Source organism: Heloderma suspectum, chromosome 2 (assembly GCF_057233095.1).
Source record: "Heloderma suspectum isolate Gila_16-S chromosome 2, 16-S_ref, whole genome shotgun sequence".
In the NCBI taxonomy this organism is placed as follows: domain Eukaryota; kingdom Metazoa; phylum Chordata; class Lepidosauria; order Squamata; family Helodermatidae; genus Heloderma; species Heloderma suspectum.
In genome coordinates this window covers 193,398,283-193,686,640 of record NC_139459.1, presented here as the reverse complement: position 1 = coordinate 193,686,640, position 288,358 = coordinate 193,398,283, and the positions used below count along the sequence as shown (strand labels likewise).

The following is a 288,358-nucleotide window of genomic DNA, read 5'->3' as shown; positions in this document are numbered from 1 at the left end:
GAACGCAAATGGCAGTCCCCATGGGAGCCGCCATTTGCGTATGTGCTTTTTTTTTTTTTTCAAAGTCACCCGTGATAGGGTACGTGACGATTTACATAGCCTATCATGGCTGACTTTGGAAATCTAGCCGTGATAGGCTACGTAAATCGTTACGTAGTCTATCACAGGTGTGTGTGTTTTTTGTTTGTTTTTTTACTTTTTTTTCACGGCCGGGTAGACGGGGCGCTCCTACCCGGCCTGAATTTCGCTGGCGAGGGATGGGCGCCTCCCCCCCTCGCCTGAACTTCGGGGGGAGAACCGAAGCGCCTCCCCCCCACCGCGAAGCAAGCTTCGAGAACAGGTAAGGGACTTTCGTCCATCCCTAGTCTCTGCTATTGTATAAAGTTGTTTCTCTGATGTTATGTAAAATCACTTCTCTGATGCTAAGAGCTTTATTTATCTCAGGAGCCTGTCACTGCGAGCAGGAAGAAAGTGCCCAGAGAAGGAGAAGGGGGTGGTGGTAGCCATAACTCTGAGCAGTTTGCTAGAATGGGGCGAAATTTGCGGGGGCGGAAGGCTCTCAAGGGAGCCTTCTGATGCTGCACTGGAGAATCAGGGATTTGGGCTTCTTCATGGAAAACTGTGCACATTGAGAAAAAGGGGGTGGGAACAATAACTTCAGGGCAGATTGCGGGAATAGGACAAAATTGGGGTGGGTGAGATGCTCTCAGGCGGAGCCCTCAGATGCTGCACTGGAGAATCAGGGATTTTGGCTTCTTCATTGAAAAGTGCACACATTGGGGAAAGGGGGGTATTAATTCCCCGATTGTTCGCTGGAATGGGGCTTATTTGCCCTGGTGGGGTGCTCTCATGGGGAGCGAGTATACTACATAATAATGTAGTAGCAGGGAGGAGCCTAGACAGGAGCAAGAAACAAGCCTCTCTCATTGCTTGAGCAGCCGCTGCCAGTTTGAGGATGTTCAGTTCTACTCTCCCCACCCAACCAGGAAGTATGTTCTTTTCAAGCACTGTGTGACCCATGAAAACCAGATTTTAAAGGTACGGCACACTTGGCTTTTCTTGTTTCGTGTGTCCCTGACAGACCAAAGCCAATTCCACGAAAATTGGACAATACTCCAACGCACTTCTCATTCTGTTGTTGTGAAGATCCCCCTGGGAGACTTGCTCTAATCAATCCACAAGATTAGCATGGTGGACCATTGCTACTCAACATTTCTCATCAAATCACTGCTATTTCCCTACATTGGGAGCTGGTATAGGCTTGTCATGGGTTTATTATCACCTGCTGCTTTAAATTAGTGGGCAAATGCGCTCTGCAAGCAGGTTCATATCCTCATACTTGTCACTTCGTAATTCCAGTGGATAGCTGGTTGGAGCAACAGTTATCATCACAGGATGCTATTACTGATCACACTTCAAAACACCTTTTGATGAGAGGTGAGCTTACCAAGGATAATACTTACCACTTGAAATTGACTATCTCAGTCACTTATGTGAATGGGCTCCTGGGTCATTTGCCCAAGGTCACATCAAGAGTCTGCAATGGGCCTAGGAAACAAAGCCAGGTCTCCAGATGCCTAGCTGAGCATTCTGAATGACCCCAGTGCATACCAGTAACCGCTTTTCAGTTTTGTGTCACCTCTTTATCTTCGTTATGAAAGTAAAGCGTGGCACAGCTGCTTTTTGCTTCCTGTGCCACATGGCGTAAATTGTGGGCATCGCGTATCTTAGCTAATTTATCCTGAAGCACGTCAAGGTCAACTAGGGTGCAACGCTCAGAGACCAGAGTGAGAAAAGTGGCTTGACAGCAGGAGGAAAGGTTCTGGTTACTGTCAAACCCTAGCTGAGATTTCTAGAGCTGCCACAGTGGCTGGCTTCAGCGGAATGGCTGTTGCAAGGGGTGTGGCGCTGGATGTCTTGCTGGAGATGATTGATAAAAGCACCGCTGAACAAGAGAAGGCAAAGAGAAAGCAAAAGTTTCACAGCCTGGAATTGTGGGTAATGGGCATGATCTTAAAGCAAAAACCCAACATTTTCAGTTTGATCTGGTTTGTTTTAAAGGATTTTTAGAGACATTTTCTTCTTTTTCTTTTTTTGGAGGGCAGGTTAGTGGATTTTAAAGATACAAAATGTTCACTTTTTTCCTAAATTCTAACTTCCCAAAGAATTCTTTGAATTCTTCAAAGAATTCAGAAAACAGCATTTCTACTTTGAGTTCTTGAAGATTCTAACCTTATTTGTTAATAAGCCTCACTGGGAAGAAACATGCCTTGGCTCATTACTTTATGAAGGGGATTCTGATGACATCTGCAGGCCGCACACCAGCTAGCATATCTACTGTGCAGAAATAATTGTTTCCCAGCATTTCGAGTATTTTGAATTTAGGGGGGAAATGTAGGTCCCCTTCTCCTGCAAACTTATTTATCATTGCTGTGTACAAAATGGCTGTGCTAGTATCATGAGCTTTTACTGATGGGGTGAGGAATTGTTTTTCTGTTGGGGGCCAAATTCCCTCAGGGGTAATCTGTTGGGGGCATGGACACTGGACAGCGCCATCCCCTTTTCTCTTTCCTTCATCTCCACCCAGAAGGCCACTACGGGAGGAACAAATCACCCTTGCCAGAGGGTGATTGCTTGCAGAAGGCTTTTGAAATTAGGCCAGGGACTGCAGGTTGCCAGCCCCCGCTTTATTGAATAGTGTCTTTGACATCATTAAAAAATAATTAATGAAAACATAATGTATTTTTTTAACCACAAGTTCTTGCCATCCCATTTATGAAGAAATGGGCGAATTTTGGAAAGTTCTTATCAAAAGCAAAGCAAACAAAATTCTCACCCATCCGCACTGGCCAAATTCAGTAGGTACTGCTGTTCCCAGCATGGAGAAAATCATGTTGTACCTGCCTGCTACATAGCTGTTAAAGATGAAGAGCCTTTCAGCAAAAAGAGGTGGCGACACTAATTCAGTACAACAAACATGAATGAATATATAAGGATTCAAACCCAGACTAGTAAGAGCTAACCCATCAAAGCTTTCTGCCAAAATGGATGAATCTCTGTTTTGCTTTCTCTCACATTCAAATATTTTAAATCTCAAGTTCTTTCTGTACTTTTATGATGAAATTCGGAAACTGGTAAGTTCTTATAAAAAACAACAATGAATGGAACTCTCACCCACCTCTAACTTCAGCAAGGAAAAAATTGTTGTATATTACCTGCATGATTATTGTTCCAGCTGTTTATGAACAAATAACATCATTCAACAAAATAATTAATTTGATTTCTATAAAAGTTTCTTGAAATCTCAAAAATTCTTTAGAAGGCTGAATATTGCTTAGCTGTGTCACTCAAGCACAGAGCAAATATACTGCTCTTTATCCTCTATTGCCACACTAGCTCCCTCTCACCCTGAAACAATGATCTGTCATGTGGAAAAAGTTTTATTTCTTGCTTCCCTCTTAAAATAAACAAAACAAACTGGCTAGAGATCTCATCTACCTGTAGCTAGGGTATATTCCAGGCAGAAAATCTACCCTACCTCCTTCTGTTATGTGGCAGGGAAATATATAATGCTTCTGGCCCTTGAGGGGACTACTGCCAGTACAGGGCAAATAAAGAAAAGCCTTAATTGTACTTTTTATGTTTCCCCACAGGCTACATATTGGCCACTCCTGTTCTAGGGAGATGATCTTGGGCAACAGGGCTAGGAAAAACCTCTGCATGCAACTCTTAGAGAGCTGCTGTCAGTAACAAGCAGGCAATGCTGGTGTAAGTGGATCAATGGTCTAATTCATTATAAGGTTGCTCTATGCGGCAGGCTCAGCATCCAGGTCAACATTCAGTCTTCGTGGTTATACATCCCAGATATTTTTATTTCGTTTCCTAAGGGTGCAATCCTATGTATGGCTGGCAATGCTGGGAGTTGTAGGGCTTTTTTTTCTATCTAAACATGCATAGGATTGCGCCCTAAATGATAGAAGGCTCTGTAAGACGTCTGAAGTCTCTGGCTAATATCTGGCTGCAGTGCTTGGAAGTTTATTTCATCCACAGATCTTTCCTCAGGCAGTAGCTTTCAAAAGTATTGTTTCTACATATATTCTAAACATTTACTCAGGTTTACTTAGCCTTGTTTACTCCATGGTACTCCAGCATCAACCAGCCAACACAGTAACAAGTGAAGGGTATCAGGACCCGTTCCTGTGCAGTGGAGAGCAAGGCAAAGACAGCCTGTCTTTTGTAGCAAAAATTTAGACATTCAGATTATCAAGTGATAACTGGAATGGTCATTAGGATGATGTAGCATGTAAATTCACTCTTATATCAAAGGTCTACTAGTTGTGTATTGTGGGTGAGTGCCAATTTGATACTTTTATAATTAGAATTTATAACCATCTGCTCCCTTTGCGAAATAACATGCGCCTCACATGCAGGAAATTAATCAGCCCACCCTGCCTGCCTGCCAGCACCAGCCACAGGAGCAACCGAAAAGTTATTAGCAATGCCCTCGAAGAACTGGAACCTTTGGTGTTCCACTCCTGCCCCTTTAGGGTAGCTACTTGTGAATATTTGTTTATTTATTTCATTTCTATCCGCCCAATAGCCAAAGAAGAGTTCATCCATCACCAAAAAAGACAGGACATCTATTTGCCTAAATTTTACTTATGCTAATTTATATGTATACATGCAAATTTAGAAGTAATTATTATAATTTAAATAGAAATACAGTATATCTCACAATAGCATAGAAGACTGTGACCAGGTGACCTGTGTGCCTTGCTCGGACTGAGGTCCAGGTGCTGTTGAAGGGCAACTTCAAGGAACAGCTCCTCCTTCGAATGGTTCTTTATCTTTAAACCGGGCTTGGACTGGACAGCCTCTGCCCTGCTCCAGCTCCATCCCCTGGCCCCACCCAGACCCTTTGGAAATCAAAAGTGGGCCTCTCCATATTTTAAAATACAAAAATAATTTACAGTAGGCATTCATCTAAATGATTCCTGCATTGAGCAGGGGGTTGGACTCGATGGCCTTGTAGGCCCCTTCCAACCCTACTATTCTATTCTATGATTCTATCTTGTAAGTGGATCAAGGAATTGTGTGCTACTGTCTGCCCATTGTTACCTAACCAAAGTTATTACAAGACTATTTTTTCCTCCTCAGACTAAAAAAGCATATTTTCTCCTCAAGGGAAGGCCCTGAAAACGTTCTAGCACTCATTGGAGGAACACAACATTGACCAAAGAAGAATGGGGAGTCAGGGAAGCAGCCATCTCCCTTATTTCCATTTGACAGAATAATCTCTTATTTGCCCTTTAGAAAAACAACAACACTGCAAGCCTAATGGAAGCCAAATTTGAGCTAAGATGCTGATGGGGGATAAAAGGGACGCAGCCGCATTTTGCTGCTGCTTGAAAGTGTAGGCCCTTATTGCTGGTGACATCTGAATTTGGCGTTTGAAATGTTTCAGTTCTTTGTTTTGACACATTGATGTTGAAGCAACTAGGGAGGGGAGTTAACTTTCCCTCCTATAATTGCTGCCAGATTGAGATCCTCCCCCCCCCACTGCCCACCCCCACCCCCAGGGGATCCTGTCATAGGCTCAGTGGAGGTCATTAGCAAGTGATGCGAGAGTGCAGTGTTCTGATACAGCTCTGCAAGAAAAAAAAATGCAGACACTGGAGAAAGGAACAGTGAAGGGTTTCTGATTCCTGCCGTACATGGATTTGGTCTTGGGAGAGCCGTTAAGCATCAGTGGCAGCTCTTTAGTCATAGATATAGATATGAGGCAAGTTCCAACAACCAGAACTGAAAGTAAGGGAATTTATATATTGCAATAATCACAAACTGGGTCAAGGCAGCCTGAGTATACATACTGGCAAGTGGTGTTGTCAGGGCAGGACTTTGGGGCAAAAGGCCACATAGGGCGGCCATGCATCCTCTTTTACAGAGGACACCCCTCTAATTGAATGGCTGCCAGAGAACCGTCCTCTGTTTGAAGGGATGTCCAGTCCAGTGCTGGTTTGAAGATAAAGAACCATAAGAAAGGAAAAGTTGCCCATCAAGAGTTACCACCTTGACAACAGACTGAACAGGCAGGCACACAGGTCATCTGGTCGCAACCTTCCAAACTATGGTGAAATGTACTGTATTCATGTTTAAATTATAATAATAATGTCTAAATGTGCATCTAGGCATATAAATTAGCATATGCAAATCTTATGCAAACCAGTATTCTGTGTCATCAGTATGACACCCAGCTCTAGTCCTCTGTGTTTTGTCACCGGCACATGTACATCTGACAGCAACTGGGGGAGGGCCTTTCAGTTGTGGCACCCTGGCCTTTTGAACTATCTCTCCCCTACAGTAGGACAAGTGCCAACCCTGATGGTGTTTTGGCGCCTTTAAAAGCTTATTTGTTTAATCAAGCATTTGCTGATTAATGCTTAGCTAACTAATGCTTAGCTTAGTCAGGGTTTCTCCTTTATTATGGTTTATCTCCATTTTAATTGTTATTTTAACAAACTTTGTTAATGAAAGGGTGGTATATAAATATTTTAAATAAATAAATAATAGCATTTGGAAGAGCAGTATGCCAGGTGCCAGAGGGGGGAAGGAGGAAATGGATACCTCCCTCCCCTCCTCCTTTCCTCCATTAGGAAGATAAGAGGGTGGGTGGGTAGGTGGGAGGAAAGGCGGAAAGACTTTAATTCTTTTGAACTACAGAAGAACTTGGGGTGGGGGGAATAATTAATTAATTAGTTTGATATACTGGTCCTTATTCAATAATATCTCTAAGCTGTTTACAAGAAAATTAAAAAGCATTAAAAAGCGTAAAATACATTATGATATGCATTAAAATACATAATAATTGTTAAAACAGTAATATAAAACATTAAAACCAATGAAAACCACTGCAACCATAATTACAAACAAAGAGACTGGACAGCACACTCACTCAGGGAAGGCCTGGGTAAATTAATGGGTCTTTAGTTGGCCACTAAAGCATGCTACAGCTGGCACTTTAGTATCTCTGAAGCAGGGCAATACCAGAGCAAAGACAATCCATATAGATAAATGAATAGATGCGGCAAGGAGGTGCAGGCTTTGTGATAGGAGCTATACATCTACCTTAGGCCTGCACGGCATTTGACCTGCAAAGCTGAACACATTCCATGCATAGTGGCCTGCTAGGATCTTGAGACCCCCCCCCCCCCAACAACATTTCTGCAGTGCTCAGCATGTGATCAGGGCAGGTTTTATAGCAGGGGTGGGGAACATTTTCCAGCCCGTAGGCTACATTCTCTTGCAGCTAACCTTCCGGGTGTCGCATATCTGTAATGGGGAGGCCCCTGAAAAAAGTGGGACCTCACTCTTTGTGACTGCTCAGCTGTTTCCTGAACTGCAAGCGGGAGGGGAGGCTTAAACCCTCCCTGCAATCCCCACGCCCCATCTCTGCTGTTCTGGAAACAGCTAAGCAAAGCAAAGAGGGAACTGCTCTGTTGGGAGACACCACCATGTATTTTGAGGCGGCAGCTTCCCATGGAGCAGGCCTCCTTCGCCCACTGTCTTTCCTATCGTAAAATGCACACAGCCAAGGAAGTCTTAGGAAACTGCCACTTCAAGGTGCTCCAGGTGTCTGAGGCGGCAGCTCCCGCCAGAGCCAGCTTCCTTCTCACCTTTCCCAAGAGGTAGGGCTTTGAGGAAGGGGCCTTGGCCAGTGCCTCTGTAGGCCAGTAGGCCAAATCCAACCACTGGCCAAAAGTTCCCCACAACTGGGTTATAGTGTCCCTGGGAGGCCACCATACATGGCAAGCAGGTTATGTTCAACTTAGTAGGTCAGAAGTTGCTCCGACCTGATCTGAATGTATGAATAAAACTAGTCGCTAGCTAACTTATTATTTGTGGCATTTGCATCCTTCCATTTCTCTGAGAACAGCACAGAGATGGGTTTCTGAGGTTGTCAACCCCAGGTAATAGTCAGGCCCAAACGTGCTGAAATTCAGATATGGAATTACCTCAGGTGCCTTGTTCAGACCATTATTTAGACATAATCAACATGGCTGTATCTCTCCCAACCATCCCCCTTCAGCTCGCCCCCCCCCCTTCTTCAAACAACCCTGTAGAAACTTGCATCAGGTAATCTTAAGGCAGGTACATTGGCTATACAGAACTGCTTCAGGGAACGGGACTAATAAATTCAGTTTCATTTGTGTATGACTTACGAAGGTTCATTTTCTCTCCTCAGGCATTTCTGTTAATGAAAGATTATTTATAAGTATGAAAGGGCAAAGGAACCATGGGGAAGAGAGTCGGTGAAAAGGTTTTGGAAGCAGGTGACCTGTGCGTTGCATCCTAGAGCTCTGCCAGAAGGCAAAAACAAATAAATATGATTTTTAAAAACAAAACAAAACAATCCCATTAGAATTTGTCATGATATTAATGCCCCAGACTGTCAGAACATAGAACTCCTTTTAACAAACGCAGACAGGGCAAAAATATGTATGTTATGGGATGGTCAAAAACCATTAAATCCAACAGTTTTTTGCCACTGATATTTTTTGCCATTTCTCACAAAAATGTTAATATTTTGTTTTAAAATATGATATTGATTAAATACATGTTGTCATTGCTTCTCAATCCTTGTGCAGGTTAAAAAAAAATAAAAATGTAAGCAAACTTTTGACGTGTGTGCTGCAATCCAACAAGTTCCCTGCAAGGAAGACATCGCACATACAGAAAAGCTCTTTTTGTGCATGCAATCCCCACTGAGAACCTACTGCATATGGGAAAAAACTGCAGAGCCATGAGCCTTCCATGAACATAAGTCCACATTGGATACCTCCTCACATTGACACACACACCCCAAACAGTATCTCATGATGTTTGCTAGAGCAAATCTGCAGATGTTTTGTCAGAGAAAGTAGAGATACGTTGTTTATTTCATTTTTATCCCACCTTCTGTCTAAGGAGTTCTGGGCCCTGTTTTCACGACAATGGAAGGAGAAGGAAGGAGCAGGTCACCTGCATTTTTGTAGGAGGTCCTGGAAGGGCTCCACAAGAGGTGTACATCGCATCATTCTAAGTGGCTTCACAAAAGTTACTTCGGGGAGTGTGTGTGCTGGAGTGAACATCATCTGAGTGGCAGGGGCTGTTCAACCAATAAGAGAGGCTTCCCCCACCTCCAGGTTCCATAAGGAAGGTGCAAAGTAGTTACTTCCCCTTCTGCGCATTTGTAAGACAAGCCTCCTAACGAGCCCCAAGCCTCATTGAACACAATGGGTGTTACTTCTGAATAGACACACATATGCTTGTACTGGGAAAGTGAGGCAGGGGGAGAACACAGGGATGGGAAACCAGCCCCCTTTCTAACCAAACTGATACTGTGCAGGATCTCTATAACGAAGATGTGAATTAGTTACTTCGTAAGGCAATAAAGTAAACAACAGGGAATCAGAGCCTCGAGATCGCACTTAACTGCACTGAGGGAATTGGGTTTTAAACTGCCATTTCAATTGAGGGGGATCTCTGTAAGTACTGATGTAGGCATTCAGAGGGCGAGCCTCATTCAGCACAATGGGAGTTACTTCTGAGAAGACACTAATGGGTTTGTTCTGGGAAAGAGCAGTAAACTAGGGATGTACGAAACTCACTTACCTTTGCTCCGTCCCTCCCCCCAGAATCCTCGACGGGGCGGGGAGGCGATCCGGTTCTCCCTCCCGGAATCCTTGACGGCCGGCTCCGCTCCGCGGCCAGGCTGCAGAGCAGCCGGCCTGGGCCATCCGCAGCTGGATTTCCGGCCACGGACAGCCTGGTGCAGACACAAATGGTGGCCGCCATAGCAGCCGCCATTTTCATCCAGCCAGACAGCCGTGAAAGGCTACGTAAGAATTTACGTAGCCTATCACGGCTAACCTCAACAACAACAACAAACGCAGCGTATGCAAATGGCGGCAGCTATGGCGGCCGGCATTTGCGTTCCCTATTTTTCGCCAATTTATCTTACATAAATATTTACGTAAGATAAATCGGCAAAAAATAGGGAACGCAAATGGCAACTGCCGCAGCCACCGCCATTTGTGTACGCTGTGTTTTTTTTGTTTTTTGTTTAGGTTAGCCGTGATAGGCTACGTAAATTCTTACGTAGCCTATCACGGTCAAAGGATGGCAATGGGCAGCAGCCCTGCCACGGCTGGCCAGGAGACCAGCCGCCGGAGCCGCTGCCGCCGCATCCGCCCCAGGTAAATGCCGTCCCGGGGGGATTCCACGGGGGGGGGCAGGAGGCCGTTCCGCCACGGATTCCGGGAATCCGTGGCGGAATTCTCTGCCACCCCTACAGTAAACACAAAGACGGAAACCAGCCCCCATTTGAACCCGTAGGGGTGGGAAACACACAGGAAACACCCCTTGACCAGGGTCAAGGCGAAAGGCACACCCCTGTGCCGGGCTAGCATACCCAAGGTCAATGCGGGGGAATCGGACTTTAAGCAGTCTCAGGAAATCCAGTTTTTCCCTGATAAGGTCCTGGGTAGCTGCTGGGTGGCCACGACATCTAGTGGAAACCCAGGTCAACATACACGGTTCTCCCCATCCACATTTTATCCTCACAACAACCCTGTGAGGTAGGTTAGGCTGAGAAATTGGGAGCAGCCCGAGGTCTCCCAGTCAGCTTTGTGGCAGAGTGGGGATTTGAACCTGGGTTGGCCAGTCCTAGGCTGACATGCTAACCCAGCCTTCCCCAATTTGTGCCCTCCAGATGTATTAGACTGCAACACCCATTGTTCCCAGTTGGAAGGGCCATACATCAGAACCCCAATAAAGAGCTTAGTAAACTTCACACAAGCGATTTGAACTCCAGTGGAAGATTGGATAAGGCTGATAATCAGCACAATTCATTCTAAACCTCAATAGTGGAAGCAAGTTTAATTTCTGGAAGGCTAGACTATGAATATGTATCTAGTTGGTATCTCCAAGCCTCTTCACACATCACATTTTTCAAGGTGTGTAGCTAAGTGTTTTATTTTAATGTAATACTAGCAGTGCAGTCCTATGGCTGGCTGAGGGGATGCTGGAAGCCAGTGAAGGAGGCCTGGCAGCAGGACGCTGCTTATTCTGCCAGAGGTCCATGGAAATCGGTATAGGCATCCCAGTGGTAGGAGGTCCAAAATGGGTCATTTCAGAGCATGTAGGAGCAGCCAAGGAACTACACTAGCCCTGGAGCTAAAACGACAAAGAGTTTTGTGGCGCCTTTAAGATGAACACATTTACTATGGCATATAAGCTTTCATGGACTACAAATCATTTCACCAGATGTATGAGGAGTTATCCTGAGCTTGTGTGTGTGTGTGTGTGTGTGCGCACACACACACACACAAACACACACACACACAGAGGGGTTTGGGGTGGTGGGTTGTAAACAGTGAGGTCAGAGGAAAATTAAATGCAGAAAGTCCTGAAAGTGACAATTACATGGCCATCACAAAACAGTTCTTGCTGATCAACCTGTTCTGGAGGGGGTTGCACTCCCCCTAAAGGATCAGGTTCGTAGTTTGGGGGTGCTCTTGGATCCAGAACTGTCACTTGAGGCACAGGTGAACTCAGTGGCACGGAGCACTTTTTATCAGCTTAGGCTGGTATACCAACTACGCCCTTATCTGGACAGAGATAGCCTAGCTACAGTTATCCATGCTCTGATAACTTCTCGTCTGGATTACTGCAATGCGTTATACATGGGGCTGCCTTTGAAAACGGTCCGGAAACTTCAGCTGGTCCAAAATAGGGCAGCAAGATTGTTAACAGGGACTGGCCTGCGAGCTCATATTACGCCAGTACTTTTCCAGCTGCACTGGCTGCCAGTCCATTTCCGGGCCCGATTCAAAGTGCTGGTGTTAACATTCAAAGCCCTTAACGGCTTGGGGCCAGGTTACCTGAAGGATCGCCTCCTCCCATATGTGCCTGCCCGGACCTTAAGATCATTATCAGCGGCCCTTCTCCGTGAGCCCCTGCCAAAGGAAGTGAGGCGGGTGGCTACTAGGAGGAGGGCTTTTTCTGTTGTGGCACCTCGGCTCTGGAATGAGCTCCCTAGTGAGGTTTGCCTGGCACCTACATTGTACTCCTTTCGGCGCCAGGTGAAGACCTTTTTATTTTCCCAGGCATTTTAGCTTTCTAAATTTTTATCTTTGCTGTTTTAAATCTGTATTTTAAACTCCTGTACTGCTGCTAGGTTTTATTGTGGTTGTATTGTTATATTGTGGTTTTAATGTTCTATATATTTTAAATTGTTTTATTGTGTGTTGTTTGGTTTTAGTTTTTGTGAACCGCCCAGAGAGCTTCGGCTATTGGGCGGTATAGAAATGAAATAAATAAATAAATAAATAGTGGCCAGACACCAAACAGCTGTTGCTGACAGCACAAACATCCTGGCACTGGGTGAGCTAGTGTGGTGTAGTGGTTGGAGTGTTGAACTGGGACCTGGGAGATTTTCAGACTGTTTTCAAACTGTTGGGGGGGGGGGCAGGGACTGGGAAACCTGGCATGGGGCGGGGAGTGCAAAGTTTCAGATAGTGATAGGATCCTGAGGCAGGGGCAATCTTCCTCTCTTGATTAGCCAAGACATGGGTGGGTTGAATGCCCTATAGCTGAGGATTCTCGTTTATTCACTTTGAATTTGAGATAGGGCAATTGCTCCTCCGGTGGAACTATCATCCCAACTTGATTCAGAAGAGCTGCTACTTTGAAGGTTGCTTCACTCAATACAGTTTTGGGAAGGGTCAGAGTTGTCTTGTTCTATTCCCCTGTCTAATTCCAATGTTGGATTTGGGCCTGGTCCCCAATCCACAGACCTTTGATGACAGCAGCAGGCTGCATGGACAACAACTGCAGGCAAGTATCTCTGCACACTTGGCTGTGGAACAGGTGACTGGTATCTGCAGGGCTCAGAAGGTAGAATAATTCTCTAAAGTGGGCAGTGAGGACCAGTTCAAAAAAACTGAGAAACACTGGGCGATCCTGAAAGAAACCCCAGCTGAATCAGTAGGACGAAGCACTGAGAGATCTGGTTTAACAGAGGCAGCAATTTAAAAAACAACCACCAAAAATATAACCCACTTTATTGGAAACAGATGGAATATGTCAAGGTGACATCAAAGCTGTGGAGGAGGTTTACCGAAGAACAGGCCAGATTGTGGGGAAGGCATCTGTTTTGTTGCGCTGGTCTTTCCCTCATTAGGCGAAGAGGGTCCTGGTCACACTGGACTCCTCCACTCCCACCCCAATTTCATTGCCCCCTTTCAGGAGAGCACAAACAAAATATAACCACATGGCTGAGCCGTGCAAAAATATGGCAGGAATGAGAGGGTCAAGTTACAGGCTCCATCTCTCTGCATGACTTGGATTTAGACAGACCTCTGCATCTGAGCCCCTTGTCACTCAGGCCCAAACTAGACATGATCATAGAATCAAAGGTTTGGAAGGAACCTACGAGACCATCGAGTCCAACCCCCTGCTCAGTGCAGGAAGCCGGGCGGATTCCCAGGTGGTCTCCCATCCAAGTCCTAACCAGGCTGACCCTGCTTAGCTTCCGAGATCAGATGAGATCAGGCACATCCAGCCCTTTTGTGTGTAGTTTTTTGGTAAAAGGCAGTGACTGAGTAGTTTGGGCCTTCAGCATCCCTACTTGTTTATAAACCGTGAGCCCACCTTTCCAGTTTTGCCATTTCAGAGGCAGCCCTATCATGAGGCACTGGGAAGTGGCTGTCCTGGATGATGGTTCAGAGGCACTAACTATTAAGGCTCCTTTTCCCTCAGCTGTTACCCCCAGCAGCCATTCCAGCAGGCTGAGCTGAGGGAGATGAGAGGGAGACCAAGGCCATTCCTCCAGCCCTGCCGAAATACTTAATTTCCCCCTCTTCCTCCCCATTCCTTTCTCCATGTGTGTTGTGCCTTTTGTAAACCCAAAGGGAGGGACTGTCTTAATTGATTATATGTAAGTCACTCTGGGAGCCTTTTTGGCTGAAGAGTGGCGTAAAAATACTTTAAAAGAAATGAATATTTATAAATATATTTATAAAATAAGGCCAGCAAAGTGGGACACAGACGGATCTGGCCCATGAGGTGGGGGGAGAGATACATTTACCAGCAAATTTTCCACAAGCTCCACTGAAATGGATGATAACGTCATCTGCCGCCCGCCCTTAGGTTTCCCTGTTCCCTCTCCGCTTAACTGCAAACCTCACAGTAGCTGGTGGAAAATCTTGACCTGGTGGTCTTATGGTGTGTTGTGTCTCATGCAATCTCCGGTCTCTCCATGCTAACCACTACACTGCCCTTTGCCTGATCTCTATTCTCTGACTGTTGGCCGATTGTAATAAAGTGGGTATTATGCTATTTGTTGCTGCTCTTTGGGGTGCATATGCGTGTACGCATAGATGGATATAGATCAACACAGTTGCCTGCATCTTTTGGACTCTCCTTGGGGACATGGCTATGGAAACCATCATGATGAGCACCTGAACTTCACAATTTACCACTACACCACCTTAACTGTATAAGAAACACTGCAGATGGTGTGTTGGGCTCCACGTTAATTAATGTAAGGGGCTGTCGATTGGATTTTCTACCACAGGCACCAAAATGTCATGGGCCAGTCCTGATGGTGTCCACTGCATGACATATGCTAAAAACATCAGACAGGTAAAAGAGCAAAGCGGCCCCAAGGACCAATTTGTTAGACTATTCTGAGACTTCTTTTAAAAATAGATACAGACTCTTTTTCCCCAGTATAAACTGAACCAGTGCATGATGAACTGAATGTATGGATCAGAGAACCACATAGCTTCCTTGCATGATCTGGTACACAAATATTTTACGTACAGCTCACAGACCACAAGCCAGAGATTTGCATTTGTGAAGCCTGTCCTGCATTCAGTCAATGGTACAGCTAGGGCTGGGCCTTGGGGCCAAAGTCCAGGGCTCAGCAGCCCAGGGCAGACCCAGATGACCACCCAGAGAGCAGCAGGTGATGAGGGCATCAGGGCAGTGGAAGCAAATTCCATTTTATTCCTGTAGCCATGATGGTGCTATGGTTTAAGAGAGCTTAAAATGCAAACTGCACATGCCCAGATATATATTTTTTTTAAATATCAGTGCTGACAAACAGTTTTGTAGTTGTTCTAACATATATCAGGAATGCAGAAGCAGTTGTAAAGCATGGAATGGTGCCTGGGAGGGGCGGGGGAGAGAAATGTTAGTTGTGTGCTTCACAACTGAAGTAATACACATCGCCATCTAAAGGGGGGGGCATAAAATCATTACTTCCAGGGTCTAAAATTACCTAGCTGCAGCACCACTGCATTCAGAAACGATGAGTTAACTATGTATCTTTTAAGTACAGCCCACCTTCCTACCTCCTCGACTCCTGTCTTCTTGTGGACTAGTGAAACCCTGTAGCAGGTCTTTCTTTGGAGCTCTTCCAGGGAGATTTATATATCCTTAAATAAACCAGTGTGAAATGTGAAACCAGTAGTCAAGATTCAACAGACAATGCAAATTGCTAAGCCACATGACTAGCATGTAGTGTAGTAGAAAGAGCTGAACTTAGAATGACGGCAAACCAAATTCAAATCCTTGGCAAGCTATGATGCTCACTGGGTGACATTGGGCCAATCGCTATCTCTCAGCCTAACCTACTTTGCAGGGTTATTGTGAGGATAAGGAGGGATGGGACTGGAATAGACATAAAGAAATCAGAAAGAAATCCACAAAGTTTCATTTCTGTAATAAGAGGTGCTAGAGCTTAAACCAGCCAAGCCAGACCTTCTGGTCTCAAAGCCTTTTCCCCAATCTCAGATGTGTGAGGAGAAGGTATTCTGTGTATGTCTATAGGCACTCTCCACTTCATACTGTTGTCCACCATGTATGGGGCTGAGCACTGTTGAATATAGGCTCTAGGTAAGGTCTGGAAATAACAGGCCATGGAAAGGCTAAAAGAGAGAGACAGAGAGTGTGTACGTGTGTATAACTACTGCACCCATGTGAAAGAAGTGCAGAAAGACCAGCGCTTATTTCAAACCTGCTAGCCACACGGGCCAGCAAAGTGACCCTGAAGGATGGAGTAGTAGAAAGCCCTACTCCAGTTCAGCTTCTTTTGCACTGGAAGAATGCAATGCCTGTAGAAAAGAATTATAGCTCTTCTACAATGAAAGAGTAAGACGTGAACAATGCCTCTAAAGATGAAGCATACTTTCATTTTTGAGATTATGCACACACACATATTTAAAATATTTTGAGCGGTTCAAAAAGATGTCCCTAACTAATTGAGTGACAGATTTTATTTTATTTTGGGTACATAATTTGTCCTACATGTACTTACAAAAACTGTGGGATGTGGTGGTGCCACAGATATTGGGGTAGAAGTCCCAGGCCCCACCCAGCAGAATAAGCATGAGGACCCCCAAACGTGGCAGCAGCACTGGCTTACTACATTTTGAAGTAAATGAAGTAATACATATGACCATCTAAAGAGGGGGGAGGGGCTACAACTATTAGGTCCAGAGTCTCCAATTACCCAACTGTACCACTGTGCAGGTGGTGGGCCTCATCTTAAAAGAGGCATTCCCTGCTTTGTGATACAGAAGGCGGCAAGCCTCTTCTAAACACTAGTTCTAGCCTTGGGAAGAAAGATTGTACAGAGAGCCATTCTTAGGGCATCTCTACACTAGCCTAAAATCCTGCATTTAAGACAGGTCTTTCTGCTTCCATTAGAAATGCAGGATCACAACGACTCCCTTTTTCACCTGCTTCCTTTTCCCCCTCCCCTTTCCCCCTCCTTCTCCCCATATGTGAGTCTTCCATTATCTTTCATTGATCTCGCTCTTTTTGCCACTTCTACTCTTTTCACAGAGGAAACTCAAGCAGAACACAACCGGGTACTTTGATAGCTCATTATCTGCAATCTATTTAAAAAGGGAACAAAGGGCATTTAGTGCAGGAGACACCCTGGAAGGTCACGGCCTCATGTACAGAGCCTTCAAAACTTCCCTGAAGGAGCACTCTCAATCGCAGGATAAAAGCTCCATGTGAAGAAAGCCTCAGTGGCTTTTCCAGCTACAAATCATGCTGCCTTGGAAACTTACCCAAGGGCAAATTAGGGATGTGCAAATCAGCAAAACGTGAGCTTGTTGAGATTCTCCTAATTCTTCTTCTAAGCTTGCTCCAACTCATGTCCTTATCAGATTGCAAGCTTTGTTTTTTTCTGTTTGCACAAAAGAAATGAGCACATTTTCATGCACATTTTTCCTAAATCGACACATCAATTGTGCACATTTTTAAAACGTACACATTTTCCCCCATTGACTAGAGTGTTTGTGCGCATTTTCCAAAAGTACTCATTTTTTCATGCACATTTTTCAAATGCATGCACATTTTGGGGGTCCACAAATTACTATGCAAGCTCAGAAATGTAGACTTCAACCACAGATTGCATCCAAGTGAATGTTTGGGTCCGGGAGATACAAATTTGGGTACATTCTGGTCAAAAACAAACTGATACCAATTTCTCATACATCCCTAGTGCAAACTTGAACATATTTTGTAAGTAGGCTTGCCAGGTCTCCAGTCCTCACCTGGTTTCCAGTCTTCGCCCTGAGTGTCCAGGTGGGAGTAGGCCAAAATTTCCAGGCAAGAGCTTTCCACAGGCTGTGTTTCTCCCCCACCGCCCACCCCCGCCCTCAACAGAAGGAGGTGGGCACCCCCTTCTCCTGTATGGTCCTCTCAGACAGCATCCACAGCATGCATCCTTCTCTCGCCAGCCCAATCTTGGCAGTGTGGAGAGTGACCCAGGATTGTTGGGTTGGCCTGGCGGGTATTATGACAGGGCAGAGTGGGAAGGAAAGAGAGAGAACGAGGAAAGAAAAGAGCGGGAAAGGGGTGAAAGTAGGGAAGAGGGAGAAAAAGGCAACAGTGGGAGGAAGAAAAGGGGGGGAAGACACGATGAGAGAGAGAGAGAGAGAGAGAACGAGAAAATGGCCGGGAGGAGGCCCAAGAAGGCGACCCTCCAGAGATCATTTTGAAAGACAACTGAGCCCCAGCACTTGATTTTTCAGGGACAGAGAGCTGAGCATATTATTATTGTTATTGTTATTGTGATAGAATACACATTGGCATTATTTGCTTGTGTGTGCCGGATGCCACTTTTAAATGTTGGGATATATACGGCACTCCTATGTAGGTGTACTCAGAAGTAAGTCTCACTGAATTCAATGGGACTTACTCCCATGTAAGCATGTGTATGTGTATGAGAATTGGTTTTTCTCTCCTCCCCACCCTCCTTTGCTTTCAATGTTGGAGAAGCCAATTCTAGAAATTACTTTATCTGCGTTGTTCCTATGGATACATTTGTGGGTGGGGTGTGTGTATGTTGAACTGTTTGTAAATTTGTGCCTGGAATCCATTTTGTTTTGCTATATAATGTGTCTGAGACACATTGTGAACATGTGGTGTTAAAAATCCTTTCTTTCTTTTTGGTGGTGCAAGTTGACAGATATTCCTGGCTGAAGACCTCCTGTTTAATATTTGCTGGGCCACACTTTAGAAAAAACAACCCTGTGGTTAAGTAACCCAAACTCTCTGACTTACAGTTATAGACTCTTAATAGCCTGCTGCCTCAGTTTGCCTGCATGTGAAATGGGTTTCCTGGTCTCCCATCTCCCTATAATTTAAATCTTGGAGAACCCCTCTGACATCACTAGGGCCCACCCCCGTGACATCACCAAGCACCATCCCTAGGTCTCAGGTTTGGCCCCTGAAATCTCAGGGCCTGGGATGTTCCAGACCTGGCACCCTATTTGTAAGAGTTGGAGAATCTTTCTGTCCAACCTGGATTTTAGTCAGGGTTAGGGAAATAGAGAGTTAAAAAAAAAGAAGCCAAATGTTCAAAATATAAAATACACAATTCATGCATCAGTGTATAACCTACTTAATACAATTCACAATAAAGCAAACAATACAAATGGTTATATAGCAGCTTGAAACATATAGACCCAGTTCACATGGCATAGCAGCAAATTGTGAGTTATTTAACCCACAATTTGCACCGCCTGTGAGCTGCTTCTGGTTGCTGTAACAACTGCCAATCAGAAGTTGTTAGCGTAACATGCAAACCTGGACCAATGGGTTGTTAGGGGCTAGACAACCCAGCGGTTAACCCATGGTTTGTTGTTGGGTTAACCGCTGGGTTGTTTAGCCCACAATTTGCTGCCCAATGCCTCCTGGTCTGACATGCAAACAGCCCCGCTGTTCCAAAGCGCAACAAATAAAATCCACTTTTTTTTTCATAAATTCATCATTATCAGCATTCACTTCCCCTTAATTTTCAAAAAAGTTCACTTGGTCATAACAGTGATGTGCCCTATTTACAAATACCAATCTGAAACTGGTGGAGCGCTAGCCTTTTTCCAGTCACTTGCAATACCAATCTTTAGCTGCACTTAGTAAATTAATTACCAATGCTAGATGAGTTTCTAATACTATGTCTTTTAGATAGCATAATGAAATCACCTTAGGATCACCTGGTAATAGATATCCTGTAATTTCATCCATTTTCCTAATAATAATTCTCCATAAATTATTGATTACTGGACAGGTCCAGAAGATGTAGGGGGTGGAATCCACCAGTCATGCATAGCATCACCAGCAGACATCATGATCTGAATTACTGATTTGAGATTTAGGAATTTTAAAACGATTTAGAGAAGCTGAATAGTATTCCATTTTAATGGGATATTCCAAAGAATTATGTGCACTGTACAATGAAATACATAAATGTACGTGCAGTTTCTTTTCTTCTTCTTCTGTCTGCCATTCTCATTTGAAAATGCCGCACATTAATGCTACCAGTGCACCAGTGGTTTTGTTTGATTTTTTAATAAAGACTGCTGGACAGCTGATCAACAAAATAAAGCGGCTATGTTCAATATGTGCCTTTGTTACTATAAAATATGAAGCACTAACAATGTACTATGCGTGGTATAGAAGAACACAGATGTGACGTGTTCCTTGCCCAGAGGGCTTACAGTGTAGCACGACAGCTAGGACAAAGGTGAAAGGAGAATGACAGCATTTGATGAAGGAGCAGTGCAAATCGGGGGAGGGAGGGGTTAATTGGTAGCCAGCAATGCAGAAAGGGTGAGGCTATGATAGTCCACGAAAGACATTACATAAGAAGTGGGTTTGAAGGAGAGATTCAGTGGTGGTGGTGGAGGAGGAGGAGGAGGAGGAGGAGAGATCTTGATGAACAAAGAGTGGGACAGAGGCTGTTCCAGGCATAAGCAGCAGCACAATAGAAGACACAAAGGCTGGAGTGGGAGGATGGAACAAAGAGGGAACGAAGGGCCAATGACTGGCATTGACCAGAAACAAACTGCAACCTCAGTCAAAATTTCAATTTTGTTTGAAAATATGCAACGTACTCAAAGGGCTGGAAGGCTCCATTGAAACAGAGGTGATGGGCAGAACATACCACTACATCTGTCCTGTTCTGGAAATAGTTTGCCGGAACTCAGCTAGAGTTCACCAGAAACTCCACAAATGGTTCCAAAAACACATGTTGGGACAGCCTCCATGCATGATGCCAGCAAGTGCTGCTTTTGGGGGGCAGGGTTGTGTCCCAGAACCCCATGGAAAGGCCACCAGATTCCGATAAGTCCCTCTGCTGATTTGCCATGGGGGAGTAATATGACATGGTGGAACCAGGTGGAACGGCCTGATCCTTTCCAATTTTTTAGCAGAAGTCAATAGAATTCCATCTTAGATTTCTGTCTTCTCTAACAGTAAGCTAGCCAATTTGTTTCTTGAAGGTCAAGAGTGGAGGCCTATCTTGGAAATCTTTTATTTTGTTAACTATGCTCTCAGTGAGAAAAAAAATAGTCCCTCTCCAACAGGAACTGCTTGCTTTCTTGATGCACGAATGTGCTAATTTTTGGACCAATGTAGTTTTTTTTCTGTCAGGCATAAAGTTAGAGTTCCACCACAGGCAGAAGTGCTTAGCACAGGGAGGGGGGCACTACAGCCCCACTCCCCGTGCTAAGTTAGCAATACTACTGCTGCCATCATACCACCCAGTATGCTTACCAATACTTAGTATTTATGTATCACTTTAGTATGTTCAAAGGATTTCAAATATATTATTTGAGCAGCCCTCTTTGTGGCCCAGCCTGGTAGGCCAATATTTGTATCCCCAATGCATCAGATGAGATGTTGAGGCTGAGAGAATGGTGCAGCCTTTCCCAGCTTGGTGCCATCATCCCCAGCCAGCATAGCCAATGCTGGCCATGGCCAGGCTGGATGGGAACAATGGGAGTTACAGTGCAACAAATCTGGAGGGTACCAGGTTGGGGAAGGCTGGAATAATGGCTTAGCAAAGGCCACCTAGTGTTTTCATGTCAGAAGAGGAGCAATATGAACCAACCGTTTCCCAGCTCACAGCACACACAGCCAACCCTCAGTGCAGAATGTTCCAATTAGAAATAACTGAGGGGTTCTAATAGTGAGGGTGATGACCCATTACATAGGCTGTCCAGAATTAAAGGGGCTGAGAGATTCTCAATCAATTGCAGCCTTCAAGCCAAGACCAGATGCCCTTCTAAAAGATACTCTAGCAATAAATGGAGGGAATTTAATGGCCCGTATCATGCAGGGCAGCAGACCAACCATTCTGAATAGACACTTCTGACTTTCATGTTTCTACATCATCTATACCAATAATATTGAATTGCCCAATGTATCTGTCACAGCAAGTGCCCAAAATCTGGTGAATCGTTGACATTCACATGCGACTATGAATGTTGACATTCACTTCGTGAATTCTATGTTCTCAATGCCCCATATTATCTGTCGATCTGTCTACTTCTGCACTTTTCAGGTGCATACAAGTGAATGGTGACAGAACCATGTTTAGATGACTACATTCTCTCCTGTCATCTCAAAATGTTTGAAAACTCTGTTTTCAAATGTTCATGAAAAATTGTCTGGGTTCTGGCATAAGCAACATTGACCAAATTTCAGATATCACTGTCACATCTGCATTCTAGATGAATGAGAAGATTTCAGAATGAATCCTTTTAAACGTATTTCTGATTCCAGTATGTAAAAACGGTTAAATAATGTGTGTGGAGTGTTGTGCATGGTGCCATTTTGGAAAAGCTGAAGGGCCTGATAAGATATTGATAAAAAAAAAAGGTAAAGGTGTCCCTAACCAGTCGTGTCCGACTCTAGGGTGTGGTGCTCATCTCCATTTCTAAGCCGAAGAGCCAGTGCTGTCCGAAGACGCTTCCGTGGTCATGTGGCTGGCATGACTGAACACCGAGGTGCACGGAACGCTGTTACCTTTCCCGCCGAAGCGGTACCTATTTATCTACTTGCAATTTCTTGCTTTCGAACTGCTAGGTTGGCAGGAGCTGGGACTGAAGACGGGAGCTCACTCCGTCACGCAGCACTCGGGTCTCGAACTGCTGTCCTGCCGGCCTTCCAGTCTGCAGTTCAGCATCTTAACCACTAAGCCACTGCGGTACCTCAAAGGATAAAGGTGTCCCCAACCAGTCGAGTCCGACTCTAGGGTGTGGTGCTCATCTCCATTTCTAAGCCGAAGAGCCAGCGCTGTCCAAAGACACTTCTGTGGTCATGTGGCTGGCATGACTGAACACCGAGGTGCACAGAATGCTGTTACCTTTCCCGCCGAAGCGGTACCTGTTTATCTACTTGCAGTTTCTTGCTTTCGAACTGCTAGGTTGGCAGGAGCTGGGACTGAAGACGGGAGCTCACTCCGTCACGCAGCACTCGGGTCTCGAACTGCTGTCCTGCCGGCCTTCCAGTCTGCAGTTCAGCGTCTTAACCACTAAGCCACTGCGGCCCCTTAGATATTGATACAAGAATTAAAAAGGCCCTGGATGAACAAAAACAATGCGCATAGATGCTAAAGCGGTTTACGATGTACCTGCGCTACAGCAGCCAGCAAAACTGTGTAAAACTATTCCTGTGTAAAATATTTGCCTAACTCCCATGTAAATATGCCATTATTAGATTTGGCAAAATATCATGCCTGTGTTTGGAAGGTTAATTAACACAAGGCATTATGGCCTGGGAACCTGACATCACAAATTCATTAGCCATGGACCACGCACGGTTCACCCTTGCCCAGAAGAAAGACAATCTTCAACGGCATGATACACTGGTGACCTGCCGACCTACAAAGGCCACCCTTTTCAAGGGTGAGTGGTAATTAATTTTTAGTCTCCCAATGGGCTCTGGAATAGAATGAGAAAATCCCAAAGAGGTTGACCCAATATGCATTATCGTTTTAGGTGTGGAAACCAAATGTGGAGTGGAGAATGAATATAAGAAATCGCTGGTGAAACTGGGGATTTTTCACAAGGGACCAACATATGATCAATCTAGGCCACCTAAATGCAGCAAACCATCACATTAACCCCAATGTAAAACTCTGAACCTCTTAAATTAGTGAAAGAGAGTCCGGTCTTCATGAAACTGCACTGGGAATGTATGAAAGGCAGAAAGCAGAAGAGACTGATACTTCAATTGCTGTACATTAGGTAGCTGAAATGTTTGTAAATGGCTTTAATACTGGAATGAGGGTTACGGTCCACAAGTGACTAAGGCCTGCTTTACACATACAGCAGGATGAGGTGAGGATAAAGTAGAAGACCCATGTGAGCTGGTAGAATGGCCTGAACCACTTCAAATTGCAGGTGTGGAATCACATTTATGAGTGCTTGCTTACATGAAAAAAGTTACTTGCAACTAGAAACCTAGTACAACAAGGTTGGCAATTTGATCTCTAGTTCCTCTGCCTCTTTGAAACCCAGCTTGTACTTCCGGTAGTTCTCGGTTCACATACTGCTGAAGCCTAGCTGCAGAGTACATCATGAGAAACGCCAGGTTGGATGAATCACAGGTCAGAATTAAGATTGCCAGGAGAATTATGAACAACCTCAGATACGCAGACGTTACCACCCTAATGGCAGAAAGCGAAGAGGATCTAAAGAGCCTCTTGTTGAGGGTGAAAGTGGAGAGTGCAAAACTCAACATTAAAAAAACTAAGATCATGACATCTGGCCCCATCACTTCCTGGCATATAGAAGGGGAAGAAATGGAAGCAGTGACAGATTTTATTTTCTTGGGCTCCAAGGTCACTGCAGACAGTGATAACTGTAGCCATGAAATTAAAAGACGCCTGCTCCTTGGGAGGAAAGCTATGGCAAACCTAGACAGCATAGTAAGAAGCAGAGACATCACCTTGCCAACAAAGGTTCGTATAATCAAAGCTATAGTTTTCCCAGTAGTAACGTATGGCTGTGACAGCTGGACTATAAGGAAGGCTGAGCGCCGAAGAATCGATGCTTTCAAACTGTGGTGCTGGAGAAGACTCTTACGAGTCCCCTGGACTGCAAGGAGGTCAAGTCAGTCAATCCTAAAGGAAATCAACCCTGAGTGTTCATTGGAAGGACAGATACTGAAGCTGAAGCTCAAATATTTTGGCCACCTAATGCAAAGAGAAAAGTCACTGGAAAAGACCCTGATGCTGGGAAAGATTGAACGCAAAAGGAGAAGGGGATGGCAGAGGATGAGATGGCTGGATAGCATCACCGATGCAATGAATATGAACTTGAGCACACTCTGGGAGACAGCAGAGGACAGGAAGGCCTGGTGTGCTATGGTCCATGGGGTCACGAACAGTCGGACATGACTTAATGACTGAACAACAACAACAGGGTTAGGCTAGGGTCTCTCTCTCTCTGATATACTAGAATCTTCCATTTGCAAGAGGGTTTTAAAAGTATTCCCCATCTACAGTCTGAAATTACACAGCTCACTCTACCACCTCAGGATTCTACCATCTATTTCTACTGCATGCGTAGACCCAGCCTTCTTCTGATCGAATTGTCTTCGTAATGGAAGTACAGTACAGCAGATACTATCTACCTATTTACCTACTTTCCTACTTCTAAGATGCAGAGAATTATCTCGTGAAGGTATTTTGGAAACGGCAAAACAGTGTATGCAACCATTTTACTGTTCATTTCTAGAAAGATCTTTGTAGAAGTACTACTTTTCTTGTACCTTTTCTGACACACCTATGACTGGATATTTTGGACAGAGACATATTATCATTTTTTCAGACGAGCTGAAAGCTGGTATACCCATGATGTACTCATGGATTTCAGTTCCACTTTTAAACAAACCATGGTTTCAGATTCTGGTTTGCTTTGAAACCATAGTTTAAACTAACCACATTTTCCCTAATTTGGATGTAGCACAGAACTATGGTTTGTTTAAAGGTGAAAACAAAGGCTTTCAATCTCCTTGCAGCCTTGCAGCAGAGGAGGAGGGAGCGCAAAATCCTTAAGCTCATGCAGGCTCATTCACATACTGGGAAACCATGGTTTTCAATTATGCCTGAGCTGAAAGGCTCTCTCTCTCATCTACAGAAATACCAAACTCATCTTGCTCTTATTTGTGTGAGTACAGCTTTAGCTATCTAAATTCAGTGGATTACTTATACAGTCCATAGTTCTGTAACTGCAGTTCTGTTTATGCAGAGACCTTGTTACAGAAATGATTTGGATGTGCTTCAGGTTATTCTGACAAATGAGAATGTGGCTGACTATAGTAAGTCTGTATGTGCCACAATATGCAAGTGGTCCCTAAGATATGTGGGAAGGAAGAAGGACCCAGTCAGACAGTAGCAGGCAAAGGGAACATCAGGGCCTGCTCCAATTCGACTGCCACCCCACCCAGACCCAACTGACATCAGTGGTTTGTGGGAAGGAACATCAGGGGCAAAGTTCTGCTCCAGTGGAACTGGTTGTTGTCCAGTCTGGTTTTTTGCCCATGTGCTTCTTGCTGTATTCTATTTTATAAGTATTGTAAATCACTTTGAAGACTCTAGTTGAAAAATGGGATATAAATCTACTAAATAAATAAATAATGAATAAATAAACTGTCCCTCGGAAGGTTCTAGTCTAGTTTATATGGACCATTCATGGCCTGTTCTGATTTTACAGTCCTTGTGATTCTTTGCTTAATAACCATGTGTGTATTTGTAAAGTGCAGTGGGAAGGGGGGGGGGGAATCTCAAACAGAGGCCTCCAACAGCCAGTCTTCTGCACCTTACTTTCTGCACCACCAGTGCTCTGGACCTTCAACTAGCCAGTCAGACGAGGTTCCATAGAGCAAGGGGACCCTTTAGCCTGCAGTGCTGGCCTGTGCTGTCAGCAGACATCCCAAACCCATGGAGAAGCACCAGGCTCTATTGCAGAGATGGGGATTGGGGAACCCTCCAGCCCAGCAGCTTCCTGCCCCGGCCTCAGTCCCTCTGCTACAGAGGGAAAAGCTCATATCTCTGATCACCTGCTGACTGGAGATAAGAGCTTTTCCCTGTGGGTCAGAGGGGATGGGGCCAGGGGAGGAAGCAGCTGAGTAAGTCTGTCCTCCTTCCTTCTGATTAATCATGCAGAGGCATAACTGTGAACGGACATGATTCTTATGCTTACTTCTGAGTAGAAATGATATTTGAAAGTGTTTCCGAGTGATTCAGTCCTGCTTCCTCCTGAGCTTTGTGTTGTAGAGGCTTGTCCTGCTTACTTCTGAGTAGACATGTAACGACTTAGAGCTTGGGATGCTATTTGAAAGTGCTGCTGAGTGATTCTTTCCTGCTTTTTTCTAGGGATGTACGAAAGTCACTTACCTTTTCGCAGCTTGGCTTCGCGGTGGGGGGGAGGCGCTTCGCTTTTCCCCCCGAAGTTCAGGCGAGGGGGGGGAGGCATCCCGCCTCGCCCGGCCAAAATTCAGGCCGGGGGGGAGGTGCCCCGCCTCGCCCGGCCGAATTCAGGCCGGGGAGAAGCACCCCGTCTCCCCGCTGCAAAACAAAAAGTAAAAAAAAAAAAAAAGACCCCGTGATAGGCTACATGACGATTTACGTAGCCTATCACGGCTGACTTTGGAAATCTAGCCGTGATAGGCTACGTAAATCGTTACGTAGCCTATCACGGGTTTTTGTTTTTTTTTTACTTTAGTTTTTTTTTTTTTGCAATGGCGGCAGCGGCAGCCGGTTGGGAGACCGGCCGCCGCCCCCGCCCGCGACGAACTGCCGCTGGGACCCACCGCCGAGAGGGACATTCGCAGAAGGTAAGTCCCGTCCCGGGGGGGCGGGGGGCCGGCGGAGAATTTCCCAACCAACTTCGGGGGGCCGAATGCGGCGGCGCTCAGCCTCCTGAAGATTCGGGGAGAAATTCTCCGCCATCCCTACTTTTTTCTCAGTAGGAATACAGAAGCTTGTCCTGCTAACTGGTGAACAGACATGCTGCCCATACATATTTCTTAGTAGACACGCAGAGGCTCGTCTTGCTTATTTGCCAGCGGACATGCTGCTCGTGCTTACCTCTGAGCTGCAAGCCTTGTAATAAACACATGTCTGATCCAGAAGCTTACTTGTGTCTAGTTGATTATTGGACCATCAGCTAGCCAATTAACCAAATGAGGGGCCTTTCGCCCCTCTTACCACAGCAGACATGCTTTCTACTATAAACTGGTAACAATGGAATAGTGTGGGGGGGGTGACTTTGGCCCAAACCACTTTTCCTTTGACCCTGCGCACCACTAGAATGTGGCCCTGGAGAGTTTCTCCAAAATGGAATTGGGCCTTCAGGCCAAAGAAGGTTCCTGTCCCTGCTCTATAGGCTGGTCTGGCAGCAGTCTAAGCAACTTGTCTATCGAGTAACCAAGCAGACACTCTTGCTTTACTGTACCTGCCCTGGTCACAATCTTCCTCACTAAGGAAAGGTATATTTTATTTCTATTTAAATTTCAGAAATTATTTCTAAATTTCCATCTATAAATAAAAATTTGCATAGGCACATTTTATGCAAATCTGTATCTTCTTTTTCTGGTAAAGCGTATTCTCTCTTTTGGTCAAGCATAAGTAGCCACCATACTCCTAACAGCATCAGCTTCTGAGTTCTGAGGAGAGTTCAGTAATTTGTGTGGAATGTGGAATAGCGCAGTGAGACATGTTTGGACCCCTAAAGGCCGTGATAAGGCCCTGTGGCTTCATGTTGGCCACTCCTTCCCTACAACAATCCATAGGGTTACCTGGTGTTGCAGATAGTCTTTATAAAGGGCTACATCTCTAATACCGACATCAACAGAATGTTTGTTTACGAGGAACAAGGTTTGAGCAGGGCTGCGCTTCTAGGAAATTAATCAGGCCTTTGTGGTTCTGGTCCTAACTTATCTGTGACACACAGACTAATTTTGGGCATCTTCCTCTGCCTGCCTTGCTCTCTGATTTTATCTGTAAATGCAACTGAGTTAATAATACTGGCCTGATCTATTCTGTGCCCAGTCCACAAACATTTTACCAGTCTAACAAAAGCCTTGAGCTAGACATGTCTTGAGCGCTATCACTGACTTTTTGTTTATTGCTAATTAACTACAGTGCACACAGATCATAACCATTGCTAATATTCACAGCCAGGTGTTTTCTATTAGCAATAGCCTTTGTTAATATTCACAGCCAGGGAACCAGGCCGTGACAGAATCCCGCCAAGAATTATGTGCCTCAAATGTGATGGGATGACTCTGCTTCATTCTTCCAGAATCTTAAATGGCTTAAAGGGATATCATCATCAGTGTAAGTAAGCTAAACAGTATGCTGATAAAACAAGAAAGGAATGCCAAAGGGCACACAAGTTCTTCAGGTTTTTTACTAGACAATTCATCTCTGATTCATACTAGTTCCTATCACCGTATAAGAATCTTGATGAACACATGTCAAAATGAAAGCAGGGGAACACAACCCCCACCTCACCCCATCCCATCCCATTGCAGGCAAACCACTGATCTCTGATTGCCTCTCTCTGCGAAAGGCGATCCATCTTCTTTATAGGGACTATCTGCAGCTGGCCCCATCTGTGACATCAAAAATACAATTATTGTAGCCAGAGTCCCCCTTCTCTTTCTAAATTTCACCACCGCTTTTACACTGCTCTGCTAAATTACCTACCCTTCCCCCTACCACATGCACACATGGGACCTGGTGGGTTACCCTGCCTCTCGTAGTATGATCACAGCTTTGGAATTAGCAAGTGTAATTCGGTACCACTACTCTCTTGCCCACCCCAGAATAGAGAGAAATTGAAATTGATCATTTGCCTTTGTTGGCTAGGCAGTTGGAATTTAATCAGAAAAACATATGAAAATCCCATTCACTAAAAAAAAGAAAAAGAAGAATGCTGAGACTATTATTTTATTATATACATTTTTATATTGCCCTTCAATCAAATTCCCTAAGCAAGAAAATGGGCACAAATTTATAACTGCTAGGATGCTACGGGAAGAAAAATTAATGGAGTCCATTTCCCACATTGTAATGTGGCAACGAATTCAGTTGCAAATATGTAAGCAGCTTTACAGAATTTGTGACTTCAGTAACCAGGCAAAACCCCTTAGCTTCAGACAAAAAACATTCCTACAACTCCCCCAGCCAGCCATGTTGTAGGTTGTAGGACTTTTTCTGTTGAAACATGCACAGGATTGTGTCCTAAATTGCATGCTCCTGCTGTCCCCTATGTATTGATACTGAGCTTTCCTACAGGATGCTGTTAATCGCCTGTATCTACTTTCAGTTTTGTCGCAGGTTAGAGCGGTGGACTAGGATTGGGTAGAGCCAGGTTGAAATCCCCCCTTGGCCCTCAAGCTCATTTGATGACTTTGGGGTAGTCACCATCTCTCAGCATAACCTACCACACAGGGTTGTTGTGATGATAAAATTGGGGTTGCGGGGAAGACTCATAAACACACCCTTGAGTTCCTGGGAGAAAAGGTGGGATATAAATAAATAATTTCCATCCTAATCAAGCAGTCATCAGCTGTTGGTTATGCAGTTGAAAGCTTTTCCGATCTGTTTTCAAGAGAAACAAGATGTAAAACACCTCTTTGGATAGAAAAGGGCCAGACTGAATTAAACAGTGCACAAACCTACAACCTGAAAAAAGCAGCACACTGACCCATGATGCTTGCTGCAACAAGCTTTGCTTGTGAAACTCTAGACCTCCTAATAGGCTGCATACAAATGCACATTGGGTTGGATCTGTGGACAGAAGGGCTCCACTCATGGCAGGTGCCTCTACCTGATTTTTGTGGGTCCCTCATTCAGTAGGGCCCCCTGACCATCTGTGTAGCATTTTCAGTGGGCTGTAGGGGCTGTTGTGTGGAGGAGGAGATAGGGAAGTTCATTTTTGCCAGTCTAGTTGCACATGCCAAGTAGAACAGACCACGGAACAACAGACTGGTTTAAGATTGGGAAAGGAGTACGGAAGGGTTGTATACTCTCACCCTATCTATTCAACCTCTACGCAGAACACATCATGCAACATGCTGGGCTTGATGAATCCAAGACTGGAGTTAAAATCGCTGGAAGAAACACTAACAATCTCAGATATGCAGATGATACCACTTTGATGGCTGAAAGCAAGGAGGAGCTGAGGAACCTCATGACGAAGGTGAAAGAAGAAAGTGCAAAAGCTGGGTTGCAGTTAAACCTCAAAAAACCAAGATTATGGCAACCAGCTTGATTGATAACTGGCAAATAGAGGGAGAAAATGTGGAGGCAGTGACAGACTTTGTCTTTCTAGGCGCCAAGATTACTGCAGATGCTGACTGCAGCCAGGAAATCAGAAGACATTTACTTCTTGGGAGGAGAGCAATGACAAATCTTGATAAAATAGTTAAGAGCAGAGACATCACACTGACAACAAAGGTCCGCATAGTGAAAGCAATGGTATTCCCCCTAGTAACCTATGGCTGCGAGAGCTGGACCATAAGGAAGGCTGAGCGAAGGAAGATAGATGCTTTTGAACTGTGGTGTTGGAGGAAAATTCTGAGAGTGCCTTGGACTGCAAGAAGATCAAACCAGTCCACTCCATACTTCAGGAAACAAAGCCAGACTGCTCACTTGAGGGAATGATATTAAAGGCAAAACTGAAGTACTTTGGCCACATCATGAGAAGACAGGATACCCTGGAGAAGATGCTGATGCTAGGGAAAGTGGAAGGCAAAAGGAAGAGGGGCCGACCAAGGGCAAAATGGATGGATGATATTCTGGAGGTGACGGACTCGACCTTGGGGGTGGCAACGGCCGACAGGAAGCTCTGGTGTGGGCTGGTCCATGAAGTCACGAAAAGTTGGAAGCGACTGAACGAATAAACAACAACAAAGTTGCACATGCCTAAATCTGGATCCAATCCATGTTTGCATTCTGAGCACAATGTGAATCCACAGCCCTCAGCCCTTACTGGCTAGATGTACAACTTCTCTGAGAAAATCAAATTGAGAAGTAACTAGTTCTTCTTTTTTCTACTTTCCAGTAGAATCCGTCAGCTGATTGGCTGCCCTTTGTGTTAATAACAAAGCCATTCTCCTCTGCCACTCCAAGCACTATTTCAAGTTATAAAAAATGGATTGGCGAAGAAGAAGAAGAAGACGATGATGACACAGAGGTTGCAATCCTATGGTCACTGGAAGGGAGCTCCAGGGGCCACAGGATATAGTGGACCTCCCCCTCCATGGGCAGAGAAGACAGATCACCCACAGAGGTCCTCCCTGGATGAGAGCAGAGCTTTCTGCTGCTGTGACTGCTCAGCCAGTGGGGTCAGATGTGGAATTGCCCAACTGCTGAAGAAGTTCTATAAGACAATGTAATTCTAAGGTTTACAGAAAAAAAGATCCATTTAAGGTAAGAGTTACAGATGGTTACAAATTCAATCAGGCACCAAAAAGAATGGAAATTATGTTAAGGCACTCACCTTAACTTCTACACCACCTCAGCAGTAAACACATTTTACATTCTTGCATATTCAGCTTACCTACAACTTAGCCTCCATGAACTCAGGCTTTCCATTAGCCTTTCAGCATCAATCCTATTCTTCTGCACCTTGAAGGAACACTGAAGCTGGGATCTGTTGTATGTCACACCTTAATGAGATGTATACTTTTAAATCCTAAACTCTTAATTCTTGCAACCAATGTCTTACATAGCTTATCTCAGGGTTGGGCAGAAGGTAGATCTCCAGATGTTTTGGACTTCAGTTCCCAGAAGCCCCTGCCAGCATGGCCAATAGTCAGGAATGTTGGGACCGCCAGCATGTCATGGACAGATATGGAAACATACATTTAGGATAATTACAACTAAATCTTGAACCCCTGATGAACTTCTGTGGATGAATAATATATTGAAACTTTTGATTTCTGTTAACTGTAGCTGGATTTCCTACGTAATGTATGTGTTTTATTAGTTGAAAAAGTTCTAATATTTTATGTACTCATTAATTACATTGAACACATGTTATTAAAACTCAATAAAATAACTATTTAAAAAAGGAATGCTGGGAGTTGATGTCCAAAACATCTGGATATCTACTTTCTGCTTACCTCTGGCTGATCTGATGCTGCAGAGTACAATGTTGTGCAACCAACCAAATGAAGCACATTTGGCGGGAACATGAGAGAGAGAGCCTTCTCGGTGGCTGCCTCCAGGCTCTGGAACTCCCTGCCCAGGGAGGCCAGAGTAGCTTCATCTTTGATGTCCTTCTGCCAGCAGGCAAATATACTTTTATTCAGGTAGCCTTTTGGTCTTTAAACTGACTTCAGTTTTGTTGAAATACATGGGTGCTGTTCAAGTGGTAGGTACTTTTTATTTCTTAATATTATTGCTGTTTTTAATGAACCACCCAGAGAGTTTCATTTTTGCGAACTGCCCAGAGAACTCCAGCTATCGGGTGATATAGAAATGTAATAAAGAAATAAATTGTGTTTATATTTTGAGTATAATTTTGTGTTTTATCCTGTCTTTGGTTGTTGTGAGCTGCCTTGAACACCATTTGTACTGGAAAAGTGGGATATAAATTTTAATAACAACCACAGCCAGGGGAACGGGCTGTTGGAACAGGCTAACAGCTTTTATTGGCCAAGAAAGGACATTATCTCCAGCAGTCTCAGCAGCTGGTAATATCCCTTGCACGGATAACACTGTAGATCCCGTACCTCAAAAGAAGAGGAGCGAGATTGTGAGCTGGAGAGACTTCCTGCTCCTTCTCTTTCCTTCGAATCCTGAAAGGTAGCACCTGCTCTTCCTTTTGGTTCAGCTACCCCTGATTGTGATCCTCACACAGCCTGCCTAAGGCAGGGAGCAGCCCAGAGGGAGTTTGGTGATTCTTTTTAGGGATAGGGGGGTTTAGCACTATTTGTACAGAAGCCTGCCACCAAGGCTGCAATTTGAAGGTAGAGGGAGAGAGGGGCTTTTTTATTTTTTTTCCCCTCACACCATTTTCCTGCTGAAACCTGAAAATCACAACTCCTGCTTGGGGAAAAATATGGATACCCATATCTTATCCTCTTCAGAAACACTCATTCACACAAACATTCACACAGGACCAAACATGGACAAACCCAATCCCACACTAACTCTGTCTCCCCATGCAGCAAATAACCTCTCTATTACAGGAAAGACACAATAATATGAACAAAGATCACATTCTCCCTTGGGGTGAGTGGGGAACTGTTTTCTATTAAAGGCATTTATAACCTTTAAGATACATGACTTGGCAAGACAGGAGGAGAGAGAGTCAGTGCATATAAATTGGAATTTCCAAAAAGGATGGTATAAGGTGGAACAGAGACAGTGGTTTTGATGTGTTAGTTCCCTCCCCCCTCGCAACTAAACATTCATTTCTGTTTTCTGTGGGATTATCTTAAAAAGTCAAAAGTGAGGGCTAGGCAGGAGGAATGGATTGGCAATCTTGGTGATGGAATATTGTGTATGAGAAAAAGAAGAAGACAGATGAGGCCATATTAAATAAGAGGAGAGAAGGCATTTCTCTGTGCAGGCATTTACTACTTCAGACATTTATGAAACACTGGGGTTTTGATTGTTGTTTTTAAATAGACGATGGCACTACAATTCCCATACAAGAAATAAAGTTGGCATACTCGGATTGAGGAATCACAACACTGGGCAGGCGAAAGGATACATTCCAGGCAATCAGTCTTCAATCCATATCTTTTCCACTGTTACCAGTGAGAATACATCCTACTCACTGGTAAGGAACAAGTAAGTAATAATAGCTTCTTTGTGACTCCAGTCTTTGCCTGTGCAATGGATAAAAGGAGAATAGGTGCTCCTCAGTCTTTACCTACGATGTCTATCCTTGTTTCTAGAGGCAAGATGGTGCATTTATAGTCCTAAAGCACTGGAAGGAGAACCTACAACCAGGGCTGGCCCAAGACATTTTGCTGCCTGAGAAGGACAAGATGGTGCCCCCTCTCCATTCCCCATATAGAAACCAAACAAAGTGGCAGTGAATCTTACTTCAACACTGGCGATGGGACAGCAAGCTATCTTAGGGGGTGCAGGGCAGGCCACATAGCACACATACAACTCATCCCTCCAATATCTCACCACTACCCCCCAATATCCGCCTCCTGAGATTGCTGCCCCACTCTTCCTCATGATAGGGCCATCCCTACTTACAACCAGGTACAAATGTATTGGAAGGAATACATCAAGAGAAAGGGATACTACTGAATGGGAGACCTATGCCTAGGGCTCTTTGTATGCAGTAACTCTGCAATTGCACCACACAAGGATGGGATTTGATATCAGGTACAGAATTCACCATCTGAAGAATCTCAGATTTCATTTTTTAAAAGAGCAAGCTTCTAGTCCTTTGAGTTTGGGAATAACCTTGAAAGGCAATGCTTGATGAAATCTCAGAAGCCAGGAGGAAGAGGGGGAGACTGAGAGCATTTCTACTCAAGACTTTTATTGCACATTTGTGATTGTCACTCATGGAAGTTTGTGGGTCCTTTACATGATGTTGGCAAGCTCTAGGGCATCTCCTGCACTTTCTCACCTTTATCCCGGTTTTTTAAAAGATCAGGGATATTGTGGTAATAACAATCATCCCACTTTAATAGCAGTGTGAAATTGTACAGTTCTGCTATACCACAGTACCATCTAGTGGCCGTATGATGGAACATGTTAAACTTGCAGACAAAGGAAGTCCCAGAAAAAAACCCGCATCAGCCTGTGTAAGGAACTGACCTTAATCCTGCAAAGAATCCAGAAGCAGAAGCCCTGGTAAATTGCAGGATAAAAGCCTAGTGTGAAGAAGGGTATGACTTCCATGGGTGGTGATCTTGTTCTCTGGGACTTATTATTGTTTCACATGACTAGCAAAAGAAGAATAAATTATGCAAAACAAGCAAATGCATGCAGATTTGCATACATTACTCAGGTCATCAAGTTCCCCTTTTCTTGATACAGAATTTTGAGTAGTCCTGTCCATGCTATTTTTCTAACTGCCCCAGCCGCTTCTTAACCAAAAGATTCTCAATTTCTCAAGCATCATCTATTAATTTATTTTACAAAACAATTTAGTAGGTTTACCAATAATGAAGCAAGCCCAGAATCAGGTTAGTTTTTTTCTTCTTTGCAAACTAGTAGCAGTGGGGAAAGGTTTATCAGATCATAATGGTTGTGCATAGTGGGTAATTAGACCAAATTTTGTTATCAAAACTGGTGATTTTTCCATCTTTTACAGTACAATCCTATGCATGCTTATTCAGAAGTTACATACTTAGTCGTTAGTAAACATCCTTAAGTTTGTACTACTCAGAAGTAGGCCCCATCATGTTCAATGGGACTTACTCCCTGGTAAATGTGTACAGGACAGCTACAGAACCTCAGCCCCGGGCCCAAACCCGGCCCTTTTGAGGTCCCAATGCAGCCCTCCAAGGTTCCCCAGATGCCCACACCCCTTTCTCTTGGCCCCATTGGCTCCCCCACCCCACCCCCGACTGCCAATCATTTGGTGGTTTCCTGGCTTTTGTGCAGTCCCCCCCCCCCCCGCCATTCTGAACGATAGAAATGCCTCTCCTAAGGCTTAGTTACTGAAAATAAGAGCTTTAAGCTAAAATATGCTGGTGTTTTTGGCACTGCCCCTCCCAAAGCTTCTCTGAAATGGAATTCAGCCCTCAGGCTGAAAGAGATTGAACACCCCTGGTGAATAGAACTGCAGCTTGCTGCAGTCCTATACACATTAATCTGGAGAAAGTCGCAGTGAATTCAATAGGGCTTACTCCTAAGTAGACATGTATAGCATTGCACGGTCAATCTCCTTAAGACTGGAAGTTTTCATTTTTATCAGTTCTCATGGTTTTATCCCAAGTGGCAATCCGAAGAGCTTTCAAACAAAAAGATTCTTGTTTTCTTGGCTGAACAGGCCCACTGGTAAACTGTTTCATCATATGCCAAAAGTTTTCTTAGTTCATTACTTACTTCCCATATTTAAAGAGTTTTAAAATATAATGTATATTGAGCCATTTTCATGATTTGTAAAGTGCCTGATTATTATTTTTAAAATTTACATCCTTATGGTTGGCTATCTAATATCTTCCCATGTGGGAGCGGGTCTTGAAAGATTTGATTTTTACCACTCTATCTCAACTCATATGATAACACACACTACCTGAACTCACATCAAAATGGAGAAAGTATCACATACCTCCCCAATGCTGCATGACCAGCTGACATGCCAGTAGGAAAAGGATCCCGGCGTCAAGGTGGCCCACATCTCTACTGAAGGTTATTATGGTAAAACATATCTTGGGGTGAAATTGTCACTCACAAAGGAAGGACAGGGAGCGAGAGGGAGAGAGCGCACTAAGTCAGCATGACGCTACCTTGCGGGACTGCACAAAAGGGATTTTTGTCTCTGCCTGCCCAAATCCTCCAACAAGGCAGCCTCTCAGCTCGGCGGCCCCATTGTTGCTGGAAGGTGATCGTCCGAGTGTGACAGATGTTTGGACTCCATTGTTGTTTTCACTCCCTCCTCACAGGCCGCCTCGCCTGCCTCACGATCTCAGGAAACTTTCCACCCTCAGCCAGCCAGCCAGCCAGCCCCCGAGCTCCGTTGTCGGTAGGGCTTCAGGCACGGAGTAACAAGATCGTTCGTCATTCCCTTGGGCTGTTCATAAGCTAAAGCCGCGGTCGCGGGTCTTTCCCCCTCAATCTTCAAAGAGATTTTGTGAAAGGGGAAAATGAAAAGCTTCCTCATCCTCATCTGCAAGGCTAGACAAAGCCATTATTTCGGGCCTGGTGGTGGCAAAAGAGCTTCTACTTCTGGATACAGCCACAGTCTAGGCCCTTTTCAGAGGATGGGAAAGGGTGGCAGTGGTGTTTTTATAAAGGTAGTGGTTAGGTTGTCAGAAAAGGACTGGTGAGGGAGACCTGAGTTCAAATGTCCCCCTCCTTCAGCCATGAAGCTCACTGAGTGACCTTGGGCCAGTCTCAGCCTACTGTACCTCACAGGTTGTTGTGAGGATAAACCTGAGAAGGAGGAACCATGTACACCAACCTTGAGCTCCTTAGAATGAAGTTGGGATATAAACACTATATATGCTGACAAATTATCCCATAGAGGGGATCAATGTGCCTCTGTGCACAGAGTGTTCAGGGATACACTGCACACACACACACAAACACACACACAGATCCTTACAAGCACACACACACACACACAGAGAGAGAGAGAGAATTTTTTTTAAAAAAATGTTTAATTGTTTTCCGCCTTTCTGCCAAAAGTAACGGCGCTCAAAAACACTTATCTGCATACTAGCAGAATCCGTGTCATAATGATGGGTGAACTGTGTCAGTGAAGAACGTGAAGCAGGTTTTGCTCTTATAGTGCACAACAGTTTACTTTCCAACATTATTGTGCATAGAAAGCATTCACTTATATGAGAGAAAATAAAGGGGTGCACAAGGATATGACTGGGGTGGGAGTGAAATGTATTCACTGCCCATGGTAACCTCATTCATTGTGAATCAAACCTGCTCCAGTCTACACAGTCCTAGATTCTATTTCTTGGTCACACTTAAAGTGTGATGGAATGTTGGGAGAATGGGACAGAATACTGGCAACTGGCCTGATAGATATGTAAGCTCTGGAAAGAGAAATGCTAAACTGTATGTTTGCAACATGTTAAATTTTCATTAGCATTAGAATGGAAGTGGAAAAAATTGCTGTATATTCCTCTTATTTCTGAGCAGGTATGTATAGGATTGAATTGTAAGAAAGTCAACTTTTTATTTCAACAGGTAAATAATAGTCATGTGGATAGAAGACTGGTTGGCTTTTTCGAAATTGCAGTAACATCTAACAATAGGTATCTCGATTACACTCCTTGCAAACACAGGAAGCTGCCTTACACCCATAGTCTGTTGGAGGGTTACTGGAGGGTTGTTTCCCCTTCCAGCAACCCCTGCCACCCGGGTTCAAATGACACAGCAAACCATGGCAACCACCCACTGGGGGTTGAATATTCTAAATGGCTGCTGGCACATACCACAACCCACCATGTCTTCTCACAGGTCAGACAATTCTCCAACAAGGCCAGTATTGTAAACTCTGGCAGCTGCTCTCTGGGGTCTGATGCCCATGGTCTTTCTCTTCACTTGCTAGCTGATCCTTCTAACTGGAGATGTCACAGTGAAGCTGTTATAAGATCTTCATATAAAGAATGCACTACCACTGCGCTATGGCCCCTCGTCTGACCTGAAACACTCCCTGTGCCAGTTGTTCCAAAGTTCCGGGAGGGGAGGTGGACTCTGTTCCATATTCCACCATGGAATTTCCCCAGCTGAATTTTACCCACTGCACCATGTACAGACAACTGTTGGTGTATGCAAATATTGCCTTTAAAATATATAAAGCTGGGTTGGATGACAGTTTGAGAACAAACCTGAAACATCCTAAAAGATGAGGCCTTAGAAGTAAGGTCAAGGAAGCAATGCCTGGACAAGAGTTCAAGAGTATGGCCAGAGGAGTGGGAAAGAACTGAACTGAACTGGGGAACCATCAACCCCTTAAATGGTAATGCTGGGGAAGCATTTTCAGTGGGGCCGACTGCTGGAGGTGGAAGGGCTAGCCATCCCCTCCCCAACACTGTGGCCCCCCCTTGAAAATTTCCCCCTCCCCTGCTGTATAGTCAGGCTTTTAAAAAGTCCCCATTGTGGGGTTGCTGAGGAGGAAAAGGCTAGCCCTCCCCTACCAAACACCACGACCTCCTTCAAAAAAATTGCCCCTCCCTCACTACAATCAGGCTTTTTAAAGTGTGTGTGTGTGGGCAGGCAATCATATTGTGGAGTCACATGACAGCAATGGGGTGGCCCCACCCAGTGCAGGATGTGGCCCCACCCACTGCAAGATGTGGCCCTGCCCGCTGCGGGTGTGAAGCCCTTGACATACTTGCCCAGACCCAAGTCTGCCCTCAGGCTGATAAAGGTTCCCCACCACAGCTCTATGGTCACTACAGCTCTCTTCACACCGAGCTTTTATCCTGCTGTTGAGATTGCTCATTCACAGAAGTTTACAGGTCCTTTTCATGTCATCAACCTCCAGGGCACTTCCAGAGGTATTTCCTGGTTATTCCATGTTAAATAGATCCAGAAATAATGAAGTATTAAAATACATCGCATTGCTGCACTATTAAAACAGTCGCTAGATGGCACTGTTTCATAGAGTTCTATGGAACCTTGAACATTAAAAACTTCCCCTCTCAGCAATCACATTGTCGCCATCTGGGAGCCTGCTGTAAAGACGGAAAAGCTCCACAACGGTAGGACTGAGGATGTTTTCTTCAATGTAAAGGCAGCCTACATCTCAGAAAGGATATCATAAAGCTGGAAAGGTTATGGACAATGATGAGAGGTCTGAAGCCCCTTCCCTCCAAGGAAAGACTAATACATTTGGGGATTTTTAGTTTAAGGAAGAGACAATTACAGGGAAAGACAATGGAGGTTTATAAGCCTACGAATGGCTTAGAGAAAGTGGATAGAAAGACCATCCTGTCCGTGAATTAGGAACTTAAGATGTGGAGGCCCTTCTCTGAGCACCATCGGCATGCATGTTATGTCTGTACAAAGAAGAGGGCCTTTACTGTGGTGGCTCCCTGACTTCAGAACACCCTCCATAAGAAAGTTCTAGGGATGTACGAAAGTCACTTACTTTTTCGAAGGGTGACATTCGTGGTGGGGGGGAGGCACTCCATCCCTCCCCCCGAAATTCTCTCTGGCCGGCTCTGCTCCGTGGACATTCCGCAGAGCCGCAAGCCAGGGCCGCCCGCAGCTGGACATCCGGCCGCTGGGCAGCCTGCAGGGACGCAAATGGTGGCTGCCGTAGCCGCCTCCATTTGCGTCCCTGTATTTTGCCATGATAGGCTACGTAAATATTTACGTAGCCTATCACAGCAAAAAAAAAAAACAGCGAACGCAAATGGCGGTGGCTACGGTGGCCGCCATTTGCATTCCCTTTTTTTTTTTTTGCTGTGATAGGTTATGTAAATATTTACGTAGCCTATTACGGCAAAAAAAAAAAAAAGGAATGCAAATGGCAGTCACTACGCCATTTGCGCCCCTCTCTTTTGTCGTAATAGCCTACGTAAATATTTATGTAGGCTATGACGGCCAAAAAAAAGGGAATGCAAATGGCAGCCACCGTAGGCGCCGCCATTTGTGTTCCCTTTTTTTTGCCGTGATAGGCTACGTAAATACTTACGCAGCCTATCATGGCTTCCGCAGGGACGCAAATGGCGTCCCTGCGTTAGCCGTGATAGGCTACGTAAGTATTTACGTAGCCTATCATGGCTATAGTGAGGAAACGAATGGTGGCCGCAGACGCGGCCACCATTCACAAGTCAGCGCGAATGGCAGCAGGTAGGTGTCCCATTTCGTGCGCCTTTCGCGTGGTGGGGGGGCGGGGGGGCTTCGTTCCGCCACGGATTTCGGGGGGCAGAATGCACTGGCATTTAGCCTCACCGAGATCCGTGGTGGAATTCTCTGACATCCCTAGAAAGTTCAAGAGGCACCAACAGTACAATCTTTTCGGTGCTGGGTTAAGACAGTCTTATTTGCCCAGGTATTTTAAATTGGTTTTATTGCCTCTGTCTACAGTTTTATGGTTTGTTGCCTCTCAGTTTTATATTCTATGAAGGTTGATATATGATATGTTGTTTTTCTTATATGGTACTTTTATTACTGTACACCACCCTGGAATCTGTTAGGATGAAGGGTGGCCTACACATTTTAAAAATATTACATACATACACACATTTTCTCCCTCTCTTGTAACATTAGAGCTCAGGTTGACCCAGTGAAAGAGATTGGCAGCAGATTCAGGGCAGACAAAAGAAAGTACTTCTTGGCAGATGCATAGCTAATTTATGGAATTCACTGCCACAAGATGTGGTGGTGGCGGCGGCAGTGCCCATTAGCTTAGATCAGGGGTAGGGAACCTTTTCCTGCCTGCGGACCGAATTCAACTAGAGAAGCTCTCGGGGGCTGCATTCCAGTGGTGGTCAGGGCTGAAGGCAATGGGACAAGGACAAAGGCAAAAGTGGTGTGGCGCTCAGGGGAACCCCGGAGAGCCAGATTGGGACCACAGGAGGCCCCTGGGCCTGAGGTTCCCCACCCCTCGCTTAGATGGCTTTAAAAGGGGATTAAACCTGCTCATGGAGGACGCAAGCTCTATCAAGAGTTAGTAGCTATGCTGGTTAGATGGAACGTCCATCCTCAGAGGCAGCATGCCTACTGAATACCAGCTGCTGGGGAACAAGGAATGGAAGGTACCTCTTGCCATCATGCCCTGCTTGTGGGCTTCCTGGAAACACCTGCCTGCTTATTGCTGGAAAAGAAGATGCTGGATGAGATGTCTTCTGCTGCTCAGCCTGATCCAGCAAGTCCATTCTTTCGCTGTTGCCTCTATTTCTGTGTGTGCATGCATGTGTGCAAGGATATAAAACACTTCCAGATTTTATTAGCCCTGTGATCCATCGAGCCTTGGCTTTTGTCTCCTACAAGCACCAGCCCCATAACCTTTAATCTTCCCTCTGCCCTTGGACTGCCTCACCCTGCCCTGTCCCTTGGGCCCTTGGCCTTTCCCCCTCTCCACCATGATCTCTGACTAGGAAAACGCCCCTTGAACAGCATCCCCTCATCCTCCAGGGGCCTCTCCGTCAGAGGCCACAAATCAGGCACAGCAACACCTGTAGGGGGAGGATGCTCAGCGAGGCAATCCAGGATGGGTGGGGCAACCTGACACAGCATCCCACAACTTCCCTGAAGAAAACCGGGGAATATTGATAGGGGCCAAGGTCCGGGCCTTGCTCCCACCCTCCTGGCTGCCGGACGAGGGTGCTAAGATGGACAATGTGGGCTCAGACATCAGCCTAGCAATCTCTCAGAACCACCATTACCCCCCTCAAAAAATTTATGTCTGCTACATTGTCCGCTACAAAGAGGCTACTGTATGGGCTGGAGAGCTCATTAAAAAGGCAATGCGATGCGGCCACTGGGCTCCCCTCCCCCTCATAAATCTATTAGTCACGCTGAATGCTTGCAGCCTCTGTGTCGCTCTCCCTGCTTCACATCTTTCCCTCCTCCTGAAGCAACTAGGCCGTGGGGCTTTGATTCATAGCAGAGGGAGGCCAGAGTAAACCACTTTTGTTATATTATTCATGAGCAGGGCAAGTCCCACAAGAGCATGTATGTGTATGCGGGTTTGGGGAGACGAAAGAGGCCATTTCCAGTCAATATATGTTGTTGCCTTTCTGCCTGGCAGACTTCATCCCTTCTCCTGGTTGTTTAGGGAGGTTATAGGATGATTCAGTTGCTCAGTTCTAGAGTGAAAGTTTCCTTGGGTAAGCTGTTTCTTTGGGTAAAGCAAACAGACTCATCAAACTGCAGCTGATTGGACAAATTGAAGTCCTCCCAAAAGATAAGAATTATTTTAGTTTAGAAAAAAAGATCAAGGAAACACATGATTTATAATAATTTTATTATTTATAATTACATTTATATCCTGCCTTTTTTCCTCTTGCAAGGAACCCAAGGTGGCTTACATAATCCTCTTCCTCTGTATTTTATCTTCACAAGAACCCTGATGATGATAGAGGTTTATATATAATTATAAGTGGTGTGGTACGGGTCTGGCTTGATTTGTCCTACGGAACTGACATTTTCCTGTAACACCAGTACTAAACAGGTGTTATATTCCCTGGGTCCTCGACTCTTCTAAAGTCAGCATCAGGGATCGCATTGTACCTGCAAACCATTCCTAGGGGTACATTCAGTCAGCTTTCAATTCAGTGATTGTGCAATAAGCCAGAAGTGTAGAGACAAAGTGACAATCTTGGGAAATCATTTCTGAAGCCTTGAAGTACCATTCCTGTTGAACAGATTGTATGGCCCCTTGCTAGTCCTTCAATCACTGCTGCTTGTTGTATGAATAAGTGGGAATGTGTAGGGCATGCAGTATAAAGATGAGAGTATGCATGTGGCCTACAGTGTTTGGATGCGCACCAGAGAGGGCTGGAGGTAGTGCCTGGTATCCTTGGGCAACTCCCAGATCCCCATCACCCTGGCAGGGCCCACAACTGACAGCTGCCCTGGGCCACCTTTTAAAAAAAATGTAGCCTGATGCTCCAAGCACCTCTGGGCTCCTGGGGGCTTCTTCACGCAGAGCTTTTATCCTGTTCCTGAGTTTGTTGCTCATGGAAGTTTGCAGGCCATTTAGATGATGTTGTGAACCTCAAGGGCATCTCCTGCACTAAATGACCTTTATTCAGTTTTTAAATAGATCAGAGATAATGAGCTATCAAATTACCCCATTGTGTTCCGCTGGAGTTCCCTCCATGAAAAGAGGAATGCCGCAAGAAGAGGAGCGAGGTCAATGAAGCATTTGGAACACTCCAATAAGGGGGAGAAGGAGGGGGAAAGGGAAGGGGGAAAAGGAAGCACGTGTAAAGGGAGCCTGTTGTGAGCCTGCATTTAAAACAGAAGCAGAAAGCCCCCTTTTAAATGTGGGATTTTAGGTTGGTGTAGAGATGCTCTGAGTCTAGCTGTCATTTTAATTCCCCACAATGCCCTGCAGGGGAAGTACATCATGGACATTGTGGGGCATTTAAATGGTGGCTAGAACCAACTGCCTGGCACTACTCAGAGTTCTGCTGCTGCCAGCCTGCTATTGCCACCAGAAATAAGCCTGCTGGGGCCTACCAATGAAGGAGGGGTCTCTTTGCCCAGTACCCCCTCAAACCTAGAACTGGTGGTGGCACTGGATTTCTATCTGCTCCCCTTCAAAACTGCTTTGTCCTATTCAACAAGCTCTGGGTCAGTCAAGCCACCAATAGGTGGTAATCTGTAATGATATTATACCTGCATCTCAGGAGAGTGACCAAAGAAAATGATGTAAGGAGTGACTTGTGACATAAGAACAGACTGGTGTTCTTAGGTCACTTCCTTCATACTACGGAAGGCATAGCCAGAACAACAAAGAAGGCAATTGCACAAGGGAAGGCTGGAAAAATATGAGACAACAAGCTCTGGGCCATTTCCTCCTGGCTAAGTAATGCAGCTGGAAGAGATGCTGTCTCATAATTGGTTGATGGGACAGGATGTCTCCTGATTGGGTGGGGGAACTATCATTGTATTTCCATGGAGATGAAGTGATGGAGTTTTGTGCATCCAGCTGTTTCCAACATTTGTCTTTTTTTCTGAGCACAGTTCTCTTGGGTAGTTGTCAGTGCTTTGGAAGCATATGCAACAGATGAGTCTTTCTGCAACAATGCAGCATCTGATCCTACAGAACTGGCACTGTTACTGGTTCTTTCACGCTGTAATTCTTCACATGGATGCTTTTGTAAGTAACTCCTTTAACTGCTTGGATTCTGTGTTATTACATTTGTACTATATAAAAACAAAACGTAAATATAAGGCATACAAATTGTACAAATTATGCTTTCTAGCAAAGTAAAGTGGGGACATCAGGTAAGGGATCCCATTTAGCAAATTAAAGTTGAGCACATAAGAATTCATATCAAAATCTATTTTTCGTTTAGCATGCTCAGTAATACTTCTATTATCATATTCAACACTTAAGTTTTCAAATGGATTTGTTCTATTCCAAAATCAAATAGATGGGTACCAATTCTGCAAAGATTCCTTCATTTTTTAAAATCCAACCAACATTATTTATATGTCGATTTATTGATACATCTGTGCTACAATTTTCTCTGCCATTCTGTTGAAAGAAGAATTTCCAGTGTCTTGCTGCAACCAGTCTTTTATTGCCAATTTTTTTAAAAAAAATCTTTGCGTTGATCACATGTTTAACTTTACCAAGCAGCAGCATCTAAGAATGTATAGTTAATATGCACCCTCTTGTCTCCTTAATACATTCCTGAAACAAGAACATTTGATTGTTTTACAAACAGCTACCTCCAAATAAGCTTAAAGTCTGCTCCACTTTTATTACATCTCCAATAGGTCACCTGCACAGTTACAAACATCCTTTGAAACTTAACTGGCGTGTATTACCAATGGAATAATATCAACTGAAAAAAATCTTTAACTGCTACATCTACAGTAGCATGACCCTTCTATGCAAGTCAAGCGTCACTGTTTATCTGTGCTGGCTGTTCATTTTTAATTGGTTATATACCTATTCCAGTTCTGAAAGAACTTTTCAATGAGAGCTACTTAATTTGCAAGCTGTTTTGACGGCTCCTTTGGTGCAAAAAGAGGTTTCCAAGGATAATAAATACATATGTGATCAAATAATAATAGTAGTAATAGTGATAATGATGATGATACAAAGAAAAAGATTCCCCGCTAATCCCTTTCCCTCTTAATAACTTCTTGTGCCGATGGCCAATGAATGTGCTTGGAGGAGGATTGGTTGTTCATCCACAGAGAGAAGACATGGGAGCTTCGGTATTCATACACCAGCTGCAGGAAGGTGAATGTAGGACCCCCATCCAGCTTGCTGCACTTTGCCCATAACCCAGCCCTGACCTGGTGCTAAGAGGGATGAGGTTAGAGGAGACACCTCCAGGGATCTAAATCAATCCCCCAACTTCCCTTCCCTGCCTGAATTATAGTGCCCTTTTTGTGATGGTGATGACCAAGCACTGAAGGGCAGCTGACCTCAGAGAAGACCACCAGATTCGCTGTTTCCACCACACCCTGATCAGAAGGTGAAAGATCAGGTCTTTAATTCCTGCAGAACATTGGCTATGATTCAGCGCACGCATCCCATGCTCGGTCCAAAGAATGGCCTCATCTTGCATCTCCAGCGGGTGTGGGGGGGGAGGGGAATTCAGGACCTAAAGAGGCCTATATATATATATATATATATATATATATATATATGCTGCCAAACTTGGCCACTGAGTCAACATCAGCCTCTGATAACTTTGTTCTTTCCACACTGAGGATCTGTCCCTTTCTTAGTGCAGCATGCAACCTTGTGCTGGTACAAAGAAACAATGTCTATGATGAAAAGCAATGCCATACAACAAAACAGGTATGATTGTAACTTTTCACTGATCTACAAATGTGCAGGCTTTCAAATGTCACTGAACTCTTCATTGGGTATTATACAATTGAAAGCTTGCCTACCTCCACACTGGAGGTAGGTGGTGGTGAGGAGACTAGCTCACGGTGGTGGACCATTGGCAAAATCCAGCATCTGAAGAAACTTTTTATGGGACCTGCCAAATAGTAAAAAAGCTTAGCTGACTATTTCACTGATAAAGAACAGAAGCAATGAGATTTCATAAGTATTTCATATTTATGTTATTGTTCTCTCTCTCTCTGGCCATGTTCAGACGTCACTTTAAGCCAGGGTGGCTTAATAAGCTACTCACAGTAGTTTATTTTTTAAATAGTCCATGATGCCCCACCACATGACCAGGCTAATTAGCTACTGTGTGAGGCTTATTAAGCTTCTGTGCATAATCTGACCCATCCCACTGCCCCTTGTCTAGGGATGGGCGAAAGTCCCTTACCTGTCCTCGAAGCTTGCTTCGCGGTGGGGGGGAGGCGCTTCGGTTCTCCCCCCGAAGTTCAGGCGAGGGGGGAGAGGCGCCCTGCCTCGCCCGGCCGAAATTCAGGCCACGGGGGAGGCGCCCCATCCCTTGCCGGCGAAATTCAGGCCGGGTAGAAGCGCCCCGTCTACCCGGCTGCGAAAAAAAAAGTAAACAAAAAAACCAAAAAACCACACACCCGTGATAGGCCACGTAACGATTTACATAGCCTATCACAGCTAGATTTCCAAAGTCAGCTGTGATAGGCTACATAAATCGTCACGTAGCCTATCACGGGTGACTTTGAAAAAAAAAAAGCGCGTACGCAAATGGCGGCTCCCATGGGGACCGCCATTTGCGTTCCTTATTTTGGCACATCTAGTCTACGTAAAGATTTACATAGACTACGGCGAAAATAAGGGCAACGCAAATAGCGTTCTAAAATCTGCCACCACCACCAGGCCTTCCCTGTGGACTTCTGCCTGGCAGACCGCCAGTCCCTGCAGGACCAGGCCCCCAGGTACCGAGCCAGCTGTGCTGCTCCACCTGTCCCTCCCTGGAGGGGCTACATAAGCTGGCTGGCTGAGATGGCCTGGGAGAGCCAGGGCCTGCAGGAGAAGCCACCACCACCACCACTGGGGAAGAGGTGTGCTTGCTGCTGCTGGGCCTGCTGCTGCCGCTGCCGCCACCGCCACCAGGCCTTCCCTGTGGACTCCTGCCTGGCATTTTTAAGGGGATTTTAATTGTTTTGTTTGTTTGTTTTATTTTGTTGGGGGGGGATTTTGTTGTGTTTTTAGGGGTGGGTAGCCTGCCTGATAGGCGGGAGCGAGGGGGCATGTGTCCACCTGATGGAGGCAGTGGGGGGAGTGTTGGGGGCCAGAACATACCGAGGCTGGCGGAGCGCTAGGGGCAGGCCATGCCAGGTAAGGGGAACAAGGGAGAGATGTGTAGTATCTGTCCCCTGCTCCGGGCCTGTCCAGAGCCAAAGGATGGCTGGGGGAGGCGTGACCCCATCTTCTGGCCTTCGTTTGCTGCTCTGCAATGCCAGGTCTGTTACCCAGAAAACCTCCCTCATGCATGACATGATCCTGGATGAGGGTGCAGACCTGGCATGTATTACGGAGACCTGGCTGGCCGAGGCTGCTGCTCCAACCCTTGCAGCCATGTGTCCAGCTGGATTTTCGTATGCACAGCAGCCGAGGGCTGGGGATCGGGGAGGGGGAATGGCTGTTATCTACCGAGAGTCCTTGGTCTTCACCAGACCCCCTCTCCGGGAGACCAAGGTTGCTGAGTGCATGTACTGGAGGTTGGGCCCGAAGGGCAGTCTGGGGATTCTGCTCGTGTACCGTCCACCCCGCTGCACGACTGACTCCCTGGCCGAGGTGCTTGAGGTGGTCTCTGATGTGCGTGTACAGTCCCCTAACTTACTGGTGTTGGGGGACTTCAACGTACATTCGGAGGCCATCCTCACAGGAGCACCTCGGGACTTCATGGAGACCATGGCCTCCTGGGAGCTGCACCATATTCTAACTGGGCCCACCCATGTAGCCGGTCATGCACTAGACCTTGTGTTTGTTTCTGGAGAAGCGGGGAGTGATCTGGAAGTCGGGGGTATATCCACCACCCCCTTGTCATGGTCAGATCACTATCTGGTGATGTTGGACTTCTCGGTTCCACAACCCCTCCGCAGGGGTGGAGGACCCATTAAAATGGTCCGCCCCAAGCATCTTATGGATCCAAATGGATTCCTGAACATGCTTGGGGATTCTCTGGGGCATGCCAACGGCCACTCGGTCAAGACCCTGGTGGGTGGCTGGAATGCCGCAATCACTGGGGCATTAGATCGGGTGGCTCCGAAACGCCCTCTCCCCCTGAACAGGGCTCGGACTGCACCATGGTTCAATCCGCAGTTACGAGCTCTGAAACAGGAGGTGAGACGGCTAGAGCTCCGGTGGCGGACGTCTCGCTCCAAAGACGATCAGACACGGGCTAGAGCTGTATCTTCAGCCTATCATGTGGTGGTGAAGGCAGCAAAAAAGGAATATTATGCTGCCTCCATCGCGTCTGCAGAGTGCTGCCCCAGGAGGCTGTTCCAAGTGGTCCGGAGCCTGGTCGGTCCTGTGGCTCCGGAACCACTGGAGCATTCTAAGGCCTCCTGTGAGGCTTTGGCAAGGCACTTTGCAGATAAAATTGATCAGATTAGGTGTGTTACTCTGCACACTGTGGATACAGTTAGTGAGCAAGAGGCGGCCTGTGGCAAACCGGTTTTGTGGGATCGGTTCCAGCTTCTTCCTCCTGATGAAGTGGACAAGGTGCTTTCATCTGTAAGGCCGACCACCTGCTTACTTGATCCTTGCCCATCTTGGCTCATTATGAGCTGCAGAGAGAGACTGGGTGAGGGGATCAAGGCGGTGGTGAACGCCTCCCTTGAGGAGGGAGTGATGCCATCAGCTCTCAAGGAGGCAGTGATAAGACCACTCCTAAAGAAGCCCTCCTTGGATCCCCAAGTTCTAATCAACTTTCGCCCAGTCTCGATTCTGCCATTTTTGGGCAAGGTGATTGAGCGGGTGGTGGCGGTGCAGTTGAAGGCACACTTGGAAGAAACTGATTATCTAGACCCATTTCAGTCGGGCTTCAGGCCTGGGCATGGGACAGAAACGGCCTTGGTCGCCTTGGTGGATGATATGAGGAGGGCTCTGGATAGGGGTGAATGCTCCTTCCTTGTTCTCCTCGACCTCTCAGCGGCTTTTGATACCGTTGACCACGGTATCCTCCTGGACCGCCTGGAGGGGTTGGGCATTGGAGACACTGTATTGCGGTGGTTCCGGTCCTTCCTCTCCGGCAGGTACCAGAGGGTAGCACTGGGAGAGGAGGTTTCGGACCCGTGGCCACTTACTTGTGGGGTGCCACAGGGTTCCATCCTCTCCCCGATGCTATTTAACATCTATGTGAAGCCACTGGGGGCTATCATCAGGAGGTTTGGGGTGCAGTGTCATCAATATGCGGATGACACGCAGCTCTCCCTCTCATTCAAATCTTCACCTAGGTTGGCCGTAGAATCCCTGTCCAAATGTCTGGAGATGGTGAGTGGCTGGATGGGGAGGAATAAGCTGAAGCTGAACCCTGACAAGACCGAGGTACTTTTGGTGGGAGACAAGAGGAGGCTGGGGGATGTTGACCTGGTGTTGAATGGGGTACGGCTACCCTTGAAAGACCAGGTCCACAGCCTGGGGGTCATTTTGGACTCCCAGCTGTCCATGGAGGCTCAGGTGTCAGCTGTGAGCCGGACAGCGCTGTATCAACTCCATCTGATACGGTGGCTGCGCCCCTTCCTTTCCGACCGTCTGCTCCCATCGGTAGTACATGCCCTGGTCTCCTCTCGTTTAGACTACTGTAATGCGCTCTACGTGGGGTTACCCTTGAAGACGGTTCGGAAGCTGCAGCTGGTACAGAACGCGGCAGCTCGCCTGATTAAAGGCAGCCGCCGGCGAGATCACATCACTCCAGTGCTGAAGGAGTTGCACTGGTTACCAGTTGTTTTCCGGGCCAAATTCAAGGTGTTGGTTTTGACCTTTAAAACCCTATATGGTTCCGGCCCAGCCTATCTTAAGGAGCGCCTCCAGCAACACCAGACAGGCTGCTTAACAAGATCAGCCTCAGATGGCCTTCTCTCTGTCCCATCAGCCAGGACAGCTAGACTGGTGGGGACGAGGGAGAGGGCCTTCTCTGTGGTGGCCCCCACTCTGTGGAACTCCCTCCCTAGGGAACTCCGTCATGCCCCCTCTTTAATGAGCTTCCGTCGTGCATTAAAAACGTGGTTGTTCAGGCAGGCATTTGGGGTGGGTTAGGGTATTTTAAAAAAAAAAATTATGGTAAAATTTTATTGTTTTAAATTGTTTTATGGTGGGTTGTACATCGCCCAGAGTGGCTGGGTGACCAGCCAGATGGGTGATTAATAAATTTAATAAATAAATAAATAAATTTTGACCGTAGTCTACGTAAATCTTTACGTAGACTAGACGTGCCAAAATAAGGAATGCAAATGGCGGCGCCCATGGGCCGCCGCCATTTGCGTACGCGCTTTTTTTCCCCAAAAGTCAGCCGTGATAGGCTACGTGACGATTTACGTAGCCTATCACGGCTGACTTTGGAAATCTAGCCGTGATAGGCTACGTAAATTGTTACGTAGCCTATCACGGGTGTGTTGTGTTTTTTTTACCGCACTTTTTTTTTTGCAATGGCGGTGGCGGCAGCCGGTCAGGAGACCGGCCGCCGCCCCTGCCTCTGACGAAACGCCACCGGGACCCGCTGCCGAGAGGGACATTCACACGAGGTAAGTCCCATCCCGGGAGTGGGGTGGGGGGCCGGCGGAGAATTTCCCCAACACTTTCGGGGGGCCGAATGCCTCGGTGCTTGGCCTCCCGAAGATTCGGGGAGAAATTCTCCTCCATCCCTACCCTTGTCCCACTGCAGTCCTCCTGCCGGAGCAGTGGCACTGTTTCACCCATTCATTACATTGCAGCAGGCGCTACTGTTAGGAGCAAAATCCCAGTGTGCACCACAAAGGGGGTGGCACAGATATACCCTTGGAAGTTTGCAGGATCAGAACCAAAATTCACCCACAGCCTCTCCTCAGCGGCAGGCACCTAATGCCTCATCAAAACCCTGCACAATTACACCCAGAGGAGGGAAAATCCCAGGTGCACCAAAAAGGGGGTGGCGCAAATAAACCCTTCGGGGTTTACAGGATCGAGACAAAAGTTCATAGGTAGCCCCCCACCCCTTCTCTCTCTCTCTCTCTCTCTCTCGTGTATTATGGGAAGACAAATAACTATTGTCAATCTGCTTCTTGGGGCAATGGGGGAGAAATCTTTCAGGAAACATTTAGATCTCTCCCCCGACACACCCTCCTTCGCCTTGCAGCTCCTACAACAATGACCACATAATATCTAAGCATGTTTGCTCTATATCTATGCAGCCCTTAATTGCTAGGTGCTGTAAACTTTATCACAAATCCTTTGGTGAGTAGGGTCACTGGTGAGTAGGGTAGACACTTACACATCGCCAAAAAAGATGAAATGCATCACCAAAAAAGAGGGCATTGACTTGCACAACATTTGCATGTGCTAATGTATAAAGATAGACGCCAATTTAGAAATAATAACTAAAATTTGAATTGAAATACAGTACTTGTTATGAGTGAGGAAGATTATCCCCAGGTGACCTGTGGGTCTGCCCAGTCTGCTATCCAGGTACGCACTGTTGAAGGGCAGCCTCAGGGCCTCTGCAGCTCTCCTTTCTGATGCTTCCTTATCTTTCAGCAGGACTTGGGCTAGACAGCCCTTCAAATGGAGAACACTTTCAAAGAGAGAACTGTCCTCTGTAAAGTAGGCACCCTATTTCTGGGGGGATCAGATCATTCTAGCCTGATCTAGCCAGGATGACTGCCCTCTCCTACCAAGAATACACCAGTGAAGACTAGCCCACTAAAAAATATAACTGAAGGATACAAGGTCCACTTGCTGTTGCTACTTTCCAGGCAAGATGTGGAGAAGGTACAGAGACAATCTGCCATTAAACCACTCTCCTTCCTCACAAAGCCATGTGCACAAGGCTGTTAATCCTCTGTAACTTCTTTCATTTTCATCACAGAATTGAGATCCGAGCACTACATGAGGAGTGTTTCCTTTCCTGCGTTTCTACTACATAACTGCTAGGTGGCACTGTGGTACAGTGGAATAGCGCAAAGACTCAAAAGGACATTGTGCTTTCTTTTGCTTTCACATGTCGCTCTAAAAATGCTCTTTGAAAATGCTCTTTAGACATAGAAGTGAAACTGGAGGGTCACATCATTGTCTAAAGAACCCATAAGCAAGCATAAGTAGGGAATGACGAGTGCATGATAAATACCTTATGCAGAAAAGCCTTAAAAAAGAGGATAAAAGAGGGGACCGATTTCATGAAATTTGCACGTGTTAATTTATATGCATAGATGCAAATTTAGAAATAATTGTAAATAGAAATACAGGGCATCCCACCATAGTACAGAAGACTGTGACCAGGTCACCTGTATGCCTTGCTCAGTCTGCTGTCCTGGCGCCAATTGTTGATGGACAACTTCAAAACCCTGCTGTTCCTTCAGATGATTCTTTATCTTTAAACTGGGCATAAACTGCAGAGGGGCAGGTGTAACTGGGATGAGGGACATGGCAGAAGTGGAAAAAATGCCAGTGCCAGCCTCATCTTGGCATTTGGCTCGGAGAAGAAATATGAGTAAGGGAGGGAGAGAGAGAAGAAAGGAATGGGAAGGAAGCAACCAGATCCCAAACAGAATGGCATCAAGAGAACCGTAATCATGATGTCTTATAGGGCCAAGCATGCTACATGTACACGTGCAGCAGAGGATGCAGCAGACTTTTCCCATCAGCCACACAGCCCTTCGCTTCTTTTAAATCTCAGATCATGGGGTGTGTCCCCCGCTTCTCTTTCCCACAACACGGAAATTCATTGCCCTATTTTTCTTGGGTATGCTCTAGAGCAGGGGTAGGCAACCTCTTTGGGCCATGAGCACATTTGGCAATTTGAGAAACTGTCCTGAGCACCGGCACAAAATGGCTGCCATGGGAGGCATGGCAAAGGACAAGTAACGTACCCCAAACACTGAGCACAAGGCAGAGGTGGGAGCTGAGCCCCAACACACTAAACAACTCCTTTGAACCCACAGTTTTCAGCACCTATGGAAACCTATTGCACAGCAATCCCAGCTGCTGATAAGAACATGTGTTTAAAAAGCTGTCCAGGGGCTCACTGGTGCCTGTGGATACCACATTGCTTACGCGTGCTATAGCATGCCCACCCAATGCGTTGGACTACAAGTCCCATCACATTGGATGGAAATGGTGGGTGTTGCAGTCCAACACACTGGAGGGCACCAAGTTAGGGAAGGCTGCTCTAAAACCAACCAACCAACCAACATGTCGAAGAGAATGACAGATAACCATCAGTGAACTGCTCTGCGTTCAGGAAGGGGGTCAAGACACATCTTTTTGGCTTTTGAAATGGTCTTATTTGTCTACCTATCTATGAAATTGTTATGGCTATTATGGCTTTTTAAGTTTTCTTTTAAAATGTTGTACTATGTTATTCCCCTTCATGGATCACTGCCTTGTTGTGGCAAAGGGGCTTGCGTAACTCAGTGAAGCCATAAGCTAGGCCATGCAGGGCCACCTAAGACGGACAGGTCATGGTGGAGAGTTCTGACAAAATGTGGTCCACTGGAGAAGGAAATGGCAACCCACTCCAGTATTCTTGCCGAGAAAACCCCATGGAACGTATCACAAGGCTAAAAGATATGATGCCGGAAGATGAGCCCCTCAGGTCGGAAGGTGTCCAATATACTACTGGGGAAGAGCAGAGGGTATTTCCAAGTAGCGCCAGAAAGAGTGAAGCGGCTGGGCCAAAGCTGAAAGGACACTCAGCTGTGGATGTGTCTGGTGGTGAAAAGAAAGCCTGATTCTGTAAAGAACAATATTGTTTAGGAACCTGGAATGTCAGATCAATGAATCAAGGTAAGCTGGAGGTGGTCAAACATGAGATGGCAAGATTGAACATCGACATCTTGGGAATCAGCGAACTACAATGGACAAGCATGGGCAAATTTAATTCAGGTGACCATTATATCTACTACTGTGGGCAAGAATCTCTTAGAAGAAATGGAGTAGCACTCATAGTCAACAAAAGGATGGGAAAAGCAGTACTGGGGTACAATCTCAAAAACGACAGAATGATCTCAGTACGAATCCAAGGCAAACCATTCAACATCACAGTAATTCAAGTCTCTGCCCCAACCACTGAGGCCAAAGAAGCTGAGGTTGATTGGTTCTATGAAGACCTACAACACCTTCTAGAACTAACACCAAAAAAAGATGTCCTCTTTTTGATGTCACCAGATGGTCAATATTGAAATCAGATTGATTATGTACTTTGCAGCCAAAGATGGAGAAGGTCTATACAGTCAGTAAAAACAAGACCTGGAGCTGATTGTGGCTCAGATCATGAGCTTCTTATTGCAAAATTTAAATTTCGGCTTAAATTGAAGAACGTAGGGAAAACCACTAAACCATTCAGGTATGACCTAAATCATATCCCTTATGAATATACAGTGGAGGTGAGGAATAGATTTAAGGGATTAGACCTGATAGACAGAGTTCCTGAGGAACTATGGACGGAGGTCCGTAACATTGTTCAGGAGGCAGCAGCTCAATCCATCCCAAAGAAAAAGACATGCAAGAAAGCAAAGTGGCTGTCTGATGAGGCTTTACAAGCAGCTGAGGAAAGAAGGGAAGCGAAAAGCAAGGGAGAAAGAGGGAAGATATACCCAATTGAATGCAGATTTCCAGAGAATAGCAAGGAGAGACAAGAAGGCCTTCCTAAATGAACAATGCAAAGAAATTGAAGTAAACAATAGAATGGAAAAGACTAGAGATCTTTTCAAGAAAATCAGAGATCTCAAGGGAACGTTTTGTGCAAAGACGGGCATGATAAAGGACAAAGAAGGCAGGGACATAACAGAAGCAGATGAGATTAAGAAGAGGTGGCAAAAATACACAGAAGAACTATACAGGAAAGATCTGAATGTCCCTGATAGCCATGATAGTGCAGTCACTGAACTTGAGCCGGACATGCTCGAGAGTGAAGTCAAGTGGGCCTTAGGAAGCATTACTAACAACAAAGCTAGAGGCCTTAGGAAGCATTACTAACAACAAAGAATCGATGCTTTCGAACTGTGGTGCTGGAGAAGACTCTTACGAGTCCCCTGGACTGCAAGGAGGTCAAATCAGTCAATCCTAAAGGAAATCAACCCTGAGTGCTCATTGGAAGGACAGATACTGAAACTGAAGCTCAAATATTTTGGCCACCTAATGCGAAGAGTCACTGGAAAAGACCCTGATGCTGGGAAAGACTGAAGGCAAAAGGAGAAGGGGAAGGCAGAGGATGAGATGGCTAGATAGCATCACCGATGCAATGAATATGGACTTGAGCACGCTCCGGGAGAGAGCGGAGGACAGGAAGGCCTGGTGTGCTATGGTCCATGGGGTCACGAAGAGTCAGACACGACTGAACGACTGAACAACAACAACAACTATGTTATTATTCGATTATGGTTTTTGTGTTCTGGCATTTTTGTAAACCACTCTGGTACTGTCTGTCTGTCTATCAGTAATAAACCATAAAAAGGTAAAGGTAAAGGTGTCCCCAACTAGTCGTGTCCGACTCTAGGGTGTGGTGCTCATCTCCGTTTCTAAGCCGAAGAGCCAGCATTGTCCGAAGACACTTCCGTGGTCACGTGGCCAGCATGACTGAACACCCAGGTGCACGGAACGCTGTTACCTTTCCCGCCGAAGCGGTACCTATTTATCTACTTGCAATTTCTTGCTTTCGAACTGCTAGATTAGCAGGAGCTGGGACTGAAGACGGGAGCTCACTCCGTCACGCAGCACTCGGGTCTCGAACTGCTGTCCTGCCGACCTTCCAGTCTGCAATTCAGCGTCTTAACCACTAAGCCACTGCGGCCCCTATAATAAAATAATAAACCATACCTGACCAGAAAGCTCTTTCTGCTGTAACAGAGTGTCCTGATGTGAGAATGGATGCCAGCTGGTGCCACCACAGTATCAGTCATGTGTGACTGGCCCAGGTAGATGCTGCTTTTGATGTGATCTATTCAGGCAGGTGTAACCCTTTTTAGTCTCCATACCCCTACAACAGCCACATCATACAAGCTCCAGTAATAACCTCTGAGGAGGAACTGTGAGATCAGGTTATGAGGTTTCACTGACCTCATAGGGGCCCAGAGGAGAGGCTACAGGAAGAGGAGTGTACAAGGAAGACAGAAGGAGCTGGGCAACATGACTACTAGTCCAGCAGCCATCCAGAGTGCTAAATGTAGGACATTAGGGCTGACCTTGATCCAAGGCTATAAATCCTACCTTTCTCGTCATGTTGGCACTAATGGGGGCCACCCTCCTCTTGCTGGCAACACAACCGCCCTGCATTAATATGGCTGCTAACGATCCAGAGGCCACCACATTAGGCAGCATCACAGAGCTCCTAAACCCGGACGAATGCCACGAGCTCTACATTCGGCTCACCATCCCACAGAAGGAAGCCAAGCAAGCACCAGAGGAGGACGATTTCTTCCCTCCGAGCCAATGGCAGGACATCATCAGCATGGACCAGTGCATAGAAAACCTAAGCCGCTGGCTGGAAATGCAGAGAGGTGCCATCAACTGGGATCGCCTGGCCCGGGCTCTCCGCCAAATCGGGCGCCCCGACGTCTCCAGGGAGCTAAAGAAGAGTCTCAACAGGAACAGAAGCTTGGAACCCAAATGGAACTTGGAGAGAAATCAGACTGTCGGAGGGACCCCAAAGTCAGCTCTGCTCATTGAACACAAGGTGCCCAGCCAGAGAAGCCGTCACAGCCCTCTTCAGAGGCACAGAAAGGCCTTTCTGAAGGAGAGCAGCTGGGGCTTGAGGACGTTCTTCCTGCAGTTGGTCCCAGTCCCGTTGCACAGCTTGACCCTGCAGCAGTACGTTGTCCCAGCGATCCGGCTGCTCATCGCAAGCTTCCTTGCTGGGATGATCCTCTGGCTGGTGTCAGTGTATTCCATCATTTGCTGGAACTTGCGGCAGTGCCTCTTCGCCAGTGGGGTTCACTACAATGCAACCCCGGCTAGGCAGAACATGTACTTGACTGTGATTTGGAATCACCCATCTGGCGAAGGCTCTCTGGATGATGGGGAGGACCGGGGTATATCAGAAGATGAGGACGGTGCCGGGGAAGAGCCTTGACCCAAGCGGCCTCGAATGACGTCTGCAGGAAAGTTGATCTCATTAAATAAATCCACTTGTGAATCTTTTGTTTTGGAGCCCATTCCAATTATCCACCCTGGGCGTATTTCAGTTTGGAATAACTACACATGTTCATTTAAGAGGGTAGATGAAAAACCATCTTACTGAGAGAGGCACAGTGGGAGCAGTAGACTAGGCAGAGTAGCTCTGTTGCTACATTCTCATTGGTCCTATGTCTGCAGCCTAACACAGTAGAGCATATTCAGCCATTAAACTCTGCTGGCAGGTACAGGGAGGAGAAAATCAGACCCATGTGACATTGGATAGCAGGAGACAGGTGATTTTTTTACATACAGCCTTCTAAGCAGGAGCAGTCTATCTGAATAATGAGAGTTTTGAACTTCGGCTGAGTACCCTGAAAGGTCCACAACTATTTCTTAACTCATCCAGGTGCCACTTCCTGTAGCTACTCCACTATAAACAGGCTTCAGTAGTAGTTATAATAACCAGGGGTAGGACCAAGTGGATTAGAAGGTTAACTCAGTCCTTCATATTGGTACAAAAATATAACATTAAAATCAGAAAACTAAGAACCAAAATACATGTTATGTGGGAGAGCCATGATTGGATTTCCAGATGCTTTCATTTTTACTGACATACCATTGTGGGGGGCGGGGGTTGAATTTGATCAGACCTGTGGCACTGACCCTTTCCGCTCCCCACATGTTGCTTTCCTGATCTAAATCCTCCTCCCCAAAACTGCTGTTATGTCCATGGAGAGAGAGAGAGAGAGAGAGATAAAATATGTGTGTGTGTGTGTGTGTGTGTGTGTATGTATGTGTGTGTATATATATATGGCAGTCTTCCCCAACACAGTGCCCTCTAGATGTGTCTGACTACAACTCCCATTGCCCCCATCCAGCATGGCCATGGCTAGAGTGATGAGACTTGTAATCCAACAAGTCTGGAGGACACCAGAATGAAGGCGGTTGGCATAAGGTATTCACACACAAAAAACTGACAGCAGGTTCAGGGACAATTTAGATCAGGAAAACAGCTCGGGGAGAGAGGGAGGATGCAGAACCCCTCCTGCCACACCACGAGCAGCAATGGCAGCATTAAAGTAAAAACAGAAAATACTGGGGGATTCAATCATGGATCTCACACATAATATATTGTTTGTCCCTAAGGACTGATTAAAATGTTACAGTCCACACACTGAGGCTGCTGAGAAGCATTTCCACCTGGCAATACGCCACATGCCATAATGGCTAGTATCCAGTGGTGCTGCTGATCACATGGATTCTCACCAGCTGCGTAAACACCAAGGATTGGCACTAGCCTGGACGGCAAAATCATTGAAACAAAGTGCTTGTCCAGAACCTCGCTTTGCTTGTATTTGGTTTTTGCATTGTATTGGTAAACCAGAAACGAAGGAAACAGGCGCAAACCCACAGAGAGGGTTTGTCCAACAGTCACTCTTTCTACCACACAGCAGCTGCTTTGAACTTTCCAGGATATGGCATGGGATGGACAAAACTGCCAAACGTGATTGCATCCAGGTTCTCATTTTTCCACTGCTAGGCTTGTTCCATCCTGGTTCCACATCGGATTGTGAGCATCTCATTTTTCCCACACACGAACATGTACATATTTTTATGTGTGCGTTTTTCAAAAAGTGTACATTTTGTGCACACTCTTCAAATGTATGCATTTGTGTACACATGTATCCACTGATTAAAGCACGTTTGGGGGCATTTTTCAAATGTACACATTACCCTGTGCGCGTTTTTCAGATGTGAGCATGTTTTCAAACGCTGCTTTTTTCTTTTTCTTTTCTTCTTTGCTAAACGCATCAAAAACTTGGACTTCCAACCACAAATTGTGCTCAGGGCCATGGTTCCATGTGGTGCGAACTGGGTAATCTCTCCCATAAAAATGCAAACTGAACAAACTTCTCACCCATCACTTGACTGCCTCTAGGAGATTTGTAGTCAACCAACTCCACCTTGTGGTTTCTTTCAGCTGATGCCAGAACAGTAGGCAGGGAGAACCATCCAGCTGGATTGGCAGGTGCTGCAAACATGTAGTTCTGAGTGCATCTGCACAGACACATGTTTGACTTCATATTTGCAGGGCACAGACAGTCTTTAACATTCAGTGGCGGATTTGGGGGGAGGATCACATCACCTGTTTGGGAGTTACATTGCCACTGTGAGGTTTTAGATTCTGATATTTTAGTTTTTAAATAATAGTTGTTGGTATTTATGTGACACATCCCAAGAGTTCAAAGTGCTTCACATACTATATTTTGTTGGGAGTCCTTACAACAGCCTTGTAAGGTAGGCAGTTGCAGTAACTGAGAGAATAGTGGCTTGCCTATGGCCATTGAAGAAGTTCATCTCCAAGGTGAGACTTGAAGCAGGGGCTTCTCAGCTCAAGCTCTTGGCCATGACACATCACATTGGCTCTCTAAAAGCATCAATGTGCTGCTTCCATTGTGCTTTACCTTCTAAAGTATTCTTAGCCATTTGGGATCAACAGCCTGAATGATAAACATATCAGGAAATGACTGTATGCAAACAGATGTATAGATTATGAGTTGTGCTCTCCCCTTGCATTCATACAGCACAGCCTCCTCCAACCTGATGTCCTCCAGATGTGTTGGATTCCAACTCCCATCATTCCCAGACAGCATGGCCGTGGGAGTTGCAATCCAACTCATCTGGAGGGCACGAGGCTGGGGGAAGAACTATATAGGACTTTCAAGTGCTCAGAGCACTTCACATACATTTTATTGTTGCAATCTGTGCAACAACCTGTAAGTTAGGACAGCATTATTCTCCCCATTTTGCAGCTGAAGCTGAGAGGGAGAGGGAGCTTGCCCTACACGATTTACAGTGCAACCCAATGCATGTTTGCTCCGATGCTCTGTGGGGCTTCTGCCCATGTAAGTGGAGATAGGATTGCAGTTTTTGTGCATACCTGACAAGAGGGGAGTTTTAAGCTGATTTGCAGGTCATGCAGCTCAATCCTGTGGATGTTTACCCAGACATAATGCCCACTGAGTTCAACAGGGCTTAATTCCAGAGAAATGTGTAAAGAACTGCAGGCTCAGCCACAACACTGCTCCAAGAATAACAGTCGGAAAGATAGGAGTGTTAGCTTACTACACAGTCATGAGCATTCACAGGTTTGTACCCACAGTAGGTTGTACAATCTCTTTGGGGGTTTATCTCCACACAGGTTATTGTAACTCTAAAGCTTCCAGGACAGCTTCCCCCGACTTGATGCCCTCCGCATGGGTTGAAGTACTGCTCCCATCATCCCCAGCCAGCCTGTGCAGGAAGGCTACTCTAGGACAACAAACACACCACCCAGTGAAGAGTTAAGTATGCTTTAAGTCCATTGATTTCTGTGTTGGGTTGTAGCCAAGGTTGACAATCGCTACCTTTTATCCCCCTACTTATCTTTGTCCCTGAAATGCAGAAGCTTCAGCTTGATCCTAAGTGGTGGTGTCACTGCAAATTAACATTCACATCATTTCGTTTATGTAACATAGGCAGGTAACTGATTATTCCAAGTTAAGTGGCAATTTACTTTCGGCACTGGTGGCTTCAGAGAGAGAACAAACCTTTCGAAGAAAGATAAACAAGTTCATTTAGAAAGCACAGTACAGCAAGGCTTGCTTTCAAGAGTGAGGTTCCAAAAAAACCTTTTAAAATATACGTAGTTCACATTGTCACAGTTGACCACCATTGACTATCAGCATTCCCCAAACCCAGTGATTCCTAAGATGTGCATTCCTAAGATGTGCTCTGCTGTCTTGCTTGGAACCTAAAATGTACCTTGAAAAATGAATTTCCGGAGGGGTGTTAGCGATGGGCCTGTTTCCATGAGTGATTTATTCCAAACTGGCTGCATGTAGAGGTTGTTAGGGATACATGACGTTGTGGCCATCCAGCAGCCACAAACTGTATCAATTTTGGACATTTAAAGCTGTTACTCTATCAGGGGCTAAGGCTTACACTACAAAAAGAGCCGTGGGACGAGATATATATACATACATACATATAAGTTCCCGGCCAGGTTGCAGTTCTAGAGGTCGTTACTGCAGACCCCCCAGCTGCGCGTTTAGAAGGCATCACTAAAAAAGCCCCAGTTCTCCGGCAGCACCTTTACCCCCCTCTCTAGCTATTTCATTATGATACTATTTCACATTTCTTCCATCAATACACATACCCCCTATGTCAGTATCTTGCTATCACTCTATCACTCAGTCATGAAATAGCACTAACACGCATTTGCACTATCGCGTGATAGCGATATTGTGTGATAGCACATTAGTTCAGGGGGGTCCTGCTAACTCCTGTTGTAGTCAATGAGGCTTGTTCCTGAAAGTGCATTATCATGCATTTGTGCTATCGCACAATAGCACATTTATTCAGGGGTGCCTGCTAATGTGGAAGCCTGGTATTTAGAGGGAAAGGGACAAAATGGGTGAAATCGGGCATAGGTCCAGGAAGTCTACTCAGAAGTAACTCCCGTTGCGGTCAATGAGGCTTGTACCCAAATTTACTGAGATTGCCATTAAGCCAAAAACACTAACCCAGGATACTTCATGTATTCATCTGGTGAAAGGCATAGTAACTCCCCTAATGGCTATGAAGCGCTGTTTCCAAAGCTGCGTGTCTCTGCTGTTTGGTTCACGGCTTTTCGGGAGTAATTAATGCCAGCTTCATTCCTTTGCATCATCACCTAACCAGGGGGGCAGGAGAAAGGGGAGTCGAGCCTGGAGGGGGGAGCCTCTCTTATTGGTTGAGCAGCCCCTGCCAGTCTGATGACATTCACTTCCAGTCCCCCCACCCCACCCAGAAGTATGTTTCTGTCAGCAACTTATACTGGTGTGGTGCAGTCCTTTGTGGAGCCCTGCGCGGAGCCATGCCAGTTCCATGAAAAATCCGGTATTCCTTTGTTTGCTTCACCGTTCTGTTGTCATGGAAACACAGCCCATGTTTCAACAAAAACAACAGAGAGGTTTTGGGCACCTTAAAAACTGATTATAGCACAAGTATCTGTGCACTACATCAGATGCCACCATTTGGGTGCAGCCACCATTCTGTGCCTCTCACATCACTGATCTGCCTCTTCTCCTTTCCCTGCCTATATAGGAACTGTGACATCACCCCAATGGAGGCAGTAATGATGCAGTGACATACCTTGGCACAGGCCAGCTGACAGGCATGGGAACTCCCAGAAGCTTCACCATCACTCCGAAAGCCGGACTGATTAGGCAAAGGGGAGGGTGGGAAAACAGTAGGCAGTATTAATTGACCTACTCTACAGATGCAAGACAGATGCCTTCCTATTGTTCTGGGAGCTGATATATCAGCCTCTCCCAACCTGGTGCCCTCCAGATGTGTTGGACAACAATTCCCAGCATCCCCAGAGAGCATGGGGCATGGGTGTGTGTATACATGTAGGCAGAAAGACATACCTTTTACATTAGGGGCTTCTCCACATTAATGGAAAATCCTGCTGCCTTGCGACGGCTTTCTGCTCCGGGATTCTTGGCGGGATTACAGTCGGCTACATTCCACAGGCGACCACATGGTTTGAATGGAAGCCTTCCATTTCAGCACTTTTCCTATGCTTTCCTTTAGACAGCACCATCTAGTGGCTGAAATATAGCACTACAGTGGCATTATACGCTACTGATTCTGCAGATTTTTTTTAAAACCTGATTTAGTCTGGCATTTGTTACAGCGGGAAAAACCTGAAAAAGCACGGGAGGGGCCCTGGATGTCGATGATGTCATGTAATGGATCCGCAAACTGCCGTGAGTATCCAGTCACGAGTGTGCAATAAATTGCTGGTGTAGAGAAACCCTGTATCGGCAAGGATTTCTGACTTCCAATTGTTTAACAATAGCAAATCAATTCAAAGCACTGGTTTTGACCTTTAAAGACCTTCACAGCTTAGGACCAGGGTACCTGAAGGATCAACTGTCTCCATATGTACATTACCTGTCTACCTGTACATTAAGTTCTTCAGAGGAAGGCCTCCTGTGGGTGCCCCTGCCATTTGAGGTGGGGGGGTTGGCTGCCAGAGAGAGGACCTTCTCGGTGGTGGTGCCCCAGTTGTAGAATACTCTCCCCAGAGAGGTCTGCCTGGTGCCTACCTCATTTGGCCTTTTGGCACCAGACAAAAGCTTTTTTATTTTCTAAAGCTTTGTACATACCATTTTAATCTTGCTGTTTTAAGGTGGCTTTGCGTTCTGTTTGTATTTACATTTTAATAGTGTTATTCTTTCTTGTAAATTGCCCTGGGAATATGATTGAAGGGTGGTAAAAAAAATCCACCAAATAATAAGTGAGAGGATTCTATCCTTAACAGCCTAAAAATAATTTTAAATAAAATGAACTAAATAATAATTAAATAAGTAGCATTACAAGGTTTAAAACAACAGCTCTGCCACAGCTGATCTTGCATTAATTGCTTCTTCAAGGATCAGTATTCCTCACATGAGAAGTATGAATATTAACCAATTGCTTGGTTGTCTTTGTGCAGCACTTCTGGCCAGTTTAAGACTCTTCTGTTAGAAACCTTGATTGGTAGTAATTCAGATTTAAGTTTGTACTTGTCCATAGAATCATAGAATAGTAGGCTTATCTGGTCTACTGATAAACACAGGTGTGGTGCAGAGGTGTTGGAGCTATATTAAGGAAACATATCTGCAAATGCAGGGAGAGGAAAAAAGAAAATACCACACATCACCTCCAGTCTTCTAAGGTTTCCAAAGTGACATAACCCGCTCAGAACCTGCTGAGCTCATAGGGAGCAGATTATAATGCTCGGCTCCCTGAGATAACCCCCTTAAGCCCTAAAGCTGCTCCAGGCCCTTTCCTCGTGATAAGAGGACAAGAGAAGGTTAGCTAATAGTCCATTCTTGAAGCATGTGGATGACATGGCACAAAGGCAAACATTGCTCTGCCTCTTGGACTCATCTGCAGCTCCTGGCAAGGGACTGGCTTGGGGAGGGAGGGAGGGATGGCAGTTGACATGTTACTTTCCTAAGGAGGTTACATAATATTAGCTAGGGAGATCTTGCTCTCCAGTCAGAGGCTGCATGGCTCGATTGAAGCATCACGCCAAGCCCCCTTCGAACCCACAGCAGCAGCTTTACAGTGCAATCCTATAGAAGTCCCACTGAACTCACTTATTCCTTGTTAAGTGTGTATAGGATTGCAGACTTAAGGCGTGATCCTACACATGTTTAGACAGAAAAAAGTCCTGCAACTCCCAGCATACCCCAGCCAGCATAGCTGCAATGAGAAATTGTGGTTTCACAAACATCCGGAAACAGGTGGCAATGCACATTTCCGGAACAGGGCAGGTCAACAGAGCTCACAGAAGGGAGCTTTACTTACCTGCTCCATTCCGAAAATGAGCATTGGTACTTGTTTCTGGAGTTATTTTTGAAACCACTCGTTCCTATTGTGTGAGCATCTGGTTTCGTTTGTTCAAGAGCATCTACGGAGTCGCAGCAGCAGTATAGGATACTGCTCCTAGTGCTATATCATAACAACTGCCAGATGATGACATTCCTGGTCCTTAATGAAACAAGAAGTAATTCCAAAAATTGTGTCCGTAATCATTAGAAGGTCCCTTTTGCTGGTGATGACTATTATTCCCCCCTTAAGTGATGCGCAGGGTGAAGTTTTATTTGCAATCCACTTCCCTTGTCCAAAATGAAAACAGAAGAAGAATGCAGTAGAAACAGGCCGCAAGCATACAGTAGAACTTGATAGTCAGTCAAAGACACCATAGGCACAAATGCACTTGCAACACACATTTAGCAATGGACACCACGCATAGGTATTTTTATGCTGATGCTAGAAGTCTCCAAGACAAGATGGGAGAGTTGGAGTGTTTGCTTTTAAAGGAGAACATAGATGGCTGCTTCCATTGGCCACTTCCTTAGAATTTTGCCCATGGCCCGGAAGATTAATCCAATCTTTGAGGAGCTTTTTCACCCCATTCCCAAGCCCTGAAACTAATGAAAATCGCTAGGCCAAATACTTTAGCCCAGCACTAGCTAGCACACTGGCAGTTTGCACCCATGTCCGAACATTTTACATGTACACCAAAATGCATCCACCCTTCACTCAAAAATTTAAGTTTTAAAGAACCAGAGGGAGGGGTGGAAACCTGAAGAAATCCAATGAATATGTATGCAAAGACAAACTTTATTCATTCATTCATTCATTCATTCATTTATGGGCTTCCTTCTTTTTTAACTCACCCTTCTTCCAAGGAGTTCAAGGCAACATAAATGGTCACCCCTGCCCTCCCTACTTTTTTTTTCTTAATCCTCACAATGATATTATGAGTTAGATTCGGCTGAGAGATTGTTAATACTCCCAGGGTCTACCTAATGAGCTTCATGGATGATTGAGGATTTGCACCAGGGTCTTCCCAGTCCTATTTAACCAGCATACCACACTGAATCTTTAAAAAATGAATCACCAGTATCTCTCTGAAAGGTAAATAGCGGTAGCGTTCTACCAGGAAAAATTCCTAGGAAACAGGGACAGTTGAAACATGGGTATGATGTGGATGGAATAGTGTTTGCCACTTCCACACTGGCTAAATCACCCATCCTGCCCTCTCCTGCTCCTGCACACTGTCTACATATGAATTTTCTGTCTACATATGACCTTTACACACACTCCTGCAACTGCAGTTACACCGTCCTGAATTGCTACTCAGGTGAAATATCCCCAGTGCTTTGCATGGCTTGATCCACTCATTTTCTTGTGGCAAATCTTAAAACAAGCTTCTTGAATTGGGAGTAAATCCCATTGAAATCACCAATATCTCCCAAGAGAGAAAAAAAAATGGCTGGGATTAGGCTGGCATCCTTCAGTGGGGCCATGGGAGTTTATGTACAAAACAAGAGCACATCACTGGCTCAGAGTACCTTTGCCCGGGTTCGTCTGGTGTGCCAGGTGTGCCCTTTCTTAGTGAAGGAAGGTCTGGCCACAGCAATTCATGTCTTAATCATCTCACGTTTAGACTGCTGTGAAGTGCAGTAGGCTGCCCTTGAAAAGTGTTTGGAAACTTCTAGGGATGGGGGAGAAATTCATTTGGTTGATATTTTAATGAGAACGTTCTTAATTTCACACTTTCAAGCCGACGTGTGAAGTGAAACTCAGCTCTCCTTTAAAATTCGCACCTCTCCAAATGTTGCAATGGAGTTCTCCGATGTGTACAAAAATGCATATATTAGGGGAAAGCACAGACCAAAATATTTATATCTGTGAAAATAACAAAAATGCATTATATTAGGAAAATTGCTTCCCAAAATGCATATATTAAGCAAAAATGCATATATTCGGATAAATGCACACAAAAAATGTGTATGAATTTTCATGCAAACTTTTAAAAAAGAAAAATATTCATCATTTGGGATGAACCCAATTTAAGATTGGAAAAACAATCTCGAAGTACAGGATGAAAAAAAATGGAAAAATTAGAAACAGAAATTAAACCAAAACTGACAGATCCAGACATCCCTAGACACTACAGCAAACTAGTGCAAAATGCGGTGGCCAGGCTTTTTCAGGAGTGTGGGTTGTAGACCATATTGCATCAGACTTGGAACAACTTCAGTGGCTTCCAGTTTGTTTCTGGGAGCAATTCAAGGTGCTTGTTTTGACCTACAAAACACTCATAGTTGGGGACCAGAATATCTGAAGCACTGCCTTGTTCCATATGAACTTGCCCATAATTTACAATCATCATCTGAGGCCTGCTGTAAGTCCCACCACCTAGAAAGGCTAGGTAGGTAGGTGGGTGTTCAAGGCAGGGCTCTTTTATTAGCAGCACCCTAACTGTGGTACTCCCTCCCTTAACGCCTTCCTTATTTTGTTTTAGACATACAGTAAAGATTGTTGTGTTCCTCTGGGCTTTTAATGTTGTTTAATGTTCTGTCACCCTTTCATTTTAACGCTGCTCTAAAATTTTATTATATATGTGTTCTTGCTCTCAGTTTTTTTGCTTTTATGTCAAGTTTTAATGTGTTTATTGCATTTCATCCTGGGCGCCTAGTAGGGGCAGGGTGTGATTTATAAATTGAATAAATAAATAGAGCAAGTATTATGGAGGCCTGTGTGCAGGATTTAGCAGAACTTGCTGCTGTTATTTACCTCTGGGCCAGCTCTTGCTATTGATAAACCAGCACTTTATGCAACTTTGATACAGCCCAGGCAGCTGGCCAGTTCTGCAGTTCACCGTTTGCCTAGCTGCAAGCATACACATAAACTTGTGTGTGCAAAGTAGACACCAAATGTGGTGGATCAGAGAGCATAAAGCACTTTCTTCCTCTGGAATCCAATGGCTTCTCTCCTCCAAGCCAAAGGAGCTTCATTCTGCTTGTTAGGGCTTGGAATCCCATGTACAGATATCCCAGTGCAGGTGGGGTGGGGTTTAAAATGAACTCCTTACTTAAATACTCCAAATCCTGCTCAGCGCCGTTTTAAGTAACATTGCAAATGAAGATGTCTTCCCTAGCTAAGCCTATGGCAACGTGCAAGCTGTCACAGCTCTAGAGTCCAAATCCCCATTTCAGGCCGGAGGTTGAAGCTTCTTTCATTCCGGGGGAGCGGGGGGAGACTGTGTCAGAAAAGTTCCATGTGTTTTAGCATCTCGGAATGATGCTCCACCCAGAGCCTGCTGTGGTGAAAATCAAAGGAAGAGACACAAGAGCTAAACATCTGAGTTCAGGGAAAGTCTTGGCTGGAAGATAGGGACAGGGTTAAGAACAGCAGCCCCAAAGATTACCTTCTAAGGCAAGCAAAGGTATTGCATCTCAAAGCGGAGTCTGGATCAGAATACATTCCACAGCCATCTCCTTCAGTTAATGAACCAAGCTTGGGCATTCTGGCACACCCTGAGACTAAATGTATGATCTTCACTTTAAAGACAACAAACAATGGAGAATCCACATCATCCCCAGGTAAGCTTTTCCAGTGATTCATTCCCCTTGTTATTATCGTTATGCCAATGTGTGCCTTTTTTTGTATGGCTTCGGTAGTTAGGTTTGATGCCACCTTATTCTGAAAGTGTAAAGAAACTGGATTTAGCTGTATCTAAACTATACAAGGAAGCAGCTGGTAATTGGGGAATCATGTTTTAAATACTAAAATAAGGCTGGGGCGAGGTTATGTGTGTGTGTGTGTGTAATTTGTGGTGTTTGTATGCCTTGCCATTTTGTTTTTGTTTTTAATATGTGCTGATATTCGAGGATTGAGATTTTACCTCTTCGGACCACATTTTGCAGCAAGGGATAGTTAGTTCAACGTTTGACTTTTATTTTGCAGCCATTACACTGTCAACTTGAAAAATATATGTTGCTACCCAGGCCTTTCTTCTTGCAGTGTTTAATAAGACTTCAAAAGGGGTGTGTGTGTGGGACAGGACACATTATTAGGGGACCTATGACAATCTGCACAAATTGAATAATTTGCAGCCTATACATATTAAAGCAAACTGATGATCTGCCAAAACTTTAGGAAATAATGTTTCAAAAACGGGATCTAATTATAGGAGAATTGATGTCTTGAACATAGCAAGCTGGACTATAGGAAGCTCCCTTAGATTGAGTCAGAACCCTGGTCCATCTATGCCATTATTGTTGACACTGATTGGCAGCAATGGCTCTCCAGGGTTTCAGGCAGGATTCTTTTCAGCCCTACCTAGTAGACTCCAACAGAGAGGTTGCTTTTATTCTTTGCTCCATTTATTTTAACACAGATGCTCTCGATGGGGCTACCAAGCTCATCCTCCTGTATTTCTGTGCAGAGCTATGTATTTTTAACATATAGTGCAACCCCACCTCCCTTTCTGTTCCTCAAAACTGTCCAGAGCAGAATGTCCATCCCCTAACCTACCTCAGCACTCCCAGCAGCATGATGTCCCGTGATGCAATGTTTGTTTTCTTGCCTGAGAACAACATGGCCTACACGTTCAACAAGTGCAGGTTGATCACACTGCTGGAAGAAAAAGTAAGAGGCCTGGAGCAGCGACTGACGATCCTCCAGGGAATAAGAGAACGCGAAGAGTTCTTGGACAGAACGCTTGGGCAGCAGCAAAGTGAAGAACAGAAGCTTGAAGAGCAACAGCAAGCTGAGGCAGAAATGGGAAATGCTGAGGTGAGGAAAAATGCAGTAGAGGATACTCCTTGGAAAAGGGTGACAGGAGAAGAAGAACTAGAAGCCACTCTGTACCAGTAGAAGCAGTGGAGCTATGGAACCGTTTCCAGGTACTTGAGGATGAGACTGGGGGACGGCCTGCAGAAGAATTACAGGGGAACCTGTATGAGAGCGAGCAAGGAGCTGAAGGTCAGTCAAGCAGAGGCAATGAAACCAAGGCCTACAGTGTTTGAAGGAAGCATGATGTAGTAGCAATGGGGGACTTCAATTTCCCCAATATTTGTTGGGAGACAAATTCTGCAAAACATGGCCCCTCCAGGAAATTCCTGACTTGTGTTGCTGATAACTTCCTCCTACAGTAAGTGGAGGAAGGAACTAGAGGATCAGCTATCCTTGACTTGATCCTAACCAACAGAGATGACTTAGTGGACAAAGTAGCAGTTACAGGAACTCTGAGCAAAAGTGACCATGTTATACTTCAGTTCTTGGTTCTAAAGGAAGCAAAATCTGAGTGTAGCCAAACGCGTACCCTGGATTTTAGGAAAGCCAATTTTAATAAACTCAGAACAACTATAAGTAAGGTCCCATGGCAAGCGACTGTAATGAGAAAAGGCATCCGAGATGGGTGGGAGTTTTTTTTAAAAGGACATTCTCAAGGCACAATTACAGACAATTCCAACAAGAAGAAAAGGTGGAAGACAACAGAAGAAGCCAATGTGGCTTTACAGCAAGCTTAGAGAAGACCTAAAAACAAAAAAGGACACATATAGGAAGTGGAAGGAAGGCCAAGCAACAAAGGAAGAATACAGGCAGGTAGCATAGAATTGCAAGGATGGCGTCAGGAAGGCTAAAGCTGAGAATGAGCTGGGGTTAGCAAGGGATTGTAAAAGCAACAAAAAGGCTTTCTTCAGATATGTGCATAGTAAAATACAGAGGAAAGAAATAGTGGTTCAACTACTAAATAAGGATGGCAAAATGATAAAAGATGACAACGAAAAGGCAGAAGTGCTCAATTCCTACTTTGGCTCACTCTTCTCCGGAAAGAGGATCTATGACACCCCGCCCCCTGGCAAAGGCGAAGTACAGGCTGAAGGGGCAGGATTGCAGCTTGAGACTGATAGGCATATGGTCAAGGAACACCTAATTACTTTGAATGAGTTCAAATCTCCAGGGCCATATGAACTACATCCTAGAGTAATAAAGGAACTGGCAGAAGAACTCTCAGAACCACTATTTATTATCTTTGAGAACTCATGAAGGACGGGTGAAGTGCCAGGTGATTGGAGGAGGGCTAATGTTGTCCATATCTTCAAAACCTGGGAACTACAGACCAGTCAGTCTGACATCAATCCCTGGGAAAATTCTGGAGCAGATTATAAAGTAATCTATCTGTAAGCACCTTGAAAACAGTGCAGTGATTACTTGAAGCCAACATGGGTTTTTAAGAACAAATCCTGCCAGACTAATCTGATCTCATTTTTTGATCAGGTAATATCCCTTGCGGACTGTGGAAATGCTGTGGACATAATATACCTTGACTTCAGCAAAGCTTTCAACAAAGTGCCCCATGATATCCTGATGAGCAAACCAGCTCAAAGTGGGCTAGATGAAACAACTATCAGGTGGATCCACAGCTGGCTACAGAAACAGACTCAAAGAGTGCTGATCAATGGGATCTTCTCAAACTGGGGAGACGTAACGAGAGGGGTACTGCAGGGCTCAATCCTGGGCCCAGTGCTCTTCAACATTTTTATTAATGACTTGGAGGAGGAGGTGCAGGGAATGCTGATCAGATTTGCAGATGGCACAAAATTGGGCGGGATAGCTAATACCCTGGAAGACAGAAACAAAATTCAAAGTGATCTTGATAGGCTGGAGCGCTGGGCAGAAAACAACAGAATGAAATTTAACAGGGATAATTGCCAAGTTCTGCACCTAGGGGGGAAAAACCAAATGCAGTTACAAGATGGGGGATACTTGGCTCAACACTACTACAAGCGAGAAGGATCTTGGAATTGTTGTAGATTGCAAGCTGAATATCAGCCAACAGTGTGATGTGACTGCAAAATAGGCAAATGCTGTTTTGGGCTGCATTAATAGAGGTATAGCTTCCAAATCATGTGAAGTACTAGTTCCCTTCTACTCAGCACTGGTTAGGCCTCATTTTGAATACTGTGTCCAGTTCTGGGCACCACACTTTAAGGACTATGCAAACAAACTGGAGAGGGTTCAGAGGAGGGCAACAAAGATGATCAGGGGACTGGAAACAAAGCCCTATGAGGAGAGACTGAAAGAACTGGGCATGTTTAGCCTTGAGCAAAGAAGACTGAGGGGAGATATGATAGCACTCTTCAAGTACTTGAAAGGTTGTCCCAGAGAGGAAGGCCCAGATCTCTTCTCGAACATCCCAGAGTGCAGGACACAGAATAATGGGCTCAACTTACAGAAAGCTAGATTCTGGCTGAACATCAGGAAAAGCTTCCTGACTGTTAGAGCAACATGACAATGGGACCAATTACCTAGGGTGGTGGTGGGCTTTCCCACACTGGAGGCATTCAAGACGAGGCTGGACAGCCACTTGTCAGGGATGCTCTGACTTGGATTCCTGCATTGAGCAGGGGGTTGGACTCGATGGTCTTGTAGGCCCCTTCCAACCCTACTGTTCTATGATTCTGTACCCAGGCCAGGTCAGAGGAACCAATGGGCTACCAGGTGGGTGGAGCCAGGTGGGAGCCTGGGAGAACAATGCTGCCTGAATCTTTGAGTGATTTACCACAATGTGCGGGCCAAGAGGCTTCCAGTTTGAGTCCCAGTGGATCCTACCAGTCAGGTGGTTGACCCTGAAAATGCTTTGGTGTGGTTGGGGCTCCACAAGGCTGCTGTAATGCATATAATTTACTGGATCCAGGCCACTGGGTTAGTCACAAGCTAGAACCAAGAGTCTAGTATGCAAAGATAAAACCTAAATGAACATTACACTCTACATCTGCTGAGCTTATTCCAGGCCCTGCTTCTTATTCCTGAGGGTCCCAGGCCCTCAGGCCACAACAGCCCCAAGCTTCCTTCCTTCCTCCTGAAACAACCACTCTTTAGTTTAACTGGGGACCATGTGCCTTTCAGCTACCAATGGACAGAGGTTTTACTGAATTGTTAATGGCCGGTACATACGTTCAGCCACCTGCATGGACGGTTGCTTGAACAGAACTGTTTGAACGTGGCTCCGCATAGTAAGATGTTTGTGTGAGCAGTGGGGGTGAGAGTGGGGTTATCTGGTGTAGTTAAACTTAGTCAGGAGATCACCCACGCAGCTTGATACTCAGTGTGTGCATCAGGCCTGGGGGTGATCAGCTGAGAGAAATCAATGTTTCACATCCAATCAAGAGCAGTTATTTCAAACTTTCTAGTTCCGGGGTGGGCAACTTGTGGCCCTCCAGACGTTTTGGCCCACAAGTCCCATCAGCCCTAGCCAGCATAGCCAGTGGTGAGGCATGATGGGAGTTGTAGGCCAAAACATCTGGAGGGCCACAAGTTGCCCAGCCTGTCCTAGTGAAATGGAACCAGGGCTGGCCCAGGACATTTTTCTGCTTGAACAAGACTGTGTTCCTCTCTCTGCAATTCCATGTACAGAAGCCAGCTGGACTGCCATCTGAATCTTACTACAGCGTTGGTGAGGGGTTGGTGTCCTCCATTGCACCTGAGGGGTTAGCAGGCTTGTTTAGGGAGTCCAGGACAGGCCATGTGGCGCACATGACTTTGTCCTCCAACAGAGGGGAAGGGCGGGGGGAGGGGCTCAGGAGGGGGCTATTGCCATTGCCCCCTAGCACCTACCACCTGAGGTAGTTGCCTCACTCTGCCTAAGGGCAAGGCTGCCCCTCAACTGAAACCTTTCCACATTAACCTGTCTGGTGAAGAACACTAGCACATCTGCCATAGAAGCCCTTGCACATTGAACGGAATTCGTAGACTTCTACTGCGTATGCACAGTTCACATGAACTGAGGCCTTGATGGACCTCACCACCACCCCATGTGCATTGAAAGTGTACCCTAGAACAAACCCTATATGTCCCTGTTAGTAAATGGCAGGGGGAGATCAGTAGTGATGTTCAAGTCATCTTTCAAAGAAGCTTGTCTGCCGTTACCGATCTTCTCAAAGACAACACCTGATAACCCTTCAAGGAACCCTTTGGTTCCTTGGAACCCACACTAAAAGCCATTGCTTTGGAGGACACTGAGCAGATGTTTAGAAGAAAGTCATATTTTGGGGAGGGAATCTGTTTTCTGGAGGGGGGGAAGAATTGTTTATGGTGGGTGGCAATCAAGACTTCTTCTTTGCTTCGCAGATCCCCAGTGTGTAACTGAAGAAGGCGGTAGGCCACAAGAGAACAGGTCATTGCCACTGAAACCACAATGGGCAGCCAAAAGAACAGCAAATGCTGCTTGCTGTGAGTGGGCTAGATGACCGATGCTAGCAGTGAAGGAGAGCGAGGCACATCACCCACCCGAGATGAATCAGATCCAGAACTATACTACGAGGAAAGTGAAGAGGATGAAGAGAGTGAGTATAAGTGCAACATCGGAAGTTCAGAGACCAGCAGCATCCTATCTGATGACTCCGTCTACCCTGTCTATGAACACTCTGCGTCCAACGATAAGGAAGGCATTGAGCTCACGTTCTACCAGTGCTGTGTCAAGAACAATGCGAAGCTGTTACAAGAGAAAATTGATATGGGGGTGACCCAGGAGGAAGGCATGGAACTTGACATCAATGGACGGGTACTTGAAAACTCACACACCTCAACCCTGACACAGCATATAAGAGCTAGCAATGAAATGGCTTTGGGATGAAAAGAAGGCATGGCTCAAATGGGCTATAGACATCAGACAGAACAGAGCTACAGATTCTTGGGTCCCAGAAATCATCCCCTAGCATTGCTGACCATAAGAGGCAGTCATGGCAAATCATTCCAGCCATGCTACGAGTTTAACATACCTTATAGCAGCTCCACCGTGGAGTGGTCACCAAATAGCTCCATTATGTGTGAAGCTAGCTAAATCAATTTCCATGGGGGAGGTGTGGCAGGACGGCACAGAGTGGGCAAAGGGAAAGGCATCCTGGGGCATGAATTAATCAGAGAGTTATCTGAGGGATAACTCACTGGTCCTAGCATTGCACTGTCTCAGGCTGATGCACCAGGCAGTGTGGGTGGTTCTTTGCAGCCCTTTCTCCTTGGAGCCCATAGCTAGAGATTGAAACTGTGCCTGTGCGGTTGTACTGAGCTAGAGCGTCACATAGGCCCTCTTTAAAGTACTGGACTCTAGGACTGGAATTCCCAGGCTCCACACATTGGGATGGGAGGAGGGAAGAGGGCATATATCATGGTCTGGGCCCCTAGGAGAAAAAGGGCCCATCATGGATTACTCGTCTATCTGCTCCCGTGGCTGTAGAGTTCGATGATGCTCTAGGGAGCAGGAGTCCTGAATTCTAATCCTGCTTCTCCTCCCATTTTCCATCCATAATTATTTTTGCTGGCAGAACACCCAAGAAGCTGTTTTTGTTTCATGGAGGCCACATGTGCATTTCTCAGGGGTGGGACTTGAATGCCCATCTCCAGTTTCCTGCGGCATTGCTCTGTCACACTGAGCTGCTGGTGGCAATAAGCAAGGAGCTGGAGGTAATGACTCAAAGGGAGCTGTTAACCCGGCAAAGGTCCAGGGGAGACCAAGCACCTTATAGACTCATTACCAACCCCTCTTCTTAATCCTCAGCTGGGTCATTACTTGCAGCTGGATCTTCTCCCCCTCCTAGATACTTTCTCATAAGTAAACCCCTGGCAATAGAACCTTTTGGCAGCCGAACGGGTGCTCCTACTGTGATTCTGAGCTTCTTACCAGGTCCACTGCTGCCTTTGCTCTTGAGGGCCAGGGGGCAAAGAAGGAGAATGGATCAAGGCAGGGCCTGGTATGAGGCCAGAGGAGTTACTAGGAAGCCCAGGTGAGGAAGATGGGGCTCTCCAGGCTGCCTTTGGGCTGTACAGGTTTCTTCTGATCTTCAGTTCAGGAGAGGTTCTCCATGGTGTCCCAAGCCTCTTCCTCTGAAGAGGGTTTTCCAGGGTCTGGGTCAGACGGGACCCTGAAACCAGGTCACACTGTTGCCTCCTGTGAACATGCTTCCATTCTGCCCTGCCCTCATGCTTCCTCCTCCCTCCCTTGCAAAATGCTTGTGCCCCTTCCACAGACTCCCAGATACGTTATGTTGTATGTTATGAATATTAGCTTTAACAAAGCATTGGCACCCTATCAGGACGCAAACCATTCTCCTGGGCATCCTGTGGGTTCTGCATGCAAGTTTACTGGGCCGTGGCAGGCTCTGATGCGGCAGGTGCTGTCCACCATTCACGGCACAACCATTGTGCATTATGTGTGGGCGGAGGTGTGGACTTGGTTCTGTGACGATATCGTGGCACTCTGCGTTTCACCGTTTTCCATGCATGGTTACTGAAGGAACATCGTCCTCAGTATGCAGCGTCAGGATGGATGGGTAGCAGTGGAGTTGCCAAGGATGCTGTGAGAGCAGCTGTTATTGCTGCATTACACCCTGTTTCTTAAAGGCATCCATGTGCTTTTGTCTTGGCTGCTGAGAGAGCATAGGAGAATGGCCACATTCCACTGCTGTTCAGGGCCAGCCCTACCATTAAGTAAAGTGAGGCGACTGCCTCAGGCGGCAGATGCTTGTGGGCAACCTCTCAGTAGTTCCCCTTAGTTGGAGGACAGAGCTGTGTATGCCATACAGTCTGTCCTGGGTCCCCTATGTAACCTGTTGCCTCAGGTGTTGGAGGACGCTATCCCATTGCCAGTGTTGAAATAAGATTCAGTTATCGGTACAGTCAGCTTCTGTATGTGGACTGGGGAGGGAGGCGTCATCTTGTTTGCCTCAGGCAGCAAAATGTCTTGGGCTGACCCTGCTGGTGCAGCAACTGGCAGCATACTGGGACCATGGGACAGAGTTACCTGAAGAGGTGCATGGGCAGGAAAGAGCCAATGTGGGTGAGAGGGTATCATTTTGCTCAGGTGGCCGAATCGTAACACCTGTTCCCTTTTGCTCCACAGAATGGTCTATTGGTGGCATGTTTCAAGGGCTATGTAGACATTGTCTCTGTTCTCAGCAAATGCCCCTGCATAAATATCAATCATCAGGATAACGATGGAAACACAGCACTCATGGTAGCAGCTCAGGCAGGTAGGAAATGTTCTACTTTCATACAGTGGCCAGTGGTCGTATCCAGGAACGTGGAAGATTCCAACAGTGGGCACCTGGCCAGAATTTAAAAGCAGCAAAGGGGAAAATGCAGCTTCATGTTGTGCGCAAGTGAGCTGTAAAACTCAATGGTGGAAATTACTATACTGAGCAGTATCCAACTGGAAACAGAGAACTGATTAGGTAAAAGAGTTACATGTTATATACAACAAAATGCCAGTGAGAAGTTTAATGCAGGTTATCTATTCCAAGAGAGTCTTGATATATGTATTAGCAGTCTCAATCATTCTTCCAAATCAATATTTTTTTATTTATTAAATTTATTAATCGCCCATCTGGCTGGTCACCCAGCCACTCTGGGCGATGTACAAAGTATATAATAAAACAGTTTAAAAAAAATAAAATTCTACAGGAAAAACATTTTCTAAAATACCCTAGCCCACCCCAAATGCCTGCCTGAACAACCATGTTTTTAATGCACGGTGGAAGCTCATTAAAGAGGGGGCATAGCAGAGTTCCCTAGGGAGGGAGTTTCACAGAGTGGGGGCCACCACAGAGAAAGCTCTCTCCCTCCTCCCCACCAGTTTAGCTGTCCTGGCTGATGGAACAGAGAGAAGGCCATCCAAGGCTGATGTTGTTAAGCAGCCTGCCTGGTGTTGCTGGAGGCGCTCCTTAAGATAGGCTGGGCCGGAACCATATAGGGTTTTAAAGGTCAAAACCAACACCTTGAATTTGGCCCAGAAAACAACTGGTAACCAGTGCAACTCCTTCAGCACCGGAGTGATGTGATCTCGCCAGCGGCTGCCTTTAATCAGGCGAGCTGCCACGTTCTGTACCAGCTGCAGCTTCCAAACCGTCTTCAAGGGTAACCCCACGTACAGCGCATTACAGTAGCCTAGACGAGAGGAGACTAGGGCATATACTACCGATGGGAGTAGATGGTTGGGAAGGAAGGGGCACAGCCACCATATCAGATGGAGTTGATACAGCGCTGTCCAGCTCATAGCTGACACCTGAGCCTCCATGGACAGTGGTAGTCCAAAATGACCCCCAGGCTGCGGACCTGGTCTTTCAAGGGTAGCCGTACCCCATTCAACACCAGGTCAACATCCCCCAGCCTCCTCTTGTCTCCCACCAAAAGTACCTCGGTCTTGTCAGGGTTCAGCTTCAGCTTGTTCCTCCCCATCCAGCCACTCACCATCTCCAGACATTTGGACAGGGATTCTATGGCCAACCTTGGTGAAGATTTGAATGAGAGGGAGAGCTGCGTGTCATCCACATATTGATGACACCGCACCCCAAACCTCCTGATGATAGCCCCCAGCGGCTTCACATAGATGTTAAATAGCATCGGGGAGAGGATGGAACCCTGTGGCACCCCACAAGTGAGCGGCCATGTGTCCGAAACCTCCTCTCCCAGTGCTACCCTCTGGTACCTGCCGTAGAGGAAGGACCGGAACCACCGCAGTACGGTGTCTCCAATGCCCAACCCCTCCAGGCGGTCCAGGAGGATACCGTGGTCAACGGTATCAAAAGCTGCTGAGAGGTCGAGGAGAACAAGGAAGGAGCATTCACCCCTATCCAGAGCCCTCCTCATATCATCCACCAAGGCGACCAAGGCCGTTTCTGTCCCATGCCCAGGCCTGAAGCCCGACTGAAATATATTCCACTTTGCAGATTAGTTGGTTAAGAAGGAAGATTGTTAGTTAAGTTAATGCTGATGTCACAAAGGGCAAGGGCAAGATTCAGAATGGCTTGAAAATAATATTGGGAGTGGAAGTTTTCATGATCTTCTCAACATGCCATAAAAACAGGAGTGGACAACTTGTGGCCCTCCAGATGTTTTGGCCTGCAACTCCCATGATCCCTCACCATTGCCTATGCTGGGTAGGGCTGATGGGAATTGTAGGCTGAAACATCTGGAGGCCTCAAGTTGTCCACCCCTGCAATAGATAGACAGCAAGTCCCACCTGCCCAATGGCCATTAGCCAAAGAAGGGGCTCTTGCATAGGCAGGAGGCCCACTAACTCCGACGATTTAATCAAATGAATTCAAAGATGGCTGCTTGCTTCTATTTTCCTTAAATTAACTGGCAAAATAATGTTAGTGTTTCTCTGTGAAAGTGTATGTATATGAGCAAAAATGCTTTACATAAATAAGTACACATGTATGGAGATGATGGGTGCATCCGTACAAGGCTTTTATAGTGCAATTGTCCTGCCTCACTCACGGAAGTTGATGGGGGGCCCAGACAATGGTGTCTTCAGCTTCAGCTGCTTCCATCTTTTTTCTAGCACAGGAAATCTGTTAAAGAGGGAAAGATGGAATAGGGTGCTCAGCGCCTTCTGACTGGGAGCACTGGGAGCTGTCTGTCTGTCTGGAAGTACGCCATACGTCTGTTTAAAATAAACAGTAAAATACACATGTATGGAGACTATATGTCTATTTGAAATGCCTGGGAATTCGGGGGTGATAATATTATGAGTTGTGAAGGAGATGTAGATCATGGAAGAATATCAGAGGCTTGAGTTGAAGCACTCTGATCTGCAGCAGTTGTGGGTGGCACTCCAAACATTGCCTTTTTTAGGTTGACACCTACGATGTTTTAAGTGTACAGATAAAAAGTGTAAATATGGTAAAGGCCTGTATATATACATATCATACAGGTACATTTTGGCTGCAGCTGACGAGCAAACTACAAATGTACCATTATTTCTCCCACACACACACACTAAAATCCCCTTCCCTACTTGCTCTCAGAAACACGCATCTTGAACTCAAGCAGGGAGGCACAGCAATTCTGATTGGGAAAATGGCCAGCGGGGAAAGGTTAAGCACTCCTCCCCATCCCGCTACTCCTTTGCTCAAAATTACAACCAGTAATTTCATTTTAAGAAAGGATATACTGGTGGGGATCCATGGCCTGCATTTGTGTGTAATGTGTGGCTTGCCCCTGAAAACTCCTTGTTGAGTGTGCACTTAGGTAGCAAACCTAGATTTGCCTCTGAGTAATATATGAAATGGCGCTGAAATGGGCAAAGGAGGGAGAGGTCTACTACTTTGGGCCTTTGTTCATCCCATCTTTCCCTCCAGTTTCATGCTAAATAGTTTCTTTCTTTCTTTCTTTCTTTCTTTCTTTCTTTCTTTCTTTCTTTCTTTCCAAGATTTATATACCTCTTTACATCCAATAAAATTACTGAGCGTTGAACAATAAAAAAGAAGAAAGAAACAAAATGCAGAGTTAAAATCTTTAAAATCAAATTATGTGAATAAAACTGTGGCTGGTTAGTCAGGGAAGGCTTGTTAAAATAAAAATGTCTTCAGCAGCAGGTGCTGAAAACAAAACAATGTTGGTGCCTGCCTGACATCAAAAGACAAGGAGTTCCACAGAGAGGGAGCCAATACACTAAAGGCGCTATTCCGAATGGATTCCAAACGGACTGCAGGTCCATGTGGAATCGCCAGGAGCACCTCATCTGATTACCTCAGTGACTGGGCACGCTGGTAAGGGAGCAGGCACTCACTCAGATATGGTTCTCAGTTATGAGTCTTTTGGCCACACAGATGTGTATAAGAAAAGGGCCACCTGGGCCCAATCTACATAGTGGGTTTAGCGTGGAGCGATAGCACATCAGGGTTGTTTGCGATAGATCATGCTGTTACCAATCCGCAGCAACCCTGCAGCTTCCCTGTAGAAAAGGCGCATTTTCAGAAAGTCCTTTTAGTCTTAAGGAAAGTATTTTTTCCTTAAATGCGGCTCCTGTACGGTCCCGCTGCAGTATGTCCCATCCCCCCACATTAAATTCTGGGTGTGCCTATTTCTGTGACCTGGCAGTGACCTGGTCAAGGGGTGGGGCCACCCACCCATTCCCTCTTTTCCCCCATTCACAGTAGGGCTGCTTACCCATTCACAATATCTAGCTTCTTTTTCCCATTCATAATAGCGCTGTTGCACAATTTCAGGCATTCACAATAGCGGAGTAGCTGCTTCCCCTTTTCACAATATGTAGCCTATATTTCCCATTCAAAATAGCATAGTTGCAATGTTTCATTAATTCACATTAGCGGAGTAGCTGCTTTCCCCATTCACAGTATGCAGCCTGTTTTTTCCATTCATAAAAGTGCAGTAGCACTGTTTCAAATGTTCACAATAGTGTAGTAGCTGCTTCATCCATTCAGATTATGTAGCCTGTTTTTCCCATTCACAATAGCACAGTATCTTTTAATCTTTCACAATATCCCAGTGGTGGATGAGAGGGGAGAGGTGTGGGGAAAACTACAGGGGCTTAATTCAGTGCTTCCAGTAAACTTCCCTGAGCAAGGGATCATGGACAGGGGTGGGGAACAAGCCTCTCTCATTCGTTGAGCAGCACCTATGGGGTTGATGATGTTCAGTTCTACTCCACCCACCCAACCCCAAAGTATGGGGGTTTCAAGTGCTGTGTGACCCTTGAAAGCAAGTTTTCAAGTAGTGTATACTCCACTTTTCTTGCTTCATGTGCCCTGACAGACCAAAGCAATTTCATGAAAATCCAGATATAACAAGAAAGCACTTTTCATTCTGTTTCCATGTGGATTGGGCCCTGGATATATATGGAGAAAGGGCTGGCTGGGGTTGGTGGCAAAAAGTAACACTCTGCAGGTTCCTGCTCTGCTTCTAACAAGTATGAGCAAGATCTGTAGAATCCAGAAGCAGGTGAATAATAATAAATACATATTTGTATAGAAGTAGAATGAGTGTACTGAAAGGTGGCAGTGGGCTCAGGTCAGGCATGGCCACTCGTCCATGAGAAACAGGGCCACCAAAATGTATCATCACAGTAAAGACCAAATGTGATTAATGTACTGAACTTGCAAAGTGCGCATTTTAATTCAGGTCTCTTTTGGCATTCCAAACACGCAGAGGAGTTATCACTTCACGCCTGCTTCCCTTCCTAGTTCATTTATCTGTTTAGTGCTCTGTAATTTGTTTGTGCAGATTGTGATGGATAAGGCTGCATAACTACAAAACAGAGCCAACATTTAAAACTCAAGACAGGTTTTTTTTTTTGCCAATTCCCTCTCACCTCTGAAGCCCCCTATGTGCCCCCCACCCCGAAGTCAGCAATGATAGGCTAGGAGACAGAGTATGAGATGGCGCTGGGATCTGCAGGGGGAAGGAGGAGTATCTGAGAGAATTGCTGCCTAGTCCTTCCTCCAGCACGGAGGCTCTGCTGGGTCCCAGTTCCTTTCACCAACTGAAGGAGCCTTTCTACCCATGGAGGGTCAACTCTGGATCCAACCCATTAGATGTAGAGCAGTCGTAGGCCTCTTTGGAATCACTCTTACTGTGTTCAGTCCAAATATATCTTTCCCTCTCCAGGGCTGAGCTCTGGAAATCAACAAATAATACAATATTGAAGTTCTGTTGTAGAAGCAGCTAGTTGTGCACAGCACTGATTGGCTGATGCCCATGCCATTACCAAGAAACCTCCTTCCTCCAGTGTTCCTCCTACCAGGAAAATTGCATTTCTTTAAAGTTCCCTTTGTAAAAGGAAAAGCACTTTTAAAAATAGAACAATTGAACAACCCATTTGAAGCACTGGGAGAGTTACGAATGGCTCCTGAAACAGTGTTTGATTTGCTGGTATGTACATCTGTCATGCAAAATGTGAAGCTCAGTGGAAGCTGGACACACACCATGGCTGAACAATTTTTTTTAAAAAACAAACATGTCTGTCTTCATCCAGAATTTAGCAGAATGCTGAAAGGGTGAATTCACATTAGAGGGCAATCAGTGTAATCTCAATAGCCTGTATCGAAATAATCAAAGGCACTTCTAAAGAATTCAGCCAGTCAAAGACTCAGAAAATTGGCAACACTTTTACAGTAGCCTGGAACCAGGGGCGGTGGTGGTTTTTGGTTAATTGTATATAAACTGAAGTTTAAGAATGCTGAAGTTCAAACAGGGAGAATTCACAAATATTTACAGAATGCTAAAATAGTAAATATAACATTTATTTCAACTTAAATAGGTATGGGACAGATCACAAAGCACCCCCACTAAAACATTCATATTAGGCGTCAGTTCACACAACCAGTTTGGGGGGCTTAATTTGGCCAAGGGCTGTGGCTCAGCGGTAGAGCACATGCTTTGCATGCAGAAGGTCCCAGGTTCGATCCCCAGCATCTCCAGGTAGGTGGAGATGCTGGAAAAACTCCTGCCTGAAACCCCAGACAGCTGCTGCCAGTCAGTGTTGACAATACTGGGCTAGATGAACCAATGGGCTGACTCAGTATAAGGCAGCTTCCTATGTTCCTAACTTTCAATTCCCTGTGTATGCAAAAGGATTATTGATGTGTTTGTTCCATTTATATCCTGCCCTCCCTCTAAAATGCTTGGAAAAAGGAAAGGTTCCTCCTGTGCAAGCACCGGGTCACTACTGACCCCTAGAGGGACGCCTGCTTATGCTGGCGTTTTCATGGCAGACTAGAGCGGGGTGCTTTGCCATTGCCTTCCCCAGTCATGACTACCTTTCCCCCAGCAAGCTGGGTACTCATTTTACCAACCTCGGAGGGCTGAGTCGACCTGAGCCGGCTACCCGAGACCCGGCTTCCGCTGGGATCAAACTCAGGTCATGGGGAGAGTTTCAGTTGCAATACTGCCGCCACACACAGAGTGTGCTCATATATATATATATATATATATATATGCATATGCATGCATGCATGCATGCTCAGGGGGGCATATATAGTTCCCCAACACCCATTTTATCCTCACCACAATGCTGTGAGTTAAATCCAGCCAAGAGAGAGTGACTGGCCCAAGCTCACCCAATGAGCTTCATGGCTGAGTGGGGATTTGAACGCAGGTCTGCCTGGGCCCAATCTACATAGAAACGGAATGAAAAGTGCTTTCTGGTTATATCCGGATTTTCATGAAATCACTTTGCTCCATCAGTGGCACATGAAGCAAGAAAAGCAGTGTATACACTACATAAATACCTGCTTTCCCGGGTCACAGAGCACTTGAAACCGGTGTTGGGTGGGCGGAGTCCAGGGAGTAAAATTGAAATGCCGTAGGTGCTGCTCAGCGAATGAGAGAGGCTTGTTCCCACCTGTGTCCATGCTCCCCTGCTCAGGGAAGTTTAATGGAAGCTCCGAATTAAGCCCCTGTAGTTTTCCCCACACCTCTTCCCTCTCATCCACCACTGGAATATTGTGAATGCCTGGAACAGTGCTACTGCACTATTCTGAATGGGAAAAACAGGCTACAAACTGTGAATGGGGAAAGCAGTTACTCTGATATTGTGAGTGCTTGAAACAGCCCTACTGCAATACTGTGAATGGGAAAAAGAGGGAAGGGAGGGGAAGGGGGTGGCCCCATCCCTTGACCAGGCCACTGCCAGGTCACAGAAACAGGCATGCCCAGGATTTAATGCAGGGGGACGGGGCACACTGCCATAGAACTGTGCAGGAGCTGCGTTTAAGAGGAAAAAATGCACTGACTTTCCGAAAATGCACCTTTTCCAGAGGGCAGCTGCAGGGTTGCTGTGGACTGGCGACCATGTCATCTGTTTCAAACGACCCTGTGCTGTCGCTCCGGACTAAATTGGCCATGTAGATTGGGCCCTCCGCCCAGGTGGTCACTCTAACCACTGCACTGCACTGGCTCTCAGCTGGTTCAGTCTCTGGATTGTGTGTGCTGGTCTCTTCACTCACTTGTGGCCACGCCGGTGATTCCTGTTTGTGTCAGGTTGATAGACATGATCTGTCTGCCCCAGTCATGTTCAATCCATACAGGGAAATAAAAGTCCTCATAGAGTGAAAAATCACCCCCCGAAAGTGGACTTATAAGTCTGTCATGACTGGTGCATTCACAACTGCGCTCTGTATTGCAGTCTTTCATGTGGTCTTTCCCAACTTGGCGCCTTCCAGATGTGTTGGACTCCAGCTCCTTGGTGGGTGCCAGGTTGGGGCAGACTGCTTTAGTGCATGCTAACTATCTCTTGCTGGAGAGGGGTTGCATTCCTAAGGCTGTTTCCTTTCTCCGTCTTTCCATGAAGGACACATCACTATTCTTAACTATCTTCTGAACTACTATCCAGAACTAGAGCTTGAGAAGCGAGACCTCCGGGGTCTGACGGCACTCATGAAGGCAGCAGTACAAGGGAGGAACGATTGTGTCGCAGCTTTGCTCATGGCAGGTATATTATTCCTCATTAGCTGGTTCAGGATTTAATCACTGTTTTAAAACCCCAGCTGCTAACCCTTCAAAAGCTAAAGCAGATGTGCTCAAATTAATATAAATAGGCCTGGCGTCAGAAGTCGGCCTAGTCAGGCGGCTGCCAAGACCTAGGGGGCCGTGGAGAGGGCCCACCAGTGACCGGAGATGCTGGAGTGGGAGGGGAGTTCCAGCAGAGGAAGCAGAGCACAAGAGAACTGTCCTCCATCCCCTCCTCCAGGCATTCCTGGGCACAGGAAAATGGGGATCTGGCCCAGAGGCAGCAGAATGTGATCCTCTCATGCTGCTTTGAGAGTGACATGTGCTCGGAGACAATCTCCCATTTCCCAGAGGGAGGTGCCTCAGAGAAAGCAGAGTTCAGCTGTTCCATGCTCCAAGGGACTGGCAGGACTAAAAGAAGAGTGAAGGAGTCACACACACCCCACCTCTCGGCATGCCTCCCACCAGGAAATGGGTGGACACTGCAGTGGTAAACCGCCCCAGGCAGCAGTGGCAGGACCCCCCCCCCACCCCCGGCCTTTTCTCCTGAGTCCCCCAGCCATTTCTGCTCTCGTGAAGCTGTGTGTGTCATACAGCCCATCCTGCACCTCCTAAATTAGCCTGCTGCCTTTAAGTGTGGTGGAGGACCATATCCTGTCACCAGTGCTGAAGCAAAATTCAACTGCCAGTCCAGTCAGTTTCCGTATGTGGAATGGATGAGGGAGCCATCTTCTCCTTTGCCTCGGGCAGCATACTGTCATGGACTGGCCCTGTTATTGGCACCCCTAGGGTGATCTCCTATTTCTCAGTGGGAGAAGCATTGGAGAGGGCGTAGAAAAGCAATTCTCTGACACTTCCTTAATCCCTACCAGCACCAATGGGGCAAAAGGAGTTTCAAGAGAACACCTTTGTGTTCTGCTCCTTCCAGAATAGCCTTGATGGGGGAACGTGTGGGGGAGGGAGCCATGACCAACAGGGGAGACAGGAAGGGGCTCCACGGACACCTTGGTACCCAAAGACCCACAGAAACTGCAGCCAGCCCTGAGTATAAAGCAAGGAAAGGAGACTGGGCATAATGAGGGGCTCTTGCCTCAATTCTGTTTTTACCTCAGGATAGCTAACATTGTAAACAGTCACATGGTCGCTACAGAGGCACAACAGGTAAGCTGAGTCATACCCAAAGCAAACACACTGTGATCCAAAAGTGTGGGCTGGTTTGGTTCCGGGTTTGAGGGCCCATCCCCCGGGCAAAGTGTCCTCTGGTGGACCCCCTCCGCTGTTTGCGGCTTACCTTGGGCTTGCCTGGTGGTATCAGTCAACAATATCCTGAGCAGTGCTCATCGGTGCCTGCATTTAGCTGCCATTTAATTTCCCACAATTCCCTGGAGTGGTATCAGGGGCACTGTGGGAAATTAATATGGCAGCGAGACCCTGCCGCCCAGTGCTGCTCAGAGATTCAGGCCAGATTTTTTTAATGGGGGTCAGGGCAGGCATTAGTAGTGGGCTCTGCGAAGGTGCTGTAGACCTGGCTGCTACCCAAGGATGCCAGATGCTGTTGCTAGCCCTGTGCATGAGCAAGGGCATGTGGCTAACATACCATGGAAAGCCCTAACTGTGTAAACAAATAAGCTGTTGTTCTCCTACTAATCAACCTCAGAACAAATATAGTTGCCCTGGCTGAACAAAAAAAAAAGGTGGGGGCTGGATTTGTTTAAAAACGAAAAGAAAGGATTATTTCATTCATTCATTCATTCATGCAATCATTTATTACATTTTTATACCGCCTAATAGCCAAAGCTCTCTGGGCAGTTCACAACAGTTAAAACCATAAAATACAAGACAATAACATACAGATGATAAAATACAATATAAAAGTTTAAAATGACACTATAAAAATAATAAAATAATAAAATACAAGACAATAATATACAGACAATAAAATACATTGTAAAAGTTTTAAATTACACTATAAAAATAATAACCAAACAAAAGCTAGCAGCAGTGCAAAAATTTAAAATACAATACCAGATGTAAAACAAACTGAAAAACTACAATGCCTGGGAGAATAAAAAGGTTTTCCCCTGGCGCCAAAACGAGCACAGATTAATCCAGGTCTGAGTTCAGAAATGATCCCTAAACAATCAGTGGGCTTTTCACTCACCTCTTGTCAGCACTGGATAACACACATTACTCCTAGCCTCTGATGAGGCCTGTTTGGACTGAGCCCTGGAGCTGTACTCCAGCATCCTGCTCCAAAGCTAAGGGGGGAAACCAGAAGCTAACTCTTGATCTGACTATAGATGGCTTTTTGATTGCTGTCTACAGCCATCTTCTGGCCATTAGGATGCACAACAGTCCTTCACCCTTGCTGCCATCATTATCTTGACCATGTTCGGTGACTGCCGCAGTGCCACCTAATGGCAGCCTTTCCTTTGCAACCTGCATGGAAACGCAGCGGGTTGGCCGAGGAGGAGGGATGGAGCATTCTGTGCCTCCTCCACTAGCCCGCTCACTCGCCGGCATGGAATTGCCCCACGGCTCCCAAGTGAGTTGTTAAATACGATGCTAGCTTAAGTCAGCTTCACACAACCACTCCATGTATGGTTGGTTACTTTTTCCAACCCAGACTGAACCACAGATGTGGCAAAGACATCATCCCAGTGGTTTGTCACAACAAGCACATCTGCTATTGCAAATCTTCCCAAAGCGGATTGAGTTCAGCCTTCCCCAGGACATGTGCCCTCCGAGTGTGTTGGACTACAGCTCCCAGCATTCCTGAACCACTGGCCATGCTGTCTGGGGGTGGCTGGAATCCAAAACATCTGGCGGGCAGCAGGCTGGGGAAGGCTGGTTCAGTCAGCGTCGCTGCCATGCTAAATTGCAGTTTGGGCTCATGACGAACAGTTTAGATGGCCCATTTGCCACATCATGGCACGATGTGAGCTAGGGACAAAAGAAGCATGTGGATTAAACCTTATTGAGCTGCATTTTCTTTGCCTACGAAATGTGAACCTGTATCCTGATATCTTATAAGCAGAGCAACCACAAGCTGTGGCTGTGGAGAGGTGTTGGTGGACATGGGAGGACCGAGGGGAAATGAGCAGGAGCTCTGCTACACTACTCCCCTACAGGCCTTGCTGATTTCTGTGGGGAGAACGAGTGGGAGGTGGCAGCTTTCTCTTTTGCCCTCCCCCTTCTTTTTTTTACAATCTAAAAGCTGCAGGCTGCATTGGCAGCTTTGGTGGCACAGCAACAGGAGCAGAAGTCTGGCCGCCACGGCCACCTTAACTCCTGCCAATGTGCCACATTGGCAGAACCGGCAACTTTTAAACTGGGGGGGGGGCTTCTCCATATGGGGCTTATATCATGCGATCAAAATTGGTTACTCACAGAAGGGCCCCTCCCACATTTTATTACCTTTATCCTGCCTTTGTAAAGTGCAGGGAAAGTGATTTTTCTCTAGGAAGCACTATGAAGTGCTGTACTTGCTGCATGTACTTCCATAATAGCGCTATAACAACAGCATCACCTAGTGGCTATAAAATTAAACATATAGAACTTGCTGAGAAATAAAAACAGCCTGTGTCAGCCTGTATAAAGGAGCCAATCTTAATCCCACAAAGAATCTGGAAGCAGTAGCCCTGGTAAGGATGCAGGATTTTAGCCTCATGTGGTAAAGCCCAGAAGAAATCCAACCATCATGATAAGCCCCTTTCCCTCCACCCCCAAAATAGCATGAATCGCTTCATGCCACCCACCGCTGAACTCCTTTAGCCACATTTTGGAATATCCCCCCAAATGGCCCCCTTGCATCAGGTGAATCCAAAAATGGGGCAAAAGGAATCCAGGGCCCATTTAGGACAGCCCCCTCTGTTGCTTCTTTGACTGCCATTTTGAAATGCAGGGCGCTATCAAAGGGAAGGGAACAGAGTTGGATTTCTAATCACTTGCGCTTTCTCTTAGGAGCTGACCTGACAGCGGTGGACCCAGTAAAAGGAAAGACAGCACAGGAATGGGCAGCCCTGACTGGGCGCTTTGAAACTATTGCACAAATCCAAACCCTTCTGCAGCGCCCGTGTGCTGAGCAATTCTCTAGCAAATACTTGCCCCAGTGGCCCGCACTGCCGGAGTTGGTGGCACAAGCCGTAGGCACAAAATCCAGAGCCAAGCGTTTGTTGGATAAAATCTGTGCCACGTTCACAATCAATTTCCCACATGACCCTGAGCCAGATGGTGTGACGGATCACATGGTGCGTATGACCACTTGCTTGGCCAGCCCGTTTGTGGCCACTGCTTGCCAAACAGTCTGTCCTGACAGCCCACCAGAAGTGGGCAAGCAGAGACTCTCGGTGCCAGAGATCCTCCAGGAACACACCCCAGATCCTGATGCCAAATCCACAGCCAGCGAGTCGTCCTGCAACGGCCAGCTCATGACTCCAGCCCAGGTCCTGGTGCCCTACCGACCCCCCAGTACCATTGTGAAGATCCTGTCCTTTCCCACGCGCATGCGCCACAACAGCATCTTCCCTGGAAGGGTCCCGAAAATCCAGCTCACCAAGTCGCCTGCCCAGTCAGCTCCCAAGGAGAACAAGCCATGGCGCTCCAAGAACAAGAACACGCTGGAGTTGCCAAAGTGGCGATACAAGGAACTCAAGGAGGAGGAGAAGAAAGGGGAAGAAGCAGCAGGGAAGCCCAAGAAGGAGAAGAGCAAAGGCAAAAGCAAAACATCATAACAGTTGTGGGTGTGTGTTTGTGTGGGGGGAGAGAAACTCCCACCCTGACGTCAAAATCTACCCAGTGGTTTAGATAATGTCATTATAACCCACACGTAGTATTCGATCAGCTATTGGTCAGGCTAAGAAGCTAACTGTATGGGATGTGACATGCTGGAGGTGGAAGGAAAGGGGCTTATGATAGCAGTGTTCTCTCTCTCTCTCTCTCTCTCTCTCTCTCTTTCACAGTTTAACTGTCAGTGGCTCTGCCAGCACGGAACATCAGCAAGAGCTAAAATGGCCCAGGCCAGACTTCTGCTCCTTCTGCCTTGCCACCAAAGCCTGCAGCTTTTAAAATGTAAAAAAGAAGGGTGCAGGCGAGAGAGAGCTGCCACCTCTCACTTGTTCCTCCCACAGAAATTAGCAAGGCCTGTAGGGGAGCAGCATAGCAAGCTCCTGCTCATTTCTCCCCTAGTCCTCCCGTAACAGAGCCCTGATCCTCCAGGAGGCGGGGGGAGAAGTGTTTTACCCATATCAGGCCTGCAGTTTCTCTGCTCCAAGTCCACCCCACCCCAGCCCAGTCAGCTTTTTTCCCACATGCTTCAATTGTGTATTTACCCTTGTAAATGTATTCTGAGCCCTGTGGGGAGGAAGCCTCTTGGTGGGTATTTGCAGCTGGAAAATTGTACAGGTGGGAAGGGGCTAGCACCTCCCTCCTTCTCCTTTGGCTTCTCCAATCTGAATTCCCTCCTCCCATCATGGCTTTGTTTTAAAAGGCTTTGGAGCACTTGTGCATTAGCATGTAACATGTAGTTTACCATAAGGCTCTTCCTAAGCCCTTGTGGCTTCCACAGCCAGATCCTGCAATCTTTTCTCTGTCAAGGTGCAGACAGATGTCACATTCAGCAAATTATTAAGTACCATTCTGTTTCCCAACTCAGCCTTGGTGTATGTGTGTGTGAGAAAAGTGGTGGGCAGCAAAAGTTAGCTGTGGACAGTGTCAATTGGCTAGCATTTGTGACATCACCAAGACACCTTCCTCCTCCACCTCCAGAGCAATTTTGTAGTTGTGATTTGTTTTTAACACCTGTCATAAACATTATGAAGCTGAGAAGAAGCTGACCTAGGTAAAGAACCCTCTGTGACGTCTCTTTAATATGACTTCTGTATTCACCCTCTTAGCTAGGTCCTACTTACTCTAACCGTCTCCTCAAAATATCTACAGTTCTTGTACAGTTCCAAAGACATGCAGCTTTTACCACTGCAGTGTCAGTACCTCTGTCTCACACAATCATACCTAATTTATTTTATTTTTGTTTACTCGGGGCGGGGAGGGGGGAGTTACTGACAAATCCCATCTTGACTGTGGGAGGGAGCACTAATTTCAGAACACAACTGTTCCAGGGAACAGAAGCTCCACAGCCAGTGACAGTTTTAGTTATCAGGAAGGTCTGAAATGTTGATGGGTTCCTTCTTCTACCCTAAGTTTGCATCTGCATGGGAACTTCCCCTTCTTGTGGTATGGTGCTTTTAGAACCAAGTAGGAAGTACCTAAAATTTACTTCAAAAAAGATAGTACAGGAAAACCCCACAATTTGTCATATCTCATGGAAATTTGGACAGGCAGCCCATCCTAGCCTTATGTTAACCACCAATTATGCACACAGATTCTCAGAACGGAGCTGTAGGCAGCCATCAGGTGGGAGCTGGAAAGACAGAACTGGAGAACACCCCCAAAGCTGGTAAAGACTACTATTGCCCAGGCGAAGATCCAGCCCGGAAAGGAAGCCTTTATAAACATCCTGTTAAAAACAGCCAATAGCCAGCCTGGTTGGCCAGCCAGGAGTCCTGTTTTAGAGACGACAGTCCTCTGTTAGAATGGCTGTCCTGTCCAATTTGGGTTTAGAGAACCATAAGAACTGTAGCCTATCAACAGTGAGCGCCTGGACAGGAGACTGAAGAGGCAGACACACAGCTCACCTGGTCACAGCCTTCCACACTATGGTGAGATGTACTGTATTTCTATTTAAATTATAGCAATTATTTCTAAATTTGCATCTATACATTAGCAAATGCAAATGTTATGCAAATCACTGCCTTCTTTTGTCCTCTTTTTTGGTAATTCATAAACGGCCACCCAGTGGAAACAGGATGCAGGACTAGAGAGGCCTTTTGTCTGATCCAGCAGGGCTCTGCTTACATTCTTATAGGTCTCACCTCAGACCGTCTCTGGCTTGTAGGGGGTCAGATGTCCTGTATGAACACCTCTTGTGTACTTAAAAAGAAGAAGGAACACTAACGCAAATGTGCATTAAGAGCTAAACCACCAAAATAGATATGGATCACTAGCCCCTGCACAACTATGATCTTTATGTTTTCTGACCACTAGTGCTGGTCCTAGCATTGCAAAATTAATGTGATGTGTTGGACCAGAGAAGCTTGGGCCTTAAATCCCCTATTCGGCCTCGCCATCAAGCTGACTGGGTGGTGGTAAGCGAAGTCATCATCTCTCAGGTTAACAGACCTCACAGAGGTCTTGTGAGGATAAAAATGAGAGACCCCCCCATGGATGCTGCTTATACTGCCCTGAGCCTCTTACCGGAAGAATGGGATATGCATGATAAACACACATTTCTTTCCTCTGGGTTGTTTCCAGGTTTAGAGTGTTAAGTCTGGACTTAAATTCTCATTCAGTTACGTTCTGTATGATACGATGGCTGAATGACTTGCTTCGGAAGGAGGGAGCCAAGAAGAGAGGCAAGGTGTTGCGTTTCATCCACAGAGTCTGGAGCTGGTAAACTGGATATACAAAGGTCAGGGAGAAGAGACCCATGGATTCTTTTCCCCCTTATACTTGTCTATCTTGTGATTGTGATTTTAGAATACCCTGTTTAAATAAAATAAAACAGAAAGTGACTGCTGTATGGACATTTATTAATAGGTCCACGGGGATGAGGGTTGTTAGTTGTGATTCCCTCGCCCCTGAGGCAGTGAACAGGAGATTTATTTTATTATTTATTTATTAAAACATTTCTTTCCAGCCTTTTCATTAAAAATATGAATAAATAAAAAGGCCATTAAAACAATTCCGTTATTATGGTTGGGACAAAGAAGAGAAAGGGAAGAGAAGAGACAACTACCTACACAGGTAGGTTGACTAGATGCATATGAAAACAGAGCTCTGAGGCCTGCAGTCACCATGAAGCGGATGGCTGCATCCTTCCTGAGCCAAATTGCCACTGGGCAAGGAATATCCATTACAGCTGTGGCACAGGTGGAAAAGGTTTTAAAATTAACCTCCCTGTCTGCCACGCCCTGATCCCAATCAAGTGCACTATTTTAAGACAAAAAAGCACACATGCAATGGAAAATTACATGTTTAACGTAATGCATAGTTTGACCTTGTAACAGTTCATACATCAAACCATTCCTCCTGTGGCCATACTTTTAAGCACATCATTTCAGTCTAACCACCTCCTCTTGTTTTCCACAGCACATGATGCACATCAACACACAGCTGTACCCCTCTACCTGGGCAGGTGAGCTAGTATGTATTTTGAGGGCTACTAACATTTGAGGGCAGTCATGATTGTAAGGCTACCATCTTTGCTCTAGAGCAGCCTTCCCCAACCTGGTGCCCTCCAAATGTTGGACTGCAACTCCCAGCATCCCCCAGGGATGTTGGAAGTCCTGCACATCTGGAGGGCACCAGATTGGGGAAGGCTGCTCTAGACACTAGGAGCTGATTTTAAAATTTCAGATGAACACGTTTTTCCTTCAGCAATAATGTCTCCTTGTAACAATAACTAAATACCTTTATGAAAAATATGGTTTATTGAAAACATTTTTTTCTGTAGAAATTTAGAATCATGTTACTTTGTTACTTTCAGAGGTTTTCACATAGGAATATTTATTGGGTTCTGATCAGCTCCAGTCTCTTGTTTTCCACTGCTCCCTGTCCCTTAAAAACACAGCTCAGTGGGAATGTTCTGTAGTGGTGTTACACAATGTGCTGAAATGGCAACTAAACACAAATTCCAGAACTTGTTATATGTGCCAAACTGCAACATTTTTTTTTAACCCAGCATTTCCAAACCATCCCCAAGAAACTGTTAACATTGCTATGAAAACAGCCACAAGAGCTCTTGTGGGAGCAAATGAAGCAATTGTCACAGTCGCCAGAGTTGCCTTTGCATCTGTACAAAAGTCTGTGGCGCTAGTGTTGCATATCCACAAACAGATAAAACTACAAGAAACATCCACCAGTTTTTCACATCAGAACCATGCAAATATAGATGGAGAATTCTTTATTCGCTTTTAGAGGCAGTTCTGCCAATACAATAGCTGTGTCTAACCCACCTATAGATAACATTTGTACGACATACAGGTTATATATAACTTCAGGTGCTTCCAGATGAGACTTTTATCCCACCATGATCCTGCCTCATTCATGGAATTTTACAGGGGGTCCAAACAATGTCATCTTCAATTCATAACCCTCCTGGGTCTTTTTTTTTTTTTTACCTTTGAAAATCCATAAAGGGAAAAAGACAGAATAGCTGCACAATGTCTTCTAACTGGTAGTGCTAGGACCTCTCTGTCTGGAAGCACCCTACACAATTACATTTGTTTCATAGCAGATGAATTATCACGGCTGACCTGCAAAGAATCCTGGGAATTATAATTTGCAGACGTGCTGACAACTCATAGGAATTAATCCCATGTCTTTAACATACAGTACATGAAGCAGCCAGTGACAGATTTTGACGGCTGGGGTGCCTCTCTGTATATCGGGTAACATAGGAAAGCCCTAGTAATAGATCAGAAGATGCTTGCAGTTCTCCAGAACTGACATACTTCATTTGTTCAGTTATTACAAACAAACAGTTGACATTACTGCCAAACTTTGCAATTCAGTATTTTGTGATCACGGTATTTTTTTTCCAACTTGCAACACATGTACAGACCACCCTGGGGGGTTCTGCACAACAACGGAATGAGAAGCAAATGGAGGATTACCCGGATTTTTTCAAGGGATTGGCTTTGGTGCGCTTGTGTCTGCGCAGGGCTCCATGAGCGAGTGCACCAAACCAGTGTAAGTCGCATCACAGAAGTTACTTCCATGTGGGGGTGGGGGTCGGAGTGGACGTCGTCTGATTGGCAGGGGCTGCTCAACCAATAAGAGGAGCCCCCCCTTCCAGGCTCTCCCCCCACCTTTCTCCTTCGATAAAATCCTAGGAGATTTCCTCCCGTGTCTATGGGCCTATGTGACTGTACTCAAATGGAGGTTGCTGGCTGTAGGAGACTTTTCTAAAAAGATAATTTGTCAATTCCACGAGTCATAATCACTGTAAAAAACATAAATGTAAAACAGATGTACAGTCCGACAAATACATCGTACAATGTATGCATAATACAGACAATAAACTGCTAAAAAAATTAACACACTTTGGCTACTTTGAGAGCAAAAGAAGCAGCTTTCTGTATGACAGAAGTAGGCAACTTGTGGCCCTCCAGATGTTTTGGCCTACAACTCCCATCAACCAACATCATTGGCCATACTGGCTAGGGCTGATGGGGACTGGGCCACAAATGGCCCACCCCTGCCGTATAACGTTCATATTCTTTTAGCAGGTAACAGTTTGATGTTCTGTCGAAGTAACCAAATAGATCTTCAAAAACATTGGACAATTTACTCTTTAAGAAAGAAAAGAATTCAGTTCTTGAGACCAGACAAGTCCCCTTTCTTCCCTGTCCTCCCACCATGCCGGTTGCACCATGAGTTGGTTAATCCACAGAGTAGCTGTAGGGCCATCAAGCACCAAAAAGGACTCTCAGAAGGATGGCTTCATCCTGCTTATTATTTCATCTTCATGCTCTGTGCTGTTTTCTTCCTTATCTAACTTCTCCAGCAGAGCTTGCATATGGGATGGGGGCGTGCAGCACACGGATGCGGGAAATATCTACTCAGTCTGTACACACTGTCCTAGTTTGTCTTCAGAGTCTGGTGGGGAAGGGGAAGCGAAGGGGAAGCTGAGGATAGGGATTATTGAGGGGAGACTAGAAATTCTCACATTAATTCAGTGTCATGGGGCCAGACTAGATGTGATTGTGACAGACTCGTGCTTTTGAACATGCATCTGCTTTGTTCACATATAAAAAGGTGGTGAGGGTCTTACTTTAAAAGCAAAAGGATGCTGAACTTGTCCCACTCTTGTGCCTCACATTGCCTCAGGTGTTTCCTCTTCTCCTCCCTTTCCAGCTTCAGTGCCAGAAGTAAGACAGAAAGGAGAAAAAGTGCCTGAGACGAGACCATGGACTGAGGGAAGGCAAGATGTGCAATGGGGAGGGTTTCAGCACCCTTCTCCTGTGCGTAACATTGACTGGTAAAATAACACACACACACACACCTCTGTTTTATATGTGAATAAGGTAGACACATGACTGACTGTCCTGTCATGTTTAGTTTGGCCTATAGAAGGATGGGGTTGGAGAGTAGTGACAACATCTTCTGGTCTAAACCTCTAGACTGCATTATCCATGCCATTCCTTCCTGCCAGTATTAGGCTAACTGTATTGCTAATGTTGAGTGTTTAAAGCTGTAATGTTCTACAAATACACGTAGTAAGGAGAAGCAGGATTGTGGCGGTAAGGCCCAACTCAACCTACACGTGTAAATTATAAGGTATGAACAGAGTCCCCCACACATAGGCATTCTGAGGTGGTACACTCCGGTAAGTACTCTGCCTTGTGCCTTATCTAGATGTTTGGATCATCTTCCAGTTCTGTTTCCATAAAATGTGCATGTATCGTGCCTTTTGTCTACAACCAGGTTTCTCACAGTCTAAGGCTGGTCTACACATACAGCAGAATGAGATGGAAATGAAATGGAAGAGTCTGGAGGTGGCAGAATAGACTGTAGCACTTCTGGCAGGGACTACTACTTTTGAATGCTTGCCTGTGTAACAAATTCCGGTCAAATAGAAAGCAGCAACACATCAGGGAGAAAGATTCTAGCCCAGGCCTTTAGCTCTTGCACTATTTGCAGGGGATTTTTAAACATGCAAGGCATTACAAACATGATTCCCTTAGGTGTGGTTTGAAGGGTGCCGTCCATTCTATCATCTCAACATTCCACCACTTCATTTTGCCATAAGGGTAGACCAGGCCTGAGTCATGGGTAGGGTGGCTATGTGCCCTACTTCACAGAGGACAGTCCTCTATTTGACAGGCTGTCAGATGATAGTCCTCTGTTTGAAGGGCTGTCCAATCCAAAGCCTGTTTAAAGTTAAGGAACCATAAGAAGGGAGAGCCAGCAGGGGCCTTGACATGGCCCATCAACAGTTAGCACATTGTATTTCTATTTAAATCACAGTATTTATTTCTGAATTTTACACAAATCTTTTTCGCTCTTTATTGGTGTCCTCTTTATTGGTGATGCCTAAATGGCCACCCTAGTCAGGGGCCTCCCTAGGGAGCAGCAGCCAGTTGCTAAGGGAGGCACAAACCCTTCCTTGACAATCAGCATTATCATTTGTTTGTTTTGATGTAAAGCAAGTCAGTATTTGTGGGTATTTTGCTTCCCTTAGCCCCTCCATTAAAATATACCATGTTCTTTTCCTGTTTCTCCTAGTCTCCTATTCCTGAGACGAGAGTGAAATCTGCCTTCTGAAGTATCTTTGTTTTACCTAAGAGGCTGAAACTGTCTGTTTCTTCATGTTGGCATCCTTGCTGTGCCAAAATTTCACTACTCCATCCCAAACAACATAAGGGGGGCAGCCTTTGAGCACGGCAGGCTACAAGTTGAACACTTGGATTAAACATCTTTCTGAAATCTAAATATTATTCCATTTGAAAATGTCAGATAACACCCTCTCCATCCCAATCCATTCTTCCTTTAAATCCTTTTGTAATATCTGACTGAGATTATGTTTCTCCTCAAGAGTTTATGTGTAGGAGTAGGTTTGGCTGCAGCATTTTGGCTGCTGAGCAATAAATTCTTGACTCTGGTTGTAGCAATTCAGACAGTTTCTCACTGTTGTAACTAGAATAACCAAGGCCAGAAAGGGTTTTTGTTCCTATAAATGTTGCGCCAAAGAGAGAATTTCACTAGCTGTGGCTTCTCTCAGTACTAGAGCTTTGTGATAGGAAAAGCCAAACTTGGGTTGCTTCACCAGCACTAGGGCCCAACACCTACTGCTGAGGTATTAATTTTCCATAATTAGCTGGAAGTAGAATTAAATCAGTGGCTCAACATGGCATTAAATGTAGCACAATATTATTCAGCAATGCCCATAGCCATAGCCAAGATCCTTCTATAATGCTTACTCAGGAGTCAGTCCCATTTAGCAAAGGTTCCCTGCAACTTGAGTTAGAAGCTTCCTCCTTGTGGCTTCTGCCTCTGTGAGCATTTCTACATGAGGCTTTTATTGCACACTTGTGATTGGTCACTCACAGAAGTTTGCAGGTCCTTTACATGACGTCGTCAACCTCCAGGGCATCTCCTGCGCTTTCTGACCTTTATCCCGCTTTCAAAAAGATTGGAGATAGCCTGATAAAGAATGTTAATCTGATATATCGGCTATGTGTAATTGCACAGTTCCACTATAACCGCAGCACCATCTAGTGGCTGTAAAATGAAACATATAGAACTTGCCAAGAAAGGAATTCCCGATTCAGAGCACATGTCCACCCTTGTAAAGGAGCCAAGCTTAATCCCGCAAAGAGTCTGGAAGCAGAAGCCCCAGTAAGGATGCAGGAGTTTAGCCTCGTTTGATGAAACTCTGTGTTTTTCACCATGAACTCGTGACATCTGCATTTATTTTTTTTTAGGCACTGGTTGAGAGGGTTGTATTATCGTGCAAGATTTCTTGTGTGGGCTGGCCAATCCTTAAACAGTTCCTGGGCTGTTTCCAGGCACAATTCAAAGTACTGGTGCTGATCATTAAAGCCCTTTACAGTTTCCGCCTGTGCTCTGAGGTAATCAACGGAGCCCTTCTCTGGGTGCCCACACTAAGTGAGGTATAACAGGTTGTGACTAGGGAGATGGCCCCTGCTCGGTGTTGGCCCCACGTGGGATGCTCTCCCCCAGGCAGGCTTATCTCGCACCCACATTGTTGACTTTTTAGCACCAGGAAAATACCTTTTTACTTTCCCAAGTTTTGCAAATAACTTTTCATCCAGGATTGATTGGTTTACATGTTGCTGTGTTTATTCCTATTTTTATTTGTACTGCTTTGTATTTTAAAACACTGGGTTTTTAAAATTGATTCTTGTGTGAGCTACCCTGGACAATTTTATTTAAAGAGCTTGGTAAAAGTCTATCAAATAAATAAGCTAATAAATAAATAAATAAATGGGTCATTCTATTTGTATTGTAATCCAAGTGCAGTTTTTCTCATCAGATATTTGAAGTGACTGGATAAACTGTACCCAGTGGCATTTAAATAATAATAATTCATAAGAAAAGTATTATTAATAAGTATTCATACTTATTAGTTAATACTAATCAGTTAATTAAAATTAAAATAATTATTATTCCATGCAATATTTACAAAGAGAAAAAATGACATGCTTTTAAAAAATCTGCCAAACTTGTTTAACGAAATCCCACTGTGGGACAGGGGGGAAAAGTGTGTGTAGCCACAAGCAACAATAACTCTATCATACCCCCTTGAAGTTACATAGAAGGGCCCTCTCAGGATCTAGATCTAGCAATCCCATACTGGAGAAAATGCTTTAGAAACAAGTACTTAGAAATAAGTCCTACTGGGTTCAATGGGATCTATTCCCCGGTAAGTATGTTTAGGATTGCAGCCTTAATGTAAAAGAAAGCACAGCTCAGTGAATTGTTTCCATGTGCTTTGCCATGACAATGGGACTAACCAGTATTAGTATTTTATTCTATAAAATGTATCAATAATTAATCAGATTATTTATCCTTATTTATGCTCCACTTTACAACCCAACCAGAGCCCTCATGACATCTAAATGCTATCTTGCTTTAGAGTTTCCGCCGGTCTTCTGGCAGGTCTCCCATGCCTTTAAAAGTTGCTAAATGGGCAGAAATTCAACAGATAAAGCTTTCTTGTTGCTGAAATTTCATTGGGGCGGGCAAGATTCTTATAATAAGAATTATAAGAAACTTATATAATAAGTTTCTGCCTATTATGTTGCCAACAAAGGGTACAGGGCAAGCCTGCTTGGAGGTGGAGGGGCGAAGGAGAGAACGGTTCCAACACTATCTCTCTTGTGGTTTGGAGCGTTGAGGGTTACACTTGAGTTAATATGAAAGAAATCTTGCACAACAACATGATCCGCTAAAGAAAAACTACGGATGTCACGAGCTCGTGCTGAAAAGCACATTTCCACTGTCAAAAGTAGCAGTAATGAAAGATCGATTCAGACATAGACCGGGGCAAGCTGACTCCATGATGGGTGGGTGGGCAGCTGAGATTTCCAAGAAGGAAGAAAGATGGCTAACACGATTACAGAAAGGTATTCCAAGACACATTTCCTGTAAGGAGGAGACTTCCTTTTCCTGCCTGCATGGCAACAGATCTGCTGTTATCAGATCAAAACTGTTTATTTCCAATTCGAGGGATGCAGACTCAACAAAGTTCTTTTCTTTCCCATCCAAGAGTCTGAAATCACCCACTGGCTAAGATAATGAACAGCCCTTAAAGCTCAGTGGTGCTCTGATAAACTCAGATGATATGTAACGGCCCACAGATTTGGGAAAGGAAAATGTCTTTGACAGCATATTCTGAGGGAATTTTGCAATGTCTGAAAAGGGTCTGGCACCACAGCAGGACATTTCAGAGGAGAAATTGCTTTTCAACTATTTTCTTCCCCATTCCCATAATGTCGTTAAGAGCTTATTCAAAATGACTGTATGTCCTTTTCCTACAGGAAATCAAAATTTAAAATGACATTTAGAATTTTTAAACACGTGAATGCAACTTTAAAGTGTTTTATCGCTTCCCCACCCCCAGCACACACACACACATATCAGCAGTTCCAGAAAATACAAATGTTCTTTAGTGGCAGATATACTGATTCAGTACAAGTGACACTCATAAGTCACATCAGCAGTGTACCGATATAAGAGCTAATCTAAATGGCAGACTATCAGAGTGGTGGAAGTAGAAAAGAACACTCTTACAAGGTAGTGTTGGTCTAGTAATTCCGACCTTTTCCCTTTAACTGTGACTCTTTAGCACTAGCTCTACCCATATTTGGTCATACTCCTTCTTTAAAGAAACAGACAATGCAGTATAATTATATTCTCATATTACAGGGGTGGGCAGCCTTTTTTCTGATGAGGGCTGCATTTCGTCCTCCTATTGGGGGCTGCATGTTGGCAGTGAGTGGGCCTGAAGCCAGCAGTGGGCAAGGCCTAAGCCAAAAGTGGGTGGGTCCCCTTTTTCTCTTCTGCCACTCTTTTCTCCCTTCCTCCCTCTTCCTTCCCACCCAGGCTGCCAAGGAAGGTACAGATCACACTTGCCAAAGGTCTGAACTGATCAATGCAGAGGGCGGGGGCGTCGTTAGAAGCAGGCCAACCTGTGCACGGGACCTGGATCTCTTGAGCTGTGCCCCGGATCTTTTGAGCTGTCCTAATTGCCTTTTTTTTTTTTTTTACATATTCCCATTGTCTTGCATTGGAAAACAAAAACGGCCATAACTTTTTTTAATTTGTAAGATAAATTCATGAAATATGGAGGCATGGAACCTCCTGTGGAGCTGATTGGATGTGACAAATTTCAGGCAGTTAGGTCCAGTGGCTTTTGTGCTAGTCACAGGTAAAATTTGCTATTTTCAAGAAAATCTGTCAAAGTAAAGAGCTATAATTTTTTGTGCTTCCACATAAATTCATGAAATTTGGGGACCTAGCAGGCCCTGTGGAGCTGACTGAACCTACCAAATTTCAGACAGTTAGGTCCAGTGGTTTTTACGCTAGGCATGCATAAAGTTTCCTTTTCTCAAAGTCTAAAACAAAAAGTAAAAACTGTCAAGTCACCCAGGGGATTCGAGATCCTAATCAGAAGGTGCTGAAGGTGGCCATTAGGAGGTCACTATCCCTAATCTCTGGTGTAGGCTTTTTTTAGATGCAAAAAACCTCTCTCCCCCTACTTTTCTTTTCTGCTCCTACATGTCCACTGTTGGGAGCTTGCCTGCAATGAAATTTTGAAGAGGGAGAAGGAAGGGAAGAAAGAGTTCCATGTGAAATACTGGTATTTCACACAGCATCTGTTTTTACTGCCCCAAACTGGAAACTTTGGATTCTGCAGAAGTTTAGTAGCTTCAGTACAACAAAGGATCCAATCAGCCTCCACAAACTTCTTTCTCCCCCTCCACTTTAATTTCTCCTAAATAGCTGTAGGACTCAATCCCAAAGGGAGAGTTAGGACTATGTGGCGTCATGATCAAGAAACTGCTGGGGCTTTTAAATAGCTTCTACAGTTTTTAAAAAGCTAGAAAAAGCCCTGAGGCACCTCACGTTATAAAGCTCATTTAAGTACGTGCAATTATTGCAAACCCTGCACAGCCTCCTAAATTCCTCTGAAGTACTACCTCTCTGAAAGGAGCCACTTGGCTTAGGGAATTCTCTCCACCCCCCACCCGCATGCACATTTCCAATCACCATTCTTTTTTTCTTCTTCCTTCCCCTATCCTGTTCTTTCTTTCTTTCTTTCTTTCTTTCTCTTCTTTATTCCACCCAGAGCATATCTTGGGGAATTCTTAAAGAGAATTATCTTCGGTGGGCAAGAGAAGTTCTGAACTGTATTTGACTTTATACAAACAGACAAGAGGGTTGGTTTTTCTCCTTCTCCTCACTCAAGTCTTTGAGAAGAGTAGGTTCACATGGTTGCAGAGAAACAAATCTGGGGATATTGCCATTATCCAGCAATAGGAAGGGCTGTAGCTCAGTGACAGAGCACATCCTTGGCATGCAGAAGGTCCCGGGTTCAATCCTCAGCTTCTCCAGGTTGGGCAAGGAAAGAATCCTGCCTGAAACTTTGGAGAGCTGCTGCTGCCAGTCAGTGTCGACAATTCTGGGCTAAATGGACCTAGGGTGTGACTCAGTATAAGGCAGCTTCCTATGTTCCTATGAACAGAAAGCTTTAATTAAACAAAAAACAGGAGTGTGGGGTTTGTTTTTTAAGTGGAGGGGAGATAAATATTATTAATTTATGCAATCCTATGTATGCCTACTCAGAAGCCCCATTATGTTTAATGAGGCTTACCCTCAGGAAAGTGAGCATAGGATTCCAGCAAAAGTTACTTTTTCAGTGAGGTTTTCACCTTGATGTTCTTCATGTTTACTCAGAAATAAGTCCTGAGTTGTGAGCATGGTACTGCAGGCTTAATACAGTGCCTACTCAATTCCATCTAATGAATTGCCTACCCTTTCAGCTCAGTCCTATGCATGTTTTGTCATTTGTGGGTTGGGCGGGTGTTTTTTTGCATGAACTCTAGCTTCAGTGGTGAGGGAAAAGCACTTAGTACATGCTCAGAGTTTCTCCATAACTTAGCCCTAGTTTTGAAAACAGACTCATTGGCTGAATCCTTGTGAAGTCTTAGCACAAATGAAGTTATGGGGAGGAAGATACAATGAGAGCTTGTGCATAAGAAGGAGGAGGTAGAGAGGTGTTGCACAAAACAAGACATCTGTTTTTATGAGGAGTTGCTGGAGGATGGTAGGATGAGGAGGGATGGTTGCATGGAGGGGAATAGAATTGGTAGGGGGAGAATGTAAGTGCTCAGTGGTGAAAGAAAAACATTCTGCACATGCTCAGAGGCACTCTGTATTTAAGAACATCAGAAGAGCCGTGCTGCATCAGACCAAGGTTCATCTAGTCCAGCATTCTGTTCACAGTGGCCAACCAGATGCCCATAGGAAACCTACAAGCAGAACATGAGTACAATAGCACCTTCCCACCCATGCTCCCCTGCTGCTAACTTTGGTGAAATGTAAATAAATTCTAGTAATTATAAATTAGAATGCATATATATCTTTCAGAAACTTTGCAGGTTTCTTGTCTGGGGGATACCTCTAATGACCTGTGCATTTTCATACAAATTTACCCAAAAACTATTGGGGAAGGTGTGAATGGAAGGGAAAGCAAATCACTCCCTCCCCCAAATTAGAGAACTCCCCTTCCACATGAACTGCTGCACATATCCTTCTGAAACTTTGCTGGTTTCTTACTTAGGGACAACTGTAGGCTGTCTGTAATTTTCAGAACAATGGTCCACAAGGAACATAGGGAGATAAGTATGTCCTCTTTTGGAGACCTCACAGTGTCAAGGTCACCCTTGCACAAAACCCCTTGTGGCTAGCATCTGAAATCTGGCAGACAGGATCTCCTCTGATGGGGCAATGAATCCTGAAATTTTTATCCAGTTCTTCCAAGGAATTAAAATGTTATTGGCAGTTCCCTTTAAAAGAAAATAAAAATATAAACCCGCACCTATTTTTCTGACATGTGGCAGGTGTAATCCCCTTTTAGGGGGCTTGTTGTTGTTCAGTCGTTATGCCTGAAATTATCATCCAGTTCTGACCAAGAGAAAAAAGTTACAGTTTTTTTTCTAATTCCCATGGTAGTCAACAGGAAGCATGAAGACTCATTTTTCCAAACATTGACTCAGGTTTGGTGCTGAGCTGAAGTGGTCCGACTACAAATTGGCCACAGCAGAAGCGGGATGTTTTCCAAAATGCTGAATCGGGGTCTGAGTTGAAGGGGGGGGGGGTCAGTGCACACTTCGTCTGTCTGTAATCTATACACACACACAAGCATACTGCATGTACACACCACACACACACACACATACATACACACACACATATATATATTAGACGTGTGCTTTGACTTGTATATGCAAATTTGTGTTATGGGCCTGTGCCCCGGATCTTTTAAGAACCTAGCAATGCCCCTGGCAGAGGGCCTTAGAAATGAGTCTGAGGGCCACATAAAATTAGGCTGAGGGCTGCAGCTTGCCCACCTCTGTGGTATTATATTTAACCCCAAACCAGAGGGAAAATGGTGTCCAAACAAAGACAACTTTGAAAAGGGGAGCTAATGTGATATAGTGGTTAGCGTGTTGGATTTAGAACAGGGAGACCAGGTCCAGATTTCCAGTCAGCTATGAAATTCACTAGGTAATCCTGGGCCAACCAAACTTCTGAGGATAAACTGTGTGTGGCAGGGCTGGGGTCAGGGGGAGTATTTATGCTGCCTTAAGCTGTTTGGAGAAATGGCAGCATACGAATGTATTTATTTTTTATAACTGCACAGAGAGCTTCGGCTATTGGATGTTATAGAAATTCAATTGATTAATTAATTAATTAATTAAATTTATGACAGGACTTGGGAAGTACTACCACCCTATCCTGGGACCATCCAGACCTGACTGTGTCTGTTTGCTCTCACCACTGGTGTAAAAGGATCAGAGTAGACAGCACAATCAAAAATAGTAACTATAGCATAGCCCCCACCTTCCATGTATTAATTAGTGCCTGTTTCTTATATCTGTACACACACACACACACACACACACTTTTGGTCTCATCCCAAAGCACTAAATCATCCGTGAGAGAAAACTGCCAAAGACATGTCCAGAATTAGGAAGGATGGTGCTTATAGAAGCTATAATAAGTGATGTTTGAGATGTATTTCAGTGTTTTAAAATGTCTTTCTACTTATTGCAGGTTTATCTGTTGGCATGTGAGGAATCTACAGAAAAGTGGCGAATGCATCCTGGACTAAGGCTGGAAGGTGAAGCTGTGCTGAGGAGTTGAACATGAAAACTTTACTGAACACTTGGTTAAGACCATGTAAAGATAACAGTCTTGAAATAATTTCCAGAGGGGAAGCTGTGTTAGCCTGTTGCAGAAAAACCAGCAAAGAGTTTTGTGGAACCTTAAAAACTTAACAAATTTATAGTTTACATGGACTAGATGCATCTAATGAAGTGGACTCTTGCCCATACTTATGCCCTAATAAATTTGTTAAGTCTTTCAGGTGCCACAAGATTCTTTGTTGTTTTATTCTTGAGATAATGGGCATTTCTACACCAGCCTAAAATCCTGCATTTAAAATGGGGTTTTCTGCTTCCGTTTTAAATACAGGATCACAACTGACTCCCTTAACATAAGCTCCCTCCTGCCCTCCCCTTCTCCCCATTTTCCATTATCTGTCATTGATCTTGCTCCTCTTCTTGCTGCTTTAACTCTTTTCACGGAGGAAACTGAAGCGGAACACAAGGGGGTAATTTGATAGCTCGTTATCTACGACCTATTTAAAAACATTTAGTTTTTAAAAACAAGGGACATTTAGTGCAGGAGGGTCACAGCAGGGTCATGGCATCAAGTAAAGAGCCTGCAAACTTCCATGAAGGAGCAATCTCAATCACAGGATAAAAGCGCTGTGTGATGAAGCCCAAAGTCTTGGTTGCGCAAGCAAGCCTTTTGGTTACCAGGCCTAAGTGACCCAGGGCGCAATCCTATGCATGTTAAGACAGAAAAAGTCCTACAACTCCCATCATTCCGAGGCTGGGGAATGCTGGGAGTTGTAGGACTTTTTTCTGTCTAAACATGCATAGGATTGCGCCCCCAGTTATGTTCGCACTGGACGTGCAAGAAGTGGGCTTCAGGAAGTGTCATGGCTTGAGGCACGGGAGCTTAGTAAAAATCTGATGTCTGCAGTGCAGGAGAGAGAATTGTTGACTGAGCTTCGGTATAACAACAGGTAGAAATGCTTCCTCTGTGTGCCAAGAAAAGCCAAACTTGTTGAATTCAAGTTTGGCTTTTTCTAGCATGGAGAGGAATTTATGGGGGGATGTCACCCATTACATTTCTATTGTGCACCTGTCAAAGGCACAGAGGCCTTGCTAGAGGAAAAGTTGACAAGATCCCACCTAGAGGTTGGAAGCATTCTCACTGTTCTAAAAGTTTTATGAAAAGTGTGTTTAGAAGACGTCTTGGGAAACAGGGTGTTATGATGATATAGGTACAGCCTGTGGTTGTGGGTGAGGAACGTTTCCCCATGGAATCATATTCTGTCGCCTTCTAAAGTTTGTCCTATCTGCCTTTCAAATGAATGAATGGTAGAGAAAATTTGCTTAAGGGTACAATTTACTTGTGCACATACACTATATCAGCAAAGCAAAGGATACAAAAGTTGCAGATGCATATAATAAACAGAAAAAGACTATTGCTATTTCAAAGGCTTACCAATTCTTTCTTAATTTCAGTAAAGGAATGAAGGGAATGATTAAATCTTAATAACTCACTATGTTTCTAATTTCAGTGACATGCAGCATAATCCTAGGTATGTTTCCTTATGACTGTCCCAATGAGATCAATGGGATTAACTCCATACGAGTAAGTTTTTAGTACTGCAGCCTAAAATAAACTATAAGGCCTGGTTCGGAGATAATTATCTCGATTCAATAAACTGTACAGAATGAGCTTTGTGTGCTCCCTCCTCGCCCCTCCCCTTTGCTCCTCTAGTAGCATGCCGGGCTTTGAGGAAGATATTGTGGTTTGTTAAACCCTTATTTCTTGTGACATTGAAATCCTGGTTTGATATCTTGGTATGTAAGTATGCTTAAACCACCATTTCCTGGTTCTGACATGGTAGGAAACTGTGGTTTAACAAAAGCCAGCACTCAAGGGGAGAAGGGGAGAGGAAAGGCAAGGAGGGATCACACTGGTTTATCAGACCAAGATCACTGTGTTTTAAACAAGCCTTAAATAGTTGGGTTTGGACTGCAATCCTAAATTCACTCATAGGGAATTAATCCTTGTGAACCTAAGTGGGGCAGTTTTGAACCAAGACTGTTACATGTGAATCAGGCCTAAGACATAGGCTGCAATCCTGTGTGCATTTACTTGGAAGTAAGTGGGACTTAATTCCAAGTAAACATGCATAGGATTGCAGCATAAGAGATACTTACTGTGAAAGTATTTAGAGTAATGACATAAATGATATAGATTAAGTCCGGACAAGAAGTCATTCAGGTGTTCCCAAGTGGCCATCTTGGGAGAAGATCAATGGACATCATCCCATGGTATTGGATGATGGAACTGAAAATAAATTGTCCTTGTACTGGGTACAAATACAATCACCTTTATAAAGGCCCAAACCACAGAAGAATTCATGAGTTCTGGCCTTTAGAATTTCCTCAGCATTTTGTACAGTTCCCAGTTAAGAGCTGCTGTGGTACTGGCATCAACCCTGTGGTGAAGGACATCTGTTAGCTTGATACTTTCTCTCCAGTTTGGAAACTGATTGAAGCTAGTCCACAAGAATAGAGCAAAATCATTACAGGATATGGTTGGTTGGCCTCTACAGTATTTTTAATAAATAAAGGCAGTAGGACAAGGATCTCGATAATCTAGTGTGGAATATAGAAAAAATATCAGCAGGGTGTGTTTTAAACATTCAAAAATAGAAGAAGGACCTGCAGCAAAATGTTGCAGTGTATGCTCCTCTCCTAACACAAGGGGGCCTACTCAGGGTGCCAGCCAGCCATGTCTCCTTCTCCATGATACTCCATTCCGTCTTCCTCCTCCCCTGGTTTTCTGTTTTTCTTTTTGAACTGACACTGAACATTCCATGGCTACTGAGCATGCTCTATTCTCAAGGGGCTAAGTTGCTTGCCTCATTAGGACTTTTTAAAAGACCTTTTGTACTTCTGCAAACCCTGAGCATGATATCTTCCTCTTGCTGTTCAGTGACCCGGGTTTGGCTCCAATTCTGTTGACACACTCGCTACCTGAAATTGATATTAGAGGGAATAATGACGATATCCTAAGGCTTTAGAATAAAGCTAATAGCAGTTTCCACCCTTCCTTTTGTTCTCAGGCCTTCCCCCTATAGTGTCCTCTCTAATCATATGATGACTATAACAGCCCAATCTTATGCAGGTTTCCTTGGAAGTAAGTCCCACGGGGTTCGATGGGGCTGACTCTCAGGTACGTGTGCATAGGATTGCAGCCAAGGTGAGTGCCACTGCCTAAACTTACCCCAGTGTCCTGCATCTCCCTCATCATATGTCTGCTTAGGGTGGAACAATGAAAACACTCACACGCTTGCTCATCACTGTTCAACCACAGGCTATGACATGTTTTTAAAGGCTGCTGTAGCTGACAGCAAGCCTATGAGAGAGGTGTTCAATAAGAGTCGTTGCTAACTTTTAATTTCAAAAGTACAAGCCCTTTGAGCTGGGCCAGGGCCAGGGCCAGCACAGAATCTGGAGGCTGTGTGGCAGAGACAGAGTAGAAGCAGATGGGTCATTGGTGAACACGAATACAGGTGTGGGTGGAAGGTAGATGAGGATGGACTGGTAGATCTCAGTGATGTTCAGTGGGTGGGCAAGGCCTTCTGCCTCCCAATTGTTTAACAATAGCAACAGTAACATGAGTTTTGTCACCTAAATTAGGCTGCTGAAATGCAGAACGCTTGTGGTAACTTGGAGTAGGCTTTTGTGTGAAATGACTGTGGGCTCAACTTCATTTCTGCTCCTGAAAACAAATTCCTAGGCTCAGAATGTGTTCAGAGCCACCCTGTTCTTTAATTCTGCAATGCTCTCGTTGGTGCATCTTGGGATTCTAGTAAAAAGCCAAGTAGATCCTGTAAGCCTGAAGACTGCCCATCCCTGTCCTGGACAGGGCCAGCTCCAGGGGATGGTGAGGTCAGGCATTTTCCCGGGGCCCAACTATGTGTCAGTTCTCACTTAGCATGGAGCATCCAAGAAGGCCAGAGCAGCACCGTGAGCAGATTGCCAGTTTGCCATCCCTACATCTCCCAGGTTAAGGGGCCCACCGATAGTGGCGGGCCCAAGGGATCCACCAGAAACACTGGGGTTTACTGGCTTATTGGATCTCTGTTCTGGTGACCTGACAGAATTTTACAGACTTTTCTGGTGGACATCCCCAAATTAGTCAATTTAAATTCTGTAAATGAAGGCAGCAATAGGGAGGGGAGGGAGGGAGGAAGGAAATCCAGAAAGGTGAGACAATTGGGATTGTTTAGTTGTTTCTGTTACAAAAGAAACAGGAGACCATAGAGAACAATTGTCCAGGGCCCTGCTGTGTTTTGAAGGAAGAGAGTGTGGTGTGTATGAGTGTGTGTGTAGATCTGTGCTCCGCAATAGGAAATGCTTTATTAGCTGGGAGTGGTGGAGAAAAGCCAGGCAGGAAGAGGCAGTAATAAGAAACATTTTTAACTTCTCCCACATCCAGAGCTTGCCAAACCGCTGCTTTCAAGCGAGAGGGAAAGAGGAGAGGGGTCGAGAAAGAGGATCCTGTCTCCCACACACCCCTGCTGCCTTCGACTCACCGGCCTCTCTGAGATAGGCTTCGCCAGAGCTGAGTTTCAGATTAAATCTGGGTACGCTGTTCCTTTTAAACTGGAAAATCCCAGAAGGACTGTACTATCATCAGAAAAGTGACCCATGAATCCATGTCAGGCTAGGTGTCTGGGTACTGTGAGGAGCTGCCCAGGGTGATCTAACCTTTACCTTTCTGAAAAAAAAACCCACTTCTGGCTTTGGTACCGAAGAAAAAACTCACATCTGAGGAAGTGTTAGGCAAGGCCTGCTGGATGCAGGAAAACCGCAGGATACAAGACGTAGCCGAGCTGTGCTCCATTCCACCTCTAAAGAATCTCGGGTAAGTTGGAATCAGTGTTACTTTCCTCTGACCTTTCCATTTTTACTTGGGGGAAATTAAAAACAAAACACAAGTTACCAGGCAAAAGAGGGGTATTTCAAATTCCTAAGATTCAAATATGCAGGCACCAGACCTTTTATAGCATGGAGAAAATACTTAAATGCTAGGTACCAGCATCAAATTCCTAGCATCTGGGCAACCTAGCATCTTGGAATTTTCCAGCCAGGTTCTCAAACAACCCATCACAGTCTCCATAGCCTCTCTTTTGATCTGCTGAGCCAACCAGCCTGTGTGTTTGACTCTTGTTGAGCTCAGCTCACCTGGAAATCTCCCTAAAATATTTGGCCAAATCTTTGCAAGGATGACACTTGGCAGCAGCACCAACTCTCCAGAAAAGTATGGAGCTTCGCCCTGCCGTATCTGAGGCTCCACCAGCAATGAAAGTTGTGCGGTTCAGGGAGGCTTTATGGAAATTATGTCCTTGTCTGTAGATGGGATCGGTAGGCACGTCCACTTATTTACATTATCATAAAGATTTTGGGGTGACCATTCTTAGGCAGGAACACACTCAAAGGGCAGCACCACAAGGCACGTACAAGCAGAAACCCAACAGGTGCAGGATACACAAGTTTATTAATCCAAGTAGCATCAAGAAATTGTAATTCCTTACTTGATGAGATTCAAAAGAAGCTACTGACTCCTACAGTGGTAAGTTAGCTACCACTGCAATAGATGGGAGTTATTTCTTGTTTTCTTTGACAGACCTCTGATGAAGAGCTAAATGCTTGAAATATGTTGGGATGTATACTACTTGGTTCGATACATTTGTCTCCTCTACCTGTTTGATTTCTGTTTCTTCCTTCCTAAGCCAGAACAATACATTCCGTGGAGACCTAGGGATTCCCAAACTGGTGCAAAGTGGAGGGCATGTTTTGCAGTAGAGAAGCAGCAGGTCTGGGTTTAAAAAACAAACAGAATACCTTTGCCACTTTCCCCCTGCATTCATATTCCTCCCAACCTGAGTTCTGGGATACATATTTGCTGCGTTGTAGGGAAAAGTGGCCAAGGAAAGGATGTATCAGGGAGAATACAGGAGGAGGGAGAAGGGCTTAGCCCTTTCCACCTGCCCGCCACTGCCAGTCATAGCCTCCCCCTGCTGCTTTGCAGCTGTGCAGCCAAGAACAAGATCCCCAGGCCCAGGCCACCACCAAGTGTCTAGTAAAAGGTTTGGGAATCTCCATCTGTCTCCACCTCAGTAGAGAAAGATGAAAGAGCATTGGTTTTCAAGCTTATGAACTTTCCACATTGAGTTGCCCGCAGGCCCATAGCCAGGAACTTTGTGGTGAGTGGGGCCTAAAGGTAGTGGAGTGACCATGTGTCCTGCTTTACAGAGGTCAGTCCTCTATTTGAAGGACTTCCAGTCCAAGTGTGGTTTAAAGAAGTATAAGAAGGAGAGCAGGGGGTCTTTGAAGTTGCCCATCACCTGGGCAGCAGACTGAGCAGGCAGGCACACAGGTCACCTGGCCACAGTCTTCCCACTGCAGTGTGGTGTATTTCTATTTAAATTACAGTAATTATTTCTAAGTTTGCTTCTATACATAAACATTGGCATATGCCACTTTTATGCAGATGTGCATCCTCCTTTGTCCTCTTCTCTTGGTGGTACATTTCCTCTCCTTTTTTGGCGATGTGTAAGCGGCCACCCTACCTAAGTGCTCATCAGCTGGGCAAGTGTGTGTGTGTGTGTGTGGAAAATGCAGAAGAGCCAAAACCTGAGGCTGCAATCCTATGCACACATGACGGGGAGAAAATCCCACTGAACCAAAGTTTGATACTTCCGTAACTTTGTGGTTCAGTTCACACAGCCATGAAAGTAGGTCAAAATGCAGGTTTGGCCATGTCGTGAAGCAATCGTGACCAGTGCCTAAGCATGAGTTCTCTGGACACAGTACAAAGGTATAACATGGGCCCCTCTCTCCACCACCTCAAGTCTTTGCCTGTGAGAAAGTGGAGGACTGATTGCTACCCTTTAGTTTCTTTTAGTTCCCTTTATGTTAACTCCTTACATTTTTGGCTGCCTGATTTGTATTTACAGTCCAGACATGGAAGCATGGTGTGCATGTACTTGAATTACACACAAGTGACAAATGTCTTTAGACACTATCCCCTGTCCCCAGAATCTAGTGTTGAGGGCTAACTCATTCATTCATGTTTGCTCTATGGCATGAAAATCCTATCAGCTACATTGGCTCCCACTGTTCCTGGGATCTCAGTATCCTTGACTGGGGTGTGCCCTCCCTCTGCCGATCAACTGCTGCTGCCATAGCCTGTTGGCTTCTCCTGCCAGTATATACGACATTTCAGCAGGAACTAAAGAACTCTATGACAATGGCACACTCCTGTCTGTGCCACCCTATGTCACAGAGAAAAGTACAAGTCCTAGAATTTCATGTACAAGTGCTCTCCCCCTCTCGCTCTCTCTTCTAGACAAAGGGGGCCTTATGGGGGGGGGGCAGCAAAGGGCCCACCACCAACCCAGGCAGCAGCAGCTACAAGCCACCCACCATTTTGACTACCCACAATGCCATAATGTAGTGTCACCCCAGGACATTGTGGGAATGTCAGAATTGTGGCTATATATGTGCTTGCTGCTGCCACTCACTCCAGTCAAGGAGCAGGCAGGAGGTCCCAGTTCAAGCGCTGGGGTCCATTTTGGGGCACTGGGCCCTCAGCAGCTGCCCAACCATACTGGGTGCTGCTTTCGGCCCTGGTTCTAGAAGGAGGCCTAGGCTGGAAGCTCATTGTTCAGAATACTGTTTGTTTATGACCCGCCAGAGTACATTGGTTACTAGGCGGATTAGAAATGTAATAAATAAAATAAATCAATGAATTTGTTCTGTTCCAACACTGCTTTTAAGTACTTCAAACTTTCAAGATCTGGACACCCCATATAGATATTGGGAAATACATTTGCATAAACATCTTCAACATGATCAACAAAGGGAATGGGCAACCCATGGCCTGCAGGCTGCATGTGGGGAACCTGGCAGATTGCTGCTGAAATTTGGGGGTGGGGCAGCCACAAAAAAAGGTAAATGTTACTTTAAAACAAGGTGTGTGGGGAATGTGCACTGCGTTTTGCAGTAAATTGACACTTACTTTTGCCACTGCTGCTGCGATGCCAAAATGAGTGGCACCGTGACAGCAGCATTCCAGGGATGAGGGCAACCCTTGGTGGTTTTGTATGTGCAAAATAGGCCGCCAGAGCCATAGGAGTTGCCCACCCTTGGCCTACAATTGAGCCTCAATTTCTTCCTCATGGTAATGGGCTCTTAGCCCAGACAGGGGCTCCCTGGAGCTCCAAGCCTGGGGGAAATGTTTGGGCCCTGGTCATGTGACCTATTTTTGGCTTCTCGTTTGAGTCATTATTTTTTTACAATAGAGGCAGACAATGACAAGTGGGGTGCCTCAGGACTCTGTCCCTGGCCCAGTGTTGTTCAACATCTTTATAAATGACTTGGACAAAGAAGTAGAGGGGATCAAATTTGCAGATGACACCAGCCTGGAAGGGGTTGCTAATACCTTAGAACAGGGGAAAGCAAATGTGCCCCCAGCCACCTTCCTTGGTGCCACCAAGGCACCCTATTCCTCCCAATTTTTATCTAAAAATGTTTTTATATTTTCTTACTGGCAGCTGGGAGCGGGAGCTTCAAAGCGGAGAGCCTCTAGCTGCTGCCATCTTAATTTCCCATGAATGCCTCTCAGCAGTTTACTTGTCCTTTGTGACTAGCCTTGCCCACCCATGGCAGCCATTTTATGGTTGTGCCCGGGACAATTCCTCAGATTTCCAAATGTGCCTATGGGTCCAAAAGGTTGCTTCTTCCTGCCTTAGAAGACAGAAAAAGGATTCAAGATGGCCTTGACATTATGGAGAACCTGGCCAAAAATAACAAGATGAATTTCAAAAGAGATAAATGTACGGTTCTGCATTTAGGTAGGAAAAATCAGATGCACAAATATAGGATGGGTGACACTGGGCTTGACAGCAATACATATGAAAAGGATCTAGCAGTTTCAGTAGACCACAAACTAAGCACAACTAAGCAGGGTATGATATGGCAGCTAAAAAAGTTAAAGCAATTCCAGACTGCACCAACAGAAGTATAGAATCCAGATGATAAGAAATGATTTTTCCATTGTATTCTGCTTTGGTCAGACTAGACCAAAGCAGAATAGAGTGGTACCATTATTTCTTGTAATCTGAGTACCACCATTTAAGAAGGATATTGATAGACTGGAACGTGTCCAGAGGAGGAGGATAAAAACGGTGAGAGAAAGGTTGAAGGAACTGGGTGTGTTTAGCTTAGAGAAGAGATTATTACAAGGTGATATAACAGCCATCTTCAAATATCTGAAGGGCTGTCACATAGATGATGCAACAAATGTACTGTCTGTTGCTCCAGAGGGTAAGACCACAACCAATGGGTTCAAATTAGAAGAAAGCGAATTTTAACTAAACATTAGGAAGAAATTCCTGATGTTATAAGCTGTTTGACAGTGGAACAGACTGCCTCGAAAGATGGAGGACTCTCCCTCCTTACAGGTTTTTAAGCAGAGGCAGGATGGCCTCCTATCAAGGGTGTTGTAGGAGCAAATGTCCTGTATCAGGGTTGGACTAGAGGGGTTGGACCAGACGACCTTTGAGGTCCCTTCCAACTTTACAATTCCGCTGTGCCAGCTCTGAATAACTCCTTATAATGACGCGGTCATGCTTCTGTTTGCATTCAGAAGTTATGACTTTAGAAAAGTATTGAAGCCGTTGTATTTAGCCCACCTTTCCTTGACATGTGTGAAGCTGCCTTATACAATCAGACCATTGGTCCATGTTACTCAGACGTGACTGGCAAGAAATCTTTCCTAGCCCTGCTACCTGATATCCCTTAACTAGAGAAGCTGGGAATTGAATGTGGGATCTTGTGCATGCAAAGCATTATGCTCTGCCACAGTGCTATGGCCCATCTTCAAGTGTATGCAGATTGGCTCTGGCGGGGTAGGGGAGGAAATAATGCTGCTGCTGCTGCTGCTGCTGCTGCTGCTAGGAAATGAAACATATATTTCTAGGGCTTGTCATTTCAGGGACACAACAACTTGATCATGGTGTAACCAAGGCTTGTGCCACAGACTGCACATAATGACACATAAGGTATTTAGTGAGTAGGGAGACACAGTATCTGTCATTAGGGCCAGCTTTATTATTAGGCTGATATAGAAGGATGCATAGTAGGAGTGTGCAAGGAGCAACACTCTTTTGCAAAATTTTAAGACAGCTTTTTGCAGGTGATAGTGCTGGATGTGGTGAGTTGTACAGACATTGTCTATGCTCTTTGTGTTGAATCGTTTCATTGTATTTGTACATGGTTGTTTGAATGGCTGTGTATGCAGGGTGTGGGTGTTTGTATTTTTATTTCCCAGCCAGGGCACTGACATGTCTAAACGTGCTGATCAACTTTTCTCTTGTGTAACTGAGATTGGTCTCCGGTGCCATCCATGAGTAAGACATGAAATTTACCTAGGGATGCCAGTGTCATAATCTGACCTGCCTCTGTTGCAACTATTGGTGAAGGACGTTATTATTTCTTTCTCACTGTGTCCTAAAGGTTATTTGCATAGCACAAGTTACTTTTCACTACCTACTAGGTAGGTTAGGATTATATATATTTATTAAAAATGTATATGCCACCGTTCAGATCTTAAAAAGGGGCCCTAAAGCTGCTTACAACAATTGTTACAATTAAAACATTAATCTTTAAACAAGCCAAAGTTTTTAAAAATGCACTAGTTACATCCAGACTAGATTACTGTAATGCACTTTACCTGGGACTACCTTTGAAGATGGTTCAGAAACTTCAACTGGTGCAAAATGCAGCCACCCATATGTTGGTGGGAACTAGGAGGCTGGAACATGTGATGCCTACTTTGCACCACTGGTTGTCAGCGCATTCCTGAGCCCAGTTCAAAGTGCTGGTGATAACTTTTAAAGCCCTATACAGTTTGGGGCCAGGTTATCTGAAGGATTGCCCTCACCAGTGACAAACCTTCCCATACAGTAAGAACAATTTCAGAGGCCTTGCTCATAGGTCCACCGGTAAGATCAAGCAGATTATATATAACCTGGCTATATTTTCAAGCTGCTGTTTTGTAACTGTTTTTAAATGGTTTGGTGATTTTAGTGCATTTTATATTTTATTGTATAACTGCCTTGTAAGAGCTATGCCCCAAAAGGAGTTCTAAAAATATCTGTCTGAACTGGTGCATCCAAATGTTTTAGACTACAACTCCCAGGATTTGTGACCATTGGCTGTGCTGGCTGGGGCTGATGGGAGTTGAAGTCCAAAATACCTAGCGGGTACCAGGTGGGGAAAGCTAATCTATCTAGATAAAGAAATAAATAACATGTCCACAGTGACCGGCAAGATTAAAATACACTAAACGGTTTGCTAGAATAGAGACATCTTCACCACCACCAGCCTAAAAGGAAGCAGTGAGGGGGCCAATCCATGGAAGGGATATAAGACTTAAGAGACATGGTGGATCTCACCAAATGTCCATCTAGTGCAGCCTGAACAGTGACCAACCAGAGGCCTCTCAAAACGTACAAGAAGGGCATTAAGGCTGCCCATGTCCAGCATTTGGCAGCCAGCATGGCTAAAAGCTGCTGCGCTGATAGATGCATTTGTCTAATAATCCCTTTTCAAAGCCGTCTAAGCGAGCGGTCCTAACCTCATCTTGTGGCAGTGAATTTCAGTAGTTCATTAGTATAGGCCGCAGGTCTCTGAGCTATGTGGCAACGCAGCCTGTCTGCAACTAGAAAGGGTTGAAAAACCCATGAAAATTGTCACCCATTTTGCGAAACGTTCAGGAAACCTGCTGAGACGGCAAGAGCTATTGAGTAAGATCTAGGGATGGATGAATCCGTTTCGCTTTCTCCTGCATTCAAATTTCTTAAATCTCAAGTTCTTTCTGCCCTGAATATGAAGACATTTGTGAATTGTGGTACATTCCTATAAAAAATGATCAGAAATGAAATTCTCATCTTTCTGTACTGGCCAAATTGAATAGTTACAACTATTCCCAGCACGGAGAGGACCATGTTGTGCCTGCCTGCCATACAGCTGTTAAAGATGAGGAGACTGTCAGAAAAAAAGAGGTGGCAACTCTAATTCTGATTGACTACAGAAGGATTCAAACCCAAACCTTTAAGATCTAAGCACTCAAAGCCCTGGGCCTAGAGAGACAAATTTGTCGATTTTGGTTTCTCCCACATTCATTATTTTAATCTCAAATTATTTCCACCCTGTTTGCAAATTTTGATAAGTTCTCACCCATTCCTGTATAGATTCTCTGATTGTGAATCTGGCACCCACTTCCCTCTTTGCAGTCATGGGGCTAAACACTACACTGGGTCACAGGGTGGAGGATTGCAGCTGTGGGAATCTCTCTGACCCCTTTCTTTGAAACAGGGCCAAGAATCATCCTTACACACCCTGGAAATGGTTTTTTTTTTTAAAGGAACCAAGTCATGAGTGTTATTTTTGCATTAAAAAGCAGAACGAGCCAATACGTTTGAGGTTTGGGAGTTTCAGCCACAGAATTAGACTTACCATTAATAGAGGACATTTCTAAGGGCTCAAAGCGCTTTTCATAATCTTCTCGGTAATCCTTACAATGACCCTATAAGGTAGGCCTGTGTCATTTTACTGAAGCCACATTACAAATTGAGATGTGGGGAAATTGCAGACTGATTTGCCCATTTGCTAGCTGAGATTTGAGCCAGGGACCCAGCTCATACTTTTAACTGCTCTGAAACAGTTAAGAGCCCATAGAGCACCTGCTTTGCATGCAGAAGGTCCCAGGTTCAATTCCTGGCATCTCCAGGTAGGCCTGGAAAAACTCCTGCCTGAAACTCTGGAGAGCTGCTGCTGCCAGTCATTGTAGACGAGGGGTAGGAGTTGAAGGCCAAAACATTTGGAGAACTACCTTCTGCCCACTCCTGCTGTAGACAATACTGGGCTAGATGGACCAATGGTTTCACAGAGTATAAGGCAGCTTCCTAAGTGCCTATGTAACACCAGCAATAAAAGGAAGGAGAGACAAGAGCTTGCAGGAGCGGTGCCAGGGGAGGTTGTAGAGTGGGGCAGGGGGAAGCAGAAGTCAACAGAATGCTTATACCCCACCGAAACAACCAAAACACAAAATCGCAATGTAGGAGAGAATCTATAGCTCAGTGGTAGAGCATATGTGCTTTGCATGCAGAAAGTCCTAGGTTCCATCCCCAACATTTTCAGTTAAATGGATCAGGTGGCTGGTGACAGAAAAGACCCTTCGCCACCTGAGACCTTGGAAAGCCATTGCCAGGCAGAATAGAAGACACTGGACTAAACGGATAGACTGATCTGGTTTAATCTGATCAGCTTCCTATGTTCTTGATGTCCTAATATAAGAATTAGAACCAATTCACATGAGTCAATTGGCATGATGTGATTTGAGTGGCCCTATGCAGAATTCTGCCTGCGGTAAAGCAGTTGTGTGATTGCTTCACCATGCGTCCCATTTGCAACCCCCAAACCACACTGACTACTCCATCTTTCTGGTAGCATCACACATGTGGGATGTGGCTTCGGTGCACCCTGAAAGAGGACCATGTCAGCCAAATGCTGCAAGCACACCCTTTCCACCCAGCAATTCTAGCTCAGAGCATGGATTCCACTTCCTGCTCAGCTCCATGTCATTTCAGGTTAAAGAAAAAAACATCAGAAATACGAATCTAAGAGCCCTGCTGAATCAGACTTCCGATGGTGGCCAGCCAGATGTCTATTGGAAATCCACAAGCAGGGCATGAAGGCAGCAGCTCCCCTCTGCTGTTGTTGCTCCCAGCAACAACTAGTATTCAGAGGCAGACTCTCCTCTGAACCTGAATGTTCCATTTGTCTAGGTGAGGTGAGCGCTTGTTCATCGCCAAAACAGAGGACAAAAGGAGATGCAGATTTGCATAAAATGTGCATATGCTGATATATATATATATATATATATATATATATATGTAGGTATGCACGTTTAGAATCCATTAGTGCTGACCCATGACATTCTGTCGCCTGAGACAAGATGACAACCCCCATCCTTATTCCACAGACAGCAGCCAACTGGACTGGCAATTGAATTAGGCTTCAACACTGGTAACGGGGCAGTGTCCTCCACACATCTGAGGGCAACAGGCTAGCATAGGGGGTGCAGGAAAGGCTGCGTGGCACTCACAATTCTGTCCTCCAGCAGAGGGAAACAGCTGGGGGCTGCCACAACTGTCCCCCACACACACCCCAGCATTCACTGACTGAGGCAGCTGCCTCACTGCCTAATGGTAGGGCCAGCCCTACAATTACTATAATCTAAAATAAAAATACATTTCACGATAGGAGAGAAGGCTGTGACCAGGTGACTTGTACACCTGCTCAGTCTGCAGTCCAGGTACTAACTGTTGACGGGCAACTTCAAGGCCCACCTCTCCCTTCTTATTTTTTATTTTATTTTATTTGTACCCCACCTTTCTACCCAAAAATGGCACTCAAGGCAGCTTTTAGAACCAATTAAACTTGATTAAAATAATAATACATTAAAATACAATAAAAACATCACAATTACAGAAAAACTAGCATTAAACATAGCACCTAACCCACCAGATCCACTTACCAGGTTAAAGGCCCTTTTAAATAAAGGAGCGGCCATCCGAAAGGCCCTCTCTCAGGTCACCACCAAACACACCCCTGAAGGCGGCAGTCTTGAAAGAAGGGCCTCTCCAGAAGATCTCAGGAATGGGCCAGGCTCATATGGGAGAAGGTGGTCTTTCAGGTAGCCTGGTCCTAAGCCATACTGGGCTTTATAGATCACAACCAGCACTTTGAATTCTCCCTGGAAACAGACCGGTAGCCAGTGAAGCTGTTGTAATAAGGGAGTCATGTGTTCCCTGTAACCAGCCCCAGTCAACAGTCTGGCCACAGCATTCTGGACCACCTGAAGTTTCTGAACAGTTTGTGAAGGCAGCTCCACATAGAGCACATTACAGAAGTCCGAACGGAATGTGACTAAGGCATGCATGAGGATGGCAAGATCAGACGTCTCTTGAATGGGCGCAGTTGGTACACTAGCCTCAGCTATGCAAACGCGTTCCTGCAACTTCCTGGCAACCAGCAAGACCTGGGCATCCACGTTCAAGGCCGAATCCAAGAGTACACCCAAACTGTGAGCCTTAGTCTTCAGTGGGAGTGTAACTCCATCCAGCACAGGTTGAATCCCTATTTTCTGATCTGCCTTTCAGTTGACCAAAAGCACTTCTGTCTTGTCTGGATTAAGCTTCAGTTTGTTTGCCCTCATCCAGTCCATTATTGACATCAGGCACCAATGTGGAACCAGAACAGGTTCTTATAGTTCTTTATCTTTAAAATGAACAGCGCTTCAAATAGAGGATGCTTTCAAAACAGAGGACTGTCCTCTGTAAAGGAGGGCACATGGCCACCTATGTTTATCTGACATGACTAGTAGCCATTGGTGACTTATCCTCCATGAATTTGTCTAATGACCAAAAAGGCCTATATAGGTGTCAAGTCCCATTAGCCTGCAATAGATGAGTGGACTTATCTGATTAGGCAGGCAGGCAGACAGAGTAATAATTGAAGTGGTACTTCGGCAGTCCGTTCAAAAACTGCAAGTGCACACACACAATTACAATATTTGCCTTCACAGCTGTGGCGTTTTCCTCCTGCCCTTCTACCGTGGTCTGGAGCAGGAGGATGCTCAAATCCCACCTCCTGACCACTGGAAGTTCTTCACAGTGCGCTTCAAATTTATTAGCCCTCAACGGACACTGCCCATGTTTCCAAGCTGTTCCCTGCAGCATGAGGTGAACACAGTGTGTTGCAATGTGAGACGAACAAAGTGCAGATGCTAGAACCCGGGTGACTGAGCAGATGTAACGCAATAAAAGTAAATAAAATAATGGTGAACCAACAGATGCACACACACCCCTCTCTTTAGTGCAGGGATGGGAACCTGTGGCCCTCCAGTTGTTGCTAGACTACCACTCATCTCTCACTATTGGCCATGTTGGCTGGTGCAGTTGGGAGTTGGAGGCCAGCACGTCTGGAGGGCCACAGGTTCCCTTTCCCTGGCTTAGTGGATATCAGCGTATATTATGTAGGCTGCATTCCACTTATCCATGGAGTGCCATTCATTGCCCACCCTCCTGCTACAGGTTGAATCCAGAGAACTCAACACCTAAGGCTGACAGGGTCTTTTTAGGATTATAGATAACTTTTTTTAAAGGACTGAACATTATTATGGTCAATAATAGATCTATCAATGGCTACTAACCATAATAACCAAAACTTTCAGAGTTAACATACTTGTGATGTAATGAGCAGAAACTAGGGACAAAGTGCTCTCTTCATCATACCTTCCCTGTAAGCCATGGGCATCTGATTGGCCACTGTTGGAGACCAAATGCTAGACCAGGTGCACTGGCCCAGCAAAGCAGTTACCATATTCGTATTCTTATTTTACAGTCTTACTGCTCTTCAGCAATTCCTACAGCAGCTTTCCCCCATTGTGGTGCCTTCCAGATAGGGATGTGCGAAAGTCACTTACCTTTTTGAAGGGGTGATTCGTGGTGGGGGGGAGGCACTCCGCACCTCCCCCCGAAATCCTAATCCGGCTGGCTCCGCTCCGTGGCAACTCCACGGAGCCACCGGCCAGGTGCATTGGCAGGCGTGCAGAGCCTGAGGACGCAAATGGCGATGGCTATGGCGGCCGCCATTTGCGTTCCTGTTTTTTGCAGTTATAGGCTACATAAATATTTACGTAGCCTATCACGGCAAAAAAACAGGAATGCAAACAGCCGCCACCTTAGCCACCGCCATTTGCGTTCCCCATTTTTGCCGTGATAGGCTACGTAAATATTTATGTAGCCTATCACGGCCTCCGCAGGGATGCAAATGGCATCCCTGCGTTAGCCGTGATAGGCTATGTAAGTATTTACGTAGCCTATCACGGCAAAAATGGGGACGCGAATGGCGGCCGCAGACATGGCCGCCATTCACAAAGCAGCGCAAACGGCACCAGGTAAGTGCTCCGTTTCGCGCGCCTTTCGTGGGGGGTGGGTGGGGGGGCTTTGTTCCACCACGGATTTATGGGGGCCAAATGCACTGGCATTCGACCTCACTGAGATCTGTGGCGGAATCCTCTGACATCCCTACTTCCAGATGATTTGGACTACAGGTGCTTCCAGACAAAAAGCTCCTAGTGCTATCCATCAGAAGGCATTGTGCTGCTATTCTGTCTTCTGCTTCCTTTCCTTAAAACGCATTTTCTGCGTTAACAAAAAAGACGGAAGAAGCGGTGGGGAAACATGGGAGGGTTACAAGTGAAAGACGATGTGGTCTGGATCACTATAAAATTCCGTGAATGCAGCAGGGCGATGCTGTGATAAAAGCCTCATCTGGAAGCACCCTATAACTCCCATCAGTCCCAGTCAGCATGCTCAATGGTCAGGGACAGTGGGAGTTGTACTCCAAAACATCTGGAGGGTACCATGTCAGGGAAGGCTGTCCTATAGGAAAGCCATCCAAATATCACAAGACCCCAGGGGAGGTCACTCAACAATTGCAGCTCCTCAGAGTGGCTTCTCAAAGCCTGCTTTCTTGGCCATTCAAGAGGATCAGGATTTTCCAGCAGTTTGGAATTGGGTACAGCCGTACAGCTCCCGAGAAATGTATAAGGTGTGGGAAACTCAGCCAATGAAGCTTAATCCTGGAAGGTCCAATCATGCTGGAGCTAGAAAAACTTCATGAGCCGATGGGCTATAGAGATTCTGTATGTTGGTGCTTCCAGCCACTTAGCCAAGGGGCTTCTCCACACAGAGGCTTTTTATCCCTCAGTTTTACTGGGGCTTCTGCTTCTGGATTCTTTGTGGGATTAAGATGGGCCCTTTACATGCGCTTTCCTTCTCCCCCCATTTTTCCCTTTGTCTGTGACTTCTATATGTTTCATTATACAGCCACTAGATGGCACTGTGGTACAGCTCCTATTATTGCACAACTTCCTCTTTTCATGGAGAAATTCAACACTCTGTATTTTAATGGCTCATTATCTCTGATCTTTAAAAAAAATGGCAGAAAGGTCAGAAGACATGGGAGAGAGCCTGGAGGCTGACAACATCATGTAAAGGACCCACAAACTTCTCTGAGTAGCCAGTCTCAATCACAGGATAAAGGCCCCATGTGGAGAAGCCCTTGGATTCTGAATGGGAGAAGCCCTCTGTGTAGGTCATCCCCCCCACCCCCGTCAGACTCTCAGGTAGGAAACTGCTAACCAGTCTGAGAGGGAACGGTCCAAGTCTCATTTGATTTTATACAGAGTGGCTCCCTGGCCTGATCAATTGGTATGGGAAGTTTAAGAAAGTTGGATGAAGTGCAGACACCATTTATTTGTGTACAGTAAGCTGGGGTGGGCAGAAGGTAGATCTGAATCTACTGCTAGATCTCTGGGTGATTTGCAGTTGACCAGCAAGGATTTCTGACTCCTAACTGTTTAACAATAGCAACAACAAAATAACTCCTGCCCCACTCCTGCCTTAAATTATACTTCTTAAATGAAGGAAGCTTGGGGGTAACCAGGACTGACTTTTTTCTGTGGAAGAACTGTGAGCTCTGTTCAGTTCTGGTACTCAAACCGAATTCCTTTGCTCAGAATTCTTTAATTCTATGGGTATTTTGCACCAGGCTCTGGTCAGTGGATCTCAGGGTTAAAGTAAAAAGCCAAAGTGGATCCCGCAAGCCTGAAGTTTGCACATCGCTACAGTAGGCTATCAGATACTGATTCATTGATTTAAAAGATTTTTAACCCAGCTTTCAGGGCGCACTGCCCTCACAAGGCAGTTTTCAATAGTACTGAAACATTACAAATTACAATCGCGCGCACACACAACAGCAGCAGCTAATGATTCTTAAACACTAAATCCAGACCGGAATAAATGTTTCTTCAGATTATTTTTTTTAAGCCAACAGTGATAAGGTCATATGTATCTCCCTGGGGAGGGAATTCCAAAGGTGTAGGGCCACCACTGAGAAAGCCCTGTCCCTATAATATGGTGTGTTTTAACCATGTTTGGGACAGACTGTCTCATCATCCAAATGAGTCCTATGGATCCATGTGTTCTTTGTCCAAGCTCCATTCCTGCATGTTTCACCCATAGCTCCCTTTGTTTTGACACAGGGTACAATAGTACTCTGCCCCCAAACCCCTCTGTTTGCCTTTCTCCTTCTCTCTGTGTGAGATGTGATTGCCTCAAAGTTTCCCAATTTCTGGAGCAAAGTTATAGAAGGAGGACATGATTTGACCATTCCTGGGTCTCATGTAAAGAGGATCTGGAAAGCCGTTGACAGAAGAAGGCGCCTCTTTGGTGTATCCTCCAGAGATTCCGTTGCAGACAGTGTGTATGAGAACTAGAGCTCAGGCCAGTTGTGAAATGAGGAGGAGGTCACAGGTTTTGCATCGAGGGCAGAGAACAGTCTGGGAAGCAGCTGGAGCAAAGGGAGAGAGCTGAAGTGTTGTAGCTGTTGGGCTGTTCAAATGGAAGAAATAGAGAGCCAAGTGGGAGGAAATCCAATGGACAGGAAAAGTAATACAAGTTACTCCAAGGCCGTTTGCTTTGATTTTCGTTCTAAAGCATTATATAAATGCTAAGTATAATTGGAACATGTGAGCAGTTGTGATCGAATGCTCCTCGCTTCAGCCTCTCTATGCCAGGTTTGTTTGTTTGTTTATGCAAATTTCGATCCCATCTTTCACCATAAAATAGCCTCAAGGAGGCTTACAGCAGGGGTGGCCAGGCTTCAGGCTTGCGGGATCTTTTTTTTTACTAGAACACTGAGATTTGCCAACCAGAAATGGGGGCTAGGCGGGTGGAGTCAATTACATACTGCAACTCATGAACCATGCACCAGCATATTTGAGTTACCAGAACACAGAGGGCTTCTTCACATGGAGCTTTTATCCTGCTATTGAGATTGCTCACTCACGGAAGTTTGCGGGCCCTTTAGGTGACGCCGTTAACCTCCAGGGCGACTCCTGCACTAAATGACTTTTATTCCGTTTTTAAATAGATCGGAGATAATGAGCTACCAAATTACCCCACTTCGGTTCCGCTTGAGTTCCCTCCATGAAAAAGGAAAAGCCGCAAGAGGAGCTAGACCAATGAAACATATGGAAGACTCAGATAAGGGGGAGAAGGAGGGGGAAAGGGGAGGAGGGAAAGGAAGCGTGTGTAAAGGGAGTCCGTCGTGATCCTGCTTTTAAAACAGAAGCAGAAAGCCGCCTTTTAAATGCAGGATTTGAGGATGGTGTAGAGATGCTCAGAGATTCTTCTAACACAGACGTCTCCGATCTGGTGCCCTCCAGATGTGTTGGACTGCAATTCCCAGCATCCCCAGCCAGGTGCTGAGAGTTGGAGTCCAACACCCTGGGGAAGGCTGTTCTAAGACAACGCTCTAAAACTGGCCAGTGGAGCTGAACAAAGGCCTGGTCAAAAGCAATCCATTAGTACTCCTATTGTACAGAGAAGGAATGCTGAGGCTGAGAGAGAAGTAATTAGCACAAGGCCAGCCATGCCAAGGATTTTTTCCCTCTTGAAATGTTACTTGCTCTCATTAAAGTATTAGGAGTCAGAACCCCTTGGAGATGTACTACGAATCACCCCAAGATCTACCAGTAGATCCCAATCAACCTTCTGCCCACCCCGGCTTACAGTAATAAAGCACAATAAAATACAATAATGCAATGTAATCAACGAGATAAAACAGCGAACAAGCAGATAAAAAGATAACATACAAAACCAGCAAATAATAGATAAATGATGGGGGCGGGGCTGAGAGAGAAAGGCTGGCCCTGCGCACTTTGGGCTCTCGCCCCACCCTCTTTTGGCTCTGGCTCCGCCCTCCACAGGTTTGTGGCCCCCGACCTTTTCCCCCTGAGAGAATGCAGGCCCCGGATCCAAAAAGATCTCCCAACTCTGCTTCGCAGTCAGGTGCTTGCAGCTGGTTGGCCGTGCTCAACGCTAGGGACGGCCAATCCTGTTTTGCTCCCAGTTTTACTTTTATGGAAAAGAAAAATGTATTCAAGAAATAGAGATGTTCCACACCTTCACATTAGAACTTCCTTTCTGATCATGCACATGGAGGTGCAAGTAGAAGTTACAGGGGAGCCACAGGGTTCGCGGTGCTCAATTCCACAGCCCCACCTTGGGAATCTGTTTGATTGGAAAGCGGGCTATAAATTGCCTAAATAAAATAAATAGTGAATAGATGTGCTGCATCCTGGAGCTGTATGAGGAAAGGCAGGATATAGGTATTTAAATATATAAGTATGCTGGGGAGAGTAGGCATGTGAGTGAGTGTGTGTGTGCCTCTGAGAAACTCAGCCGTGTGTATGGGTGGGTGGAGGAATATAACCTGGGAAGGCATTTGCCGGGAAGAATCAGCAGACACACACAGGGTTAAGCACTGCCCCACTTTCACTGTCACCATAGACCAGTATTTGCCACAGTGGCTCCCGAGAACAGAGAAATTGACTTTGCACCTCCCTGCAGCGAGAAACCTTTCTCTTGAGCCTGTAAGTCCTGAATATCGTCTGGCCCTTATCTACTCAATTGAGGGAATATGCAAACAGGGCTATAGGTAGTTTCTCTACCACAATGGGGATAATAATGCAGGGGCCACCTTGCAGGGTTGTTGTAAGGCAGCCTTCCCCAACATGATGCCCTCCAGGTGTGTTGGACTACAACTCCCAACAACCCCAGACAGCATAGCCAGTGGTCAGGAATCCTGGGAGTTGTAGTCCAAAACATCTGGAGGGCACCAAGGGGGTTTCGTCATGACAACAGAAGGATTTTTTTCAAGGAATCGGCTTGGGTGCGCTTGTGTCCGTGCAGGGCTCCATGAGCGAGTGCACCGCACCAGTATAAGTTGCTTCACAGAACATACTTCCAGGTGGGGTGGGGGGGTTGGAGTGAACGTCATCTGACTGGCAGGGGCTGCTCAACCAATAAGAGAAGCTTCCCCCCCATCCAGGCTCTCCTCCCCCTTTCTCTTTCGATAAAATCCTGAGGTTTCCTCCAGTGTCTTGACAAAAATCACTCTCCTTCTCCTCCCCCACCGCATTACTTACTTCCTTAAAGCAACAATCATCACAGGAAAACAGTGTTCCCCCTGCCTTGAAACTGCAAGCCATCTCCTTCTCTCTCCCCCCTTCCCCCACTCTGCATTACTTCCGTCTTTAAATAAACAGTCATTACAGGAACACAGTGTTCTTGCTGCCCTGCTGCGATCAATCGAAGCTTCTAAGCTTTGACATTAAGGCTCTCTAAATGCATTATTTTGATTCATGGGGATCTCAGTCATTTCAGGAGTGTGCATTTTGGGAACAAGCCTTGTGGACCACAGCGGGAGTTACTTCTGAGTAGACACACATATGTTTGTGCTGGGAAAGACAGGGAGGGGAAACAAAGGGATGGGAAATCAGCCCCCTTGCTAACCCGCGATGCTGCGCAGGAACGAAGGTGTAAATTAGTTACTTCCGAAGGGAATAAACCAGACAATGGAGAATCACAGCTTTGGGAAAGTGCTTTACAGACTTTAGGGAAGGAGTGCTTTAAAATATGCTGTTTCAATTGAGGGGGTTCTCTGTAAATGATGGTGGGCACATTCAGGGACAAGCCTCACTGAGCACAATGGGAGTTACTTCCAAGTAGACACTAATTGGTTCATGCAGAGATGGGAAACACAGGAAATACCCCTTGACCGGGGTCACGGTGAAAGGCACACCCCTGGGCAGGGCTAGCATACCCGAGGTCAATGCGGGGTTGGGGCACACAGCAGCTGTACCACGGAGAACCTGACTTAAGGAAAAGAATCGGACTTTAAGCAGTCTCAGGAAATCCAGTTTTTCCCTGAGAAGCTCAAGGGTGGCTGCTGGATGGGCATGACATCATCTACCCCCAACGACCTCCAAACGCTGCCAGTTGGGAGTAAATCGCTGGTGGAGACACCGCCGAGGTTGGGGAAGGCTATTGTAAGGATTACTGAGTGTGGGAAGCTGCAATATGGACATCCCCTTAGTCAGAGACATGAACAGACTCGATCTGTTTGCTTAAATATGTGGAGGAAACTCTGGGGTTCATCACACGGAGCTTTCATCCTGCGATTGAGATTGCTTCTTCACCAAAGTTTGCAGGCTCTTTACATGACGCCGTCACCCTGCCGTGACCCTCCAGGGCATCTCCTGCACTAAATGCCCCTTGTTCCGTTTTTAAATAGATCGCAGATAATGAGCTATCAAATTACCCCGTCTGTTCCACTTGAGTTCCTCTTCAGGGGGAGGAAGCGCATGTAAAGAGAGTCAGTGGTGATCCTGCATTTAAAACGGAAGCAGAAAGCCCCGTTTTAAATGCAGGATTTTAGGCTGGTGTAGAAATGCCCTCAGTGCACGCACCAGAAGGAGCAAATGCTACTTGTGGAAACTGCGGGTCAGATATGCCTTAGCAACAGAAGGGGCTCTGGGGTAGATTTTCCCCCAGGTTTCAAATCCTGGTTGAGAAGGGATCCCTGGTTCACATCAACCATGGCTTGAGTCAGCGCAAAGGTGACTCTAAACCATGGTTAAAACAGAGAAGGGAAGGAAGGGTGGCTTTGTACTGGAGAAAAGAAGAGGAGCAACTGCTCCTGATGTTCCATTTGATTTGCAGGGACATGGCATCCTCTCTGCACCAGATGTTGACATCACTATTTACTTTCTGATCTCACTACTTACAGGCCAACATTGAAGTCTTGTCTGTGTTTCCCTTCCATGACGTACAACAAAGCAAGCTGGGGTTGGGGACAGGGGAGTGTTTGTGGCCTGCTAGGCGACCTCATGGCTGGAGCCGAGCTGCTTATGTTTTTGCAGACTTACGGATCTCTCTGTTTACATGTCTCCATTTCCCCCATCAAGGGCAGAATCTAAACAATCTTGATTCCTGTCCAGGCTGCAACGCCCTGGCTATGCGCTGGAATTCTTGAATAGCAGGAAGCTGAGACACAGCTTGTTTGTGCTAGGAATCTGTGGGCAACACAGAACAAAATGGCCCTGGACTCCCAGGACCCACATTCTCTGCATTTACAAAGGGGAAGGTTGCAGGAGTTGGAAGGGGAATGCGTGAGGTCAAGACTCCACTGGGTTTAGCTTGGCAAGAGTTTCTGTTTCACAAGGAAACGGACAAACAAGCAACCCCCACGCCCCCTCCAAAACCTCCCACTCCCTCTCTCAATGGAGCAGCTGGAACATTTTTGGATTCCTGCAAAGAGTATTTTTATATCATTGATAAGCCTGCTACAAAACACCCGGAGTCTCTGAAATCAACAGCTGGCCTCAGCTCATGGAGATAGAGGGGACAGGTTGGAAGAAAGCCAGGAAGTGCCAGGCAAAAGTGGATCCATCACCACAACAGTGCAGGGCAAACTCAGCATCTTCCGAAGCCAGATCCTGCCAATAATGCAAAGTGGAAAACCATCTCCCCTGTTGCAGGAGGGAGAGTAAAAACCCCAAAGCTCACAACTGAAGCTGGATTTGCAAGCAGGCTCTGAACAGTTCCCATTTCATGGCCAGGTTTCATAAGGTCATTGAGAGCCCCCTTGTGCACTGTCTCCAGATAGGGATTTCAGCCTCCCCCAACCTGGGGCCCTCCAGATGTTTTGGACTTCAACCCTGATCCCGCAGCCAGCATGGCCAATGCTCAGGAAAGCTGGGGGCTGTAGTCCAAAGCATCTGGAGGGCCACATGCTCCCCATCCCTGGGGTAGAGCCTCTAGATCACATATATTAGATACACAGGGAAAGAGGGTGCATGAAGGGTCATCTCCATGCGCCCTCTTTCCCCAAAGAATCCTGCTCCTGCCAGCCCAATGCCATGTGTGTGATGTGTGTATGTGTGATGTGTGTGCAGGTGTGATGTGATGTGTGTGCAAGTGTGTATGTGTGTGTACATGATGTGTGTGTGTGTGACTGTATGAGTGGTATTGTGTGTGCGTGTGCGTGATATGTGTGTGTGCGTAAGTGTGCCCCCAGCCACCCACCCAATATCCAATGTGGCCCTCAACCCAAGGGATGTCGCCCACCCCTGCTATATAAGCTTTCAGTCTGGGCTGCTCCATGGATGAAGCAGCAGCTTCCTTGGAATGCCCCGCTCCAGCATACCACCTTTCCTGAACAGAGGAAGCAGCCCCCTGGCCTTGGGTACTGTGCAACATGACAGGGAAGGGGCAGCGTTTGCTGCACTGCCTCAGGCGGCTAAATGTCTTGGGCCAGCATTTGTGGGAGCTGGATGTGGGAGATGGATGTGTGGTCATTGTACACATGGAATCCTTCTTCCCAGGTGTTGTGGCCTGCGATAGAGTCCTGATGTTATCTGAGGGGTGGTGGCCTGCCCCATATTAGGCTGCCACTGCTGCTGCGTCTATACTCCAGAGTCTATAATCAGGGGGTGCCACCAGAACCATTCAGCCTTATACACTGCACATAAAAGGGCACTAGGGGGAAAATAATGGTAGCAGTGCCGCTGGAAAACTAAACCCAAGCCTGTTCTGGGGGGGGGGGGGGTAAGAGGCAGCATGCCAAAGGCCCATGGTCATTGGCAGAGAGTTAGTTTGGTGAGAGATCCACAGATGATCCATGCAGCTGAATCTTGGCAGGTGTAGTTTTCTTTCCTTGGAAGAGACCCCTGTCCTATCCCTTGTCCATTCTTTTCTTTCTTTTTCCAAATGAAACACCCTACTCTGTAGGCTCTTCTTTCTTTTAAAACAAAGTACATAGAAGCGTGCATAAGAATATGCACACCACACATGTTTAGTGAAACAAACGCTATTATAGCGTGAATTTGGAAAGTGCTTATTAAGATCCTTATGATTCATTCATTCATTCATTCATTCTGCTTTTCATTCTGCAGAGAAAATGTGGCAAGGAGTAGTCCTGGGCCTTTTTGTGGCGTTCCTGAGTCTCTCCAGAGACATTATAGCTGGTAAGAAACATTTGGGGCAGACTGTGGAGAAGGAGTGGTACCCGAGTCTCCATAGCAGGGATGGTGTGGGGAAGCTCCAGGCCGCATGAAACTCACAGGGAAGCCCCATCTGGCCCACCAGCTTCTTCCCCAAGCCCCAGACCGTCTGCCCTGTTCAGAGATAAAAAGCTTTTCCCGGCAGGGGAGAGTGGGCCAGGCCTGGGGAGGAAGCTGCTGAGTGATTCAGTCCTGCTTCCTTCTGAGTAGACAGGTAGAGCCTTGCCCCGCTAACTTGTGAGTTTGTTTGTTTGGTTGGTTGGTTGGTTCAGTTCACAAAACATGATGCGCATGCTTACTTCTGAGTAGACATGCAGATGCTGGGTAGTTGGGAGGCAATTTGAAAGTACTGCTGAGTGATTCCATCTTCTTACATATAGGTGGGCTTAAAATCACTACTAAATCTGCCCGCTCTGCCTTTGGCTCCCCCACTTACAGATGGAATACAGCCACCCCACCCCAAGACCTTTCCTAGATTGGAATTTGGCCCATGGGCTGAAAACGGTTCCCCACCCCTGCTCCATAGCTTCATGTCACTTGGGTTTGCGTTAACAAAGCATTGTGTGTGAGGCATAGAGAGCAATTCTAAGTCCAGCTCCACCACAAACTGCCTTTTGTGCTCATGTTTGTCTTGCCTCCTATCTTTCTTCTGGGGAGCTCAAGGTAGCATATATCAGGTGCCCAGATGGTCTCCCACCTTGGGGACACCAAAGACTTGCTGTGCTTCATTGAGGGTGGTTTATCAGGTGTCTGGGCCCACTACATAGGAGAGCCAGGGTCATGCAATGGTTGCTGTTGGACTGGGACTCAGGAGATCTGGGTTCTAGTCCCCACTCAGCCATGAAGCTCACTGAATGACTTTGGGCCAGTCACTGACTTAGTCTAACCTACCGCACAGGGTTGTTGTGAGGATAAAATGGAGAGGAGGAGGGCAATGTAAAAACCGCCTTGGGTTCTTCACTAGAGGAAAAAAGGTAGGATATAAATGTACTAAATAAATATATGACACTTCCTTTGTATCTGCTCCTGAAAAAAATTAACCCCAAATATTGACTATTGTATGGCTGAGGCATTGGTTACATCAGGTTAGGAGGCTGGGGAACAAGGGTAAAACCTCAGGGAAACATGGTGTCTTCCTTTGTATTCCCACAGGTAAGGTGATCTGCGATTGTGATAAGATACAGTGTCCAAACACCACCACTTGTTCAGGGACGTGGTGTTTTGTAAGCAAACATCGGCAGGATGGGGAAATTTTCCACAGGAAAGGATGCCTGACTGTCACTACATATGAGTTATGCAAGGGGTCCATTACAAGAAACTATGGGATGATATGCTGCCAGTCCAGCATGTGTAATTTGAATCTCCTCATCTATTTGAAAGGTATGTGTTAAGTAGTATACTTTAATTGATATGGATATACATATTACATATATGTAAACCAAACATATACATGAGGGATCTTTTGGGGCTGAACTCTGGGCACTTAGGAAAACCTGATCCCCCGCAACCTGAGAGAGTCAAAGACCACAACAAGGTCCTTGAAAGCAATTCTTTTTTTTATTAAATAAGAATTTAGAATGAGTTAAAGAGCATTTCTACATGAGGCTTTTATTGCACACTTGTGATTGGTCGCTCATAGAAGTTTGTGGGTCTTTTACATGACGTTGGCAAACTCCAGGGCATCTCCTATGCTTTCTGACCTTTATCCCGGTTTTAAAAATATCGGGGATAATGTAGTGATAAATGTCATTCCACTTTAATGGCTGTGTGAAATTTCACAGTTTCACTATAACACAGTGCCATCTAGTGGCTGTATAATGAAACATGTAGAACATGCAGACAAAGGAAGTCCCGGGAAAAAAAGCTCACGTCAGCCCATGTAAGGAGCAGATCTTAATCCCGCAAAGGATCCGGAAGCAGAAGCCCTGGTAAGTTGCAGGATAAAAAGCCTGGTGTGGAGAAGCCCAAAATCACACATCAGGGGAATTAGAACCATAGATATATTAGGGAAATTAGAATCCTATATTAACACTGAGAGGGTTAAAGATAACAAGCATTTAAAGTCAGTAGAGAGGCTAGGTGCACTGGGATGCATAGAAAATTGTGTCTGCATGTGTGTGTGTGTGTGTTCAAAGAGAAGAGTTTTACTTTCTAGCAAGGGGTGTGTGTGTGTGTGTGTGTGATAGAAGTGAGGCACCTCAAAGAGCACAGTTCTGAGAGAGTTTTGGAGGAATTTGATGGGTAGTATTTTTGCATAGCTATCCCTGGCTATCACAAACCCAGGTGAGCAAGATAGCCAGAGGGGATTTTGGTGGTTGTGTTAACCAGGGGGGACAAAAGAGTCGTGTAATTTATTGATTTTTTTATTTATTACATTTCTGTACCACCCAATAGCTGAACCTCTCTGGAAAGTTCACAAAAATTAAAACCACAAAATACAGACATGTCCACTTATACAGTATTGGGTTTTTAGGGTCTCACAGTTTTAAAAGGTGTTAAATTCTTAATTTTTCTTTCCATTTGGCTTTAAAAATGTTAGAAAACAGCATCAAATATCTAATGGTGAGGGCTTTTGTGGTTGTTGTCCTGAAGCAAGATCTGAAATGTTCAAGCGTTAACACCAAGAAAGCAAGGGCCCAATCCAGTGGGGAGAGCCAGCTGCCTCCTAACTCGGAGATGGCCAACCATGCAATACAGGGCAGGCGGAACACAGAGGGGACCCTCTCCTCTGCCCTCCGGTTGCCTTGCGTTTGTGACTAGACAACCCATTTCCCCCTTTTTGTCCGCTCCGTACCGCTCTTACAAGCGCAGAGCCAGGGATGAACCACACTGCCTATGAGGCGGTACAGGAGAGAATGGGGAGTGAGGTTTCTGGGAACTGAGCTCTGGCTCTGACTTCTGTTCCCAGAAACAGAAAAATCCTATGGGAAAAATCCTACAGCGCTGTCTAGATGCTGTCTAGCAGCCATAGGGTTGTGCCCTAAGGCAATCAGAGCACAATGGCTGGAGAGAAAGTTGTTTGCAAAAAGTCTGCAGCTTCACTTGGGACATGCAAGGCCTCAATTTCCTAGTTCAATCTGCTTCTCTGCTCTTTTCCAAGACCAAAATACCCTGGTTACCTTCCAGATACAGGCCCTTTCTTTCTAAAACAGCAGAATTTGTGGACGCTTTGTAACGTACATTTGTGTCTTCTCTTTGTGAGGATTATGCCCAAGAAGAGGAAAGAGATGATGCGATGTTTTCTCCCACGTGTCCTGACCCTTAAGCAAAAAACTGATTGCCTTTTGGTTTTGCATGCTCTGAGTTGGACAAAAGGAGATACCACAGTGATATCCCTGCACTTTTTGCTCATGGGATCTACTAATGGCAACTTGTCTTTGTTTGGGAACCACCTGTTGGGTTTACACCTACCTTAGAAATAAGAGTATCTTTTTTGGCCAGCGAAAGAAACTATCCTCTTCAAGGCTCTTACAAGACACAAGTAGATCCCGGCTTATATTTTGGGGATTACTGAGTTGCTCAGGGAATCATCAAAATCAACCAGCAGAGCTAACAAATTGTTGTTGTTGTTCAGTCATTCAGTCGTGTCCGACTCTTCGTGACCCCATGGACCATAGCACGCCAGGCCTTCCTGTCCTGTGCTCTCTCCTGGAGCGTGCTCAAGTCCATATTTATTGCATCAGTGATGTTATCTAGCCATCTCATCCTCTGCCGTCCCCTTCTCCTTTTGCCTTCAGTCTTTCCCAGCATCAGGGTCTTTTCCAGAGAGTTTTCTCTTCGCATTAGGTGGCCAAAATATTTGAGCTTCAGCTTCAGTATCTGTCCTTCCAATGAGCACTCAGGGTTGATTTCCTTTAGGATTGACTGATTTGACCTTCTTGCAGTCCAGAGGACTCGTAAGAGTCTTCTCCAGCACCACAGTTCGAAAGCATCAATTCTTCAGCACTCAGCCTTCCTTATAGTCCAGTTCTCACAGCCATACGTTACTACTGGGAAAACCATAGCTTTGATTAGATGGACCTTTGTCGGCAAGGTGATGTCTCTGCTTCTTACTATGCTGTCTAGGTTTGCCATAGCTTTCCTCCCCAGGAGCAAGCATCTTTTAATTTCATGGCTACAGTCACCGTCTGCGGTGATCTTGGAGCCCAAGAAAATAAAATCTGTCACTGCTTTCATTTCTTCCCTTTCTATATGCTAGGAAGTGATGGGGCCAAATGCCATGATCTTCGTTTTTTTAATGTTGAGTTTCAAACCAGCTTTTGCACTCTCCTCTTTCACCCTCAACAAGAGGATCTTTAGATCCTCTTCACTTTCTGCCATAAGGGTGGTATCATCTGCGTATCTGAGGTTGTTGATAATTCTCCCGGCAATCTTAATTGTGACCTGTGATTCATCCAACCTGGCGTTTCTCATGATGTACTCTGCATATAAGTTAAATAAGCAGGGCGACAATATGCAGCCTTGTCGTACTCCTTTCCCAATTTTGAACCAATCGGTTGTTCCATGTCTGGTTCTTACTGTTGCTTCTTGACCCTCGTACAGGTTTCCCAGGAGACAGGTAAGGTGGTCTGGTACCCCCATCTCTTTCAGAATTTGCCAGTTTGTTGTGATCCACAAGGCTTTAGCGTAGTCAATGAAGCAGAAATAGATGTTTTTCTGGAATTCTCTTGCTTTCTCCATGATCCAGTGAAAGTTGGCGATTTGATCTCTAGTTCCTCTGCATCTTCGAAACCCAGCTTGTACTTCCGGTAGTTCCCGGTTCGCATGCTGCTGAAGCCTAGCTTGTAGGATTTTGAGCATAACCTTGCTGGCATGTGAAATGAGCGCAATTGTACGGTAGTTTGAACACTCTTTGGCATTGCCCTTCTTTGGAATTGGAATGTAAACTGACCCTTTCCAGTCTTGTGGCCACTGTTGAGTGTTCCAAATTTGTTGGCATATTGAGTGCAGCACTTTAACAGCATCATCTTTTAGGATTTTAAATAGCTCAGCTGGAAGACAGTCATCTCAGCTAGCTTTGTTGTTAGTAATGCTTCCTAAGGCCCACTTGACTTCACTGTCGAGGATGTCCGGCTCAAGTTCAGTGACCGCACTATCATGGCTATCAGGGACATTCAGATCTTTCCTGTATAGTTCTTCTGTGTATTCTTTCCACCTCTTCTTAATCTCATCTGCTTCTGTGAGGTCCCTGCCTTCTTTGTCCTTTATCATGCCTGTCTTTGCACAAAACGTTCCCTTGAGATCTCCAATTTTCTTGAAGAGATCTCTAGTCTTTCCCATTCTGTTGTTTTCCTCGATTTCTTTGCATTGTTCATTTAAGAAGGCCTTCTTGTCTCTCCTTGCTATTCTCTGGAACACTGCATTCAGTTGGATATATCTTCCCCTTTCTCCCTTGCTTTTCACTTCCCTTCTTTCCTCAGCTACTTGTAAAGCCTCATCAGACAGCCACTTGGCTTTCTTGCATGTCTTTTTCTTTGGGATGGATTTCGTTGCTACCTCCTGAACAATGTTACGGACCTCCGTTCATAGTTCCTCAGGCACTCTGTCTATCAGGTCTAATCCCTTAAATCTGTTCCTCACCTCCATGGTATATTCATAAGGGATATGATTTAGGTCATACCTGAATTGTTTAGTGGTTTTCCCTACGTTCTTCAATTTAAGCCGAAATTTTGCAACAAGAAGCTCATGATCTGAGCCACAGTCAGCTCCAGGACTTGTTTTTACTGACTGTATAGAGCTTCTCCATCTTTGGCTGCAAAGGACATAATCAATCTGATTTCGATATTGACCATCTGGTGATGTCCATGTGTAGAGTCGCCTCTTGTGCTGTTGGAAAACAGTGTTTGCTATGATCAGCGTGTTCTCTTGGCAAAACTCTATTAGCCTTTGTCCTGCTTCATTTTGTACACCAAGGCCATGCTTGCCTGTTCTCCCGGTGATTTCTTGACTTCCTACTTTAGCATTCCAATCCCCTATGATGAAGAGGACATCTTTTGTTGGTGTTAGTTCTAGAAGGTGTTGTAGGTCTTCATAGAACCGATCAACCTCAGCTTCTTCGGCATCAGTGGTTGGGGCATAGACTTGAATTACTGTGATGTTGAATGGTTTGCCTTGGATTCGTACTGAGATCATTCTATCGTTTTTAAGATTGTACTCCAGTACTGCTTTTCCCACCCTTTTGTTGACTATGAGTGCTACTTCATTTCTTCTAAGGGATTCTTGCCCACAGTAGTAGATATGATGGTCACCTGAATTAAATTTGCCGATGCTTGTCCATTTTAGTTCACTGATTCCCAAGATGTCGATGTTCAATCTTGCCATCTTATGTTTGACCACCTCCAGCTTACCTTGATTCATTGATCTTACATTCCAGGTTCCTAAACAATATTGTTCTTTACAGCATCGGACTTTCTTTTCACCACCAGACACATCCACAGCTGAGTGTCCTTTCGGCTTTGGCCCAGCCGCTTCACTCTTTCTGGCGCTACTTGGAAATTCCCTCTGCTCTTCCCCAGTAGTATATTGGACACCTTCCGACCTGAGGGGCTCATCTTCCGGCGTCATATCTTTTAGCCTTGTGATACGTTCCATGGGGTTTTCTTGGCAAGAATACTGGAGTGGGTTGCCATTTCCTTCTCCAGTGGACCACATTTTGTCAGAACTCTCCTCCATGACCTGTCCGTCTTGGGTGGCCCTGCACAGCATAGCTGATGGCTTCACTGAGTTACGCAAGCCCCTTTGCCACAAGGCAGTGATCCATGAAGGGGGAGCTAACAAATATCAAGTCTTATATATATTGAACAGAATGGAATGGAATGGAATGGAATGGAATGGAATGGAATGGAATGGTATGGAACGGAACGGAACGGAACGGAACGGAACGGAATGGAATGGAATGGAATAGACGGCTGCCAGTCCATTTCTGAGCCCAAATCAAAGAGCTAGTATTAACATTCAAAGCCCTAAATGGCTTGGGGCCAGGTTAACTGAAGTATCACCTCCTACGATATGTGCCTGCCCGGACCTTAAGTTCATTTTCAGGGGTCTTTCTCTGGGAGCCCCTGCCAAAGGAAGTGAGGCAAGTGGCTACTAGGAAGAGGGACTTTTCTGCCGTGACACCCTGGCTGTGGAATGAGTTCCCTAGAGAGATTCACTGTACTCCTTTCGGCACAGGAAAATAAAATATTTTTTAATTTTCCCAGTATTTTAGCATTTTAGCTTCCTAGTCTTTTAGCTCTGGTGATTTAAAATTGTTGTTTTAAATCTCTGCATTGCTGCTAGGTTTTATTCTGGTTGTACTATTATATTGTGATTTTAAGCTTTCATGTTCTGTATTGTTTTATGCTTTACCTTGTGTTTTTAATTTTTTTTTTGTCAACCACCCAGTGAGCTTCAGATATTGGGTGGTATAGAAATGAAATCAATAAGAATAGAATAGAATAGAATAGAATAGAATAGAATAGAATAGAATAGGTGGGAGCGACAATAAAATGTTGCAGTATGAAGTGCTGCTGTTCAGTGTTCCAACCAGCCATGCCTGCTCCCAGGATACTCCATTCCATTCCACTCCACCCCCGCCCCTGTTTTTCTTTTCCCCCTCTCAACAGACATTTGGCATTCTATGGCCACTGAGCATGCTCACTCCTCACTGGGTTGTCTGGGGGGATTTTTTGCCATCTTGAGTGTTCCCCCCCACCCCCAAACATTTTTTTCTACATTTGCAAACTTTGGGGTTCTTACAAGCATGCTGATACTTCCCTCTGGTTTTGGTTATATAGCCATCATAACTCAATACCAGAGCACTATTAGAGAACAGAACAGAATAGAATAGAATTCAACCATTTGACTAATTATAAAAAAGAGAAAAGTCCAGTAATAGCTGTACCAAATACTATTTACTGTGACAAATTAAAATGCATCCCTTACGTAGCCTACAGCATTATTTTTCCACAAACCCCTTACAGTATTTCATTTCCACACTACTGCAAAAGAACCACAGTGCTGGTAATTATTGTCACCCTCATGCAGGAAGCAAAGCTTGTCCCCATAAGACATGGGTGGATAAATTGTGGCCCTCCAGATGTTGGTGGACTGCAACTCCCATCAGCCCTCACCATTGGCTGCACTGGGAAGGCTGACAGGAGTTACAGTTCAGCACATTGATCTAATCTGCCTTGAGTGACATTTTCTTGCTAGAAAGACAGGGTACAAACCAAATAAATAAACAGCATCTGGGGGGCCACAACTTACCCACCCCCGCCATAAGGCATCCTTGACAGTTCAGGTAGCTTAGTGTTGGCTTTAGTTTGCATACTGGGGCCTCTTTACTTAGATTTTTGTCCCTGGTGAGGATGATAGCCCCTTAGCTAAGTGGAGCGCACCCCACTTGCTGAAGCGCCCACCTTTGTATGGTGGGGGAGGGGGTTCTCGGAGCACCACATCCCCCCTTTCTGGCTCCATCTTGAGAGGAAGATGGGCTCCCTTAACCTACATCTCAACCAACCTCTGAAGGAGCATGAATGGTGTCTCAGATATTTTCTTAAGGCCAGCCAAAACGCATTGGTTTCAGCAGTATGGAAGCTGGGCTCACAATGTCGATTAAGAGCCTGCTGTGATGGCTCTTTAATTACTAAGTTTTTTCTCACCCTAAAAATGCCTGTGGCCCATAATAATGCCACGTTTCACCAATTTGCTGTGGAGGGAAATGAGAGAGAGGGATATTATAAACTTCCTGAGCCTTGGGGTAAAGGGGACTATGGGTAAAATCCAGCGTAAGTCCTACTTAGAGCAGACCCTTTGGAATAAATAGGAAAGTTAGTTATGACTAACTTAGGTCCCATTCACTCCAATAGGTCTACTCTAAGTAAGATTTACATTGGATTTTACCCTATCCATTTACAAAACTTGTACTATTTTTTTTTAAATCAAGTATTTTAATTTAAAAATACAAGACAACAATGATATAAAAACAAAATCATCATTGCCAATTATTTGAAGTGAACAGAACAACATGTAGAGCTGGATCCAACATCCTCGTTGTGTCCACTGAATGGATACCGCTAGAGGAACAGGACATCCATGTGCTTTCCTCCATCTGCAGCTCACTGTATGCCCTCCAAATCTCCAGAGCGTTTCCTCAGATTTGGTGGGCGCACAGGGGGCTGCAAAGAATAGGAGAGGATGCAGAAGTCCTGTTCCACTAGCAGTGTCTGTTCTGCAGGCACAACGAGGAAGTTGGATCTAACCCATGGTTGGCCTATAGCAGGGGTGGGCAGAAGGTAGATCTTCAGATGTTTTGGAGTTCAGCTCCCAGAAGCCTCTGCCATCATGGCCAGTGGTCAGGAATGCTGGGAGTTGAAGTCTGAAATATCTGGGGATCTACTTTCTGCCCACCCCAGGACTATAGGGCTCACCACCATCAGAATGGAAGCAAAAAATAAATGGGTTCAATTCATTTTCTTCTAATCAGATGAAAATCCGCCTAAAGAGGAGGGCCTCTCTCTTAAGAATCTTCTCCTGATGATCCTGGTTCCGCTGTTTGCCCTTTTGCTCCTTGCTATATTGGTGGCGCTCTTGGTTCGGAAGGTGGTCCAGAGCCGGCGGAGACAAATGCAGTTTGGGTCCTGTGAACTGGGGGACATGGATTTCATGCTGAAGTCATCCATAGTTGGTGACAGTACTTTAGAAGTAAGTAGCTGCCGAGAAATAGCACCTCAGCCCCACACCCTGCCTTGAATACAAGAAGCCGCTTGAGCCTCTCTCCTTTCTTTGGCTCCAGGTTCCCAGCAGCCCATATAAAAGTAAGCAGGAAGAGGCTGCTGACTAGCTGGTCAACAGCTTTGGTTTGAGCTCCCTGGTTGGGCCTCAGACATGTCTGCTCTTGTGTTGGCTGCCTTTGCTTTGCTCTGTCTTATTTGAATGCTGCCCAGTCTATTTGCCTCCTCTTCACCCTTGCAACCTGCTTGTTCACCCTCCTCTCGCTCTGGCCCAGACAATACTGGTGGAAGGAGGAGCAGCAGATGCCACAGCCTGTTTGCTCCCTGGCTGTCTGCCTGACAAGCAAGGAAGTTGTAGCAGTGATGAAAGAAGAGGAGCAATAGCTATTGGTAACCATGGGCCGAGAAGGCAGAGTCACTGAGGAAGGGGGTCCATTGAAGATGTCTTACCCAAGGACCCCCAAAAGCCTGGAGCCAGCACTGATTCCACCCTCTGACAGCAGGGCAAAGTCATTTGCTTCTGGTACGCCAGGGCTTTTGTCTGTCTCCCCTTGAGATCCAACTACATTTCCTTTCAAAGCCAGCTTTGGTATCAGCATTTGAGGGTGGTGTTTGATGGGATGGGATGGGATGGCAGATAAGTAGGCTACATCAAAAGGCTTCCCACCATGACAGGGTGCATTAATATGGCTTGGTGGACTGATGTTAGATTTTGGCATTTTTCAAAGTGTGTCTCATTCCTCAAATCTTCATCTCATGTTTCAAACTGTACTATTCAGGACTTGCTGGATGATGACTGCACCACCGGGAGTGGCTCTGGGCTGCCCTTCCTTGTCCAAAGAACTGTGGCTCGGCAGATCACCCTGCTTGAATGTGTCGGTAAGCAAAGAGCAAACAAACCTGTGCATAAATTGTTGCCAATAGAGAAGTGTCTAGCGTGTGGGAAACAGGAACATGAAAGCCAGCTCTCTGATCCAGCTTCAGGCTGTTAAGCCATCCTGTAGCTCAGCATTGCCTGGAATTGCAGGAGCATACATGGAGCTGAGCTGCATGATTGGAAGACTCATGTGACATATCTGTGTCTGGACCACTCAGGCTGCTCTTACGTGCAGGAAATATTTGCATATATGGGAGGATTCAAGCATCTGATTCCCCTCCTGCAGTCTGACATGGTCCAGTGCATCAACAGATACATAAGCCTGCTTGACGTATGACTCAAGCCTGCTTATCATATCACTCAGCTCAAACTCTGAGACACCTCACTGCAGATATCTTCTCTGTCTAGGGTGGGAAACCTCTTTTAGCCCAAGAGCTGAATTTAAGTTTGGCAAAGTTCTTGGGGGCCACTTTCCAGGGGTGGGTGGGGCCAAAGCCAAAGGTGCTAGGGCCAAAACCACAGAATGTATCAAAAATGCCAGCCTATTTTAGCTTAACGCTCTTCCTGCCTGTAACTAAGCTTTAGGAGAGGTATTTCTACCTTTTAGAATGGGGGGAAGAACTGTGCAAAAGAAGGGAAATTACCAAATAATAAGCGGTCCGGGGGTGGGGCCAGGGAAGGAGGCATGGCCATCTGCGGAACCACATAGGGTGAGATTGGGATACCAGGAGGCTGGATTTGGCCCATGGTCATGAGGTTTCCCGCTCCTGTTCTCTATTATGGGCGTAAGCCATCACAAAATGGAGATCAAATCTGCACCCTGACTGATCTGCTCTCACCCTGATACAGGAGCCTTCTCTAGCTCTCTCCACTGAGAAAAGATTTCTTACCTGCAGATTTTAAGAGAGAGATAAATGAATTTCTGCCACTGAATGGTCCACAATCTGCAATTACAATTACTTATCCTTTCTCATTCAAGCACACAAAAGGATAGTGACCATGTTTGAACCTAGAGCATTTCTACATGAGGCATTTAGCCTGCGCTCATCATTTCCTGCTCACGGTTGTTTGCAGTGTCTTTAAACAATGTTGTGTTCCTCCTGTTTTGCTTCTGTGTTTAAGCAGCACTTTTAGTGATTTTTTTTAGTGCAGGGAAAATGGGGTATTATTTCTGATGTTGAAAGAAATAACTGTTTCCACTTGTGTATTTGCGCTATTCTGCTATACCACAGTGCCACCTCGAGGTTATGTATTAGAAAAGCAGGAAAGGAAACGCTCCTCGTTGCAGAGTTGAGGTCTGAGCACTACACGAAACTGAAAGTAGGTGCAGCAGATAAACAGCCTCATGTAGAAAAGACTGTAGAGTAGATCTGTCTCCCAACTCTAGCAACCAGTAGAAACTTAGTCTGATAGATCATAGAATCATAGAATAGTAGAGTTGGAAGGGGCCTACGAGGCCATCGAGTCCAACCCTCTGCTCATTGCAGATAGGAGTACCTAACATTTCTAGAAGAGAATTACTATTCAAGATAATTAAGCGCACAAGTCTTTGGGCAGAACTACACATCATAAGGCAAACACAGGGTTCCCAACTCTGTGATTACCTAGTAATACTTATTGAGGGGTAGGATTGCAGTGAAGAGTTGGCATATAGGAGGAGCTTAACCTGTACCCTTCCCACGGCTTCTCCTCCCACCTCCTCCCTCTTCCCGAAAGCTTTTGCTTTCACACAATGGAAAGAAGCAGTGTTGGTGTTCCAAATACAATGCACACTCACCCATAGTAATCATGCAAACCCTGCTAAGAGGGGTGGCTGATGATGAATAACTGCGAAGACCGGGGTAATTAGAGAGATGATAGATTTAGGAGGATGTACTTAATAAAGAGGGTGTGGGCAAGATGTCCCCTTGGGCTGTAGGCAGACCTCTGCTGCTTCCCCCTAAATGGAGGAAAAAATAATGAAAAAAATGGCATCTGTAGCAAACAAGATACTTTGACCCTTTGGGCACTCCATAGCGCTACAGATACAATTTTAATTTTGAAACAAATATTTATTTCTTTTTTCGGAGCCCATGGGGCAGTGCATCCCACAAGGGAGGGGGTCTGGGGGGCAAAAATGCCCGCTTGCCCCCAGACCTCCTGCAGTTGCCCAGCCCTGCTATGGATAAAGGAATGCTGTAGAAGACTGAAAGATGACAAACAACATCAATTAAGTTTTTATAGATGCTGAGAGTATGAGCTTTTTTTACGTGAGACGTGTATCATGCGCTCAGCATTTCCTGCTTATGGTTGTTTATGAGTTCTTTAGACAACATGGTGATCCTCCAGTTTCACTTGTTTTTTTAAGAGCACTTTCCCGGTTTTTTTTTAGAGTGAGGGAAATGGCGTATTATTTCTGAAAGTGAAAGAAAAGGTATTTTCCTACTTGTGTAATTGCGATATTCCTGTATAGCACAGGCTGTCAGGGTTCCCTTGCTCACAACACACAAAAAGGGAGGCTTCAGTCTCACACCTTTAATTCATTATTCTCAGGTTCATTACAGATGCAAATACTCGAATACTCTCTGGCTACAAAGGAATGCCTCCAGGGGATTCAAATGGGCATAAACGAGAATTGCCCCAAGTTTGAAAAGGCAGCTGTCGGACTAGGCTAACTTAGAGAGGGAGGTTCCGCCCCTCGCCTGCTGCTTCCCTGCATAGCCTATCATGCATTGCTAACCAGTTCGAACGTCTAAGCTCTGCCCCTGATGTTTCCCTCTTAGCTCTGCGTCTCCGCCTGGCATCCCTTAGGTCACAGACCTCAAACTCCTCCTCCTCCTGCTTGCTGTTTCTCACAGAGGGGAGGGGAGGATTCATGCCTGGCCATCTGGGAGCTGGTAACCTGAGAAGCACGCCTACCCATAGCTGAACTGGCCTGTGAAAAAACCTCCCTCAGTTCTGGCTGCTCCTCGTCTGAATCTGAGCTGCTAACTATCTCCCTGCGCTCAGAATCAATCCTGACACAGCCCCACCTAGAGTTTATGTAGCAGAAGGGCTCAGATCTCAATTCTGTGATGAAACTGAAAGTAGATAAAGCGATTAACAACCTTGTGTAGAAAAGCTCTAAATAGTTCCCATCGACAAGCACAATTCTAAGCATGTTCAGACAGAAAAAATCCTACAACTCCCAGCATGCTGGGATGCTGGGACGCTGGGATTTGTAGGACTTTTTTCTGTGTAAATATGCATAGGGTTGCACCCAACAAAGATTATTACAGAAAGTCTTTTTTTTGCTATGCTTCATTGGTAGCATGTGGAACTCTTTGCCTCAAGGAAGTGAGCACATTTGCTACAAGAAAGTGAGCAAGAATTTAGTTAAACCAAAAGAACTGGTATCATTATAGGCCAAATAAATCTTTAAAGGCGAAACAGATTTAATATTTAAAGAATACTCGCAGCAGTTTCTTCATACAGATTGTGTACCCAGCTTTGCAGTCTGCATAACAAACATGTCCACAACTCAATATTGTCCCTCACCTTATGTTTCAGATAGCTACTTTTAAATTATTTTTTAAAGAAAAGCTTATATGTTCATTCACACGTTCAGGGTTTTGTTTGTTTGTTTGTTTGTTTAAATAACCTGCAAACATTTTGAAACATTTGCTACAGTGTTCTGGGAATTGCGGGCCAGATGTTTGTTGGTGACATCACAGCCGCTAGCTCATCAGCACCCTCCACAGTTTTTATCATGTTCAAAGTGACCAAACTGGAAAACCGCATAGCCAGTTTTCAGGACTCATCCTGGGAGAGGAAAATGTAGATGTATACTGGATGCAATAAACGACCTGTCCGTCTTCATCCTCAGTTATGCAGTCATTGGCTCCCCAGGTATCAGATCAGGCTATAAAATCTCTTGCTTCAAGCCTATAGGTAATTAAGGTAATTGGTGTGATCACACCTTGCAGAGGCCTGTTATTCTCTCCATCCTGTGGGAAATCCAGACTCATGGGAAGTGGGAGTGTCTGAACTGTTTGCCACAAGCACCAGTTTTGCATATCACCATAAAGCATGTCAGTTGTGGAGGCATTCATGACGTCCCGGTGCCTCACATTTGCCTTCCACTGCAGAGTCTTTGCTTTTGGTTATTTCTGGTCAGATTCATAGGGGGGCTGATCCAGGATCAGCGCCAGCTCTAGGTATTGGAGGGCCCTTGGGCAAGAGGCCCTCTTCCCTTAGTGACTCTACTACCTTCTCACTGCATTGCCACCAGCTGCTTTTGCTCCGCCTCCTCTCTCTCCTCACTGCTGCCACTTCCTTGCTTGACAGTCCTGGAGCCAGGGAGCAAGCTGGCCATGGCATCTGCTGCTCCCCCTCCTCACCACCACCATTGTCCGGGCCAGAGCGAGAGGCAGGTGAACAAGCAGGTTGCAATGGTGGAGAGGAGGAGCTACTCCAGGGGGCTCTTGTCAGTGGGCTGCTGCTGGGATGTGGGCCCCTGGCAGGTGCCCAGCCATGCCTACCCTTGACACCAGCCCTGTCCAGGGTGACAACTCCTGCATACTCTCTGGCAGATACGAACTCTTCTTCTTAGTAGCCAGCACCTTTGGCATAGCAAGGAAGGATGTGCGCTGATATACCCAAGTGCATGTTTGTGAACCGTGCACCAGCCCAGGGAAGAGAACGTTCATGTAGGTCAGCAGAACCCAGTGTGAAAGTTGTCACCCCAACAGGCAAAGGACGCTACGGGGAGGTGTGGCGTGGTACATGGCACGGGGAGAATGTGGCTGTCAAGATCTTCTCTTCCCGGGATGAGCAGTCATGGTTCCGTGAGACGGAGATCTACAACACGGTGCTGCTGAGGCATGACAACATCTTGGGTGAGCAGAAATGATGCCGTCCTTCCAGAAATAACAAAACAGATGCTTTGGTGCCCTGATAGTCCCAAGTGGCCCAGGATAGGCAAAGTGTTGCTACATATTCTAATACCCTGGTAATTATGTATGTAAGCATGCATGCATTTGCAGTGTTTTTACCCCACTCTTCAGCCCCAAAAGGCTCCCAAACTGGCTTACAAAGATTAATAATGAGACAGTCCCAGCCCTCAGGCTTACAATCTAAAAGACATGGCACAAAAGCAAAAGGGATTGGGAGGGAGGAGGAAAAAGGCAAAACTCGGGCACTACTTCTTAGTTTTAAAGTTCTTATAGGTGTTCTCGTCTGGCAGGGAAGGACGAAACAAGTTCCCTGCCGCTGTTCCTTCTCTGGCCGGTGGATGGAGCTAGGTATCCCCAATGCTGAGATGTTTATCCTGGGAGGCAGGGGGTGCAGCCTCCCAGAGGCCCTTGGTTCTCTGGCCGATGAATGAGGCCAGTGTCTGCAGTCCCAGGGAACTGCCGGCTGAAACTGTTTTTCTCCTGGCAGGGAGGAGTGAAGTGAGCTCCCTATAGCTGCTCTCTCTCTCTGGCTGATGTAAGGAGAGTATATCCTTATGTCCTGGCATTCTAATACCCAGGGTGTATTCTTATACCCTGGGGTAGGTTCCCTGGCTGGCTCTTACACCCACAGCCATCTACTGCATGCCTGTGTTTGGTATCCGAAAGCCAAAAATTTGAGAGAGCTGCGCAAGTCAATCAAAAGAAAGCCAGAGGAGATTTGCATGTATGTATATAAGTTTGTATGTATGTATGTATGTATAATAAGCGCTCTGTAGGCAGATTACAAACTAGTAAAATAATAAAATACAACACAAAATGACAAACTGCACAGAAATAGATAAATATTAAGCCCTATAAGAACAGCCATAAAAATCTAAAAATGAAACTGGTGTTTGCTTGGCGCTGAAAAGATAAAAATGTAGGTGCCAGGCCAGCCTCTTTGGGGAGGACATTCCATAAACAGGGCTCCAGCCCTGAGAAGCCCGCTCTCTTGTGGCCACTCGCCTAGCTTGCTTCAGTGGGCCTCCCAGAGGAGGGCCTGAGGAGATGACCTAAGGATCCGAGAAGGTACATCCAGGAGGAGATTCCTTTAGAGACTCCGCTCCCAAGCCGTTTAGGGCTTTAAAGGTCAACACCAACACTTTGAATTGGACTCGGAAACGGACTGGAAGCCAGCGCAGCTGATGAAGCACTGGCATCACATGGTCATATCGGCTAGTCCCAGCTAGTTGCCTAGCAGCTCTCCTTTGAACTGAAGTTTCACAGCTGTCTTCAAAGGTAGCCTCACATACAGCGGATTGCAGTCATCCCAATGGGAGGTTCCCACAGCATGAATGACTGCCACCAGGCCATCTTTGTTCAGATAGGGTCGCAGCTGGTATATCTGCCTCAGCTGACAAAAGGTGCTCCCTGCGCCTCAGGTGACAATGATAGATCCAAGAGCACCCCCACGTTGCGCAGTTGATCTCCACAGCACGTTGAGCACAGCTCTGCCAGGCAGGCAGGCAAGCCACACACTAAAAGTACCTCCATTTTGTCTGGACCAGAAAACTGTGTCTCTGTGACTCTGGGGATAGCAGCACCGGAGGGAGGGTTTACTCCCCCCTAGAGCCACAGGGCTGAAGCATTTCTCTGTCAAGTGGGGATCAGAGCCCAGGGGCTTAAGGATTTACTATGTGGGGCAGGAGGTGGGGGTGGGAGCCTTTCTGTACACTGTTCTGTACACTGAACCGAAAGCAAGAAGAGCCAAGAACTGTACTAGAGGCGCCCTTCCCAGCAGATCCTGTTCACCTTCTTGTTATGACCATTTAAAATGGGAAAGGCAGAAATGCAAGGAGGGAGGTCAGCCACGCGAGGGAGAGCTTCTACCTTCATGGGATACATCAGTGGAGGCTGGTGGCTCCAGTTTTGGTGGGGCTGTGATTCAGCCAGAAGCAGCCAGAAGTCTAAAGGAGCTATCCAAGGTGCTGACCCCTGACCCCCCCCATGGATTCAGGACTTTGGATAGCTCCTTTAGACTTCTGGCTGCTTCTGACTAAAACCCAGAATGGAATCACAGCCCCACCAAAATCGGAGCCACAAGCCTCCGCTGAGATATGTGCTTTGTATGTGTAAGGAGGACCATCGGAAAGACCTCTGCCTGAGACCTGCACAACCAGTTCCAGTCAGGGTGTTAGTCTGGATATAGACCAGGGGTGCAGAACGTCAAGGCCAGGGGCCAAATCCAGCCCTCTGGGGTTCCCCTGAAAGCCACACACCATTCTCCTGGCCCCACCCGTTTCCCTCAACCATCAATAGTTTGGTGGTTTCTTGGCTTTTGTGCAGTCCCCCTCCCCCCAAATTCGAAAAGGTCGAAAAGCCTCTCCAAAGGCTTAGTGACTGGCAGTAAGAGCTTGAAGCTGAAATATGCTCGTATTTTGGCCCTGTCCCTTTTTGACTTTGGCCCCACCCACCACTGGAATGCAGCCTCCAAGAGCCTCTCCAAAATGGAATTTGGTCCTTGGGCTGAAAGAGGTTTTGCACCCCTGATATAGACCATGGTTCCATCTCTTTATATCAAACAAAAAAGTGGCAAGGGTGTGTATTTATTTATACAAGCAGATTTTTAGCTGTTTTCAGCATATGGACCACATTTTGCATCTCTTTCTGAAACACCCCTCTTATTACACCCCTATGCGTGGCCTGCTCCTGAGCTCTGCTTTCCTTCGCCACACACAGGATTCATTGCCTCTGACATGACATCAAGGAACTCAAGCACACAGCTGTGGCTAATCACCCACTACCATGAGCATGGCTCCCTCTACGACTACCTGCAGTGCACTGCGCTGGATGTGGAGACCTGCCTGCGCTTGGCCACCTCCATCATCTGCGGCCTCCTTCACCTGCACGTGGAGATCTTTGGCACCCAGGGCAAGCCGGCCATTGCTCACCGAGACCTGAAAAGCAGGAACATCCTGGTCAAGAACAACAAGCAGTGCTGCATTGCTGATCTAGGTGAGCAGGGGTCAGATGCTGAGCCAACCCTTCTGGCAAGGCCAGGGTGCTGGTGCCCATCTCTGCTGCAAGAATGAGGGAGTTCCCTGCTCTGGCCCTTGGACCTCCCAAGGCATTAGCCGAACAGATCTGCCACCTCCACTCTGCTATGCCGTAAAGGGCATACGTACACTATAGAGCTTGGGCTTAACTAGATGCAACAACGTTCACACAATGCTGTGAATAATTTTTTTAAAAATGTAAATAGCAGCCATGCCCCACCCACCCCATCCAGATCAGGACCGAGCAGGGGGGATGGGGGGCTTCAGCTCTTTGCTGCCCACTGCAAACCTGGTCCAGGTTAGGCCCCCACACACCTGCCATGTACTTCTTTCTTTTTTTCAGCCACAGAATTTCTGGTGGTGTGAATGGCACCATGTCTAATTTGACCCCTACATCAAGGAGAGAGCAAATGCTCTGCTGGGAGTGTTTATGAGACAATAGCTTCAGATGACTCCTACAAGCAGGCCAGGCCTGCCACATGCTACAGGCCAAGGCAAAATAACACCAGGGTCACTAGCCAGTCCGCCGAGGGTGGGTGTGGGGACCCCAGACTCAAATATGGAAATCAGTTGGATGCTCAGACTGCAAGCCAAACCCATCTGCTTAGAAATGCAAGAATGTTTTAGTATCACTCTTTTTTCTCTAGCTAGTTTTGTGTCAAATAGGAGAGGACAATCTCCTGGACAAACAGGGACCCTGATGCCGCCACCAAATGTGTGAGTCTTACGGTGCTTCGACACAAAAATTTTATGGCACCGCCATCCGACCCCCCCCCCCCATATACACCTTGTTCACAGAAATGTAAGGTGGGGGTGTCCAGACATCATCAGCTTCTACTCATGCCTAGGGATGTACGGACTGTGTTCAGTCCACTCTGTCTGTGTTTCGTGGATTGTCAGGAGCCTTTTGTTCTGTTGTCTGCTCACAGACGGATGCGAAATTTTTTTCGCCATGCAGAAAGGTAGGCAAATAATTCTGTAAGAGGCTCCGTAACAATTTACATAATTCACCTTCGTACATCGTATTTAGCGTATTACCCCTTATTCCATTCAACTTGTCTTCAGCAGAAACTTGCATATTTTCCTACGAGTAAATAAGCATACATTTAGGGAACGGTAAACATCCGAAAGTGCACGGACTCTGCACGGCCTGCGGGGGCCGCTCTGCAGCGGATTCTGCAGGTTGGATTCTTATAAATCTGAGTTCATTTTATACTCATTTTAAGAGTCCATCTCGAATTTCTCCAGCATCCCTACTGATGACCCTTTCGTGTTTTCTTACTGCTTCTTCCATCTTTTCCCTTAATGAAGAAAATCCATTAAGGAGAAAAAGATGGAACAGCTGCAGAGTGCATTCTGGCCGCTAGTGCTAAGAGCTGTCTGGAGCACCCTGACCCGTTTGTCCGTCAGCACTGTAGACAGCCAAGCATGGGGTGAGGGTGTGGTACCTGTGGACCATGTACATTGGATACACATCCAATCTGCCACTCAGAGGCACAAGCACTCTTCTTCACCCAACTCATGCACCAAGCCATGCCCGCTGCCTCAAGCTTCATATCTCGAACACCTTAAGGTCATATCTTGAATACCATGAAAGCCATGCCATCCTCCTAAACCTTCAACATTCCCAATATGCATCTCTGTCTCTCAAGTTATCCCACCCCTTCCCATATTTAGCTCTCTGATGCAGGATGGTGCCGGTGTTCCCATGTCACAGAGAAACTGAGGCATAGAGACATGATGGGCATGTGACAAAATGCTTGGCAGGATTTGGAAACTGACTGTCATCAGGAAAGCACTGAACTCATGGTCACTGTCCCAGATGAGCATTCCTCTAACCATGGGCATGGGTGTTCCCTTTCAGGTCTGGCAGTCATGCATTCCCAGAGCAGTGACTACTTGGACATTGGGAACAACCCACGGGTGGGCACCAAGCGCTACATGGCCCCGGAAGTTTTAGATGAACAGATTCGTATGGACTGCTTTGAATCCTTCAAGCGGACTGACATCTGGGCGTATGGCCTCGTCCTCTGGGAGATCACCCGGAGAACAGTCATTAACGGTAAGGGGAAGGTGAATGGAAAACACACAAAATGCAAATTAAAATGCAGTGGTCTAGGTTGGAAAGGGGAGCACTGCAAAAACATGGCAAGGAGATTTCAACTTTTCACAGACCATGGTAGTCTTTGCTCTGCCTACAGGTGGGGTTCTCCCTCCCCCCCGCACCCCATCGCACCGTTCTTATCACATGTTTGTGCACTGACTTCTGACCTCCTAGGCCACAGCCTGGTCTGTTTTCCGACTGTTCCTCTAAAATGGTTTATTTATTTACATTAAGCATTTTTACCCTGCTCTTAAGCCCCAAAGGCTCCCAAAGTGGCTTACATCATATCGATAACAAACAAGGCAGTCCCTGCCTTATTGGATCAGGCCAAAAGTCCATCAAATCCAGCATTCTGTTTCCAGCAGCCAGATAGTTCTGGGATGTTCACATGCAAGGCACTTGTTTATCCCTAGAATCTGGTACTCTAAGGTACACTGCCTCCAAACTTGGAGGTTGCATTTAGCTATCAAGGATATTAACTGTTCATCACGTTCATGTCACCATCTCGGTTTTGCCACAAGGGCTGGAGGTGGGGTAGGGGGACTATTCGCACAACCATCTGAGGGCCAGTGTCTGCAGGAACGCTTGCCCATGCTGGTTCCCACCCTGTAGCAAGATAGCTATGTGCACTTGCGGCTGCATGCCGGATTCAGCTTTTGGCACAATGTGACAAGCGTTCGAAAAGCAACATCTGCAGCGGTATGCCAAAAGCTAGAACCTGCACACGATGGAGCTAACCACCAGCTCACCACAGACTGGGAGGCAACAGAGACAGGCGTCCAAAGTGCTTCTCCTGCAACCACTGAGTGCTCAAGGGTCATGTGAACAGACCCTAAACATCTTGTCCGTAAGCAGCCTTAGGAGACTTTGTGTTCTCTCTGCAGAGGACCCCTGGCTGCTTTAAACTAGGGGTGGGCAACCTGCAGCCTCCCCATATGTTGTTGGACTCCAGATCCCATCAGCCCCAGCCAGCACGGCCAATGGCCAGGAGGGCCACAGGTTGTTCATCCCCGTTTTAAAGGGACCTTTTTGACATCAGACACAGGAGCTGGGTAAATCTCATGTTTAGGATTAACAACCGCAGCTGCAGGCAGGGAATGGAACGGGGTCCTGGCCAGTACGCCACCACCTCCCTTCCATTTGGCTCCCTGTGCAGAAATAATCACTAATCCGGCCTGTTAATGTGAAAGTTTTTGACTGGTCTAGTTGGATGTTGTTTTTCTTTTTCCCTTTTCCCCCCTTTTCCATGCGAACGATTAGCTGTAAATTCTAAACACTGTAATCTAGTGTCAGCGCCCAGCTCGCTGATTAAAGGGACCATTAGACTCAATCAGCACTTTGCTTGCTCAGCTCTGATTAGGAAACAAGCAGCATCACAGCTCAGTCTGGCAAGGAGCCCCATCCACGGAGCTTCTGGTATCCTCTGGCCAAAGCAGCCGTGAAAGAGCAGGAAAGCAGTTCCTGCCCCTATTCTCAGAAAGGCAGAGGCCTTGGATGGCCGCTTCTGGCTTTATTTTTTTCCTGCTTACCCTCTTAGCATACATTTCGGGAAGAGGCCAGAAAATGTCTGCAGCTATACAGCTTTGTAACATGCAAACCATACTACGCAAGTTTGCAGCGTGGACAGGTTCTGGGTCAGCTGCATGCAGGCAAAGCAGATCTGATGCACTTCGGGACTGCAAGTTGGTAGCTGTGCAGATGCAACCATTCAGAACAACAGTACATCTGTGTGTGCATGCAGTACCTTTTTCAGGGATCAAAAGGTTTGTTCAGTCCATTTTATTCCTGCAGACCACACGGTAAAGGAGAGCTAGTGTGGTGTAGTGCTTAGAGCAGGAGTGGACAACCTGGAACCCTCCAGATGTTTTAGACTACAACTCCAATAAACCCCAACCAGCATGGCCAATGGTCAGGGATTATGGGAGTTGTAATCCAAAATATCTGGAGGGCCACAAGTTGCTCACCTCTGGGCTAGAGGTTTGGACTAGGACCAGGCAGGTATTGGTTCAGATCCCAGCCATGAAGCTCACTGGGCGACCTTGGGCCAGTCATTCTCTCTCAGCCTCAGCTACTTCACAGGGTCGTTGTGAGGATAAAATAAGTGGGGGAGAACCAAGTACTGAGCTCCTCAGAGGAAGGGTAGGGCAAACTGTAATAAGTACTAAACCCATCCCGATCTCCATCCATCAGGGGGAATTGCAGGCTCAACATGGGCACAGTTGCAAAGAACCTGGTGAAGAGGACAGAATTCACCATCCTGTGAATCTTCGTCCTTAGGAAGGACAGGGACCGTCACTGGTCTGATCTGTGAGGTGCTTCCTTGGTTCTGCAGCTCTGGCATGTCGTCTTTCAAGTTCCTTCTTTAGCCCAAGCTTGACACCTTCTGCCTGCTTGGATTCTTCTCAAATCAGTACAGCAGAGAGGGCAACCTGTGGCCCTCCAGATCGTGCCTCATGGCTCACCGTTGGCTATGCTGGCTAGGGCCCATGAGAGTTGCAGTCCAGCAACATCTGGAGGGCCACAAGTTGCCCACCCCTGCGTTAACAGTGATGTCAGCCATGTTTCATTTTGGCCTTTCCCCTAGGTGGACTTTATAGGTTGTATCCAATGTCAGTCTAACATTCATTTTGATGGGTTCACTCTCAGTGGGATTAACATGGGATAAAACCCTGTATTACAGGAAAGGAGTCCTGCATTTATCTAATTCTCATCCCTGCCTGACCCCTGACTGCAGAAATGAGAGACTTCAAAGAAAATGGTCATTAACTAAAAAGCAAAAGAATCTCCTAATCAAGGCACTGATTGGCCAAGCTAATCTTATTTCTCCTTCAGAATAAACACTGCCAATTAATAAGCCTATTATATTCACAGTTAATGACCTTTAATTGGATGCCTGTTAACTGTTAAGTAATGAGCCTCGTGTGGCGCAGAGTGGGAGGCGGCAGTATTGCAACCGAAACTCTCCCCACGACCTGAGTTCGATCCCGGCGGAAGCCGGGTCTTGGGTAGCCGGCTCAGGTCGACTCAGCCTTCCATCCTTCCGAGGTCGGTAAAATGAGTACCCAGCTTGCTGGGGGAAAGGTAGCCACGACTGGGGAAGGTCATGGCAAACAACCCCACTACAGTCTGCCATGAAAACGCCAGCGCAAGCAGGCGTCCCTCTAGGGGTCAGTAATGATCTGGTGCTTGCACAGGAGGAACCTTTCCTTCCTTTCCTAACTGTTAAGTGCCTTGAAGCCTGTGCACGCACGCACACAAGCTTCACTCCCAGTCTCCGACCAATGTGGGATCTTATACAACATGCACAGGAAAAGGGTTGCCCGCCTTGCTTTGGAATGGCCGGATGGCTGTTTTGATGGGGTTGACTAGCCACTGCATTATGGTTCTCTTTGAATTGAAGCAAGACACAGAGGGATACTTCCTCAGGCATCAGGACAATATCATTCAAAAATGCGTCAGGCCCGAACAGGTTATGTCTTCAGTGCTGAAGAAAATGAAGCCACACAATGTGGAACGGATTAACCCGGACCCGCTGCCAGAGGTTCTAGATGAGGAGACATTTTGGCCACCAGGTGGCACCAGAAGCATAAGGTGCTAGGGAGGACAGCAGGGCGGGGAACCTGGTTTCTTTCTTGCCATTGTGTTTGCAACCACTTCAGAGTAACTTGCTGGGACTAGAGACTAGTTCAGGCATTAAGTGTGGGGTGGGGAGGGGACAATGCACACTGTAGCCTCACGGGACCATTGGCCTGGGAGAAACCTCCTGCTGGGTTCTACAACCAAAACCTTCCTAACACGGGCACATGGAGACCTATTATTAAAGCACAGTGATATGACACTTCATATCCATCCTCTGCATAAAGCTCTGACGGTACCACTTCTCAGCTAAATTATATTACACTTAATATTTCACCCTCTTCATAGACACTATCAATCTGTACTGAGTTTGTGCAGTCTTTTCCACAGCTTGTTTGCAAAGTACTTCCATCCCATAATGTCAGTGTCTACCCCTGATGTTGCAGGGTTCACTGATATTAAGTTTCGAGACACAGGAGATGACGTTTGGTGCCCTTTCTTGTGCATGACTCATATCTGTGGGTCCTCCTGGAGGGTTCAGGCGCACTGCCACTGAGAACCCCCAAAATGGCGCACTGTACATTTACCCACAGAAGGTGATAGTGTGCAGCATTTTCTGATGGGGAATTTTAGATGCCCTATTGAATCCATTTCCTGGCACTAATAATTTTCTTCATGTAAAGATATAGTCAAAGATATGCGTGTCTTCAGAGTTCCCTCACGTAAAGGTCAGAGGATATCGTAACCAATGCCTAACAAACTTATCAGTGCAATCATCAGGAGCATTTGCTGTGATCCAAACCCAGATGCCCTGCTGCTTAACATTTCAGATTTGCAGAGATGTTGCTGATAGACTATTCCCAGATGAATCACTAGTAGTGTCAGGTTCATTTAAAATGTGTGCACCCTTGTTCACCTCCTGATCACTGTCAGAGGCAAAACTGTATCAAAATGCTTTTCACGTGATATAGAAGCAGAATTAAGGGCACAAACCTATGCATGGTTAGATGGAAAAATGTCTTGTAGGACTTGTTTCTGTCTAAACATTTGTAGGATTGCGCCCTAAGGTATTGGTGCCATCAGCAGCCACTGTGACAAGTCTCTGTACAGCCAAGTTTAAAGCAGTTTTCACACTGAGAAACCACACTGACGGTAGTATGAACCCTGTCTCCCCTTGCCCTGCAAGCAGTTCCCAAGACAGGTTTTACTCTGGGAGCAGGGGCAAAGGGAGACACTTTGCTGATAAAAACCAGAGAATTCTCATGAAACATCACTGCCACTGTTCACCCTTATTCTGTGAGCGTGCTCATCATTCCCAACTCACCATTGTTTACAGGTTCCTTAGATGACGTCATGACCCTCCATTTTCACTTCTGTGTCTAAAGAGCGCTTTCGGCAAGTTTTTTTAGAGTAGAGAAAATGCAATATTATTCATGATAGTGAAAGAAAACACTTTTTCCACTTGTGTCATTGCTGGAGGATCACAGCCTTCTCTAAAGAACCCACAAACAACCATGTGTAGGGAATGACAAGCACACAATAAATGCCTCGTATAGAAAAGCTCTAGGTACCTGGATCTCAAGACATTTAGGGATTTAATGCTAAGTGCCAGCACTTTGAATTGTGCCTGGAAATGGACCAGCGGCCAGGGAAATTGTTTAACAACTGGCAAGATATGACCCTTAGGGCCAATCTGACTTAATAGCCCAGTGGCTGCGTTTTGAATGAACTGAAGTTTCAAAAAGTTTTCAAAAAAGCCCCATGCAAAACGCACCATCTGTAGTTTAATCTGGAGGTTACCAGAGCATGGATGACCAGAGCTAGGGTCTTTCTGTTCACGAAGAGTCTCCATTGGCACATCTTCCTAAGCTGCAGGATGGTGCAGCACTGTGTTCAACGAGAGGCATATGAGCACTTGCTGGCTCACCAGACAAGCATGTCCAATATGATGGGTTGTGCTATCACTAACAATGCTTTTCTTCAGCCATCTCCTCATTTGCTGCTTGTTCTGATTTCAGCACAGGGGCATTTTTGAACCATTTACTTGCTAGTCTTCCTGTATTTTCCTGCCAACCTCCTCAGCTTAACCTGCATTCACCTTGTGCTGGCTCTGTTATCCCACTCTGAGTAGATTCAATAAGCCAGAAAAACTATGAATGAGATTGATTATGAGGTGCCAAAATACTGCGGTATCCTGCTCATATTGATGAAACTTCTTGACACTCCCAGCATTGCTGCAAGCCGTAGTGCAGGGGTGGGGAACCTCAGGTTCCGGATGCCAACTCTGACTTGCCTGGGGTCCTAATCCAGCCCTACAGAATTCCCCAGATGGCCATGCACCTTTCCACTGGCCCCACCCCCTTTCCCCCAACGACCAATTGTTTGGTGGTTTCCTGGGTTTTGTGCAGTTTTTCCCCATGCTAAAAGGTTGAAAGGCCCCTCCTGTATTTTGGTTCGTGGCAGTAAGAGCTTTAAGCTAAAATATGATGGTATTTCTTGCCCCACCCCTTTTGCCTTTGGCCCCGCCCACCACTGGAATGTGGCCACCAAGAGCTTCTCCCAAACAGAATTTGGACCTCCGGCTGAAAGAGGTTCAGCACCCTTCATGTATTGCTCAGTACTGATGTGCACCACTCTTGAGGGTGCTGAGCTGATAGGAAGCTGCTCTTACTACAAACTGGATTATTTAAAATCCATGAAGCACATTGGCTTCACTGCATTTGTGAATGACCATGTGATCTGTAAGACACTGGGCCACCTTCAGGGGGCTGTCTTCACGGGCGATATAGTGCAAAATTAGAGCAGTCTGAGGTCCTTCACAACAGATGACGTCATCACCAATCCACTGCCAACCAGCTGCTTCCCTCTTGAAAAGCCACATTTTCTGAAATTCCTTTTACTCTGACTTTTTTTTTACTGAAAGCGGCTCCCTGGCAGTTTTACCACAGTGTGCCATGTTCCCCCGCATTAAATCCTGGGCATGCCTCTGTGACCTCATAGTGATGTGGTCAAGGGGGTGGGATGCCCCATTCCTTCTTCCCCCAAAGTAGTTTTTCCCATTGAGAAAATCCCCAGGAGCGTAGCAGCAACCCCTCACATTACCGCAGTAGAGGGGACACTCATTCACCTTAGGTAGCCTGCTTTTAATCTTTAATATATCTCCCCCACCCCGCTTCTGTGCATGTTTACTCAGAAGTAAGAAATAAATCTTGCTCCCCTGCAGTGAAAGGGTTAAACGCTAACTCACCCTAAAGCACTCTTTCTGTTCTCCATTCCTCTCTTAAATCGCTACTGCGATGTTGTACTTCTTTGGTGTTCTGGGTTTACAGGAGCTTCTTATTGAGAGCAGGGAGAAAGAGAAAAGGAGGAAGGGGTGTTGGAAGCAATAGGCAAAACTGCATACAAAGGGGAAAATGGGGTGGGAGCAATAACTCCTCAGCAGATTGCTGGGATGCAGCAAAACTGGGGTTGGGGGGTGCTCTCAGGAGCCTTCAGATGCTGCACTCGAGAACTGGGGATTTTGGTTTCTTCAGGGAAATCTGCACACACAGGGAAAATTAGTTGCTCTCCATTCACAATGTACTAACAGGGAGGAGCCTGGACAGGGGTGGGAAACGAGCCTCTCTCATTGGTTGAGCAGCCCCTGCCAGTTTGATGACATTTAGTTCTACTCCCCCCACCCCACCCAGAAGTAGGCTCCTTTCAAGCGCTGAAAACCAGATTTTCAAGGTACGCTACACTCAACTTACCTTGCTTCGTGTGTCCCTGACAGACCAAAGCTGATTCCATGAAAATCTGGGCAATACTCCAATGCTGTTCTCATTCCATTGTCGTGAAGATTCCCCTCCCCCCCCAGCCCCAGGATATTGTTGCTTCCTAAAATGAGAATGGGACCTTCTTGCCTAAAATGAACGCTCCATATTTGGCGATACTGTGTACCTACTGCCATAGGTAGTAACAGAAAATAACCTCACTTGAACCTTTGCTGTCCTCACATAATTTCTTGTGTCTGAATACTTTAAGCATCATCTCTCAAAGTCATGAAATACAAACAGGAGCAACCGCTCTTCTCAGGGTCTCAAGGCAGCTTCTCAATGACTGCGAAATGCTCTCTCAAATTAAATGCTGATGAAGCAGAACATAAAACCTAGTTGCTGGTTGAAGACACTCAGGAACTTATTACTGTATGAGATTGATCAGTGTCTTGAATAGAATTTGGGTCACACTAACAGCATGCTGTGCAGATTCTTGCAGGATGGGGCGGCACTAAGATAAATTAATCGGTGCACTTTGTCCCCTTGCAGTCTGCTTGTACTGATGACTCTACGTACACCTTTTGCTGTCCATGAGACACAGTTCATATCTTCACTGAGGTTTCCCAAGGACAGGAAACACTTTGAAGTACTTCATTTGAAAGTATATGCTTCTAAAAATAGTTCAACACCTCCTGAAACAAACAACATCCAGATGAAAGTATACACATATACACAACAAGCAGCATTAACAAAACACTTCTTTAAAAAATTGTGCAACTGTATAAACATTTTTTAACATGTTGGCAGATAAAAAGTCATCATTGCTATAAAGTAAAAAATACAGCTGGAATGCTTGCCTTGTTGATAAACATTCCTATTACAACGGCTGGAGGATGTGTGTGTCTTCAGGAAGGTCGTGTATATCTCAAGCAGAGACTGGCATCAAGGGTAGGCATGGTTGGGCACCTGCCGAAGGCCCCCGCTCCAGCAGGGGCCCACTGACAAGAGCCTCCTGGACTTGCTCTGCCATTGCAACCTGCGTGTTCACCTGCCTCTCGCTCTGGCCCAGACAACACTGGTGGTGATGAGGAGGAGCAGCAGCAGATGTAACTGCCCACTCACTCACTGGCTCTCTCTGCCTGTCCAGCAAGCAAGGGGTAGCAATGATGAGAAAGAGGGGGAGGAGCAAGAGCAGCTGGGGACAGTGGCGGAGAGGAGGTAGACTCAGGGCATCTCTACACCAGCCTAAAATCCAGCATTTAAAACGGGGCTTTCTGCTTCCATTTTAAATGCAGGATCACGACGAACTCCCTTTACACGTGCTTTCTTTTCCCCCTCCCCTTTCCCCCTCCTTCTCCCCCTTATCTGAGTCTTCCTTATGTTGCGTTGATCTTGCTCCTCTTCTTGCGGCTTTTTCTTTTATATGGAAGGAACTCAGGTAGAACACAAGCGGGGTAATTTGATATCTCGTTAACTCCAATCCAATTAAAAATTGGAATGAAGGTCATTCAGGGTGCAATCCTATGCAGGTTTAGACAGAAGAAAGTCCTACAGCTATAGCTGGCTGGGGAATGCTGTAGGACTTCCTTCTGTCTAAACGTGCAGAGGATTGCTCCCTTAGTGTGGGAGATGCCCTGGAGGTTCACGACATCATCTAAAGCACGGGTCCCCACCCCCGGGCTGCAGACCGGTACCGGTCCGTTGGCCTGTTAGCAACCGGGCCGCAGGGGTGTGTGAAACCCCCTCACCTTGGGTCTGTGGGGGTCCGCAGGGGTGGGAGGTGATCGGTCTCCCCCCCCCCAGAATCCTCGCTGGCCCCGGCCAGCTCCACTCCACTCAGCCACTGGCAGACTTCCAGCTGTTGGGACGCAAATGGCGTCCACTATGCGAACACCATTTGCGTTCTTCAAGTAATAGGCTACGTAAATCTTTACGTAGCTGATTACTGCAAAGAATAGGGATGCAAATGGCGTCCGCTATGTGGACGCCATATGCGTCCCAGCGGCCAGAAGTCTGCCAGCAGAACACACACACCCCGTGCATGGAAAAATTGTTTTCCACGAGGCCGGTCCCTGGCACCAAAAAGGTTGGGGACCGCTGATCGAAAGGGCCTGCAAACTTCCATGAGTGAGCAATTTCAATAGCAGGATAAAAGCTCCATGTAAAGAAGCCCTTACTGAAGGTGAAGGCCCATTGAGGGTGTCTTGTCCAAGGGCCCCCCAAAACCTGGAGCCGGCACTGATGTCATGTGACCCTGGAGGTAGAGACTATCTATGAACCCCCTGCGGGATTTTTGCCAGCGGGGGCTGGGCTACCATGTGCCTTCCCCACAACAGTGACCTCAAGTGCAGCGTGCTACTTTTCCCCACAGGAGTGAGCAAAAGTCATTCACTTATATGGGAGAAAGTAAAGAAGTTCTCTCAGGGACACCACCGCTGGATTGGCAGCTAAACCTACTCCATGTTGCTGGTGAACCCGTTGTCTTGGATAATGGGCAGGTTAAGCCTCCTTTCAGCTGCATCCCATGTAGTCAGATCTGGCCACGGTGACACATGCCTTAGTTATATCCTGGGTGCTTCCAGACCAGGGCTGACCCAAGATGTTTTGCTGCCTGTGACAAAGAACAAGATGGTGCATCTCCCATTCCATGTACAAAAGCCAACAAAACTGGCAGTTGAATCTTACTTCAAAACTGGGAATAGGGTAGCGTCCTCCAGTGCATCTAAAAGCAGCAGGCTATCTTAGTGGGTTCAAGGCAGGTTGTATGGCACATAGCTGTCTCCTCCAACACCTTGCCGCTACCTACCCTCACATGTAGCCTGAGGTGCCTGCCTCACTCTGCCTAATGGTAGGGCCAGCCCTGTTCCAGGTCGAGGGCTCCTAGCACTACTGCTAAGAATACTTCGTGCAACAATTTCATCTTTTTTTACTTAGCGGATTTTCCACTAAAGAAAAAAGAAGAAGTGGTGGGAAAACATGAGAAGGTTATGAGTGGACACACACACACCCCTTTAAAATTCTCTGAAGTAAGCAGGATGATGGCACTGTAAAAGACAAGAGGTGCTTCCAGAAGAGGCACTTTAAAAGCCTCTTCTGGAAGCACCCCTTGTCTGGACTAGTGTAAAATGCTCTATGTGGGGCTATTCCTTTGGAAAGGTGTTTGGAAACTTTAGCAGGGTCAGAATGCTGTGGCCAGACTGTTAACCCAGGGCCAGTTACAAGGAGCATGTGACCCCATTGTTACAACAGCTGCACTGTCTGCCAGTCCATTTCCAGGCACAATTCAAAATGCTAGTTATCACCTATAAGGTCCTACACAGCTTGGGACCAGGCTGTTTGAAAGACTGCATTTTCCCATATGAGCTGCCCAGGTTTTAAGAACCTCAGAAGAGCCCTTCTCTTTGTCCTGTCACCATGGGAGGCATGCTTGGCAGGAACTGAGCCTTCTCAGTGGCTGCTCCCAGGCTCTGGAACTCTGCCAAGGAAGGCCAGACTAGCTCCATTTCTGTTGTCCTTCCGCTACCAGGCGAAGACATTTGTATTCAGGCTTTGCTGCTGATTTGCTGTTGAAGTAGGTTTTAGTCCAGTGGGTGCTGTTATTACATTCTTATGGATGTGTTTTTATTTTAGGTGTTTTAATGGAGTTTATTGATGAATTTAATGTGTTAATTATAATGTTATTTTAGCTGTATTTGATTGTTAGTGGCCATGAGCACTATTTTTAGTGGGAAGGCAGGATGTCAACTTAAATAAATACATTTATTTACCCATAAAACTGAAAGGGAGTAATTGAAAATTAAACTTTCTCCTACTTCCATTAACCCGACCCTTTCTCTGCATATCTCTGCCCTGTGTTCCAGTTCTTGGTCATGCCCTTGCGTGTGATAGAACACTGGGGCCTGTGATAGACAGACCGATACAGATAGATGCTGCAGACACTTCCAGATGAGTCAGACCAACTTTCCCCAACCTGGAGCTCCCAAGATGTGTTTGGACTACAATTCCCATCTTCCCTGAACATTGCCCATGCCAGTTGAGGTTGATGGGAGTTGTAGCCCAAAACAAATTGAGGGTACTAGGTTTGGGAAGTTGGAGTTAAGACAGCCATGGGCATAGCGATATGGGCCACATGCCCTGTATATATGCACGCTCTCATCTCAAGCTTCTCCCTCCTCATCACTCCGTCTTTTCTTCGTGCAGGGATTGTAGAAGACTACAAGCCTCCTTTCTTTGATATGGTGCCAATCGACCCCAGCTTTGAAGATATGAAGAAGGTGGTTTGTGTTGACCAACAGACCCCCACCATCCCAAATCGGCTGTACTCTGACCCAGTGAGTGACACAGCAGTGTTAGAAAGGGCAGCTTTCTTCTAGGCGGGATTGGGGTGGGCATGTAGCTAGTGAACTCCTGGGGAGCCAGCCTGATCTGCTGTGTGGCACTCTCCTCCATCCTTGGGGAAGAAACAAAGAGAGGATAACTGGGTATGAACTGAGTGTCCAAGTCAAATCCAGCATAACTGGCCTGGGGGGAAATTGAGTGGCGCCTCATTTGCCCAGACAGGAAGAACGTAACAACTAGGACTGCCAGGCTGCAACCTGGAGATCTGAAACGACCAATTAGACACAGTAGCCATGGGCAGCTTCTCCCATCAGGGCCACCTCAAGGGTAGGCATGGTTGGGCACCTGCCAAGGGCCCCCACTCCAGCAGGGGCCCACCGACAGGAGCCCCCTGGACTTGCTCCTCTTCTTCACCCTTGCAGCCGGCTCGTTCACCTGCTTCTCACTCTGGCCCAGATAATGGTGGTGGCGAGAAGGAGGAGCAGTAGATGCCCCTGCCTACGTGCTCCCTGGGTCTCTGTCTGTCAAGCAAGAAAGTGGTAGCCATGCTGAGAAAGAGGAGGAGGAGGAGCAAGAACAGGTGGGGACAATGGCAGGGGGAAGGTAGACTCACTGAGGGAAGGGGCCCATTGAGGGTGCCTTGTCCAAGGGCCTTCAAGCACCTGGAGCCGGCTGTGTCCCAGCAACCTTTCTGCCTACGTTCCTCTTCCCCTGCTGCAGCAAGCTGTACTCCAGGAGAGCTGTACAGCATGCCAGAGACAGGGGTGGATGAATGAACTGAGGAAAGAATAGGCAGGGGAATCGGCCGCCTCTCCCACTTAACCAGCTATTTTTAATGGGTAGACCTGATCTCTGGGTTGGAACCCAGCAAACCAGCTGAATTTGGTATTGGATGCAAACTTCAGCTCCCTGGGAAGAATCTCAGCATGATTTCAAAGAGAGAGAGAAAGGAAATGCCTTGCACAGAGAGAGGGAGAGAGACTGAGAAGGTCAGAGCGTGAATGTGTGTGGGCAGTGCCTGCTGGAATCTCAGAAGGCGGAGCGAGGGGGACCAGGACTTTGGGGTGGTCAGGAGGTAGGGCTCCACCCCACAGAAGCAGATTGAACGCTGCGTGCAAGATAAGCAAAGAGGAGTATTTGTTGGTTTGTTGCAAGTTATTCAGGCCACTGCATCTGGCTTTCCCTCATGCAGACAAGACAGGATATGCCCCTGGTTAGCAACGCCTTTTTCAACAGGGGCGTATTTTTCACCAGACAAGGGCTGAAGGGAGGGCTAGCAACCAGCGTTGACTCTGACCACTGTTTGGCCCCTCCAGAGAGACAAAAGGCCCTTTAACCCCTGCCTCCCTAGTGTGAAAACAACCACAGAGACTTCAGCAGGGCCCACTTCAGCTCCTCATTCATGTTTACCTGGGCCTTGGCTCCCACAAAGGACTGAGTAGGCAAGGAACATCGGAAGAAAGCTTCCTTTGAACATTTATCATGTTTGAAGGACACTGTTCCACCAAGAAGCTCCGGGTGGCAATAACATGGGGTTATCCCATCTTGTCCCCACAACAGTCCTATGAGCTAAGTCAGGACAGGAGACAGTGATTGGCCCAAGATCATCCAGATCATTCAGCTTCATGGTCGAATGGGAATTTGCATCCGGGCTCCTTTCTCCAAGAGCCTCCATAGCTGTTCACCACAAGAGGAGGAGATTCAAGAGTGATATGCCTGTCGCTCCACCTGCAAAGGAGAAAGCCAATGAGGTGTATAATGAAGTGTGTGTGGGGGGGGGGGAGTTCTTGGTTAATCCAAAAGCCCCACCCAGACTGAGACCATCACTTGCCTGTTCCTAGCCATCCTGAACTATCATGTCTTCAGCATGCTAGCCATATGCCAACAGTTTCAGCCTATCCTAGCCAACATCCCATTCCTCCTATCTAGGTAACTCCTTTCCTGTAGCATAAGGGATTTTTAAATGTTGATGACCATGAAAGCTGATTCACATATATGTACTTAAGGTATATTCAAGAGGTAGTGAAATGTGGCTTGGTGTGTTTTTTTCACCTCTGAGTACATCAAGAAGAAGTCACATGGTTACTTCACTGTTGCTGTTGTTGTTGTCACTATTATTATTATTGTTTATTATAATTCTATACTGCCCCATAGCCGAAGCTCTCTGGGCAAATTACAAAAGTTAAAACATTAAAATACAATATACAAAGTTTAAAAGCCATTTACATAAAAGCACACAGACAATAGACACAAACAAGATATAACTAAAAACAACTTTGAACAGTCAGTCATAACTAAAGATACATCTAGGACCTATTAATCATATGCTGCCAAATGCCTGGGAAAAGAGATAGGCCTTAACCTGGCTCCAAAAAGATAACAATGTTGGCTCCAGGCAGATCTCATTGGGGAACTCTGTCCACAGATGGGGGGCCACCACTGAGATGGCCTTCTCTCTTGTTGCCACCTTCTGAGTTACCCTCAGAGGAGACACCCGGAGGAGGACCTTAGATGCTGAAAGTAGAGTATGGGTAGGTTCATTTCACTATGCAGCCAGATCCTGACTTTTTTATTTTTTTTAATTGGCAGGACCACATTTTACCCCCACTTTCCAGAGTTTGGCTTAGAATGATTGGAATCTAGCTGCATGGTGAAGCAATTGCATAATCCTTTCAACATGGGGGCGGGTGGGGGGAGCCAGGGGAGAGATGCAAATGCCTTTACACCAGTTCTTTCTGTTGTTACAGTAATATTACACCAAATAGGGGTGAAGTCTCCTGCATTGCCAAGGCAGCCCTATATAAATCACATCCTGTGACATGCATAGCTGCATAGTGGGGTCAGGTTAAAAATGGGGATTAAGCCTCCCCAGTCTTAAACTGCTTTGATAGTCACAATCAAGAACAACCCAGGGTGTTTTTTTTTTTAAGTGGGCTGTCATGAATGAGTGGAAGCAAGTGAGGATGGTGGCTCCTGACACCGGATAACTCCCTGTCGGGGCTAAACAACCCAGGGACACTGTTGCACCGCATGCGAACTAGGAACTTTGGGTTGCTGGGGGAGAGACAACCCAGAACTGGAACCCAGATGAAAACAGTGGGAGCAATGGGGTGGTGGGAGCCAGCATGTTCGCTGGCTCCCACTTGTTCACAGCAACCCAGGGTTTTGTTTACAACCCTGGGTTGCTGTTGTGAGCACGGTGGGTCATTTTCTGCATCTACTTTAGGCAAGAGTCTAAAAACTCAGGCTGCAGACCTAACCAAACCTTGTTGGGAGTGAGAACCATTGAACTCACTTGGGCTTACCCCCGAGTATTAAGTATGCATAGGATTGTGCTGCCACTTTTCCAGAATGCTCTTACATAATTTAATTCTCTCTAATTAACATAAAGCAGATGAAAGAAGCAGGGCTGGTTTCAGGTTTGAAAGGACCCTCTGGGCTTACCTGTTGGTGGCAGGCTAACGATGGCAGGAGCAGCAGCATGGGGATCAGCACTGGGCAGCTGCATCTAAGCCACCATTTTAATCTCCCACAATGCCTCATGGTGATGCTACATGTGTATGTGTGGCTGGGCGTTGCTGGAAATAAAAGGGCAACTCGGATCCAGCCATTAGGTGTAGGTCCAGGGCAGATGCCAGTGCAGCAGTGCACAACCCTCAAATAACGCACTGCTTGTTTTAGGGTTATTTGAGGGTTATCTAATAACCCTCCTGGGTTTGCATCACACGAGAAGCCACAGCAAGCTGGGCACCCATGGGCTCCATGCAAAAATGGTGCCCACAGGTGCCCGGGACAATGCAACAGGCCCCGTGGGTAAAGTAAGTCATGGTGGGCTCTCATGTCGTGCAGCCCAGCTCACTGAGTGTAGCGTATGTTGCTTGCCATCTGCCCATCTCAATGAAAAGTTTATCCATTATAGGATAGAAGGACTGTGTGTGGAATTTGTCACTAGCACTCAAACCCAAGTCAGTATTATCAATGCCAACTTCATTAAAAAAAAAAAAAAAAACAGGTTCTCAATAATTTGCGCTGGGTAGTCTCCTTGTAGCTGGATGGTGTGAGTTCTTTTTGCAGTGGCATTTTCATTGGCTTATGGCTAGGCAAGGCTTTCAGAGTGTAGCATTGCCAAATTTTGCTAAGGGTGGGTGTAGCCATATTGGTCAGTGTTCCAAACTTTTTGAAAATGGATAGGAAAAAAAAAAAGGAAAACTACCTGGCCATTTCCCCCTCTCATGGAGATAAAGGATAGGACCTCTCCAAGCTGTTGTAGCAACGTTTCTGATTAGCTCTGCTATGTACGACCAATTGGAAGCAACAGCACAGGTCTGGAGAAGGAAGAAAAGAAAAGTATGTTTAAACGAAAAGATATGAACACAGAGGAATATCTTGGGACTTTGGACGGTTGTTTTGGGTTTTGCTGTGGATATTTTAAAGGTTAGATATTCCCAAGGCTGTGCCCCACTAGCCCAGGGTAACACACACACTGCCCTGGGTATAGATTTGTGATTATGGGATCTATACAATGCAAATATTTATCTGTAGATCTATCTTGGGGTCCTACGATTATGAGAGTGCTTAGGGCCTAAAAAGCATTTAATCCAGCCCTGCACATGCTGGCTCTAGACCTGAAAATAAATTATTTTCATGCAATTCTGATAATATTAACACATAGCCCATATGCATACTCTATAGTAGATCTGTAAACCTGGACTAAAAAGTAATCCAAACAATGTATCCAGGGAATATGAAAAGGAAACAATCCAAATCCAGTTGCAAAAGACAGGTTTCCACAATGACGACCATCGAAGGCTACATAATCCACAGAGGAAGAGGGAAACAATACACATTCTATTCCGAGTCTTGGCCTGAGTTGGTGGCAATGTTTGCAGCCAACTGTTATTACAGGATTTGAGCAACTGTAGATCGCAACCAAACAGCTAACAATTCCCAGTGGAACTTCAGCTTTATTTATGTCGTTTTTTTAAAAGATGTATCCCCCACATTTTGATCAAATGATCTCTCAAGTAGCTTTTAAAACAATACAAAGAAACGTGGCTCCGGAAGGAAAGCCGCTCCCAGTTGGTCTGTGGGCAGTGGGGCTGCTGAGAGAGACGGGGGGGACGGGACATAACAGTAAACCCTCTTTCTGATGTTCTTGCTGCTGTCCTTAGGGGTGTGGGCATGGCCTGCACTCCCCCACACACAAACATGCTCCAGAAGTGTGTTGCTGCTGAACAGCACTTTCTCTTGATCCAGGCTCTTTTCAGACTATCTTTGAACATACGTAATTGGTTGTGGGGAGTGGGACTGCACCCACTCCTCCCAACCACCCACAAGCTACATGCATTCAGATGCCGGTCAGAACAGAGCCAACGCATAACCCGCTGTATGTACATCAGGCTCTTTCCATGCTATTGGGAAGCCTGAAAAAAGCACCATTCCTGATAATGAGTGTGGACAGAGCCCTACCTGCATTCAGATGTACACATAGAGGCTCTGTTCTGGCTTTCAATTGAACATACAGAGATTGGTCGCAGGGACTGTCACCACTTTCCCTCCCCACCCTCTATGGCACATCCCGTAACCCCGGGTTAAATAATTTTAAAGCTTCCAGATAGATTCCCCTGACAGTTACTGGATATGTGTAGAGATGCCTGAATGTTCCAGAGATGGCACCAACTCTCCTGGCTCACTAGAAAAAAGGTTATATTTTTTTCTGTAACTGAGGGCATCCCTTAGTCTGCAGAGATAAAATTCCCTCACACAGTCTGAGCCCTCAGGGGGGAAATAATAAATATTCAACTGTCACTTCAGCTGTCGCCCAACATGAACATTCCGCCCTCCAGGCCCCTCCACTTGGCTAGAACCTTCTGCAAATCAGCCTCCTGGCTGTCTGCGTAGCCTCATGCCTAATCCTCCTGAGCCTGCCTTTTCTTATGTGTAAATGAGAGACAAAGCTCTTCCTTGGAACATAAGGAGCTGATGCATATCAAGCCAGACCATTGGTCCATCTAGCTCATTATTGTGTACACCAGGGACAGGGAATCCATATTGGCCCCGACCAAGACAAATCTGCCCCCCACCACCCCGGGAGCAGTGCACAGGGAAATCCCCTTATTATCTCTGATCACAGATCTCAGGTAACAAGGGGATTCCTCCTCCACCCATCTAACACCCAACACACTCCCTGGTCATCTCCAGGCCAGGGGGCAGGACTGGAGGAGAGGGAGGGCTTTGGGGAGGGGCTCACAGAGGGTGCCCAACCTTGGATTGGGAACTTCCACAGGCCGGATTACGCCCACGGGCCAGAGGTTTACACACATGCCCCTCACACTGGTCTACACTGACTGGCAGTGGCTCTCCAGGGTTTCAGACATGCGTCTTTCCCACCCTACCTGGATATGCCTGGGACCTTTTGCATGCAAAACGTGTGCTCGACCACATGTGCTTGCAGGTTTGTGGGGTACTATCAATGCTAAAGTTGCCACTGAATTTCACCTATGTTAAAAACACTGAGGTGAATCTGAAGGAATTTTGAGGGAAACAAAAATATTTAAATAAGGCAAACAAAATGTCTTGAGGCTAGGGTGGTCTGCTGTTCACGTCTAGGAAGATATGCAGCAAGGACCCCACTGATAATATGAATGGCGGTTGTTTAAGCTTTGCTATGTGTGCTATCTGCCTCTCACTAACATGGGATACTCTGTTGGGAGTTCAGAACTGGTGAAGAAACTTTCCCCACAGTGGCCAAAAGTGCTAAGACCTGGGATTGTTGTTGTTACTGAATTTCGCCTAAAGTGAAATGTTGAGGTAAATGTGAAGGTTCCCATTTGGGAGAAACATCTGGAGAATGCTGAGGGAAGAAAAAACATTGAAATGTGACAAGTGAACGTCCCCAATCAATACAATTTGTACACAGGATTCTAGTTATATAGAATGATACTAGCTGAAAGTCTAAACCAGGGGTGCAGAACCGCAGGCTCGGGGGGCAAATCCGGCCCACCTGGGGTTCCAATCCAGCCCTCCAGAGTTCCCCAAATGGCCACCTCCACCCTCTTCCCCCTGAACACTGATCATTTGGTGGGTTCATGGGTTTTGTGCAGTTTTTTCCCCATTCTAAAAGGTTGAAATGCATCTTCTGAGTGACTGCCAGTAAGTGCATTAATTTAAAGTATGCTGGTATTTGGCACCTCCCCTTTTGCCTTGGCCCCGCCTACCACTGGAATGTGGCCCCTGAGAGCTTTTCCGAAATGGAATTTGGCCCTCACATTGAAAGAGATTCAATACCCCTAGACTTTGTTTCTACATGACAATAATATTCTCCTTTCTCTCTCTCTCTCCCCCGCCCCCCGCCCTCCGCACCTCCTAGACTTTGTCTGCCCTGGCTAAGATCATGAAGGAATGCTGGTTTCAGAGCCCCTTGGCCAGACTCACAGCTTTGAGGATTAAAAAGACACTGAAAAAGCTCAGCAACTCCTTCGACAAACCCAAACAACAGTCCTAACTGCAGGGAACAGCTCTGGGACCAGAGATCAAATGTCTGACTCATTGGCTCAGCAAGAAAGTTCAAGGTCACCCCTTCAGCTTCCAGTGCTGGTCCTCCAGGCCTTCGTCAGTGGCAACAGCAAACCGTGTTTGAAATCTGGCCAAGAAGATTTGGGCTAGAGCCCCCATGACTAGGATTGATCCTCTGCAGGAAAAATTTCACGGAACAGATGACGGCTTCAGGCGTTCTTAATTTGTTTTCTCTAGTAAAAAAAAAGGGAGGGGGGAACCCACCTCTCCTAGAACATACATTAATATAAATACCCCCTGGATCTGTAACCTGACGCCAGCCCGTCTCGCCACCAACGCCTGAAAAATGGGAGTGATCATGCTTGTAAAGAGCACAGCTGCTCTGCCCAAAGGGGTGCTGCCTTGGAAACACCAATTAAGGGTCATTCATAAGCCAGGGTTTAGAATGAGCCTGTAGGGTGTGTATACATGTGTGTGTGTATGTGTGTGTGTGTGTAGCATGTGCAAAGGAGAAAGCAGATACAGAAGCGCATACTTGCAAAAACAAAGTCAGCTTCACATGCACACGTATGCAAGTGTTTTGTGCCAGAGGAATTTGAGACTGGTTTGCATGTACTACAGCTCTTTGCACATATATGAACATGGAAGATTGGATGGATGGATGGATGGATGGATGGATGGATGGATGGATGGATAGATGGAGGGATGGATGGATGGATGGATGAATGGATGGACGGACAGACATGTGCAAGTGTGTCATTTTCTGTGTGATTTGTACCTGTAAGCAGGACCAAAATAAGCCCTACAAAATCATCCCAGAGATGTGATGGATTCAAGATAACTTGATTGTGCCACACACAGTGTGCATTAACAGATGAGCGCCAGGAATTGGGATAGGGCAGAGGAATGTCTCCCCTCCACCAGAGTGAGTGTTAACAACACGCCCTGGAGACTTCCCTTATAAGAGCAGCTGCAGGGGGCAAGAAGGAGGGGCTAGGTGTGGGTGCTCTCACTTCCTGCCTAGCATGCCTCCATGCACCTTTGATCCTGCACATCTCTACTTCATGCTTTCGCATACACCTACAGGTGTGCTTGCACATACATGTACAGGTGAGATAGGTGCTGGTGTTCATTCTGAATTCTTTAAAACTGTTCCAGTGCCATCCATCCAAAGGTGAATTGAGTAAACTGGGGATGGCCAATTTCGGTGTTCTTGGGGGCCTCTCTGTTCTCCAGAAATTGGAGAAAACTGACCAGGAAAAATGCCTTCCTGAACCATATCTAAGCCACACACAAACCCTATGGAGACAGAACACTTAACTATGGTTTGGGTTCTTTTCCTTAAAATGCTTAAGCATTATTGTTGAATATAAAAACCTTGCTTATGGATTGGCCAGAAACCATAGCATGAAGTGGGTATGCAAGCCATTGTTCCTTCCATTCAAGGCAGCATTCATAGAGTTCCCAGGTGGTTCCCCCATCCAATCACTGATCAGATCCAGCCCTGCTTCACTTCAGCAATTGCAGCAACGTGCCTTCAGACCATGCCTTGGAGTGATGTAGTCCCAGGGCATGGTCTGAAGGCACAAGATGCAGTAACTCTGCTGAAGCTAAGCAGGGCTGGGTCTGGTCTGCACCTGTTTGGGAGACTACCAGGGAATGCTGCCTTAAGTTCAGTCATGGAAGTGGGATATAAATGTCATAAATAAAACCTGCACCAGCAAACCATGGTTAAGGCAGTTTCTCTGTCTCTCTGCTTGAAAGGTGACAAGCAGATTTTGCTGGTGTTTCCCTATACCTGTCTGCCAGGGAAACTAAACCATGGTTGCACTATATGTTTGGAATCAACCAGGGTTAAAGAAACAAAACATGGTTAAGTGTTGTCTGCACCAGCCCTCAGCCATGCTATTCTGATGTTATTACTGGAGGGGCAGCTCTTCTTAGGTGCCTCCAGATCTATGGCAATCAATCTGGAGTGGATACAAACATCCAGCATCTAACAGCTGCTTTTTCATAGTCACTTATGAACTAGACTTTTTGAAAAGCTAAACGCCAAGTCAACACAAGGTGAAAGCTTCTAAATTCTGGGCATAGCGGTGGAAAGCGAACCCTTTGAAAATGTGACCAGGATGGTGGTGGAAATCACAGTCTATAACAGGGGTAGGCAAGCTGGTGCCCTCCAGATGTTTTGGACTACAACTCCCACAATTCCTGACCATTGGCTATGCTGGCTGGGGTTTATAGGAGTTGTAGTCCAACACATTTTGAGAGCACTAGGTTGCCTACCCCTGATCTAAACTAAGGGCTGATTCAAACTTTACACACACACACATACACATATATGGTAGTATTGTATGTATCACACAGGATACAACATTGGCAAGCCACACACACCATCTGCATTGGTCCAAACATATGAAGAGTCTCTGTGCCAAGTGCCACCAGGAATGGGCTGTGCAGATTCTTCCTCCATATGATTGGTCAGATATGCATATGAGCAGCTTGCAAACGCCACCATTTGGAAATGCTTTCGTGGGGCGCGTGGGGGTGGAGGGATTGCAATATTTTAATCAGCTTCAGGGCTGAACTTGAGAGTATTAAAAGATAAAACAGAAGACACAGGCACCAACAGGAGAGATGTAGGGAGATCCTGTGCCTGTTCATTCAGCACACCTCCAAGTTGTCACCTGCAAGGAATTAACCTTCCTTGCCTTACACTCTACAAAAGTATTTATATCTGCACATAATGTACCCATGACAGGGCAGCTGAGTAAACCCGAGTGAAAGACATATAATCTCATTTCACAAAGAAGACTCAAAGTTGCTTTAAAAATGTCATTATTTTGCATGGAAATTCTTTTATATTTATTAAACCTGCACCAGAAAAAAGGCACTATTTTGCAAAAGTGTATCATTTTGCATGAGCGACATTATAGTTACAGAAATATATCAAAGGAGAAAAATTATTACTGGGAAATATTTCTATTTTGGGACTCAGTTGAAATTACAGGATTTCGTTTGGGAAGAAAACAATGAACTGAAACAAATCAAATGTTCTGTAATGGGAAAGGAGAGGAAGGCAAGAGAAGAAAAAATGGCAAAAAGGGTAGAAAAAGTATCTCTTAAAAATATAAAACAGAAAAAAATAAGGTTGCAACCCTACACACCAAGTGATTAAATCTCATTAAGACCAGTGTGAGTTAAGCATCCTAATTGCTTTCTTGTAAATGGCCACTTGCATGCTTGCCTATGGCAAGTAATAATTCATCACGGAAACTACAACAGTTGATGATGAAGGGATATTTAAGTAGGTGGACTAGTAAAAAAAAAAAGTGGGGAGGGGCTAGTACACTTTGCAGATTTATTTACTGAGGGATAGAGACATTCCCAAAGAACACCTATAGCTGAGCTGGAATTTGAACTCGGGATTCCCTCTGTCAGGCATATGCTTTTGGAAATGTTTTGATGTTTGGTACTTTCCAGCAGTTATTGTGACACCTTGATGATTCTAACCACATCTGTTATACATAGAAGTTGGTCTCATTGACTTCCAGGAAGTTATGTCCCACTCCATGCATTAAATTTTTTGATTGAAGTACATATCAGTTGTTTTATACATACACCTAAACATGTAAAGTGTAAATACAATTAATATGCTTTTTGCAAATATGTGTATACACATATGCTCATCAAGGAGCCAGGATTAGCTGTGGACTCTGTCAACGGTCTACTCCACGACAAAGCCAGATTCGCTGTGTCATGTGTAAAATGGCCTTAACCTGTAAACTGTTCTGCTTAGAATCTGCAGCCCATTGCTCCAATCCATCATGGTCTCCTGCAGCAGATCCATATGTACAAGGAAATCCTGATCTGCTTTCTCCATAGAAATTAATGGGACATCCTATGTGCAAGAGCCTTGTGTGGCACAGAGTGGGAGGCGGCAGTATTGCAACCGAAAACTCTCCCCACGACCTGAGTTTGATCCCAGCGGAAGCCGGGTCTCGGGTAGCCGGCTCAGGTCGACTCAGCCTTCCATCCTTCCGAGGTCGGTAAAATGAGTACCCAGCTTGCTGGGGGAATGGTAGCCACGACTGGGGAAGGCAATGGCAAACCACCCCGCTATAGTCTGCCATAAAAATGCCAGCGAAAGCGGCGTCATTCTAGGGGTCAGCAGTGACTTGGTGCTTGCACAGAAGGAACCTTTCCTTTCCTTCCTATGTGCATGCAAACTGAGGCTCAAGAATGGAAAGCTGGTCTATCAAGTACTAAATGAAAAATGCCGCCTCTGAACTTAACCAAATGTTTCGAGGGGGGAAATAGGGGTGCAGACTGTTTTTTGAACAGATGTTCATACTTTGTTCTCTTATTAATTCTGCCTGGAGGAAGCAAAGCCCAAGCAAAGGGTTTGAAAGAAAGCCCTCTGTTGCTGTCACAAGAGTACAAGGACAAGAAGTGGAAAGGAAGGGTAATAGCTAACTGGTAGAGCACAAACTTTACATGTGGAAGGCCTCAGGTTCAAACCCTGACATCTCCAAGTAAGGCTGGGGGGAATTGTCTGAAACCCCGGAGAGCCAGTGCCAGTCAGTTCTGAGCTACATGGACCAATACGGCAGCTTCTTCTGTTCCTAAGAGCTCAACAGCTGCTTTGTTTTATAGCAAGCAGTTTGCAATCAGCAAACAGTTGGCTATCGAAGATATACAAGTGTCCAAAATATTACAACTGGCTCCATGTTTTATTTTTATTAGCCTAGGAAGCTCTGAGTTCTTTATCAAGCTGTGAGTGAACAAACATTTGCACATTAAGGACCCAATCTATTTTCCAGTTCCAAAAGTGGATGTTGGACTGAGCCACAAGATAAGTGCACTGAGATATCCCAGTGAAACTTGGATGGCATGTCAAAGTGCATCTGCCCCTCCAAACCTTTACCCCACACCGTTTGCCACCAAAGCTGTGCCCCCACAAACACCCCAATTGGCACAGAAGCTCTGCTGTATATTTATTTTAATCAGAAGCTTGCAGATGCAAATCAATAACATATGTGCCTAATAACTTCGTGTATCCAAAACAGCTCTGATTGGGAGAAAGTAAACATAAATCATTCCATGTGCTGGAATGGAGCCATTCTGTGCAGACTGTAAATTCAGGGACAAGTCTCAGACTAAGCTAAATATGGAATTGATAGGAACCCTCTAGTCTCCATAGCCACTGGTGCAGATACAAGCAGACATGTGCTTAACTCAGGAAGAGAAACTGAGGACAGCTCTGATTTAGCATGTATTCTTGTCATGCCTGTAAAACGTATGCAATTATAAATCCCACAGCTATCCTTGGAGAATACGTGCATTTTCCTGCCCGTAGGCTTATGAACGCCTATATTGTATTTGCATGTCCATCTTAGTGCTTGCTCGTCTAAGCCTCCAAACACATAGGGACACACAGTGGACACAGTTGGTAACAGATTTGTGGCATGTGTCTTCCATACGTTTCCTGTTTCTACTGTCTGCTTCACATGTTATGAGACATAACACCACAATTGTACATTCAAAGCTAAGGGCTTTTCTACACGAGGCATTTATTGTGCACTTGTCATTCCCTACTCACAGTTGTTTATGGGTTATTTAGGTGACATTGCCGCCCTCCAGTTCTGCTTTTGTGTCTAATGAGCACTTTCAGCGAGTTTTTTCGAAGCAGGGAAAATGCGTCAATAATTTGTGAAAGCACAAGAAAATGCTTTTTCCACTTGTGTAATTGTGCTATTCCACTACACCTCACTGTCACTTCAAGGTTGGGTAGTGGAAAAGCAGAAACTACTTTGTGTAGTGGCTGGATCTCAATTCTGTGATGAAAGCAAAAGAAGATACAGTAGATTAACAGCCTTGTGTAGAAAAGCTCTCAGACCTACCACATACAGTGTGAATGAGCTCTGCTACATAAATCTTAGTGCGATGCCAATAATTTCCCACAGATACATGAAGTCCTGGCATTGAGTAGTTGCTCATGTTCCAATGGTCACTAACATTCAGCTGTAATGCATAAATCAGTCCCTACATTTTTACTTGTGTAATTGCATAAAACAGAAGCTGTAGAATTTGCCCTGCGCTTTGGCTCCAGCTGTCCCTGGAAAGTGCCCCTTGACAGCTTCTCCCAAATGGAGTTAGGCCCTGGGCTGAAAGAGACTCAACACCCTTGCCACTGAAGAATCCTAGAGTTGGAGGGGGCTTGTAGGCCATCTAGTCCACCCCCTGCTTGATGCAAGAAACCCAGGGCTAGAACATCCTCAAGAGATGGCTTGAAGACCTCCAGCAAGGAAGAAAACCCATCAACCCTCTAGGTAATTGGTTCCATTGTCTAACTGCAAGAAAAGTGGCCATTGGTCCCACCATGTGCAGTCCTGGGATTGTTTTCAAGTTAAATTGGAGAAATATGTTCCAGCAATTGGTTACAGTTCATGTTGTTGTTCAGTCGTTCAGTCGTGTCCGACTCTTCGTGACCCCATGGACCATAGCACGCCAGGCCTTCCTGTCCTGCGCTCTCTCCCGGAGTGTGCTCAAGTTCATATTCATCCATTTAATTTCAAGGTTGGGTGGCAGATGGCTGTTTTGATAGATGCCTTCAGTCCTATAATTTATTCCTCATTTTCCTAAAGTCCAAGTAGGGCTGCAATCAGACTTACTTGGGAGTAAGCCCCATTGAATTCCATAGGATATACCCTGTGAATTCATGAGCAGGATCAGGCTGTAAATGTGCCAGGTGGTCCACATTATTACTGCAGATCTCATTAAATCTGATGATGATTTAAATGCATGCATTGCTTCCCACCACAAAAAGCAGTCTTCAAGCAACTTACAAATACAGATATCCATAATTAGTATAATAACCCGAAATCAATACAAACCATAATCAGCACAATAACACAAAGAATAAACATCATAAAAACGTAATCTAAAAACAATTCAGGACTTTTCCTAATCAGCACTGTAAAACCTATGCACACATACCTGGGAGTAAGCCCCATTGAAGTCAGTGGGGCTTACTCCTGAGTAGACAGGTACATGTACTGCACAGTAATGTATGGTCACAGCCTGTTGCTCCAGATAAAATACTTGGGAGAGCCAAATCCACTTTATCATTTTTGGCTAAAGTGGAACAACTCTGAAATCCTGAGAGCCCTGATGGGCTGGTGGCCAAGAGGTTTATGTTTGGTACTCTTAACGGCGAGGTGCCCACACAAAAAGAAAATGTGTCACTTTGGTCTTATCAAAAACTTGTTACTTATTGGCACTGCTGGAAAAAGTTTAACGGCGGCATGCAAGCCTCCTTAGCCTTGTTTACCTTGTGGCTCTTTTCTGAACCATCATTCCTTACCCTCCAGTTCTAGCTGTAGAATGGCACTCTATATTCCAAAAATGGTGATCATATACATAGAGAGAGAACATGGCTTCTCTGCTCATACTCCTTTCTCCATATGGGTAGGATTAGAGCTGTGTGTATTCTGCACGTATCCTTACCGTGCACAAGGAACTTGTTAGCTGGTGCTGAATTCACCATCCTGAGAATCTCCACTTTCATTTTAAAATGCTGCAGCCGCATCAACAACGGCAGCCAGTTTTTAGTTCTTACAGGTTCACAAATAAATAAAGAAATGTGTAAATAGCACCTTGTGGAATCTCAGTGGTGGGCTGAGCAAGACCTTCTGAACCCTGAGGGGCAGGGCTTCAGTATCTGGCCTCATCCCTCAATCGGCAGAAACAGTGATGCAGTCAGCAAATGTCCTATTCTGCAACTTGGGCTGCAGAATAGGACTTTTCTGATGCAGAATTTGGATGTATATTTTTTTTTAAGTACCATGATACCGAGCTTTGTGGGCAGCTTTTGATGGAACAAGTCACATTTGTGGCAGCCACTGAAAATAACCAAAAAACCCATTGTTTAAACAGAACACATTATGGATTCGTATGCCCTCCATCACCCAGGCCTTTACCCGCCAATCCACTTCAGCTAGACTGTAGGAGTTTCCTGCTGATAGCAGCAGCGAGTCCAATCCAAAAAAACAACAACCCTACACCAGACAGAGATGAAAGAAGAACTTAGGCCAAAGATTTTGTTGAAATGACTCTTTAGTTTGATTTGCTGATAAAAATCCAGATGGTGCAATGACATTTCCTGGAATATGTAATTTTTCCCCTCCCCCGTCACCGATTCCAGTAATGTTGCAAAACATTATAAAGCACACAAAATGGAAGTGACCCATTCATCTTTCAACTCCTATATGCCAAACAAGAGATGTGTGAGGTGTTTTGTTTTGCTTTTTGGGACTGGTTGGCAATTTCAGACTTCCTAGTGATAAAATTATCAAGAATCTCATCTTTCACTTTTGAAAGAGAACATATATGGTCATTAAAGAATTAAGAGCTGTCTCGAGAGTCCAGCTCAGCTAATTAATTAATTACATAAATGAACTGATTTGGAAAGCAAATTTTTCTTCATAGCTTGTGGGGGACAGGGACGGAATGAAATACAACTGTAGCTATCTGTACTTATTTGTTGAGCTTATATCCCATCCCTCAGGTTTTTAAAGACAGGCCTTCTAGATTGTGAAACCCAAAGACTGAATGGAAGCATGTACAGGGTTTCAGTATGTCAAAGCTTTAAAATGTGGTGGCTATAGTTCCCTACATAGGGGTAAGGTGTAGAATCAGCCTTTCCCAACCTGGTACCCTCTATATGTGTTGGAGTACAACCCAGCTATGCTGGCTGGGGATGATGGGAGTTCTAATCCAACACATCTGGAGGGCATTAGGTTGGGAAAGGCTGTTCTAGAGTATGTGCCTGTTATTTTAAGAGAAGGCCATTGTCTCACATGGAAAGTGAGGACTAGAAGAAGCAGGGAGTTGCAGAACAAAGTAGTCTGTTTAGGGCGCAATCCAATCCGGATAGTTGCCAGCCTCCAAAATCAGAGGCTGCCAACTATCCTATGCAGGGTGGCTGGAGCACCGAGCGGATCCTCTCCTCCACGCTCCACCTGCCCTGCATTTTTGCTAGCCAGGCTATTTCGCCCATCTAGGCACGGCTTCGGGGAGGGAAGGGGCCTGGAGACCTGATAGGTCTCCTCCCCTCCCTGCCCCCAGGACCACCCCCTTTTCCCTGTCTCCACGCTCTGTTTCCAAGTGTAGAGACATAGCAGGCACGGAGAGAACCGCACTGGCTATGAGGGGGCAGGGAGCGTGGTTTCTGGGAACAGAGGTGAAACCCCTGGCTCTGACCTTGGTTGCCAGAAACTGAACAATCCTATGGGCCTCTAGACAGTGTATATTTTATTTATTACATTTATATCCCGCCTTTTTTTCTCCTTAAGGAACTCAAGGTGTTGTACATAATCCTCCTCCTCTCCATTTTATCTTCACAACAACAACCCTGTGAGGTGGGTTGGGCTGAGAGTCTGTGACTGGCCCAAAGTCACCCAGTGAGCTTCATGGCCGAGTGGGGACTAGAACCCGGATCTCCCGACTTCCAGTCCAACACTCTAGCTGCTACACCACGCTGGCTCTAGCGGTGATAGGATTGCTCCCTGAATTACATAACTTTCTAAAGTGCACATACATTGGTGGAGATATAGAAATCATCACCATCATCATGAGGAGGAGGAGGGGTAGCAGTGTTAGTCTGCTGCAGGGAAAATAAGAGTCTTGTGGCACTGTAAAGACTAACAAATATATTCTGGCATAAACTGTGGACAATGTCTGCAAATGCTTAAGCCAGAGTAAATTTGTTCATCTTTAGTTTAAGGTGCCACAAGATCCTTTGTTGTTTCAGAAGAAGAAAGTTTCATGTGGGATCACAGACTGGAATAAAATCCATTAGTGAGGATTATGGGGAAACTCTGGCCTCTGCTGGCAGCTGCCATGTTTCTTTATGGAGGCCCACGTCATACTTTGTGAACCACTGATCTAGCGTTTCATTAACATTGTTCTTTGACCGTATGTGGATGCAGCAAAGTCTTGTGAAATATGGGCGACTGTTCTTGTAACAACGGAGGGGAAGAGTACAAATTCATTTGGATGGAATATCAAAAACATTGTCCCAAAATGTCTTCCCCTTTCCCCACAGAGAGTATCGTTTTATTCCAGCCATCCCTTATTTGCAGACTGTGTACATCCCTTGGCAAGGGCCCTGAAGCTGGACATGCTCTCTCCCCCAAGCTTTGGAGACTTCTTGTAACTCTGCCCAAGTGCACGCGCACACGCCGACCAGAAATTCCAGAAGTGAATCATGAACTGAACAAGAATTTAAGATGGTGATTTTCCTGGAAGTCTGGAATGCAACTGCTCCAACAGTACAAGTGCTCCCCAAGGGACCGGTAGCATGCGTACCATGGGCGAAAGGAGAAATGGAGCACTGACTCTGTTGCAACCAGATGCATTTTAATTGGAATCCCATACTGCTCTCCAGTGCATGTCTGGAGAGCCACCAACACGGTCTGAAAGGGGCTCAGGTCAGAGAGGGGCCTACAGGCTCACACTATTCTGTTGTCCTGCATCTGGCATGATCCCATGCTTGGTTTAAATGCTGGGGTCTGAAAATAGCTCTTCAGACTTAGGGGTATCCAGTGTCATTGTGTCTACATTTCATATAGAGCCAGCAGCACTTAAAACATAATAAAAACAGAGACCTTTTTATCCATGTGTGCGCGAGGGGGGTGGGGAGTCACTCAGTGAACTTGCAGGCCTCTGTGCATGTAATTCTACTTGAAGGGTAAGCTTTTTCAAGTTCCCAGTTGAATGGGAAAGAAACCAATACTAAGTACCATCAGTTTGGGCAAAACATCTGGTGCCCTCCAGATGTTTTGGACTACAGCTCCCAGACATCCCGACCACTGGCCATACTGACTGGAGCTGATGGGAGCTAAAGTACAAAACATGTGGAGGGCACCAGGTTGGGGAAGGCTGGTGTGGATTAAGTGTAGGCAAGGTATGTATTACAAGTGTGTGCTATCCCAGACAGGTTTTGACACATGGTAAACGGTTTACTAGGGCAGAAGACATGCCTGTATAGCACCCTATCCACCTTGTACATGAAACAAGTTTTGTACTCTGCCTCTAAAAGCAAAGTCCTCATTTCTCCTCCCCACCCCGCATGGCAAAACAGCCCCCTCCTTTTAGAACACTTGTATCTCATCATAAATATGTGAACTGCACACACGTTTCAATGCAAACTTTCCCGAGGATCGGCAGCTGTACGTCTTGCGTGAACGGCCTCTATTCAAAAGCGTCGTCTCTGGCGTAGCATGAAAATTCTACCGATGGTGTTACAGATCTGTGGTGCGGCTCATTCACACATGCAGTTCACCACTTGGGGCTGCAGGCGATGAACACGGGTGTTCGGACAGGGCCAATGATACCGGGTCCTGCTTCTCGTCTCCCCGCCATCCACGCTGTGCTTCAGCGAAAGCGAATTTTCTCAGCGTCGACTGCAGGAGACTTCCCCCCGTACCTCGCTCGCGCAGACCGACCGGTTTCTGCACGCGCACCGAGGACGGGGGGGGGGGGCGCACGGACACACTTTGTAAGCCGCGCACTCGCCCAAGATGGCAACAAGGAACGCCGCCCCGTGCCCTGCACGCAAAGGGCGAAGTCGTAGGCACGCACGTGCTCATGCACACAACCCGCCACGAGCCCGCCCTTCTGCCGCCCCATGGCACGCGCGCGCCTCGCTCTCCCCCTTTGTGTGGAGACAACTGACTTTCTGTCGGAGGATAATTTGCCTTTCCTCCCCCCTCCCTCGCTTTTCCTCTCCTTTAAGCCCTAGCGCCGCCTCCCCTTTAAGCCCGCTGGCACTTCCCCCTGTAGCTCTCGCTCGCGCGCTCCTCTTATGTCTTGATTTGTCTCGCGCTGCCGCCGCCGCCTCGTCCGAGCCCCGCGCGAGCTCGGGCGAAAGCGAGGCTGTCGTCGCCGCTCCTGCCGCGAGGCCGCTGCCATGGCGGGGGGTTCGGCTCGCGCTGCTTTCCGCCGGCTCCCCCCGCCCGTTGGGCTGGCGTTGCTGCTGCTGGTGCTCGGGGGCCACCGAGGGGCCCAAGGTGAGCGAGCAGGAGGGCGGGAGGGGTAGGTGAGGAGGAAGCAGAACCTTATCCAACATGGCGGCGGCTGCTTCACCCCGGGGTGGGGCGTGTAATTATTGGGGAGCCTCCGGGGGGGGGGGAATTAAGGAAGGGGAGACCTTCCTTGAGGTGTAGGGGTGTATGTGTGACGAGACCGGCCTCGTTCTCCTTACGGAGTACGGGTGTGTGAGAGGAGAAGGGAGACCCGAGCTCAAGCTCTCTGCGGGGTTATGGGGGGGGTGCCGGTCTCTCCCCGCTCCCTCAGTGGAGATCCCGCCCCAGCCCTTCACGGCCTTTATCCTTCAGTCCTGGCAGCCACTGGGGGCGGCGGTCGTGGGGCTCCTTCCTGAGCGACTGCCGTGGCTTGGGAGAGGGGTGTGCAGAGGTTGTGTATTCTGAGGTTGCGAGGTGCATGCAGGGAATGGGGAAGATATGGCGGATGTGTGCGCGCGATTGGGGTGCGGGTCGTGGAGAGGCTGAAAGTGCTTTTTAAAGGGGGTTACTGTGATGATCATGGGGAACAATGGCTGGCATAGAAATCTGGGATTAATTCATTGAGGGAGACAATGGAGGGCTAGGGGACCATCATCCTTATCTTCTTGTGAAGGAGGGGAGGGGTGTTTAAAAAAAAAAATTGTGGCCGTGTATATCTGTGATGCCTTTCATGGGGGTGATGGAGGTCACAGGGACCCACAGCCGATGGGGCTCCTTGCTTCCTTGAACTGCTGCAGATGATTTTTTGTAGCTAATGATTTAAAATCATTAAAATAAATTAAAAAGCATGTTTTCTTTGCTACGGTGACATTACAGTTATCAGTCCTGTTGACAAACACACAAAACTCCAGATGAATTAACTTTTTTAAAAGGAGGTGCAATATGAAACTGAGTTCTAACCTTTTAAACCTGTCATAAGTCCTCAGTGGAGCCTTCCGTTCACCCCAAATATCCTGGTTTCAAGTGACCTGATATTTTGTTTCACCATAAAGCTCTGTCAAGCCCAATGACTCCCTTGGTATCTCAGCAAAGACATCATAAAATTAGGAGCCATTCAAAAACCAGTTCCTTATTTGCAAACCTATATGTTTGTTAATATATTTCAAAGGGAGGTGTGGGGCATTGACCTTGGGAACATCTTGTACATTAACAGAGCTTTTGATGAAGCATTGTACCAAATAAGACAGTCGCCTGGTTATGTATAGGTGCTTCTCTTGGAGTAACCCTTGTTCGAGGACAATGGATGGTCAGAATTTTACCATGAAAGGGCAATCCTATATTGATATGCTGGAACCTGGGTTGAATTCAACCCAGTGACTTCTGCCATATGGTAAATTATTGTCTGAGTGATTTAGCACTACTCCAGTCAGTTTACCCTATGCAAAAGTCAGCTGAGATTATGCATGGCATTGAGAAAGTGAATGGGGAGAAGTTTTTTCTTCATCTCTCATTATACCATTGGGTCATCCAATGCAGATTCATGGTGGGAGATGCAGGACAGACAAAAGGAGGTACTAATTCACCCAGCACATCGTTAAAACTGTGGAATTCACTATCATAAAAAGTAATGATGGCCACCAGCTTAAGTGGCTTTAAAAGGGGATTGGACAAATTCATGGATGATAAGGTTATCAATTACTACTAGTCATGTTGGCTATAGTAACTGATATGTCTGAATACCAGTTACTGGGGAGCAACAGCAGGAGAGAGCTACTGCCCTCATGTCCTGCCTGTGGGCTTCCTATAGACATCAGGTTTGGCCACTGTGAGAACAGAATGCTGGACTAGATGGGCCTTTGGCCTGATACTGCATGGGTAGTCTTACCTACAGTTAGTTTCACCATGGGCTCTGCCAGAAAGTCTGCTATGACCAAGAATTGTACTGTGAATAAGGAACACATGGGTCCAAATGGTGTCTTCTCCCAGAGAGTTAGGGCACAATCTTATGGATGTTTAGGCTGGCTGGGGCATGCTGGGAGTTGTAGAACTTTTTGCTGTCTATACATGCATAGGATTGTGCCCTTAATGTGGTGAGAGATTCTGCAAATGGTCTAAATTTCTTGGAGGAGAGAGGGTAGGTTTTGGCAATGGCTCATTCAGTTAATTGGAAATGTTGAGTTTGGAGTACAAGGGTAGCAAGATTATTCACCAGGGCATTTGCAGATTTGGGCTTCTTCTGATATAGATGATACTATAAAATAGCTTCTGTGGAGGAGGTTGTAGAAAAGATCAAAGAAAAATAGTGTTGGGTGGCAGCGTGCTGTCTCTGAAATATAAGTTTGCAGAGTCTGAAAGAAGATCTTGCCATGTTCCTGAATGAATCTGTCCAAGGCTGTGTGCTTAATCTGTTTTATTATTAAGGAGTGTCTTGCTTGGGTTTCTGAAGGCTGATTGTTTGCCATTGGAAAGGATGAAGCTTTGAAGGGATTCTGCTATCAATAGTTTTCAACGGGGGTATCTAAAGACCTGCTTTTTTCTTGTTTTTTTTTTTAAGGAAATTTGCTTTTTCGTATTGAAGTTGGTGATACTTCTTTTCCTTAAATTCCAGGTTTGTTTGTTTTTTAAAACCCACTATAACAGTTCACATTATCACCTATTATAGATTAGAGTTCTTAAAAAAGAAGTCAGTTATGAGAGCTATAATGCTCATCATTCTTTTAAAGGACAAGAATCTTACACCACAATCTGGATATGTTTAGGATTGTAGTTTTAAAAACCCATTCCTGAATATATTTGCTTCAAAGTAAGTCCCACCAACCTCAATGGGGCTCACTTTTAATATATGCTATGTGATGCATATGTGTGTGTGTATCTCCTGTTTTTCTTGCTAACAAATCAAAGCAACTAACAATAAAAAACAAATGGTAACACCCCCCCCCCCCCAGTATCAAAGCTGTAAAATCAATAAAATAGTAAGGGCAGTAGAAAACAGCAGCAACAAAAATACTATTAAAATAACAGGAGATAAACATTTATCAATAAAAATATGCGTAGAATTTCACTCTAAAGCTGCAATCCTATGTACAGTTAGTATGGGTAGCAGCCCCACTGAACCGTGGGTCTTACTCCTAAGTAAATATGCATAGGATTGGGCTGTGTTTAAGGATTTTATTAGACGCAAAGGTTTTGCTCGTCAGAAAAGCTTACAGTTATGAGAACATGCAAAGTGTGAATGCTTTAATGTTCTAGCTACAAAGCATTATAATTCATAAAACAGGTTGTAGGGGAATTGGTAGCAATCTTGTCTCCCTCTTGGGTGGAGGACAAAATAAAATCCATGTGGTCTTTTGACCTTTGTAATCCTCCATCCCTTCAATAGTGGCCTACCAAGATGGTTATAGTTGGCAATTGATGTAATCTAGTTACCTTCCAGCAAGAATTGAACTAAGGTACACAGTTCATTTGGATATGCCTTCAAACAAATAGCTGTTCCAGCTTTGGATTGTTCAGTTTAAATAAAGCCTCAGATTGCTGCCAGCAGATGAAAGTGGGTTTTAGAAAATCTAGCGAGTATTTTTCTAGTTATTAAATGTGAAATCATTAGGTAAAACAGTTGTGTATGTGAAGTCGATTGAAGACTGAACCTGTCCATCAGTATCATGCTTCAGACTGCTTTGAAAAGTTTATATTGATTTCCTTAAAATTTATGTCTGTTCAAAAAATAAACAGGAATGGGAAAATTGACTTCCCTAGTCTTTGATGGTTTTGTTACTATTTCCAGCAAGCCGCTTGTGTGTGTGTGTGTGTGTGTATGTTTTTACAGTATTCCTTGATAAGGTGCACATGCAGCTTGATTGTACAGGCATGTGAAAATATGCAAATAAAGCTTGGTGTTCTGGAATGGATGTGAGCAAGGAACCAGTTTTGCCAAGCTGCAGGAGACAGGTGTGGGTAGGTGAAAGCCCTTTGATAGGATGAATAGTAGGCAGCAAGAACTGTGTGAAGCCTAACTGTTCTTATTGTTGTCTGTTTCAGCAGCCATAACATGCTTTCTGTGCCTTGCTAATAAGGGCAGTTTTCAGTAGCTTTCTGTTGTGCTTATATGTATTTTTACATAAGGTTCAAATAGCCTCCTGATTATTGTATATGAAAACACAATTCATATTGATGTTTCCATAGCTTTTGATCATATAATACCTGCATGATTGATAAAGCCCCATGTTCAAAAGCCCAGCCATTACTTAAAGAAAAGGTTACAACATTATGTGGATAAACTGGCGGATTCTATTGCTGATACCTTCTTAGAACAAGGATTTACTCAAGCTCAGATTAGTTCTGAATAGAACATAATTTATACTTTATTACTTTCCAAGAAAGATACCACTTAACTGGAAAGTGAATACACTGTCCAAGAAGGATTCTGGAACTCTTTTTTTTTTTACTTCTTAGCTAGAGATTCACTTACCCACTCCTGGTTTCAGCAGTGGGGCTGTATGTTCCATTGCAAATGCTCTGGTGGAAACTGCACTTGTAAATGGCTTCAAATAAAACAGTAGTTGTATGGTAGGAATAAGCAGACAAAAATCAAAATGTGTCAGTGACTGAGATTATTTCCTCTTCCACGAATCTCTTGAGTTTGTTATCTAGGGTGATTCTGAGCTCTTGCAGACAATAAGGGGGTAATTTCTCTAAGGTGAGCTTTCACTTAATAGAAGACAGCATAAAGGAAACCAATAAAAGTGGACTTACTGTCCTTACATTGCTTCCAGGCTTACCTGCTGAGATTTAAAAGGAATAATATGTGTAGAATTTAATTATTGGAATTTGATCCTCAGAACCAATCTTCTAATGATCTGTTGCGCCCCTTACTGTATTGCCCTTTTATGAATAAGCTCGGAGTCGGAGGAACATAAGAAGCTGCCTTATATAAACTCAGGCTACTGTCCATCTAGCCTGGTCTTGTTGAAACTGACTGGCAGCAAGGACTCTCTGGGGTTTCAGGCAGTTGCCTTACCACTGAGCTACATCCCTTCCCTACTAGGGAGCCAAAATGAATTTGATGACAATAAAAAAATAAACTCTCCAAAAGGATAAGTGTATATGAATTAAAATATTGTGTCATTTAGCAGGATTACTTGGAAAACAAAGGCCATAATGGTACAGACTTGAGGGTGAGATTGTGGCTAAACTATATTTTACATGCACTTCTGTGTAAGTGTCTCTCATTTTTAATACAAAAACAAAAAGCAGTTGTTGGAATTTGCAATTGTAAGCAGAGGAAGGATGGGCAGGAAAGGGATGCTTACCTGCTATGTCCCTCTCCCCGGAGAGGAAAAGATATGTGGACCCCTTCCCTCTCTACCGTTCCTCACTCATCTCCTGATTTCATACTCCAGTGGCTGGCTTCTATTTAGAAAATAAAGTGAGACTGTTATGTGGAATTCTGTGTAACATGTAGTTTGGCCATTAGCCATTGCAGGAGAGATTATTTTTGTCCTGACATTGTGAAGGGAAAACAAAGGATGTGTCTTGCATTCGATTTAAAGCCTTCGATTTAAAAGAGAAAAAATTGTAAAGATTATTCCAATGATAATAGGGGATGAATAAGCTTTAGGAATTGGTAAGAATGTGATAGCAATATGTAATACATGAGGCAAGTTTAAGATCCATGTTGTGCACTGGATTAATTGTCTTTTTTTTGGCAGGGAGGGGCAGTCATTTAACGCTCACCTTCATAAGGGAAAGAAAACTAGTTTTGTTTCTTGTATTAATTCACAGTGTCTACTGAACTCTGGAAATCTCTCTTGAATGCTCATTTTTACGATTCTATAACCCAGTGGTGGTGGCTCCAGGTTTTTCGGTGCTCTCAGGTATGGCACCCTCAGTGGGTTCCCCTAGTTTGAAAGAGGTAGGATGTGTTATCTGAGAATTCTCTAATCTGGTATTTTTGGATACTCTGTGCAAACTGGAAGTAATAGCACTGTTAGAGCTGTGGCTCTCTGCTTGTTGTAGGACCCTGACAAGTGCCCAAGCTTGCTACCCTCTGGAGCTCTTCCAGCAACCCAGAATAATGTAAGGGAGCACCGATTCAAAAATGTCTTCTTTCACTGATCAGTGTCCAGTCTTGTTTGGGGTTATAGCATGTGGGAATGGGCAACTGTGGTCCTCCAGATGTTGTTGGACTCCAGTACTCATCAGCCCTAACCAATATGGCCAGTGATCACGAATGCGGGGAGTACAGAATCTGGAAGCGCACACATTTTATATCTAAATTGCAAGCCTTAGTAAAGTGAATACTGTGATGGTATTAGAGCTGGGCATTTGATTGGTCAAAAAACCCTCTGTCAACTGACAGGTCAGACATTGCTTAAATACTAACAGGCAGTTATTTGAAGACAAACGTGCTAGATACGTAACAGACTAATTCCAAAAACATGAAACAAACTATTTCATTTATAACAATTATACAGAGCTAAAAATGATATGCCATTAGAGAATGCCTGCAGTTATATTACATGGACAGATATTGCACAGCAGGCTATAGTTTCTTGCTGTGCTCAGTGTAGATCATGCAGCTGCACAAAGCTAATTGGAAGGAAGGGGTGGGAGGGTGGAGGTCTGTGGAGAGAGGAGCTGAACAGGCGTATCAGCTCTTAAGTGAAATGTGTGTTTTTGTGTGTAGCTGTTTTTGTGTGTAGCATGACTCCTGCAGGCTCAAAGCAAGGAACCCTAAGGCTGCAACCCTAAGGCTGCAATTACTAACCTAGAAGTAAATTTCATTGAGTGCGGTGTGTCTTTCCTTTGAGCAGGCATATATAGGATTGCACTGTAATTCCTCCTTTTGCTGTTAACATGGTACCATGATGCAATAACAGGTATGCCACACATACACAAGCATTCTTGCACTGGGAAATGGAATAGATACATGCATTTTGGTTTTATGTAACATTTGACCATGGTTAACTGATTGGTGTGGCATCCCAATCTCTTCTAGCATATAGATGTGTTTTGAAAATAAATTCAGCATTGCAGTTATTGGAAACCCTTAACTCCTGTTCTCAAGGAAACCAGTGCAATTCCAGCTAATAAGATAGTTATGATAAAATGTTGGAAAAATGAGAAGCTCTCCAACTATCTAAACATTTATCATATCTGATGAAGATGTGTTTTGCTTCCAATTGCCCTTCTTTGGACTAATAAAATAATTTTGTTTACTCCTAGTAATCCTGACAGCATTAGGAATGGCTGTCTAGATTTGGAAATAAGTAGAGGCACAGCATACTTGTTGATGCTAATCTGTAGTCCACCAATCATAGCAGGGTTACTGTATTTTGGGACCTGGGTACCGCAGTTCCTTGTACCCTATGAAGAGGTTCTCCTCCAAGTCTTCCCTATCAGCTGAAGCTGGCTAGGAAGAGGGATTTTTCAGTTGTGGTGCCTTGTGTCTGGAATGCCTTCCCCAAAAAGGCTCACCTGGCACCAACTTAGATGTCTTTTTGATGGCAAGAATCTCCCCCTCAGCATTCCAGCATTTATTTAGCTGGTTGTTATCATTTATGGCTTCTTTTAAATCAGTACAGGGTAACTTGTGGCTCTCCAGATGTTTGTGCTTAAAATTTCCATCAGCTGTAACAAACATTGCCAATGTTGAGGGATGATGGGAGACCCACCCCATTTTAGATGTTACTGATTTGTTGTGGCTGCTGCTTGAAATGTTGTACTGAATTTTACTGAATTTGTGTGTTACTAGTTTAAAGTGTATGCAGCTTTATACTGGGAGTTTTATACTGAAGGGTGGCTTATAAATGTATCAAATAATACATATTGTTTGATTTTGAAAAACTCCCAGTAAATTGATTTGGGGGTTTGAAAATGCCCTTATTTGTCCTGTACCTTCCATTATGGCAGCACTGAAAAATAGTGTCCACTTGGAAAAAAGAGAAGCAAAACTGAGCTGGACCTTTGCTCCCTTGCCATGACTTGTCACATAGCAAGTCTATGTTGTGTCTCTGATTAAATCACAGTGTTAGTTCCCTTCAGCACAAATACATACCTGATAAATCTTTTGAGCAGAAACAAAGCTTTCATTCTGGAGCTTAATGTTAGGCTTGTTTAAACAGCTTCTTTTGGGGTTGGGTCTGTCTTGGAGCAGAATGTCAGACACAGGCATGCCAAAAAGATATAAATACAATTCACAACAAGCTTGCGTTGCACCTTTCTTTCAGTGCATCTTTAGACATCTTATCAGAGGTCTGTAGATAAAGATCTTAATGACATGAACTCCCCTTATTGTGTCCAATCCAGGATTTTTCATTTATTTAAAGGAAATGGATTATATTTTTACTCAATAAGTGATGTCTCTTCTCCCCCACCCCTGATTTAGCTGCTTGAAAAAGGCTGATTTGAATTTTGCCTCTGCTCATTTTTTAAAAATTGTGCTTGCCCAAACATTCCCAACTGCACTCTGAATCGTTACGTGAGAAGAACTTGTACTGACTTCTTAAGTGCCTGTTGGTTTCTGAATATTCTCCAATAATTTTTTAAAAAATAATACAAATGCTTTTGGTTTTATTGATGTGTGAAGAACTTTCCCCTGTCACTAGCCTCTCGATGGTCCTAGGTCTTCTGGCCAGCGGCAGAGGCCAAAGTATACCTCTCTTCAGCTCTGCACATATATTATATCTCTTCTAAAAAGGTTTTATCCTCTCATTGTGTAGAGTGCCTCTTGTTCTTAGTTGTCGTTGTTTGTTCTTAATTATATTATTGTTTGTGTGTCTTTTTATTGGTTGTAATTTCGAAACTCTCTTTTGAAGAAAAGCAGGATAAAAATGTTAGGAAAACTGTTTTTACCGATCCTACCTATAGAAGTGTGGTGAGAAAGCCGTTGCTGCTTTTTGCATGGATTGTTCTGTGACTCTGCCCCTATCTGTGAAAGGTTGCTTCCAGGTGGAAGATTCTCCCCCCCACCTTCAGTGTTAAGTGCACTGATTCTCTGTGTGAGATGTGCATGATACATGGGCTGTGCCAGTAGCCACGTTTATCATTTTGCCAAATTACAGAGCACTCCCCAGCCAGCTATGAGAGTTGAAGGACTTTTTTCTGTCTAAACATGCATAGGATTGCACCTTAAATCAATTGTAGGGTAAGTCTGGACACAGCCTTATAGAATGTTGAGGAGGGAACGTGAAGAGTTTTTCCAGACCTTTTGAGCTTCTCCAATGCAAGTTGTAATGAACAACTTGCTCTCAGCAGTGGCTTGTAAGACTCCGGTCAGGAAGCTTTTGTAAATAGGAAAAGAGATGGTTCTTGTTTTCATTCAGGTACTTCATGAACAGCAAGTAGCAAGTGACTTAATAAAGGTATGCATAAGCCAAGACAGTTGATGTAAACTGTTTGTTGGTTAAAAATATAAGGCAGTCGGGAGCCCTTTTCCTACTAGCACAATTTATCACAATGGTAATGTAGCTAGAAAAGAAGCTCAAAAGCATGTGTAAGAAGATCTTGACATATTTGGGTGAGAGGATATCTTGGTCATAGTGCAGTGTTTGATTTCCATAGCTTACACACTGTGCCAGTCCTTACTATAATGATGCATTGTGAAGCAGTTGCTTCAAGCAATGTATTCTAGAGGGGCACTATTTTCATTACTCCATACTTAGTGTGATAGTAAAATATGAATCCTGGTCCAATATGAGGAGTGGGGGAGGGACAGGGAAGTGTCGTACTTTTGCTTTTGGTACAAAAATATTTCAGCCTGGCTTAGTGTATTGAACATGTTCTCTGTTTTTCTGAATGCTCCTATTCCTCATCTGTACACATCCCTGTGTCTGACATCATTTGAGTTGCTCTGAGATAAGAGAGCATGTATCTGAGATTTGTTTGTATTTCAATCTCCCCGATAAAATTACTTCTAAAACATCTTGCAATATTACTAATTATCAGACACTCAAACATACATGCAGAAAAATAGGAGGAAATAAAATAGTGCACTATGACCAAGATACCCTCTTTCAAAGATAAAAGTTGTAGTTTCTAATTTGTGGGATTTCTGTTTGCCTATTTCATACAGTAATTTGAAATGCTAAAATTTTTCTCTCTTTAGACTAGTGCAATTTGTAGTATGGGAGCACCATGCCTACACAGATGCTGGTGTAGACAACATGAATTAGATGCACATTTAGAAGGTTTCAGGTTATTGCTAATGTGAAGTTAGTAGTAAAACAGTTACTACAGACAAGGTGTAAAAGATAAAAAAAAATTCAACGCTTACCCACCACGGACAAATGTTTGCATACATTCATGTATATGACATGAGTAGACTTACAGTAAGTCGGGTTTTTTCCAGCAGGTCCAGGCAGGGGATACTTCAGTGTGTGCTGTACATGCTTAGCATGGTTGATCTTAAAGTTGGAGAGAACAAGACCTGTCTGTATTGCCTATTTAGTATTCCAAGCAGAATAAGGGCTTTGAAAGAGATTAACCCATTAAGCAGAGACTTGTCCGGAGTTTCTGCAAGCCTAACATTTTACCAGCTACGTGGAAAGACTGATGGACTGGTGGTCAAGTCACTGCCTCAGTTTAAGCTGCTTCACAGGGTTCTTGTGCCTATAAAATGGGACAACAGCATATTTGTCATCTTCACTCGTTTAAAGAAGGATGAAATGCAAGCAGGCTCCCAAAGGCTGTATTCTTAAATAAGAAACGCTGATATTGACAATCCAAGTTTTCATGCGCCTGCTGAACTTTTGAGCCTGTGTTAGTCGTTAAGGTGTTTACTGCAAATAGTGACATAGAGATGTACTACTTCAAAAACTAAAATTCTCCTCTTTCAAGAATGCTTAAATCAAATGACATTGTCTTAGCAGCAGTTTTTATATCATTGCTCTTTAACCCCTTCCCCACCACTTGGCATTTTACATTATTTTATGCTGTTTGCGGTTGCTAGAAGCCCATAAAAAATTGTCGCTGTTCTTTACCGTGTCAATTTAAGTTTGCCTCCAACTTGAATTAACACCCAAATTAAACCCCCAAAACTCTGTTCAGAATGCCTTTCTTTTGTTTGTTAGCACAGAGTAAAAGTTACTTAATGGCCAAATAGTAAATGAAGTGTACTCAAAAACATACTATCTTAACTAAACTTGGGGGTGAAAGTACCTACTGTGCATTACCTAGTTGTGTTGTATTCCCAATAAGCTTTTGCCAGCATGACTGTCAAAACCAGATTAACCTAATGACTGTTAACAATCCAAACCTTAAGTGGGCCGTCTGATTTCTCATAATAAAATGAGGTTTCTTCCCTCAGTATAGTTTGAATGCATAGTTTCTCTCTCCATCTTGGAAGAGTAGAGTCTTTTTGTTTTCAATTTCCTTTTTTCCAATCTCAAAATAGAAAGACTATCTGCTTGTGCCAGACAGCAAGGCTGAAGTACTAATCTATGTTTATCTCTTGTGAACTACTCTTGAGAGGAAAACCTTATTTTTAACTTCTCTTGGTTTGTAACTGTTTGGTTTTTTTTAACAGTTTACCTTATATAACTCTTAGCCCAGACAAAATCCATATCCAGTGAGATCTTCACTACCTCATAACACAACCACTATCTTGCAGTTTACTGGAGCAATTTGAGAAAAGCCAAATTGCTAAGAATTTGACTAAGAAAGCCATATCTGGTTGGAACTGGAAGCTCAATATAGGAAGCCTTAATGTAATTATTATGATTGGTATTTATCCAGTTGCCATCTTAAAGAGTCACACAGTTCATCAAGACCTTAAATGTTTCTGTTGCCTTCCAGTCCAGCACTATGCTAAAGCTTTCACTACAGTGTTGATATGGAGGAATGTCTGCCTACACATCATCACTTCCTGCAGCATCTTGGACATTTCCTTGAAACTGTCATTCCAAGGCTTGACCCAGACCTGACCCTGCTTAGCTTGTTGGATGAGTTCATTCCCTGAGATGGTGTGATGAGTTGTTGTGTTTTTCTTCACTCACGTACAGGAAAGGTAATAGGCAGTGGAAAGTTTGCATTCTGAAAGTTGCCTCAGTTATGTTTGCCATGCCTATACTGGTGGTCTTTCCTGCTGTTGCAGACCAGAATCAGCAGGACTGTTTTCTTAAAAATGAGGACTCTGGAGACTTTCTCTTTTTCTATTTTCTGTTAAACTTTAGCAACACAAACAGCATAATTTCTGCTGATACAACTGACCAAAAGAGAAGGCCTAAATACTATGAACAAAAGGCATTGCATAACCTTTGGTTTCATGTTCCAAAGAAAAACATTAACCCCTTAGGGTAGATCTAACTAATGTCCTACTTAAAGAAGACCCGTTAAAATGAATGGGATTTGTTAGTCATGACTAACTTAAGTCCCATTCATTTCAATGGGTCTACTGTAAGTAGGACCTTAGTTGGATTCTACCCTTAGAGTTTCAGTACATACAGGGTAAAGACAAATTTGTAGAGGCCAGGTGTATGTCCCTAAAGAAGTAATGGACACATGCTGCAGAGCTGCAGCTAGTAATGACGTGCTTACACCGCACGAAGGAACTGTGGTGTAGCCCCAGCAAGCACTATTGCGGATGAAATGTGAAGCAATTCTGGACTGCTTTGACATTGTGATAATTTCTTCATGATTCAGAGAAATACATTAGGAGTGGGAAACAGTTAAATCACACTTAAAAAAAAAAATTTTGTGTTAAACTTTATGCAGCAGGTATGTACATGCTTGTTATCCCCTCTGGGGAAACAGGATCTGATGACTATTGTAGAAAGTATGGTATGCTTATTAAATTCACCCACCCCTTCTCCTTGACATATTAAATTCATCCTTGCTGCTTCGGGATTTGGCTGATTTTTTTTTCCAGGCACTTGAGAGAGGCATGACTTTTGCTTGGAGGCTTGAGATGTGAAATTTGGCAGCTGTTTTGCATTTAAATAAAGAGTAGAATGCAGTCTTTATCCCATGGCATAGCAAATGGCTGTTGCCTCATAGAAAACAATTGGTATTGCATACCTGCAAGATTCGGAGTAGAGATATGTGCAGTCTTGGCAAATGTATGTTCCTAGTCCTGAGTTTGCTCAGATGGGAGATTTGTAAGGAAGAATGGGCGCAGGGACAGTGTTAATTTATCCTGTTCATACCAATTCTTCTCTGTAAATCCCCACCACCAAAGTAGTTTTACTCCAGTCAGGCTTACTTCCTGTTTTTCAGCCTGGTTCCTAGGGGAAGTGATCAAGATGGCAGGGACCAGAGTAGCATTTACATGCAAGAACAGGATGCGGAAAGGGTCAAGCACCCACTCCTGTTTTCCCATTCTATTTGGTAAACCCCTTTCTCTTTCCCCACGTTAGCATGAGGAAAAAATGGGGTTGGGAATAATGCCTTTTCCTTTGTAACATAGTTTTCCATTACATGAGACTTCAAAGTAAAATGTGAGGAATGATAGTATCTGTTAGTACTGCATGTAGAAGTTAAGTGGGAGTACATTTTTGTAAATACCCTTTCGCCTGCAATCCTATGCACACTTATGTAGGAGTAAGCCCCAAAGAGAAAATGTTTCCAAATTGTGGGTGGGTGAGGGGGCTGCTGCAACATCCAGAAGGCCAGATGATGCTGGGAGCCATGTATGTCCCTTGGGCTACAGGTTCCCCATCTCAGTTTTAAGACACGCTATGGCTATGTCTTAAATTTATTTTCTTTTAAAATAGACGTTCCCTAGAATGCTCTTTAGGCTTGTAGAAGATGACAGTCCTCGCCCATGTTGCAGGACAATAGAACTAAAAGTAATGTAAAATGGGCCTGTGACAACCCCCCCGCCCCTTTTCAGGAAAGGTTGCTGAACAAAGGACATGGCCAGGCAGCATAGACACCAAAATTTACATCTCTGTACATTCCAGGCTGACTCTCTAGCTTCACTTCCCCCTCCCCCATGGCTACTGTAGAAATCACCTGGAGCATGATGACCAGGTCCTCCCAGGTCAGTTTGAATTTCTCCCCCTAAGAGAGAAATTGGTTGTAAAAAAAACCTTTTTCTTTTGTGTCTTGCTAGCAGTGAAGACAAGGCCAAGCCAGGCTCAGAACCCAGGTGGGCCTCATCTTTCCCCACCCCTCTCTGTCTCTCTCTGTCTTTGTATGTCTCTCTCTCTCTCTCACACTCTCACTCTCACTCTCTCACTCACACACACACACACACACCCTTGTAAGCTGCTTTGGGATCCTGATAAGTAAGGTTTAGCAAACTAGTTTGATGTTTTATGTTATTTTTAAAGTAACTATTTCTGAACATCTTCCTGCTTGGCTGTTTAATAAAATTAATTGGAAACAGGACTTGATTTTATTCTCTTGCCTAGTCACGGTTGGCATCACCCATGTGCTGGACTGCTTGGCAAAAATGCTAACCTGGGTGTTAAGGAGGTTAGAGGAAGTTCTAAAAAGGGGCCTATTCTCTCTATACAGAAGTCATAAGCCTTGATTCCCACATATCGAGGGTATGAGTTAATCAAATATTATTATTTCATAAGAGTTATTAATAATACTTTGGTGCTAGCGGGGCCTCTTCATTTACTATTTATTTCATTTTATTTCTATACTGCCCAATAGCCAAAGCTCTCTGGGCAATTCACAAAAATTAAAACCACAAGGTACAGCATAAAACAACATAAAAGCTTAAAACTACAATATAAAAGTACAACCAGAATAAAACCTAGCAGCAATGCAGAGATTTAAAATACAGACTTAAAACAGCAGAGCTAAAATACTAGAATGCTAAAATGCTGGGAAAATAAAAAGGTCTTCACCTGGTGCAAAAAGGACTAAGATGCAGACACCAGGTGAACCTCTCTAGGGAGCTCCTTCCACAGCTGGGGTGCCACAGCAGAAAAGTCCCTCTTCCTGGTAGCCACCCACCTCACTTCCTTCGGCAGGGCCCCCCAGAGAAGGACTACCTGTGAGGAGTATAGGCAAAGGGTGTCTTGAGCCTCAGAAGGCTGAAGGTATGGACATACTGCTTTGTCACTGGGTCTGTTGAGAGAGCCGTACTTGTGTTGCTGGACATGATTGCCTTCGTGCCAGTTTGCATGGACTACAGGTGGGCTTCAATAATGTGTCCTTGGTTGAAACTCTTAGCTTGTCTATACTTCCCTGCCCCCAACTGCTTTGCGCTCAGGGTTTTTGGTTTCGTGTTTTTTTTTTAAAGGTTTGTTCTAGAGAACAAACTTCTACTTTTGATAACTTCTTGGTCCTATACTAAAGCATATTGATGGTTTCACATTTCTGAAAACAGGCAGGATGCGGAATCTTTCACTTCAGATACCCAGTTCAGATCATGATTTGGTCATTGATATTCAACCTAGCTGTTTGGTGTCTTACAGGAAATGAACCTGTCCTTTTCACAGGTGGATAGTGGGGCACTTTTTGTTTAGGAGGAGGTGTTTTTCATGTGTATTACAGTAAGGAGATCTTCATTATTCCAGTTGAAATTCTCATTCTCATTTGCCATAAAGGGTCTACATCTCCGTAATTTGCTTCTCTTAGCCTTAAAGGTGGTTTGATGGAACAGAAATATGTCTTAATGATCAGTGTCCAGGTTGGGATATTCAAAAGCACTGGTTCTGCATTGCAGTAAATTGGACCCCTTTGAAATGTTTAAAAGTAATGCTTGGAAGTTCTTTCTTTTGCTGCTGAAGGATTAGGTTGGTTAAGTGCCATATCTGTTCAAGTATTCTGCACCTATATTGGGAAAGTGCAGCCACTAGAACAAATATTCTCTCAAAACTGAATTGACTGAACAGCCCTTAAGTATGGGTGTGCTTTCTATGAAGAGTATGAGTGAGAGAGATGGGCTTGCCTTATTCTTGATGGCAATTGAGTTCATCTCATAGAATTATAGGGACTAGAAACTGAATGAGTCATTACTTTGACAGGTGGGAAGTCTGTGAAACTACAGTAAATGTCATTCATGTAGTGTTCAAAATGGTTTGCAAATGCTATTAGTCCTGTTTTAAAGCCAGTCCCATCTCAGTGAAACGTTGGAACACTCTAGAGCCTCATCTCAAGAGCTGTAGGGCTACAGTTATGCTTCTGCTAGGTCTTTTGTCACATCATTGTTTTTCTTTTCTCTGTCTCTTCAGCTTTATTGTGTTTGTGCTCTGATTGCAACCAACCCAATGCCACATGTGAAACAGATGGTGCCTGTATGGTCTCAATAACAAACGTGAATGGGGTGAAGCATCACGCTCGAACATGTATCCCTGCAGCAAAGCTGGTTCCTGTTGGGAAACCCTTCTTCTGCCTGAGTTCAGAAAATGTGCTCAACACACATTGCTGCTACTCTGACTACTGTAACAAAATTGATCTTATGGTACCCAGTGGTAAGTAAGTTGAAGGGAGTGCACGGTGGGTCTTTCCAGGCAATTAAAAAACCTTGATTTTATTCTTAGCGCTGTACTCACACTAGCCTCGATCCAGCACCAGTGTTTTGCTTAGTTTTATATTACCAACTCAAAGGTTCATGGTGGTATTTTATTTGTATTTGTTGGTTTATTACTAATATTTATTGACCTCACTTCAGCCATGGCTCTCAGGCCAGTAGCACAAACACCAGTTCTCACATAAGGTGATGAGGTAATCATGCTCTTGTTTGCAACTTTTTTTCTTTTTTAGGAATTAAGCTGAATGAATAAGCATTTTCTGTTCTTAAATGGCCGGGTATGACTGGATGGAGTACACTTTTTTTTTTTTTTTAGATTGGAAGGGGAGTGCACAACCACTGAGGGCATCATTTTGTAATGACATAAGTTCACAAAATAGGGTTTCATCTGGAATTTCAGTATTAGGGTTCTGTTAACACCCAACACCCCCCCAGAACACTTTGTAATTAATCTTTATGATGATGACTTGAATAGGCCAAGTCAGGGATGGGAACTATGGAGCAATTTGGCCGACCCGGTGCATAGGGATTCGACCTGGTGGCTTGGCCAAGGAGGCTTCAGTGTGCTGGAGCTTTCCCAAGTTGAAAGCCTGACCACATCAAAGCCAGGTCCCCAACACAAGCATCAGCTGCAGGAGCTCCAGCTAGAGACCATATGACATCAGGGGGCATGGCCATGCCCCCTTGACAACATCTGGCCTGCAGAGGGATCGTCCAGCTGCCGCCCTCTGCCCCCTCCCGGGCTAAGTCCCACTGTTCTGCAAAAACTAGTTCACCTACCAGTTTGTCTGATTTTTACCAGAAATGTTAAAGAAATGAAGACTCCTGATTGTTGACTTTTCAGTTCCTGCAGAGACCTATTAGCTGAAGATGAGGATTTCCCTTTTAAATTCGTAATTTTTCTATAAGGATTTGTGTGCTTCAGGTGAAGGACACTTCATTTTTACAACTGCATCTTCTTTATGTGTCTGGTGAGCCTGATGTACCTTGTTGATTTGGGTTTTCTGAGATGTTTTATCTGGTTTCATATTAGTGTTTAGATTTTGTTTTGGGTTTTTTGTTTTTTGTTTTTTCAATTACCAGGATTTGATTGGAATTTTATTTATTTATTTATTTATTACATTTATATCCCGCCTTTTTTCCTCCAAGGAACTCAAGGTGGTGTACATAATCCTCCTCCTCCTCCATTTTATCCTCACAACAACAACCCTGTGAGGTAGGTTGGGCTGAGAGTCTGTGACTGGCCCAAAGTCACCCGGTGAGCTTCCATGGCCTAGTGGGGACTAGAACCCGGATCTCCCGACTCCCAGTCCAGCACTCTAGCCACTACACCATGCTGGCTCTCTATTTTGACACATGTCTGTGATTATATCCTGGCTGTGTACTTATACTGTGTTTTTCTTTTGACTGGAAAATAATAAAATATAAACTGAGGGAAATGGACAGTTATTGGCATCATAAACACACAGATCTCGTGAAATGGCAGGATGAGATGTGCACAAATAGCCTGCTTGATTCTCCATTAAATGCTACTTTCCATACTTTGGAACAATCACAGCATGCAGGTTTTTAGAGTCCTGTGCATGACCTAGGCTGGAGTACTTGTGCATTAAATTCCCTGCTAGTATTTTCTCCTATATTCCCTGCTGGTATTTTCTTGTATATTTGGAGCCTTGCAGTCAGAATGCTGCCTCCCTTGGTTTTTGATCTGCATTTGCCAAGGATGGGAAGCTCATGTGGGAATAGTTTTCGCTCCCCCTTGTGGCATTAAGTTTCATTGCAGCCTTTATTTTTTTCAGTACTAGAGAGCCTGTCTACATGCCAGATTTTAGGGAAAGGTGACCTGTTTTTAGAACACTTGGGCCAAGGTTCACATATACTTGCGGTGTATGTTAAGCAAAGCATTTGGCTTAACTATGGCCAAACCATTTAAAAGGGACTCCTTGACATGCAAGTGATGCTTGATACAAATTAAGTAGCCGGCATGTCCGCTATGGACTCACCAACTTTTTTGTTGTTGCTAAAGTAGACAATTGCTACATGTTGCTTATGCATGCAGTTTCTGCCTTCTATGAGGCATAATAACAGCAAAAACCACACCTGACAAATTTTTTCTGCCACACAGTTATTCAAGGCATGGGAGGTGTTGCTTTCATCAGAATGGGCAAACCTTCAGGGTTCTAGAATTAAAAAGAGAAAGAATTTGAGGTTGGAGTGATACAGTAATAGCGAACTCTTGAGAGGGCATGTAGAAGATGCTGGAAAGAGGCTTATGATACATAGAAAAGGTACCCATTTTCTGGCTTTGCATCAGTTTTCCATTTGTAATCTATATCTGTGTGAGCAGAGATTTATCAAACCAAGAGATAAACTATTAAAAGCAAGAATCACTTGGTTTATTCTTTTGTGATTACAGTAGCCTGGTTTGGGCATAATGCTAAACTGTAGTTTAACGTTATGAGCGCAGGCCTGTTCCTCCCTCCCTCCCCTCTCCTCCTACACAGCCATAAGGAGGAGAACAGAAACATCCACTTCCAACTAACCATAGTCTATCCTGGTTCAGAAGGAACAACAAGGTGTGATTAGTTGAAAATGGAAGCCAGTGCTTCTGATCTCCTCATGGCCATGTCAGAAGAGGATGGGGGAGCACACGAGTCCGAGGCTTGTTCAAATAGCCATTGTAAATTCTGGCCATATTTCTCCTTTAGTCTTTGGTGTGTACCTTCAGATCTGTTAGATGCAAATCTTTGAGCATATTGCTAAAACAAAACCTGAGATACCTATTGATTTTTAATTTGAAGTGGAAACATTTTTTCCCCTCTTCTTTCAAGGACATCAGAAAGATGATGAAACTCCTTCCAGCTGGGGACCTGTGGAGCTGGTGGCTGTGATTGCAGGACCGGTCTTCCTTGTGTTCGTTATTATGATCATAGTAGTCTTTGTCTTTCACCACCACCAGCGGGTATACCACAATCGTCAGCGTTTGGACATGGAGGATCCATCTTGTGAGATGTGTCTATCCAAGGACAAAACTCTGCAAGATCTAGTGTATGATCTGTCTACCTCTGGCTCTGGCTCAGGTACAAATGCCTTCCTTTTTATGCAAAGGCATGTGTTTTTTATAATGTTACTAAGCTATGGAACGTGGCTCTACATTTTTATGTATATATAAAATATAGTATGTTCCCTTTCAATCAGCTCCTTTGAAGTGATGAAATTCTGAAAGTATTTTCACGCTTAATGATCGCAATTCAATAGCAGGTGTTCAGCCAGTCACCAAGCTGCCCTCTTTGTTTCCTAAATTGACTGTATCTCAACAGTTCCACCCATAAGTCTGCATTTGTTCTGAAACTGAAATAAAGAATGCTGTCTTCCACAGAGCAAGTTCTTAGTAGTGATGTTCCTTTTCCACCTATTGCACAATGAGGGAAAAAAGGTGTGTGGGTAGTCATTACCTTCTGAGTGTAGAATATAGTTAACATGAGGCTTGCATCTATATCAGTTTTGTATTTTTATTGTAGAAATACTTCTCTTTAGTGCAATCCAGAGTTAAAGTGTTCAGAATGCATCTTAGTAATTTTTACAATAGCCATATAGGATGGGTCATCATTGTCTCCATTTTTCAGACAAGGGGTGGAGGCTGAGAGATGGGCAAACCATTAATGTGATCTAGTGCGCCCATGGCTGAAGTGAGATTTGAATCGAGCGTTTCCCAGTCTTCCACTCCTAGCCACTATAGGGGTCAACAGCATACACAACCATGTAGCTGTTCCTCCAAAGAACTTAAATAACAGATGGGTTGGATGTGAGTGTTGGATGCCATGCCACCCTGGCTTCCTTTCATATGGGAGTCCCTTCAACACTTCCCCGTCGTACTGCATGTTTCTCCATGCTTGATGTAAGTACAGGACTAAGCACTGGCAGCTAGGCACACTACTCAAGGCCTTCTATGCACATAGAACTGCTGGCTGTGAGCACCTGTTGAGTGGCATGGCTACTCTGCTGCTGTTGAGGTGGGTCCCCCCGTACTATGGATCTTTAGGAGATAATTGCGACACTGGTCCCTAAATAAGATTAGGAAAACTTTAATTTAGGTTCTTGAAGGGTTTATACTGTTTGTGTCTGCCTTTTCTCTATTTTAACCTCAATCCTTTGCTGGCAGGTTTGCCACTCTTTGTCCAGCGCACTGTGGCTCGAACAATTGTCCTGCAGGAAATCATTGGAAAAGGTCGTTTTGGGGAAGTGTGGCGTGGTCGATGGCGTGGTGGTGACGTAGCTGTGAAAATCTTCTCTTCACGGGAAGAGCGATCCTGGTTCAGGGAAGCTGAGATCTATCAGACTGTCATGTTGCGCCATGAGAATATTCTAGGGTTTATTGCCGCAGACAACAAAGGTATTGTGCTACTTCTATATGTTTCAGTAAGCACATAAGGGCTGCAGGTGTGTTTGGAACTTAGCATTGGTGTGTGATGTTTGTGGTGGGTGACTGGCATGGCTAAAATGATAACCTGCATTATAATTTGGTAGTGGTGATGAAGCCTCTTGTGTCTTTTGGCTTTATTGATGCTGTTTCTTGAAATGTTCATGAACATTTTATGTGTGGGAGGCTGAAAGTGGCAACATAGGAGTCTTCAACGAGAAGCCACTTTGGATAAGGCTTGTTCCCCCTGGCAGTGGGAGGAAAAGTGGGGATTTGAGGAAACAACAGTGATGGAGGCATAGCAGGGTTGAAGAAAGGAGGGACCAAGAAAATGGTGAGGCTGAGGACAACTCCACACAGGCCTTGGAAGAGGAGGAGGGGATGTAAACTGCCTGCAGGAAGGAGTAGGCAGGTAAGGAAACTTGGAAAGCTGGAGGATTGTGGGCCAAAGAGCCAATGTGGCATAGGATTGTCATTTAACCTCCCTAAAAGGCCTCCTGTATACTAAGAATTTCACAAGGGAAAATTCAGCCAGGGCTGTTTTTCCAGTATCATAAGAATAGAATGAGGAAAAACTGAATCTGAATAAATGCTTCTTTCTGGGCAACTCTTAAGAGATAAAGGGAGACTCTCAGGGTCTTGACCTAAAAAATGCTAAGGAAGTAGCCCTGAGGCACTGAAAGAGCTGAGTTTCAGAAACTGATTAACGCTAACTAGCCATCCTGGAGAGAGGGAGGAGATCAACCTTGGGTCCCTCTAATGAGACCCACTCAGCTGAACACAAGAAACTGGAATAGTGGATAGCAGAAGTAGCACCGAATTTCACTTTGCCCACCTCTCACCATCACAGGGACAGATTTGCCTCTGGAGAAGCGCAGCTGCCATGGCAGTTAAGGGTACTTGGTGAAGCAAAGAGCAACCAGCGCCTTGCTTCATTCACTTCCCACTTTGAGATGGACTGCAATAGCAGCCTTTGGTCTCTCATTAGCAGCTACCGTAAGAAAGAGGAATTGGTCACATTAACGTAGTTGGAATGTATGAGGAGTTCAGTGTATGACTGTGGTGCACTTCCCAATCAGCATGTCACGTTCTGCCTTGGGAAGGCAATGAATTCAGCTGGTTCAAATAACTCCCTTCACAAAACTGTTTTTATTACAGACCAGCATATAGGTTACTCTTCTTCTAAAGCTTTGGGGGCTTCTGCCTTTTGAACTTCACCAGCTTTGAGTTTTGAGATTGGCTCCTTTTATTCCATTGTCCAGAGTAGCCGGGTGAACGGCCAGATGGGTGCTTAAGAAATTTTAAAATAAAATAATAAATTTCCTGAGAGAGCGAATGTCAGGCATTGTTCAAGCAAAACCTTTCTTGGAATGGCTCGGTGCTAAGTAAGTTCTAGGACTTCATTCATGTCAAAATTTGTCTGGCTTCCTCAGTCCTGTTCGAGCCATCAAATTTCCACACATGGTGATATACTCAGCCCATCATAGAGGCTTCTGCTGTTATAAAAGTCTCTTTAGCTTAGGGCTTGTTAATTACAATAGTAGATACTTTTTCAAAATTGGTGTCTCTGTACCAGTTTAGCAGTTGCCAGTACTGAGAAACAGTTCCTGCCTTGTAGACTGGATCTTGTACATCTCATGCAAAATTGATAATCTCATCAGGAAACAATGAGATAACGACTGCTCTTATTAGTAGCTGTTAAGAGTATTCACTGTCTGATGATGCCAAGACTGGCCAATATTAGTCTGACTTGATAGGCTAATTGCATGTAAGTGTATACAATATAGAGTGTTTTTTCTTGGCCCACAGGGATAGCAGTAGTTTGCTCTCATAATAATACCAGAGTAAAGTACTTTGGTTTGGAAGTGTTCACACTGCAGGAGTAAACTAATGCTGTATAAGATGGAGAAATCCCTGTCCTCCACCACCAAACACACTGCCTTCTCTTGGCAGCTGGGTCAGACAACAGCAGGGATCTGTCCTTGTACTACATCTCCCAGGGATCATTACCCACTGACTTCTGACACAGGACAAGCAACCTGCTGCTTTTTACCCACTAATTTCTAATTCAGGACAAGCAACATTCCAGAGCCCAAGGCAATCAGCAGTGACTGGCATTCCTCCCCTTATGTGGGGAACTGTGCTGGGAACAATCCCTGTTGGGTATCTTAGCCACAGGATATCCCCAAATACCTGTGTGCTGCTCATCACATTTCCAGTTAGTTTGATGATCTTGGAGCATATTGGCAACAGATCTGCTCTGGGAGTTGCTTCTTCCTGGGAGGTGAAAGGGAACCATTGCCAGGTCAGAACTCCATAAAGTTCGTACAGTGATTTAAAACTACTGGGAATATTAAACTGGGACATGAAAGTGAGTCTGAAGTAGGGGCATTTCTTACACTAAATTCCACAGTAAATAGCTGTACAAATGCAGTTGCAGTAAACAGGTCTTTCTCAACAGTACTGCCTTTGCTGCTTACACCATCTGCTGTTCTTAAATGAATTCTGGACCAAAAATATGGCTACAGTTATCCTTCCCATTTAATGCATCTTTTCCCTTATTTGTCTTGCCAATAGATAATGGCACTTGGACTCAATTGTGGCTGGTCTCCGATTACCATGAGCACGGCTCTCTGTTTGATTACCTCAACCGATACACTGTAACTATTGAGGGGATGATTAAGTTGGCTCTGTCTGCTGCCAGTGGACTGGCACATCTACATATGGAAATTGTGGGGACCCAAGGTAAGAAACAGAAGTGTTAAAGATGTGAATTCTGCAGTGGTCCGTTAGATTATGCAAGACATTGCTATGATGACTGATGGACTTGAGCTGAAAAAGATGTTGTAGTTCATTCTTAAGGTGAAAGCAGAAATGAGGTTCAAGAAGCCTGTTAAAGAGATCAGTTTAGGCCAAAAATGGGTGAATGAGAGAAGACTTTGAAGCCTAGCGAAAGACAGGCATACACTGGCCCATTTCGAACATACAGTTCCCAGCTTGTTAAACTATAGTTTAGCAGCTGGGAGCAAGCATCAGGACCACTCATGGCTTAAGATCCTAGTTAATAAATTGGCATTAAACCATAGCTCCACATTTTTTACATAATAGGGCACTGTAGATTAAGCTAGCCAGGATCAGCATGAAGAGGGGAGAGGAGGGGAGGGGAGAGCAGGTGGTCTCAGTATTTGCCCCCAGCTGCCAAAACATGGTTTAACAAGCTGGGAAATATACATCCAGACTGGGCCAGTATCTGAACTGGAACAAGCTACCAGTGAAGAACCTGTTCAGCTCACGCTGTTGTTAAAGTAGATGCAATTAGTCTGATAACACACCTTGTTTGTTTCCTTCAGGTGTATCAACTTGATACTGTGTATATTATAAACTGAAACTGATTGAGCTTAGTGGGAGTTTTGGTGCTGCTCCTTCCTTTTTGTCTTTTGTTGGCAAATCTTTATTGACTGATACACTGAAGGCAACTGTGGATTGTCTCTCATGCTGCTTTGTTAGGAAAACCTGGGATTGCACACCGGGACTTGAAATCCAAGAACATACTAGTGAAGAAGAATGGAACATGTGCCATTGCAGACCTGGGTCTGGCTGTGCGCCATGACTCTGTTACTGATACAATAGACATCGCACCCAATCAGAGGGTTGGAACAAAACGGTAAGGCAATATCACCCAATCAGGGTGTCGATATTGATGGTTTTGTGTGGATAAAGTCATGGCTGAACATGGTTGCAAATGTTTTCTTTATACTGTCCCTTTTTTCCTAGCTGCTTGGCTGGCTAATGTTCATATTGGTGTTCTGGCTTTTACCAGATACTTGTCATCTGCTAAGTTTCACCAATTTTGTCTATGTCCAACATTCAGGTTAGGTATTTGACTTGTCAGAATAGACAGACAAGTATTTTTAAAGCATTAACTTGTTTGGAACAACAAAAGACATTTTAATCTTCAACAGGTTTGATATTAATGTTAATGACAAAAACTGCTATTTTGAAACGATGATTTATTAAAAAGAATTGTGACAAACATTCTATAAATGTGAACACTTCACTAAAAAGTTTTACCATTAGACTGCAATAATACAGCTTTAACAATAGCTGGACACCTAGCACAAGGATTCAACAACTGCTTCTTCATTCTATTTTCATGAGCCATAGACTCAAAAAAATAGAAATTGCATTGAGCTTTAATCTCCTAATTTGTTTTTTGCGGGGGTTGGACTTGATGATCTTATAGGCCCCTTCCAACCCTACTATTCTATGATTCTATGAAATAAAATACTTTCAGACAAATTATTTTGACTTTCCCTGAGTCTCTAATTTAAGGCAGCTTTCCATCTGATACGGCGGCTACGCCCCTTCTTTCCCGACCATCTGCTCCCATCGGAGCATGCCCTGGTCTCCTCTCATTTAGACTACTGTAATGCACTCGGCGTGGGATTACCCTTGAAGACGGTTCAGAAGCTGCAGCTGGTACAGAACGTGGCAGCTTGCCTGATTAAGGGCAGACACCAGCGAGATCACATCACTCCAGTGCTGAAGGAGTTGCACTGGTTACCAGTTGTTTTCCAGGCCAAATTCAAGGTGTTGGTTTTGACCTTTAAAACCCTATATGGTTCCGGCCCAGCCTATCTTAAGGAGCGCCTCCAGCAACACCAGACAGGCAGCTTAACAAGATCAGCCTCGGACAGCCTTCTCTCTGTCCCATCAGCCAGGACAGCTAGACTTTTCTGTGGTGGCCCCCACTCTGTGGAACTCCCTCCCTAGGGAACTCCGCCATGCTCCCTCTTTAATGAGCTTCCACCGTGCATTAAAAACGTGGTTGTTCAGGCAGGCATTTGGGGTGGGTTAGGGTATTTTAGAAAATGTTTTTATTGTAGAATTTTATTTTTTTAAACTGTTTTATTATATGCTTGTACATCACCCAGAGTGGCTGGGTGACCAGCCAGATGGGTGATTAATAAATTTAATAATAAATAAGGCACAACCCTATGCATTATGGGCCTTTTTCTATCCAAATACGCATGGGTTTGTGCCCTTAATGTCTCCATCACAGCAGAATCCCATGTGTTTTACTTCAACTAGTGTTCTCAGTTCTGTAAATAGCTGTTGTTTTCTAGAATCATTGCAGAGGAGGAAGCTAGACTATTTGGTGAGAAAGATGGAGTCATGGACAGTCGTAGGCAATGACCTTTGCCACAAATGACTGCTTGTGTTCCTGTTCGGAGATGTGATTATAGTAGGTGCCAGTAGGAGAAGTTTTGCTATACTGCTGGGTTTGCCCCAACTGCTATAGGGTTATTGTTTTGACATGTTTTTTTCCCAGAGGATAACATTTTGAGATAGTTGCAGGGCATGGCTGTTCATATCATCTTGAGTGTTTTTTTTAACAAAAAGATCATCAGTACATTTAAAATTTAACAGACTTCATTCAAAGATTTGGTTTAGTTGAATGGACTTTCATCCAAAAACTTTGCCATGAAAATGCTGGTCATTGAGCCATACAAGTGAGCTTCTACACTGTACTTTGAAACCATTATTAGTAATCGGTCTTACTCACAATAGAGGACATGAACTGCTTGATATATAGATATGTATTGTGTGTATCCCCAGTAGACCCCATAGCAGTTAATCTTATTCTTATTTCTGCTTCAGTTACATGGCCCCCGAGGTTCTTGATGAAACAATAAACATGAAGCATTTTGATTCATTTAAATGTGCTGATATCTACGCCCTGGGCCTAGTCTATTGGGAAATTGCTCGCAGATGCAACTCAGGAGGTAATAGGTTTCTTTATCTTCTGTCCATACAGAAAGAGGGGTTCTATTGGCTTCAAATGTTTGACTACAGGAGTGTCATTCAAATGTATAGAAATTTTGAAAGAGGAAGTAACTTGGGGCTACAGTAAGCTAGAGATGTAATGGAAGGAGCAGGAAGATTTGCTGCGTGCCCTGTTTGGAGAAGGAAGTAGTCTTGCTGATTCAAGAGATCACTTTGTTTCCATTGAGTCAGCATTCTAACAGGAATCTCCCTAATGGGTTTGGTTGGGAGTATTGGCATTTGTTCTGGTGGTGGAGTCTCAGTTCTGGATGAGCTTTAAATAGTTGTTCCTGTTCCCTTGGATACACTGATACATTAACATGAAGGATTAATCAAAATCTTCTGACCTAATCTATATGACTACAAAATTTGTTCCAGAATAAGATGTAATTTCCCTATAATTCTGATTTTTTTCTTTTGTATTCTTTGTTGTAAAAACGGGTTATTTAAATTTATTGGGTAGAAGTGAGTGAGTAGAAGAAGAGGAGATGAGGAGCACAACGAATGGCTTTGGCTTCCGCTAAGTGAACACATCATGCAGAAGCAGCTTAATGAATGGAAAAAGGTGGGGGGGGAGTTGAATCAAGCAACAGTGTGTAACTTAGATAAAATAAAACTGGATAATAATATGTGTAAGAATAATATAATCTTGAGACAAATTCCAGAATGTGAGTCACATGATACAGCTCCTGTGGTATTTAATCTGTTCAGGGAAATGATGATAGAAGAAAGGGAACGGGTGGTTTCGTTAGATGTAGGATAAACGTATGTAGCAAGGAAAATAATCACTCTAAGGATAAAATCTACAGATTTTAAAACAAAAAAATATATAATGAGATTATTCAGAGAAAAGAGACCTAGTTGTTGTGGTGTTCAGAGCAAGCATGAAATTCCACCTTTCTCAGCTATAAACCTCAGAACTTTGACCAAAAGGAAAAAATGATAGAAATAACTGAATACCTGAGGAGATACTAGATATGCTGTCAGTTGGGTTTCTCAGTTACTAGTATATGATAAAAATAAAACAATTGTACTTTGGAAGAAGAAAATAGATATTTTGTAGGATAGAAAGACTGCAGAAGTTTCAAGATTAAAAAACTAGCGGGATTGATACAGGTAGTAGGTAAGTAAGATCAAACCAAGGAGATGATGGAAGACTGGAACAAGGAAGTGGGAACTAGACATAAATAGCAGACAAGAGAGAACAGGATCACTGCAGATTGTAGAAACGAAATTAGATCCAATAGAACAAAGTAGACCTTTATTAGTTTACTACAAAGTTTTATTAAATGATGATCAAACAGCAGAATGAAATTGTATCAATATTAATAACCCCCCTAAATAGAAGGAAGATGTTTTAAAAATGGAGTAAATACAATACTGGCGTTCGAAGATACAAGAAGTACATAAAAATAATAGTTAGAAATATTTGTTGCACTATGATAAATTTAGGACTTTATATTTTGCTTCTGATCAATCAAAGGCTAATGGAATAGCTACTTATATTTAGAAAAGGGAATTTTGACATCGAAACAATAGGAAGAGGCCCAGTGGGTAATACCAATTTTAAGGATCAGTAGCAGGAGAAAAATGAACCGTAGGGAGTATTTATACTGTGAGTACAACTCAAGCGAGCTTTTATAAATGTATGTTTGAAAACCTAAGAACTATTGCAAAAGGAAAAAAAATAATTCTCTCTGGGGACTTCAGTGGGAAAATTGATAAATCAGAAGGAAAGCAAACTAATTCAGGTACATTCCCATTAGAGTGGTGCTGGGCAACTTGTGGTACAACTCCCATTAGCCCTAGCCATTATATCCAATGGTGGATGATGGGTGTTGTAGACCAAAGCATCTGGAGGGCCACGGGATGCCCACCCCTGCTTTAGAGGCGAACAGAATAATTAAATTGTTTGCCTAGTTGACATTTGGAGATATACATACCCTGCAGAAAAAAATTATACTTTTCCAATAGTCATCAATCTCCTTCACGGATTTGGTGGGGGCGCGGGGTATTTCTCCTAAGCTACTAAACAGGACCAAGGAAGTAGAAATACTGCAATAGCCTTATAAATAAGCCCACAAAGTGGTAGTCCTACGTAGAGTAAAACCATTGAAATGAATGGGACTTAAATTAGTTGTGACTGTCTTAAGTCTCATTCATTTCGGTGGTTCTTCTCTAAGATGGACTAACATTGGATACTACTCAAAAGTTACTAGCCTAAGAAATAATCTTAATAGCCTGCTGGGGGCTGACAGAGGGAGGGATAGAGAGCGCCATTCCTCCTCCAGCAGCCCTCTGCATTTCTATGCTAGGTACAGATGAAGGAGCTTCTCTCCTGTAGCAGCTTGCTTGGTTCTGTGCTGGACTCCAAGTAGGGACAGAGTGCCCCATCACACTCCCATCAGGCTGCTCACTCACCTGAATGAAATTCATCTCCTTTGGCTACCAGGCTAATGCTTAAATACAAGGCTGTACTACAGGAAAGAGCTGGAGTTTTGATAGAATGCAAAGAACAAGGGCAGTTTAGCAGTCCCAGATTTAGTTCAGTATTTTCATGCAAATTGTCTAAATCGGTTAACAACATGGCATGGAGCTCAGAGTACTACACAAATGACAAAGCTGGAACAGTTATTTATAAGATAACGATAACGGAGTGTTCACCTAGGGACAAGCAGAACTGTGTAGAAAACTATAATTTTCATTGGGTACTGTTATGGCAGGGTAGGAAGACATGCATAGGATTGCACTGGAAGCGGGGGCGGGGTTCTAATTTTAACTTGAGTTTTTGAAGGTACCATTATTGCAGTAGTGAATTAGAATAGTTACATTATATATTATTTCCTGTCTGTCTTGGAGGGATATGTGGCATTAAACAAAGTACAGCTACTGTATTTGCGGAAAACGGTAATAGGTAGAATGACAATGTGACTGTCTCTCCTCCCCCACCTTTTAGGTATCCATGAAGAATATCAGCTCCCATATTATGATCTTGTGCCCTCTGACCCCTCCATTGAAGAAATGCGTAAGGTCGTATGTGACCAGAAGCTGCGGCCTAACATTCCCAACTGGTGGCAGAGTTATGAGGTATAATTAGTCTTCTTTCTTTTAGTCTTCAAGACAGTCTGCACAACAGGCAGTCCAGACAAAAGTATTACTTTTAATATTGCATTTGTCACATTAGCTAGGACATGGAGAGAAGCTTCTAGTTCAGGGTTGGCATTAAACTACCCAGAGAACTGTGGCTATTGGACGGTATAGAAACGTAATAAATAGTGTTCAGCTGCAGTTGTTATATAAGGAGACCAGTACCCAGATCATCCTTGAAGTGGATGGCTCCTCTTTTCACTATATTTAATGTAAAAGTTGCTTCTTGTAGTTTAATGAGCAAATCCTGTGCCTGCTCTTTATGGCAACCCATAAAGTAACCCTCATACTATGCATTTCTCTAGCACTTTTTCTGTGTACAAAGTTTCCCAGGACCAACAGCTGACGGAGATTCCTCCCACCCACATTCCTAGTTTAGAAAGCAGTCCAGGGAGTGACTCAGCACAGATAGCAGACTGGGTGGCGCGGCGCAGACGCAAAGGGTTGGCGCTCAAAGAACGGTTGCGCCCAGAGGATCCAAGGGAAAAGGGGAGGGATTCTCCCTAGTCCTTATATTCAGGGGTCTGCCAGTAATTGCCTTTGAAACGGGGACCAACTGTTCCAACTTAGGGCATAGGGATGCTGCTGCTCAGATCTAGTTGCTACCTGTAGAGTTGTAAGTTGTAAAAGAAGAATAAAGTTTTGAAAAGAATCCCTTTGCGTCTGGACTTGGCTACTGGATTAGACTGAGAGAGCCCTCCAAGGGGCCCTTGACAGTAATGGCAAAACCTTTGGGGGGGCAACCCCCCCCATGTTAAATTCCATGTTAACATGGAATGCCCCCCATGTTAAAGGGGCATTCCACTTTCAACGAAGTGCCCCATGATATTCTGATGAGCAAACTAGCTCAAAGTGGGCTAGATGAAACAGCGATCCGGTGGATCCACAGTTGGCTACAGAATCGGACTCAAAGAGTGCTTATCAATGGGACCTTCTCAAACTGGAGAGAGGTAACGAGTGGGGTACTGCAGGGCTCAGTCCTGGGCCCAATGCTCTTCAACATTTTGATTAATGACTCGGAGGAGGAGGTGCAGGGAATGCTGATCAAATTTGCAGATGACACAAAATTGGGCGGGAGAGCTAATACTTTGGAAGATAGAAACAATGCTCAAAGTGATCTGGATAGGCTGGAGCGCTGGGCAGAAAACAACAGAATGACATTTAATAGGGATAAATGCCAAGTTCTGCACCTAGGAAAAAGAAACCAAACGCACAGTTACAAGATGGGGGATACGTGGCTCAACAACACTACAAGCGAGAAGGATCTTGGAACTGTAGATCACAAGCTGATTATGAGCGAACAATGTGATGTGGCTGCAAAAAAGGCAAATGCTTTTTTGGGCTGCATTAATAGAAGCATAGCTTCCAAATCCCGGGAAGTACTAGTTCCCCTCTACTCAGCACTGGTTAGGCCTCATCTGGTGTACTGTGTCCAGTTCTGGGCACCGCACTTTAAGAAGGTGCAGACAAGCTCAAGAGGGTTCTGAGGAGGGCAACAAAGATGATCAGGGGACTGGAAACAAAGCCCTATGAAGAGAGACTGAAAGAACTGGGCATGTTTAGCCTTGAGAAGAGAAGACTGAGGGGAGATATGATAGCACTCTTCAAGTACTTGAAAGGTTGTCACAGAGAGGAAGGCCAGCATCTCTTCTTGATCATCCCAGAGTACAGGGCACGGAATAATGGGCTCAAGTTACAGGAAGCCAGATTCCGGCTGAACATCAGGAAGTGCTTCCTGACTGTTAAAGCAATATGACAATGGAACCAGTTACCTAGGGAGGTAGTGGGCCCTCCCATACTGGAGGTGTTCAAGATGAGGCTAGACAGCCATCTGTCAGAGATGCTCTGACTTAGATTCCTGCACTGAGCCGGGGGTTGGACTCGATGGCCTTGTAGGCCCCTTCCAATCCTACTATTCTATGATTCCTGATCTGCTTTAAGAATGGTTTTTAGAATTGTATCCAGTAGGAGTTTGGTTTATCTGTAAGCTTAATATGGCTAGGATTGCGCCAATAAGCTTATTCTCACAAGTAGGCTTTTAATCTAATGGGCCAGGTTATACAGGTGACACTGTCCATTATGGTCAAATAAGCAGGCTACGGTGATTGAAAAACCCTGCTCTCAGGGGTAGAGAAATGCCCTCATCTCTAGGAAAGTGAATTAGCAATACACATTTGTATATTGATAGATCCCTGTGCATTGTGCTTTCTGTGAATAAGCAGAAAGTACCATCACACTATGAACTATTAACTCTATGAGGACTAAAAGAGCCACTGGATTTGATATGCTGTGGAGAAATCACTGATAACATCTCTCTCCCTTTGTTCTAGGCTTTGCGAGTAATGGGGAAAATGATGCGAGAGTGCTGGTATGCTAACGGGGCTGCACGGCTAACAGCCTTGCGTATCAAGAAAACTCTCTCTCAGCTCAGTGTCCAGGAAGATGTGAAAATTTAGTCTGCAAGCCCCATCTTGAGAAAATTGCACAAAAGCTGCCATACTAGAATTGATATGTGGTGGAGAAGGTCTACCTCGTATTTCTACACAGCCTGCTGCTATCAACTGGACAACGTGGCCTGCAGGTGGTTAGGTGACGGAGGTGGACTTCACAGACTTATCTCTCTTCCTGGTTTGGGAGTGAAATACATCTTTTTTCTAATACCCTCCTGTGAGCATAAAGAGGGGCTTGTATAGAGAGATGTTGGCCACAACTGTAACCTTTGTGTCTCTGATGGAAATCCCTGTAAATTCTACTGACGTGCTGGTTGGGGAAAGCTTTGTGGCTTGGGAGAGGAAAAGACTTTCTTGTGAACGGAACAGTGGAGAGGGGGGCCCTTGAGGACTGACATGCACACACAGAACACTTGTGTGCTCCCTTGTCTGGCTGTGTGAAGCTCTTGGCCCTTTTCTAGCTTGACAGATCCTAAGCCAGCACAGCCATTAGTGTTCAACAGCGTGTGCATGTGCAAAGGTACGTGTCCCTCTGCCCCTTAGGTATGTAATGTGTCCGCTTGTGCGCCTGTGCATGTGAAAATGTAGAGTGTCCTCTTGTGAAGTTCAGGTGCTGATGCCCTCTTCGTCCACTAGTTGATCATTAGCTGTCTATCTTCTCACTAGGGAGGGGTAGAGGTCTGCCCTGCCAGTTGTTAGACCTAATGGGGCACCACACAAATTGTCTCACTGCCATCCTCCCCCCTTTTTTAAAGCAGGGAATTTGTTGTTTTTTAGTTTCAAGATCCCCCTGTAACGGTAATGCTGGATAGCAGCAATTGCTTAGCAAGCAGAACGATCTGCAGGAGGAATCAATGTCAGCTGAAATTGGTGCTTGCCCTGTTTAAAAGAAGGAAGGCAAAAGAAGGGCTGGGGAAAGAGGTTGATCTTATAAGAGCACTGGCCTTGTGTTTTTCAAGGTGCCTTTGGCAGAACAACTCTAGCATTTTACATTTCTGTAAGAGTGAAATATCTATGGGGAAATACGCATTGAGATTTCCTGGCAAGGTTTGTCCCGTAAGGAATGATGACTATAAAATGAGTATGTTTTTTAACAGAAAATGTGTATGTGGTGTGTGTGTGTGTTCATGTTCACACATGCACATGCGTGTGTGCACACACGCATATATATATATATATATATATGGTCTCCCATATTCTGGAGGTGACAGTGTGTCACTTGGGGAGGGGGAGGGGGAGAATTGGGAATGAATTAACTGCATGCATTTTGTTTCAATTAAGTGATCAGGGTGTAGCAAGACTGATTTGGCTGTTACATTTGCTTTCGGAACAGCCTGAGACTGTATTCCGATGCAAATAATGCATTGAAAACTCCATTGTGTGTGGGTTAGGTGTTTGCGATAACTCCTGAAGCCATAACTTTTAACTGGAGTAGTTTGATTATTATTTTTAATTCTTATTTTAATGGGAGGGTCTGGATTTTAACTTTTTTTACTATTCTTTATAAGAGAAGTAAAATGGATAATTACCTCTCATTCTGTTTATAAAGAAATCGCTGCAAAAAAAAAAAAAACCTAAAAAAATGCACACAGCTCAATTTTACACTGGAACTGTTTCTACTCAAACCATGAGCCCTGACTTCCAAGAGGAGGCATTGTCTCCACTCTGAGACTGGGCATTTTTTAAGAATATAAAACATTATGTGTTCGCTGTCTGTGGGTGTTTGTCAGTTTGTCCGTATCTATTCCCCCCCTCCAGTCCCTTCTCTTGTCTTTAGCTGTGTCAGTGTGTAACACTGAAGAGTTGTTGCATTGTGTATTGGAGCCAATTTTACATGCTCCTTTTGGTTTGAAATAAGCTGTTGCTTCCTCTAAGGCTGTTTATGAAAATCTCAGGCGTTCTTATTTGTGGAAGAAGATTTGGAGTTTGTGCTTCTGATTGTAAAACTTGCCTTCCTTTGTGCTTTTTGTTATGATCATTTCTGAGCCAGAGGCTACCACATATCTCCAGCAAAGGGGCGCAGCTTACCAAAATCCCTATATCTCAAATCTGATGAAAGGCACCTTGAAGTGTATCTAGATCATGTATTCCTGTAAATGAGAAATGGCATCTACGTTGGTAGCTGAAGATAGTACATCACAAAGGTTTAAATTTAGGAATCAGGTAATGGTAGATGTGCATAACTCCATTGTTGAGTCCCCCTTGATTTAAAATAAAACAAACTTGTGGGAGCCATTTTCCTTAAACCTCCTTGGTATGGATAGTTTGGAGAGCTGAGAAAGTTGTAGTGGCTATGAAATTAACTTGTTGCTGAAAGGGTGGTCCTTCTCATAGGGACTTTTCCCCAAGAGGTAAATAGTTATTTTCTAGAACACATGTCCTGTTTCTGTTATACACACTACTTTTATGATATTGTAACCTAATTCACCTTCAGTGTCTTACAGTAATTTGCTACACACACACACACACACTCACCCCTATATAGGCATGTAGACCCTGGTTCTCTCATCCTTGTATTAAGCCAACTCTGTGTTGCATCTTGAAGTCTAAAAGATATAGACTATACCACAGCATTGGCTGATATACATATAATCTATACATTTATCTGTATACATGACTGGCCTTGGGGACAGAAATGATCTGTGTGTATTACTTTTTCATTACTCTGCCCCAAAAGCTTTGCAAACTTGCAGCAGAAACATAGGAGTAAAATTGCTCAGTTCCAGTCTGCAGCCATATCAGAAGAGGAGCAAGGCCATTAACTAAAGGGCATAAAAAAGCAGTGCACTGCTAGATGCTCATTTAGAACATTTATTTACTATTACAGGTGCCTGTCCAGTGACACATGGGAGTTAGCTGTAAGTGTAAATTACAATGGACTGAAGGGGGGCAAATTTCCCTGCTTCCACTTGAATGGCTACAAAAAGGAGTAGAAAGCCCTATGTCATATTCGCAGGACTGTTGTTCTTCAACACTCCCCTCCGGTTCAGAAGAAGTTGGTTGGTTCCTTCAGAAATTGGACCAGTAACTATCATGATAAATTGATTTTAAAATGAACAAACAACCAGACACAATTGCACTACTTGCTATGTGTTTGTCATCATTGTCTTCTTAATACATGAGAAATTAACTCAAAGCAGGAGAAATGCACAATTGTACAGGGATCTGCCAAGATCATTTAAAAAGCTAACAAAGGCCACATAGGAGAATAATGGAGAAGAGCAGCCTCCACCAGTTATCCATAAAGTCCAGTGGTCTGAGTAACCCAGTTTCATGTAGGTCACAAGATGGAATTCCAGTTCTTTAGTCTAGCTGGGGAACAACCAGCCAGATTCATCTTTGCATCAAATCAGATATGGAAGTATATGTTGGCATCAAAGCTCCAAATGGAAGAGTTCATTTGCATTCCCCTCAATCTTTTTCAAATCTACAAAGTGGAAGGTATGGGTTCTTGGTTGGTGCTGTTAGATTCTGGCAAGTGGCACACTGGTTTCAGAATAGATCATTTTTGGTACTGTTGTCTGTCTCCTCCCCATTCCCCCTTTTCCTCTTTCCTGCCCACCTACCCCTGATACCTACTTAACCTTTATATTTGTTTTCAGGTTTTGTATGTTTTATTAGAAAAAGACTATAAAATAGCCACTTAGACACTTTACCTCCTCAGTATGCAAATGTAAATACATGTAATATAGGAAAGAAATCTTTTGTTTTAATATAAGATTGAGGCTGTCCAATTTTCTGTTGTACATTATTAAAAGTTTGTTTTTATTCATGTACGCTCCATGGCCTTTTCTGTTCTCATTAATTCTGGCTTAATTGGACTGTAATATCTGCATACTTGAATCTTGTTTATTTGAATTTTAATATCAGTGAAGGATCAACAGGACCAGTAACTATCAACACATACAGGATCATTATGTATTGATCCTGTTCAAAGATCATTTGTGCTCCACAGGATTCACTATTCAAGAGCAAAACAAGACGAAGTTACCCAATGAAGTTACAAACTGCATTACAATGTACCTGTGCTGTGTGTATTAACCGTGTTTATGATTCCTGTCGGAAGTGCTTCGCATCCATAGAATCGGGCTCCTCTTCTGAGAGAGAGTAAGAGCAGCACTAGGACTGAGTAGCTTCAGAATTTAGTACATTGTAGTTCCTGTTCCTGTATATCATTATATGAAATAGAATTTCCAGAGGTAGTTGGCGCATCTCCCATGAACAAGTGATGTGAAGCAATGGAAAGTTCAAGGCACTTGTGCTTCTTGTGCCTTCTGCATCCAGGTAACATGTGAATCCTATGCAGGTTTGCTTGAACCCTTTGAGTTCAGTGGGGCTTACTCCCATGTAAGTGTGCATAGGATTGCAGCTTTAACCTCTACGACAGTGAGCTAAGTGCTGTACTTCCCAATCTCTGGATACCTCCAAGGGTTTTGTTGTTTTCTGGGTTAAAAAGGGAGTCACACACCTCATTCTTACCCTCAAAAAAGATGTTGTCTTGATTAGCTCCTGGGACAATGTGCAGGCATCCTCCTTGCAACTGTGGGATTGTCTGGTTCATATTGGTTCCTTGTGTCCTGCCCTCCTTGCCTAGTCAGCCAGAGTTCAGGGTTGGCAAATACATTAGTGGTTGAAGAGCTAGAAGAGTGCTGCACTTTTTTTCATGATTTTAAAGTCCTTCCACTGTTTATCTTAACATTCCTATCACAACTTTTGATTCCACTGTTTATGCCATTTCACAGACCATGAACGGAGGGAGAGACTGACTGAAGTCCATGCAGGCTTAAACCTATGTCAAGTCCAACACTCATTTGTAAAAGAGTTCTCGTCAAGAACATGATAGATAAATGCTTTCGTGCTGAAGTTTATTGGATTGGATGAAACCTGAACAGTTTAATTTTACCCTTCTACTGAGGCAAGATAGCTAAAATCCTCCTAACAGATTCGTCTATGTTTTATGTATTTGAAATATTTTAATGCCACAGCTCACAAGGAGGGAAAAACAATGTAGGGAGAAGCTGGAAAAAGGGTGAGAGCAGCCCTAACCTTTCTGAGAGTTGGGGAATTTGTTAATTCCTGAATAAGAAAGTAAGCCCTGTGGTTCCTTATCCCTTGCTGCCAAACAAAAAATGTTTATAGCCTAAGACCACTCTGCCCCATATTTCCCTTCCTTGTATGGTATTTGGATAACAACCATCTGCAGTAGACAGATGTGGAGCATAAGAGGGAGGTGGGGATAAAAAGCTAAATCTTTTACTCCTGTCAAACTGTCATCTTACCTTTCTACTAGAGGATTTCCAGTGGCAGTAACAAGCTTATCTGGCTTGAAGCCTGTGGAGTATGTGTAACAAATTAAGTATTTTGTTTTTCTTCCATTAGTCTAGTAGGATCATTTTTTGCCCCCTTTAAGCTACTCTTTAGCAGAAGAGTAGGCAAACTGCTCATCCAATTTTCTGTGATAAAAAACCTTGCCACAATGATAGACCCCATGAGAAGAGCATGTTGTGAGAGGATTGACACCCCCCCTTATCCCTTAACAACATTATGGTGCCTCGCCTACCCTTAAGAATCAGCCAAATGGAATTAGGGGGGTTAATTTGGGTGCGAGATGGGAGGTTGCCATCTGGGCCTCAATTTTGCATTCTAATCTTTTCCTGAGCACCCTACAGTTTTCTTTTCCTATACCTTTAACATGCAATTGAGGAGCATAAAATGTTGGCAGGTCTCAATGACCTGTTGTTGTTCAATCGTTCAGTCGTATCCGATTCTTCGTGACCCCATGGACCATAGCACGCCAGGCCTTCCTGTCCTCCGCTCTCTCCCGGAGCGTGCTCAAGTTCATATTCATTGCATCAGTGATGCTATCTAGCCATCTCATCCTCTGCCGTCCCCTTCTCCTTTTGCCTTCAGTCTTTTCCAGCATCAGGGTCTTTTCCAGTGACTTTTCTCTTCGCATTTGGTGGCCAAAATATTTGAGCTTCAGCTTCAGTATCTGTCCTTCCAATGAGCACTCAGGGTTGATTTCCTTTAGGATTGACTGATTTGCCCTCCTTGCAGTCCAGGGGACTCGTAAGAGTCTTCTCCAGCACCACAGTTCGAAAGCATCAATTCTTCAGCACTCAGCCTTCCTTATAGTCCAGCTCTCACAGCCATACGTTACTACTGGGAAAACCATAGCTTTGATTAGATGGACCTTTGTCGGCAAGGTGATGTCTCTGCTTCTTACTATGCTGTCTAGGTTTGCCATAGCTTTCCTCCCAAGGAGCAAGCGTCTTTTAATTTCATGGCTACAGTCACTGTCTGCAGTGATCTTGGAGCCCAAGAAAATAAAATCTGTCACAGCTTCCATTTCTTCCCCTTCTATATGCCAGGAAGTGATGGGGCCAGATGCCATGATCTTAGTTTTGTTAATGTTGAGTTTCAAACCAGCTTCTGCACTCTCCTCTTTCACCCTCAACAAGAGGCTCTTTAGATCCTCTTCGCTTTCTGCCATTAGGGTGGTATCGTCTGCATATCGGAGGTTGTTGATAATTCTCCCGGCAATCTTAATTCCGACCTGTGATTCATCCAACCCGGCGTTTCTCATGATGTACTCTGCATATAAGTTAAATAAGCAGGGTGACAATATGCAGCCTTGTCGTACTCCTTTCCCAATTTTGAACCACTCGGTTGTTCCATGTCTGGTTCTTACTGTTGCTTCTTGACCCTCGTACAGGTTTCTCAGGAGACAGGTAAGGTGGTCTGGTACTCCCATCACTTTAAGAATTTGCCAGAGTTTGTTGTGATCTACACAATCAAAGGCTTTAGCGTAGTCAATGAAGCAGAAGCAGACGTTTTTCTGGAATTCTCTTGCTTTCTCCATGATGCAGCGAATGTTGGCGATTTGATCTCTAGTTCCTCTGCCTCTTCGAAACCCAGCTTGTACTTCCGGTAGTTCTCGGTTCGCATACTGCTGAAGCCTAGCTTGTAGGATTTTGAGATCACCTTGCTGGCATGTGAAATGAGCGCAATTGTCCCGTAGTTTGAACACTCTTTGGCATTGCCCTTCTTTGGAATTGGAATGTAAACTGACCTTTTCCAGTCTTGTGGCCACTGTTGAGTGTTTCAAATTTGTTGGCATATTGAGTGCAGCACTTTAACAGCATCATCTTTTAGGATTTTAAATAGCTCAGCTGGAAGACTGTCATCTCTGCTAGCTTTGTTGTTACTAATGCTTCCTAAGGCCCACTTGACTTCACTCTCTAGGATGTCCGGCTCCAGTTCAGTGACCGCACTGTCATGGCTATCAAGGACATTAAGATCTTTCCTGTATAGTTCTTCTGAGTATTCTTTCCACCTCTTCTTAATCTCATCTGCTTCTGTGAGGTCCCTGCCTTCTTTGTCCTTTATCATGCCTGTCTTTGCACAAAACTTTCCCTTGAGATCTCCAATTTTCTTGAAGAGATCTCTAGTCTTTCCCATTCTGTTGTTTTCCTCAATTTCTTTGCATTGTTCATTTAAGAAGGCCTTCTTGTCTCTCCTTACTATTCTCTGGAACTCTGCATTCAGTTGGCTATATCTTCCCCTTTCTCCCTTGCTTTTCACTTCCCTTCTTTCATCAGCTACTTGTAAAGCCTCATCAGACAGCCACTTGGCTTTCTTGCATTTCTTTTTCTTTGGGATGGATTTCATTGCTGCCTCCTGAACAATGTTACAGACCTCCGTCCATAGTTCCTCAGGCACTCTGTCTATCAGGTCTAATCCCTGAAATCTATTCCTCACCTCCACGGTATATTCATAAGGGATATGATTTAGGTCATACCTGAATGGTTTAGTGGTTTTCCCTATGTTCTTCAATTTAAGCCGAAATTTTGCAAGAAGCAGCTCATGATCTGAGCCACAGTCAGCTCCAGGTCTTGTCTTTACTGACTGTATAGAGCTTCTCCATCTTTGACTGCAAAGGACATAATCAATCTGATTTCGATATTGACCATCTGGTGATGTCCATGTGTAGAGTCGTCTCTTGTGCTGTTGGAAAACAGTGTTTGCTATGATCAGCGTGTTCTCTCGACAAATCTCTATTAGCCTTTGTCCTGCTTCATTTTGTACACCAAGGCCATGGTTGCCTTTTATCCCGGTGATTTCTTGACTTCCTACTTTAGCATTCCAATCCCCTATGATGAAGAGGACATCTTTGTCAGGTGTTAGTTCTAGAAGGTGTTGTAGGTCTTCATAGAACCGATCAACCTCAGCTTCTTCGGCATCAGTGGTTGGGGCATAGACTTGAATTACTGTGATGTTGAATGGTTTGCCTTGGATTCGTACTGAGATCATTCTATCATTTTTAAGATTGTACTCCAGTACTGCTTTTCCCACCCTTTTGTTGACAATGAGTGCTACTCCATTTCTTCTAAGGGATTCTTGCCCACAGTAGTAGATATGATGGCCACCTGAATTAAATTCGCCCATGCCTGTCCATTTTAGTTCGCTGATTCCCAAGATGTCGATGTTCAGTCTTGCCATCTCATGTTTGACCACCTCCAGCTTACCTTGATTCATTGATCTTACATTCCAGGTTCCTAAACAATATTGTTCTTTACAGCATCGGACTTTCTTTTCACCACCAGGCACATCCACAGCTGAGTGTCCTTTCGGCTTTGGCCCAGCCGCTTCACTCTTTCTGGTGCTACTTGGAAATTCCCTCTGCTCTTCCCCAGTAGTATATTGGACACCTTCCGACTTGAGGGGCTCATCTTCTGGCGTCATATCTTTGAGCCTTGTGATACGTTCCATGGGGTTTTCTTGGCAAGAATACTGGAGTGGGTTGCCATTTCCTTCTCCAGTGGACCACATTTTGTCAGAACTCTCCTCCATGACCTGTCCGTCTTGGGTGGCCCTGCACAGCATAGCTGATGGCTTCACTGAGTTACGCAAGCCCCTTTGCCACAAGGCAGTGATCCATGAAGGGGGAGCTAACAAATATCAAGTCTTAAATATATTGAACAGAATGGAATGGAACGGAACGGAATGGAATGGAATAGACGGCTGCCAGTCCATTTCTGAGCCCAAATCAAAGAGCTAGTATTAACATTCAAAGCCCTAAATGGCTTGGGGCCATGGGGTTTTCTTGGCAAGAATACTGGAGTGGGTTGCCATTTCCTTCTCCAGTGGACCACATTTTGTCAGAACTCTCTGCCATGACCTGTCCGTCTTGGGTGGCCCTGCACGGCACATCTTATGGCTTCACTGAGTTGCGCAAGCCCCTTCGCCACAACAAGGCAGTGATCCATGAAGGGGCTCAATGACCTGGCATTACTTTAAAAAGATCTTGTGCATGGATGTGCACTATATATTCCATGGGCTTCCTATTTCCTATTCCATGTTCTAGTTTCACTGCTGTGCTGTTAACAAACTAAAACACACCTAGTGCAAATAGCTGAATAGAATGTCTTAAGAGCTCTTCTTGCATATTTCTGAGAGTCTCATGAATTTTCCAGTTTTAAAAAACTGTAAAAAAAAAAAAAAAAGTAAAAGAAAACTGCCCAAATATCAAAAGTTTGGGCTTCACAGGTTTTTTTTGGGGGGAGGGGAATAGCCCACACACTAAAACACAACCAGCAATAGCTTCTGCTTTTTCTTAGGCCATTCCACCCAGTTATGCCGGCTGGTTCTTATGGGTTATTCCGGGCCCTGAGATCAAAGGTAGACCTGGAGTGCTTGTACATACAGTGAATGCAGGGAGAACTGCCTGAGCAAGAATCACATCATTAATACTCGGAAGGCTTTTGAATTAAAGCTGGAACTTTTTCCAAAGCCTCTTATGCAGCTCAGCCAAACATTCTGGGCTTGGTTGAAAATGTTTTCTGGCCATAAAGCTTCTGCATCATATCAACGCAAATGACCCTGCACTAGGAATCCTGGCTATTTCCTTTTAACGCTGGATGGGATGGCAAGGGGATCCCTCTGCATCTCCTCCAAAGGAGGGATGTTCCAAAGAACAACCCCCAAAGAGAAAACCATGCATAATTCGCATCATTCTAGGGGATGCTTCCGAAATACAAAATATCAGACCCTTGTGCAATCTTCCTCCAGCTGCTAGCCAGCTGTCCCCAGACACCCAGCTCTTGTGTTCGTTCTTAACTGAGAAATATTTGGCAGCTGGTGATGAGTTCATTCCTTGCTAAAAATTAAGATCAGCTGCCGAACCCAAACTTCTGAGAAGACAAAAATGTCTTGTGAAGTTGTCAAAAGGAACTGCAAAATTTATCTGCCAACACTGTAGTAATAGGTATTAGAAAGCTTTGGCACACATACGCTGGCAAACCACAAGAGGTATGATGTTCCGGTGTACTTTGATTTTTGTAAAACATTATATAATGTATTTGTTAGCCACCTTGAACATTTTGGAAAGGCAGGATGTAAATGTTTTAAATAAAATATAAGTACTTCAATGGACGTGTAGTCAAAAGCAGACATTCAATACATCTGGAACTAGAAAAGCTCTTTTATTTAAATGCTTCTGCTCCACCTCTCCAGCAGTTCAAGGTGGCTTAAAACAAATTTTAGAAGCTATTAAAAGTTAAAATCATTAAAATTAATTTTGCAGACTTCATCAGGGGATAACCAAAAAGGTCATGAACAATATTCATACTCCAGTTCATTGCTATTTGTGAAGTCATATATGTATTTTATTAAATTTATATACTGCCCAACTGGTAGATGCCTTCAGGCTGGTATAATATACTCATTAACATCAAGATCAAAAAATAATCCAATCACTATATTTTAAAAAAATGTTATACAATTCAGAGGGATCTTAAAAAAATGTAAAACCCGATTACTCACCTGAATTTTCAAAGCTTATCTCTATAACATGTCTCAACAACTACCGATGGAAAAGCATGATATAATACCTGTGCAACTAGTAAACCATGCTTAAGAAAGGACAGCATTGGCTTCAGATTTTGGGGTGCCCTTGTGCAAGGTGCTGCTACTGGGGGCCCTTCCCTGAGTGGGCCCATCTCTTGGCTTCTGTCACCACAGCCCAGTTGCTCTCCCTCTGGGCCCAGTCTGCACCACTGCCCAGAAGGAGAAGTCTAATGGGAAGCTGTTGCCCCTCCTTGGTCCCTGCTCACGCTCAGAGAGGGCAGATGAACAGGCAGCAACAGAGTGAAGGAGACGCAGAGCCAAGGGCTGCAGCTCAGTGGTAGAGCCCATGCTTCGCATTCAGAAGGTCCCAGGTTCGATCCCCGGAATCTCCAGGATGGGCAGGAAAGAATCCTCCCTGAAACCTTGGAGAGCCGCTGCCAGTCATTGTCGACAATACTGGGCTAGATGGACCAGTGGGCTGATTCATTGTAAGGCAGCGTTGTATGTTCCAGAGCCAGGGGACTCTGCGGGGGTACGGGCCTGAGCAGGTGCCCAACTATGCTGACCTCTGATGCCAGCCCTGGGCAGAAGGATAAAAGCATCAACTCTGTGCTTGCTGCTGTATCTATTAAATCTTGGCACAGCATCTTCTAGAGGTAGGTGCAATACCAGAGCTGATAGCACTTTTAGGGTGCATTCCTATTCGGAGAGTCGGTTGCCTCCGAACTTGGAAGCAACTGACCATCCAATGTAGGGTGGGCAGCACACAGAGGGGATCTTCTCCACGCTTCGCCCTCCCTGCATTTGCAGCTAGATGGCCAATTTCATCTGCCTAGCCAGGGTACCACTGGGGGGGGAGGGGGGAGATGGCGCATAGAAAGCATCATGATGGTACTTCCACCGTCCCTTCCCCTCCCCGCCCCCAGGAACGCCCCCTTTCCCCCCGCTCCGTACTGCTCTTATGAGCGTGGAGCCGGAGACCAACTGTGCCACCCACAAGGCAGCATGGGAGGGGCCAGGGAGTTGGTTTTCAGGGAACTGGCCTCGGAGTGCTGGCTCCGAGCTCAGTTCCCAGAAAGTGAAAAATCCTGTGGCCGTCTAGCCACTGTCTAGCGGCCATAGGATTGTGCCCTCAAGGTCTCTTGTTAGCTGACTAACATGGTGTCACAAAAGCTCCAGGAGTGACTCAGAAGTTTAGGGGGAAATCAAAGTTGGTTTGTTGTTATTGTTGTTTGAATTGTCTGTTCCAGCATTGCATACATCACGTGTATTGACTGGCACATCACATGTATTGACTGGCATATCAACTTTTAATGTAGAATTTCTGATGCTCGGGGTTCACTCCTGGGCTGTTCATTTGGCTTGCGATGATTAGACCTGGTTTTCTTCAGCTTTTCTCCCTGTCTGTTCCAATCATGCTGGCAAGTTCTCCTAGCCACCTTGCAAAAGAAAGACACACTAACAAGGAAGACAACCAAAATAACAATCTAGACAGGACTTTCTGGCTACTGGAATGACTGATGGGTCCTTCCTGTTTGGGTCCTTCCTTCTCCAACTGATGGGTCCTTCCTTCCCCAACCTGGTGCTCTCCAGCTGGAGTATAATGCTCATCATCCCTGGCCAGCACAGCCAATTGCCATGCTGGCTGCAGGACGATGGGGGTTGTAGCTGGCTTGGGCATTTGGTCTGCCTCCTTAGTACTAAAACATCGGACGGAGGAAGGGCAAATACCGAGAGCTTGTACACATGTTGGTCACTTGCTGACAGCAACAGCAACCTCAGTAGGTGTGAACGAAACATAGATTGAACTGAACCACTCTTGCCTCATATGCAACTTTTCTCATTCGGCTGCCTGTTGAGTAATTGAGTCATGTGAATCGGTCCTTAGTGTTGGTCTTCCTGAAATTAGTAGAATGCTTTTCAGCACTCATCTAGACCTCTATGGGCTTCATCACACAAGACTAAAAATCCTGCAATTTATAGGGGCTCCTGCTTCCAGAATGTTTATGGGATTAGATTGAGTCCTTTCCACGTGGCTTTAAAAGTCTCTGTGTTTCATTATAAAGCCATTAGGTGGTGCTGTTTAATTTGCTATAAAGTGACTTTAAACAGTATACCCTCAGTTACATCTTCTCCATGGTGGGAGGAGGGAAAATGCCATTTCGTCGTCATGGAAAACAATGCAATAGAGCTCACAAAGAGTGGGAGGTTCCCTGGAGGAGGGCTGCGTCTTGTACAGGACCTGCAAACTTCTGTGAGTAAGCAATCTCCATAGCAGGATAAAAGCCCCATGTGAAGGAGCTTTATATGTGTGAACTCACCAGAACTGGGAACAATCCCCATTCTAAATGCATCAGTAAAAATAAACTAGAAATTCAGCACACACACACACACCTGCCAAGTCATCATTTTATTTCTCCTTAGGAGGGGGTGGAAAGAAGCAGCAGAAAACTGACCTTCTATTTCTTATTTTCTCTGTCATGCATACTCGTCCCAGTCGGAATGTTGTTACTTTCATCTACACTCTTTAACGTTTGCAAATAGATTTTTTGCAATGCATATGGAAAATATTGACATGTATTGGTTGCTGTGGAGATTTTTAAGGGTTAAAAAAAAATCATTCTGGAAGAGATCAGGAAGTTCGCCCTTCTGCTCTTCACCAAGAAAGTCAACGGGAGACAAACATACCAATGTAGCAAGAGAGATCTGTGTGTGAAATCACACATGTGCAGTCAATGCATCCACATTGCAGTGCTCATCTGGGTCCCATTACATGGGGTGGATGTGTGTTTTCACACAGAGGAGAATGTACATGGCCATCCTGGGCCACTGCTTGTTGCACAAGACTATTCGTGTTCAAGGACAACTAGACTGGATCCAAAATGAGGGGGAAAGAGGCTTTGTGGTGAGAGGGTAGTACAACACGGAGTTTGCGTTTTTCACATGGCAAACCACTCCAGCACATAACTGATCACGTACGCATGTGCAGCCAGGCTCACCGGCATCTATAATCATTTGCAACCACTGGAAAGGGCTAACTATGGAAGGACTGGGTGACTCACTAGCATTCCATGAGTCAGGATGAGATACCTTCTCAAAAACAATGTGTCAAGTCAGGTCAGGTCAAACTTTTATTGCTCACAGCCAAAGGAAGGCCTTTGCAAAACTTGAAAGTGCACTAAAAAAAAATATGTAATGCAACAAATCACATTTCCAAATAGAATTACTAAAAATACTATGGGCTGGATCCAAATTTAGTCATACCTAGAGTAGTCACAACTAACTTAAGCCCTATTGATTTCAGTGGGTTTGCTCTTATGTATGCCCAAAATCCAAATCCAGCCCTATATCTATAAAACACAGTGCAAAACATAAAATAAAATGACATTATTATAAAATCAGGGCATTGCCATAGGAATTAAAGCTACCTCTGCTAGCACTTTTGCATGGACAAGTGGTGTTGGATGTGAGGGTGATCGGGCTGCAACATCAATGCTTTAGCTTGTCTGTGCTTGACTGTGCACAATGAGGAGAATCTGGAACTCACATGAGGCTTTTAACCCACTACTTTACTGAGGGTTCTGCTTCCGGATTCATTGTGGGATTAAGATTGGCTCCTTTACATGTTTTTTCCCTGAGATTTTTCTTTTTCTGCCTTTCTATATGTTTCATTATACAGCAACTAGGTAGCACTGTGGTGTAGCAGAATTGCGCAAATACACTAGGGTTTTATGCCTCCATTGATGGATATATCAGACATTCCTCGTTAGGAAACCCCCCCACACACACACACACACACTAAAATGGTTCTAAAGAACAAGAGAGGCCCTAGACAATGATGATGTAGTGTAAAGCACCCACAAACTACCATGAGTGAGGAATTACAAGCACACAATAAATGCCTCATGTAGAAAGGCTCTTTAACTTATTTCACAAACCAGGCACAACGTTGGCCAACTGTAAATGAAACACTGGTTTTTCTGGACCCGGCAGCAAGCAAGTTGAAGGCTATCAGGATCAGAGCAGCCTTTTCCAGCCTGGCCCCTTCCAGATGTATTGGACTACAATACCCAGCATCCCCCACCCAGATCAGGTTATGGCAGTAAGCATCGCCTCAGTTGGAGTAGATCCTCAGTAAAGATTGGGGCATTGGGAGTAGAGGGAGAGGAAACTGAAAGGTGATATGACAAAGGCTGGTAAAGTAATTAACAAAGAACAGGGGGCATGTATTAACTCCCAGAATATTCGAATTGGAGGTCATTCTGTGCAATTTATTGGCATTAGGCTCACTGCAGACAGAAGGACATTTTTTCTTCATACAGTACACAATTAACCTACGGCAGTGTTCCTCAAAGTGTGGGTCAGGACCCACCAGTGGGTTTCAGCCAACCTTCAGGTGGGTCTCTGGGCTGCAGACTAGTCAATGCCATTTTGCTTGACTGTCTTGCGCCATAGCCATGCCATGCACACTGCAGCTGGAGTTGGGTAGACAGCAAGGCTATATTTTTAATAATAATTTTCAAAAACACTGGGAATAAAGAGGAATGGGATAAGAGAGGGAAGTTGTTACAGGAGGAAGTTGAATGTAAAAGCAGCAGGAGGGAGGGATGAAAGAAACTGGCAGTTGGGGATAGGGTACAGGTTGATTGTGAAAGAAGGGGAGAAGAATGATAGGAGATGGGTAAGAAGACTTTGAGAGGCATTTGGGGGAAGGTGAAAAAGAATACAAAATAAACAGTTTTCTCTAATTAGAGCAGGGGCCCCTAACTTTTTGGGGTCAGTGGGCACATTTGGAATTCTGAGAGTGTCATGGCCACTCTCACAAAATGGCTACCATAGAGGGACGCCCATTCATTCATAAAATGGCTGCCCTGGTGGGCATGGCCAGTCACAAAACACTCATTTCCCAGAAGCCAAATTGGTGAGACTAATATAAAAGTAACTTGCCCAAGAACCTAAGTACAAGGCAGAGGTGGGGGCCTGAGCTGTAAAATAAATTAAAAAACTTTATTTGGGTTCTTTGGAACCCAAATAAAGATTTTATACCCAAATAAAGGGAAGCACTTTGCAGCATAGCAATCTCCCAGTTAAAAAATAATTTAAAATAATCTTAAGAAATAAAATTACAATCAGCAGAGGCATGGTTAGCCTGGTGGGCGCCAAGAGATGTGTCCACGGCCACCATATTGGAAACACAGACTTGGGGCCTGTTCTTCTTGAAATAGGGAGGCTGAGTAATGATACCTCTGAAGCCAACATCTGTATTTAACTGTAGGAAAGCTGAATCATGGAACTCCTTGCTACACGGAAATAGCTGTGGCAAAGATTTTAGCTGTTTTCAAAGAGGGATTAGATCGTGTGTGTGTGTGTGTGTGTGTATATATATATATATGTATATATATATATATATATAATTCGAAGTCAGGAGTTAGTTGGTCATCCCTTTTTGACTGCTTTCCCATTGACTGATTCTCACGAAACACACTTCATTGGAAAGCTCTAGACATGTAGATTCCACAAATAGCAACAGTTTTCATTATAATTCAAAGTCAGGAGTTTATTTATGTCCATAAACTTCTTAAAAAAAAGAATTAGGCTATCTTCTATAACAATGTATTACAAAGTTTTATTTTTAATATAAAAGTGTCAAGTATAGTTAAACAAACATAATTCATTGCAAATTGGTGCAAAATGAAATATGAACACACAAAAAGTCTCTATACACCTTTATAAACACAGGTGCAGGTAAAAGTACAATGATATGCCAGTAACATACAGCCTGTAAACAAATCTTGAAGGAATTAAGAGACACCTACAGTTAAAAGTAACCCTGTCAAAGTTTAGGTATTGCTCAGAAAGGAAGTCTCCAGCTGTTAAATTTAACAAAATAACATTTAAAATTCTCTGTATACCGTTAGTTAAATTAAACCTTTCATTAGATTTGATTTGTCTTTGATACAAGTTGGGGAACCAACCTTATCAGTAGAAAATGATATCAGCAATTGCCAACTGATTATGCCAAACTCCATCTGTCACCATTTTGTGTCTTCAGTCATTCATAGAAGCATAGAATAATAGGGTTGGAAGGGGCCTACAAGACCATCAAGTCCACCCACCCGCTCAATGCAGGAAGCCTACAGCACCCGGTATTCCCAGGCGGTGTCCCATCGAAGTACTAACCAGGCCTAACCCTGCTTAGCTTCCAAGATCAGACACTGACTGGCAGCTGCTCTCCGGGGGTTTTCAGCACTCTCAAACAGACCTGGGGGTAGAAAGTCTGAGGACCCCAAACCTATGCTATTCATTGCACTGGGATAATATGATGCCTATTAGCATCAGTGGCTTTTGAAAAGAGACGCAGTGCAATCCTATGCTCGCTTATTCACTAGTAAGTCCACAGAACTCCCAAGTGAGTGTGCATACAGGAGAGCTATCAGTGACGTTTAACCGTGCTTCTAATTAGAATCATGGTTATCTCTAATGATTTAATGCTGGGAGAAAAACAAGAGGTGTGGTTGTAACTGCCCTGTTTGTGAGCTCCTTGAGGATACTTGGCTGGACACTGATATGAAAGCAGGGTGTAAGGAGCAGGCGTGTGACATGAAAATCGGAGATGAGGACAATAAAACAGGTGAACCCATAGCTTAGTTCAGTGGGGGCTGGTGGCTCCAATTTTGGTGGGTCTGTAGAGCCATTCTGGGTTTCATTCAGAACCAGCCTTGAATCTAAGGAGCTATCCAAGGTACTGAGCCCTATCCCAAAAATTGCTTCATCGCCTTGGATAGCTCCTTTAGAGTCTAGCCCAGATATTCCTTGCTTGGACAAGAGGAGTTTTGCTCCTCTGGGGGCATTTTGCACATTACACGAGTCAAACCCGAGTTTGCCAACAAGGGTACACTCAACTGGGAGCTGCAGCCAATCTAATACCCTGAAGAGTGTACCTGTATGATGCACGTGTTTGTTGCATTCACACTTCACGGTCGGCCTGGGCACCTAAAAATGCAACGTGTGGCACCAGATCCAACTTTTGCTAAGAGGATGGTGTGAACAGTACCCTGAGATTTTTTTTTAAAAAAAATATTATTGCAGTTTTCTTATCTGGGTGAGTCTGATGACGAAATAACAGTTTCCACTACCCGTACAAAAGCCTGGAACTAGCGGTAACTGATTCGTAATGTATAATGTGTGATTTGTGTCACTGAATATGATAATGCCTGTTCTGTTCCTCCTTCCTTCAGTTAAGGTTTCCCGGCTATTATGAATATTTCACCTGAAATTGAGACTGTGTTGACAGCAGAGGGAGCTACGTTCCCACAGATCGCAACTTCACTATAAGACCTCGAAAGGAACACGACCAATGAGACTTGAAAAATACATACATACATACATGCATACATACATAATTTACTTACTGCCTTACCGTCCCTGGTCATATTTTAATCGCATTCTGTCTACATGGCAGAATTCATCGGCCTACAATAAGCAAACTAACCAGGAAGATTGTCTGTCTTGCTTTTCTTAATTTTAACAACGTACCCTTCCTCTGTAAGGTATACATACGCACGCCACTCCCTTGTCCCTAGAAGCAAAGTATGTGTGCGATGAAGAGGAAGACGGATTATCTCAAAAAGTGCGATAAAACTATTCTGAACGATCCTCTTTATTTCCCTTCTACTGGTGGATCTCAGTTGCCTTGCCACAAACGAATGCTGGGGCGGGAGAGAGAGAGAGAAAAGAATTCATCTGAGGCATTATTTTATGTTATTTGCTTAAAAGCAGACGCCTGTTTGTCTTCACAATGATCGCTTTCATAATTTAAGAAACAGACAGGCCAAGATCCGGTTTCCCAGCCTCAGGCGGTCACGCAGCGGAAGCCTCACTACCTGTGCCACATAAAGCGGCATTGTCTCGTCGCTGTAGTCGGCCGGAGACAATTCAAACAATTGAGCATTCTTTGGAAAGGGCTTCTCGTTTAGCGCCATCAGCGACTCCGGATGCGCAGTCCCGCTCGGGGAGAAAACTGAGGGCTAGTGACTTGAAAAGAGGAGTGGCAGGACAGCGGCGCCTTCCTCTGGGTCGTATACCGCCCCCTCACCTCTCCCCACAAAGTGAGGCTCCTTCTCGACAAGGCTCTGCGAGGAAGGTGGGTCTTACTGGAAGAAGGGTGAGTGGGCGGAATTTGTGTGAAAGCGGGCTGATCTCCGAGGAGGTCGGGGCTAATAAAAGAAGTAAGAAATCCCCTGGAAAGAGTCCCAACCCCCCCACACGCACGCACGCACGCACGCACGCACGCACACGCACGCAGTGGCTACACGTATATATTTATTGATGCAGAAAGGCTTCCAGGCGCCAGCGATGGAAGCTCACCACCTTCCGCGAATTGCAGCCTCCTCTCCCGACTGGTCCTCTGGAAAGAAGGCGGCGGACTTCCCCCGGCGGTGGGCGCGGCCTAATTAGGCCAGGGGCGTGGTCCATAGGGGGGCGTGGTTTCCCAGCGCCTAAAGCAACCGCGGAGGCGCAGCTTGCCACGAGAGCGCGAAAAGGCGGGGCCTCTCTAGGAGAGGGGCGGGGCCTCCGCGGGGCCCCGCCCCGGGAGCCCATATAGCTTCGTGTCGCGCGGATGCCCCCTTTCGCTTCCCCCCCGGCCCGGCCATGACCCTGCGGAGACTCCGGCGGCTCCGGCCCGGGCAGCAAGAGCCAGAGGCGGGCGCGGCGGCGAGTGTGGCGGGTCCAGGCGCTCTCGGGGGCCGAGCGTCAGAGCTGGAGCTGGAAAAGGCGCTGGCGGCCTCGGGGGGCACCTTGCCCCGCGCCCGGAGGGTGAGTGAGCGGGCGCTGCAGCCCTCTGGACGGAGGCGTGGTGACTGGGGAGGGACGCAACAGCGAGAGCCGAGCTGCGCACACGCGCGGCCCCCGCCCCGTCCTTTGCCCGGCGCCGCCTCCCCCCGCCGCCGGACAAGCACACGCCGTCCCCGGGCGCGCCCCACTCCGGACCCAAATACTGCCTTTCCCGGAGCTCCCGTTGCAGCCTCCACACCCACTTGGGCCGATCTTGTCTCCCTTCCCCGCCCCAGCAGACAGATAACGGGTGTGAACGAACAAAACGCGCCCGGGATTTCCCTGTCCCACCCCACGGGAACGGAGAAACACGAGGGGACGCTGCCTGCCCCGCTGCCTTTCTCTTCCACCGCGTCCCATCCCTTCCCTCCGCTCCTGGCGTGCCAGTACTCGAGGTCAAAGTCGGTTTCAATCCGCGCCGGTCTCCTTTAAGCTCCTGTGGTGCTCGCCGTCAAAGGCTGGAAGGAGAGGTGATACCAGAGCGGGGGCGGCGCATTTTTGGTGGGTGGGTGGTGCGGTGTGGGTTATTGTGGACTGACAAGACCCAGATCTGGTCATGTGCTGGTGACACGCATCCTTGCTTCAGTTCCCATCCCATGCAATCTTTCCTGCATCCTCCATAGCCCACTGTACTCTGCTGTCAGGTGAGGGGGAGGGAAGGGGTAGCCCAAGTCAGGCTTAACCTATCCTGCACTAAGTGTTCGGTGTGCATCATGCAGTGGAGTTTCTAGCATTCGTCTCTTAACCTACACATTGTGAAGAGAGTTGTGTTCCCTCTGGATGTGCTTGGATTACCCCAGTACGATTGTCTAAGGGGGCTTGTACCGGTTTGGTGTCTGGTGCTCCTGCCCCATTTTAACTAATGGCCCATTGAAACTTTCTCGCTCAGCAAGATTGTGAACAGGGGCAAATTGGGTGGCAAACATAACCTGTGGCTTTTGGCACTGTGTTGACTAGGTGATCACTTCGGAATTAGAGGCTGCTATTTGGAGCTGGTGGCATAGCTGATCTTGGGGCCGTTAGGCAGAGAAAGAGTAGGGATGATTCTGTGCAGTTGTACGCATAAGGTGTGTGTAAGTTTTGATCTGTGGGACGCTTTAGTAGGCAGAGTGCTCTGTAGTCCAACTGCTGCAGAGTACCGTGTGGCTACTTGGGATGCAATTCAGTGTCACACCTGACACTAAAAGTGCTTACTCTGCATTGGGAATGCACCCCCTTTCTGACCCACAAACAATGTTCACTTTTGCTCAGGAGACTCCAAGGCTAGTCTGATGTGATGTATGAGAATATGTACAGCTGCCTTCCCCAACCTGGTGCCCTCCAGAGGTGTGGGACTACAGCTCCCACCACCCCCAGCCATCATGGCCATTGGCCACATCTGGAGGGCACTAGGCTGGGGGAGGCTGACTCCCTGAATCCCTTCCTTCCTTTATGATATTTTTGATCCGCCAAATGGTATTCTCTCTGTATCTTTAAGGCTGCTGTGCATGCTTATTTGAAAGTAAGTCCCATGGGACTCTGTTGGGTTTATTTTTGAGTAGGCCCACTGGGCTGTGTTTTAACATCAGATATGGAAATCTGGGATTTTGCATGCGTTGCTCACTTTCTAGAAGTCTTGGGGGCAGTGGGGGTGGCAATAGGATGAAGAAATCTATATCCGTTCACCTGCTCCTCATAAAATGCTATGATCCCCATTCCCATCCTAGTTCTAGATACAAGATTGAGTTCCCTGGAAAGTTCCATTGACTTGTAAGAGAGAAAGTGAAAAGGATTTCTGTAACTGTGACCTAAGTGGCAGGTAACCCATTGTCTGTCTAGAAGCTGCAAGGTTTAGTGCTTCTGGGAAATGAAAGCTAACAAGGATTCCTTGGGGTTAGGCATAGTGTACTAGCTGGAGGCTCAAGAGGACCACTTTATTTCCTGAACATCCACGGACTTGCTTTTCGGATCCCGGGTGACACTGAGGTGGCAATCCAAAAAATCCTTCCTTGGAAGTACACTTTTGGATGTAACTCTAAGCAAATGAGTTTAACGTTGGGGTGCCAGACTTCGCAAATTCCCAACCCTGCATTTTTGTGCTGGTAGCTCTGCATTGTTCCTCCTGTTCAGTACTGTTATGAGTGCAGTCAGGGAGGTACCTGCAGCAACTCTAGCGTTAATGCAAAATTGCAGGACCGATGTGTGTGGCCCCTGTGCGTGATAGGCCATCTTTTTTGTGGGGAAAGAGAAATGAAGGTACAACAGAGGCATCTTAGAGAGTCCTTTCTGGGCAATTCCCATGCCATCAGCATGAACAGGGCTGCCTGCGGACTGTTGTCCAGAACTTAAGCGTGCGTGCAGTTTGCCCAGCAAGCCGTACACAAACGTGCCACTCCTAAGATGCCCACTATCTCTCCACAGACAGATGAATCCTGTAGATCACCTGTCGCTTGATCCAACCATCCTAGGGTGACTTTTTGAATATTAACTCATTTGTGGGGTTAGAAGGCTGAGTGACATTTGTTTACATCATTCCCCAGTGCTAGAGTAAGGACACCCTATCCTGCTTCTCTGGTTGGGGTTACACTTCGCTTTCTTGTTCTAGCTTTGTGTGGCCCTACCTTTGGTTAAGGTCTACTTCCTTGCTATGGGTGGGTGCATGTGCTATCTTTATTGACTGGTATGTTCTTTAAGCTTTTTAAAATTGCTCTCCATTTCTTCCTCGTGTGTCTTGCTCACATCATACAGCTTATATCCCCGTCTAGTCTTCTCCAACCTGGGGCCCTCCTAATGTTTGGACTACAACTCACATTATCCCTGGCTATTGTCCACACTGACTAAGTTGGAGAAGGCTGCCCTAGTGGATGCTACCGAGCTACATTGCTCTCTGCAAATCAGTGTATGAAAGAGTTATCGTCTCGAAGAATAGAAGTGCCTCCAACTCCCAGAACCATCTGTTGAGGCATTTTAGTAGTTAGCACATTGGACTAGGAAGACCTGGTTCCAAATCTCCACTCTGTCACGAAGCTCGCACAGTCAATATCTGTCAACCTTGCCTCCTCGCAAGGTGGTGGTTGAGAATAAAGCGGGGTGGGGAGAGCCAAGAATACTGCCCTAAGCCATTTGGAGGAAGGGTGGGGCTAAAAACTGGAGGTACTACCACCCCTGGAAAGCTCAGAGCTACTGCTAGATCTTCCAGAAGCAATTATCAGATCAGCAGGCAACCTCCCAGGGCAATCATGTCTGATTTTTCAGAACTGTCCTCCTGCCCAAGAGAACATCAGGAAATGCTATTGAATTTGGCGGCGGCTAAATTGGAATTAAACAGGTTGTGCTGGCAAAAGACAAATCCTCCCCTTCTGGTACTAACACCACAAGTTCTAAAGGTGTGATATAGAGTAGACATAGATATTCATACACTTAGCTTCAGGCAAGTCTTTGGTGTCTGTGGTGCATCCGGGTGGATTGGGGTTAAGCTAGTTGAACAACTGTCTGTTTCTTGGAGCAGTGGGCTGGGTAAACCCTGAGGCTGCAGAGCCAATTAGCTGTTGCCCAAAGCAATTTGCTGTTTAAATATCTCTCTCATTCTAGAGCAGAACATGACAAATGTTTAACAGTTGGCAAATGCACAGTTGGTATAGAGGATCCCGTGAAGAATAAGTTTAACCCATCCTTACCGGAGCCATCAAATATGTTTCGGTCTACTAATGCTCTTTCCTTCTCCAAGACTAGTTTTCCCCAGCCTGATGCCCTCCAGATGTATTGGACTGAAATTCCCAGCTTTGCCAACTGGGGATGCTGGGAGTTGTGGGCCAAAACATATGGAGGGCCACAAGTTGCCCACTCCTGGCCTAGGTGAACCTGATTTTAGACAGGATTCCCTATCAAGATTTCATAACTTTAAGAAATGAACGGGTTCCCTCTCTTCAGATCTTGCTACTTCTGCAAGGTTTTCCTTTTGCCCCAATAATCTGGCTGACAGAGAATATTGTGCTATGAATCAGCACCCCCAGCTGTTGATACCAGTTATCAAATCCTTGCATTTCTTTCCCTTTGTACAGTGTGTGGCTTGGATTCCAAGCATATGGCCTCTTCAGTGTTGTGTAAATATCTAGGGCTGCCTAGTTGATGCCCCCTTGCCCCCCCATCTGCTCTTATACTCTGATACACCCCTGCTTTTAACTCTTCAGCTCCTCCACCCTCAGCCATCTTGCTCCTTCAAGACACCACCCTTTCACTCTTGCTTCCCCGCGTGCGTGGGCCTTCTTCCCAGAACACCTGCCATGTTTCCATCTCTCTCACTTCCTTTACATCGCTCCTCAAGACCCCACCCCTTTGCACCAGTTCCCACTCCCTGTGGCTACGTGGCTCTTAATGACCAAACACCAAAGCTTGCATGTACTGTATCAGTTAACAAAGGGCTTGTATGCTTTTGCCTTTTCTCTTTAAAATTCATAGAAGCAGTTTCACTCCTTCCCTGTGCACTGCTTCTGTGTATTTTTAAAGGTTACGGTCATTTGAAAGACATGTGGAGTCTTCGTAACTGGCAGCATCCATGAAGTTAAAGCCTTTGTTAAGCCCCCCGGCCCCCTTGTTGCTGTTTGCCCCCATGTACAACCAATGTCCACTTGCGCCTTTGTCGACTCCACTACCCATCCTTCCCTTTGTGTGATACCTTATGGACATTTCCACTTATTTACTACATGATTATACCGGAGTTCAAAATATCTCATGAAAAGCATCCCAAAATAACCTGGAAACTCTTCTGCCAGACTTGGATACCTTATCACACTACATATGTTAATTGGCTTCCCTAGTGCCAGGATATTTGTGTTACCAGCAGCAACTGCGCTGTATTAACCATGGTTAATAATGTGATTTTTGCATTTAATTTCCTTCTGACCTCACTGTTTACAGTTCTTTCTTCCTCTCCCCCTCCCTCCATATGTATGGTATAAAAACCTGGAACTCTCCATAATACCCCATGCATCGAATGAAGTGGGCTATAGTCCACGAAAGCTTATGCCACAATAAATTTGTTAGTCTTTAAGGTGCCACAGGGCTCTTTGTTGTTTTTGAAATAATAAAGTTCACTTATCTGTTCCACTGAAGTGGTTTAATAGCCTATTGAAGGGAAGGTGCTTGTGATGTGTCCCTCAGTGGGAGTTCTTAGAAACAAGCCTGGATGTTGTTTAAGTATTCCCAATAAGAGAACCATCACAATAACTTTCCTTAGGTACGCAGGGACAATTTAGCTTCCAATACTATATAGCACTAAGTCTCTGAACTTGGTCGTATTTGAGGCAACAGTTGGGGGAAATAAGGACTCATTTCCTGTGCAGCTCTCCACATCCCATAATAGTATCCTGTGGCTATGGCAGCCTGCTACTGCGTGCAGAGATAACAGCTGTTGAAAGGAACTTTGCATGCGGTGGTGACCTCTTGCAAGGGACCCGAGTGCCAGTAACTGGCTACAAACTAGTTCCATTTACTAGGTACATGGAATCTGCTACCTTACTGTGAAGAGGGCAGGGGAAGGAAGACGAGGGAGACAGACTGCTGTGGATGGTCTGTGCTCAAACACCTTGGCTACCGTGACATCACTGTTGTTCAGAACAGAAGTGATGTAAGTGTTAAGAAGCAGAACAATTGTGTGAGGGAGGGACAAGACATGTGCGTGGTGATGGCTGAGAGCCTAATTTGCACAGTTGTTTCCAAACAAATCTTCTCTGCTGGCTTCGAACACTGTTTGAGGTCTGGAGTATTTGGATATTTGTTTTCTTTGTTAACGCCACGGGCAGAATGGTTTTTGAGCACCGAGTTCCCAAAGCAGGAATTTGTGTACCTTTGCATTTTGTGATGGTTTCTGTATCAGGCTGTATTGACCATTTTAAAACTCCTGGTCCTCCACTCTTTATATCGCTGTGGTGAATTCAGTGGTAAACAAGTACTGTTCTTTAGCATCCACGTATCTTTCTGTGTCCCTCCATTGTTTGTTGTCCGAGCCACACTTCCACTGGAATTAAAATTGGGAGGCATGCTTTGCCCTTGCGCCCAAAACACTTTTGGAATAGGAAAGAGTAAGAATTAATCTGCGTTCGGAGGAGCCTACCCACCTGTCTTTGAGAATTACAAACTGGAAGCCAACAAGCCCAGAGCAGAGGCTCATGCAGAGATTTTATTTAATCTATCTATACCCTACCACCCTTCCTCCAAGGAGCTGAGGGCTGTGAGTTAGGTTACCCTGAGGGATGGTGAACAACATGAGTTCACTCAGTGAGCTTCGTGGCTGAGTGGGAGTTTGAACCTGGGTCTCCCTCTCCTAGTCCAACACTGTAGCCCCTTCCCTTCAAGGAGGCCATCCATGAGAGGCAGTGTGTAAGAGGCAGTGTTCATGGCTGGCCTCCTTTAGGGAAGGTAACACAGTGGCATCTCTGCAATGGGGTAATTGTGGATTATTAAGTATCCCATATCCTTCCCCCAATCCCATGCAGAGGTTTCTTGGGAGGAAGCAAGATCAAAGCAAAGGTTCACAGAGAGACCTGGCAGGCAGCTTCTTCTACAGACCGGTGTGTTGAGCTCTCCGAGGAGTTTTAGTCATTTCTCACAGCGCACTACTGCGCCGCTCCACATGCATCCGGAATTTGCATTGGATTTTGCTCCTGGCTATCCCATCCTTTTTTGCAATTAGCTATTGTACAAATGCTATTGTAAGTGGGGGTTCTACCCAACTGTTGTGTTTAGCAAGGTGTTCTGAGTCGAGAACTGTCTGTGCTGCCCCTTTAACAGTGGCTCCCTTGGTATGCCGAAAGTTGCTACTATTGTTTGTTTCAGTCCTATAATTAGTGGCAGTGCTAAACCCTAAGCCTGTCTGCCTGGATCGTTTGACTTCGTAAGCGTGTGTCTGAGCATATGTACACCTTATTTTCCTGATCACCCAGTAACCTGTTTGCCCGGACATGTTTGGGATTGGGAGGCAGAAAGCAGTTCCAATGCAGAGGTTTGAGCCTCGGTGGCTTGGTAATTAACTAACTACTGGGCGACTAAAAATAGATCTACCATAGATTATTTATTCTCTTGGATTGTAGAGTTGTTCTTCCAATGCTGGTTTGTGCTGAAAACCAGTGGCAAAGTACTACTGCAAATGTACTCAGACGGCAAGAGTTGGGGCCCACTCTGAACTACCTTCAAAAGCAACTTTGCATAATAGTCACAAAGGCAGTGTTAGTGTGAGATCTGGATTGGAGACTTTCCAAGGGGTGCTTACCAATGCAAAGCAATGTGGAATGCTAGCCTGTCATTTTAATAAGGGCATCTCAAGCACTAACAGGTCATGATATAATCTGCTGGCTAGGTGGACTGTGGACAAGAGTGAGGCTTAAAGAGCTTAAATCAAAGAGGACTAGTAGCCACAAATCCTGGCTTCTGCTGTGGCTTAGGGAAGAGTTTGGCTTAGAGCAGAGCAACAAAAAAGTGTATGTTAATTGGTCCTGATGCTGAATCGGAGAGGGCCTGAGGGCCTGCTCTCACTCAGATATGGACACCTGAGTGCATCATGCATGCACAGACATGTCAGTAATGAAAGGTACAAGTTTTGAATGCGGCTTTTCCACTTCAAGGAAACTTAAGCAATGGGCAGGTAAGGATCAGGTGACTCCTTCCTTTGCTTTTTTTAAGGGAAAGCTGTGTTTGAAAGACATATATGCCCTTCACAACTGATGTGCTGTGCGTGTACTGTGTGTGTGTCTGTCCTGGATATCTTTGCCACAGCAGATGACCTCTCATGAGGAACTATCCTGAAATGAAAACAACTGGAAAGAAGGTTCTTTAAGCAGGACTTCTGGCTTCACTCTGACATTGATTTCTGATGGACATGGATTTCAAAGGTACACGTAGATATATCCGTTGGGGCAGGTTGCTCCATCCCTTAAAAAGCCATAAGTGACTCTTGCCTGTCCTCAGCCACATGTAGGGAGCCTGTTCAGTTGGTCCGACAACTACAGGTCCCTTTCCATCCACTAACAATTAGCAGGATCCTCGTTTTTGTAACTTAAAACATTAGGCAGAACAAAACATCTTGTTGCCAGGACCGTATGATTTGGCCCAGATGGCCCTGTAGGACAGGTAAGATAGGAGCTGTTGCAGTGAAGACAGGAAACAGCTTAAGCCTGGAGACCTCTCACGGCACATCAGTCTCTCCTCCGCCATCTTGGGGTAGTGGAGTACATTTCTTAGTGCCAGGTGTAACTCTCTCTTCTTTTGTCTCCATGATATAGCAACTTGCCCTGGTGAAGCAAATGTGCTTGGAAACCTTGATTTTTACCACAGGACAAGGGCTGACTCTGCCATTTGGAGGAGTGAAGCAAACAGCTTTGGGGGGAGGTGACGAGGGGTGTCTTTGCAGGGGTGGGGTGCCATTTAGACTCCGCTTCAGGCTGCGAAATGTCGGGGGGGCAGCACCAGTGTGCTAGGCTTTGGTTCCCTCGCCTGTGATCTCTGTAAAACCATGACCCTGGAAAAGCAACCCCCACCCCACCCTACCCTACTTCAGGAAACAGTCGCTCTCTCAGCCAGGAGATGAAAAGCCCTGTTTGTTTATGGAGCCATCAGCCATTTATGGGGAGGGGATCGATGGAGCGGAGGCTCATTTCACTTTCAAAACTGCAGCATAGAATTATTTGCATAGCTTTTACTCTCTCTCCTGCCACGAGTCCTGGGTCCTATAAGGCGGTGGGAGGAGGAAAACCCTGGGGAGGCCTAAATGTCTCCACATGTGCTTTTCACATATTTCCTGGGTGATTCACCCTCTAGCTGAAGGTATACTCCTCCCCCTTTACACCCAGCTCTGGCAACCAGGCGCGTTATCCCCAAGCCAAAGGGACGTTTGGTGTGTCTCCCCGTTGCTGCTGCCATCACCTCCAGCTTGATATTGGAAGCACATGTTTTCCTAAGCGTCTGTGTTTAATTACTGATGGAGACAGCAGTCTTGGCAGGTCCAAGGCTGCTCTTTTGCATCTTTGGGCCTAGGGACCAAAGCAAGGGTATGTGGGGGTGGGGGTATGTGAATTGGAATAACTGAGTTTATCTGAAAGACGCGCATCCTCTCTCAGCTGGCTGCCATTTGGAGCAGCTTCAGTCATCGCTGCTTCTTGCTCTGCTCAGGAAGGCCCCCCCTTGGCAAAGAACCTTTTGTTTATCCTTCAGAGGTTCTTTCCTCCTGTAACTGGTGATAAAAGCTCCCTTAGCCACAACTATCTGGTCAGTTGGCTCCAGTCTCCCAACAGCAAAGAGGTTTGCTATTCATCGCAGATTTCTGTACTTGGCAGTGGCAGACGTGCACACACACATCTCAAGTGGCAACCTTGATGCTTTGAGATTGAGGCCTGTTGGCTCAAAGTTAGACTTCCTTGCAAGGAAGCAGCAGTTAACTTGACCAGCCGCACAAGGGGGAGTGGAATATCTTCAGCCCGCTACTTTAGATCATTCTGAAGCAGAACTGAAAAATACTCCAAGCTGTGACCTTTTGAATGTTTAGGTTCTCTGGACAATCAGGCAACTGGGATTTTTTCCCCTCTGCCCTAGCAAGATGCATCTCCAAGAGAGTCAAGTGATAAGCTTAACACTCAAAGCAGAGTGCTTGGCAGAGGGCCACTGATGTTGGCAAGCGCTAGCCACTGTAGAGCTTGAAGGGGAGCATTACGAACACCCCCCAGCATCTAGAACATCCCTGAATATTTGTAGATGGATGCTTCCCTCTGAGATACTCCAAAGCAGCCTTCTTCAACCTGATGCCTTCCAGATGTGTTGGGCTACCAGCATGACTGGCTGGGGGATGCTGGGAGTTTTAGTCCAACACATCTGGAGCGCACCAGGTTGGGGAAGGGTGCTATAAAGTGCTTGGCACTGGGGAAGCTGGTGCTGGTACCTGTGCCATGTAGTGTGCCCTCATTTCCAGACAGGCATTGATTTAGAACTGTCGCATAGGGTCTGCAATCCAGTTAGCAGGTAACACGGAGAACTGAACTGGGGTAGGTTTGAAAATCACTATTGGGTTTTTTTTTCCTAATGCATTCTTAAAGATGCAATCCTATGCATGTTTAGACAGAAAAAAAATCCTACAACTGGCTGGGGCATACGGGGAGTTGTAGGACTTTTTTCTGTCTAAACATGCATAGGATTGCACCCTAAGTCATGCTAAGTATATTTAGGAGGAGGAAGTTTCTGAAGTGTCTGCCAGATGATGGGGAAAAAAGAATAAGTCTTGTATTGGTTGCAAGGTATCCAGATCCTGTAGCCGCAGCGTGTGCTGCTATTTTGCGTTTTTTAAAATAAATGTCCAGTTGATAACCACAGCAATAAACCATGGGGTGTGGGAGGGGAGGTGACACTGGTGCAAGCTATATGCATGTTCCAAAGGAGATCTAGAAAAAGCAACTCCTTATGCAAGGTATTTTAAAGAGGTTATGTTGCTTTTTTGATGGATGTGTGATTCTCCACCTTGATTACACTGTTCAGGCATTTTCCTTCAGGGCAGAATCTACATGCAAGGAGGGGCAGAACCAGGTCAAGTGCTTTTTCTGTCCCCCCTCTGTCACCGTGCTCACTGCTCTCTGTGAGTTGGAGGCAAACATCTCTATTGGAGAGCCCTTTTGCTTGTGTAGGCTTCCTGTGTGATGTGGACACCAGATTTTCCAGGGTTCTGAATCGTGCAGGAAGCCTACACAGGTCGAGAAGGTTTCCCACTTCAGACTTCACCCCTCCCACTTGTGGAGGGCGACAGCAACAGGGAATGGAGCTAGCATGCTTGTCCTTGCTCTCTCTCCCCCTGCCCCACTGCATGTTGATTCTACCTTGAAGGGGAATGCCTGACTAGGGCTTGGGATTGGATAACTAGGGGGCCAGCTTTCAGTCTGGAGCAGCCAGTTGCCAACCTCTAATCTACAGTTCTGTCGTGTAAGATCCTAATTGTGATTAGCTTGTTACAGGGAGGGATCCATTAAAAACATCCAGGGGGACATAAGAAAAGGGGTGGGGCAACAGGAGGGGATTCTTCCCACATTCCTTGGGAGGGAATGATGTGCTAAGTCCTCAGCTCCACCATAAAATGTTGGCTGGCTTTTTTCCCAGCATGCTCTTCTGAAAATCCCATTGGAGCTCAGTTTTCAGAACTTGGGTAAGAGAGACACTTGTGAGCTGTTGCACCTGTGCAAGAGACTACCTTTGAACCAGTGGGCTTTAGTCTGAGTCTCGGGGTCATTCTAGGCTGGTGAAAAAGGGGGCTGTGGGGAGGGGGGGCTCTGTGCTCGGACACAGGCCCTGGCTGACGTGCTCAGGCATTCACATCAGTGCAGGAACAGCTGTTTACTTTCAAACATAATTCCAATTGCATGTGTGGCTCTTTAATAGAAGGCTGCTGTCTTGTCTCTTGGCTGCTCCCTGCAGAAGACGTTGAGTTCCACCCAAAACCAAAGACGCACACGTTTGCACGCTCACACAGCTTGGAAGACTTAAGAAAAGGCGGCACATTGTTGTTACCAACTGCTCTCTGCTGTTTGTGACTCTGCCAAGATGTCTGACATTCTTAATGCTAAATGTGAACTGGGATGAATGTGGGGCCGCCACCCACTTCTGGGGGTGGTTGGGCTCTATTTATGCTAATAGGCCTGCCTAAGTGGTCCTCCTAACCCCAGCTCCCATCATGCACTGGGTGTGCCACTTTGCTTAAATACCCAACAATGAGAGGGTTTGTTTAGGATGGTCTGGATGATTAATTTTATTTAAAAATTGGGCTTTGGGATAAAACAGGCTTTCTCTCCCAAGGATTTTTCATTTCCCTGTGGCATCGAGCCATGTGGCTTTAAAAGCCTGCAATGTTCAGAACGTGACTTTAAGCTTTCATGCTTGACATCAGAATTGGGGGTGGATGTAAGACCCCCTTTTTGCGTTTGGAGCCTCTGTCTGAAACATTTGACCAAGGCTTGGGGGGAGTTCCAAGGGGGAAAACACACACCTTATGACCTGGGAGTGATGGGAGTTGAAGTCCAACACGTCTGGAGGGAATGGCTGCGCCAGGATATAACACAGGCCAGGTTTGGGAATAGCTGCACTAGAGGATATAACACATAAATTGGTAGTGATGCCATTCATTTTGACCAGGTTCTCTGGGTGACGATGTGCCAGTCTTTGGTCTTCATGCAGATTTTCATGGCCAGGGAAGGAAACAGAAAATTAATCCTGAATATCAGGACAAAGCAAGCAAAGTAAATTATCAATGAATGCCTGGTTGAATTAAAAGTCCAAGATCCACAGTTGGGCAATACCCTTATTAGAACCAACTGAAATTGCACAAAAATGCACAAAGCTTTTGAGTTCTCCAGAACTCTTCCATCAGGCTAGGTGGTACAAAAAGTAGGGGATGGGGGAAGAAACACAGTCGAAAAATTTGGCCAGATATAATGGCCATGAGGTCTGCAGGTTCGATGTCTCAAAATGGACCTGCATTGGCTACCTTTGTTTTTGAATGGATTAAGACTCTTCAGGTTGGTTTCTAACGGCCAAACTAGACAAGACACCATTCATGCGATTAGTGAATGTGTGAACGGCTCCTTAAAAGTAAATAGCAGGCACATGGGGTCATAATCTGAATTAGGCCCCCTGCACCTGCCATTTGCGTTGGGAGAAAAACTTCCACTGCTTTCTCTGCAGTCTCGCCTAACCTTTGCTTTGAATAGTTATGCAGGTCAGGCTAATGAAACATAGTGTTTGTATCGCACCTTTGGTGTAAATTTCCTCCATCTTTACAGCAACCCTGTGAGGTGGGCATGTATTGTCTGTTGGGAGGGGGAAGTTGTCTGTGACCGATGCTGAATTTCCTGAGGTCACCTACTGAGTGTATGGCCAAGGTGAAAATCCAAACCAAGGCTTCCCAGTTTAATCTTAGCCCTTTGATTGTACCATCGCACCGTTTCTTCCATGCTTTAAGGCAGCCTTCCCCAATTTGGTGCCCCCTGGGTGTGTTGGGCTGCAATTCCCATCAATGGCTGAGGATGATGGGAGCTGCCGTCCAGCCCATCCGGGGGCCACCAGGTTGAAGAAGCCTGCTTTAAAGGCTTAGGCACATGCTGAGATGCGGTTTTTGGTACCGGGTGGCTCCAAAAAGTGCAGGACTTGGAAATGGGCTACTTTGTGTTTTTGCAAGATTAAAGCGTGGACCCTTCTTAAGAGCCATAGAAAGTAGGGGCAGGAGGGGGTGGTAATCGGAGGCATGCAAACAGATTGCATATGCAGGCAGGACTTCTTGCCATGCTGGGACTTTTCCATGGCTTCAAAAAGCCATTTAGTAGTTCTCCTCAGCCAGACACTCTCGAATCCCCTTATGCCATCGTGTGTGTGTGTGTGTGTGTGTGTGTGTGTGTGTAAGCTTTGAAGCATCCCTCCTTCCACGTTCATGACTAATGGTGTGCTGCTGCTGTTTTCTTTTGTCAGGGCTCCGGATTCAAATGGCGCTCTCTCAGCCAGTCGCCCGAGCAGTACAGGTGAGTCTCTTTGTTCCTTTCGGCTAGGGAGCATTCTGCAGAATCAGCAGATCCTGCTCCGACCGCCAAACAGATTCCTGCTGTCAGGCCAGGCGTGTAGCCTTGCGGTCTTTGTTAGCCGTACACAGTGTCTCATAGGGAGCAACCTACTCCTTTCTGATGCACGCGTATGCATAATGCTGCGCCCAGAATCCCCCTCTGTGGCTAGTTAATCATCGATCACAGCTGTAACACGTGCCGCCACCCCCTGGTAGCCCCCAGCTCAGTTCGCAGTCTCAGGGGGAGCAGGGAGGTGAATAGCCTTTAGGGAGGGGCTTTAGTGATGCATGTGGCCTGCCTGCATGCCTCTGGGGAAGCTCCTTCAGCAGCAAGAATAGCTCGACTGATTTCCTAAAGCCGGAGTGCAAAGGGATCCTCCCAGGAGTCTTTGAAATTTCCTCCTCCTGGGGTGTGATGATAGGGAGGGAGAGATACGGGTTAATTCCCAAAGCATTGCCAAGGCATTTGACCTTCCCTGTGGGGTGTGTGGGTGCCAGTGGGGGGTAGTCTTGAGACTGACATCTGCTTAATCAGTGGCTCCCCCCCCTTGTTGTGTCAGAGACAGCTCCTGCCATTGCTCTGTATATGCAACTGGGGGCAGAATTACCCCAGGATAAATCCCAGGGTGATCAGTGGACTCCCGTGTTGTTGTGCTTAGTGGGCTCCAGCCTCACCTGAAGAAATCTGAAATGGATCCTGAATGCAACCCCATGCAAACTGCTGATAGTTATCCTTATAGTGCAGCCTTCCCCCAACTTGGCACCCATGCTGGCTGGGGCTGATGGGGATTGTAGGCCAGCAATCTTCAGGGTGACAGGTTGGGGAAGGCTGTTGTTTAATGTGAAAAAACCACCTCGGTCTTTATTCTGATGGCCACCAATTTGGATGGCTTTAAAGGGGGGGCTGGCAAACTCCTGGAAGAGAAGGTTATCAATGGCTACCAGTCCTGACGTCTGTGTGCTACCTCCAGTATCAGAGGCAGTAAGCTGCTGAGGAACATGGGCGGGAGGGTGCTGTTGGGCTCATGCCCTGCTTGTGGGTTTCCCGTGGGCAGCTTGTTGGCCACTGTGTGAGCAGAATGCTGGACTAGATGGATGCTTGGTCTGATCCAGCAGGGCTCTTCCTATGATCTTAATATAAACAAGGGATGGGGAACCTCTGGCCCGCAGGCCTAATCCAGCCTGCGAAAATGGCCCATCCACCCTGTGGCGCCTCCTTGGATTCCTCTAAGCCCTGCCCCCTGCAGGAATCGCTGCTGTTATCGCCAATCTGTGATCAGAGATAACAGTGGGATTCCCTTGCATGCCGCTCCCCCACCCAGTCATACATTGGAGAGAACAGTGGCCGTTCCTGCTAGGGTGCAGGGGCGGTGGCAGCAGGGGAATCATTGAGTGCTGGGAGAAGAGGTTGCTCTTCCCAGCACCAGAGTCCATCATGTGCCATGTGGCACCCCCACGGGGACAATGCTCGAAGCCGGAGTCCCTTTCTCCATGCTGAGTGGGGCACAGACTTCTGTGTCTCTCTCAGCATATAACAGTCCATATCCTAAAGGGCAGGAAAGAGCCTCCTTCAGATGGCCTAATGAACGAAGTTCTTGTCTCTGTAATGTCAATGCATTTTAAAACACAAAAAATGCTTTTTGCGTTTCTCCCCTGTTTTGTATGCACGTTTTTATATGGTCTGAACATGCACATGATCCAGCAGCCTTGCTCAAGCCAAGGAGGTCTGGATCTGGCCAGTGCCTGGATAAGAACATGCTATAAACGGTCAGGTTTCATCGCTGTTGTTCCCCTTTAACTGATGGGAACCAGAGTTGGAGAAACTAGAGTCCATGATTAAATAAATAAGAGGCCTTCCTTGCATGACCAGCAGTGGTTTGTTAAATTCCACTTTGTTGGGGTTTGTCTTTTTTAAAAATGTTTTAACTCTTTTAACCTGTTTTATTCTTTTATCATTTTGTTCACTGCTCCAAAATCTTCTGATGTGGAGCGGTATATAAATATTGTAACTAAATAAATGATTGAGCAGAAGCATCTGCAGATCTGCATTCTACCCAGCCCTGCCCTAAGCCACCTGGTGGCCTTCAATCAGTGTTGAATGTGGCCTGGAGTGCCATTTTTCATGGTAGAAAGGCGAGGTACACATCGAATAAAGAGATAACTAAGATTCACCTGCCAGTCTGGTCGGCTTCTGTAGGTGGAGTAAGGGGGGCCGTCTTGTCCTTCACTTCAGGCCACAGCCTGGCTTGTTCTGGTCTTCTTGGGAGAGTTACACCATAAGCCAGTGGAAGCTGGTGGCTCCAATGTCAGTGGGGCAGTGAACCCACTCCAGGTTTCAATCAGAACCAATCAGCACTGCAAGGCACCTTGGATAGCTCCCTTAGAGTTCTGACTGAAATCCAAACCAGATTCAACAGCCCCCCGACATCGGCGCCACCATCCTCCTCTGCTGTAAGCATCTTTCCGCCATGCGCACAAGTTCTGCCTGTGGCCGGGTGTGCATAAGATGACTTCACTGATACAGCTATCCATTCATTAGCCATCTCGCACGAAGAGGCTGGATTACAAGGCTTTCTGGTTCCTGTTAATGACGTTGGGTTTGACTGCGTGGTGAGGAAGGCTGAAAGTACCATATAAATATTTCTTATTTAGCACAGTGTCTTGTTTGAGCTTTGGGGGTGTTACAGAGAAATTGTGGTTAAAGCTGTGAGAGGCCTGTGGTGAGTGTGATCACCATATAAGCCCTCTAGGAGCATGCTTTGAGGCATGGAAATGTGGATATGAAACCAACCGAGGTACTAATTTGAGGAAGGAGCGCTGATACGTATCTTCTGTCTCTGCGTCGCTTGCAGTTTTTGAAATGATCTGGCATCACCTTTAAGTTCTCATGAAGCAGCAGCTTTCACAGAAGAGGGGAATGTTGGTTCTCAAAAGCTAGCTGCCCAGGCAGACATGTAAAGCAACACGTTCTGGTGCGCTTATTTCTGGGGCTGCTTGGGTATGATTTAATTTGATAATGAAGTGGAAAGGACTGTCAAGTTAAGAAACCTGGCAATTAGTTGTAGGGTGCCTGGGTCTAGCTGTCTTGGAATCAGCTGAATACATCTCAGTAAACGCACCTTGTCAGGAGGAAGGCTCTCTTGTCTATCGTACAGGAGTGGAGGCGATCGTTCTGACAAGTCAAAAGGGCAGCAGCTTCTGTGGCGTTAGGGCTCAGGTGTGGAAAAGAGTTGCCCTGGTGCCCTCCAGATGTGTTGGACTATAACTCCTATCATTCCCAGTTGTAGTCCAACACATCTAGAGGGCACCAAGTTGGGGAAGGCTAGGTTAATTTATGTATTTATTTTTATTTGTTACATTTATATCCTGCATTTCTCTCCAAGGAGCCCAAGGCATATATGATCCTTCTCCTCCTCCATTTTATCCTCACAATAACTCTGTGAGGTAGGTTAGGCTGAGAGTCGGTGACTGGCCCAAAGTCACCCAATGAGCTTCATGGCCGAGTGGGGATTTGAACCTGGGTCTCCCCAGTCTTAGTCCAACACGCGGACCATCTGACACCAGTTTGGGGAAGGCTGAGTTAACATGTTGGTACTGCTCTCTTCTGTGCCTGTAGACCGAAGGTAGGCAACGTGGTGGCACAGGCACCAGTGCGCCCCCAGACACCTTTCTTGGCGCCAGCCAAGGTGCCCTCACCCTCCCACATTTTCATTTCACACATTTTCTTAACAGCAGTTGGGATTGCTGTGAAATAGGTTTCTGTTTGTGCTGAAAACTGTGGGTTCAAAGGAGTTGTTTAGTGTGGTGGGGCTTAGAGCGTTCCTCTGCTTTGTACTCAGCGTTTGAGGCAGGTTACTTGTCCCTGGCCACGCCTCCCATGGCAGCCATTTTGTGGTGGTGCCCAGGACAGTTTCTCAAATTGCCAAGTGTGCCCACGGCCCAAACAGGTTGCCTGCCCCTGTGGTGGACAGAGCAGAAAGCCAGGAGTAGCCCAGGGGGCTCTGCTCCCTGCCAGACTCAGCCAAAAACATTCTCCTGAGTGATGTTGGGGGAACATCTCTTAATCTCCCACAGTTTTCACTCGAACCACAGATTGAGGGAATCAAATGCCCTTTGTGGTGTCACTTGTGGAAAACATGCATACTCCTTTCACCACAGTTCTTTCCCAGAACCTGTAAGCAGAACCCAGGAGCCCTGGTGCTCTCAGGGCTGATTCACACAGGCATATTCATCGCCGGATGACATGCGGCTGAAATGGGTGAATGGGCTCTACGGCAAAGGGTTGGGCTTGACTGATCTGCGCTTGCTCATTCACACCATGTCCGCTTCTTAATGCTGCGGTCGAGCGTTGGACTGCAGGGGTGGCCCAGCCTCCATAATCGCTTGAGTCAGCCACCGTCTTTCTTCATAACCCATCCCTGTTACCCTGACAGATCACTTTATAGACACGAGATTGTTGGGAAACTGTCCCAGCAGCTTACCCCCAGTGGGCTTCGAAGCATCCTGTTCAGTTTCTTGGCTGATCGTGGTCGGGAGGAATTGCCCTCCCTGCAGCACATCAAAACTGGAAGTAGTCCCCTAACCAACCTCCTGATCAGGAGTGCTAGGAATTTTTATTGTAAAGCCAAGAAGGTACACAGGAGTAAGGGGAGGTGGCTGGGGGTGCTGACAACTTTCTATTGCCAAAAGGGGAGATGGTAGGGGGTTCTCCTTGGATAGCAAGTGAAGCAGGAGCGGTGAAGGCTACAGATTTCTCAGCTGCGGCTCAAGTGCATTTCATCCATGGGTTGCACTTTGCCACTCAGCAATGCAGCTCCTTACTTTGGGCTTGGGATTATGGGAGTTGTAGTCCAACACATCTGGAGGGCACCAGGTTGCGGGGGGGGAGGGCTGTGCCAAGGTTTAGTTGGCTGCAGCCGAACCAGCATGTTACTGCCAATGATAACAACTTGACCCTATTTTAAGCTTGGCTGCTGTTAACATACGACGAACATGTACCTGATCACCATATTATAAGTGGTCCTTGGCAAGATCCCAAAATAAAGAGTTTTTCCAGCCCTGTCTGGACATGCTGGGGGACTTTGGATCTTCTGCATGCAAAGCAAGTGCTCTACCACTGAGCCACGGCCCCTCCCTAATATCACCGTCACATCATAATGAATATCACCATAAAGCAACGCTCACCCTGTGAACATTCCTTTAACGGAGAATCAATCCAGCAGTGGTATTCACCTTCTGTAAATTAATACGACCCATTATTTTAAATATCGGTAACTAAAATTGCATTTCAGAACCCTGACCAAATTGGAAAGGATCACTTTCGAATGAGGAACTCTTAGCTTTCTTGTTGTAAAATGAAATTTTTTAGTGTTGTTGTAGGTGTACTTTTGAGTGTGATATTAATTAATTAATATTTTTGTACGTGAACAGCTTAGAGATTTTATTATATTAAGCACTATGCAAGTCCTACTAATAAATGATATAAATAAATACAACTTGCCAAAGGACAACAACAGGAGTCAGGATGCCCAAGGCTTTAGGGAAGTTACCATTCATGCAGCCTACCCACAGGTATGGCTCCTGCAAAAATCCACATGGTACCATTCTTCAGTGTTAATCATCTAGTCTATGCTGTAGAGTCAGAAGCCAGTAAATGAGTTGCAGAGTCCACAGACATGTAATAAGACTGCGTCCTGCAACCATCAGTTGCTGGTGAGAACCTGTTTCACTCTTGCTATTTGGTTCACCTGCCTCTTCTGTAACTGGGCTTCTCTTTGATTCCTTTTGGCCCTGCCTTTGTGTCTGTATTTACCTGTTAATCGCTTTTCCAAGTCTGAGCACCAGCCTGGATTTGTAAAGCCTGGGTGATATGGACAGCTGCTTGATCTGTTGGCTTTATGCGGGGGGGCGGGGATAAGGGGAGAGGAGATATGGCCTGCAAAGGTGGACTTAAGGGAGGGCAAAACATTTGAACCAGATGCCTGGCCGACAAGCATAATGTTGCTTTTTGCCTTTCCCCTGCCCGTATTTGGAGGTACTTGAAAAAAAGTATCTTTGGGGAATAACTGCTGAGCTTTCAAGCAAGTGGGGGCTTCTGTAACTTAATCATGGCAGGCTGAGTGTCATAGTGATTGAGGCTTTTAGTGGCGTAGTGATTGAGGCTTTTGAGGGGGTGGGGATGTTCACCTGATGCAGCTAGGCTGGGTCATATACAACTTCAGATACATGCCCTGTTTGTGCCCTAAGCAATTCCTGGGGAATCTCAACTGTTGACTTCTTTTGCCTTGTACTTTTTTCAGGAAGGTGATCACTCTGGAGAAGGAAGAGACTCAGGCCTTTGGATTTGAGATTCAGGTGAGTGTAAATAGAGCGAAAGAATCCCTTCCATCAGTCTCTAACCCACTGAGTCTTGCATCCAACAAGGTAGTGGATTGCGATTGGCAGGTGTCAAGGGCCATTCTGAAAAAATCACAGTGGCATGTTTGTGAATGTGAACTCTGAACGTCAAACAGTGAAATAAATGTTTAATCTTTACAATTCAAACGTTTGGATTTCAGAGTTTTGGGTGCCTAGCACTAGACTTGGGGGTTGGGGCACGGGGGGAGAAAACTGAAGACCTGGCAAATCTCACACCAGCACCGTCTGATCTTCACCATTCAGATTTGCCTATTAGGGGGATACCAAACGTTTGGGAATTTTTTTGTCCTGCTCTTTGCCATGCATTTCTGGATCCTCATGTAGCTAGGAGGTAGCTGTTCCTTGTTCAGATTTATCTACCCTGTTAGCTCGAGCTACGGTGGAGCTTGCAGGTGAAGTGGTAACAGTCTGACCTCACAACACCCCCTCTCTTTTCCTGGCTGTTTTCAGACCTACGGGCTACACCACCAGGATACAAAACGTGTGGAAATGTTCACCTTCGTGTGCCGCGTCCATGATGAGAGCCCGGCCCATGTAGCAGGTCTTAAACCCGGTAAGAGATGATGGGACTTCCTGCTCGAACCCAGTGAACTGCGTTAGGTTTCACCCTTGCCACACAGCTTCCTTTGAGACATCTAGCAAATACGGATCAGGCTTCAGAGCTGGCTGGTGCTCCTTTGGGAGTGAAGGTATCTTACCCCCTTGAGCTGAGAATACAAGGCAGGAGATCTGATGTGCAGCCCACTGACAAAGCCAGAGGTGGGAGATCTCAGTGCACACTTCCATAGCTCCTGTTTTATATCTCTTCCCTCCCCACCTCCAGAAACACCTTTCACAATTTTGGCTAGTGCTGGGCATATCTGGTAAGTCAAGGAAAGCCTGGTTCAAAAGCAAACACTTCTTTCATGTAGAAAATGTCCCAGAAGAAGATGACAGACTATAGAATAGTGAAAGAAAACGGGAGAGGGGGTTGGCCTTGAGGAAAATGGCTTCCTGCCTGCCTTCTGGCCCGCCCACCCTGAGACCTAAGTTTTGAGTCTCAGAGAACCCCAGTAAGCCTCGCCATGGCAACTCTGCCACAACTGGAGCAGAGTATTGAGAGTGGGATGGGCAGGAACAAATGGTGCGAGAGCATTAATACTCATGCAAGAGCGTTAATACTCAGGCGGGGAGCCTGTGACCTTCTAGATGTGGTTGGACTCCAACTCCCATGAGCCCTATTGGCTATGTTGTCTGGGGCTTATGGGAGTTGGAGTCCAGCAACATCTGGGGAGGGGCACAGGTTCCTGACCCCCAATTAATAGGCAGCAGAGTCCTCCGTGACCTCACTGGATTCTCCATCTCTCCCAGCCATCACTGAAGAGAAGCGTGGGCCAGCAAAGCCATGAGAGCTGGCACCTTCGCCACTTCTTCTAATGGTGAGTTCCAGGAGGGGTCACCATTTGTTGATCTGCCAAGCCTGAAACCCTTCTCTCCCTGCATATCCAGAAAAAAGGCGTAGGGCTTCTGATTCTAGGGTTTCTCAAGAGGGGGAGGGATGAAAGCAGGATGGGAAATAAGGACACTTCCTGCCTCCCACCAGTCCCATTCCCATAACAATTCCCCCTTTCCGTTTTTCTGCACAAATCCCAGCTGAACTGTTGCTGGTGAAGGAAGAAGGAGGAAGAGAAAGAGGCAGTGCAGCGTTCAAGCGGGCAGTGTGCCCACATGTGCCAGACGAGTGGGGGTTGCCCATTTCTGGACCAAGGCTGGGATGACATAAGGCGGCGGGAGAGAGCATGGAGTCTCTGTCGGCAGGGGGCTGCACAGTGGAGGCTGTTTTCCCCAATCATTGTCTCGGCTGTGCTTGGGGAAGATGTGCTGATTCACCTCTCGCAGTGAGTCAAAGACAGCAGTGGCTGCATGGAACAGGCGAGACGCAAGGGAGGCTGGGAAATAGCCACCTCAGGAGCAGGGCACGTGACTCCTCTCCACAACGTGGCCAGCTGCCCTCTTCCCAGGAGAGCTGAGGTGTGCGTGGCTGTTCACAGGGTCACATTGACAGCAGACGGAGCTGAAGAGGAGTGCAGGTGCTCCATCGTGCTTAGCTGTGCAGCATTCCTCCTTCCCCTCCCTCCCAAGTACTCTAAAGGTGTCCTCCCCACCTACCCCTCCACCACCTCTTTGCGCTGAGGATGATTTTAAAAGCATACATATCCAGGGCTCTTTGTGTATGCCATTCCACTAGTGCAGAAAAGTTGCCAAATGGGACATTCTTTTTGGTGCAGTGTTTTTAATGGATGTTGTACTTGTGTTTGAACTGAGATTGTTTTTATCCACATTTTACTATTGTTAGCTGCTGCGAGCCCCATTTGCTTTGGGCAGAAGGGTGGGATATATATGTAATAATTTAATTAATATTGGCTACCAAATTGAGAATCCCTCCCTCCCTCCCTCCCTCTTTCTTTCTTTCTTTCTTTCTTTCTTTCTTGTCTCTCTAGTCCTTAAGACTACAACAATATGCTTCAAAGTGTGAGGGCAACGCCAGAGGAGTTGCTTGAATAAGTATTTCCCAATGCTCCTGGCGGGGGCTTCTGGTGTTTTGTAGAGAGCTCCTTGGCCCGTGATCAGTGTGCTCAAAAAACAATTAACCGAAATAAGTAATGGTGTTAATTTGCATCATCTCTACAGGTTTCAAAATTTCATTTTTATTGCAGAATTTGTTACTTTGGTACATTTCTTAAGTATTTAATTACATATTTATTTTATTTATTAAACACCTCTTAAAATAAATTTCTCTAGGCATTCTACAATTTAAAACATAACGTCACAAAAATACAAATAAAATCCCAATAAAAGCAAAAATATGGAAGCAGCAACCATGCCAACACAGCATGAAATATAATAAGAATACAAAAAACTCAAACCATCAGGTATAATGGTTAAAATCACATCGCAGACTATTATGTGTTGCCCAGCACACATCCTCCATCTAGTGCCAGAGGAAACTAGGTCTGCTTGTTCCGCCATTTTATGCTGTGTATCTTTTTGAGGCTTTTTGTTCCTCTCTGCTCTGTAGGAGATACAATCACCGGTGTGAATGGGCTCGACGTGGAGGGGATCCGCCATCGTGAGATTGTGGAGATCATCAAGGCGTCTGGGAATGTGCTGAGGTAAGAGCGGGATTGGGTACGTTGGAGACAACTGGCACATGCTGCTGTTCTTCAGGGGGTCGCGTAACAATCTCCACCCAGCCGCCACTCATCCATTTTTTATCCTATCCAGGCTGGAGACCTTGTACGGCACATCAATCCGGAGGGCAGAGCTAGAGGCCCGTTTGCAGTACCTCAAGGTTAGTGCTTCAGTGAAGGATGTGTGGGAAACAAAGGAGGCGGCCCCCAGGACTGGGATGATGCTGAGAGAGGCAGCTTGGAACTGGAGGCTGAACAAGTTTGTCATTACAAACACACAGCCGCATGATGGAAAACAATTGTTGGCCTACAAAGATAATGAGTTGCCTACCATGGCCACTCACAACCTTGAGTCTTCGTTTCTTTGCTGCTACGGTAAGCAAAGCCACCCTATGGGGGTATCACAGTTATTCTGACCGCCTGGAAAACGGTAGATTTTGTTCGGGTCATTTCCAAGAGGTAGTAAAAAATGGGGTGCATCTGCCAAAGGTGGAGGCAGTCTAGGATTGGGGCTGTAGTTTGGCATGAAATGGCACCCCTACGCTCAAATCGGGTAACACCCATGTACCCTGTAAGGCATTTCATAACCAGAGCTCTGTGTGGATTTGCCAGGATGCTGTGCAGTCACACAGTCCTGGCAAGCGGCCATATACTGAATCACGCCATTGGTCCATCTAGCTCAGTATTGTCCATAGTGACTGATTGTAGCTCTCTAAGGTGTCAGAGGCCTTTCTTATTGCCTGTTACCTGGTCCTTTTTTACTGGAGATGCCAGGGATTGAAACTGGGAATCTCTGAACCTGGAAGTTGCAGAGAGCCAGGTTTGAGGTAACCCAGGTTTGAGGTACCCACCCCTGGTTTCGAGATCAGACTGCTGAGAGAGGCTAGAAAATACATCGGTAGTCTGGTAAAGTTCAGAAGCCAGGGGATGGTCAGGCAGCCCCTCTGTTGGTCCCTGCCTCTCTCACTATGTGGCAGCTGTTCCTTCTCTCTGCAGCCTGTATAGTTACAGCCATGCCGTTCTTTTCCTCCGGCCTTTCTCAAAGCGTGCTGGGTTCTTTGAAAACCTGGGAAGGATAAGCCGTCCAGCCTGTGTGTATCTATGCAAATGAAGCACGCAGGAATTAGACTTTTGGGGAGGGGGTGAAAATTAGACAAGACTAACAGTTTAAAAAAACACAAAACTGGCCTCTTTCCATTGCAGCAAACCCTCTATGAGAAATGGGGAGAGTATCGGTCACTGATGGTGCAGGAGCAGCGCCTAGTCCATGGTGAGTGCCAGGGAAAGAGTGACAAACACCTTTGCATGTACAGTACCTTTTAGACCTCACAACTGCAGAGCCTGCTCATGGTGTCTTCTGATCTTATTTTGCTGTGCTAGAGGCTGGGCACCCCTCGTCGCGCCCAAACTCAGGAAGCCTTTTAAAACCACATAGGGCTTGAAAACAAACAGAATGACCTTCTCTCCAGCATGGCCCTGCCATTTTAGGAAACTCTCCTTTTCTGTTTGTAAATCCTGAGGTTCCCCCCTTCCTCCGGTCTGGGAAAAAAACCTAACTTTTCTGGTTTATATCTGGGTCAGGGTGCAACCCTGCGCTTCCTGGGAGAGTATCCCAAAGGCCATAGGGTGGTGCGGATCTCCCTTTCTGCTTGCGTTGAAGGGGGTCCACAGGCGAAAAAGGGAGGTCTGCCCTTCCAGGCCTCCTTGTGGGTGTGAGAAAACCCCGCTGCCCACGTCTCTGTGCCGTTGGTGCTCTCGCAGTGACAGCAGAAAGGAAGTGAGCTGGGGGCAGATCTGGGCAGGCTTTGGATCCTCCTGTTTACCCGACACACCCCCAGAACAAGAAAACTTATTCCAACCCTGGAAGTGGTGTGCTTTTCCATCCAGCCCCCTCCTCATACCCCCCCACCCACTTTTGCAATGCCGTAACAAGCCCAGCAGGGATTTGGCAGTTTCTTTGCCATGGTTTCTTCCTCCCCTGCCCTGTTTAGTTTGCTCTGTCAGTGATTTATCTGGGAATGCTGAGGACCTCTGGTTCGGGCAGTGGGGGTGTGAATGGGGCTGGGTGTATCTCGAGTCCAATGAAAAGCACCCCTCCCCCATATTGGGGGAGCGAAGGCTTAAACTAGTCCCACCCTTTTTGAGAACTGATATGTGTCCCCTGCACTCACAGGAATAATTCTCTGCCCTTTCCTGCTAGGAATCGTAGTTAAAGATCCCAGCATCTACGACACCTTGGAGTCTGTGCGTTCGTGCCTGTACGGCACTGCGTTGGCAAGAGGCTCTACTCCCTTCAGGATGCTGTTGCCAGGAGCAGGTAGCACGTACAGCAGCGTGGGCTGCGTCAGCACTGCCACAGATGAGAGCGAGGATTCGGTGTACCAGACCTGCTTTTTTGACTCTGCCAATTCCCTGGACATTGCCCCCACGGCCACCCAATCCTCGTGCCTCCGGACAACGCTAACCCGCAGCGCCAGCGTCAAATGTACCAGCAGCAATGGAGTTGCCCACTTCTGGGACAAGCCATGTGACCAAAAGAACTCCACAGCAACCCCAAGGCCCAGGAAAAGCAAACACGGAAGCTTCCGGAAAAGGCTGCTCAAGTTTATCCCTGGGTTGAACCGTTCTCTGGAGGAAGAAGAGAGCCAATTGTAGAAGGACTAATAATATAGCTGGGGAAGTGGGAAGCCAGGCTGTCTCCCCTTTCAAAGCTGGCTATTTATTTATTTATTTGAGCATCCGTTGGGGTGGTTCAAACGACTCGAGCTTCCAAGAAGCCCAGCCTTCTACCTGTGCTTTATGGGATATAGATTGTGCTGGATAGATCTGGTCAGGGACCTGCCCCTTGCTGGGGCAGCTGGACTCTTTGGGAAATGAGCTCATGGGGGGTTGGGAGAAAAGCTGAGTCTTCAAGGAATCAGGAAGCAGCGGCGGCAGGCAGGGTGGGGGAGATCTCAGAAGGAAGTGTAGCAAACTGTCAGGCCAAAGAAGCACAAAGTGATCTGGCCGCCTTCGTTCATGGAAGGACATTTTTGGAGCAGGATTCCTCTCAGGAAATAGTAAACCAATCTATTAATGCTGCTGGGTTGTTCCTTGCTGTTGAGGGGTTCAGTAACTTCTGAAAAGGGGTGGAACTGGAAAATGAAAAACTGCTTCTAACTCTGAATTGGCAGGGATTAAAAAAAAAAATCTTCTGGAGAGTTTGGGTGGCCTGGGATTGTAAATGGTGGGGTTTGTTGTAGAACTTGAAGGGGTATTAGCAGAACTGGCATGTTGACCTAGGGCATGAAGTAGCATTTGAGGTTTATTGCTTGAGGTTTATATAATAAGAGGCATGATGTGAGAGCCCTGTCCTGGGATAAAAATGGCTTTCAGGGGGAGGGACATAAGAGGCACAGGGTGGGGTGGGCTTTAAAAGAGGAAGACATGAGGGATAAGCTGAGGACTTCAGGATATGTTACTTGTTAGTGAATCTGTCAAAGAGCAAGACCTACAAAAAGATTATGCATCTCTGGACCAGCCCTTTCCCTTCCATCCTGCAGGCTTTTTCCTTGCCTGTTTCTGAGCCATGATTGAGAGGTGGAACTGTTAATCCAGTGGGTGGCTCCATGCCTTGTTAGGCCCAAGCTTCTGTGGCAACCAGCATTTTGTCAACTATTGTGATGGCTGTCTGATATCGAAATCTGGTTGCAATGTATGGGAATCCCCCGCTCCCTCCACCCCCAGTTTGTAACTGTGGCTTTTGAGCTGCCGATCCCTATCTATAGTCTGCACAGAGGACTACTCTTCACAAACCACATCCTGCCTGTCTCGTCACCGCCAGCTCCCAGCAGCCTCCTCCCAGCCTTTAAAAAAGTCCAGATGCTGTTACCCTTTTAAAAAATATATATTTATAGCGCAGCTCCTAAAAGAGGGAAGGGCAGCTTTGCTTGCATGTTCTCCCCATCGGTGCAGACAGCATGACTTGAAAGTCTTTCTGGCCATAGGGAGGTAGCCCTGAGGACCACCTCTATCCTACAGATTTTAAATTGAGTTTATTTTGGTTTAACACCGAGGGTGCTGAACTGTCAGAGACCCTACACTCTCCCCCTTCTGAACTACATTTCCCAAGATTCCTTGGGAAGAGAAGCCATGGAAGTCACCCTGAGGCCTGGATTCTGTGGGTTGGCCTGGTAATAGTGTTTAAGCGCTGCCTCCAGACAGAAACTATGTTGAGCTGAAACTTTTAGAAAAGCCAGCCTGGAGGACATGCATACTGCACTGTTTTCCTAACTGAAGGACCTCCTTGAATAAAAGCAGGAAAAGCAGAAGAGGGTATGGATTATTCACCTACGTGAACTCTTGTGGGGCAGAATTATTCCTGTAAAAAAAAGCTTTCCTTTGAATCATTCTGTTCTGATCTCTCTTTGGGAAAGGCCATGGGTGAGAGCAACCAAAGGGGAGGTTTTTTTTCTTCCTTTTTTGCCGTTGAAGCTGAACCTTATCTCAGGAAGTAGCTGCAGGAAGGGAAGGCGGGTGACACAGCACAGGGAGGAAAAAACGGGCAAAGAGTGCACATTGACTGATGCATCTCAGAAGGAGATACCACACCCCTAAGTGAAAGCAAAGCCAAGGCCATGGATGGGAGATGGGGGCAGGAGGAGTTAGGTGGCGTGGCCCATGTACAGCTGACATATGCATAAAAATGTGACCTAAATCAGGAGAAGCGAGGCTGAGTTTTTTGTACAGACATGTTCACCAATGTTTCAGATGTTAATTTTTGGAGAAATACAATAAGACATTTTGCATTCAGGTGGTGGTGCTGTCATTTTGTATTGGTCTTGGCAAACAGGTATAAATGCACAGTGGCTCTTCTAAACCCTCCTACCATTCCTCCAGAAACTGGGGAAGGGTGTCCACTGACCCTTACGGTTCTTCCAACTGCACAGAAGTCTTGGGTCGCTAATGTGGAAAGCGTTAATACTACCGAAGTTGAGTGGGGTTGGTTGCCCAGCTTTGTCTGCAGCTGATTGCTTTTGGGGGTTAGGCTGATCTGAGGGCAGATGGATCTCTTCTCCTATAATGCTCTGTAACTGGGATCTTCTGCTGTCAGAACTTTGAGCTAGCCCAGCTGGATTCCAGGGGGCCCAAGCAACCCAGTAATTTTCCAGCATTTCCTCGGTACTGCTGAGTCCAGGCTTTTGCTTCTCCACAAGCTTTGGTTTGTTCTGTGTTCTGAAGCTGGGAGTTCCCAATCTGACTGTTTATGCATGTCCGTGTGGTTACCCTTAATTGCACAGAGAACCGTTTTGCCCTAAATAACCCAGATCAGAGGCAACTCTGGTTAAGCTTAGCTTTGGAAGGAGCAGGTGCCATCTGGCCTCTGTGTGGGAACTATCGCTGTACTGTGGACCCTGCAACTAGATTTAAACAGGCCTTTAAAAGCAGCTTACCACACAAACTTTGCAGATTTCCTCTGCTACTTGATTGCATGCCAGCAAAAGCTTCACCTGCTAAATTTGCGGACTAGACAACTTGCTTGTTCCTTTCAGCAGCTTGGTGATAGGCTCTGCTGCAGATGATCTGCAGTTGCAACAGATGTAAGAGAGCAACAACAAAACCTAGGGCTCAGTTAGGGCAAGTGGAGTTGTGCTGAGCCTTACACTGGCCCTGCCAGTAGACGAGAGGGACAGTTTTCAAGGTATTGGCCTCTGGGTGCTATCTGCTGGAACCCTTAAACTACTAGCATCCGCCTTCCACCCATACCTTACCATCCCAAGTTGCAAGACTGCAATACTTCTTGACTGGTTTTCAAATGCTCTTCTCCATGTTTAAGAGTTATTAGGAGTGAAATAAAAAAATAGAACTGCTGGTATCATAGTGCCCTTATAAAGGTCTAGTGCGATCACATCTGGAATACATATACAGTTCTGATTTCTACACCTCAGAAAAAGGACATTGTAGAGCTGAAAAATGTGCAGAAGAGAGCTGTCAAACTGGTCAGAGAGCTGGACTACCTTCCCCAGACAGTAAGGCTACGACCTTTATAGGCGGGGGGGCACATGAGAGATGCAGATATGGGGACCACTAGCTTCAAAGGGGGTCTAGACAATTTCATGGTGAATGTCTATCAATGGCTACCAGTTGCTCTCTGCAACTTCCAGGTTCAGAAGCTGCATGCCCCCTGAATACCAGCTTCTGGGGAGCAACTATGGGATAAGGCCATTGTCCTCATCATGTCCTGCATTTGGGCTTCCCAATAGGCATCTGGTGGGAAGTGAGATACTGGACTAAGTCAGCCTTCCCCAACCTGGCACTCTCCAGATGGGTTGCCACTGGCAGTGCTCACAGGGTGGTGTGAGTTGTATAACACAGCTGCCAAGTTTTGGAAGGCTGGACTAGGTGAACCCTTAGTCCCAGCGTGGGCAACCTGTGGCTCTCCAGATATTTTGGCCTACAACTTCCATCAGCCCTAGCCAGCATGGCCAATGGAGAGGGAAGGGATGCAGCTCAGTGGCAGAGCACCTGCTTTGCATGCAGAAAGGCCCTAGTTCAGTCCCTGGCATCACCCGGTAGGGCTAGGAAAGAATCCTGCCTGAATCCCTGGAGAGCCATTGCTGCCAATCAGTGTCGACAATACTGGGCTAGATGGACCAAGGCTCTGACTCAATCTAAGACAGCTTCCTATGTTCCTACAGGATGATGGGAACTGTAGGCCAAAATACCTGGAGGGCCACAAGTTGCCCACCCCTGCTTTTAGTCTAATCCAGTAGGGCTCTTCTTAAATGGACATTTATTCCGCTTAGCCATGAGCCTTGAAGGCTAGTGCAAACTGGGAGGCCTTACAATGCTTCTGCAAGGTGTTCAGGCTTAGACTCTAGCAAATCCACAGTAGGAAGGAGCTGTATAACTGGGGAGGGGGCCAATAAGAACATAACTCTTTGTACCTGAAGCACAGGCAGTATTTAGAGGGGATGCTTAGTAGATTTCACAGGTCATATGGCAGCCAATAGGAAGGTGGTGGTCTCTGTCAAGTACATTTGGCCCCCAGACCATCTAGAGCTGAACTCCCAACAAATTGTATGCTGTATCTCTAGTGTGTCCCAGCTGCTTGAAAATAAAAGGGTGGTGGTGGTGTAGTGGATAGTGTTGGATTTTGGCCAGGGCGATCAGGGTTCAAATCTGGTCAGCTGTGCAGCTCACTTGGTGTCTTGCCCAAAGTCATCATCTCTTGGCCTAACCTACCACACAGTGTTATAAGAAGAAAATGATACAATCCTGTGTATGTCACCTCGCGGATCTGAGAAGAAAGGTGGGATGCAACTGTGATAAACTTGCTCTAGATATGAAGTGAGAGTCGAGATGTGAAGTTGCTTAGCCAAGATTTCCCACAGTGCCAATGACAAAGTGGTAGAAATAGAAATGGAAGTCTGAATTCCCATTTTTTTTGTGCTATTCATTCCACTGATTCTAGGCAGCTCAAGAGAAAATATGGGGGTGGGGGAATTCAGCTGCTGGACTTCATGTTGAAATCAAACAGCATAAAAATATAAGACTTAAAACTGCACTATAAAATGCAGTCAAAGGATAAAAGGAAACTCCCTACATCAACCACCCTAATTCCCCCAAATGTCTGCCTCTGAAATTGCCTTTGCAAAGAATTTCGCGTGGGGTGGGGTGGAAATGGGTGTACCAAGTTCTGCAACATGCACTTTAACTGATTCACAATGCAATCAGATGCTTTTTATGGGGAAGTAAGTCCCACTGTGTTCAGTGGGGCTTTACTCCCTGGTATAGTGTTTCCCCAATTTGGTGTCATCCAGATGCGTTGTACTACAGCTCCCAACATCCCCAGCTAGCAGCCATTGGTCTCCTGGTGATAAGAATTGTAGTCCAGCACATTTAGAGGGCACCAGGTTGGGGAAGGGCTGTCCTTAGGATTACAACTTTAATGACACACAGATGTTTTCATATAGTGTCCCCCGCAGACCAAAAGGATCATACATGAGAGACATTTCCAGAGGTAGGTGGATTTAACATCCCCATCAGAGCTCGGGACAGAGTTCTTTGACTCCACTGCCTTATGGCAGAACAACAAACCCACATGTGCCCATAGCACTTAAGAGGGAAAGATCCACCAATGGGGAGGTGGGAAGCTGGAGCTCTCTCATGCTTGCCAATTCTCCTGTGTAAATGTTTTCTGGGTCATTCCCCCCACCCCACCAAGTTTACTTCCACTTCTGGATCTGGTAATGGGATATGACTTAAAACTGCTTTGGCAGGGGTATTTCTGGAGAATTGGGGTAGGGGGCAAGATTAAGCACTTTCCAGCCTACCATTTCTCTCTGGAAAAGTGCCATTGTTCCCGTATGAGGGAAACACTGAAATTGGAAATAGTGCTTTCCTCATAACAGCCAGATATGCCCTTATTTTAATCTGTATCTGGAAGCCAAGTATCTTGGCCTCTTGTCTTTTTCTCTTGCCAATGTCCCCTTATTTTCTGCCAAGGGCACCTAGTGAGCCATAGCAGACTAATCGGTTGTGTTGGGAGAGTGGGAGCTGATGAGGCTTTCGCTTTATCTGGGGCCTAGCTTACTTCAAGGAACCCTCCACTCCCCATCTGTTGCCTGCCAGGCTGAGACCAACTGTTCTGCTTGTTCAGAGAAATGCACACTTGCTGGGAGTTTGGGAGCCCTTGGCAAAAGCCCTTTCCGCTAAGCTTGAAGTACATCTGGGAGTAAGCACCAGAAGTCCAGGTTTCAAAGCCCCTAACACCATTACATTGCAGAGCTGGGAGTTGCACCTTCTGCCCTATCCCAATTAAGGTTGCCAACTTTTCCATGGTCCTTTTGTAACTGTGTCTTTAGTGGCCACTTGACCGGCAGAAATCAGCAAGTGACGTTTTGCAGGACATGGACCGAAGACATTAGTAGCAAGTGATAATTTTTACTATCTGCTGTGAAAAGCATCATTGCTGATTTCTGATCATCAAGCTGTAATAAAGGTGCAAGAGCAGGATGTATGTTTTTCTGGTCAGTTGGTAAACCTAATGCCAGTCAGTCTTTAGCTGCAAATTGTTTGTTTTTTAGTGAAGCAGATCCTTAGAGTCAGAACTGACTCCAGGTTTGAAGAAGCCCTCTGCAAAGTACCCTCTGGTGAGCCCCTCTTTTGAATGAGCCCTTCAGTCAGTGTTTGGTGGCTGCACCCAGAAGCCATCATCTTAATTTCCCACAGTGCCTCTGACAGCATTGCCCTGGTGCATTGTGGGAAATTTAAAGGCTGGCTCCAGACTCATCTGACTGAAGCTCCAGAAAGAAAAATGAAAGGAGAGGCCAGGCCAAGCCAGGCATGGTTAGTGAGCCCTGGCCACTACAGGCTCAGTCTAGGACTGGGGGGGGGGGGCTCCGAGTTGCAAAATTCCTTCTCTCAAGCCTGGTTCACACATGCATGGATATGACTTAATTAAGCAGGACTTGATCACAGCTAAATGTGAGAGTGAGCTCGATTGACAAGCATTCTGTATGAAGTGAGAGAGTCTCTCGGATGCATTATATCCGGGGTGTGAGTGAGAGCCAACCTGGGGTGCTGCAAGGACTGGCCAAACAAGCCACTCCTGGTGCCTGTCTTCACAGGTGATTTGCTGCAGAATTGGGACCATTTGGAGGTCCTCTGCAGCACATGACGTCGTGGCCAGTCCACACCCACCCCAGAGTTCACCTGTGGGGAAGCTACATTTTTGCAGAGTACTTTTACTAATTTGTTTTTCTTTAATTTGGCTCTCCTCTGGTTCAGCTGCTGTGTGCTCATCCCTCTGCTTTACATTTGGTATGATGGGAGCATTCCCAGGGGTGTATCTTTCACCTGGCCCTGCCTTCAGATAACTAGAATAACTAGTTTAACTTTCAAACACACCGAAGCCCTAGAGCACTCTTTCGAGCCTTCAGAATCATGTTGCGCTTCCTTTTTGCCAGTAGGAGTAACTAGCCCCCATGGTTATGCACTTCTCTGATGTCTGTGATACTTAGCTTCTCTGCTGTTGCGTTAAGTCACTTCTCTGTGATGCTTGCAGTAAGGGTTTAAGGGCATAAGGGCTTTTATTGCAGTAGTACCATGGGCTCGGGATCATGGGAGCAGAGAAGTCTGTCACTGCGAGCAGGGAGAAATGGCCAGAGAAGGAGAAAGGGGGCTTGGAAGCTATAACTCTGCGACAGTTTGCTGGGATGGGGTAAAGTTGGGGTGGTGGGGTGCTTTCATGAGGAGCCTTCAGATGTTGCACTGGATAACTGGGAATTGTAGCTTCTTCATGGGAAAGTGAGCACTTTCACCCCTATCCGTTTGGCATTAAACAAATGCACATAAGGGCTTTATCGCAGTATCGATCTACCGCAGTTCGGGAACACGGTTTCTGAGAGGCCTGTCACTGTGAGCAGGGCGAAGTGGCCTGAGAAGGAGAAATGGGGCTTGGAAGCTATAACTCTGTGACAGTTTGCTGGAATGGGGCTTATCTCTCCTGCCTTTTTAGCGCTGTTTCTAGCCTTCGGAATTGTGAATTAATTATTCTCCATTCATAATAATTTACTAGCCCGGGGAGCCTGGATAGGGGTGGGAAACAAAACCCATGAAAAGTGGATTTTTAAGGTACGATACACTCGGCTTTTCTTGCCTCATGTGTCCCTGATGGACCCAATTCCATGAAAATCCAGATAATATTCCAACGTGCTTCTCATTCCTTTGTCATGAAGATACACCTCCCCTGCTCCGCCCCACTCAAGTAGGCTCTCCTATTTTAAAGGTTCGACCTCTTGCACACTTAGTTGGGAATACATCCCACCATACTTGGTGGAACGAACTTCTGATCTGAGCAGCGAAATGGGCTGTAAAAATCCCGAGGTGGCTGAAGGTCCATGGGTGGAATTTCTCCCATCTCAGTGCTACGTTAGCAGGTGAAGAAACACACCTGCCCAAATGGTCCCTCCCATGTAAATGAATAATAGAATGGGAACCTTCCGTGAACCATTAAAAAAAAAAAGCAACAACAACCTGCTTATTGTTTGGTGAGGATTTTTGCCACCTGTTACACCCTGAGACAATCTGAGGATGGGCCAAGTTCTTTGTTGATAAGCTTATTTACGAGGCTGAGCGTGGTGGTGATTAGGAGAGATCAGGAGGCGGCCCCTGGTTTTGCTGGGTAATCGTCGGTGCTGCAGCTGAAGGGGGCTTGGTGTCATGGGGTCTGGGTCTATAAATAGCAGTCACGCAACTTGGAACAAGCAGGTGCTCCTGCTATCTAAATACTCACCTGGTCCTGGTTACCATAGCACCTGGCCACCTGGCAGTTCTTTCGATGATATTCCTGCAGCAGGCCATATTCACTCAAGTGAAAAAGAAATAAAGGAAATGGGAAGCAGGCTGAAGGCTCAAGTGAGGCATAAGGTTGCCAACTTTTTCCCTGACAGGGTAACTATGCCTTTTAATGATTTCATGATAGGCAAACATTCAGCAGATGAAATGTTTTCCATCTCTTCCAAAGTTTCTGTAGGTGAGTCTACCGTGTTACAAGCTGTGAAGCCTCACCAGGGGGAAAAGAGGATGGGGTAGATGGACATACTCACAAGAAAGCTGTATGTTAGGGGCTAGAGTTTGGGGGCACAATCCTATGCCTTCTCGCCAGCTGCTATTGCTCCTCCTGTTTCTCATCTTTGCTTGTTACCACTTTCTTGCTTGACAGGCAGAGGGCCAGTGAGCAAACACTCATCTGCTGCTCCTCTTTCTCTCCGCCATTGTTGTTTGGACCAAAGTGAACAAGCAGGTTGCAAGGGTGACGAGGAGCAGGTTCAAGCAGCTTTTGTGAGTGGGTCCTCAGCAGGTGTCCAACCATGCCTACCCGTGACGCCGGTCCTGCACCTCTCTTCCCCCCAAACCTCCATTCCTCGCTTCTCATATCTGCAGCAAGTTCTCACATCTGCTTTAAGTGGGTGAGAGAGCTGCACTATGATCAGAGTTGTGCTCCAACATTCTCTAATGGTGCAAGGGATCCTGGGGGCATCTTTCTTGGACTGCATGCTGTTTCACCAATGAGATCTTGCGAAACGTTGCCACCCACCCGGAGAACTGCTCGGGTTGCTTGTACGGTCAGACTGATCTTTAAAAATGATGCAATCTTTCTCTCTCTCCTGCTCTGCTGCTTCTCCTTTCGTCTTGCTTTGTCATGGAAATTATACAGAATTGTCAGAGTTTGAGGAAGCATCTTCCTCGACCTTTTCATATGGGGAACAAAGCAGCAGAAAGGGTCTCTGTTTTCTGACTTCCCTTTATTTACATTGCTCAATCTCTGTAGTATACAGAGAAGATACAGGAGGAGACTGAGACTCAATACTGAGGGGGGAGGGTCACACACAGGACTACACCTGTGGAGGAACTGCCTACCCAGAACCCTCTCTGAGTTATGGGGGTGAACTCTCTACCCTCTTTTTGTTTAAAACAGATTGAGCTTAACACTCCACTTGTCTTTTGTGATCTTAAAATCATGCTATTACCTCTTCTCTACCTCCTGCAAGATTACCTCTAGGATGCCTTCTCCAATGTGGCAATGTCTGGATAATCTGGCTGGGTGATCATGCTGGATCAGGGCCTTAGACTGGAACATGATTAACTGCTTTGTGGCTCATTGTTTTAGGCACAGGCCTTCTAGCGTGCCTACTGCATGTTTGGGTTTTTTACAAGAAAAGTAGGGAAGTAAAGGAGGCTCCTTTCTCTCTGTCTAACCTGTCTTTTCCTTCTCCTTCTCTCCTTGAGCTCCTCATCAAGGACCATGCCATCCCTTCTCCTAAGACGCAAGAAGGGAAAAGATGATGAAATGTCTTTTACAAACCATGCCTACAAAAAACAGAATTACTGTGGAGGTTTATTTGTGGCAGTTCCGGCATGATGAATATTAAAATCTCCGTCACTTGGCTTTTTGGGAACTGTGTTACCAAGTGTAGGTGGCCAGCACCAAATGACTAATGTGAACCATGAGATATAGTTAGAAAAGCTGTGTGTGCGTGCGCTTGTGTGCACAATACATGTCCTGATAAAGAAGGGAATTACAAGGGAAAAGATATATCTGTGCATGTGTTCAATTCTGCTCCTGTCAGCCCTTCTGGCTTTTTATTTTTTTTTGCCTGTGTATTGCTGATCCCTTGTTTTGGCTGCAATGATGAAGCCCAGCAAAGGTCTCTGTTGCACCTTTTAGGCCTGGTTCGCACATAACGCTAACCCATGGGATGGGTTGTTGAATTCTGGGTCATTGTGATGTGTGAACATGACCATGATAACAAACCATGGTCATGTTCACCATGGTTTGTGAACCCAGAAAGAAAATCTATGATTTATTGTTTGGGTTGTGAACACTGGTTTTTTTCAACAATGGGTTGTCATTATGTGTGACCCCAGAACCGTGGATTATTCTGCCAGGCTACATAGGCAGCAGGCAAGCATGGTAAAACAGCAACACGCAACCAGCTGATCCACATACCAGTACCACAGTACTGCAAAGGCATTTGAGATACAGGGAGGGAGTGGGTGAGGGAGGACAGAAACAAACAGCCCAGGGATTGAGAAACGAAAACAAGTTTTGTTTGATTGTCTGCCAGACAAACCCTGGGTAGGGCAACAAACCATGAGTTAAATCATTGCTGGGTTAGTGTTATGTGCGAACTAAGCCAACATGTTGCATAGAAGAGAGAATTTTGCCAAGCACAACTTTTCCTAGCAGACTGCTGCAGCAATGGTGGAAGCTATACCTGGTGGATTTTACACATGTGCACACATGCATGCACAAGAAGGCAGTTATGACTTACTCTGTGCTAACCTGTCCGCCTGCCCCGAGTCTTACTTTCAGTGCCTGCCAAAGTCTTGCCACTGTCCCCGTGGTCAAACACCACCTACCCGCTTCACTAAACCATGTCTGCAAGGAAAGCCACTTCCCAAAATGAAAGCCACAAGGGCCATGTCTGAGCAGAAAAGCACCATGGATGGACAGAGGAAGTGGTAGTGACAGAGGCAGGAGCCAGAATGACGCTAGTATGAGCATGGTGGTCAGGGAGGGCGACGGGGGGAGTCACTCTGACAAGAGCTACGTTTGCAGTCTAAAAGCAGTTGGGGGTGGGGGGAACAGGAAGACAGCTTAGGAGGAAATGTCTCCAATATCTTTCCACTGCAGTGTTTGTGTGCACCACTTTCCCTCCAACAGAGTTAGCATAATTCAGTTGTGATTCATTCAATTAATTCATAATTACTGACATAATGGGTATGCAAAGAGAGGAGGCAGGTGCTTTAACATTGGCCAAAGAGCAGTGCTACCCACAGGACTGGCATCAAGGGTAGGCATGGTCGGGCACTGCTGAGGCGCCACACCCCAGCAGGGGGCCCCCTCACAAGAGCTCCCTGGAGCTGATCCTCTTCTTCACCATGGCAACTTTCTTCCTCACCTGCCTCTTGCTTTGGGCCAGACAGTGGTGGTCACGACAAGGAGGAGCAGCAGATGCCACTGCCTGGAAGCTCCCTGGCTCGCTGCCTATCAAGCAATGAGGAGGAGGAACAGCAGCAGCAGCAAGTAGCAGCTGGTGACAAAGGCAGTGAGGTTCACTCATTTAGGAAGGGGCAAATGGAGGTTAACTTGCCCAAGGGCCCTCCAAAACCTGGAGCCAGCACTGGCAAAAACAATGTACGAGAGACGTGCGTGCCATTTTTGGAATGGGTCCCCCATGCCCTACACCACAGGGAGACTTGTGGGGGACCAAAAGAAAGACAGCCCAGTGGCCTGGGCCTGGACTGCAGGCCACCAATTAGCCCCTGGCTGCCTTTAGGGATCTATCAAAGCTTGGTAGTGTCAGAGACATGCCCTGGAGGTAATCTTGTTTGGAGGCAATGAGTAACACCATTGGCACTACATGCATGAGGCCACCTGTTTGTGTATTGGAAACAATTAGTAATTAGTCAGCAATTATGCATCTCCTGTGTCCATTGCTCAAGGGCAGCTTTCCCTAACTGGATGCTCTCCAGAGGTGTTGGACTACAACTCCCGTGTCACCCTCGACGACGCAGCTGGGGAAGGCTGCTGTAAGGTGACCACACACAAAGGGAGGGCAAGGCTCCCATAGATAAGGTAACTTCAGCAGCAGCAGCTGCTCTCAGCCCTGTGTGAGAAGCTGCACCTGCTGAAATCCCCTCTTGTGCACAGTTATTAAAGGCCTCTTCTCACTTAGCATTGCTCATCTTACACTATACGCACACCCACACCTCAAATCTGGTGCCAGAAATATCATCACCAGACACTATGTCCTCCGCGTTTTCAAACTTAGCTCTGCGATTTCGGGCTAAAGAACAACTGCCTTTAAAAATGAAACTTTGTGATTCTCAGAGCACTGAATTCTGCGCGGAATACAAATTTCAGTGGAATGTGGGACACACACAGCCTTTTTAGGAACATGTTAGGAAGCTGCCTCATACTGAGTCAGAGCCTTGGTCCACCTAGCCCAGTATAGTTGACATGGGCTGGCAGCAGCAGCTCTCCAGGGTTTCTGTCAGGATTCTTTCCCAGACCTACCTGGAGATGCCGGGGATCGAACCTGGGACCTTCTGCATGTCAAGCAGAGGCTCTTCCACTGAGCCATAGGCCCTCTTTATAACTATTGTTCCAGATAATTACTCACCCACACCTAGATCTTAAGATTGCCACTTTTTTTTCCTGGTGAAGCTCCTGTATCTAACAATTGCATGACCAAGTTGAATTGCAGGAGCCTTGTTGGGGTGGGGGTAACCCTACTTCAGTGGCCTTCTCAAGATGAAGGGGAACCATAGTTCAGTTGAGTGGGAGCAGTTGATGAATGAGAAATCTGGATTTGGGGTACAGTAGGATGCTGAAGAAGGGCTTGAGGGAAACTGGGGAACTTGAGGATGAAGGGTGAGGCAATAGTTGAGGGTTATACTAGAGGATGGCATAGCCATGCTAGATCCACTGGAATGGTGTCTACTTATGTATCACTTTAATATGGAACTTGGTGCCCCGTGCCAATAAAAATGGAGCCCAAACTGGGAAACAACAAGGATGTATCAGCATCCTTGGAGTTTGCAAAAGTACAAAAAGATCTTAAATATATGCGCGCACGCACACACACACACCCATCCATATACACACATGGGGCACCCCTCTCCAAACATGTACGGCATGCTCAGTGGTCACCAGGAATCATGCAAAGTGGGAAATCAAAGGAGGATTGTGAATTGGCCTGCTTGAGTCCCTAACAGCTTATAGCATCCTGGAGGAAGGTATGGCTGGTTAGCCAGCTAGAACCCTGAATAGGAGCACTCCTGATAGGGGGTGAGGATATACTGCAACATTTCATTGCAGAGATGAAAAGGAAAAAAACCCTCCAGTAAAACAGGGAAAATTGAGATTAATATTAATTGTGCTTGCCCCATCCTTTCCTCACTTAATTCCAAGTGGGTTCATATATCGCATATGGCATGATTGTGATAAACAAAAGATAAATAGTTAGGATTTGTCAGGCCAGATGCCAGGCATGGGATATGGGCTTTTCCTCGGCAAGGCTCCACCTACCCTGTTCTCCCCAGAAGATACTTTCCTATATATTTAGTCAATATCCTTTTTCATGTCAAATATATGTTTTAAGTTAAAATGGACGTGATGAACATGCGCCCTTTTGTGCTTGTCTGGGGGCAACATGACCTTGGCTTGGCCATCAAGAGCACCCCCTTTTGTTCCCACCAGGCTGTGTCTCAATCAAAGCTACAGGCAGGGGCTTAAAAATTCTGATAATCGCATCCTGCATTGATATTTTGGGCCACGCACATCTCTCCTTGTGCTGTAATGGACCATGTGACTTTATAAAGTGAGGTAGAATGAGCCTACACACAAATGGACTTCTATATACACATTTACAAGCCTGGGTGGGTTTTTGCAGTGATGGTTTCTGGCTGACTTATTGGCTGTGTATGAACAAGAGAGGGGCTGTTTGCACAAAATGCCAATCCCTCTCTCCCGGGCCAGCTGCACCTTTGAGGGGGCCCTTGGTATCCCCTTCCCTGTTGGTGGGCCTTGGCCAGCTTGCCTGGCAGTGGTAGTGGCCAACATCAGTGTTCTAAGCAGTGTCAGGTGGCTGAGGACCACGGTTTTAATGTCTCACAGCTCCCCAGAGCAATGCTACGTCACAGGCATTGTGGGAAATTAAAACGGCTGCTAGACTCAGCCACTGGATGTTGTTCAGAGCACTAGGCCAGAAAAAAAATGATAATGGGGTGGGGCATGAGGTAGGTGTCAGCCGTGGGCCTTGCCAGGCAGTGCTAGCTCCAGGTTTTGGAGGGCCCTTGAGCGAGACACCCTCAATCTCCCCCCCCCCCGCGTGAGTTCCACCTTCCCACCACCTTCGTCGCCAGCTGCAATGGCTCCCTCTCCTCTCTGTCATCACTGCTGCCGCTTGCTTGCTTGACAGGCCTGGAGCCAGGGAGCAAGAAGGCAGCAGCATCTGCTCCTGCTCCTTCTCACCACCACTGCTGTCTGGGCCAGAGCAAGAGGCAGGTGAACAAGCAGGTAGCAGGGGTGAAGAGGAGGAGCAACTCCAGGGGGCTCTTGTCAGTGGGCCCCTGCTGGGCTGTGAGCCCTCGGCGGCTGCACAACCTCAGCTCTGGCCCCATTCCTTCGTGCACTGAGCCCAGCACGGCATAAGCAATGTTCAATAACCCCACTAGTTCGGAAGGTTACACAGTCCATTTGGCTGCTCTGGACATTGATCTGAAGGACAGAAACTGAGCAGTTCTTTCCACCAGCTGCTGCTTGCAGAGTTGCTTGGAAGGGTCTTGTGGGGTCCCCAGGGTGGGACAGAGAGAACTCTTGGAAGAAAGTGAACCGCAACCCTTGCTTGTCTTCTGGCAGGAGATCACTCCCAGAATCCAGTCCTTGTGAACACCCCACCCCCAGTTTCTTCCTTTCTGCAAGGGGCGGGGGCTACCTCACAATCTGAGACTGTAGGAAACGGGGTGGGGAACACGTGCCCCCACCCAGCGTTGTTGGACTGCAACTCCCATCATTCTCAGCAATGGCTGTGCTGGCTAGGGCTGATGGAAGTTGCAGTCCACTAACATCTGGAAGGCCACACATTCCCTATGAGGCCTGATCCTATCCAATGCAGAGCACTGACTCATTGGACTGCATATGAGAAACCAATCCCAGCTGGATCGCCACAACGAGAGCAATTCTTTACCGGTCCCATTGGTGCAGACACAGCTCTGGTTCTCATACAGGTAGCTTCTCTGAGCACAGCCATGCGTGCTTCTGACAGACGGGGCTTTTGAGCATGTCTTTGTCCATGGACACGATGCGTGTAGAAGTCAATGTGCACTCGCTTCGGTGGGTGTGCGTTTCCCACCTGGCGTCCAAACAGACAGCAGCCAAGGCAGAAACAACACTAGCACGCCAGGGGCTTGAGCTTTGCCAGCCCAGGCGCAGTGATCCTGAGATGCAAACCGATTGTGACAGCTCAGTAGGCCCAGGGCGACGAGGCGTATTCGCTTGGTTTACAATGGCCTGCGAGGCTGCTGACGATGGCCCCGGGGAGCATTCAGCAGCCAGCACCCTGGGTGTGCCTAGCGCTCAACCTGGAGGAGAGCCATGAAGCTCTGAGAAAGCCTGGAGAGGAGACAGAGCCAGGCGCATTGAGGAAGCTTTGCCTCTCTATTTTATTTTATTTATTAAATTTATTAATTGCCCATCTGGCTGGTCACCCAGCCACTCTGGGCGATGTACAACATATAATAAAACAGTTTAAAACAATAAAATTCTACAATAAAAGCATTTTCTAAAATACCCTAACCCACCCCAAATGCCTGCCTGAACAACCATGTTTTTAATGCACGGCGGAAGCTCATTAAAGAGGGGGCATGGCAGAGTTCCCTAGGGAGTTCCACAGAGTGGGGGCCACCACAGAAAAGGCCCTCTCCCTCGTCCCCACCAGTCTAGCTGTCCTGGCTGATGGGGCAGAGAGAAGGCCATCCGAGGCTGATCTTGTTAAGCGGCCTGTCTGGTGTTGCTGGAGGCGCTCCTTAAGATCTCCTGTTCTAACTCTGGAGACAGTAGTGCTTGTCTAGAACCAGACATGAAACCTAGAAACCCTGATTCCCAGCCTCCTATGGTTGCCAAAAGCTTGCTGCCTTTAACAGCTGCATAACAAGTAGAAATGCAGTAAGTCAAGCTTTATCTGGCATAAAGGTACAACAATGGGAAAAGCTTCACCTGCTGAATTTTGACCTGCTGTGCAGAGTACCGGCTCTAGGTTTTTGCAGGCCCTTGGGCAAGACACCCTCAGCGGGCCCCCTCCCTCAGTGATTCTACCTCCTCACCGCCATTGTCACCAGCTGCTATTGCTCCTCCGCCTCTTTCTCATCGTTGCTGCCTGGCATCTGCTGCTGCTCCTTCTCACCACCACCCTTGTCTGGGCCAGAGCAGGAGGCAGGTGAACAAGCAGCTTGCAATGGTGAAGAGGAAGAGCTAGTCCAGAAGGCTCTTGTCACTGGGCCTTTGGCAGGTGCCGAACCATGCCTACTCTTGATGCCAGCCCTGGCTAAAGACATGAGAGCCCTGACAGAGAAAAAAGGTGGCAACTTCATGCAGAAGCTGCCCTGCTTGTCAACATTATCTATTGCTGTTGGCTTCTCTGTAAGTGGTTAGAACAGGGCAACCTTCCCCAACCCAGTGCTCTCCAGATGTGTTGGAGTCGTAGCCCAACACATCTGGAGGACACCAAGTATGGGAAGGCTGGAATAGGCCTATCAGCTATAATGGGGGGGGGGGGATGGAGGTATCTTCCTGTGCCTTTAACAGCAGCTTGACTTGTAGAAATGAGCAGGTAATGCTTGTCTGATCCCTGGCATTGAGAGAAGAATCCTCACCTACTAATGTCTGCAGATCAAGCTGTTAAAGACACAGATACAGGGAATGGTTGAAAAACTGACAGCTGTAAATTAGATGGGTTTGAAACGTACCATGATATCATAGCTTTGCAGACAACAGCTGCAGGGGAGCTTACAAGCAACAGGCAACAGTCAATTTGGACCTATTTTATATTGATTTTTCTCTGCCTTTATGTGATATACTTTGTATGAATGGGTCATTCTGGATAAGGCAGATCTGATGCAAGTTACAGAAGTTTCAAATCCTTCTGACCTGCAATAAACAATTAGTGTGGTTATAGTTCAGCCTTTAATAGGCAAATGCCAACATTTGTTCTCAAGCTCTTTGTCATAACGATGCCTAGAAACTTGATTTTTTAAAAAAAATGTTTTTCTGAAAAAGCCAGCCAATTTTGGCATGTCCAGTCTTCTTCAGTTCAACACAGAACTGTAGCCAAGAGCATTTCAGGCCCTTTTGAAATTACACAAATGTCTCAACCTTCACATGGACTCTCCGTGACCTCTTGTGCTGTCCTTCCTCCCTGGTGTGAGGCTTGGAGGAGGCTCCATTTTCTGGGCAGCTCTTTGGGTCCAACTGAAGTTCAAGGAGCATCCTCTGCTGTGACTCACAGCAGCATGTATACAGTGGTTGTGCATGAGGCTGGAGTTGAACCCGATTTGTCACATGACCCAAGCATCATTCTCCCTAAGCCTCATCCCCACCTCGTCTTCTAGTTCATGGAATCCAGCAGCAGGACACACACAACAGGCAGACTTGAGGGGAGGAAGAGGAACAAGGCCGCATCTTGAGCCTATTGCTCTGACAGCTCTAAAGGGACACGTGGCTGCGGCTTGCTTGGCACTCTCTAGGCTCATCCAGCTTCTCTTCCTGCCTGGCTTCCTGTGGGATCTTGTGGAATTTCTGCTTGGAAACTCCCACCTTTTCCTGTGGCAGTGAGGGACCGTCCTACCATCTGCTTAAAGAACGTCTCAAGCTGAAAGGGAATCGGTTGTTCTCCCACCACTCTTAACTCTGTGTTTGGGGAACACATGCTCTTTTTGCAGGCACACCGCAGTGGTTATGTCAAATTGCCAGCTCTCGATTCTAATGAGCATCTTTTTGTTTAAAGCCCACAGATTTCTTGCTCAGTGTTGCTTTGATGGTGGAAGCTGTGTTAGATTAACTTCTTCCCCCCACCTCTACTGCAGGCCAGGCCAAGAGGCAGGCCAGTCAATAGGCAGGCAAGTCAATTGCCTTCCCCAAACATCTGATGTTTGGGGCTCCAACTCCCATCGACCCCACCTAGCATGGCTTAGGGTCAGGATTCCTGGGAGTTGTAATCCAAAACAGCTGGAGGGCATCAGGTTGGTGAAAGCTGAGTTAAAGGAATGCTACGTGACTCACTTCATCAGCCTTCCTCAACCTGGCGCCCTCCAAATGTCTTGGATTACAACTCCCATCATCCCCAGCCAGAAGGCATGCTACCTGGGGAAGATGGAAGCTGTAGTCCTATGCAACCGAAGGGTACCAGATGGGGGAAGGCTGAACTATATACGCTCCGGGCACTTAAAGGGTACGTTTTCTCGCTGTTGTTGTACAGCTGTGAAGTCTAGTGGATGAATTTATTCATGGTTCAATTAAAATTGACATGATTTGTATATAAATCTCTATGTGCATAAAACCACCCATCCTGCAGGGAAAAAAAGCGTGTGATTTCTGGATTGGACTATTCAGAAATGATGAATCCCACTGATTCCAGCCTGCAAAACTGCAACCTTACCGCTTGTTTGGATGTGCCCGATCTGGTGTCTTCCCTTCATGACAGGCTAGGTGAATGGTCCTTGTTCTGTTTTCAAGCCAACTTCTCCATGAGGTGAGATGAGGCCCAGCGAATGGTGCTGGCATGCTGGAAACGCAGCCCTTTTCCACCCATTCCTACCCATCCTGTTGCCCAAGGTGTGGAGTGTGTGTGAGGAGTTAAATGGCAAATGCCAATTTAGAAACGGGGGGTGGGGCGCCTCTTCTAAAATAGTTCCTGAATAATCAAAGCCATTTTTAATCATTTGGAAGACTTTTAATCAATGAATCATTTAAATGTTGCAAATGTGGGGGGGGCAGGGGTTGGACATTCACATTTTCAAATAATCTGAATATTGCTGGAAAGGCCTGAGAGAGCAGACAGGAAGAAGCAAGTGGAATGGAGGAAGAACAGAAGGCCAGTGAAAAGGGCAAATGAGATCCTGGCCACACTGTTAGCACTTCCCAGCTTCCACTCATTTTTGAGCCTTCCATAGATACCACCACTTTATTTCCAAACTTTTCTCCACAACCAGGAGGGGCAGAACTTTCTCCTCTTCCTTCTCCTTCATGAAAGCTCTGATTCTCAGGATGCCAATGCTAAGGCAGATACTAAATCCCATATTTGCACAGCAAACCTGAGGATGTGCAGAATGCACAAACCAATGCTTATATTGGCCCAGGCAAATAATGGTCCCAGTCTCACCTCAATACTTTTTTTGTTTTGTCCTTATGCAGCCCTCATCATTCTGGTTACCTGTGTCTATAAATGGGACACTCCTTGTTTGCTGACAACATTGGCATGAACTGTTATTTTAGATAGATAGATAGATAGATAGATAGATACACACACACACACACACACACACATATATACACACATACATACACACATACATACACACACACACACCAACATTCTTCAGTACCACTTTCAAACTGTTAATAGATAATATTCAGTTCATCTCCCTCTCTTAGTAGTGAATAGGCAGAACTTAGACCTGTGGGCCATTTGCAGTAGATTGATAAGGATTTCTGACTCCCAATTGTCTAACAATAGTAACAACAAACCCCACCCCACCCCTGTGCCCTAAATTGTACTGCTGAAATGAAAGTTTGGGGTAACCAGGAGTGGATTTGCACGTGGAGGGATTGTGAGTCCCATTCAGTTATGGTACTCTAAATTAATTCCTGGGCTCAGAATTCTCTAATTCTAAGTGTGTATCTTTTCCACCAGGCTCTGGTTGGGTCTAGTAACCCACCCACCGACCCACCCCACTCAAAGTAGATCCCGCAAGCCTGAAGTCTTCCCTCCCTCCCCGCTCTAAAGCAAAAATGGAATGTAGTACAATAGAAGCATATAACAACAGTACCATAAACGAAGGAAGACGTTCCACCTGGCACCATCTACTGGACAAAGTGGCAAATGCAATGACAATTCTGGGAAGAGTTTCCAGAGGGGTGGCTGTATAAATCTGTTGCAGCAAAAACAGCAAGGACCCTTGTGCCCCTTTATAAAGGCTAACAAATTTATTATGACATACACTTCTGCAGACTACAGTCTACTTCATCTGAAGCAAGAAGTTTTATCAGTGATTCTTTGGGTAGAAAAAAAAATTACAGTGAGAAGAAGTACAACAATTATCTCATTTGAAAAAACAAATCTCCACTTACTGGCTCTGTCTTGACATTTTCTGATTCATGCCAGCATCCCTCTGCAGAGGTCTGTCAATATACACAACATTAACAAGCTAGCTTTCCATGAAATATACCAACACTCCTCCAAATATATACAAATGATACACTGGAAGAGCAAGAGTCCCAGTGGCGCTTCTGATCCTAACAAAGCCATTAGGATGGAGTGAAATACTGTCTGCATATTGAGGACATTCAGCACTATTTTCTCTTTTGATTCAGGTGCCCACATCAGAGTTTATCTGGGCACCACTTCACACATGACAACATCTCTACATGGAAGGCACTTCTGTGTAGGATGTGACCTGCAACTCTAAGCTGCCCTGAGTTTGGGAAGAACACGATATATCTTGGTTAAAGGTTGTCATTTTTTTTTTTAAGATTGTTACAGCACAATCCTAGACATGTTACTCAGAAGCAACTCCCACTGACCTCAATGGAACATAATCCCAGGGAAATGTGCACGGGATTACTTGTGATGATCACACATGCCGGGTTTTTTGTTTAAATCAACAAGGGCCATTTGTATTTAATTAATTAAAATATTGAGATCCTGCCTCTCCAATAAAATATTCAAGGCAGCTCATAACAAGCATTAAAATATCATTATAAGGCAAATTAACCCATCAATAATGAGCAATAATAGCTTTTTTTTAAAAAAAGGCAAAGACAGCAGGTAAAATAAAGCCAAAGTTTTATATACCAGGATAGCTAAAATTAACAGCTAGGCAGGCAAAATGCCTTTCTACAGAAAAGTGGAGGGGCTCGTCATAGAGCAAAGGGAGGTGATCACAGAGGGAGCAAAGTAGACCTCCCTAGGTAGAGAGTTCCAATCCAAAGCAAGCATGTGGGAGCCTCACTTATGATTATCTACACTTTGGCTGCACACTATTTCTTAAGAGAAATCCACTCCTGTGTAGTAATTTTTGTAATGTGTAAATCAGCCCCTCATGTCCTGAGGTTGGGGTGATGGGGATGGGGTGGGAGAGATGCAGGAAATCTGACTGAACCTGAATCAGGACTTAAGTGACGATGAGCAAACTGGATGGAGAGGGCAAAGGAGACAGAGACCCTGGTCTCACTGTCTAAGGTGGCAACTAGATCAACCAATGGGCACAGGAATGAGTGGCCTGGTTGGTCCTCTGCTCACTTGCTGCTTCCAGAGCACATATGAGCTGGCAGCCAGCATGTTGCCTATACTGGGAGATTGATGGATTGGATGATGGAAACTTGGGCTGTGTCACACACACACACACACACACACACACACACACGGCTGAAGGCTTTTCTCTCAGTGCTGTGCACTGTCTTTATATACTCTGCCTGCCTGTTCCACCTAATGGTAGGTCTGCCCTGCCTCATGGGAATCTCAGAGCCTAAAGGAACTATTGCAAAGAACCTAGCTTATTGGTTAAAGATACCAGAGTCCTACACTTATTCCATAAGTTATCAACAGTTCAAAATGAACCTCACTGGCAGCAGGGTGTGAAATGCCAGAGTCATTACAGTATAATCCTATGCCTGCTTACTCAAAGGCCAGTTCTGCTGTGTCCAGTCGAGCTGCTTCCTACTAAATGTGTTCAGGGTGGCAGCCTTAGTGTCCGTGTGTCCACATTGATATGCATGTGCACTAGACACAAAATCCTCCATCCATCCTTTCAGAGATTTGTCTTCCAGAGGTAAAGGGGCACAGGAGGATATCTGAAAGACAGCAGTTTTCGCAATTCGCAATAATGCATTTTTAAGAAGGCATCTTCAAAATCAAAAAGACAAAACAGAGACAAATTAGCAATTGTGATATACTTGGGACAGATACTATTAAATTGGAACCATTCCCGTAAGCTGGGGCAATAGAAACATATGTAGTGGACAAGAGACAGTCAGGACAACATCTATCACCATCTCAGGCAAAATATTTAAAAACCAATTCCTTTTTCTGTTGAGAAACACATTTCCTTGGAAGTAATCTCTTGGGAGGCTGCATGCCAGCAGAGGGCAGGGCCTAAGCAGTGGATGAGGCTACCCCTATGCTCTCTTTCTCACTGCCACTCATTTCTGACCTGGTTCGCACATAATGACAAACCATGGTTTAATTAACCATGGTTTGTTGAATTGTGTGTTGTTACATGTGAACCTGGAACTATGGGCTGTTAACCATGAACAACCCACAGAGAGACTCCATGGTTTGTTGTTGGGTTGTGAAATGTGGATTGTTTAAACCATGGATTGTCATTACATGCAAACCTAGAACTGTGGGTTGTTTATAGGTTGTTTCGCCAGGCTACAGAGGCAGCAGGCAAGAGCAGTCAAAAAAGCCAGCATCTTTACATGCCAGTATTGTAGTGCTACAAAGGCAGTTGGAATGGGGGGGGGGCAAAAGGAGGAAACAAACAACTCAGGGACTGAGAAAACTAACCATGGTTTGTTCAATCATCTGTTAGACAAACCCTGGGTGGGCAACAAAACACAGTTTAAATAAACCACGGGTTAGCATTACATGTGAACCAGGTCTCTCTCTTTTTCTCTCCCTCTTCGTCTCTGCCCAGTGAGCTGCTGGAGGACAGACAGATTGCTTTTGCCAGAGGTCTGAACTGATCACTTTCAGAGATGCCTTAAAATTAGACTGCAGCCCACAGCTTGCCCTCTCCTGGCCTAGACATTGCTGCTCACCGGAAGCCTAAAGTCAATCAGTCAATAAAGAAGCAACTTTAAATTAGTCATGCTGGGTACAAAACACATTTCAGGTTGTACCAAACTGTACTGGAACAAAGAAACATCATAGAACACCTAGGAAACATCCAAATAACAGCTGGCTTTTATTTTCAATAATATTTTCAAAGGTGGGAGCAGAGAACACTGGTATGATGGTTCTTTGCCCCAGACTGTTGACTTTGACCTTGGTGCAACCTGAAAACTGTTTTGCATCCAGCATGAGCAGATTTAATTACGTTTGCATAACACCTCCTGTTAAGACAAGTACAAACTGCAGATTTTGCCCATTTTTTGTCCCCCCCCAGCCCCCACTTTTTTTTCTTTTGCTTATCCAGCATGAAGAATTCTTGGGGATGCAAAAGCTTTCTTGTCACTTTGTCATATTTTACTTGATTCGAATAAATGTACTTACCTTAGTACCACTTTTGGATAATTGAGAATTGCTTCTAGAAATCCTCGTGTTTAATTTAATATGGGCTCTAACCACACGAGGGCAGCACAGTACAGCCTTCCAGAAACTGGAGACGTCTAACCATCATCCTAATTATATCGCTAAATGTTTGTTCACCATCTCATCTTTTCTGTTTCTCCCCCCGCATACAACCCCAAGGCCCCAGAATTTCACCCCACACCTGCCGCAAAACCTGCAACAATGTTTCCAGGCCCAAGCAATGATGTGCCTTGGGGCAGAAAATCCAGACAACCCACTTTTCACAGATTAATATGGAAACCCAATGCACCAGGAGCTTTCCTTCTGCATGCCCTGCTGAAATGAACGAGATTTGCACAAGAGCAGCATGGACTTGTGTTAGGGTGGCATGAAACTGAGGAAGGCTTGGTGGGTGAGATTTGTTTCACGCTTGAGGTTGCGCTGGTCATTGGAATAGACACAAATTTCCCAGTTCAAACAGAGATTAGGGATTAGCAGGAAGGTTCTTCCCCCCACCCAATACCATGCGGTTGCCCCACTTCTTTAAACCAGCAGCAGCAGCCACTCCAGCAGGCTGAGCTGAGGGAGATGAGAGGAAGAGCAATTATTTTTTTCCTCTTCCCTCCCATTCTTTTTTCCTTGTGTGATGTGTCTTTTTAGATTGTAAGCCTGTGGGCAGGGACTGCCTTATTTACTTGATTATATGTAAGCTGCTCTGGGAGCCTTTTTGGCTGAGGAGCAGCACAAAAATACTTCAAATAAATAATACATATTTGAATAAGCCATTTCTTGAATTGCTCAGGTATCTCTGGTAGGGGATACCATGTTTGCTCCAACTCTTGGTTCCAGACATCCTATAATCAGCTTTATTGGGTTGTAAGACTAGATCAGGGTACAGAACCTCTTTCAGCCTGAGAGTCAAATTCCATTTTGGAAAAGCTCTCGGGAGCCACATTCCAGTGGTGGGCTGAAGGCATAAGGGGTCAGGCCAAAAATGCCAGCCTATTTTAGTTTAAAGCTCTTCTGCCAGTCACTAAGTTTTAGGAGAGGCATTTCAACCTTTTAGAATGGGGGAAAGGATGCATAAAGGTCAGGAAACTACCACATGATCAGTGGTCAGGGGAAAGGCCTGGCTTGGGACCCCAGAAGGGTTGGATTCGACCCCGGGGCTAAAGTTCTGCACCCCTGGAAAAGGATTTATTTATTTATATCCCACCTTTCCCCCAATACTGGGACTCAAGGCAGTTTTACAACATTAAAAATGTGTACAGTTAAAACATATAAATACAAATATACAAAAGTGAAAAATATAATTAAATCATCAATAGTATTAAAATTGTATAAAATATCAAATTTTTAAAAGAGAACAACAATATAAACAATACTATCAATCCTCCATATTCTCACAGGTCCAGACTAACTATCCCCAAAGGCCTGCTGGAACAAAAGTTTTTGCCTGCCTGTGGAAACATACCAAGGAAGGGTGCCACACTTGCCTCCCTGGGAAGGGAATTCCAGAGCCTTGGGGCAGCCACCGAGAAGGCCCTCTCCCGCGTTCCCACCAGGCAAGCCTGTGATGGTGGCGGATCGCAAGAAGGGCCTCCCCTGAAGATCTGAGGGCACGGGCAAGCTCATAGGGGAGAATACGGTCTTTCAGATAACCTGGACCTGAGCCATATAGGGCTTTATAGGTCATGACAAGAACTTTGAATTGAGCCTGGAAATGGACTGGGAGCCAGTGAAGCTGTTTTAGCAGGGGAGTGGTATGCTCCCTGTAGCCAGCTCCAGTCAACAGTTGGGCAGCAGCTCTTTGAACCAGCTGAAGTTTCCGAGCACTCTTCAGAGGCAGGTTTTATCTTTGAAAAGTCACAGCTCTGTGGTGAAGGCAGCTCTGCTTCTTCTATGTCAGGAACTGGATTCTCAGTCCACAAGGGTGTCTCCACAGAGGCACAAATCCACAGCGCGATGTAATGGCAGCTGCATCGCTACGACAAGCAACTGTCCTGTGCAATCTGCAACACGCTTGGGGTCGCTTACCCATCTCCTATGTACTGATGAACAATCGAATTACAGGATCCGCACCACAGTCAAGCTGACTGCTGGTGTGACATTGCCCCAAACATGGTGGGGCCTGGCGTGGGGTCAGCATTAGGTCATTTACTGCCACACCACTCCTAATTAAAGACGGGGCTTCATGTGCTCTGAGACCCAGCTGCGTGCTAGGGTCAGAGCAGGTAGAGGATTCAGCATTCTGGGAATCATAGTGTATGAGTGTGTGTGTATACGTCTCATGTTTAAGACTGCAAGCGAAGCTCAAAAGTGTGTGTGTGGGGGGGGGAGGTGTCATCACTTACCTGCATAGCTCTTGTGTTCCTTCTAACAGCTAGAAGAAGTGAAACATATTATGCATATTCGGCAAATATATGAACATCCTTAATTGGCATTTTATATATGTGTGTGTGTCTGTGTGCGCGAGAGAGAGAAGTCAGCAACTTGTGCAGAATTAGACACAAGATCATAAGAGCCATGCTGGATCAGACCGAAAGTCGATCTCATCCAGCATTCTGTTCACACAGTGGCCAACCAGCTGTTGAGAGGCATATTGATACTGGAGGTAGCATATAGCCATCAGGACTAGTAGCTATTGATAACCTTGATTATCAATAGCTATATAAGCCCATTGATTTCAGTAGGGTGAGAACACCAAATTCTGAGTAGGATGGAACAGAAAATCTTTTGGTGAAGAAATATGGGTTACC

General features: G+C 45.6%; 5 protein-coding genes across 6 annotated transcripts; all 5 read left to right on the top strand.

Moving 5' to 3' along the window:
- Positions 1-56,985: 56,985 nt before the first annotated feature.
- Positions 56,986-57,837, top strand: LOC146353710 (uncharacterized). Its single transcript, XM_084829768.1, has one exon. It carries the CDS (start codon positions 56,986-56,988, stop codon positions 57,835-57,837), a length of 852 nt encoding a protein of 283 aa, XP_084685894.1.
- A 16,671-nt stretch (positions 57,838-74,508) lies between these two features.
- On the top strand, positions 74,509-90,244 carry ANKRD33 (ankyrin repeat domain 33). Its single transcript, XM_084832319.1, has 4 exons — positions 74,509-74,826; positions 77,161-77,290; positions 85,354-85,494; positions 89,475-90,244. Exons 1-4 carry the CDS (start codon positions 74,509-74,511, stop codon positions 90,242-90,244), a joined length of 1,359 nt encoding a protein of 452 aa, XP_084688445.1.
- Positions 90,245-110,490: 20,246 nt separating this feature from the next.
- Positions 110,491-174,801, top strand: ACVRL1 (activin A receptor like type 1). 2 transcript variants are annotated; one of them, XR_014787397.1, is made up of 11 exons: positions 110,491-110,903; positions 131,982-132,053; positions 133,242-133,469; positions 141,559-141,776; positions 142,585-142,684; positions 147,392-147,538; positions 150,314-150,589; positions 152,495-152,692; positions 164,266-164,396; positions 171,773-174,065; positions 174,196-174,801. XR_014787397.1 is itself a non-coding variant. In XM_084832317.1 (10 exons), the coding sequence occupies exons 2-10, from the start codon at positions 131,987-131,989 to the stop codon at positions 171,905-171,907; spliced, it is 1,500 nt and encodes a 499-aa protein (XP_084688443.1). In that variant the 5' UTR covers positions 110,491-110,903; positions 131,982-131,986; the 3' UTR covers positions 171,908-174,801. The 2 variants fall into 2 exon arrangements, 1 of the variants encoding a protein (XP_084688443.1); XM_084832317.1 differs by having other exon boundaries at positions 171,773-174,801.
- An 8,986-nt stretch (positions 174,802-183,787) lies between these two features.
- ACVR1B (activin A receptor type 1B) lies at positions 183,788-219,987 on the top strand. The gene is made up of 9 exons (XM_084837136.1): positions 183,788-183,992; positions 200,075-200,314; positions 203,205-203,453; positions 204,536-204,766; positions 207,371-207,538; positions 208,301-208,457; positions 210,455-210,579; positions 213,576-213,706; positions 216,097-219,987. The coding sequence occupies exons 1-9, from the start codon at positions 183,893-183,895 to the stop codon at positions 216,220-216,222; spliced, it is 1,527 nt and encodes a 508-aa protein (XP_084693262.1). The 5' UTR covers positions 183,788-183,892; the 3' UTR covers positions 216,223-219,987.
- Positions 219,988-235,566: 15,579 nt separating this feature from the next.
- On the top strand, positions 235,567-263,830 carry TAMALIN (trafficking regulator and scaffold protein tamalin). Its single transcript, XM_084837135.1, has 8 exons — positions 235,567-235,881; positions 249,364-249,413; positions 255,751-255,805; positions 256,319-256,421; positions 258,927-259,020; positions 259,133-259,199; positions 260,242-260,308; positions 261,239-263,830. The coding sequence occupies exons 1-8, from the start codon at positions 235,717-235,719 to the stop codon at positions 261,691-261,693; spliced, it is 1,056 nt and encodes a 351-aa protein (XP_084693261.1). The 5' UTR covers positions 235,567-235,716; the 3' UTR covers positions 261,694-263,830.
- Positions 263,831-288,358: the final 24,528 nt, after the last annotated feature.

Bases quoted from the DNA above. Each gene is read 5' to 3' on its own strand.
- LOC146353710 (XM_084829768.1), top strand. From the start codon at position 56,986: ATGTTGGCACTAATGGGGGCCACCCTCCTCTTGCTGGCAACACAACCG.
- ANKRD33 (XM_084832319.1), top strand. From the start codon at position 74,509: ATGACCGATGCTAGCAGTGAAGGAGAGCGAGGCACATCACCCACCCGA. The intron at 77,291-85,353 runs GTAGGAAATGTT...CTTTCCATGAAG, and splicing joins CATGGTAGCAGCTCAGGCAG to GACACATCACTATTCTTAAC. The intron at 85,495-89,474 runs GTATATTATTCC...GCTTTCTCTTAG, and splicing joins CGCAGCTTTGCTCATGGCAG to GAGCTGACCTGACAGCGGTG.
- ACVRL1 (XM_084832317.1), top strand. From the start codon at position 131,987: ATGTGGCAAGGAGTAGTCCTGGGCCTTTTTGTGGCGTTCCTGAGTCTC. The intron at 133,470-141,558 runs GTATGTGTTAAG...TCTTCTAATCAG, and splicing joins TCTCCTCATCTATTTGAAAG to ATGAAAATCCGCCTAAAGAG. The intron at 150,590-152,494 runs GTGAGCAGGGGT...GTTCCCTTTCAG, and splicing joins GTGCTGCATTGCTGATCTAG to GTCTGGCAGTCATGCATTCC.
- ACVR1B (XM_084837136.1), top strand. From the start codon at position 183,893: ATGGCGGGGGGTTCGGCTCGCGCTGCTTTCCGCCGGCTCCCCCCGCCC. The intron at 200,315-203,204 runs GTAAGTAAGTTG...TCTTCTTTCAAG, and splicing joins TGATCTTATGGTACCCAGTG to GACATCAGAAAGATGATGAA. The intron at 208,458-210,454 runs GTAAGGCAATAT...TTTCTGCTTCAG, and splicing joins CAGAGGGTTGGAACAAAACG to TTACATGGCCCCCGAGGTTC.
- TAMALIN (XM_084837135.1), top strand. From the start codon at position 235,717: ATGACCCTGCGGAGACTCCGGCGGCTCCGGCCCGGGCAGCAAGAGCCA. The intron at 255,806-256,318 runs GTGAGTGTAAAT...GGCTGTTTTCAG, and splicing joins CCTTTGGATTTGAGATTCAG to ACCTACGGGCTACACCACCA. The intron at 260,309-261,238 runs GTGAGTGCCAGG...CTTTCCTGCTAG, and splicing joins GGAGCAGCGCCTAGTCCATG to GAATCGTAGTTAAAGATCCC.